Source organism: Sciurus vulgaris (assembly GCF_902686455.1).
Source record: "Sciurus vulgaris genome assembly, chromosome: 6".
NCBI lineage: Eukaryota > Metazoa > Chordata > Mammalia > Rodentia > Sciuridae > Sciurus > Sciurus vulgaris.
The window spans coordinates 142,383,152-142,671,509 of NC_136466.1; the positions used below are offsets into that span (position 1 = coordinate 142,383,152).

The 288,358-nt window shown below is 39.0% G+C and overlaps 4 protein-coding genes and 1 long non-coding RNA gene across 10 annotated transcripts; 2 read left to right on the plus strand and 3 right to left on the minus strand.

The window, feature by feature from the left end:
* Window positions 1-2,220: 2,220 nt before the first annotated feature.
* BRIX1 (biogenesis of ribosomes BRX1) lies at window positions 2,221-11,067 on the minus strand (the record flags this gene model as incomplete). The annotated part of the gene is made up of 10 exons (XM_079144896.1): window positions 2,221-3,286; window positions 3,524-3,652; window positions 4,806-4,907; window positions 5,224-5,274; window positions 5,430-5,503; window positions 5,604-5,653; window positions 5,911-5,981; window positions 7,653-7,696; window positions 9,318-9,429; window positions 10,909-11,067. The coding sequence occupies 10 exons, from the start codon at window positions 11,065-11,067 to the stop codon at window positions 3,017-3,019; spliced, it is 1,062 nt and encodes a 353-aa protein (XP_079001022.1). The 3' UTR covers window positions 2,221-3,016.
* Window positions 11,068-11,212: 145 nt separating this feature from the next.
* On the plus strand, window positions 11,213-20,426 carry RAD1 (RAD1 checkpoint DNA exonuclease). Of its 3 annotated transcripts, none has more exons than XM_079144897.1 (6): window positions 11,213-11,346; window positions 11,778-12,021; window positions 13,386-13,494; window positions 14,815-15,073; window positions 16,979-17,077; window positions 17,642-20,426. In XM_079144897.1, the coding sequence occupies exons 2-6, from the start codon at window positions 11,827-11,829 to the stop codon at window positions 17,823-17,825; spliced, it is 846 nt and encodes a 281-aa protein (XP_079001023.1). In that variant the 5' UTR covers window positions 11,213-11,346; window positions 11,778-11,826; the 3' UTR covers window positions 17,826-20,426. The 3 variants fall into 3 exon arrangements, with proteins under 3 accessions (XP_079001023.1, XP_079001024.1, XP_079001025.1); XM_079144898.1 differs by having other exon boundaries at window positions 11,215-11,346; window positions 11,754-12,021; XM_079144899.1 differs by lacking the exon at window positions 11,213-11,346 and adding an exon at window positions 11,437-11,564.
* A 1,111-nt stretch (window positions 20,427-21,537) lies between these two features.
* Window positions 21,538-80,872, minus strand: TTC23L (tetratricopeptide repeat domain 23 like). 4 transcript variants are annotated; one of them, XM_079145762.1, is made up of 13 exons: window positions 80,687-80,872; window positions 79,615-79,689; window positions 74,127-74,313; window positions 72,112-72,235; window positions 61,400-61,556; window positions 59,601-59,726; window positions 56,830-57,007; window positions 54,515-54,623; window positions 46,600-46,727; window positions 36,232-36,381; window positions 34,229-34,311; window positions 24,651-24,757; window positions 21,538-22,854 (listed from the first exon to the last, which is right to left on the minus strand). In XM_079145762.1, exons 2-12 carry the CDS (start codon window positions 79,680-79,682, stop codon window positions 24,676-24,678), a joined length of 1,392 nt encoding a protein of 463 aa, XP_079001888.1. In that variant the 5' UTR covers window positions 79,683-79,689; window positions 80,687-80,872; the 3' UTR covers window positions 21,538-22,854; window positions 24,651-24,675. The 4 variants fall into 4 exon arrangements, with proteins under 4 accessions (XP_079001888.1, XP_079001889.1, XP_079001886.1 ...); XM_079145763.1 differs by lacking the exon at window positions 80,687-80,872 and adding an exon at window positions 80,499-80,630 and having other exon boundaries at window positions 56,956-57,007; XM_079145760.1 differs by lacking the exon at window positions 80,687-80,872 and adding an exon at window positions 80,499-80,628.
* A 9,880-nt stretch (window positions 80,873-90,752) lies between these two features.
* Window positions 90,753-234,846, minus strand: RAI14 (retinoic acid induced 14). The gene is given in 19 exon segments (XM_079145741.1): window positions 90,753-92,644; window positions 93,238-93,303; window positions 96,310-96,459; window positions 97,878-99,413; window positions 100,173-100,291; window positions 102,621-102,675; window positions 105,330-105,416; window positions 106,531-106,572; window positions 106,574-106,618; window positions 108,036-108,064; window positions 108,326-108,504; window positions 109,120-109,226; window positions 111,622-111,692; window positions 112,494-112,551; window positions 116,200-116,264; window positions 124,971-125,059; window positions 144,732-144,862; window positions 209,529-209,610; window positions 234,598-234,846. Coding segments are annotated over 18 exon segments (2,943 nt in total). The 5' UTR covers window positions 209,565-209,610; window positions 234,598-234,846; the 3' UTR covers window positions 90,753-92,566.
* On the plus strand, window positions 106,531-122,207 carry LOC306664722. Its single transcript, XR_013764786.1, has 2 exons — window positions 106,531-106,927; window positions 120,584-122,207. It is a non-coding gene; the product is annotated as an uncharacterized lncRNA (long non-coding RNA).
* Window positions 234,847-288,358: the final 53,512 nt, after the last annotated feature.

Genomic DNA, 288,358 nt, shown 5'->3' on the forward strand with positions numbered 1-288,358 from the left:
CTTGGCAGCTGCCACTTGGCAAAACCTACGTTATTGCTCACCTTGACCAATATGCATCAGAAATGACAGTAAATAAGACGGTATAAATCAGCTTACCAAACAATTTAAGAAGGAAAAAACAACACATTTAAAGCTTTACTACCAATGTAGATGAAATTGTGCTGCTCTATCCATCCATTACTCTTTAATCCTGTCTGGCTTCATCCTACTTGCCAAGATTGATTAAGAAAGCAATTATGGGATAGCTTTTAACCAGTAGGTTTTGATATTTATCTAACTAGCTGAATTGCTCTGCATTAATTGATGGAAGATTTGTAAAACTATTACAATTTAATAGTTTGAGGGGGAAACGTGGGACCTTTCCCCTCCTGTGAATAGATTTGGGCTGGGTGGTGAGGGACACAGTTCTTTTTAACTATATCTGGCTTTATATACTAACTCTGCATGTCACTTGCTTTTTTCCTTCTGATAAAAATCTTTTTTTTTTTCCCCAGTAACAATGTTTAGAAATATAAAGACAATGACCCCAATGTAAGTTTCAGTCTAAAGAAATTAATAGCTTGACTTCTAAATGAATATGGGTTTGGGAGATGAGCCATTCCAGAGTTCACTCACTCAGATAAGGCATCCATATGAATGATTGTGAAAATTTGGTACATAGAAACATGTCCATATGGAAATTGATCATTCACAACTGTGAAATAGGAAATTCTACTTGAATTCCACAATATGAACCTCAAAAAAAAATGTTGTCTTCTGTTGGGGGGTTTCCACATCCTGCATGGATGAAGGGAAGAGTTTCTGTTGAAGAATGTTGGTGCCAGCAATAAATCAACTAATTACTAATAAACTTATCTAATCAATAAACACACAAGAGCCAATACTCTTTTCAAATGGAAGGGTGTGTGGCAGATTGGGTCATACCAGGCCTGGCCTCCACCAAGATGGAGGAGCCCACCTTCGCCTTTATTTATAGGTATACAAGTAAAGGGGTCCGGACCTAGAGGGGCTGCTTCTGTGAGGAATAGGATGGGGTGGAGTTAGGCAAGCCATTTGCTTGGGGAGAGAGCATATCCTCAGATGGTAAGCCACTTTATACAGGGCCATTTACTCATAGGCTATCTCAGTCTCCCATGACTGTCAGTTCCTGGGAGTCAGAGCTCTGTATCCCATGGCTCAGTCAAGTCTGATTCTGCTAGACATGGATTGCTCCCAAGTCTTCAAACTGGCAACTTGTTTGTTTTAAGGTACAATTAACCTCTGAGATGTGGGTGTTTAACAATCCTGAATTGGCTGTCTCATTTTTATCCAAAGCTATCTTAAATTGCCTAAATAAGCCAATAGCCATTTTGGTTTTTGCATTTAACTAGATTTGGTCTTAATTAGCTACCCAAGTATTTCAAGTGAACCTCTGACCAAAATTACTTGTACAACTACTCCTAAATTAGACTATTTCAAGATAAGTAGCATAATTAGCATACAACTAAATCTTTAACAAAAAATTAAAAATGAAATGGAAGATCCCCAGTTCTGCCCAAAGATTTTAAATAGACATAATTAAAATGTAGGACAGAGGTTTAAAATAACTTTAAAAAGCTTTTGGAAATCTGTAAAAGATAACCCTATCACACAAGAACACGTTTAGTCACAAAACTAATTTTTTAAAACCAAAAACTATTTTTCTGACATTATCTCACCATCAGCAAGGATACAGTGAAATGTTCTATCAAGCAAAAATATTTAGAATGTTTGACCTGAGTCCCTTTTATAAAAAAACCATAAAAGTGGGCTGGGGATATAGCTCAAATGGTTGAGTACTTACCTTGTAAGCACAAGGCCTTGGGTTCAAATCCCCAGTACCGCAAAAAAAAACCAAAAAAAAAAAAAAAACGTAAAATATTCATTCCATGCACCTATCAGGAAATGTAATAAAACTGAAATGTTTAATAAGGGACTAATCATACTGATCAGATTATTTAGCTATGGTATAAAATAGAATACCATGCAGTTAGGAAACATGTTGTAGACAAACATGAGAAAATGACCAATGTGAAATAAAAATAGTGGGTGACTATGACTCAATTTTATTAGATATGTTTATCATACATATTTCTATCTGTCCCATTCAGCAGTCATCTACGCCATGGTCACTGGAGGAATCTTTTTTTCCCCATTACTAATCTATCTTAAGCCTAGAAACGTTATGCTACTTTAACTACCTTATTTTTTCTTTCTTTCTTTTTTTTTTTTTTTTTTTTTTTTTTTATTAAAGGGCATTGAACCCAGAGGTGGTCTACCATAAAGATACATACCCAGTCTTTCTTGAGACAGGGTCTAAGTTGTTAAGGCTAATCTCAAACTTGTGATCCTCCTGCTTCAGCCTCCCAAACTGCTCAGATTACAGGCATGTATTACCACGCCCAGCACTACTAGGTTTTAAAATAAGATCCCTTTTGCTTCTAAAACAAAATTGTATTATACAAAATGCTTTCGACATAGGTATTAACTCATTTGATTCTCAAAACTTAAGAATTTTAATGAATTCTTTTTTGAGGTGAGAAAAAGATCCTAAGTTCATTTTTTCCAAGGCTTCACTAACTGGTGACTCTGGGAGCCAAAGCTCAGCAAAATGCTTTACTATCTACCAGGAGACTCATATTTTACTATCTACCAACTATGCTCCCAAAGTGCCTAATGCCTTTGTATGTAGTAAGAACCCAATAAATCTGTTTGAATTTCAGTTTTACTAAACTAAAAATTCTAATCCAAGAAAGCAATCCTAAACCACTGAGTGTGCTAAATTTTCATTAATATCAAACAAGCTCTAAGAACAACGAAAGTTAACTGATGAGTTCTGGTGATATTTTATTTGGAAAATGATGAACATCACTGACTTTAAGATTTTAAATTTTCTTTTAAATGACACACTAATAAGACAAAAGTAGTCCTCAATAAAACTATTTACACACTGAATACAAAATAAATACACAATAATTGAAAAACATTATCCATTGATTCATTTTGCATTCCCACTGTTCATTTTCTGTTTCATTTTTCTTTGCCTTTTGTAAATCCTTTTTTTTCTTGCTTGCAAGTCAACTTTTGGCTCTGGTTTTACCCACTGTATTTCTAGTGGTTTTTCCTCAGCTGGTATAACAAAAACATCTTCAGTGGGATCATGTGGAAGAATAGTCTTTGGCTCTTTCTTTCTCAGTTTCTGCACATCTTTCACTTGCTGTTTCTCTTTGTATTTTGCAGCTGTGATAGATCTTATGATACGCCGATGCTAGAAACAACAGATTAGATGTTTTTGGAATAAACATTTTATATAAAGGCAGACATTCACTTGTGAATTCTGTCCCTCCACCTGGTGTCATGAAAACAAGGTAGTAATTCGCAGGTATATATGTAACAAAAACCAAACACAGCTTCACAAGTGATAGAAGAGTAATTACTTTAAGAAATTATTTTGGTCACAGAGTTCTGGTACACTGAAGACCATTAAACAACAAAGAAAGCTTACCATGTTTGGAGACTGGTAGTGAGGATTTTCATATAAAGTTGGTCCTCCAAAACTTCCTTGAAAAATCTTTATAAGATTTAAGACAAAACGAGGTCCTATTTCTACAAGAGCAGCATCTTCTTCTATGATCTTTAACAGAAGGGAAACATTCATTTTGGTTTAGATATACAACTCCTAAACTGGCTATATACCCTCATTACAAATGTACTTAAACAACTGAGAATCTGTAAAATTAAGGTACAGACATGGGGAAACCTTGGCAAGTGCCAAACCATCAATGTTTTCTGAGATCTATTACTAGTTACAGGTGGTTGTCATAGAAAAATATGTAATTTTTTTTGGTATGATCTTTAAAAATGGACTAATCTGCTGGACTCAGTGGCACACACCTATAATCCCAGCTGCTCAGGAGGCTGAGGGCCCAATGCAACTTACCAAGACCATGTCTCAAAAACAAAAAGAACAAAACAACAACAACAAAAAACACCTGGGGAAGTGGCTCAGTGGCTAAGCACCTCTGAGCTCAATCCCTGATAACAGCAACAAAAAACAAAACAAAACAAAACAAAACCAAAAAAAAAAAAAAAAAAAGGGGGGGGGAAGGAAGAAAGAAAAAAATATTGACTAATCTAAATTTGCTTCATATATTGCTTTTCACAAATATTAACATTATATATTGGTTCAGGTATGTCTGACCTCACAGTTGAGAAAGGAATATAGTTAACTCATATTGCAAGGTATCTTGTATAAAACACAGGTAAGAGTCCATATGCTTCAAATATGTTTCAAATTTTGTTCTTGCTGCTGTCTTTTCTTCCTGCAGACCTATTCTACCAAACTTGTTTCAGGATTTCTAGAATCACCTTTTCTGAATGAGTCACAGTATGACTCATCTTATAGTTCTAACTGAATGCCTTCTACAGGAGTTATGCTTTTCTGCTTAAACAACTCTTCCCTGCCTCCTGGACTGTAACCTTTGAAAGAAAAAAACATATTTTATTGTATTCTTTACAGTACTTAGCATAAATTTGGAACCCAATTTCATGAGATTTTCCTTTTTTTAAAAAAAGAAACATATAGTGGCTTGTGAAGAAACCTACACTCTGTATCAACCCAGAACCATGAAAACATGTAGACAGAAGTCACTTAAAATATAATAGACAATTATTTATCTGCAGTAAACCTCTGAAAAGAAAAGGAAGGTATTTAAAACAAAAGGACTTACTGTTTGCATTCTCTATGTCTACAAATCCTGCATATTAAAAAGTAAAGTAGAGCTAACCTGAAAGTTCCGAAACCATATCCTATTATCCAAAATGGTGAAAGTAAACACGTGGTCCACAAATGGTTGGCTTTTGGGATGGTACCTTGGTGTACTAAAAATCTAGTTTAAAAAAAAAAAAACAAAACACACACACATTAGTTCTTTATTACAAGGCATATTATGAGTGTTTCCAATGGCTAAGTAAATAAAAAGTCCAAAGGAAGACTCCTAGTGACTTAGGAAGCTGACAATCAAAAGTTCATTGCCAACCTGGGCAATTTAGCAAGACCCTGTCTCAAAACCTTACAACAAAGACTAGGGATCTTGGTAGTAGAGCTGCTGTGGATCCAATTCCTAGAACTAAACACACACACAGAAGTCCAAAGGAAGACAGTCACTTCTATTACTAAAAATGCTTTCTAGAAAAGATATTTACCTGAATTAAGAGTTCTTTTAACAATGTATAGTGTGACAATTCATCAAAAGCCTACAAAATAAAATGAACACATTATTTGACATCAATAAAATGCATCATTTAAAATTATTTTTTATATTAACTAAACCGAATTATATGACAATTTTATCTACTGAAAAAAACAGCTATGCAAAATAAGAAAATCAGACACTGTATGAGAAACTTACAGGATCAAAAGACAAAAGAGGCCGAGAACCTTTCAAACAATTTCCTGTCAGCTTTAGTTCAGCTAGGGTATGAACTAGAAAAATACAAAAACAAAAATAGTTATAACTTTGGCACACTTACTCCAAATGATTATTAGTTTTTTCATTAAAAAATTTAAAATTGAGTTAACTTACTGTTTTGAACAAGAAATTTGGCTGATGGCCCATGAGGTGAATTTGAAAGCCTGGAATATATGAAGAAAACTTTTTCACTAATTAGAATATAGAATATTGTAAATGCTTACCACCTTTCACAGAAAAGACAACAAAATACGCTTATTCGTATATTTAATTTTCTGTAAGAGTTTCAAATTTTGTGAAATCAAATGAGTTTGCTTCATTCTCCCCTCCTCTTTTATATACTGAAAGGAATCTACAACATAAGAGGTACAAAGAGAAGCCCACTTAAGTTCAATGCAAAGTTTAATAATAATTCTCTTACCACATATAGAGATCCTGTTTTTTCTTAGCTTCAAAATAGATGCATTTATTGCAGTTTTTCATCTCACAGACCTATGAAGTAAATAATACAAGTGAGAAAGTAATCAATGCAATTAATACAGATTTCTCCAAAAACATGTAAGCAAATTAATAGGCCACAAAGTCTTCACCTAGATAAATTTATTTTTTCCAGAAACAGTAAAGTTCCTCTCGGGCAGCATATCTCAGAGTTGCTCTGAGCAATCTTTGGAGGACGTATCTATCCTACTCTTTTTGGCCTAGCATTTTAAAGTGATTGGTTTCATTTTTGATTATTGGTACCTCTTCCAACCACAGTCTTAAGTACAAACTACAAAGACTGAAAATTAATGCCCTAAAAATAAGGCATACCCCAATTAAACTTATCAATATTATGAATATACCATCCTTATAGAATCAAAGACATGCTTTTATAGTGGTTATTTTGGTCTTTGACTTCTTAGTTTTTAAATTTTAAATTCACAAAATTTGTCCTCTTCATTTGCATTTATCATATTTCTTGGTGATCTTGTTCTATAAAATCACTACGGGATGGGTGAAAAGCAAAAGCATGCAAAATCTATTTCAAGCTGAACTGGATGTCAATATCTTGAAGTTTTACAAAGCAACCCTTAAGAAATACACAAAACACAAGAGCAAACTTTTGTATGTGGTAATATTCATCAACTCAAACTATCCAATATAGTATTCATAAATTCTAAACTTTTTGAGACTTTAAACCTACCAACTTAAAAAAAATTAGGTCCAATGCTTTTGTAAATCAAAATTACTGGTCTCAGGATAAACAACAATGTGAAATTTGTGCCACTTTTAGGCCTTGGGACTTGTTTTTTCTACCTAGAATGCTCTTTCACCCTTGTTTCCACAAGTCTCTAATCAAATATTAAGTTGAACGGCATCCCTTCAGAAAGGGTTTTCCAGTTCAGTTATCAAAAACCCATAGCTGTTGTTTCATTTCTTCCTTCTCCTTGAAAATTATAAATTTTCTCTTCTCTTCTTGAAATTATAAATTTTGTTCATGGCCCATTGCATTAGAATGTAAGCTCCATGACAACAGGGGTATTGTTCTGGTAAACAATGATTCTGCAGTATGCAGAATAATATTAAAGCAGAGGTTTACGATTTTGTGCTAAATGAATGAATAAAAGAAGCTTTTCTAGCAAAAGAACTTTCTTAAGACAATTATTTTGAAAAATCTGCTTTAAAATACAGGTTTAGTATCTTCAATAATACTTTGAAAATTTAATCTATTACTAATTTAAATACTTAAAGAGCAAATTCCACATATATCACTTTAAATATTGGCAAGATTCTTTTTATAATATGGGTTTTCTATAAGTATTCGGTGACTTTTAAATTTTATTTTATGCAGGTTGGTTGATAATTTTTATGAGTATCTACTATGAATTTTGCACAATACTAGACATTATGAAAGAAAGCAAATGAGATATCTTTGTCCTTAGGAAATTTCAATATGCTTGTTGAGATAAGACAATCATAGAAGTAATTTAGAAACAATATATACTGAAATGCTAAATTGTGAGATATAGAAAGTACAATAAAAACATACTACAGGTTATTGAAGTTTAAAAATCTGTCTGAATATCTTTCATGAAACAATTTTAAAGTCACCAAATAATGGACTTTTTAAAATTAAGCATCATTAGTGTGTCTAAAATATTTTGCTATAGTTTCTAAAATTACCTCATTAATCACAAATAATTTATCTTTACGATCCATTTTAGTATCTATAAAAAGAAAAGAAAAAACAAGTAAACAAAATATGTCAAAACTATTTTAATCAAATCACATGCTACCTAGAAAATAATTTCTGATGTTTTTATGCTGTTTGTTGTAAAGATTTTTACAATTAATTTTCAAAATAATTAGACCTGAAAACACCTAACTTTTGATTGATTCCTTTTAAATGTGAAGAAAACAAGTAATTAAAAACTAGACCTCAAGAATTATAAACTGTGTTTTAAGCAGTATTTCTCAGACTCCAGGTATAGTCATCCCTCCGTATCCGAGGAAAATTGGTCTATATCCAAGGAGGACTGGTTATAGGCCCAGTGCAGACACCAAAATCTATAGATGCTTAAGTCCCTTATACAAAACACTATAGTCAACTACATAAAACCTAGGCACATCCTCGTGTACATTTGAAATCATCTCTAGATTACCTACAGTACCTAATGCAATGTAAATGCTATATAAATAGGTGTTATCCTATATTGTTTAGGAAATAGTGACATACAAAAGTCTGAACATATTCAGTTGTTTTTTACTGAACATATCATTCTGCAAATAGTTTAATCTACAGATACAGAACGCAAGGGTCTAGATGGTGGTATTCTATGAACTCTTTTCAAAAATGGGAAAATTCCCAAACTGACAATTATGTCCAAGGAGTCAGTCAAGAAAACATTCACTTAAGAGAGCAAAATATTAACCAATGACAACACCTTTTAATATCAAATCACAGTTGTCAAAGAAAACTATTAAAAATTGATTTCGGATTATCACAGAAAAGATTATATACATTAAAATTTCTCTTATAAGTTTCAGAGATCTGAAGACATTAAAGCAGATCCCAGTTCAAGAAGTACTAGTATAAATAACCAAGCTATTAGCTATAATTAAAACCAAAAGCATCTCCCAACATAGACAAAACAGCCACATGGTGGTCTAATCTTAAAATCAGACATTCTTCACTAGCCTTCAAAATACACCATGTGCTGGGCAGGATGGTGAACACCTCTAATTCCAGCTATATGCAAGGCTGAAGCAAGAGGATTTTAAATTTGAATCCCATCAGAGCAATTTAGCAAGACCCTGTCTCAAAATAAAATAAGGGCTGGGAATGTAGTTCATAAGGGAGGGTGCTCCTGGATTCAATGTGCAATACAGACCCCCCACACAAAAGATACCCCACTTCTAAAAATAACTTAATATCTGGAAAAAGCTGAATTCAACTTAAAGGCAATTTCAATTCTAACCTATGCCCATTAATGTTTTAATAAATGCAATTTTGTAAATCTCAAATGAATACATGCCTCTCTTCAATCATTTAGAAGGATAAATTATCTCGTTCATTACCTGACCTCTAAAAACTATAATGAAGACATTTCTGGACTTTTATGAAATGTGTCAATGTTAGGGTACCCATTTAAGAAAGTAAACAAAATGATGAATTCTATAAAGAACCTTATGAAATATTCATTTAATAAATTGTGGTACTTGAGGATACACTTCCGAGGTACTGTTGCTTTTTGTTTAACCAAATTGAGCAAATACATAAATAATAGTGAATACATCAATAGGCAAGTTTATAAGTACAATTTCGTAAAATACTTATTATTAAGGCACCTGCTTTAGAATGAGGCATCAGCGTTCTCAAGTCCTGCATTAAATGTCTTGTTCTGAAATTTATTCCTCTAGAAGAAAAGATGAGAATCCGTTCCTTATTCTTCCACTTGCCCTAAAGAAAAATAAAATGTTAGAAGATTCTTAAATCTCATACTGAACCTTTATATATATTTTTTTGTACCAAGGATTGAGCCTAGGGTTGCTTAACCTCTGAGCCACATTCCCAGTTCTTTTTCATGTTTTGAGGGTTTTTTTTTGTGTGTGTGGTGCTGGGGATTGAACCCAGGGCCTTGTGCTTGCAAGGCAAGCACTCTACCGACTGAGCTATCTCCCCAGCTCATGTTTTATTTTGAGACAGAGTCTCACTAAGTCCTTAGGGCCTCATTGAGTTTCTGAGCTGGTTTTAAACTTGCCATCCTCCTGCTTCAGTCTCTCCAAGTCTTGCTGGGATTACAGGTATGAGCCACTGTACTCCACATCTTGTTTTTTAAAGCTAGTTTTAAAAGCTTCCAGAGGTGTGTATGATGGGGCATTCCTATAGCCTCAGTTACTGAGAAGGCCAAGGCAGGAGATCATTCAGTCCAACAGTTAATTAGAGGTCAGCCTAGGCAACAAAGTGAAACTCTGTTTCAAAAAAAAAAAAAAACAAATTAAAGATAGTTAAGTCAAACATTCCTGACCCTTTTTATTCAATCTCTCTATAACATTAACTGAGCACATCAGCCTGCCCAGAAATGTCCTCCTTCTTTCCTTCCTTTTCTGTTCATTTTCATTCTTTTCAATTCCTCCTCCCAACCCTAAAAGTTTTTTCTGCTTTTTTTTTTTTTTTAAGACCTTTTTTGGAGACCTTACTCCCACATTCTCTACAGAAAGGAACTCTCTTTTGCACTAATAACTCAAGTATTTGACTAAAGTCTGAAACTCAACTCTGCAATACTAAATATCACCTTACCCCTTAAATCTAGTAAATTTCCGTCATTTCTTTCTTTTTTTCTTTTTTTTTTTTTTTTTTTTTTTTTTGGTGTTATCATTTCAGTCCCCCAGACTTTGGATTAAGTAAGCATCCACCCCTGGTTTCAATCCCTGGTACCTGGTACCCAAAAAAAAAAAAAAAAAAAGAATTATTATTTTGGCTCATGCTACCTATCCTAGTATTCATATCTGTTCAAATAAGTCTGAGTCAGTCCCCAAAACAGTAACTAAAGGCTTGGATGAACAAGCTTCAAGATTCCTGAAACGCACTGACTGACTATGGCAGGATGTGGAAGTAAATCACTGGAAAAAAACATACCCTACAGCGAGAAATAACTAAGGAAAAGCATTATTGCCAGGAAAAGCCTAAGTACCTGGAAACACAGAACGCTAGAACTGAGTACCCCGTGAGCTGGTTAAAGATCTACAGACCGCCGCCTCCAAGCAGACGGCCACAAGCACGAGGATTAGAAGTAAACAGCGCCCAGATCAGGCAGGACAGCTGAGACCGCTCCGGGGTAAAACTGGGGATACTCTGAAAACAGCCGAGTTGGAGTCAGCCCCAAAGAAGGCGCATGGGGCCGCCGTCAGAGCGGTAGCCCCGGAGGAGCTCTTCTACCTTGCAAACGGGGCCTGGGATACGGTCTCTCTCTTCTTCCTCCACCTCTTCTGCCTTGACCGGCGACTTAGATAGAGGCTTGGCATCTTTTTCGTTTCTCTTTGGCTTCTTCGCCTGAACCGCTAAATCCCCACGCCGTTTCCTCTTGGTTGCCACCATCGTGCCTCACCGCCGTCGCTCTTGCTCTACTTCCGGCCCTGCTGCACTCTCCTCTTTCCGGTCTCTATGGTACCATGTGCTCGGCTCTGCAGTCCTGTTCCACTCTATGGTGCCTCTTTCCGGTCTCGTGGTATTGCACGCTCGGCTCTCTAGATCTCTTTCAGCTTTGTGGTGACGGTGGCCCAACGGGTAGGCGGGTCTGAAAAAAGTGGCGGGACCGCTCTTCCTTCTCGGTTTCCTGGCTGGGAGGAGTTCCCCGGAGCCGGACCTACCGCAAAGGTAGGCTTTCCGTGCCTTGGGTTCCCTCCGCTAGTGAGGGACTCATTTTCTGTGGGCGGGTTGGTGATGGGGTGACTGGAATTCTTGGAGGATCTTCAGAGGGTGGCGCTGGGGGGCTCTAAGCAAGCTCTGTGGGTCTATCCGGGTTTGACAGTGAAACCTGCCGTAAGTGCAGTTATCGAATCCATTGCCTGTTTTCATTCTTTGAGGCTTTTCAGGTATAACTCTTCCTATAGCGAAGACGAGGAAACCGTAGCCGTAAGAGATAAGTAATGTTCCCCAAAGTGAGAGATGGTTCAGTGGCAGAGGTGGGACAGTGCCTGATCCGACTCTTCCCACTCGCACCAGCGTGGGTAGGGCTTGCGGGGACCGCCCGCGCTGATGGGGCTTACTGTTGAATCTCTCAGGTGTTTGCTGATTCTCGGGAGCAGGTGTTGGCCCCGGCATCGGGAACTTCCCGGGCCGAAAAAGCAGACGACCATGCCCCTCCTAACCCAACAGATCCAAGACGAGAATGAGTACAGCTTAGTGGCCAGCCTTGACAACGTCAGGAATCTCTCCACTATCTTGAAAGCTATTCATTTCAGAGACTATGCCACGTGTTTCGCTACTAAAAATGGAATCAAGGTTACAGTGGAACATGCAAAGTGTGTGCAAGCAAATGCTTTTATTCAGGTATGGGAAAAAGGCCCCTTTAAAGCCTGTGTCATATTCTTTACCCAGTGTAATGAATTCGGAAAGTCTCACTAGACAAAATTTGTTAGAAAACAAAATATCATTTTAATTTTTTCTTTTCTGGTAACAAATTATTTTCCTGTCTTTCAGAGATAATGGTTAATAATAGTAAATATCACGTAAGAACTAAGTGGTCTCATGAATTGCATGAAGATTCTGCTGATCAATATTACACTCCATCCTCTCTCTAGTTTGCTGGGTAGTAGTGGAGGGGATAAGCTAAATAGTAATTTCCGACAAAGACTGGGAAGGCTTTTTCTGTTTAAATAACAATGGAATTGGCATACTTGGGAATGAAGCTAAAACTAGGAACCAAGATGGAGAAGATGGAGTGTATATACAAGGGCTGTTAAAAATGCAAATGAATGATCATAAGTTATGCCAAAAATTAAAAATATGTAAAACTTGGTTGCATTATTTGTGGAGGCTCAAACTTGTGAAAGTTAAATACCATATTTTTTCCAATTGTTCTGCATTTTGATTCTGAAAAGAAAGCTGGCTTTGCCTGTTTATTAAAAAACTTGTAAATCTAAAAAAAAAAAGTGACTAAAGTTTATTAATCTAAACTGTAGAACACTTCTGAGTGTTTGATTCTTTTAATCCTCACAATACACCTATAACGCGTAGGCTTTGTTATTATTCCCATTTTATATAACAGAAACTGAAGTACAATTTAAGTAATTTGCCAGAGTCTTACAGCTGGTAAGTAGCTGTTTTGGGATGAAAATCCAGAATTGTTTTTTTTTTTTATTTTTTACTACCACATTTTTACTACCTCCCTATTATTAAAAGATGTTTTCTCCTCTTATTGGTGATAACGGAATCTGTCCTTAAAAATATTCACATGGTTCAGATTCAATTCAGCATGTTTCTGAGCACTTAAGTGCACGGTGTGACCTCAGAGATGATTAAATAAGGGACAGTTCTTGTCCTCAAAAGATACTGAAAACTCATGCATACATTATAAAATTGTCTGTTATCCAAGTGATCTTACCCATACTGATAGGAACAAAAAGGAGACAAAGGAATGGGAGATAGGTTTTGATCCAGGAATGGAAATGAAGCACCTCTCACCAGGGTTTGCATGGGACCTATGTAAGTGTTACACCTTTAATATTAAGCTATTGAGTAGTGTTCCAATGGGTAATAGTTGAGAAAACTAAGATGTCTTCCCTTAGTAATCAGAAATCCTCATGGCATTAGCACACTATTGTTATTTTTAAAATATATAAAGTGAAAACTAGAATCTATATCTGAGATTTCATTCTTTAATATAACTCCATTTTCATGTTTACTCTTTGTAGGCTGAAATATTTCAAGAGTTTGTGGTTCAGGAAGAGTCTATTACTTTTCGAATTAATTTAACTGTCCTTTTAGACTGCTTATCTATATTTGGATCAAGTCCTATGCCAGGTGAACCATTTTATTTGTCATTGTAAAGACATAAAGTATTATACAGAATGATCAGAAAAATACAACTTTTTTAGAATGTAATCATTTCTTTAGAAAATTAATTGGTGATATATTTTTCAATGGTCACAATCCTCAATTATGACTTTTTCCAGTATCAAGTGATTATGTGTTTATCGTTCTTTTTATATTTTTGAAAATATTTACATTCATTTTAATTTATGAGGCTTTGGGGATTTTAAATTTGAACTGACAAAAGACAACTTTGAACATGTCATAAATATCCTTAACACTGTGAAATATGTTTTAATTGCATCCTTCCCCTAACTTGTCCAGAATTAACACAGCTACTTAGTCGCAAAGAAAGATAGAGACCAATATTTCTTAATCTCGGTTTATTATGTTTAAAATTTGTTTGCCTTTTAACCCTATTTATAAATTATGTCTATGCCCTCAAATATTTTCCTTCAAATTATATTTTTCCCAAATACATATTTTTTCTTTGCATGGGGAAGTAGTTTTAGAAATGGTGAAATTTAGTTGGATATAAAACTAGAAGAAATCCCCAGAATGATTTTATTTCATAAGGAAAGTAACATGGATATTATTAGAGGAAATTCAGTTAGATTATCTAGAAGATATATTTTAACTTTCCACTGCTAGTTCTACTATTATTAGTTACATGTTTTCTAACGCAGCTCTCCCTAGCTGATTTTTCCAAAACTATCTGCCTTCCCGCCTTCCTCATTGTGACGTTCTATCCAGTAAGGAGAAGGAGCTCTAAACTGTCTTGTTGTATTTCTCCTTTAATAGTTTCAAGTATTAAAATTCATACTGCCATTAGGCACCCTCTTTTCTCCCAATGTCATCTTAAAATTTGAAGAAATGTAAAAGGCTATCTCCCAGTTGGAAGGATCCTTAGAGTGAATACACTAACATAGTAGTACACACATTACTAAAGCAATGCACTGTTGCAGAAATTGAACCTTCAAGAAATAGTACAGCCTATACTGCAACAATTCTGTTACTTGCTGTGCTAGTCCATGGATAGATTATCAAATGGAAGTGTGTGTACATATGCTCATGAACAATTTTTGAGGTATTTTGGGCAAACTAATAATGACTTCAGAAGGTTACATTACATTTAGCTCTGGTTCCCAATTTTCTTATTTCTTTTGGAATTATAATCCCTTTTTTAAGGAGATACATGTATGATAGAAATTTGTCAAAATAAATTATTGAGCAATTTATTCTGTCATTTGGAGGAGAAGCTGAACAACAGGGTCATAAAGCCAAACCAGGTATGATTTCTTTCTGTTGCAGGGACTTTAACTGCACTTCGAATGTGTTACCAAGGCTATGGTCACCCCTTGATGTTATTTCTGGAAGAGGGAGGAGTGGTGACAGTCTGTAAAATCAATACTCAGGAGCCTGAAGAGACTCTGGATTTTGATTTCTGCAGCACCAATGTTATTAATAAAATTATTCTGCAGTCAGAGGGGCTCCGTGAAGCATTTTCTGAATTGGATATGACAAGTGAGGTCTTGCAGATCACCATGTCTCCTGACAAGCCCTATTTCAGGTATGTGAGAGCAGTTACAGTTCATGTGGTCTGTATTTCCTCTCCCCACTTACACATTTGCTGAGGTTGCAGAATTTTTATTATTCAAGTTCCTAGAACTTCCAGAACTTTAGGAAAACTTTAACTCTTCTCTCATAATTTTAGACCTTTAGAAACTTAAGATCTAAGAAGAGTAACTCACTATTTCGGATTTCATAATTAGGTTGTGTTGGTTCGTAAATGAGAAGCCCAGTCTCCTAATCCATAATCTAGTGGACTTTTCATTGTGTTACTACTTACTGTTGTAGATCAGACCACAACATGAGGAAAATTAGGTTTAAATGTTTGGAAAAGGTGTTTGTATTTTTTTTTTTTTTCTCTTTTTAGTACAGGACACACAAAAGAAAATGGATATTTCTGATGTATGTTTTATTTACTAAGTATCTGTTGAGCACCTACCATATACATATCTATCTTAAGACTATGGGAGGAAGAGTTTAAAATTAAGGTGAAGAGAAACTATGTGAAAGAGCAGAGAAAGAACAAAACTGCAGATCATTAGTACCAAAATAATATTCATAAATGCCTGAGGAGGCAGTATATGAATACTCAGGGATCAGTGACCAAGGTAATTTCCAGCAGGAATTCAAAGTTAAAATGATAAAGCTTCTCCAAAATATTTCTTCTTGAAACATTTCAGAATATTAAAGAGTAAAAGAACTAAATGCATGTGGAATAAGAGGTATAAGCTCTTTTTGTATCAACTTTAGAAGAATTTTGCAGGTCCTTCTAGTGCATTAGGCAGATAAAAAGTTTGGCTCAAGGTTTGTTAAAATGGTAACACCAAATTTCTTTCAAAACAAAAATCAATGAAATCCGGTTAACCAGTATGTCAAAGGCTCCCCTTCTAAATAAGCTCTCTCTGCATCAGTAATTAGATGAATCATGGTATCTTTCATCTCCAGCATGGGGAAAAAATTTGTTGGTGGGGAAGTGGAAGTTAAAATTTTTTTCTGGATATGTTAAATTTGAGGTGACCGTGACACTAGGGAGCAGTTGGATATACCAGCAGTATAGCACTCATAGGAAATCAGTTTACACTGCAAATTTAGATTTTAAAATCATCATAGCTGGGCATGATGCCTAAGTACAAGACATTCAGGAAAGGTTTTGTTAGAAAAAGAAAAGATGGATCCTGGGAAAAAAAACACCTAGAATATTTGGAGTGGAGATGGAGCTTGGGGAAACTCCATTTTCATGTTTACTCTTTGTAGGCTGAAATATTTCAAGAGTTCGTGGGTCAGGAAGAGCCTATTACTTTTTGAATTAATTTAACTATCCTTTTAGACTGATCACTGTCCTTTCAGGTCTGATCACTGTGCCCATGTTGTTCTTATCAATATGCTGACCTCATAGAAAATGCTCTTGCAAATTAAATCAACATAAACACTTTTAAATTGTCTACATACAACTGTTAATGTTACCAAGCAAGGAAAGCCATAATACTGCTTAAGAGCATTCCAAGATGCAGAAAAACCATAATTGTTTGGTGTGGCAGTAAAGATTGGGAAATGGAACCCAAGGATTGCATTTGATTTAGATCAAGGTCTTCCATCATACCTCAGTTCTCTCTTCTGTTATGCATTTCTAGATTTATGGATAAAGGAAAAGTCAGTGTCAGAGAAGGATGTATAAACTGATGTGACTGATTTTCTTCAAATTTGTTATTAGTTGAAGTTACCTGTACTCCCACAACATCCTGTGGGAACCTTTATTATGGTGCTTGTTAAAGTATGTTGTAAACATTTGTTTTATGTGTCTGTTTCATCCACAAGTATGAGTTACTGAAGGAAGTGTTTTATTTGGATCTGAATGTTGCTTACTGTTAGACCAGTGAGTAAATGAGTTGCTCATTTTCTACTATAGGTTATCTACTTTTGGAAATGCAGGAAGCTCCCACCTTGATTATCCCAAAGATTCTGATTTGATGGAAGCATTTCATTGTAATCAGACCCAGGTTAACAGGTCAGTGTCTAACTTAGAGGTTGCATTGGTGATGAAGATGAAATACCAAATTTTCTTTTCTCTCTCTCTTTGTTTTTTTTTTTTTGGTATGGGGGATTGAAGTCAGAGGCACTTTACCACTGAGGTACACCCCCAGCCCCTTTCTTTTAGTTTGAGATAGGGTCTTGCTAAGTTGTTGAGGGGCTCATTTGGTTTCTGAGGCTGACCTTGAATTTGCAATCCTCCTACCTCAGCCTCTCAAGGTGATGGGTTTATAAGCCTATGTCACTGTGCCCAGCTTCAATACCAAATTTCTATCAAAACAAAAAGCCCAAAACTTACAATCTGTTAATAAAAATGCATAGAATTTTAAAAAATGAATGAGGGGAGTATGGATTTACTTGGGGGTTTGGAATTATAATTGTGGGTGAATAAAAAAGGCATTTTTGGAAACTGGATAAGTATTTGATTTTATTCTTATATTTGTTACTGGGTAGTTCTTGGTTAACTTCTGTTCTTTACTTGAGGTTAATGAACACTATGTTAAGTGTATCCAAATAACAGGTTTTTATTCACTCTTCACAGATACAAGATTTCTTTACTGAAACCCTCTACAAAGGCATTAGTTTTATCTTGTAAGGTATCTATTCGGACAGATAACCGAGGATTCCTCTCATTACAGTACATGATTAGAAATGAAGATGGACAAATATGTTTTGTGGAATATTACTGCTGCCCTGATGAAGAAGTTCCTGAATCTGAGTCTTGAGTATAAAAATTCACTGATGTTTATGTGTACATTTAAGAAAGATTATGTTCTCATTCTGAGTACAGTACTCATGATTTCTTGTTGGATTTTTTGTAGGGAAGAAACATGGAGAAGATAGGAGCAAGGTCCCTGTAGGCTAGTAATTGTTATGTATCTTATAAACAAATGTTTTCATGTTGGCGTAAACTATCCAGCTTATTGGTTGTCCTGTGGTTCTATCTTTTGAACTCATGGGAATCATTGTGAGTCAAGGTGAATAAGTTATGTTCTGTTTGTTTAAGTAGAATACTTAATAGACTTAAGGTTTAAAGTTTGATGAAGCTACATAAACAAGCTTCCCCCAGGAAATTCTGATGTGCTAAAGTTTGGAAACCGTTGTTTTGAAGGATACTATTATTGCATATAGGTGATACTTTTACTTGTGATTTCTTCACAAAGTTCTGAGGTTGAAGCATTGTCAAAACAGTCTGAATAGTACTTATGGTTTATTTTTTATGTCCATTTCTTGAAGAGTAGGAATTATAGATTTTCTTCTCAGAACTGTTCAGGGCAGTAAGTACTACAATACGTATTTAATAGGTGCCTTTCCACTTGCCTATGATAGCCTCTTGACTAAACCAGAGTATAGAAAACCAATTAAGTTATTTTGTACTTTCCTGGGTAGTTTTCACTGAAATATTTTATGTTGTATTTAATAATATAAAATACTAATATTATCTAACTTCTTCTCTAATTGATAAAATACATGACTAAAGTTTTTGTCTTTGTTACTAAACCAGGTGACGACAGTTTGGTGTCTCCCAGTCATGGACTAGCACCATTGACCCTTTGGGTATGAGAGTTCTTTATGGGAAAAAACCTGTCAGCCCACTGCAGGATTCATTTATCCTCCCTGGCATTCACCTGTTAATGCCAGTCATTATGACTACCTCCTCCCCCAAGTAAAAGTGCTCCAAACTTTCGAAGACCAAGAATAATAGTAACCCAAATTCCAGGATATGTGTGGAATGTTCTACCATAAAATAGGCCCCAGAGCATTAGAGGTAGTTAGTTTGGAGAGTATTGCAGCAGGTGCCTTGTGGAGTGGCTCCTTCAAAGCTGTGAAGACATGGCTTCCCAGCTGCATACACAGTTTTGATGTAGCCCAGGGTCAGTACCTGATCTCCTGGCAATTCTCCCATGCAATCTCTGAATGTACTGCTGCTACACAAGAAGTTAAAATTTTGTAAAAGTGTAGTATGTGTTCAACAAGGAGATGGATGACTCTAAATGTTGTCAGAATTTTTTTGTTTAAACACCAAGAACATAGCAAATCTAAAACATAATTATGAAAATTACCAGTCAACATATCAGGGTCTATAATTTTCCCTTGTATTTAAAATAAGGTATTTAGAATTTGTTTAACAGGTTTTCAGTTTTTACTAGAGCCACCCTTCTTAAAAATAAAAATCAGGGTAGTTATTTTAGGTTTTGTTCACTGGTTTGTCCTATATCTAGAACAGTGCCTAGGATATAATAAACATTTGATAGATATTTGCTTTATGAAAGAAACTCCACTTTCAGATTATCTTTTAGCATTTTACTGGTCACTGTTTAATTCTGCTTACTTAACTCTAAATTTATTTCAATCTAACATTTCTTTGAAAGCTGTACCTATAAGCCACCACATTTAACACATTTGTGAGTATTCTGTGCATCCTAATCTTGCACCAGTCGGTTTAGTAATAAATTTATTAGTAGTATAGGATCAAATTTTTTAAAGCTTCACATAATGGTTGCATCCCATTTTTTGCAAAAAGAAAAACCAGTTGGCATAAATTATAATTATTTGGTGGAATAGTTTTTACTGTTTTAGCTTCTAATGGCCACTAGGGGGAGGTTTCCTCAGGCAGAGCTGGTGACAGTGGTGATTACAAATTCATCTGAAAGAACAGAGTCTTACTTTTAAGAGTTTTAGTTTTGCTTTTTTGAAGTTTATCTCATTTTCAGTAAAACTGTACTTAGCATGAATAGGTAAGCAATATTTTTTAACATTTTATTCACCATTTGTGCTTCCAAGTAGAATTGATGAAATACCTCAAAATAATAAAGATAAAACGCATTAAATTTTATTTTTCTCATAAAAATAAGACAGCAGTCATTTTTATTGTAAGCCATAGAATTTCTTTGGCATTAAAAGAAGTTCTAGTAAAAAATAGTTATAGTTGCTGAAAAGTGTAACGTGGAATTCTCAGCAGCTCCCTTCCTCTCTTTTCCTGCCCTTTACCAGTAGAGATAAAATTTATTGGATCCTGAGAAATTGGAGAAGTGTGGTATTTTTTTTTTTCTTAATTATATTTCTAATTTGCTTTGGTTCTGGATACAGAAGCACCTATAACAGCTGCCTGTGGCATTTCTCATAGGACTACAGCTATTCATCCCTGGAGTGGAGTGGGAAATCCTTTAGAGGTACTTGACTGCCATGGGGGTGCTTGTAACCTGACATATACAAAAGCAACACTGCCTGTTGTGTTACAGTTGCTTTGTAGTATCCATATCTCAGTCATGGCCTAAGATTTTGAAAATCAGAATAAATGTTTGAAGTAGGTTTTCTTTTTGAAACTAAGAGTTTATTGATCAATATATACTAGTAGCGGCTCTCAAGTGGTAAAAACTGATAATATTCAAACCATTTCATCAGTTTGATCTGGGCCTGAATTTCTTTTTTCTAATTTAGTACTGAGGTTGTAAGAAAAGAACTGATCCTTATCTCAAAAATATCAAAGTACATTAGCTCAGGTAATTAAAATAAATGTAAAATATTTGGATTGGTTTATCCAGATTGCTTATTTCCACTAAATTTAGAAAGTATCTTGGTTCTCATCTACAACTTCCAAATTCTATTTTATATGAAATTGTATTATGCTCAACATTTCTAGTGTATATTCTTAAGACTGAGATTTCACAAAACAGTAAAATTTTTAAACTTCAGTGGAGCTCAGAGGATTTTTAGGGCAGTGACATGCTCTGGATAATACTGTAATGGGTAGATGTTTATATATATGGAAATATATATAAATTTAATACATATGTTTAATATATATTAATATATATTTATATATAAATTTAATATATATAAATATATATAAAATATATATATATTTAATCTATAGAATGCACACCAGAGTGAACTGCAATGTAAAACCCTGTAAACCGTGGACTTGATGGTTAGATTGTGTCAATTTATGTTCCCTAACAAATGTACTACTCTGGTGGGGTGTGGGGTGTTGATACTGAAGGAGGCAATGCGTGTGTGAAGTTAGGAGGTATATAGGAAATCTCTATGCTCTATTTTGGAATTCACCTAAAATTTCTTTTAAAATATAGTCTCTTTGGAAAAATAATGGGGAGAGCCAACATAGGGTGACAACTTATTTTATCAGGTATAAGGTTATTAAAATTTCACCATTCATCATCAAACATTTTCATAAAACCTTTTAAATTAAAACCTCAGAAAACAGCCAACTTTACATTAACTATGTAGAAAAATGAAATATTAAAAACCTCAAATATAAGAATGCATGATCATGAAATTTTATTTTACAATTTACCCTTTTTTGTTATTTTATTGATGTAGATTTGTCAGTTTGGAGGCTTTTAGGTCTCATAAAATAGTAAAAAAGTTTAGATTTGGTGCCACCAAATGGAGTGTGAATGGCCCACTTCCTTCTAGTTCTTTGTTTTTATCACATTGAAAATCCACTTTCAGCTTGGTATGTGAAAATGGAAACGACTCTTCTGCAGCTACTTGAGTCCATCTAGAATATTAAGAGTATAAGTCTCATCTCCAGGTAGGCCTAAAATTAACATTGACAGACCAAGCTACCAGTTTATAAGTGCTGCAGAGAAAGACAATGGAATGCAATTGCCTTTAGCCAGGTCTGCAACTGGGGACCCTTGATCCTAAGTGCCAAACCTAAAGGATTCTGGGAGTCAGCTGGCATCTGCTAGCAGAAATTCTACCCAGTCTATACACAGGACCTTGGTTAACTGCTAGATAAGTATTTCTGCCACAGTGAAACACTACTCACTACTATACCTGGACAAATAATAATTTCTTGAATGAAAAACCAAAATACGCTTCCATAAGCAATGAGTGATGTAGTTGTTGGTAGTGAGACTCTGATGCCCAAAACATGGTCTTTGAGCTTCTAATACATCAGTTCAGGTAAATGAGTGAGGAAGGAAAAATTAACAGTTTTTATGATGTATGCTCAAATGAATTTCTTCTTATATACCAGTTTCTTTTCCTAGATATACATTTGTTCAGGGGCTAAGGACTTTCCCCCCAAAAAACTCAGTAAGTATTCCTTTTCTAAATAAGGTTCTCTAATCCATTATTGTGGAGGCAGCATAGTGGAATAGAACAAATGATCATCTGCAGTTCAGTAAGTCTGCTTTATAATTACCACCAGACTGACTTTCAAGTTCCTTAATTTCTCTTGTTCCTAGTTTCTTTGTAAGATCCTTTCTGATTCTAACAAGTGATCTTTTCAATAGATCAGATCCAGACAAATGTCTCAGAAGGATCAAACATCCTCATAAAGCAGTTTTGGTCACCTCAAAAGGTGACTAAAACATTTCCAAATAGTATCTTAAGATGTTCACCAATAAACTGCTTAGGTATTGCAGAATTTTTTTTTTTAAATTAAGACTGAAAAGAATGAAATTAATGTTTGAAAAGGGAAGTGGAAGGTAATGATGACTCAGTGGCGTGAGAAACAATAGCTTGAAGTATGCACCTAAAAGATTTCCCTCAGTTATAGGTCAGGATCCTGGTTTCTATGGTCTTAGGTGTTTTACCTGTAATATGCTACTAAGTGGACCTTTTCCTCCCAGAGTCATTAGTAAAAAACTTCTGCTTTTGCTCTGCCACTGCTATCCATGCCAATAAAAATATTTTGTGGTCCAAAATTTTTATTATCAACAAGGTTGCCTTTATTGTTGACTATCTTGTATAGAAGTTTTCTCTTTACTGATAACAGAAGACCTAGAGGAAAGGAAAAAAACATTTGTGCATTTTTTGTTTGGTTCTTATCTTCTTCCATAACTAGCTGTGCTTCTCCCTGCACCATATCATTGTCTTACCTGAGCAAGAAGGCTGTGCTCAGCTTGAGGCAACAGTCACCATAATTTCACCACATTACCATACTTCTAAAGTGCTGACCCTCGTAATGAGTCTCCAGAATGGGACCAGAATCTTGAGTTTTTTCCCTAAAGAATAGGGAGCTCTTCCCTTGATTAACTTGGCAAACCATGGATGTCTGAGCTGTTGGAATTACTTTTAATCACAGCTGAAAAAGCTATCTAACAGGGTCTCATATAACTCATTATTTCAGGTGATCTCCTGAGCGCAGAAAGTTAAAGCCCAGAATCTCTATGTATGCAAAAAAGAGGATCTGTCTTCCCTTTTTCCAGTCATGATGCCTTCCAGTCTCTGGTTTCCTAATACTGGGAGAAGTAGAGCTGGAGTTAGAAGGAACATGGTCCAAAAAACTGATCCAGAAACAGTTTCTATTAAGTGACCTTCAGTCACCTTCTATTTATGCCTCAAGCCTATAAAGAGTATAGATTTTCTAACTCTTAGCTGGAGAAAAACTGTTCCATAGAAAGAAGAGATCCAAAATTTTACAAGTAACTTGAGCTTTTTAATACGCAAATCCTACAAAAGACTGGTTCATTCTCTACAACTGGACTGCATAAAATACAGAAAGCTATCTGACACTCTAACTTCCTCCTCAGTAAACCAAAAGATAATGTGATTCTAAGTTAGCAGAGGAAATAGACACTGATTAAGTCAGTTGCCCAGGAATCTAAATTCACAGGTGGGCCATGATCTGAGAGGGCTGAAACTAAGGGATGACTAGCAATTAACCGCCTGCCTACTACTTCCACCACAAGGTGGCAGAATTCCTCTTCCCCAAAATATTCAGTTCACTAAAAGGACAACAGATCTCCACAGAGTGAAATATCTTCTTTGGCCTTTAGTGACTGGGCCAGACTGTCTTGTCTATGATATTCTATGTTTCCAGAGGCTGATAAACTCTAGGTCACATCTTATATGATAAGCAACAACATGTTTTCCATATCAGCTTAGTGGTAGCTTTTCAATTTATGGTGCTCATGTGCATTTTACAGATGAGGAAATCAGGATTACACATAAACAGAAAGTGGTGGTTCTGGGGTTTGAATCCAGGTTTTTGGCTCCAGCACTACTGCTCTTAACCACCATGAATCACAAAGAAAAATAAATTCATAGGGATGTGTTGAAGACATGTTACTATGATCAGATAAAATAGTTTGTTGGTGAGATAGTCATTATTCATAAAAATTTTATTATGTCCTGAAGTAGGGCCCAAATTCTTTACCAACCTGCAAAGGTGTTCTTGCATCCTCAGTTCAGGCATGCCCTACGCCCTTTGCTCTAAGCAAAACGAAGGATTAGTTCTCTAATTTGGTTCTAAAGACAATATAAGGTCTTTAGAACAAAATTTAAATCACTGACCATTTCAAAAAGAATTCAGGTGGATAAAAATGCAATGTTTTCTTAAAAAAAGAACTGATTTGTTCAAAACATACCTCAAGGGAAGTTAAATTTAAAGTCTGAGGAGTCCTTCAGGAAAGTCACCCATGTCACTTTGTTCAATCCAGTTTTCTCCTTAAACTGATTTATGCCCCAGAACCTCTCTCCCTCTCCCTGCTAACCAATGCATATCCCTTGGAATCAGCATTCTGGACAGTCTCCTTTAGGAAACACTCCACTCCATAATGACCAGAAGTACTCACCATTCCTTCCATACACTGCTCTCCTTCACGCCTCTGTGCCTTTGCATATACAGTTCTTTTTTCCTTGAATGGCTTCTTTTTTCCATTTGGATGGATTGTTACTCTCCCTTCAAGAAATGGCTCAAATGTCAATCCCTCTGTGAAATCTTTCCCAGTGCCCATAGATTTTTCTCTCTGCTCTTATTGCACTGAGACTGTTGTTCCAGAACTTATACTTCATGTTTTCAGTATTTTTTTTGTCTCTCCTTTCTTGAGGCTAATCAGCATGTTTTATTTATCTTTATTAACCCCCTGCAGCTTTAGCTGCACCTGGCACTTGATAGATGCTCACCAGATGTTGATTAAAGGAATAAATGAAGGAAACTAGTGCTCAGGATGTTTCTGACTTAAGTTCACATAGCTATTTTATAGCAGTCGGGATCCCACAGGAGATTTTTTTTTTTTTTTACTCAGAGTTCAGTACTCTTTTCTTTACACCTGAATAGCAAGTATGTGGTAGAAATTTAGCTATTCTCCCTTGTACATCCCATAACAGAAAACACTAATAATCAAGCTCCACTAAATATAGTCTTTTGCTCCAGAACTTCAAGCATCCTCTAGGAAACCAGTAACAGAATGAGCCTAAGAGATGAAGATATATGCCCTCCTTGCCCTATTTCATACTGGACCCTTCTCTCAGCCCTGTTCTGTAGACACAGCCTCTCAGCCCTGCTCTGTAGACACAGCAGAGTAGCTGTTGTCTGTAGCGCTCCCCTGCTCTACCAAAAATGAGGTACCCTGAGCTGGCTCCCAGTGGCTTTGCAGCCCCTGGCCTACATAAGGAAGACCCTAAAGCAAAGAACTAAAGGCTCTTGAGTTTTCAGTTCTCTCTCTGCCAGTGCCTCACCTAGTCCTAGAAGTCTGATCTGGAAAAGCTGTTACTCCTGAACACCTGGATACTGAAGCAGATTGTTCCTCAATCATTCACACCAAGGTTTAGCCAAATTTTTTCTTTTTTAATTATGTAGATGCCATATTAGAATATTTACTAATAAGTGTTAGGAAAATAATATGAACACAGCAGCCTGGAAATGATCCAGGCTATGGAGAATAAATTTCACCACTTAGGTCTTACCCAAGACTGGATGACTGATATAAAACTTAATATAGCATCTATTTTGTTTCTCCTTGATGCAGCTCTCTGAAGATAATTACTCCAAATTCCTATTTCTACCCTATATTCCTTTGGCTTTCCTCCACAAGCTTTCCCACCCAGAAGAGGCTGTCTACTCTCTCACATTACCAAGATCACTAGTAGATTAATGGTCACTGGGGAGTCTTCCTGTTACCCTTCCTGTGAACAGAAAAGGATGGTCTTTCTTGCTCTATCTATTGGATTTTATAGCCTAAGACCCACCAAAAATTCTATCAAAATAACTTCTCTTATTAAATTAAGGAATCCAAATAGAAAAAGAAGTCAAATTATCTATTTGCTGATGACATGATCCTCTATCTAGAACCCAAAAACTCCACCAGAAGATTTCTAGAGCTGATAAATTTAACAGGATACAAAATCAACATTCATAAATCAGTAGCTTCCCTATACTATATCCCAATGTTGAATATGCTGAGAAATAAATCAGGAAAACTATCCCATTCACAATAATCTTTAAAAAAAATGTGGGAATAAAGCTAACCAAAAACGTGAAAGACCTCTACAATGGAAACTACGGAACACTGAAGAGAGAAATGAGAAGATGAAAGACCTCCCATGTTCTTGGTTAGGCAGAATTATTATTGTTAAAATGACAATATTACCAAAAGCACTCAGATTCAATGCATCAAAATACCAAAAGCATTCTTTGCATAAATAGGAAAAAAAAAAAAAAGATCCTTAAATACATTTGGAAGAATTAAAGAGCCAGAATAGCCAAACAATCCTGAGCAAGAAGAGTGATGCTAGAGGCATCATGATAACTGTTCTCAACTTGTACTATAATAACAACAGAGCTATAATAACAACACAGCACGGCACTGGCATCAAAATGACACGAAGATCAATGGGATAGAGAAGAAGGCAAACAAACCCAAACAGTTACAGCCATCTGATACTTGACAATAATGCCAAAAATATACATTGGAGAAAAGACAACCTTTTTAAAAAATGGTGGTGAGAAAACTGGAGAGCCATATGTAGAAGAATGAAACTTGATCCCTATCTCTCACCCTGCACAAAACTCAAATCAAAGTGGATCAAAGACTTGGGAATTAAACCAAGCAACTTCCGGAAGAAAACAGGGTTAACATATTGGTGCAGGCATCAACTTCCTTAAAACCCCTGAAGCTCAGGAAATAAAACCAAGAAGCATTAAGGGGGATGGCATTAAATTTAAAAGCTTTTGCATAGCAAAGGGATGGATTAAGAATGTGAACAGAGAGCCTACTGAGTGGGAGAAGATCTTTGCCAGCTACTCCTCTAAAAGAAGATTAATATCCAGAATATATAGAGAACTCAAAAAGCATAACAACAACAACAAAAACCAAATAACTCAACAAATAAGTGGGCAAAAGGACTAAACAGACATTTGTCAAAAGAAAAAATACAATAGCCAAGAAAAATATGAAAAATGTTTAACATTTCTGACAATCAGGGAAATGCAAATCAAAATTACATAAAGATTCCATCTCACTCCAATTATCAAAAATATAAATAGGGCTCAGGAGATAGCTCAGCTGGTAGAGTGCTTGCCTTGCAAGCACAAGGCCCTGAGTTCGATCCCCAGTACCACAATAAATAAATAAATAAATAAATAAAAAATGCTGCTGGTGGTTTTGGGAAAAAGGTACACTCATACATTGTTGGTATAACTACAAACTAGTACAACCACTTTGGAAAGCAGTATGGAGATCCCCCAAAGCACCAGGAATGAAACCAACATATGACCCAGTGTTTATCCCAAAGAACTAAAACCAGCATAATACAGTCACCTCAATATTTATAGCAGCACAATTCAAAATAGCCAAATGGAATCAGCCTAGATTCCCATCAGTAGATGAATGGATTAATAAATGTGGTATAAATACACAATGGAATTTTACTCAGACATAAAGAAGAATGAGATGATGGGCATTTACTGGTAAATGGATGAAACTGGAGAACATCACACTAAATGGAGTCAGCCAGACTCAGAAAATCAAGGGTTGGATGTTTTCTCTCATGTGCTGAAGCTAGAATGAACTAAGAAAAAAAAGTGTGTGGGGAGTCAGATCTCATAAGCATAGAGGGAAGTTCAGTGGAATAGAAAAAGGAGATTAAAGGGGGAAGGGAGAACAGGAAAAAGGAGGAGATGAGGAACGGATTTGACAAAATTATAATATGTACCTGTATAAATAAACCACAGTGAATTTCACCTTTGTGTGCATCTATAAAACACCAATTAAATAAATAAATAGAAGGAAGACTGATAGAGTAGAGGAAAGGGAATAGAAAGAAGGAGAGGGAAAGAGGAGGCACTGGGGACTGACATGGAGCAAATTAAATTCCATGCCTGTATGATTAAGTTGAAATGTACCCAACTATTATGTATAACTGTAATGCACTAATGAAAGTATTAAATAACAAAAAGAAAAAAAAATTTTCCATATACAGCTGATATTTGATAAGGACAAAAATGAAGTGGATGCTCCAAGCTTTCATGCTTACAATAAGTCTGGATGAAAAAAAAGATTTGTAAAAATAGCTAATATTTATTGAGTGTTTCCTATATACCACTAAGTGATTTATCTAATTTACTCCACATTATGTTTTCGTATTACAGATGCTATCTAAATCCTCATTAGAGAAAATTGAGACTTAGGAAAATTTCTCAAAAGCACATAGAAAGTGGTGAAGGCTGATTCAAACATAGACATAACTCTAAATTTAGTCTATGACCCTAACTTCTATATGCTTCTAACAATTAGACTATCCTGTAATGGATTATAAATCAGATTATTAATCAGATATTAGACAAACAGTAATCTCCAACATTCACCCTACCAGTAACAGCTCATGCTAATGTCAGTGATGATTTTCTACTTGCCATTACAATGGCTTCTTATTTGTCATCTTTCTCTCCACATCTGCAATCATCAGCATCATCTCTAATTAGCAAATACTATGTGCCAGGAATCTAAGCAGTTTTACTTATAATTACCTCAGTTACAACAATCCTGTAAAGTAAGTGTTACAGTTCCCATTTTATGGATGAGGAAACTAAGAGGTAAAGTGATTTTTCCAAGGTCACACAGCAAATAAATAACAGAGCTATGGTTATAATCCAGGCCATCAGTCCCTAATCCATTCTTTTATCACTACATTACACTGTCTTAATATTTGACACATATACCATACTCTTTAAAAATTCATCTTTTTTATTATCACAAATACAACACATATTTGTTATAAAAAATAAGAGAAATATATAACATAGAAGTTGAAAGTTCCTTATATTCAAATGTACCAGAGGTAACACTTTACTAACTACATATTTACATGTTTATGAGACATTCTATATAATGCTCACCAATGCATTTCCTGTTTTCATCCCTATCAGTATATCTGGAATATTTTTCTAAGACTCTTCAAAGCTCTATTTGATGCTTCTGAAAGATCATATTTCTTCTGATGGACATTTGAGTTTTTTCCACCATTTTATTATTATAAACAAATCTATAAGGAAGGCAGACACATACATACAAAAACATGCATGCATGCACACATATATACATGTATGTAAGGATTTCAAAAAACAGATTCTGAGCAGTATTTCAGAGTTACGGGACATGCACATTTAAACACCCTACGCGTTTTCCCGAATGTCCATCAGAAACCTGTTCCACAAATAAAAGACAAAGAGGGCTGATCTCACACTTTTGTCAAGTGGGTTTGTGTCACCTAGACCTCCTAGACATCCTCCAGGATGATCTTCTCTTGCCAATGTTACTTCATTTAATAACATTGCCACTCACCCAGTTGCCAACTAGAAACTTCAAAGCCACCTTTGATTCCTGCTTCCATTACACTTCGCATCTTATTGGTCCCAGGGTCTATCAAGCTTCTGAGTTGTTTCTCAATACATCCTTTACACATTTGCTTCTACTATGGCTTTAGATAATTAAGGGTCTCAATAGCTCTTGCTTGGACTATTGAATCTGCCTTCTAGTCGGTCTCCCTACTCCTCCCTACGTGCCATCTATCTTTCCCATTGCTGTCGGAGTTAATTGATCACATCCTGTCCTGTTCAAACTCTTTGAAAGTTGCCTTCTATCTACTAAATAAATTTTAAACTCCTTAATATAGCACACACAAGTTCTGTAACTGGCCCCAATCTTGCTTTCCAAGTTCATCTGCAGAATGTTCCTGCTCATGTGCCCAAAACTACAACCACACAGGCTCCTTGCTTGTCCTCAGAGATATCAAGTAGCTCCATGCCACCATGCTTTTTTCATGCTACTTGGAATGTTCACCTCTGACTTCTTTTCTACCTGTTGTACTATAACCTGCATTTCTTTGAAGTCCTGCACTCTGCCTGAAACCAATACAGTTTACATCTGTATGTCTAGCTTCACAATTTATTTCTTAAACATATTAAACATATTAAACATGTCTAGTTCTTAGAAGAATCTCATATATTAATGATTAAAACAAGTAAATTTGTGACTTGGGTAAAACTTAGACTAAATGACCTTGGAGTTTACTTCCAAATCTGAGATTTTCTATGCCTTTTCTACACACAAAAATCTTATTTGAGGCCCTTGAAACTATCTTTTAACCTTCAAATTAACCCCCATTTCAAGGGGCCAGTTCTGCCTTTACTTCTTGGGAGAGGCTTCAAAAGCCAAGAATTGGGGCTCCTGGCAATGAAAGTCCAGTGAGTGTTGTAACTGAGTTTCTGGAGGAGGTGGAGTAAATAGCACAGGAGAGTGCATTGGAAAACTAGCAGCATTCCAAGACATCTGGGATTCATTATTCCAGTGAGATGCTGAAGCAAAGAGAACAATTCTTGTACTGCCTTTTGACATCTGGGCTTTGGCAGCTGCTCCTATGGCTTTGCTCAGCAGTTCTTGAGGAATGAGATACGTGCTTGTTTCAGGGAAAGAAAAATGTTTAATTGATTCCACTTCTATTACAGAAGAGTTCTTCAAAAGACTCTTCTTTTCCCCTTTTATGGACTCTCTTAGTAGGTCCAGGTCTCAGTATCATTTATCAGAGATAAGAATTAGTCTCCAAGCATCTAAAAAACTCACACTACACCTGGGGTCTGAATTAGGATCCACCAATGTCTCCCAACTTCTTCTCCCTTGACTCTTGTCAAATCATGGATTTAACAAGAATGGAAAGGAAAAGTAATCTCAGGCTACTGGAAAAACAGATTCACTTCAGCTATCCTGCAGTTTCTCTTTTTAAATATAAGCTAACAGAATGAGACAAACATCATTACCCTATGTACATGTATGATTACACAAATGGTATGACTCTACTTCATGTACAACCAGAGAAACAAGTTGTACCCCATTTGTTTACAATGAATCAAAATAAATAAATTATTTTAAAAAATACAAGCTAAGTAGAACTTTTGCCCTAGTTTTGAGGAAATATGGATTTCTTCTCTGAAATTACCATTTTGTTCTTTCAGTTTCATTATTACTTCTTTCAAAGCACAAAATGTACTTTAGGCATATTCAGAGATTCAAATCCTCAAACACAAAACATAGGTCAGGGCTAACTTATCCCTGATTTCAAATATTTTGACCTACTGCCTTGAAAGTGAAAGTCAGTGTTCTATGAGGGGCAGGAAGAGTGTTTGCTAACATTTATTGAGCACGCACTCTAGTGGCACTATAGTGTGCATGTCAAAGACATGATTTTATGTAAAACTCACAAAATTCTTTATGGCTTGCTGATATCTGCATTTTACTGATGGAGAACCAAGGCTCAAGGATGTTAAGTGATTTGCCCAAGGTCACATACTTCCCATGTGGCAGTGGCAGGTCAAGATCACAGGTCTGACTCCAGTTGTGTATATTTCTTACCAATACTCTTAATATAAAATAATAATAGGGTGCTACTTAGAAGCCTCTTATTTAAACATTCTGACCTATTTATTATCTCTAGCACCTCAGAAAGAGAATTACTATTGTTATTGTTATTTTATTATGATGTCAACACTCATTGAGTATTTAAGACCTGCCAGGCCCTGTGCTAAGCACTGTAATATATGATTTCATTAACTCTGAAAACTCACTTGCTAAGGAAGGTACTATCATTCTACCAATGCATAACTAGGGGCTGACGGAGGCTGAGTAACTTCTCCTAGGTCAGAGGGCCAAGAGTTACAGCCTGAGTTTTGAGTCCAGACGGGCTGCTCTGCATGCAAGCTATACCACCTGCAGAGAGTGTATTCTGGAGTCAGAGAGACCTGTATTAAAATTCCAGCTCTGCCTCTTCCTGGGATAATTAACTCAAGTAAGTAAGTTCTCATTTCCTCATATGTAAAATGGGTTCTGGAGTCTTACCTGATGAATAGGTATGCCCATGTGTATACCCATCATCAAAATCTGAATACCTATTATATAGCAAAATAAGGGCAATTTTGAAATATGATCAACTTGGATTCAAATTTTACCGAATTCTTGACAGGATACACAAATATTCTGAGTCTCAGTTTCATCATAAGAGACCAAAAAGTACCTATCCAACAGTGTGGTTTATCAATAACAAATAGCATATATTAATACAAAACAATGTCAGAGAAATAGGAGGACTTTGATATTATAATCATTCATATTTTATGGTCCCTTATTAAGAAAATATGCTTTCATGACACTGACAGGTAGGGAAAAGCGCTCGCTGCATTGCCTTTTGGCTGGTCCTCTCTATACTCCTCTCCTACCTTTGACATTACAGAGGGAAGCTGGAGAACCTCATCCTCTGGTTAATGATTTTATAAAAAGGGAGACAGTCTTCTGTGGGTCCTGCCTTTCATGAGACTGACTGAAGTCGGTGCAGGGAGGGTGGGCTGAAAGCATTTCCTGCTCATCTTGTTCCCCTGGTGAGCCCACTGAGAAGGGATGGGTTGTAAGCCCCATGTAGTAAATGCAATCAGGGCCCTAACTCTCACCAAATAAGGATGTCCCGCTTTCTTCAAGGCTCTCAGAGAAAAGCACATGGCCTAAAGGACAGCATTTCCTTTAACCTTCAAGCCAGGGTACGTTTAGGCAAATTCCTTTACAGAATATCAAGGGTCCCTTCTATCAAATGGGAGCTTTCAAATACCCAATGGTTTACACTGGGCATTTTTAATGCTTAAATAAAATACTTTATGAATACTATCTATCTCCATTAGGGAGATAGGGAGTTAGTAAATACTCAACAAATTTTAATTCTCTTCTTTCTTAGAAGAGAACAGTTCAAGGTGAACATGTAGAGGTGAACAACATCAATGATATGCCACAGCTAAAGAATGGGGCAAGCCTGTGCAAAATAGGCTCTTCAGCTTACATCTAAACATTCAAGAAAAGAATATGAAGAGGTTCTCTCATCACTAACTTTGGAGATAAATTCCCAAAGAACATGCCATATATTTAGGAAAGTAGACTTTCAAGAAAAATAATTGACTTTGTATAAATCCATATCATATCTATCACACTACTTCAACAGAGACCTTAACTTGCAGGATTTGGCGATAATGCTTGGCATTGAAAGGGATATTGTAGCAGAAACCTAAAAAACTGTGTGTTTTTTGTTTGTTTACTTTTACTACTAGGAATTGAACCCAGAGGCACTTTACCATAGAGCTGCATCCCTAGCCCTTTTTATTTTTTGTCTTGAGACAAGGTTCTTGCTAAGTTTCTGAGGCTGACCTCAAACTTGTGATCCTCCTGCCTCAGCCTCCTAAATCACTGGGATTACAAGTGTGTAGCACTTTGCCTAGCTACAATACAGCATTCTAAGAGAATACAAGAAATCAGTTGTTTTTCCTCAGTATAGTATTTAGCTAAATCTATAGCAGAGGTATACTTTTGTCTTACTAGTAATAATGATAGAGGTGAATCACCACTATCTGGTTGTATGGTTTCAGTATTAGGTGTTCCCCCAAAGCTCAAGTGTGAGGTAATGCAAAACAGCTTAGAGGTGAAATGACTAGATTATCAAAACCTTCAGCTAATCAGAGCATTAATCCTGAGATAGGGATTAGCTGGGTGGTAACTGTAGGCATGTAGAATGGAGCTGAAGGAGCTGAGTCATTGGGACATACCTTTGGTTATATATTTTGTCATGGTGAGGAAAGTCTCTCTTCTTCTTGGTGGCTATGTGTTGACCTGCTTTCCTCTGCCACAATCTTCCACCACGATGTTCTGCCTTACCTCAAGCCCCAAGGAATGGAACTGGCTATCTATGAACTGGGAACTCTGAAACCATAAGCCCCCAATAAACTTCTCCTCCTTAAAATTGTTCTTGTCAGTTCTATTAGTCATAAGCAGGGCAGAAACGGACTGAAACACTGAACAGTAAGAGGCCTTTGATGACCTGGTTGATGCCCAGGGATGGAACTTACCTCTGCAGTTGGGTAAGGAGGCCCTTTGTCTCTTTGCTTTTATTATGCTCACTTCCATATACAAAAATTTGAATCATGAGGCACTGTATGTGAAGTGAGAAACATAATAGGTTAAAGCGAATAAGATAACAAGTATTTCAAATGCAGACTAAACTCAGAAGAGGACCAGTGGAACTGGAATGTCACAAGTTTACATTTTGAATGCCTATATTGCATGTCATTGGTTCCCTACCAAGTAGGAAAAGGAGTATGGATTGAAGCCTCTTTAGTTACCTCCTATCACACTCATACTGCATGCATGCTCCAGTTTACTTCACTGTCCTCTACCAAATGTGGCTGCAGAAAACCAAAGTAACAGTCCCAAACTGAGAGCATCCCTACTTAAAACATGGCTATAGTAGTGGTTTACATCAGAATTTTCCATATAGCTATAACTAAATGGATAGAAATTAAATGAAATGAGAGTTATGCATGCATCCCAAAGCTGCCTTGTTTTCTCGTGTTGCATAGCTTTTCTTTTAGGTAGTTTTTCACTTCAAATTTTATTGCTGAACTTTGTTTCTAGCCAACATGGAATGGTAGGGACCAGATTTACTCCATTACCTGAAGCAACCAAAAAAAAGAAAAAGTGGACAAAAATCCATGAATTTTAAAGATACCAGACATCAGGTAAAAAAAGATCATGATCCCTAAGAAAGGGAAAGCAAGTGTGGGGAACCCTCCGATTGTCCCAGATTACTGTTTTGACTGTGTCTAGACATAACACAGGGAAGGGGACCAAAGTGCACCAAACTCCCTGATAGAGCTGAGTCCCAGAAGACTTATCGGAGATACTGCATAGAAAAGGAACCATGGGCATCTACAGTGGTTCCCCTTAAGTAGTAAGCAAAGAACTAACTGGCACATTCCTCAAAGATAGGGGAAAATCATCTGAAGGGACAGGAGTCCTGCCTGGCACTTACTTAGGACCAGGTTAGTGTCTGTACTTACCAGATAAAACTGGAAAACCTCCTTGTTCATTAATCTTTGGGTTGAATACCCAATAGGCTTTTGCCTTAGTAATAAGGAATCATTATTAGCCCTTGACTAAATTGTGCTCCGGTCCCATCTAACAAATCTTAAAATTAAATGCAAGATATGAAATGATCAGACTGTTTCCAAGTAATTTAATGGAAACAACTTCATTCTAGATAATGAAGTTCAAGAATACTTGATTGTAGTAATGGCTTCACAGACGTAGACAGATGTCAGAATTGATCAGATTGTACACTTTAAAGATGTGCAGTTTACTGTATGTCAATTAAAATTAACCCATCACAAGATTATAACTTTTTAATATTTGTCTTTTCTATACCTTCTTATTCCCACTCTATTACATTTAACTTTGACGCCTTTTCTATGAAACCTAAACTGCCCCAAAGAAAGTCAGCAAAAATATCACTAGAAAACACATGTGTGACTCTCTTTATTCTACAGTCTGTCTGCCAAAAGGGTTTCCTTAAAGCTTTTAAATTTGGGGCTCTTTCTCCCTTTCTTTTTAGTCTCAAGAGCAATTTCCAAACCCCAAAACAGTACCTATTAGCACTTTCACAAGGTGTTCTTTTTCTCTGAATCTTCAAATGAGTTTCCTTTTCTCCCGTTATTTGATTTTCTGTTTACATTAACCCAAAATGAGATAAAAATTTGTCCAGACCTGAGGTTAACCAATGTAATGTGTGAACTGCCTGTGACTCCACCCTCTGCTCACTTGAGTGTCAGTTGATCTTTACAGACTTCTCTGACTTTGGGCAAAGGTAGGTGTTATGTAGAGGCATCCTTATCTATCTTACCAAGTCTCTAGCCTTTGTTCTATCAGCATTTTAATTGGTTATACACCCTGAAAGGGAAGGGAAGGGATGAGAATGGATATACACACATATATACATATATCGCTCTTCAGTTCTGCTGATAAGCTCAGGATAAAATGTAACAAACACATGCAAAATTCACCTTCCTTGGCTCACCTTCCTTAGCAGCTGAATTGCCTTTCTGAGCTCTCCATTGGCAAAGCAGATCCTGCCCAAGTTATAAAAAGTTTCTGCCACCTTTTTGCTACAGTCACCATAGCTAATGATCTGGGACTTCAGTGAAGCCTTTAGCAGTTTGTAAGCATCCTAGGGAATAAAATTAAAAAAAAAAAATCAACCTTGCAATTCAGAAAGAGCCTGCTGGTTCTATGCCATGAACTCCATGAAGGAGACATTCTATCCTACAGTGACAAGACCCACCAGGACCAGTCAGTTATGATGTGTCACCTAAACAATTTGTACCTATGAGTTAAAGTTCTAAGCTCAAAACTAAAAGTAGTTAATCATAGGTGTAATAGTATTTAATTTTCATGGCGATTCAATGTGATAGAAACTATTCTTACACTCATTTTACAGATGAAGGAATGAGGACTAATAAACGCTAATGAGGACTAATAAAAGATTCGTGCCCAAGATCACATCAAACACCATGCAGTCTGAATTCTGAACTCCACAGCACTCATTCTTTCCTTTTTTTCTTTAAAGAAATTTCAGACATTTAGATAAGTTAAAAAATAATAGGTTGAGTACTCATGAAACTTTCACCTAGATTCATAAATGATCACCATTTCTCCACATTTGCTTTATTGTGCTCTTTTTCTCTCAAATACACACAAACACATAAACACACACACAGGTGAATATATACATATATACACATATTTTTGTTGAAAATAAGTTGTCATCAAGATACTTTCCCCATAAATACTTAAGCAATGTCTTCCTAGAACATTCTCCTATTTAACTACAATAACACTATCATTCAATAAATTTTACATTGATACCATACTATTAGCTTAATATATACACTCCAGTGCAAATTTTCCAATTGTCCCAATAACTTTTTAAAATCTACTAATTAATCAAGAATCTTATATTGCATCTAGTTTTCATAATTCCCATAGACTTCTGCAATTTTTATATTTTACAATATTGATACTTTTTTAAAAAATATTTTAAACTTTTATTTTAGAATAATTCTAGATTTATACATGTTGCAAAGATAGTAAAGAGATTTCCTGTATCCTCACCACTCAGTTTCCCTTAATGTTAACATCTTACATAACAAAGGTACATATGTCAAAACTCAAAAATTCACACTGGTACATTGTGATTAATTAAACTTCCTATTTTATTTGGATTGCACCAGTTTTTCCACCAAGGTAATTTTTTTTTATTGTAAACAAATGGGATACATGTTGTTTCTCTGTTTGTACATGGCATAAAGGCATACCATTGGTGTAATCATAAATTTACATGGGGTAATGTTGTTTGATTCATTCTGTTATTTTTTCCCTTCCCCCCCCTCCCACCCCTCTTTTCCCTCTATACAGTTCTTCCTTCCTCCATTCTTGCCCCCCTCCCTAACCCTAACTCTAACCCTAACACTAACCCTTCCCTCCCCCCTTTATGTATCCTCATCCACTTATTAGCGATATCATTCGTCCTTTGGTTTTTTGAGATTGGCTTATCTCACTTAGCATGATATTCTCCAATTTCATCCATTTGCCTGCAAATGCCATAATTTTATCATTCTTCATGGCTGAGTAATATTCCATTGTATATATATACCACAGTTTCTTTATCCACTCATCAATTGAAGGGCATCTAGGTTGGTTCCACAATCTGGCTATTGTGAATTGAGCAGCTATGAACATTGATGTGGCTGTATCCCTGTAGTATGCTGATTTTAAGTCCTTTGGGTATAGGCCAAGGAGTGGGATAGCTGGGTCAAATGGTGGGTCCATTCCAAGTTTTCTAAGGAATCTCCACACTGCTTTCCAGAGTGGCTGCACTAATTTGCAACCCCACCAGCAATGTATGAGTGTACCTTTCTCCCCACATCCTCGCCAACACCTGTTGTTGCTTGTATTCTTGATAATCACCATTCTAATTGGGGTGAGATGGAATCTTAGTGTGGTTTTGATTTGCATTTCTCTTACTACTAGAGATGTTGAACATTTTTCCATATGTTTGTTGATTGCTTGTAGATCTTCTTCTGTGAAGTGTCTATTCATTTCCTTAGCCCATTTGTTGATTGGATTATTTGCATTCTTGGTGTAGAGTTTTTTGAGTTCTTTATAGATTCTGGAGATTAGTGCTCTATCTGAAGTATGATTGGTAAAGATTTTCTCCCACTCTGTAGACTCTTTCTTTGCATTGCTGATAGTTTCCTTTGCTGAGAGAAAGCTTTTTAGTTTGAATCTATCCCAGTTATTGAGTCTCGCTTTTATTTCTTGTGCTATGGGAGTCCTGTTGAGGAAGTCTGGTCCTAAGCTGACGTGTTGAAGATCTGGACCTACTTTTTCTTCTATAATTTGCAGGGTCTCTGGTCTGATTCCAAGGTCCTTAATCCATTTTGAGTTTAGTTTTGTGCATGGTGAGAGATATGGGTTTAGTTTCATTCTGTTGCATATGGATTTCCAATTCTCCCAGCACCATTTGTTGAAGAGGCTATCTTTTCTCCATTGCATATTTTTGGCCCCTTTGTCTAGTATGAGAAAATTGTATTTATTTGGGTTTGTGTCCGTGTCCTCTATTCTGTACCATTGATCTACCTTTCTATTTTGGTACCAATACCATGCCGTTTTTGTTACTATTGCTTTGTAGTAGAGTTGAAGATCTGGTATTGCGATACCTCCTGTTTCACTCTTCCTGCTAAGGATTGCTTTAGCTATTCTGGGTTTCTTATTCTTCCAGATGAATTTCATAATTGCTTGCTCTATTTCTGTAAGGTACATCATTGAGATTTTAATTGGAATTCCACTGAATCTGTATAGCACTTTAGGTAGTATGGCCATTTTGACAATATTAATTCTTCCTATCCAAGAACATGGGAGATCTTTCCATCTTCTTAGGTTTTCTTTAATTTCTTTCTTTAGTGTACTGTAGTTCTCATTGTAGAGGTCTTTCACCTCTTTTGTGAGATTGATTCCCAAGTATTTTATTTTTTTTCGAGGCTATTGTGAATGGGGTAGTTTTCCTGATTATTCTTTCCAAAGATTCATCACTTATATATAAAAATGCATTAGATTTATGTGCATTGATCTTATATCCCGCTACTTTACTGAATTAACTTATGAGTTCCAAAAGTTTTCTGCTGGAATTTCCTGGTTCCTCTAAGTATATAATCATATCATCAGCAAATAGGGATAGTTTGAGTTCTTCTTTTCCTATTCGTATCCCTTTAATTTCTTTGGTCTGTCTAATTGCTCTGGCTAGAGTTTCAAGGTCGATATTGAATAGAAGTGGTGCAAGAGGGCATCCCTGCCTTGTTCCAGTTTTTAGGGGGAATGCTTTCAGTTTTTCACCATTTAGAATGATATTAGCCATGGGCTTAGCATAGATGGCCTTTACAATGTTAAGGAATGATCCCACTATCCCTATTTTTTCTAGTGTTTTGAGCATGAAGGGATGCTGTATTTTATCAAATGCTTTTTCTGCATCGATTGAAATAATCATGTGATTCTTGACTTTAAGTCTATTGATATGGTGAATTACATTTATTGATGTCCTGATGTTGAACCAACCTTGCATCCCTGGGATGAAACCCACTTGATCATGGTGCACTATCTTTTTAATATGTTTTTGTATGCGATTTGCTAAAATTTTGTTGAGAATTTTTGCGTCAATGTTCATTAAGGATATTGGTGTGAAATTTTCTTTCCTCGATGTGTCTCTGTCTGGTTTAGGTATCAGGGTGATATTTGCTTCATAGAATGAGTTTGGGAGGGTTCCCTCCTCTTCTATTTTATGGAATACTTTGAGACGTATTGGAATGAGCTCTTCTTTAAAGGTTTTGTAGAACTCGGCTGAGAACCCATCTGATCCTGGACTTTTCTTTGTTGGTAGGCTTTTGATGACCTCTTCTATTTCATTATTTGAAATTGGTCCATTTAAATTGTGTATGTCCTCCTCGTTCAGTTTAGGCAATTCATATGTCTCTAGAAACCTGTCGGTGTCTTCAAAATTTTCTATTTTGTTGGAGTATAGATTTTCAAAATAGCTTCTAATTATGTTTTGTATTTCAATCGTGTCTGTTGTGATATTTCCTTGTTCATTCCGAATTTTAGTGATTTGGGTTTTCTCTCGTCTTCTCTTTGTTAGTGTGGCTAAAGGTTTATCAATTTTGTTTATTTTTTCAAAGAACCAACTATTTATTTTGTCAATTTTTTGTATTGTTTCTTTTGTTTCAATTTCGTTGATTTCAGCTCTGAGTTTAACTATTTCCTGTCTTCTACTACTTTTGGTGCTGGTCTGTTCTTTTTCTAGGGCTTTGAGCTGTAGTGTTAGGTTGTTTATTTGTTGAGTTTTATTTCTTTTATTAAATGCGCTCCGTGAAATAAATTTTCCTCTAAGTACTGCTTTCATAGTGTCCCAGAGATTTTGATATGATGTTTCTTTGTTCTCATTTACCTCTAAGAATTTTTTAATTTCCTTCCTAGTATCTTCTGTTATCCATTCATCATATAATAGCATATTGTTCAATCTCCAGGAATAGTTTCTGTTTTTTACTCTTTCATTTATTTCTAACTTCAATCCATTATGATCTGATAGAATACAAGGTAGTGTCTCTATCCTCTTGTATTTGCTAACATTAGCTTTGTGGCATAATATATGGTCTATTTTAGAGAAGGATCTGTGTGCTGCTGAGAAGAAAGTGTATTCACTCTTGGTTGGATGGTATATTTTATAAATGTCCATTAAGTCTAAATTATTGATTGTTATTGAGATCTATGGTTTCTTTGTTCAATTTTTGTTTGGAGGATCTGTCCAGTGGTGAGAGAGGTGTGTTAAAATCACCTAGTATTATTGTGTTATGGTCTATTTGGTTTCTGAAATTGAGAAGGATTTGTTTGACATACATGGATGAGCCACTGTTTGGGGCATAGATGTTTATGATTGTTATATCTTGCTGATTTATACTTCCCTTAAGCAGTATGAAATGTCCTTCTTTATCCCTTCTGACTAACTTTGGCTTGAAGTCCACACTATCTGAAATGAGGATGGATACTCCAGCTTTTTTGCTGAGTCCATGTGCATGGTATGTTTTTCCCCATCCTTTCAACTTTAGTCTATGAGTATCTTTTTTTATGAGGTGAGTCTCTTGCAGGCAACATATTGTTGGATCTTTCTTTTTAATCCAATCTGCCAGTTTATGTCTTTTGATTGATGAATTCAGGCCATTAACATTCAGGGTTATTATTGAGATATGATTTGGTTTCCCGGTCGTTTGGTTCATTTTTAAAATTTTATTTATTTATTTATTTATTTGACACGACTTGGTTCCTCCTTTATTTGACAATTCCTTTAGGATAATTCCTCCCTTTGCTGATTTGCTTCTTTGTTTTTCATCTCTTCCTCATGGAATATTTTGCTGAGAATGTTCTGTAATGCTGGCTGGTGTAAGTGTTTTGAGTTCCAGTGTATCCTGGAGAGTAATGTTCTATCTGAGGTGCAGGTGGTAAAGATTTTCTCCCATTCTATAGGCTCTCTGTTCACAATCTCCATCGTTTCCTTTGCTGTGAAGAAAAGCTTTAGTTTGATACCATCCCATTTATTGATACTTGATTTTACTTGTACTTTAGGAGTCTTACTGAGGAAGTCAGTTCCTAAGCCAACATGGTGAAGAGTTGGGCCTACTTTTTCTAGTAGGCAGAGTCTCTGGACTAATGCCTATGACCTTTATACACTTTATGTTGAGTGTTGTGCCAGGTGAGAGATAGAGATTCAATTTTATTCTACTATATGGACTTCCAGTTTTCCCAGCCATTAGCTGAAGAGGCTACCTTTCTTCCAATGCAGGTTTATGGTGCCTTTGCCTAGCATGAGATAACTATATTTATGTGGGTATGACACTGTGTCTTCTATTCTGTTCCATTGTCCTCATGTCTATTTTTATGCCAAAACCATGCCATTTTAGTTACTATAGCTCTGTAGTATAATTTAAGTTCTGGTATTGTGATGCTTCCTGCTTTGCTTTTTTCACTGAGGATTGCTTTGGTTATTCTGGGCCTCTTATTTTTCCAAATGAATTTCATGACTGTTTTTTCTATTTCTATGAAGAATGTCATTGGAATTTTAGTTGGAATTGCATTAAATCTGTACACTGCTTTTAGTAGTATGGCCATTTTGAAAATATTAATTCTGTCTATGCAAGAACATAGGAGATCTTGCCATTTTCTGAGCTTCTGCTTCAGTTTATTTCTTTAGAGTTCTGTAGTTTTCATTGTAGAGGTATTTCACCTTTTTGTTAGACTGATTCCCAAATATTTTGTTTTTGAGGCTAGTGTGACCGGGATAGTTTTCCTGATTTCTCTTTCAGCTGACTCATCATTGGTGTTTAGGAATGCAACTGATTTATACGTGTTAATTTTATATCCTGCTACTTTGCTGACTTCATTTTTGAGTTCTAGATGCTTTCTGGAGGAGTTTTTTTGGGTCTACTAAATATAGAATCATGTTGTTAGCAAATAGGGATAATTTGAGCTCTTCTTTTTCTATTCATATCCCTTTCTTTTGTCTAAGAGCTAGTATCATCTTGATAGCAAAACCTGACAAAGACACATCAAGGAAAGAAAACTTCAGATCAATATACCTGATGAACATTGATGCAAAAATTCTTAACTCCTGGAACATCAGATACAAAATCATATTAAAAAGACAGTGCACCATGATCAATAGGGGTTCATTCCAGAGACACAAGGCTGGTTCAACATACAGAAATCAATAAATGTAATTCATCACGTCAATAGATTTAAAGACAAGAATCACATGATTATCTCAATAGATGAAGAAAAAGCATTTGACAAAATTCAGCATCCACTCATGCTCAGAACTCTAGAAAAACTAGGGATACTAAGAACATACCTCAACATTGTAAAAACTATATATGCTAAGCCCAAGGCCAACATCATTCTAAATGAAGGAAAACTGAAAGTATTCCCTCTAAAAACTGGACAAGACAAGAATGCCCTCTTTTACCACTCATATTCAACATAGTCCTTAAAACCCTAGCCAGAACAATTAGTGCTCTTAACTAATTAAAACACAACAAAAAAATTCAGTATACCTTAGAAAATATTTGTCATCTTGCTTGTATGTATTTGCCTTCCAATGTGCTTTCTTTAGAGAGGATAAAGAGGTTTAGTTTTCATTGTACCTTCAAGAATCGTACATTGCACTGCCTATATTATTTCTATTTTGGCATGTATAAATAGAGTATTTCTTCACAACTAAGTTGAAAATGTAAGCATTATCCTCTATATGCTGAACAACTATTTATTTATTTTTCCTGTTCATTTTTTTAATTTATTTTTATTGTAAACAAATGGGATACATGTTGTTTCTGTTTGTACATGGAGTAACAGCATACCATTTGCAGAATCATACATTTACATAGGGTAATGATGTTTGATTCATTCTGTTATTTTTTCCTTCCCCCCCACCCCTCCCACTCCTCTTTTCCCTCTATACAGTCCCTCCTTCCTCCATTCTTGCCACCTCCCACCCCCCATTATGTGTCATCATCCACTTATCAGAGAGATCATTCGTCTTTTGGATTTTTGAGATTGGCTTATCTCACTTAGCATGATATTCTCCAATTTCATCCATTTGCCTGCAAATGCCATAATTTTATCATTCTTTATGGGTGAGTAATATTCCATTGTATATATATACCACAATTTCTTTATCCATTCATCAATTGAAGGATATCTAGGTTGGTTCCACAATCTGGCTATTGTGAATTGAGCAGCTATGAACATTGATGTGGCTGTATCTCTGTAGTATGCTGATTTTAAGTCCTTTGGATACAGGCCGAGGAGTGGGATAGCTGGGTCAAATGGTGTGAACGACTATTTTTAAAAAGCTTCAATTGTTGCTTTCCAGTAAACACTGTCAATAATCTAGGAATCTCATTGGTTTATAATCTTTACATTTTTTTCTTTTTTAATAATCTATGTATTCTTAGAGTAAGAAAACATGCATTTATAATTTCATTCTTTTTTTCAACATACAAATATTTCACCTTTGTTAAATTTATTAAATTCTAAGTATTTCATTGTTTTTGATGTTATTGTAAATGAGATTATTTTCTTAATTCCTTTTCAGATTATTATTAGTATACAAATATACATCTGATTTCTGTATGTTTGTCTCAGACAACTTGGCTGAACTTCATTTCTAAAATTTTTGTGTGTGTGTGTGTGTGTGTGTGTAATCTTTAGGGTTTTTTAAAAATATAACACTATATAATTCTGCAAACAAAAACTCTACTTTTTCCTTTCCAATTTGAATTTTTTTTGTTTGTTTGTTTCTTTTTCTTGTCTAATTGCTTTGGCTAGTACTTTTAGTACAAAATTGAAAAGAAGTGGTAAAAGCAGATATCCTTATTTTGTTCCCAATTTTAGAGCAAAAGTTTTCACTTATTCACCACTTAGTATGATATCAGCTGCAGGCCTTTCACACATGGCCTTTACTGAGATAATTTCCATTTATTTATAGTTTGTTGACTAATTTATCATAAAAAGTTAATGAATTTTGTCAAAATTTTTTCTTCACTTTTGTGATGATCATATAATTTTTATCCTTGTTAAGTTGGTGTATTACATTGACTGATTTTTGGATGTTAATCTTTATAACAACATCATCTGATTTGCATGTATGTGGTCAAAGGAAAAAGTACATGCTCTCTTTTTGTTGTTGTTGTTTTGTTTTGTTGTGATAATGAGGATTAAACTCAGGGCATCATGCATGCTGGAAAATCACTCTACCACCGAGTTATACCCTCAGTTCCTTTTACTTTATTTTGAGACAGGATCTTTCTAAGTTGCCTAGGCTGGCCTCAAACCCATCATGTTTCTGTTTCAGCCTTCCAAGTCACTGAGATTATAGGCATGAGCCACCATGCCCAGAGAACATACAGTAGGTACCTCTCTTTTCTCTTTGCATGTTTCATTTTGATGATTTCTGAAAGATAATGGTTCTAGCCAAATGGAGACTTTATTTTAAATCATTGGTAACTTAAACCTCTATTTACCAAGGAAAAAACTATATTCCATGGGAACACAATTCCCAAATCATCTGACTTTCTATTTTGTTCCTTGAAAACAGGCATATAGCCACATATCAGGTTTGGAGGTGAGGGAAAGTGTTCCTTTTAAAAATATAAAATGTGCTCTAACTATCAGCAATTAAATTAATTTATTGTTGAGCACCTGCCAAGTTCTAGATACTTTCAGGCAATGGGTATACTGTAGTTAATGAGAGAAAATTTCCTACCCTCATGGAATTTGCTTTCTAGTGGTAAAGATGACTGCTCATAATCCTGAATATGTTTTAGATTCAAGAGCCACCTTTTATGTTTTTGTTCAGGGGCTTGGTTTACTAGGAAGCATTTGATTAGAAGCAGAAGACCTTCAGGAATTGATACTGGCATTTTAACAAAAACAAGTCAAAACAGTCATCTCACCAGAACATAACAAATACAACCTCTGCAATTCTGACAAAGTGCTTTCTCTCTTTGAGAGTAAAATTAAATATGAGCTCAATCAATGGCACTGGTATCACATGATAATCTTCTGACTCAACAGAAAATACGACCACAAAAATTGCAAATTACAGTAAGATTTCTCTTTAACAAGCAACAGTTAAAATAGGAAAAAAATAAAATGTCATCATTTATTTAAAAATATTACAATGTGATAGAAGTTTTCTTCCTTCCTAGAAATAAATTCTTACTTTTCATATACCTGTAACCTTTTAAATTTGACCATGTCAAATCTAACCATTTTCTCACTTGCCCAAGGAAGTATAAAATTGGTTTGGTCAAAGCAAAGTTATGTGGGATCTCATTACAGACAAAGGTATTCACTAAGTTTTTGCTATACTGAATACAAAAGCTCAGGTCATAAGTTTTCAAGCAATAGCTGAGGCTCATGGGATTTACAAATAAAAAGCCAGCAGTCCAAAGAATATTCTATAACCTTTTTAAATGTGAAAACAAAATTGTGGCTAATAAGTGCTGAGGTCAGGCTGAGAGGGAAATACCACAATGAAAGAAAATGTTGGCAGCCATATCCAAAGGTAGAAGTCAATTATGACTTAAAATATTAAATTTATAAAGTTGGAGCTTATATATGTTCTGGATTTGAAGGACATTTTGTGTCAAGATACAAGAAAAATACTAATATCCCAAGTACTGCCAGCTGTTATGTTTTATTCCTTGTTTGAATTGAGATGAAAAAAGCTGTCCAGATATAATAAATAAACTAACAATTATGTTTATGAGTTGATTATGTTTACCTGTTTATCCCCATTTTCAACAAGCCATTTGCAAAATTCTTCAATGGTGGTCAATGTTTCATAATCCTCTGAGCCCAGTGTTGCTTGATATGCACTGATACTTTTTATAAAATATGTCTCAACAGCATCTGGAAAAAATGGAAACAAGTGCTAGCCTTCAAAAGTGTCTATCAGTTTTGATACAATCAACATTTTTATGTTTAAAGTTCATGCCTGCTTTCATCTCAGGTCTCACCACAGACCCTTAAAAAGACCCTGATGCCATGATTTGATGGCTTCAGATGATTTTCATGAATTTAATGTAGAAAAAGAAAGTTCTACCTGAATATTCTTATTATCCTAAGAACTAAAATAGCTACCACATGAAACTTTCAAGTGTACTGAAAGACAATATTTTTAACTAAAACTCTGACACAGAGATCACTATTTATTGAGGGTTTCTGGTTTGTGTGGGGTGGTGGTATGTAGAGAGAGTGAGTTATAATTTTAAAGTACTTTAAGTATACAGTTGTTACTAAAATTTATTTTTGACATTGTCTTTTATCCAAAATATAATAGATGTTTATGCAATTGATCTAGAAAATGTAGAGAAACATGGGAAATATTTGCCAATACAACATTGTCTTGATTACTGTAGCTTTGTAGTTAAGTTTTGAAGTCAGGGAGTGTCAGTCCTCCAGTGGTCAGCATTACGTGATTATTCTGGGTCTTTGCCTCTTCATATGAACTTCACAATATTTGCAATATTCACAAAATAATTTGCTGGGATTTTGAATGGTGTTGAGTTGAATCTGTAGGTCACACTGGGAATAACTGACATCTTGGCAACCTTAAGTGTTCTTATCCATGAACATGAAATATCTGTTCATTTAATTCTTAGATTTCTTTCATTGGATTTTATAATTCTCATGTATTTTGTACATATTTTGTTAGATTTTGTACCTAATTATTTTATTTTTCAGGATGTGAATGTAAATGGTGTTATGTTTTTAATTTCAAATTTCACTTGTTCATTACTGATAAATAGAATAGGAATTGAAATTTGTACATTAAACTAAGAGAGTGTATGTACTTTCTATAATTATTCGTTCTAGGTCTATTGTTGCTGATTCTTCCAGATTTTCTAACTAGGCAATCATGTCATTTGCAAACAAAACAGTTTTATTTATTCCTTATTAAAGATACTTCTTTTATTTCCTTTATTATCTTGTTGCATTAGCTAGGACTTCTAGTGTGATGTAACAAAGGAGTAGTGAGAGGGTATATCCTTGTCTTGTTCCCAATTTTACTGAAAAAGCTTCCAGTTTTTCTCCATTAAGAATAAAGGTGTGGGCTGGGGATATAGCTCAGCTGGTAGAGTGCCTGCCTCACATGCACAAGGCCCTGGGTTCAGTTCCCAGCACCACACACACACACACACACACACACACACACACACACACACACACAAAAGGAATGTTAGCTATAGGGTTTTTGTAGATGTTTGTATTGGTCTTTTTTCATTGCTGTAATGTAACGTCTGAGGCTGGGTACTTTGAAAAGAAAAGAGGTTTATTTAGCTCTCAGTTTTGAAGTCCAAACAACATGGCACTGGCTCTGACATAGGTCCTCTGACTCCATGACATCATGGTGGGAAGAGAGAGGGAGAGATAGAAAGTCAGAGAGCAGGGAAGGGCCAGTCCCTGATCTTTTATAACAACCCTCTTGTGAGGACTAACCAGAGTCCCAAAATAACTAATTTCTTCCAAGAGCAATGCCCACCATGATCTAATGACATCACAGTAGGTCCCATTATTGATTTTAGATCTTTTTCTTTTCAATTAATTCAATGCTATAAATTTTATTTTAAGCACCACTTTTGTTGCATTCCACAAATTTTGATGATGTTCCCATTCAAAAAAAATTAACTCAAAGTATTTTAAAATTTCTCTTGTGATTTCTTCTTTGACCTATCCATTACTTAGAAATCTTTTGTTTATTCTCCAAATATCTGGGGTAGTTTTCATTTTCTGTTATTAATTCCATTGTGGTCTGAGAATAGAGATTGTTATGATTTAAATTTATTAAGACCCAGAATGTGGTCTATGTTGATGAATGCTTCATGGAGGCTTGAAAATGATGTGTATTCTGCTGTTTTTTGGATGCAGTCAATAAATGTCAATTATATAAAGTTGACTGATGATGTCATTGAGTGTAATTATTGCTCCTACTGATATTTTTTGTCAGCTGGATCTTTCATTTCTACACTTGATCTTGGCCGAAAGGCCAAGAAGCAATGCATCTGTCCATTTCTGATAGAAGGGCATGGAAGTCTCTAACTATAATAGTGAAATCATCTATTTCTCCTTGTCAGTTTTATCAGGTTTGTCTTGTGTATTTTGACATTCTGATGTTAGCTACCTACATGTCAAGGATTGTCTTCTTGGAGAACTGGCCCCATTATTTTTATATAATGTCCCTGATAGCTTTCCTTATTCTAAATCTGCTCTTTCTGATACTAATACAGCCATTTTTACCTTATTTTGATTAATGCTAACAAAGAATATATCTCTTTATCAATTTGCTTTAAATTTATTGTTTTAATCTATGTAAAGTGTGTTTCTTAGAGAAAACATATATTTGGGTCTTGCCTTTGACTGAATATTAAAATTTTTGCCTTTATGCTAGTTTATTTAGACTATTTATTTCAGTGCAGAAGATTGAACCCAGGGTCTCAGGCATGTAGGGTAAGTGCTCTGTCACTGAGTTTTTTCCTCAGTTCTAGACCACTGATGTCTAAAGTGATTATTAATACAGCTGCATCAGTATCTTCCATCTCATTATTGTTTTCTACTTTGTTGCACTTGTTCTGTTTCCAGTATTTTCTTTCATTCTTTTTTTTACCTTGTGGTTCGATTGAACATTTTATATGATTCCATTTTCTTTCTTTTTAAGATATCAGTTATACTTGTTTGTTTTTTACTCTTTTCAGTGGCTGCTCTAGAGTTTTCAATATACATTTACAACTAATTCAAGTTCACTTTCAAATAATACAATTTCACTTTATGGGTAGTGTGAGTACCTTATTAAAAACAAAATACTTCTGTTCCATTCCTCCAGTCCCTGTGTGATTGTTGTAATTCATTTTACTTATAATATACTCTTGCTATGATTTTGAACAAACTTATCTGTTAAGAAAAATACATTTTTATTTTACTAGCCCTCACTTATTCTCAATGTTCTGCCTTTTTTGTGTACATATGAGTTCCTGACCTACATAATTTTCCTTCTCTCTGAGAAACTTCTTTTAACATTTCTTGCAAGGCAGAGCCACTAGTAACAAATTCCTTCAATTTTAGTTTGATAAAAATCATTATTTCTTATTCACTTTGGAATGGTAACTTTTCAGGGTACAGAATTCTAGGCTGGTGAATTTTTTTCTCTCTCAAAATAAAATATTTCCCTATCCTCTTTTTGATTTCATAGTTTTGGGAAGTTAAATGTAATTCTTATTTTTTGCTCCTGTATAGGCAAGTTGTTTTGCCACCTCTGGCTTCTTTCTGATTTTTTCTTTGTTTGATTTTCTGTAGTTTGAATATGATATGCATAAGCGTAGGCTGGAGACTGTATTTTTATTTTGTCATTTATCTTGCTTGATATTTTGATCTTCCAGGCCTGTGGTTTGGTATCTGACATTAATTCGGGGAAAATTCTCAATATCTGCTTTCAAATATTTATTCTGTTACTTATGTTCTCTTCTTCTAGTATTCCCATCAAACATGTTATACCTTCTTGTAATTGTTCCACAAATCTAGAATATTGTGTTCACAGTTTTTTTTGTCTTTCCTTTTGCTTTTCAGTTTTTAAAGTCTTTTTTAAAGATATTCTCAATTTCTGAGTTTTATTTTCTTCTCAGTTATGTTCAGTTTACTAATGAGTCCATCAAGATCATTCTTTGCTTTTGCTAGTGTTCTAACAACTACCTAGTGTTTTTGTTTTTGTTTGTTTTGTTGTTGTTTGGTTCTGGGGATTGAACCCAAGGGTGCTCTACCCCTGGGTTCCTTTTCATTTTATATTTTGAGACAAGTTCTTGCCAAGTTACTGAGGCTGGCCTTGAACTTGTGACCTATATACTTCAGTCTCTTGAGTCACTGGGATTATTTTTTATTATTATTCTAAGTATTTCAATCTACTCACATTGTTCTTCTATTCTTGCAATGATGTCTATCCTTTGTAGGCTATAAAACATTGGTCATAGTTCTTTTAAATTCTGGTCTGATAATTCCAAACATACCTGCCATATCTGAGTTTGGTTCAGTTTGCTCTATTTTTTCCAATGTTGTTTTCTTGACTTTAAGGGTGTGTATGGGTTTGAATATGAGGTGTTCCCCAAAAGGTCATGTGAGACAATGCAGGAATGGTCAAAAGGTGAAGGTAGATTAAGAAATGTAGCTCAGGGCTGGGGTGGTAGCTCAGTGGTAGAATGCCTGCCTAGCATGTGTGAGGTACTGGGTTCAACTCTTAGCATGACATGTAAATAAATAAAATAAAGGTCCATTGACAATTTAAAAAATTGAAAAAAAAAAAGATATGTAGTTTAACCAGTGGATTAATCCATTTGATGGGTTTATAATATAAATGGACTAACTAGTTGCTAACTGTAGGCAGGCGGGGTATGACTTCAGGAAGTGGGATACTGAGGGCATTCCGTGGGGATTATATATTTTGTTCTTGGCTCCTCCCTCTGTCTGCTTCCCAGTTGGCAAGTTATGAAGTGTTTCTCCTCTGTGCCCTTCTACCATGATGTTCTTCCTTGCCTCAGGCCCAGAGCAATGAAGCTGTCCATTCATGGACTGAACCTCTGAAACTGTGGGTCCAAAATAAACTTTCCCTTCTTTAAGTTACATATATATATGTGTGTGTGTGTGTGTGTGTGTGTGTGTGTGTGTGTGTATGTTTAGTTGTAGATGGACACGATACCTTTATTTTATTTATTTTTTAATGTGGTGCTGAGAATCAAAGCCAGTGCCTTCACGCACGCTAGGCAAGTGCTCTACCACTGAGCCACAAACCCAGCCCCTTTAAGTAGTTCTTATCAGGTATTTTGGTTATAGTAATGAAAGAGTGACTCAGTGTGCCTTGCAGTTTTTTCTCGATAGCAAGATACTATATACTGCGTAAGAGGAACTGCAGTAAAACAGGCCTTGAGGATTGTGGTGGTAATGCATGAAGTGAGAAGAAGTATTCTATAGTCTTATAATTAGATCTTGCTCTTTTAATAAGCCTATACCTCTGGACTGTGAATTTCACAGCATTTCTCCTTACTCCTCTTAGGTGGGACAGGATGGATAAGTTGATTATAGTATTTCCCTTCCCCAATTCAGAAGGCTAAAAGGGGCTGAAGTTGAGTATTTTCCTTTCCCAAGTTCGTAGGCTCTGAAAAAATCCAATAGTTTAGGATTTGGCGTTAAAAAAAGTTTCTATGGAGAACTGGCTGAAGAATACTCTGGCATATTTCCAAATGGTTACTTTTTCTCTCCTCCTGCCAGAAGCATGAGGGATTTTTCTCCAACATTAACTTTGAAAACCTGCTCAAGCTCCTAGAGATCAAACAAAAGTGTGAAGGACCCCACTATTATTGGGTCTCCCTGGAATTTTTAAATCTCACAGTTGTCCACGCTGAGCTTCAAACAATTCTCCATTTACTGTTCATATTCTTCTACTCTGGTATTAGTCCCTGTGCAGATAGGTTTCTACTTTTGTTCTTTGTGATTCTGCATATGTGCCTGTTTCTCCAAGGGGAAACATAACAGATATAAGAAGAGTTGCTCATTTTTCAGTTTGCTTTTTACTTGTTAGGACATAGTGATGATTTTCAAGCTCCTTACAGACCAGACCAGAAACTGGAAGTCTTTGTTCAGGTTTTAATGCTTATTTTTACTTTTAGTTTGGATTTCTGAAGGCCCTGTGTCTGCATAGTTTAGCACTGAGTCAATGACTTGGGCAGAGGTTGTGCTCAAATACCTCTAGTCTGTATGTCTTCTATCTCATCAGTTGATCTGTATGAGCAATGCACTCATACAGTTGATCTGTATGAGCAAGGCCAGGCACATTTCAAATCTCACTTGGTTGATACTTTCCACTGGCCTTCCACTATCCCTTGCACATGCCTATAGTTTTCCAGTTTTTCTCCAGAGAGTTTTCCAAACTGTTCTCCTGAGAGTTTGTATCAAACTGCTATCATCAATCCTAGATGTTACCATTTTTTAAAATTCTGAAAATACAACAGGAGAAATATAGCATCTTTGCTATTATTTATTTCTTGATTAAAACTTTTTTATATGATTATATGCCATTTGTATTTATTTTTATGCATTCTGCTCCCCCCCATCCATTTTTCTATGTAAATGTAAATTTTAGCTCTCACATTTAGGACAATGAACCATTACGAGTTAATGTTTATGTATGGTACAAGTGAAGGCACTAAGTTAAATTTTTTTGGCATGTGGATATCCAATTGTTTTACTATAACTCATTGCAAACATTATCGCTTTCACATTGAATTACTTTTACATCTTTGTCAAAAATTCACTATATTTATATAGGTTTATATGGGGAGTTTTTATTATGTTTTAATGATACTAATCTCTGGGTCTTCCCCTTTGTCAATATCACACCCTCTTGATTACCATTGCATTATAGGAAATCTCAAAATCAGATACTAGTCTTCCTCTAATTTTAATCTTAATTTTCAAAATCTTTTTAGTTATCCTAGTTTTTGCTTTTTCATATAAATTTTAACAACATCTTATCTATATTTATAAAAATTACTGCTGAAATTTTTACTGTAATTACAGAAGAATTTACATCTTTATCAGTCTTCTAATCCACACACAGTATGTCTTTCTATTTATTCAGATTGGCTCTGATTTCTTTCATTAAGAGTTTTATAGTTTACAGCACACATATTCTCTATATTTTTTTGGCAGAATTATACCTAAATATTTCATTTGGGGACAGAGAACTACTCTAAGTTCTTCTAAACATTTGTTTCTAGCTTTGCATTATTATTATATTATAGTTAATTTTGTGCATTGGCCTTCTATTCTGTGACCTTGCTAAGCTTAAACTTACCTATTAATTCTAGGAATATTGTAGATTCTTTGAAATTTTCTAGAGGGACAATCACATTGTCTTTAAATAGGCACCACTTTATTTTTTCCTAAGTTCTATGTATTTTGTTTCTTTAGTACTAAATTTCTCACCGTATTACCTTACCTAAGACTTCTGGTACTATACTGAATAAGAGTAGTTATAGTAGATATCCTTGTCTCACTGCTGATCTATGTTCTGGGAAAGCATGGTCTCTTACCATAAACATGATCTTAGTGGTAGGATTTCTCTATATGTCTCATCAAAGGACTGTCTGAAGGATAAATTAATCAGCTGGCTTTCCTCCAAACTCCCTCAGTAACTAACTTTTGAAAATAGGTCAAGAAAATTCTAACTGCTATACTGTCTTGTAAACCAGAAGAAAAGAACCCAGGAGATTGAGAATGGAGGAAGAGGAGAGGACCAATCAGTGTTTTCTTTTTTCTTTTATCATTAGTTTTTCTTATTAATCAATACATCACAAGTCACCTTCATAGTATGAATGATTTCTACATCTTACAAAGGTGCATTGTACTGAGATTCTAAGAGAATAAAGGAAATAGAAAAATAGATAATTTTATTGGTTCTGATGTTCCAGCTTATTTGGGTGGATATTATCAGGTCTAAATTCATGTGTAATTGATTTTGTACAAAATCATGACCAGTCTAATCCTTCCATTACAAGCACAAGTAACTATATTTCTTATAGATAGATTGTTCACAAATGTCTTCCCATATGTCACTGGGAAATGATGATAATTGCAAAGCCACCTCTTCTACCTACCCCTGTGCTGGGGCTTTCCAGACATGGCATAAGCTTTGGCTAGTAACGCACTTGCCTCTGCAGTTTGGGGGCTGACTTCAGTGAATGAAGAAACAGAGATAGAATAGGCCTGGAAAAAAAGAAAATCATGACAAAAGTAAGTACCCACATGACAGTGCTTCCCTGTGGATTTTCTGGTAGTTCTGACAGAATTGCTAGTTGATTGAGAGCCAGGTATAGCTAATCATCGAGTTAGATGGAAGATGTTCCAGCTCTATCTCAGCTTTGAGTCTCCATCAAGTAATTTCACCTTCTTATGCAGAGGGAATATATGGCTCCTACTGATTAGGCTTGGGAAAGATGAAATGAATTGATGTATGCAAAACACTGGCCACAGTTCCCATCACATGGTAAATTCTCAATCAATGTTTGCTATTATTAATTTTACTGGGTTTCACATCAAAAATAAAATTATAACTTTAACCTCTTCAAGAGTTCACTGTCAAAGTCAAGTGTAAAGTATGGATCCTACAGACACACTGCCTGAGGTTCCATCCTGACTTAGACTCTTATCTTGATAGAAGATAGATCACTTACTTCTTCAAACATAAAACAGATGATAAAAACAGAATGGTCACACCAATTATTGTAAATACTAATGAGTTGATGGATGTACAGTGTTTAGAACACCACTTGGAATTTAGTAAGAACTAAAGAAGATTTTTTTTGCTTTTTTTAAAATTTATTTTTATTGTAAACAAATGGGATACATGTTGTTTCTGTTTGTACATGGAATAACAGCATACCATTTGCATATTCATACATTTACACAGAGTAATGATGTTTGATTCATTCCGTTATTTTTTTCCTTCCCCCTCACCCCTCCCACCTCTCTTTTCCCTCTATACAGTCCCTCCTTCCTCCATTCTTGCCCCCTCCCACCCCCCATTAGTATAAGATTTTATTATTTATTATTATTTTTGTGCTAAAATGGAAGGAGCATCAGGAAAGAGAAAGAAGAGTAGCAAAAACATCTAGTCCCTACCCATCAGAAAGAAAAGAACACCTGTACTGAATGTGTTATGGGCCAAACTCTGTGAGGTGTTTGAAGGAGTTAAAGAGATTATCAGACAACACTTTTAAAGTCAAGACACAGAGCAGTAAGCATAGGCTCCCCAGGGTCAAATTTTCTGAGTTCAAATCCCTGCTTTGCCATCTGCTACAACAACTTCAGCTCAATTAGCTCTAACTCTTTGTGAGTCACTTTTCTCATCCTTAAAATGAAATAAAAAATAATGATGATACCGCCCTTCATAGGTCTCTTACATGGCTTAAATGAATTAATACATACTCAAATGCACTTAGTAAAGCATTCCATGAGTTTTAACACTTATTTTTTGGTATTGTTGGGAAACACTGATATCTATTGTTTAATCCATACTGATCCATGGCTTTAAGCAGTCTTGAACTCAAAACCTGGAGCAGCTTCCTCTAAGAGTGGATTCCCCGCCTTCAAAGAAATACTTCCTATCATTTCTCCATTGTGGAATGTTTACTGTCTTGGATTGTCAAATTAGACACAAAGCCTTTTCTTTGGCTATCTGTTTTCAAACATACTCTTATAAGACTGCACTACAACTTTTCTACAATGCAGGTGATCCAGTCTTTTGTTGTTTGTGGCTATAGGAGATACCTGAAGTTATAAGCATTCTCATTTAGAAGAGAGAAAAGGTAAATTCAACTAGCAGTTTGAAGTACACTATTACGTCAAAGAACCCTAAATTGTTTTCATATGATAGATGCAACATTCCTACCTATGTTTTGTTTTGTTTTGGTTTCCTCTGGACTTTTGTCAAATTAGTTACCTCCAAGTGAAACAACCTTTTATCGGCTTAACCTTAGACCTAGAAATACAACCAGTTAGTTAAGCTTAAAGGATAAATGACAGCATTATACCAATAACATAATTTTTTCCATTTAAAAGGGCTTTTGTGTTTGCTAAAGACTTAAATTCAGTAGCCTCTATGTTTTTTTCTAGGAGTACACTCTCACTTGGCTTCCTCTTCCCAGCATCCAGAGAGATAAGAAAAAAGCCTTGGAAGGGGAGAACTGTCTCTTGATCAGGTTGCACAGATGATATACTCACCTCAGTCAGTGTTCTTTGCTCAGGTCACTTAAAATTGACAATGGGCGATTGTTTGGATCTGGCGGGAAGTCAGGGTTAACATGGAACCAATCCCACCCCCTTGTTCTAAGAAGCCCACAAGAAGTCCACACAGCCCTGGCTCTGGGACCAAACAAGGCCACGTAGCCTGGGTTCCAGCCAACTCACCAACCTGCTTCAAGTACTGGATGGCCTGCTCATGGTTCCTCCTCAGCTGCTCAATCTGGGCAATTTCCTCATAGAGACTAATCAGATCTGATGTGTCACTACCCTCAGTAGCAATAACATTGCCAATTACCTTTTCAAAGTATGCCAGAGCTAGGTTCAACCTGTGGACAGCCAGTGAGGCTCTACAGGAAAAGAAACAAAGATAGAAAGTCACTTACTTTGCAGACACAAGGAATTAATCCCAAGAACTAACACATTTGACCCTTATAGGTCAATCATCACGGTGGTTGGTTCAAAATCCAGCCTTATTTTAAGTAAACTCCTATTATCCTGCATTTACTCACCAGATTCTATTGCCTACATTTATTAAACCCGTTAGTATATTGCGTTATCATCTAATTTTTATAAAAAATAGAAAAATGGTGTTCAACAATTCATAAGATGGGATAATTTACTCAGAAACAGACTCTCCAAAATCCAAATAAAATTTATCACCTCTAGTTCTCTCCCTTTCAGGTTAAAGAAAGTTTCTGCTTTGTTTTGAATTAGTTTAGTTTATTCTCCCTCAGTTAAAGATGAGATAACACTGTAAATATCCTTTAAGGAGGTGGCTAAATAAATTATGGCACATTATATTCTAAAGTACATTACAGAGTCATGGTTTTTTTAGACTACCAATATGGAGAAATATTCAAAATGTGCTAAGTTTAAAAATCAAGATATAAAACTATGCATCAAATATGATCCTGAGATAGACAGACAGACAGCCAAAATGTTCATAGTAGTTATGTCTGGGTGGAGGTACAACTGACTGTTATTTTCTTCTTCATACAATTTGTATTTTCAAATTTTCGACAACAATATTGGAAATATAACTTTTTTAAAAAATGAGGATACAACAGGATCTCATCAAGGTTTATCTTTCCAGGAAAAACAAGGCATAATGAGAAGAACATGGGTAGTTCTGATGGCTGGTAGCTTTATTAAGCTCCAGGAGCCTATATTTCCTTCCAAACAAAGCACACAGTTAATTAAGCATATCTAAATTATGAAGTTGTTATGCAGGTCAAATATTATATGCAAAATCACACAAAATATAGCAGATACACCATCATTATTACTTTCTCATCTCTTACTGCATGTTGAGTTGAAATTTTTAAAAGTTATTTTACATGAGGCATTCTAGCAATAGTTCCTCTTTTTTTCCCAGCTGGAAGGTTTATCCTTCCCCTTAAGATTAGAATCAATAATCAAAAGAGCACTAGCTATCATCCAATAATTATCTGTACAAATAACCATTTAATGGATCAGACCACTATTTCCCCTGACCATAAAAGCAGATTATAGAATGATTATGGCTCTCATCAAGGGATTGCAGGGTGATGTTAGCAAGTTGTCTGAAATGAACATCCTGCTTCAGTTTCCTTACCTTAAATGGGAAAAGGGACTTGCCCTCACTAGATATTTGGTTAATACCAAAAACTCAGTGTGGTACAGAGGTGAGCTATGAATTCAGGTACTTCAGTTATAAGCCTGGCTCTTATCTATTAGTGTCAGAACTACTCTGTCAATTAATCTTTCTGTGCCTTAATCATCTTATCTGTAAAATAAAAATAAAAAAAAATCTACCCTCATAGGCTGTGGCAAGGGCTGAATGAAATAAATTATGAAATTAGGGAATAGTGTTGAATACATAGTTAGACTGTAAACATTCTAACATGTAGAACAGTGCATGCACAAACAGCTGCTCAATAAATATTGTGGACTTAATGAGTGAAATAAGCACTAGAATTCACTCTGAAAAAGGAAGGCTTTCTTTCACACAAGGCAGAAAATCTTTATTGCCCCATGTGACATTTACCAGACTAATTTATGGACTTAAGTCAGTAGTGTGGTTTAGCTCTAGACATTCTAACACATCCCCACCATTTCCCATTTGACTTTGAAATCCACAGTTGTTGAGAGGAGGCAGAGGTGGTACACGCATTTCACTTACTTATCATTTGGTCCATTGGCCAATATATTGTGCTAAGTGCTTATTAGCTTTGGAAACAGATTCCTTTCAAGGATTTGAAGATATCTGAAAAATCTAGGGAACAGTATAAACTTTTGTTTTCTTTCTTTTTTATTTTTCTTTGATAATCTGATGGGCCTATTCTCATTTCTAAATATTCTGGTTCTCAGATGATTCCTATCTCAACTGCAAAACAGTTAAGTCTTATTCTGGCTTGAACAAATTCCATGAACTTTGTTTCCACACAGAACAATACTTTACTTAAAAATGCACATGCTGTGCATAGCTTTCATGGCATCCAATTAATTCTCTTCATTAAGTATTCCTTCCCTGTTAAGATATTACAATGTCAAAAGTAGGAGGCAATTTAGGGGAAAAAAATAATTAACCCCAGTATAAGTGAGAGGCAGTATACAGAAGGGCTAAGAGTCAATGAGTTCATATCACAGATCCAACGTTCACAAGCGAGGTCACTTGGACAATTTGCTTAACCTCAGCCTTCGTCTCTCTGCCCTCTCTCTGAAGAGAGCAAAATCATGCCAACTACTTCAATAGTGGTTGTGAGGATTGTGTGGTGATACACATTAAAACTTGGAGCACAGTACACATTTGATAAATATGAGACTCTTTTGTTATCATGAGTTTCTGCTTTTGTTTTTTGTTTAACTCTGAATATTTTTCTCCCCTGCGATAGAGCACGGAACAATGTGCAACTCCAGGCCTCATTCATAAGTTTCAGCTTCTCTACACCCAGATCTTACCTGCCCAAAGCAATTGTTAGGTCTTTCTCTGAGACGTATAATCCACAAATGCCTCTCTTAGTTAATCCGTTCAGTTCCTTCATGTGTTTGTCTGCCTTCTGCAAGTTGAAATAGGCCTCCCTGCCAGTGAAACAGTCAAGGTAAATAACAGGTGCACAAACTAACTGCACTGCATAGGGACAGCAGTTGATAAGCAAACAAAAGGGCCCCTTGGGAAATGAAGCAGTATTTGAAAATGGGTACTTTACATTCTCTATTCTCCGTGTGTCAAGAAGGAAGAATTCTCTGGAAAAGAGCAGGGCCTTCAGTTTACTGAGATGACTGCCTAAATTCAGGTCTGCACTGAATGCTAAGGGTTTGCAGGAAAGAACAGAAACAGTTAAATTACACTAGATTTCCTTTAGAGGCATCTATTGAGTGACAACAATTATTCATTTTTCCCAAGTTGTTTCATAGGAATGGCAAGAGAGGAACTAATTATGCTGAAAGGGACTTTCTGGGCCACTTAGAAAATCCAAGAAAAGCAGGTTTTTGGCCAGAGGCAAAAATCCCCTTAATTCCCCAATACTCTTCTATTTCCCACATTTTCAGTAGCCCCCTGCTAGGAGTATAACAGAGGAAGGCCACATCAGATTTCACAAGTGCAGCAACAGAACCAAAAATGTAGAGAGTAGGATGTGTGGAGAGGAGTAATTATGTTTATGATTATTCATGAACCTGAAAGACCCTGGACCATCTTTCTGGTGGAGACAGTAGCTATATAAATCGCTTGCTTCTTGGGGAGAGCTGCTATTATAGCTTGGGTCTTAAGTGTCCCCCAAGGTCCATGCGCTAAAGGCTTGGTCCCCAGCATGGTGCTACTGGGAGGTGGTGGAACCTCCAAGAAGCCAGACCTAGTGTGAGGTCACTGGAAGTGCATCCTTTAAGGAGATGGTGGGACTCCAGCCCCTTCCTCTTCTCTCTTTTGAGGTTTTGCTCTGCTACAGACTCCCACCATGATGTGCTGTATTGCCACAGGCCCAAAAGCAAAGGGGCTAAGAGACTATGGACTAGAACCTCCAAAACCTCCAAAATAAATTTCTCTGTCAGCTGATTATCTCAAGCATTTGTCAGAGTGATAGAAAGCTAATACAGGCACATATCACAGTCCCCCTCTGGGGATATGGAGAACCCATCTCTTTTGTCTAGTTTGCTTAGCTTCCAGTTTCATGGGCAATATTTTCAATAGCATTTCAAAAAATTAAAAATAACCAAGAATCCATTAAATCAGTAAGTTTTGGCTGTACATTACAATAATGTGAGAGACTTATAAATAACTAATTGAATAGATACTTCTCAGACTTACTAAATCAAAAACTCTGGGTTGGGGTCCATAGAATAGTAATTCTTAAAATTCCTCAGGGAATTACAATGTGCAGCCAAATTTGCCAAACTGTGACTCAAATTACCACCCATTCTCTCCATTCTCTGCCACCCCCATCATTCATGTCTGCATTGCAAACACTTATTTTCTTGGGTACTCAATGAAGAGTACACCAAATATGGAAAACTTTTGACTGCTGCATGAGGTGTCATTAGTGAGATCCTTCCCATGGTTCAACTCAGGCCTGGCATGAATAAACATGGGAGAAAAATGCCTATTTTTTCTAGACAGACAGGCACCTTGTGGAGGGCCTGGATGCTGGGATGCAGCTATCAGGACTTGGTGTCATTTCCCCCGCTCCCATGATGACCCTCCTAGCGGGTATATCCTGTGGTCCTGATCACCAGACGCAAGTGAAAATGAAAGGAAAGGATATTGGTTCTGTAGGAGCCAGACCACCCCCAGAGTATAGTAGAGCATGACCAAAGCTTCCAGGATTTCCTTTTGCTCCTTGTCTGAGGACGCGTTCCCCTTCCAGGTCAATAGTACGTTCTTGGCAGATTCAGCATGTTTCTTGGCCTGAGCTGGGAGGCCTGGGGAAGGTAGAAAGTGGGTGGCAGGAAGAAAGACATTAAAAAGGCATGTTCCAATCAAAGACATTCCTGGGAGAGGAGAAAGTGAGCAGTATAGCTGTCAAATAGTCATTAGTTCCCAAATCTGGCTGTGAGTCAGGATTACCTGGAATGCTGGTAAAGAATACAGATTTCTGGGCTCCACCCAAGACCTAATGAGTTGGAATCCCTAAAAGAATGGCGTCCAGGAACTTCTATTTTTTAATCTCATCATTGGTCCTTATGCAGCCCTCCTGGCATCAGTCTGCAGACTTGAGTTTGGAAATCACTAATAGAGACAGGAGTGCAAGCCGAGAACCCCCTTCCCAGTTCTGTTGCTAGTACCATGTGATTCTTTCCAACCGCAAAGCTTTTCCCTCCTCCAAATGTCAAATGACAACAATAATTAAAGAAGCTGCCCCTTACCAGACACATGGAGATAGTCCAGGAACAAACTAGGTTATGCCATAGAGTGCTGTTGCTTTGAGCTTTCTGGAAAAGGCATTCTATAAATATAAGCCTTATGAATCCAATTACTTCCATCTGGAAATTTTTTTAAATCCAAGATGAAGCTTGTGATACTAATTGGTCACACACACACACACACACACACACACACACACACACACACACACACACATAAAAGGAATCCAGTTTCTAAAGCAGTGAGGCCCTCACTAAGAAGACGAACATACCAAACCCCAGCTAGACAGACTGGCAGGGATTTCCCCTTGTTCTCAAACCAAGGCTGGTGTTCCTGAGTGCTTCCCAGAGCTATCTGTTCAGTTAACAGAGGGAGATATGGAAACACTCAATGCATGTCCTCATCTTCTAGCCTAACGTGTATTCTTCCCTTTCCCTGATGGGAAGGGGGAAGTCCTGACAAAAAGAAAAAGGCCAGAAGAGAACACACCATCTTAGCTCTCTTTTACTCTATTAAAAAGCAATGGCTGGTGTTCCCTTTCAGTTCTCTCTCTCTCTCTGCGGGCACCTAGGGGCTGGTAAACATATTCATTCCTGCCAAGTAGGCCCACTGTGCCCCTAATCCTCATTTCACACCCCTGGCCCAGGTCCTACACAGCTCACCCTGCCTTTGGCCCTTGGAGTCTGATTTCACAGCATAGATTCAAATCAAAGGCAATACAGATAAATGGAAAGGATTTGCCCCTGATGCTTGCAGCCCTCATACATTCTAAATGTGCAGGACCTCCTTTAAGGAGTTAACACAATGCAAAGAAATGATGCCTTCTCTGTGAAAGCTCTAAAGTAATCCTAAACCAATTATTCTCTGTCTAATACTCAGAGGTAGTGTTTCTATAGGTCTTAACTGAGAAGAGAAATGGACTCTGTAGCAAATGACAGTGGTCTTCAAATTGTCCTGTGCAGATTCCTGGGCTTCACTTCAGTGGTTACAGTTTATAAGCACTGGGGTGAAAGCTATGAATTCACATTTATAAGAAGCAATAAAGTCTCAAGTGGTAACCAAGAATTTACATTGGTAACAACTCTCTTAGGTGATATTAATGCAGGCTGTCTGAGGTCCATACCTGGACAGACACTGATTTAGTAAAATCTTTATATAAGAAGTAGGACTTGTTTTTGAAAAGTGGATAGGATTTTGACTGATGATGAAGAGGAGGAGTTTCCACTTGGACTAAAAGCCTAAGACTACAAATGCAGAATAGGCAAATGTATGCCTCTGTGTGTGTGTGTGTGTATGTGTGTGTGTGTGTGCACGTGCGCGTGCGCATGCACACATGTGCACACATGTGTATGTGTATGAGGCTAAGGGGTTGTGAGAGTGTTACAGAAGGTAGTAAGAAGACCAGGCTGACTGAAGGACAACTTTTAATTTAAAGATATACAAAGTACACACTGCATATGTAAAATGAAGTCTTAGATACTAGTGTATTTATACTGCTATAACAGAATATGCAGGACTGAGTAACTTATAAAGAACAGAAACTTGTTTCTCAAAGTTCTAACGTTGGGAAGATCACGATCAAGGTAGTGGTCTCTAGTTACTGGGCTCTCTTGCCATATCCTCAGAAGGTGAGAGAGAAAAAAGGGCTGAATGCTACCTGAAGCCTCTTTTACAGGGACCTTAATCCCATTCTTGAAGAAGGCACTCTCATGGTCTAATCCCCTCTTCATGGTCCACCTCTTAATACTATCATATCGTACACCTGAATTTTAGAGGGGACATGTCTATACCACAGAGGATGCCAAGATGAAGAGGTTAAGTATGATTCTTCGATCTACAGGTCTTGAGAAAGAAAGCAGCAACTAGTAGATCACAGAAAACTCTGCCTCGGACATAATAAGATGGAATTTCTATTTTACAAACGAAGACAATAAATTGGTAAACTGTGAATCTTTTAATCAAACTGGCTGGTTTCCACAACCAAGTGGGCCCTTGGGAGTGTGTCATTAAGGACTGTAGCAATCAAATTCAGATGCTTCCCTGGGTCCTCAGGAGGAGTCAAGTGAACATGGAGAAGCAGTTACATCACACACATCAGCACAGAAGCACCCCTTCTGGGTTCTTGAATAGGAAGCAAAGCAACCAGCATTGAGAGAGTGGCTTTTAGGCAGTCCTTGGAGGGTTGCAAGCCTGCCTCCTCCCTGCCAGAGTGCCCAGGACTGGTGAAATATCAGGAGGAATACTTCCCTTTAAGCTCAGCAGCTGATTAACAATACAATTCCCTGACTCCACACTCTCCTGCCCCATACTGGGGTCCCTCTGATTAAAAAGCTGAGGTAGTGACCAATGTGGCTTAAGCAAACTAAACTGTATCTTGATTTAAAACTACTTGTTACAGTTTAAAGCAGGCCCTGAGGGAAATATCACTCCTTTCACCTTCTGATGATCTACTCTGGTCCTCCCAGTAGGAAGCACATACCCCTATGGGCATATTATAGGGTATGTGAGTAGAGGATGGAAATAAAAATTTATCTGCTATCTTTTTAATCTTATTCTTTTTTTCTATTTTTATAAATGTTTATAATATTACATGACATATCAATCAACACTGTTGTACATAATTTATAATAAATACACATACACAGAGTATTTGCTCAAACTGTATTAAGCGATGGGGAGCTAACTCACAAAAGACTGGAGACAACTACTCTAGACATGTTTTCCAACCTTTTTAAATATGAAAGAGTCCTATTTAAAAGAAGTTCACGTCTTCTCCACTCTGTGATAATAATTATTTTTATGAAAATTTATGACAAAAAGTACTATGAATTCATTATCAGTAACATTTTGGAATGAATTCATTTTTTATTAAGAACAAGAATACCCTTTTTTAATGTAAAAATAACACTCTGTATAGATATGTATTTATAGGACTTATTAATTCATCTAACTAGGGAGCATGCTACAGATTTGTGCTTTCTCCTACTCCAAGCCCTACATCTTCAATCTGGTATCTGCCCCTAGATAAAGTCTTTCTCCTTTATCTGCCCGCTCAGAACAAAGATACTATCCTTTCCTCTGTGCACTAATAATAACTGGAGAGGTTAAATTCAGAGTGGCAGCAAGGTCTGATTCCAGAGTCTAAGATGCAGGAATTACAAAGAAATGTTGATGGACTGGCAAAACGGGTCCAAAGATCACCCACTGAATACATTAATCATTTTGCTCTGGTCTGGGTTGGAATTCTATCACCAATGTTAACTATATGACTCAGGCCAGAGAGAATATGCTCAGAGATACCCAATCTTCGGAGGTTGCTACTGTTACCAGAAAACAGTCAGTTTTGGTCACTGTTTATATTTAAAAAGCTGCTGTGGCACAGTGATTAACACACCAAGTATTGAGTCAAACTTCCCAGATATAAATCCTGGCTTATCCACTTGGTAGTAATCATGTAGTCTTGAACAAGTTAGTCTGCCTATACCTTAATTTACCTACCTATAAAATGCAATGAAAATAATATCTATCTTGTAGAGCTGTTACAAGGATTAAGTTAATTCATAAAAAGAGATTAAGTAATGCCTGAATGAAATAAGGTTCAAGAAACCCTAGTCACTATTATTATTGTCAGGGTCCATTTCTCTTACAGAATAATTATTATGTTTTTCCTTACTAAAGACATTTTTGATAGTACGGCTTACAGAATCTCTGTGAAAAAGGCAGCATTCTCACAATGTTGCAGGTAGGTATTAAGCTCCCTCAGGGCTAGATTATGTGGTTTTTTAGCATTCTCTATTCTTTCTGTACCAGTTTTTTAGACAGTTCATAACTTATACTTCTTTTTCTGGATTTTTTAACACTTGTAACAAAGTTCTGAATGCCTGGAAAGTTCCCAGTAATAACAGGATAAGTGATTAATTTATTGCTTCATTAATAATAAGCAAAACAACAGGAAACTACTTGTCCATGTTACTGTATTCTCCTTCCTGAACATCTGAAAAGAGTTTACCACTGGGTGCCAACTGCCCTGGTGTTCTCTGCCTGCTCTTTCCTCAGCTGCTGTATCACCTCAGAGAACCCCAGTGGGGTGCCAAGAGTTCCACTGCCAGTACCCCTAAGCCTATCTCACCACAACAGTCATTTACATGCTGTGCTTTACAAAGACCTCATGTTCTCTTATGAACCCCATCCCATCAGTTGTTCCATTTTTAAAACCTTTAAACTCTCCAACCCAACTGGCTTCTTCCTCTCTGCCTAAAATCTTTCTTCATTCTCCTCCCCTTGTAAATAATCTTCCCTTGTCTTTTCTGCTCTTTCTAGTTTCCCTTTTATTTTTCCCTCCTTCCATTCCATATGTATTATATAGAATATGTAGTCCAGTCACTAGCCTTTGTTCCTTCTACAATTCTCTGGGATCTGGTTTCTGCTTCAACCACTATGGGAAACCTGTTCTCCTGGAGTCCCCTTTAAGACCTCCTCAGAAATAAATCTGAGAATTTGGATTCTTAGTCCCAAACCTTGCTGCAGCATCTGATACCCTTATTTGTTGGAGGTGGCAGTACTGCACCAACTTGGTCCTTTAGAAACCTTCTCTGACTCTTTAGAAACCTTTGCTGACTCTTTTGGTTCATTGTTCCCTTCCATTAATGTGCCCATTTTCCAAGTCTTTCAGTTTCTCCTGCTTCTCTCTTTGCCTCTCAGAGTTTAATCAAGTCCTGTAACTTCATGTTTGTCCTCCATGCTTGTCATTTCCATTCCCCTTTTCAGCTTTGTTCTTCAGCAGTCCTCCCACACTTAGGATTTTCTTTCTCTCATGTCTAGCAACTAGTAAAAACTTATTAGTGGGCTTCCCTATTGAAATTCAAAATCAATACATCAGAAATTAAACACAGGTTGGGTGCAATGGCACACACCTGTAATTCCAGCAGCTCAGGAGGCTGAGGCAGGAGGATCTCGAGTTCAAAGCCAGCCTTAGCAAAAGTGAGGCACTAAGCAACTTCAGTAAGATGCTGACTCTAAATAAAATACAAAATAGGGCTGGGTATGTGGCTCATTGGTCAAGTGCCCCTGAGTTCAATCCCTGGTTACCCAACCCCACCAAAAAAAACTAAACGCAACATTCCTCTTTGAGACTACCTTCTTTTATGACCTATTTATCTATGAAAATGACACCCTCAAGGGCCTAAAACTCCAGGGTCACCTTTGAGTATCACTTTTCTACAACTTTAAATTAAAAACCATCTCCTATCAATTCTTTCTTAAAATGACCATTTTGAATAAGTAATTGTTTCTATGGTTGAAAAGTTAAAATCACATGAAAAGGTAAACATTAAGAGGTGTCCCTCCCAGCCCTGTTCCTTTTCAGCCTAACCATCCTCTAAGTAAGTTTTTCATTTCATTCTTGTGTATCCTTCATTGCATCTTCTTATAAATATAATCATACACTCTCATTTCTCTCCCCTCTTTCTTATACAAAGAGTCATGCCGTAATACTGCTGCACTGTGCATTTCCTTTTCCCTAAAGTTGCATCCAGATCTTTCTCTAGAAGGGTACAGAGGTTCTTTGAACTCTTTTTAAAAACTGGAGATATCCCTTTGTGTGTATATACCACTTCACCATTGATGGACCCTTGGCCGTTTGCAATCTTTTACTCTACAAAAATGCTGCAAAGAATAATCTTATCCATATATTGCAAGTGTATATTTAAGAAAGATTTCTGGTTTAAAAAATAAACATATCCTTCCTTCATAGGTTCCCTGTCATTAGTCAAGTTTTAAACTTAGATGACTAAGACAGCTTTACTCTAGCTATCATTGCTAGATTAAATATCAAGCTACACTATTTGATATTTTCATCATCCTGAGGGAAAATCTCCAATAATCCTCCTGCATACCAAATAAATTTCAAATTCCTTCACCCCTTTTTACAATTGCACCGTGTTCTACCCAATGCACCCTCCTTTCTGGGTTCATCTTCCCAGCCCAAATCTTTTCCAGTATGCTACTTCCTGTTATCGAAAGAGACACTGCATGTTCCTTCCACATGCCTTTGCCCATGTCCTTCTCTTTGACCAGAACTCTCCCACTTTCTTCTACCACCCAAACATGATTCACTTTTTACAGTCCTTCTTGAATGCTACCTCCTTTCTGAATCTACTAATTCATTACCATCTTAGCAAAGAATAAGTTCACCCAATTTTTTCAAAGCCCTTTATTTAAACCAATTACACAACATTTACCTTAAAAATGCCTTCTATCATAGATCTGGAGTAGCTCATCTCCACAATAGGTCTAAGTTCTTTGAGGGTCTGTACATTTCCCCAAGTGTTCTTCATAATATTTCACATACATGCTGCTCACTACATCTTCATTGAAAGTGAAGAGAAATCAGCCTTTGGGCTTGACTCTCCATTCCAATTTTGTAAAAGGCTTAGAGGGAAATGAGGAATGCAGATCTGATGGCTGTAAAACGTGAGCATGTGCAGTGAGGCATCAACACACAGATGCATATGTCCCGCTTACACACGAAGCTGGCCCATACATTCTGTCCATTTTAAAGTAGTTACAGGATTAATGACAACAAAACTAAGTGGAACTCAGCAATAATTTTATCCCTCTGAAAGGTTTGCAATTTTCAGATCCTTATTTGTTTTATTCCATGCACCAGACATTAAAAAAAAAAAAAAAAAAAAGGCAGTAAGAAACTGGGTAAGAACTACTATGTAATAAAAAGCACTGAGCTATCCTCAAAGAAAGGTCACAATCATTATCTATTCTAGAACAATTCTAGGCTGGGTGTTAGAAACTCTGGGATCAAGCCCATGCATGGTCATACCATGTGAGCACTTCATTTAACCAGGAAGCTGTTTCTCCATCTAGAAAAATGAAAAACCTTCCTGTACAGGAAAATTTCTCCACTCTCCAACCTCTTATCCCAAATGGAGTTCTCAATTCATGTAGCAGAGAGAACAAGATATCCTCATCATCTTCTGTGACATGACCTGCTTACCTATTTTAACTTCGTTTAACTGAAAAAAACTCAAAGTCAGTTTGTAGCTGATCATAGAAAGGGTGGATTTCAGAAGATGCAGGCCAAGCTCCTTCCATGGGCCTACCATAGTAATCTCTACCCATACCAGAAGCAGTAGCAACTGGCCTTGTTTCAGTTTCAGATAAATCTCCCTTCCAAACACTTTCATCTCTGGTTTAAGTTTTCATGATCTCAGGTCTAAATCAGAGCAAAAGTCTCTTTGAATTTGGGATCTCCCAGGGTCCAAAGAGTGCTCCATTCCAAACTAAGTATCAATGACCTACCAATTGTCAACCCCACAGTTCTCTCCAACCTTTACCCTGTTTGACTCTCTCGACTACCTACAACTGCTGAAACCACACTGCACTTCCTTTCGAAATCCTGTTTTTTCCCTCAGCTTCCATGACAGTCCCTCCTGATTCTTATATTTCCTTTGCTCCTCTTTGGTTACCCATTCCTTCCTGTTCTCAGGTCTTATGCCCTCTTCCCCTCTCATTCTATACACATTTTGATCAAAATTATCTGCTCCTAAGGTCTCAACTTGCTCCCTAATCCTTCCCAAACTAACATCTCTGAGCTCCAGATCCACTTTTCAGTAATCTACTGAATACCAGCCTGTCTGACACCAAACCCAGCAGCTTCTTTCCCTTCCTCTATCAACCTGCTCTTCATTTTTATATTTTTTATTTTATTTTTTATATTTATTTATTTAGGTGCTAGGAATCAAACCTGAGCCTTAAGCTTGTTAAGCATGTATTCTATCATGCAGCTTTATACCCTCAGTTCCTGGTCTTCATCTTTAACTCCATTTCAACTAATGATCAGATCATACTACTTCAACCCTTCATGTCCTTCCCACTCCATATTGAATTGATCATTAAATGTCATTGATCCTACATTTTAAGTTATCTCATTTGTATTTTAACTGCCATGGTCAATGCCGTAATTTATTTTCCTCTGGACAGGATAATGGTCTAACTGGTCTTCAGCTCCACTTTCTCCATCAGTCTAACCTGAAGTTTCTCATTCTACAATACAAGTTTGATTACTTTACATCATCACTTCATGTCTCATAATAACTCCTCAAACACCTTAATATCTGGGCCCAAATTACCTTTTCAGTTTCACTTCTAGTCATAACCTGTCTGTTCTAAGATATCTTCTGTTCTAACCTGAATCATTGAGTCTGGATAGAACCTCCAATGTTCTGTGTAAGGAGTTTCCCAGAATGCTCTCTCTCAGCTCCCACTCTTCGGATCTATACGTGCAGGGCCAACTTTATATATTATACCATTCTCCTCAAGATCTACTTGGACCTACACTCATTCTTCAAAGACAGAATATCACCTTCTCTCTGCAACCTTCCCTGCCCTTACTCAATGGTAAAACCAATGATTAATATCCCCTGGAACTTTGTTTCCACCACTATTGTGAGGTCCTATTATGAGACCCCGTAAGCTCTCAGGGAGCAGGACTATGTATCCCCAGCACCTAGCACAGGGCCACCAGGCTTGTAAAAGGAGTTCTAAAAATGTCAGAGTGGTACCCTTACCATTAAGGTAGCACTTTAAAAATATATACATTTTTAGTTGTAGATGGACACAATACTTTCATTTTATTTATTTATCTTTTTAGGTGGTGCTGAGGATCGAATGCTGGGCCTCACACGTGCTAGGCAAGCACTCTACCACTGAGCCACAATCCCAGCCCAAGGCAGCATTTTTGAGGGAATCAGTCTGAAGGGAACACAGAGATCCAAATAAGGAGGGATGAAGCCCCATTAGGAGATTTTATTTTGTTGAGGGCCTTCCTTGTATCCCTCAAATCCCACAGACAGACTGCTACCTGCTCTTCTAGTAAGTGAAGAATCCCTCCTTTGGGTACATAACAGATGTTCTAATATGGCCCGTGACTCACAGCACTGCTGTTCCCAAACACTTGTGAACTTATCACATCAATGAATCTAAAGTTGAATTAAAAACAAATGAAGGTAAAAGGGCCTAAGGATCCCTGAGAAGGAAAACAATTGTTGAGATTAGTACCTGAGAAGTGAATTCAATTTTAACTTTAGCCAGCGTTTTTGATTTCTGTCATCTAGGATCATTACAGCCCAGGTATATTGGTTCCCCTTCCTTTTAAGTCATCAAATTTCTCAAGTCCTGAAATCACTAAGGTTAGGCTCCATTTCAGACTGATGTTTGAGAGGCACTAGAAAGTCACAGGCTGGCAATTCATTTCTATCAAGCAATAATGTGCTGATACATATTGTATACAAGGATCTATTCTGGATTGAGAACTGGTCCATGCCCTCAAGAGGCTTCTATTTCAGAGGTAGGAGCATTTAAACAAAAGTACTTATGATTAAAACACAGTGAATTCCACCGAAGTAAAAACAGTCCATGCAGGAAGACTGGTTGATCAAGCGGCAGGGATCAACTGGCCATGACCATAGTTCTAGAAATGGGTTCTTGCCTCAATTAGTCTGTCAACAAATATTTATGAAACTTCTACTCTAAAGTATCTACCTTCATGGAGCTTTCCTTTGGGTTCCAGTTTCAGTACATGAACTCCATCTTCTACACGTATACCACAGTACCTTCCAGAAACACCACTTCTGTAGGATGAGGGCCCTGACTTTCTCTAAGCTCAATCTTCTAAGAACTTGAATTCAAGTTTTAGAATTCAAGTCCTATTACTGGGTCTGCTTCCCTGGTGCTGGGGGTACACATATTTTCCTGAATTTTCCCTATTAATCTGTGGTTGAAACCTGATACTATCCTTTGTCCACTGTGTCTTGTTTATAAACTAAGGATAATAACAGTAACTCCCTTCAAGATATATTATAAAAACTAAATAAAACTACCTTAGAACATGCCAAATACTCAATAACTATCATTTCCATTGTTACATTTTTTACTAATACTTGCTGTCTGCCTTATCCATGGACTCTCATTTCTCTTGATGAGGTGTGAGTTGGGAACTGGAAGGTGCCCTCCCAGTCATTCCCCTACCCAAGGAGTTGTGTGTGGTTCAATCTGCCTTCATAAGCTGGCCCACCCAGATCCAGCTGAGGAAACAAGTACCTCTCAGTACCAGGTAGCCATAAGCCAGGTTGGTTAAAGCTTGTGCACATCTCCAGTGTTCTTCTCCAAAAACAATTCGAGAAAGGATGACACATCGAATCAGCTCCTTGTTTGCTTGGATAGTCTGCAATGAGCAAAAAGTCATTGGGCTTTCGGGAAAGGAGGAAAATCTCTAGCACATCACTTGAAGAAAGGTTATTCCTCATGTTCAATTGCTGCATGCCCATGGCACAGAGGAGATTCACATTCAATATTTGTTGAAGGGGGGAGAAAAGAGCCCCTCTGCCACTGTGGAGCTGATGGGCAGAGCTCCAGAAGGCACAGAACTATACCTTCAAGTCATGTGTTCAGTGACTTTACAAACACAATCATCTATTGGCTGCACCATTCAACAGAGTCAGGCGTTTATTTCCTGGTGAAATGAAAATAGCACTACAAGGAATAAAAAGCCCAGAATTTCAGCTGTGTTCTAATGTTTACCAATTGTGTTGTTTTGGGATAGATCAGCGTGGTCCTAATTTTCTTTTCTGAGATTTAGAAACTAATACTATCTACCTTAGAGAGGTATAGTTAAAAAAAAAAAAAAAAAATCAGTGTCTAAGTGATCCAAACTTGTTAAGCACTATATAAATGTAACCCACTTAAGAAGTAATGTATGAGTATGGTAGCACTTCATGCAAGTCCAAGGACTACTTCTTCATGATCCCTGTACCCACAACCTAACCTAATGCTTCAACTGCTTCCTGCTCAAATACACAGGTACAGGAAGTGGTAGAGGGACACTTCCCTTGATGCTTGAAAAACATCCATTCAGTCAGCATTTTTGAGAGTTCACCATTGGCTGACCATTGAAAATATTAAGTTCCATTTTGAGGAAAAGGCATAACACCATTAAAGAAAAAAATCACAGAAATGGGACTCCAAAGCTTTGAGTTCTTCCCTGACTCTGGACAGTCTGTATTCATCCCCACACTCTGTGTCCAAGGTACAACCAACATGGACTTAAGAGTTCACCCTGATACTGCTGCTATTGCTGGTGGTACCACCTTGCTCTTCTGGTTGGTCTATGAGTTCTGAGTTGGGTTAATTTAACTCCTAAGATCTAAATCTCTGTCATTACCAAACTGGCTAAGGGGTTTTCAAGCCTCCAAAGCTCACACTTGGAATCCAAGGCTAGAGAAATGTTTTTTCTAGCCTAGATGTGTGACATACTAATGGGTCCAGACAGGATAGCCTTTTACAAGGTCTCCAGATATGGAGGTAAGCTTAGAGGTATCCATCTAAAGAGGTATCAACTCCTATCATGTGCTTCTGAGGTGCCCCTCAGCCCTTATCTGCAAGAGAACACATGACCTGGAATTGACAGGAAGTCAGTATATGAACTCTGTTGATAAATCAGGCTCTGGAAGCAAGTTGATGTCTGTATTCTAATAATGAGAGTCAATGTGTTGCTGTCTCAGGATCCAGGGTTTTGAACACTCTTGTTTACACACTCACTCAAAGATCCTAGATCCCAACCTACTGACCATCAGAAATGCATACCTAGACTCTTTGATCTCATGTTTCTAGTTTTTTGGGTTTTTTATATCTTCACTGTAACTATGAGCATCCTACCCATATCCTTACCAGGCCTCAACCTAAACTTCTGCCTGGCTATCCTTGTTCTTAGCCTCCTGTGTTGATATTCTGGTCTTCTAGTAGTTTCCCAGTGATGCCATCCTGAAACCTTCCAGGAGAAATTTTTAAAACTAATTAATCAAACTTAATCCTATGGCAATAGGAAGAAGCAAATTACTTTTTAGTTTAAAACTAGGAGCACAAATGCTCCAGGGAGGAATAGATGGTGAACCACGTGGCAAACTGGGTTGGCTACTCAACTGTGCTCTGCTTTTCCTCCCATTTTCAAAGAAACGTAGCCCTTCACCCTACTTTGTGTGCTTCATTCTGCAGTGAATGCAGAGTTCCTCCAATCAAGGTCATCTTTTTATGTGGATAAAGAAAATTTTTTGTCTTACCATTTTTTCTTTAATAAGCTGAGTTATTTTCTTCTGGGACTGAACTAGTTTCTCTTTGGGAAGAGACATATAGTCGGTGATTGCTTCCTCTTCCTGAACTGCAGTGTCTTCTTCACTCTCTTCAGACCCATAAGTGGGATACACTTCATCTGTCTGCTGTTGCGTTGGGATCGGGGTTTGCTGTGACCTGTGGGTGTGAGAGACAAAGAGTCAGGATTTTCAAAAAAGAAAAAATTGAAGGCTACAGTTCTCCCAACTGGAGGATAAGGACATGCTTTCTAAACTAAACTTGAAGGAATAAAGATAGGTGGTAAACTCATGTCACCCTCAAAGTCCAGCATCTAGAATAACAATGTGATGGTTCAAATTAAACACATTTGGCAAACTGGTCACCTGCATTAGAGTAACAGCTCTGCTGCTCATTTACCACATGACCCTGAGAAAGCTAGCACTTAATCTGCTTCTCTGTAACGTGAGGTTAACATGAATACCTACCTGATGAAATTAGAGAATTAAATGAGGTAATACTCATAATGACATCACAATGACTGGCATTTAGTAAGTGCTCCTTTAACATAAACTACTACTGTTATAATTAGCACCACAATTTATTTTTCCTTATCTACAAAATGAGCATATTGAATTAGAATATCTCAAAGATCTTGAAATTCTGATTTGAACTACAACAGAAAATGAATATAATGAAATAAGGGATGGAGAACTAACATTTTGAGGTTACATTTTGTATGTCTATGTCCATTTTTATTTATGTCAGAAGCTTCAATGCATACTGGCTAATTAAGCAAAGAGAATTGTTTTAGTCAGCTATTTCACTGCTGTGACTAAAAGATCTGATCAAGAATTAAAGAAGAGGAAAAGTTTGAGGGCTCATAGTTTCAGAGGTCTTAGTCCATAGAAGGCCGGCTCCATTTCTCAGGGCTCGAGGGGAGGCAGAGCATCATGGTGGAAGAGTAGAAGAGTGTGGTAGAGGGAAGCAACTCACATCATCAGGAAGCAGAGAGATATGGAGAGTCTTTACTCTCCAGATACAAAATATATACCCCAAACCACACCCCAATTCCAGTCTCCTCCAGCCACACCCTACGACTTCAGTTACCGTTCAGTTAATCCCTTACACTGATTGGGTTAAGATTCTTACAACCCGATCATTTCTCTTCTGAACCTTCTTACATTGTTTCGCACATGAGCTATTGGGGGACACCTCATATCCAAACCATAATAAGGATGAATCCCAGCAGGGTAAGGGAAGGAACTCAACACTGGGTCAAATGCATAGTCAGAAGAGAACTGGCTCTCTCAGTTGTGTTAGAACTAAACATGGAGAGAAAGAGCTGAATTGACTCTCTCTCTCTCTCTCTCTCTCTCTCTCTCTCTCTCACACACACACACACACACACACACATATATTTCACATAGGATATAGATCTGTGACTTTAATGCTGATAATAATTGTGAAGGGGTAACTGGATTTATAAAGATAGTCACGGAAGTAATCCTATACAATGAAAGAGAAACAGAATTCTGAGATCTTAAGTGTAATAACAATTATGTTTCCCCATAGAAACAATCTTTATATTCACAGTAGCTTTTAAAAAGTCCAGTCACTACAAAGTTTTAAAATTAAAATGTATCTTTCTTTTAAACTGATAAAGTAACATATGTTTACATATGTTTACATTTTTTTAAAAAGGGGGGAAATTCAGAAAAGTATGAGGGGAAAAAAATGTCAAGTGAATCTTTTACATCATTTGAGAGATGATACATTAACATCCGGAGTCCTATTCCAAATGACCTATCCATGCAGGTGTGCCAAGATGAGTGGGCAGGAGAGTGACATTTCTTCAGGCCAAGCCTAGGCAGGACCCCTTTCTTCCCAGAGATAAGTATGCTTTGAGTAGACAAAAGCCAGGGAATACTGGTAATATGATATGAGCAGAGGTGTTAAACTCTCCTTCTTAGAAAAGGGCTGGGGATGAGGCTCAGTGGCTAAGTGCCCCTGAGTTCAATGCCTGGTACCAAAAAAAAAAAAAAGAAAGAAAGAAAAAGAAGAAAAAAATCCTCTGCTTTCTGACTGATGAATTTCATGTTCTCCCCACAACCCATATGTCACCCCTCCCAGAAGTCTTTCACTAAAGTAGTGATAAAGAGGCAGTACAAAAGGCTTGCAAAAATTTCCCCAAGCCACTATTATAATACAGTTCACGTTACTGTTTGATTTTTTTGTTTGTTTCTTTATGTTGTTGTTGAGTCTTCTTTGCCTTCTAGCAAGGAAACTCCACCAGAGGATGGGTGAGTCTCATTTGCTTCTAAACACTGATACCTGGCTCACAGTATACTCAAATAACGTGTTACATAATGTGATTAGACACAGAATGTCCCCAAAAGATCATGCGTGGGAACCATGAACTTAATGTGGCAAAGTTCAGAGGTGGGACTTTTAGGCATTGATTAGGGATCTGACCTCATCATCCATTGACAGCTGAAAGGACAACTGGGAAGTGGAACCTACTTGGAAGAACTAGCCACTGGAGGTGTGCCCTAGAGGGGTTTGTATTAGCTGCCAAGAGCTAAGCAGTTTTGTTTTATGATGCCCTTCCACCATGATGTTTCTGTGATTTTGTCAGTTGGCCATGTGCTGAGAACTCTAAACTGAACCAAAATAAATCTTTCCTACCCAAACTATTCTTGTCAGTTATTTTGGTTATAGCAAAAAAATGCTAATATACATAATGAATAAATAAATGAAAAAAGAACTTTAAAGTCTTTACAGTGTTTGGAAAAAAAATGAGGAGACAGAAAATCTGTGGTGAGATTAAAACTTAAGAAAATTAACAGGAAGAAAATTACTCCCTGTATAGAAAATTTTGCTTGAGCTGCATTTTTCATAGGACTGGAGCAGAAGTTAAATCTATTAGGGTAACCAAAGAAATTACTAATTATGGATATTAAATATCATAAGCCCTAACATCTTAAATAAAGACTTGAATGAAATTAGGCTGAGACCAAAGGCAGCAAGTTAGAGACTTCAAAGAAACAGCCCTGATCTAACTTTGAACATCTCACTATAAAAGATAAGAAAGATCTCTCAAAGAAGAGTCAGAATAAAAATAACAGGCAGGCACATCAATGTTTATAGCAGCTCAACTATGGAACCAGCCTAGGTGCCCTTCAACAGATAAACAAATAAAGAAAATGTGGTATATATACAAAATGGAATATTACTTAGCTATAAAGAAAAATGAAATTATGGCATTTGCCAGTAAATGGATGGAACTGAAGAATATGCTATGTGAAATAAGCAATCCCAAAAAACCAAAGGCCGAATGTTCCCTCTGATATGCAGATTCTAACTCACAATAAAGGGAGAGGGTAGGGAAGAATAGAAGTACTTTGGATTAGACAAAGGGGAATGCAGGGGAGGGAGCGGGGAATGGGAATAGGAAAGACAGTAAGTGAATCAGTCATTACTTTCCTATGTTTCATATATGAAAACACAACCAATGTAATTCTATAACATGTACAACCAGAAGAATGGGAAGTTGTACTCCATGTAAGTATAATGTGTCAAAACACACTGTCATGTATAATTAAAAGAACAAATTTAAAAAAGAAAGAAAAAAAATAGGCAGGTTTGATGAAGTTTGCCTTGCTAAGCTTACAAATTATTCCATATGCTGCCACTGCAAATATGAATTCTGATTAGTAATTCAGTATGAATTATCTGATTGTTTGTAAGATATTCTACTATGAATGCTGCATTTTAAAAATTTCAATTGTAGTTCTATAACATTTAAGTTCAAGATATCTGATGAGATAGTATACCATTATGCTATCCAGTAAGGTAACCAGTAGTCACATGTGGCTACTGGGAACATGAAATGTAACTAGTCAGAACTGAGATGTGCTATTAAGTGTAAAATATACAACTGAATTTGAATTATTAATAAATGTAAAATATTCCACTAATAATTTTATATAATATTTTGAGACAGGTAAAATATATTAAGTTTAAATTCACCTGTTTCATTCTACTTTTACTATGGCAATCAGAAAAATTTAAATTACATATTGGGCTCCTATTTGCAGCCTGCATTATAATTCTATTCAACAGCACTGATACAGAACAATGGTTCTTAACTAAGGATGATTTTATACCCAGGGAACATTTGGCAATGTCTGAAGACATTTTCTGTTCTCCCAAATGGGACAATGTTACTGACATCTTGTTATGGTTTGGATATAAGGTGGCTCCCCAAAGTTCCTGTGTCAATGTAGGAATATTCAGAGGTGAAATAATTAAGATCTGAAAGCTATAACCTAAACAGTCCACCCTAGTTTGAATGGGCTAACTGGATGGTAACTCTAAAAGTGGAGTGTGGCTGATGGAGGGGCAGTCACTGGAGGCATACCTTAGAAGTGTTCGACTTCCCTGTGGCCCCTTTCCCCTTTCTCCCTCTGCTTCTCATCCGCTGGGTCCTGGGCTTCTTTCCTCTACCATGCTTTTGTACCATGTTCTGCCTTATCTTGCGCCCAGAGCAATGGAGTTGGCCAATCATGGACTGAACCTCTGAAATGGTGAGCCCAAATAAACTTGCTCTTCACTAAGTCTTACACACACACACACACACACACACACACACACACACACACACATTTAGTGGTAGAGGGACATAACTATATTTTATTTATTTTTATGTGGTGCTGAGGCTTGAACCCAGTGCCCCACATGCACCAGGCAAATGTTCTACCACTGAGCCACAATCCCAACTAAGTTGTTCTTGTCAGGTATTTTGGTCACAGCAATGAAAAGCTGCCTAACACACATCTAGTGGGGTAGAGGCAAGAGATGCTGCTAAATATCCTTCAATGCATAGGTTATCCCTCCAAAACAAAAAGTTCTCTGACTCAAAATGGCACCAAACTTGAGATAATCTGGAAGAGAGAAATGGTTAAAGAACAGACTTTGGAGTGAGACTGCCCAGTTTGAAAACCATTAACCATCAACTAGCTTGGGCAAACTGCCTAAACTCTCTTTGATTTATATTCCTCATCTGTCAAAGGTGGTATCAAAGGTAGTAACTCCTTCACAGAGTTGTTAGGGGACAGGCATATAATGCGTGCTCAAAAATGAATTACGATTAGAAAATTTTAATTTATCTCTATTTCATGAAACAATTTCTCATTTTTAGATTTTTCTCTATGATTTTATCAGTCTTATAAATAAACTATCTTCTTTTTAAAAAGTTTATTTTTTTTAAAGTTAGGGAAATAATTTTCTTTTATCTTACAAAGTTATAGATACAAATGGATACTATACCATAATTACTATTAAAACACATCACAACAGAACTTTTTCTTCTAATATGCATGCATAGTTTCTTACCCAGGCTTGCTTTAAGGGGGATGGGAGGGTCCCTGTATTTCTGGTCAAGGAGGAAGCTTGATGTCAAGTTTCTATGGTACTTACAGATGGAAGCAGAAGTCCCAGTCAGTGTCATTGCTAACAGTTGGGATGTAGATAGGGCTGGCTTGCATCTTCTTCCTAGCAAGAATCATACGTGAGATCAGCTATGAGAAAAAGGCTTAGGAGTTTGTTTTATTTTCCCTCTGTTGGCTACTACTAACATTAAATTTAAACTGCCAAATGTAAACCCACAGATAACTATACAAACTCATGTATGGAGATGCCTAGAAAGCAGAAAATAAAGACATTTGCAAAAAAAAAAAAAAAAAAAAAAAAAAAAAAAAAAAAAAAGCCTGACATATTTCTTTTTCCTAATTTCTATTCCACATTACTTCTCTAAAATGCTGAGGGGTTTGTTGTTATTTGTTTTTACACTTAAAAGTCACAATTTTACATTTACACATCCGAACTATGGTCATCTACTTAAATTAACTCAAATATTCTTTGGCAGGCCTGATGGAAAGAAGACTCAAACAAAGCAACCAGTTCTCAGCACTAAATGAAGTACATTCACTGCATTAGTTAATTCTCCTCCTTTTCCTGGGCACCAATTCACTATTTAATTGGAGATGGTAGTTAAGGAGTAACACCCATGTGCCTACTTTGATTGCTGCTGTTAGGTAATGAGGGAAATGGCTGAAACACATGGTGGAAAATGTGATTTATAAACATTTGTGAATTTCATTTCTCAGGGTTGTCGAATCGAATCCATATCCAATGCACAATTATGAAACATTAATACCCACCACGTCCCTCCTCATTTCATCCTACAATGTCACTCATTCCCACCGGAATCAGGAGTAGCTAGCTCTCTCTGACCCAGGTTCCCATATACGAAATACCCAAATATCAAAAATCCTTCTAATCCCTATTTTCACAACTCCTACATTCTGTTCCCATAAGTTTCCACAGTGCAACAAATTTAGGACACCACACTGAGGCCCTTCTCTCAAGGAAGGGCGCTGTCTCCTTTTCCGCGGTTGCTCCTCGGTAACTTGGTAAGCCCGGTCGCCACGTGCCGGGCCTGTTCCGGAGCTCCCGCCCACCAGCGCAGAGGCGGCGGTTCTGGGCGTACCTGGCCTTGGGTTGAGAAGCCACGCCCCGGATCTAGCCCTCCAGGCTCCCTCGCCCGCGCCGTTCAGCTACCGGGGGCAGCGTCAGCGTCGAGGCTTCAGCCGACCGGGTTCCGGAAGCCACAACTGTGCCTCGCGGAAACTACAGGGTTAGCGAGATCGCCTTCGGCCTTGGCCGCCCGGGTTCCTGCCCTTGAAAGACAATGGGGTTGCCGTGGGAACTGAACGCTGCGCACGCGCCCAGAGCGCCGGCGCTGTAGCCATGGCGACGCGGGGCACTTCCGGTCCCGAGGAAGCCGGGAGGCCCTTAGGCCCTCGGCGTCTGGCAGTGGCGCGCTTTCTGTCTTCTCGAGTTCAGGCTGGTCCTTGAATTTGCCGCCTCTGCTGCTCCAATCGTCGTTTCCGCCCGAAGATGACGAAGAAAGGATAAATCTCGTCGAAGGAGGGGAAGGAACACCAGTCTCAGGATACTTCTTCTTTAAAGCTGCGATGTCCTCGCGCGGCATTCAGCGACATCCCCCCTCCCCCGAGGCGCCCCGCATTCCGTTCCGCGCACCCTGCACCCCCGCGCTCCCGGGTGTTCCGAGTCCCAGACCCCAGAGGACAGACTCAGATACCCCTCCTGACGGTGCTGGCTTCGTCTGTGTTCTCTCCCCAGGCACAATCGCAGCCAGGCTTGTTCAGAAAAGTGGAATGCAGGAAGTGAGTAGCCTAAGAAAAGGGCGGCTGGATGGACCAGTGGTTAGCAGCTGGAATGTTTTCGAAGAGAGGAGGGCACATTTGGCAACCACCGCATCACAACCAGTCAGTGATCTGAAACACACAGTAGTAATGCACACAAGCGCGGAGGGAATCGTGATCAATACCTAAGTGAACAACCCCAGCCCTGGAATGTTTGGGTTTAAGGGTGTTATCATGAACCCGACAATGGACTGGTTTGACGTTGGAATGGATATATAACCACCCCCCCAACAAACAGTAGGCTAGGTAGAGATGGGCAGTATTTACTGGGATCTTGAAAGATGGAATTTACATTTGATGTTTGTTCTTTCTGGCTGTAGGGTGGAAGTTAAATTGCCATTGATCTGAGACTGCAAAGATATCCTCTAGGTTGGTAATGTTATTTAAATGAGTTTGCTTAAAATCTTGAAGTAAAACCTGGATCATCTGTTAAAATAAATCCGTATCATTGAGCTCCTGAGTCAAAATTTTGGAAAATAACCCACTCTCTTGATTATTTTGTTTCCTAAGAGAACCCTTGGCATGGAACAATTATGAAAGCAATGAACAAGATGTCAAGGTTATTATTTTAACTCTAGCCAAGTTGATCCAAGTCAACCCATGGATCCCAATTTTCTTACAGTGAATATGTTTGTACTGCTTGCTTTCTAAAGCCCCTTCCAGCTTCAGGATTCTGTAAGGATTTTTGTGACTCTAGGAACAGTATTTAATATGTGTGGAGATTAAAAAGGAAGAAACTATTTCCTGTTCTCTAACACTTGTTTCTCTAACCCTTTGTTAAGTTGGGCATCATCAAAGTGAAGTTTTACTGTTTTTTTCTGGGAAATGACTGTGAGTATGTTTCTAAGTGTATTAAAGGTGAGTTTTCTTTCTTAAACACTTCCTTTTGCTGATTATTGTGAAGGTTAATATGGATCAGGACAGTCACTGAATTCCCATTCCTAAAACCAACACTCTGGTTCTGCCTCTGTTTAATAAGCTCTGACCAGAATCATGTTGCTCTCATCTGCAAAATTATAAACTAAGAGAACCTTAAAGACTCATAGAATTCCAAATCTCTGTGATTCTTCTTCTCTTGCTGTCTTAACCCCATCCCTCAATATAAAACTTAGTTGTAGTATATGCACTCTAGGATTGCTCACTAACTCTAGAGTGGAATGCCAGTAAGCTGGGTGGACAGTGTTTGTTTTGTTTTTTATCCTATGTTCACTTACATTACCTCCCTGATCTCAAAGTAGAAGAGGTAATCATTGCTGTTGTAAAAATCGCAGAGGAAGCATATGTAGAGGGTATTTTTAGAATTGCACAGCTCCAAATCTAAATGTGATTATCTCAACTGTTTTACCCCAGGAACTGTGAAATTTAAGAACAAGAAAATCCAAATAAAAGTTCTCTTGGAACACATTTTTTTGATATCTCAAGGCAGAGTTAGATGCATTACTTCTGAGTTCCCACAGTATCCTGTCCACAATCTCATCATAACTCTCACCACACAATTTTGGCACTCTATTTACTTGCAAATTTCTCACTCCCATGCTTCCTTTCATTCACTCAGACAAAAAGATCTATTGAATAACTTCCTATATGCCAGATACTGTTCTAAGCATTGAGCAAACACAGTTGGACAAACAAGCAAAGATTTTGCTCTTCTGGAATTTATATTCTACAAGATGATGAAAAACACAGATACTAGTAAACAATATGGTGTCTTTGCAAGTTAGAAAAAGACATATGCCTTATGTAGTACACAGCAACACTGTGAATTAAAAAAAACTTCCTCCTCTAGCTCAACTGAAGCCTGTGCTAAGGAGTACAGCTCTTAGAACATAAGGGAAACTGGATTTCAGGACTCATTCTCTCCCACACCCAGTGAACCACCTTATATGCAAGAGAAAATGATACAGAGAAAAATAAGCCAGGTAAGGAATCTAGAAAGTGATGTTGTCATGTGTGCATGGGAATGCTCTTATATACTGTGATTGAGGAGGTTCTCACAAAATAGCACTAGGCAGAGACCTCAAGACAAAAGGAGCAAAATCATGCAAATATATAGAACATTCTAGGATGTTGAGAGCAAGTACAAAGGCCCTGAGACTGGAGCATGTTTAATGGAGGCAAATAATAGTAAAAGGGTAAAAAAATGAGGATACAGGAGAGTTGGGAGCACAGTAGGGCATCAGGTCATACCAGGCCTTTTAACAATTCACCCGCCCAGTCAGAATACTTAATACCTACTAGGTAACAGGCCATTTGAAACTCCTTATAAGCAGGAGATGTTATCACCATTGAGCCCATAGCAGTCAGCACAGTGCCTGGGATATCATCGCTGTTAATAGCATTTAATAAATGAAATCATCTTTAGGAACTATTAGTGGAGACTCTTGCCTCTGAATGTTGTCAGTTCATCATTTTTGCTATAATAAGTCACCACAAACTTATTAGCTTAATAAAACACCAAATTATTTAATTCTGGAAATGAGCAGTCTGAAATGGGTGTCACTGGGCTGAGTGATTCCTTCTTATTGAAATGTAATTTAGTTATTTTTCTAGGTTCTAGAGCCCAATTATGTTCCTTCTTTTATGACCCCTTTCTCCATCTTCAAAAACCAGCAGCACAGCATCTTCAAATCTCTCTAACTCTTCCTTTCACTTTTAAAGGACCCTTATTGTTGCATTAGGTCCACCTGGATAATCTTATTTTAGTGCAAATTGGTTATTTTTATTTTATTTTTTTAGTTATACATGACAGTAGAATGTATTTTGGCAAATTATATATACATAGAGTATTATTTATTCTATTTAGGATCCCACTCTGTGGTTGTACATGATGCGGAGTTACCTGGTCATGTATTCAAAATACAAGGCTAGGAGAGCCATGTCTGATTAATTCAGCTGTCTTTTCTATTTTCCTCTCCCCTTCTATTCATTTCCCTGTATCTAATCTAATGGATTTCTATTATTCCCCTCCCCAACCTCCCTTGTTTTGGGTTAGTATCCACAAATCAGAGTGAATACTGGCCTTTGGTTTTTTGGGATTAGCTTATTTCACTTAGCATGGTTTTCTCCATTTCCATCCATTTACTAGCGAATGCCACAATTTCATTCTTTTATGGCTGAGTAATATTCCATTGTGTATATACACCACATTTTCTTTACTTATTCATCTTAAGGACACCTAGGTTGTTTCCGTAGTTTGACTATAGTGAGTTGAGCTGCTTTAAACATGGATATGGGTGTGTCACTGTAGTATGCTGCTTTTAAGTTCTTTGGGTATAGACTGAGGAATGGGATAACTGGGTCAAATGGTGGTTCCATTCCAAGGAATCTCCAAACTACTTTCCATAGTGGTTGCACCAATTTGCAGTCCCACTAACAATGTATGAGTGTACCTTTCTCCCCAGTCCTTGTAAGGCAAACTGATTATTAATTCTCCTTTGCCATGTAAGTTAACATATTCATAGATTCCAGGAATTACAAAGATGGAATTCCAGTGGAGATGGTGAGGGAGTACTTATTCTGCCTTCCAGAGTGTATTTAACCTGTCTTAAATGCAGGTTTTGAAGACTTCTTGAGGAAACACATAGGCAGCTCCTCACTACCCATCTCCTCTGGCTTTTAGACGCTTACATCATTTGGCCATGTCCTGCTCCTTTTTCTCCCCTCCACAACCTTTTTATAATCTGGTACATCTAGACAGTTCTTATGTGGGCCATTTCTTCCCATTGTAGGGCCTGGTGTATAAATTTGTAGACGTATCCCTCTGTTGTCTTCTTACCACCATCTCTTGGAACTTACTGCAGGGAAGCCTTTCCAACTGCTGGAAAACACATTGATTGGTTCCTTAACTAGTGACTATTATGCCCCAAACTTCCATATTGCTTATTGGTCCTCTGCCCTGAGCTGGTGAACAAAAACTCCTGCTTTGTAAATGTCCTGCTTCCAACAGTCCAATCTGTTGCTTTCTCCAGCTCACCCTACCTTGCAGCCTGCCTTTTAGCTTTGCTTAAAGAGCATCACCCCCATCTTTGCTGGGTAGTGTTTCTGCTGTCATCAGCACCCAACATTCCAGATTTATGTCACATTGCAAAAAGCTGTGCTTCAACACGTTCTGGGAGCATTTTCTCCACACTGCATATCATGTGTTTATCATAAGATGGGTGGGTTTGATTATGAAAGGCTTTGGAACCTGTCTTAACAGAGTTTATGTAAGAACACATTAATATCTCTCGTTGAACCAATATGAAGGAAAGGCCATTCTTTCTTAATCTGGCGTGCAAAGTATTCTGAATTTTAAAAGTCTGCTTGTATCATGATGGAAGCTAATGTGAAAATGGGCAATTTGAAAGTTATCCACAGAATCCTCACATGTGTAAAGACATGCATAGGATAGTCATTGATTGCATCATTTTTATAGCTTTAAAATACTGCAAGCAGATTAATGCCCATCAGTAAGGAACTAGTTACATACAGTTAGCATTAAGAAATATTACTTGGCAGTTAAAAGGTATGAGATATGTGCTGAGAGAACCATCTCCATGGTGTTTAAAGAAGATAGAGAACTCACCTATAGAATGTCTCAGCTCACCCAAGAAACTTCCTAACTGCTGCTGTTAGGAGAGGTGAACTAAAGGTTGGGAGTGAGAGATTTATTTTTGGTTTATTTAATTTGTCTGACAATTAGAGCCTGAATTCTTATCACTGAGGGATATGTGTTTCCTTTTGGCTTGCGAGGCATTTCTTTCCATCTAGAACTCATTTGAATTTATTTAGGTTTCCTGCCTAGCAGAGTGCCCTCATTAAATCATCCTCGGTTGTTAGGTTGGCCACAGCTGAAGTAAGTTCTCTCAGGGTGCACACACTTGATAATTTAAAATGTCAAAACCTACACCATTTGCATTATTTTTTTCATTGGGAGTAGGGATGCATTAAAGGTTCTCTTAGTAAGCACTGAGAATCACACACATGCTTTGAAATCCAGTTTGGTACCAAGCAGCAATAAATTTAAGTGGTAAAATCATTGTAGGGGTGCCAGGCTAGCTCAGGCACAGGTAAGAGCTGTGGAGTCAGGACCCAGACCCCGGGAGTTAGGTAGGAACAGGCTTATGGCGAGCAGCCTGCAAACTCGTTTATTGCAGGAAAAACCATACATTTTATAAACTTTTTGCCCGATCACAATGTGCCACGGGGGATCAGACCACCAGGCTCCTATACAAATGTTGGGAGAAATCCTAGTTCTTGGCTCGCAGAAGTTAATGTCTCAAGTGTGTAAACTTGCAGAGAGGAGCATTCCACTCTGACCACCTAGGAATGCAAACAACTGCCCCCAAATTGACCTAGTGTTACCAAGGGAACCTGTATAGGGGCCTGGTGGTCTGATCTCCTGTGGCACATTGTGATCGGGCAAAAAGTTTATAAAATGTATGGTTTTTCCTGCAATAAATGAGTTTGCAGGCTGCTCGCCACAAGCCTGCTCCTACCCAACTCCCGGGGTCTGGGTCCTGACTCCGTGGCTCTTGCCTGCACCTGAGCTAGCCTGGCACCCCTACAAATCATGTTGAGTGAAGACAAGTGGCCTTAGTACTAATTGATTTATGGGTGTTCATTTTATATCCTGCTACTTTGCTGAATTCATTTATGAGTTCTAGATGCTTTCTGGTGTGTTTTTTGGTCTTCTATATATAGACTCATATCCTTGGCAAATAGGAATAGTTTGCACCCTTTTTTCCTATTTGTATCTCTTTGTTTCTTTTGCCTGAGTGCTCTGGCTAGGGTTTCAAGGAGTGTTGAATAGGAGTGGTGAAAGAGGGCATTCCTGGGCTGGGGATATAGCTCAGTTGGTAGAGTGCTTGCCTTATAATGCACAAGGCCTTGGGTTCAATCCCCAGCGCCGCAAAAAAATGAAAAAAGAAAGAGGGCATTCCTGTCTTGTTCCAGTTCCTAGAGGAAATGCTTTCAATTTTTTTTCCATTTAGAGTGATGTTGACCTTGGGTTTAGTAAATATAGCTATTACAATGTTGAGGTATGTTTCTCCTATCCTTAGTTTTTCTAGTGGTTTGAACATGAAGGGGTACTGTATTTTGACAAATGCTTTTTCTGCATCTATTGAGATAATCATGTAATTTTTGTCTTTAAGTCTATTGATACAATGAATTATGTTTGTTGATTTTCATGTTGAACCAACCTTGTATCCCTGGGATGAACCCTACTTGATCATGGTGCACTATCATTTTAACATGTTTCTCTATGTGGTTTGCCAGTATTTTACTAAGATTTTCTGTATCTTGTTCATGAGGGATATTGGTCTGAAGTCTTCTTTCCTTGATGTGTCTTTGCCTTGTTTTGGTATCAGGGTGATACTAGCTTCATAGAATGAATTTGAAAGGGTTTCCTTTTCTATTTCATGGAATAATTTGAGAAGTATTGGTGTAAGTTCTTCTTTGAAGGTCTGGTAGAACTCTGCTGAGAATGCATCTGGTCCTGGGCTTTTTTTATTTTTGGCTCTTGATAGCATCTTCGATTTCATTGCTGAAATTATCTGTTTAAGTTTTTATGTCCTCCTGTGTTCCTATACACAATGATCAACTAGCTGAAAGGGAATTAGGAACACTATCCCATTCACAATAACCTCAAAAAAAAAAAAAACAGGGGGGGAATCAATCTAACAAAAGAAGTGAAAGACCTCTACAGTGAGAACCTCAGAGCACTAAAGAACGAAATTGAAAAAGACCTTAGAAGATGGAAAGATCTCCCATGTTCCTGGTTAGGCATAATTAATATAATCAAATGACCATATAGATTTAATGCAATTCCTTTTAAAATTTCAGTGATGTTGTTCATAGAAATAGAGAAAGCAGTCCTGAAATTTATTTGGAAAAATAAGAGGCCTGGAGTAGCCAAAGCAAAACTTAGCGAGAAAAGTGAAGCAGGAGGCATCACAATACCTGATCTTAAATTATACTACAGAGCTATAGTAACACAAATGGCATGATATTAGCACAAAAACAGACATGAAGACCAAAGGAACAGAATGGAAGACACAGAGACATACACACATAAATAGCTATCTCATCCTACACAAAGATGCCATAAACATATTAGAGAAATGGTAGCTTCTTCAACAAACGGTGATGGGAAAACTGTAAATCCACATGTAAGAAAATGAAATTAAATCCCTATCTCTCAACCTGCAGAAAACTCAAAGTTAATCAAGGACCTAGACATTAGACCAGAGACTCTGCCCTACTAGAAGAAAATATAGGCCCAACTCTCCATCATGTCAGCTTAGGAACTGACTTTCTCAACAAGACTCCTAAGGTGCAAGAAGTAAAATCAAGAATCAATAAACAGGATGATATCAAACTAAACACTTCTTCACAGCAAAGGAAACTATCAAGAACATGAACAGAGAGCCTACAGAATGGGAGAAAATCTTTGTCACCTACACCTCACAGTATTAATCTCCAGGATATATAAAGAAGTCAAAAAACTTAACAACCAAAAAATAGATAACCCAATCAATAAATGGGCTAAGGAACTGAACAGGCACTTCACAGGAGAAATATGAATGGCCAACAAATACATGAAAAAATGTTCAACATCTCTAGCATTTCTAGAGAAATACATATTTAAACTACACTGAGATTCCACTTCACTCTAGTCATAATGGCAATTATCAAGAATACAAGTAGCAATAAACGTTGGTGAAGATTTGAGGGAAAAGTTTCACTTATTCATTGCTGGTTGTTATGGTTTAAGTTGTGAGGTGTTCCCCAAAAGCTCATGTGTGAGACAGTGGGAGAAGGTTTGGAAGAAAAATGATTGGGTTATACCCATAACCTTATCAGTGAGTTAATCCCCTGATAGAGATTAACTGAATGGTAGCTGAAGTGGTAGGGTGTGGCTGGAGGAGGTGGGAATTGGGGGGGTGGCTCTGGGGTATAGATTTGTATCTGGTGAGTACACTATCACTCTTTGCTTCCTGATCATGGTGTGAGCTGTTTCCCTCTGCCACAGTCTTCCACCATGATGTCCTGTCTCACCCAGAGCCCCAAGAAATGGAGCTGGCCTTCTGTGGACTAAAACCTCTGAAACCTTAAGCCTCCAAATAAACTTTTCCTCCTCTACAATTATTCTGGTCAGATCTTTTAGTCGCAGTGGCAAAAGAGCTGACTAAAACACAGGTGGGACTGTAAAGTGGTGCAACCACTATGGAAATCTATATGGAAATTCCTCAGGAAACTAGAAATGAAACCACCATTTGATTAATGTATCCCACTCCTCGGTCTATACCCAAAGGACTTAAAATCATCATGCTACAGTGACACAACCATACCAATGTTTATAGCAGCTCAGTTCACAGTAGCTAAGCTATGAAACCAGCCTAGATGCTCTTCAACATATGAACAGATTGAAAAAATGTCATATATATATTCACAGTGGAATATTACTTAGCCATAAAGATGAATGAAATTGTGGCATTTTCTGGTAAATGGATGGAATTGGACACTATCATGCTAAGTGAAATAAGCCAATCCAAAAAAAAAAAAAACAAAGGCTGAATGTTCTTTCTGTTATGTAGATGCTGACACATAATAAGGGGTAGGGAAGGGAATAGTACAAGTTCATTGAATTAGGCAAAAGTGAATGAAGGGAAGGCAGGGAGGATGGGAATAATAGAATAAATCAGATGGAACCTTCCCATGTTCATATATGAATACATGACCAGGATTATTCCACATTATGTACAATCACAGTAAAGGAATCCTAATTAGAATAAGTTATACTCTATGTGTGTATAATATGTCAAAATACACTTTACTGTCAGATATACCTAAAAAGAATAAAAAATACCAAAAAAAAAAAAAATACTTATTACTCAAATAGCTGTACCTATTTCATTGTCATTTGGTATTTATGATTTTAACCTGCAAGAATTCATTCTACAAGAATTTTCTAGAATGAATTAATTCTTGTTAGAGTAAGAGAATGTATTTCAATTTTTAAAAAACCATTACCTTTAAAGAAGATAACAGGTGGGGATTATGGGGGATTGGGATAATGGAATCTAGTGGAGGCTTCCAAACAGATAAAAAGGCAACAGAGCAAATGAGAGGCAATTTTGAATTAAATGACTAGGATGTAATTGCCTCAAAGTGTCTGATAATTGGGGCAGGCTCAGGGTGAAAGCAAGAGCTGGGAGACAGAATGAGTTGAGACCGTGTGCCTCAGCGTGGACAATTCCCACATCTGAGCATCATGCAAAATACAAAAGCCCAAAATGCAAAATACAAAAGGGATGCTTATGAAGACACTGAAAACAACACAGATGCAAAATGAAACAAGTTTATTTTCTGCAATAATTTCTGTAAATTATAAAGACAAAATGCTAAACTACAGCATATAACTTTTCAATATTTAACCAGAGTACTTGTAATAAATATGCATCCTGAAACAAGATAAAAGGCTACACTTTGTCAGGCATCCTACAAAATGTCTCAAGTTTTATACTCTGCAGCATTTCTGTGCGGGGACATGATGGGGGGGGTTGTTTTTTATTTTCTTAAGTGCTGTGACAAAAAGTCCTTTCACATTTCTTTGGAGCATTTTTGAAATTGCTTAACTATAATTAAACAACTTAAGTAACAACACCAAGCTTTAAAGCCATTTCATTTTGCTGTCGTTGGTCCTCATCCAATACAGATTAACATATCATCCAGTTCAGCCAAACCCCCTGAGCCCAGGCAGCCCCGCGATAAGTGGGCCCTGTCAAAGCAGGCCTCCACTTTTAGTTATATACTAAAAGTTCTGTATTCTGTTTATCTCCCTCAAGATCAATGCCAGAAGAGAAGCTGCAAGCAAGTAAGAAACATTTTTATCCTGAAAGCGAAGTGAACAGAGCTACTTTCCCCCAAGACTTTTGCTATGCACCATGTAACCATATCAGGATTTTTAGTTTCAAAGCTGAAAAACTGATTGGTACTAACAGTCTTTCCAGAGACAATTTATGGGTGCTTGTAGAGTTGGGACATTCAAAAATATTCAACGGGTAAAAAGAGGATTTACTATTTTCAGAAATGCACCGCAGCTCTGAGGAAATGTGGCAGAAGTCTTAGGGGTATTGGTGGCAGCTCATATGAAGTTGGGAATATATAACTACCTTTGCTACAGCTGAAAACTTTGAGGAAAAAGTTATATTTTTTAAAAGTCTTAAGCATGGTTACCTAAAAAATAGTTTGTTAATATAATCTAATGTAATTTCACTTATTTAGGGGCTTAGATATGAAAACATCTTTTAAGAGCCAATAAAAATATTATAGAGAAAAAAACACTTTTTAAAAAAATTGAGGTTAAGTACTATGAGGCATTTCTTTTGGCTGTAAACACACAGTTTACTGTCCCTTGTTGAAACACAAATGTTTGGATTTCCTGAGCTTCACAGGTAACAGCAGGAGGCAAGTTTGCATAGAAAATTTGCAATATGTCAATGATTTGCTTATAAAAACTTTTAAGGACTGTTTGCTTTTGCTTTTAAACTTCATATTTTAGTTAATAGTGCTCATCAAACTGAGTTGATAAGCAGGGTAAGGAAATACATAAGGCAGCTTAGGGGAAGAAAGGTGGAATCATAGGTTTTAAATCCACAGGATATTATGATAAAGGGTTTAAGCATGCACTTCGTTAACTAGTGCCATACTAATTTGGTTAGAAATTAAATCCTGTTTTGAAATTGAAAACCAAAGGTTAAAAAGCTCTCCTGTGCTGATTGGCACAGCCCAAGGGCAGGAATTGACGCAACTATGCTGCATGGAGGTCTCAATAGATCACTCAGTAGTGATGAAGCCACTTAGCTGGACAGGATGTCTACCTGCCAACATCAGGACCAGACCTCTGGGTGCAGCTGATCCCAGCTCTGGAATCTGAAGGGATGATGGACTTTCACCTCTGTGGTCTGAAGTCTCTAAGCAGTTCTGAGGAGGGCAGTCTTTTCCTGGGGACTAGTCCTCAGAATCCTTTGGAACGGGAAGAAGCTACACTAGGTCACAGTGCACACCACAAATGAGAACAATGGCAGTGGTTGCCAACAACTGGGTCTAATACAGGGATGGACGACAAGGGGCAGTGTACTGCCAAGGAATCCACTTTACTTCTTTTGGGACTGGTTTTTACACATGGTAAGGATTTGCTTCAGTACTTTCTGGACATCTTCATCCATCTGGCCCTAGAAAATTCACACAAAGACATTCATTAGAACCTCAAGTCATGGCACTTTCTTTTTTAGGGAATGAGGCCTAGAAATGGATGGAGGCCCTGACTCATTCCTTCCAACTCTCAGAGGAATATCAGCCCTATCTGTTCCCACATTTCCATGAGGAACTGAGTCAAAGAGAGTGCCCTGCTGTTATCCGTCAGAAGGATGAGTCTCGGTCTGCTAAAACCCTCAGCAAAGGGTGTCCAGAGTCTCAATTACACATGTGAGTCCAGCCAGCCAGAACATCAACAAAGGCAGGAAAACAGCAGTGCCTAGGACTCTGGAAATATCTCCATGCCTGGAAAACAAATTCTGGTCTTCGTGATGGACAGCAGTCTCAACTTCATGCATCTATTATGAGGAGACTGCTACCAATATAAACAGGGTTCAAGGTTCTTGACCCAAAATCCAAAACAAAGAAAAAGGCATCTTAAATCCTGCCAATGAAAAAGATTCTCTTCTAATTCTCGTTCCTTCTATTAGTTTGAATGATAGGAATGTGGGCAACATTTGCTGCTATATTTCTTTAGGATGTCTAGATACTTCACTGGGCATTACCATACCTGCACAGCGTACAGAAGATGCATTCTATAAACTGATATGACCTCCTGGTGTTGCTTCTTGCAATCCTACAGAGACAATTTGGCATTATTAGGAAATCTTTAAAGAACAATAAAACAAACACAAACAAAAAACTTGAGAAAGCTGCCATTAGATGATATGTAACTCATTTCCTCCACGAGCATAAGAAGCTTGTTTGCTATGACTTCACTGGCTTGTGTATTTCTGTATACTTGCCAATATTCTTAGAAAAAAAAATTCTGCTTATTTCATTTTGGCATGCCAAATTTAGAAGAAATTTTATGTAAAAAGTTACTACAATCCAAAGTTTAAAAATATGTATGTGCACATGCTTATGCAAACATAGTAAGATAGCTTCACTCATAGGAAGTTGAGTAAATGCAAAAAGTGATTTTCTCAGTTGTTGAATTATTTTCAATTTTTATTTATGGAACTTTTTGGGGTTTTGTAATTTTAGACTTTTCTATAATGACTAAATATTTATTAACTCAATAAAAATCTATTCTTTTTAAGACAGTTAATGATCATCCCCTACACAGCCAGTGTAGCATAATCCCTGGGAGTTCAGTAATTAGCTGTCAGTGTACCCTGGAGGCAAACAGTGGTAGCCCCAATCTCCAGTGGTTGCTCACTACAGCTCTTGATGGATTCATTTCTCCTTGTTGAGTTTTAACTATGATTCCTCTTGGTAACATGTTTGCAGGACCTAACTCAGCCCTGAAGTATTCTTATTCTAAGAGGTTCTTTCTCCTACTTCATCATGAAAATTGAGACTATCTAATACAGATTAATTCAGAATGCTACGAATGTCCATCAACAGCCCTTCTCATCTCTTTCCTATCAGTGTCAGAATATGAGTTATGCTTCCTATTAAAGGACAGCCTTTGAAATCTCAGTCCTTTGAAGTTCATGCCATAAGAAGGTACACTTGATACAAGCTGAGAATCACTTATCCAAAATGCTTAGGATAGAAGCAGAAGTGTTTTGAATTCAAGAGTTTTTTTGTTTTTTTTTTTTTCCCCCAGATTTGGAGTATTTGCATAAATGTTGCTGGATGAGCATCCCTAACCTGAAAATCTGAAATCACAAATGCTCCCAAATTGGAAACTGTCATGTTGGTGCTCAAAATTTCTTTTGATTTTGGAACATTTTTAGATTTCAGATTTTTGGATCAGGGACACTCAGTCTGCACCTCTCTGTCTTGTGTCCTTCCCACCTCTCAGCTCTCTCCATACAATCATTTAGCTTCTGATCACTGTCTTCCTTTCCACCCCTGCTTCCATCATCACTTTGTTGACTTCAAAATCTAAGTGAATGACCCATCTAAAATCCAGGTCTCTCTCTATATGACCTGCTCTTCTTCCTTTTAGCTACCAGCTTTCATGGTCTTATTTCTGCCTCTGTCATTATCACCTCTGAAATCTCAAATGAAAGCATCCCACCCTCTGACCATGATCTATTTTTCTGGCAAACCTACTTTCCCCTGATTCTTTGGCCTCATCAGATACCTGTCCACTTAATTCATTTTTCTATTGTCAGCCTATTGCCAAGATTACCAAGGGCCACCTAAGTGACACATCTCAGTCTTTGCTGAGTAAGGATGAGTTTTTACACATCCCTTCAAGATCAATGCAATCATCTCCTCCTGTAGGAAGCTCTTCATGACTCACCCAGGTTGGGTAGACACATTTCCTCTGTATGCCACAGTATGCTAGGCATCTTGTTATCACTGGATGCTTACCATATCAACTTTTCTTGAGTACAAATTCCAAGAGAGCAGGGACTGTTTTATTCATTTTTATATCATTGATATCATATGCACTACTGATACATAAGTGCTCAATAACATACTGAAAAGTTGTGGAAATTGCTGTACAAGTCAGCACTTTATCTACAAATCTAGAATAATCATTTTGTCAGGAAAATAATCTACAGAACCCACTAAGGAGCATCTCCTACTGATTATTCCACCATTGCTAGAGCTGTTAACAAAGAGCTAGATGTGTATTTTGTGGGTAGCAAGAGTAAGGACTGCAAAAAATGTGAATTCACTAGTGTTAAGTTTACATTGAAGAAGTCAAATCCATTTTGTGCTTGTGCATGGCAAACTAACCCTTGACTTCTTGTGGGAAATGTAATGTACCCTTGCCAACTAAAACCTAAACAGATACTGTGATAGGTTAAATAATGGTCCTCCAGAGATTTCCAGAACATGTTATAGATGTTACTGAAAATTTAGAGATGGAGAGAGAGATTTTCATGGGTTATCTGAGTGGGCTTTAAATGTAAATAACATGGGTCCTTATATCAGGGAGGCAAGAAAGTCAAAAGAAGGAGACAGGAAGATAGAAGCAGAAGTTCAAGTGATGAGCTCTGAAGATTGGCAAAGGGTCATGGGCCTAGGAGAACAGTTGGCATCTAGAAGCTGGAAAGTCAGACAGATGGAGCCTGTTTCACCTAGAGCCTTGAGAAGGAATCAGCCCTGCCAACACCTTCACTTTAGTCCAAACAAATTTTGGACTTCTGGTCTCCAGACCTATTAGATATTAACTTCATGTTGTATGAAGCCAAGTTTGTGGTGTGTTGTTGCAATGGCCATAGGAAACTGACAACAATACTGAAAGAACTTTCCTGGGTAAAACAGATGGGCCAAGAAGCAGCTTCAAATATGTAGATATACAACTACCAGAGATTCCTGCCCCTAATGAGAAAAGGTTCTTGCTGCTCCCATAATGGGGAATAACCATTGCAGAGAGCAGAAAAGAGGTGAAAAGTTGGTGGATGAGTGACAAAGTAGCACCTCCCTCTGCCCTACTGATTCCTCCCTTCTCAACAATACGTTTGACCCATCTCATTATGGATCATGACTGAGACTTCCACCTGTGGTTCCCTCTTTTGCACTAACCGAAGAAGTCTTCAGTCCATTGCTCACTGAAGTACAACATTCCTATAGGCTGGGAGTCTGTGTTTGTGGTTTCTGGCCCTGACAGCTGAACTGGTATTCATCTGCCCTGCCCTCACCCCAAAACAGGCAGTGGAAAAAGCCCACTCACGGCCAGCTGGTTCTGGAGCTGTTTGACCTGCTGCTGCAGTGCTTCCAGCTGCTGGCTCTGTCTTTTGGAGGAGCTTGTTGAGTAGGAGAGCTGGGAGAGGCTGTTCAGGGCCTCCTTCAATTTGGTAACTTCCTTCGACATCTCATTTATCTAGTGAAAAAGGAACACTATATCAATAGGCATCCAATGTGTCTCCAGAAGCAAAATTCCAGATATTTCTCAGCTTCCAATAGAGTCATGTCTTTTGGTTCCTGGGACTTCAGATTCTGAAACAATACCTTTTTTTATATTTTAGAGGAAACCCAAAAAATAAAACACATAATAAAATCAGGTAGATCAACAAAGCCCTTTACATCTATTCCGTTCAGATACAGGCCCCTGAATTACATGCTATGTTTTGGTGTATAGGCCTAACAAAAACTGTGGTCCTAATTTCTTCATTTTACCCTTGAAAGAAGTGTGGTTAAAAAAAATAATAATAAGTATTGGGATCAGAGACTTTTTTTTATTTGGAGATAACTGCATCTTTTCCAATATTGCTAACATGGACAATCAGGAATAAGTCCTAGGAGCCCTGGTAGCTCAGGACATCTTGGTTTAAACTAAACACAAACTCCCACCTTTTTTCACCACTCCCTATTCCCCCATCCCATAGGCTTTTGAAGTTCATTTTGAAATACTCATTACAAAAAATATAAATAGTGCTCACAAATAAATTCAGAGCCTTCAATGGGAGGCTGGGGATGTGGAGCAGATGCAGGTACAAAACCGTTCTGAACCTATGAACTTACTATTTGCTTCCCTCCTTTCTCTGTACCATATCCAATGCCATCTCTAAATTGCCTGCCCCCACCATGTTCTTCTCTTCCTATATACCTTCAAAAATGGGGGTCAGAGAGAGGAGTGATATTTATGCTGACTCAGGGATGTGCAGTCAAGGAGCTTTGGGGTGTAGGATTAAGTCTAGGAGTATGTGGGTTTCCATATGATGGAGGCATCTACAGTGCATTTAAAGAGAAGTGTTAAAGTCAAGAGATAAGTCATACTTTCAGATACTTGATCCTCCAAACTGGAAATCATTCTTAAAGGACAAATATGCACCATATATGTGAATACATATGTGAAAAAATATATACCTATATATGTATATATATGGAAGTGGCTGAAGATGGGTGTTTTTTAAAAATCAAGATCTAGCATACTTTTTTTCAGAGGGGGTGCTGAGGATTGAACCCAGGGCTTTGCACTTGTTAGGCAAGCACTGTACCACTCAGCTCCATCCCCAGCCTTTTCTAAAAATTGAAAATAGGGTCTAAGTTGCCTAGGCAAGTCTTTAACTTGGGATCCTCCTGCCTCAACCTGTTGAGTAGCTGGAATAACTGGTATATACTAACACACCTGGCTCCTCCAACATACTGTTCTTTAAGGGACAGATGTAATCATGTGCAGAGCCTCTAAGAATTCTCAAGAGATTAGTGCCAACAAATCCTATAAATGTTTCATTCGGTGAAACTTGAAGGGCTTAGGACCTATTACCAAAAACTCAATGGCAATAGAATTTCACCAACCTTTTTATCTTTATCCTCCTCCAGTCTTGAAGAACTCTCAGAATACCTTTTCATTTCAGCAAGTTCCTCCTGAGCTTGCTGGAATTTTTGCAGAAGTTCATTTACTTCTTGCTCTTTGGATTTCAAAAGGGTCTGAATGTTTTCCTTTTCCCTTTTCATTTGTGAGACCTCACTTCGAACCTGGGCAACCTCTGAATGGACCTTCTCTTTCTCCTTTACTGAATCCTTTAATTTTGATGCCAACACACTCACTTCACTCTCCAAGGATGACTGGAGCTTTTCATAGGAAGACCTGGGTACCATTGCATCAGTCATAGCAGCTTTCTCTTCTAGGAGCTGCTTCTCCAGCTTTGTCACTTCCACTTCCTTGCTTGCTAGGTGTTCTTTAAGACTGCTTATTTTCTCCTCCATCTCTTTTGCAGTTGTTCGTAGTGTGGTTATCACTTGCAAATGTTCTGTGATGGACACAGAATTCTCTTTCTGTGCATCCACCAGTTGCTTGAGCTGGGTCAATTCATTTATCACTTTTGAATACTGGGACTTCATTTCAGACAGTGCCTCTTCTGCTTTGGCCTTGGACACATTTGTCACTTGCATCAGTTTCTCATGCTCTGCTTTGGGGATGTATTCAGCTGCTACATCTTCTAGAGACTTCCTCTTCCTATAATCCTCCAGCTCAGCCTGGGCTTCTTTGTACAGCTGTGATAGCTCACTCACCTGTTTATTGAGTTCATCTATCATCCTGTTCATGGCCTCTTTCATGTCCCCAGCTTCATCACTGGCTTCCTGTGTCATCTGACTTTTTAGTGTGTCTTTTAATTTCATGATTTCTTCTTGGGCCTCCTGGTATTTTTCAAACAAAAATGCTTTTTCCTTGTTCATATTCTCAATAACAGAGCAGTATGAACTTTTCATTTCCTCATATTCTTCCGCAGGTGCCTTAATCACTACACTCTTCTCCCTTTCCACAAGTTTTTCCTCTAACTCTCTCACTTTCTCTTTATTTCTTTCACTTTCTTCTAACGCATTCTGCAGATCCTGCTTTAGCATATCTATTTCCCTGTCGGTGACCTTCAGCTCATGGAGTTGTGAATAGCTATCCACACTCTCGTGAGACAGGAGACCTAGTTTCATCTGCTTCTGCACACTGAGGACTTCTTTCATCGCCTCCTCGTACTTGCTCTGAGTTTCTTTAAGTTTCTGACTGAGGTCTGAGCCATTCTCTGAAATCTCTGTGTTGTTCAAGCACACGGGTTCTGTCCTTCGGGACTGGAGTTCAGCCTGTAGCTGCCTCCTCTCTGCTTCAGACCTCTCCAATCTCTTCTGCAAGTCTTGTGAAATCTCTTGTAGTTGCTGAATTCTGACATCACTGTCAATAGTGGGTTTCCCCAAAGAATGAGTTGAGACAGATGGGGATGATTTGGAGTCTGGGGGAGAGGCTTCACTAGGTTTGCCCAGGGATGGGGCCACATCAGTCTGGGTGGAATGGAAAGAGTCAAAGCTTAGGTCTGCTTCTGCCTCCTTTGGTGATTTGGCCTGGGAAAAAAAGCAGGAATGAAATGGAATTAAATGTTTAGGTGACCAAGCTGCAGAGTGAGAAGAACAAGTCTAAAATTTAGGTACAGAAGACCAGGGTGATCTTTTTCCACGTGTACTCTGTACCATGATAAAAATATGGTTTGGGACATGAGAGTCAGATTAACAACACAAAGCTTATTCTGTGCTCTATTAGAACAGATTATTTATGTCATTTGAAATATACTGGAATTGTTTTGCCTATAAAATTTTTGACTCAAATTTTTCTTTTGTTTTTCATATTATTCTAGTTGTCCTGGGGGTAATGGGCATAGTACAGCTATTTCTTATCAAGTTCTTAACACTACTCTATGATCAATTTTACAAAATGAATGGAAAATATTATATATATACATATATGCATATGTATATATAAAATGTTTAAATTTTAAAATAGATATTTTAATGCATACAAAATAGAAATATGAAATATAAAATTTTATGCACATAATTTTCATATGTCTGTATAATATATCTATAAACAAATTTTGTTTATAAAAATTTTTATGTATTCTATTTATATTTAAATTTTAATAATTTATATGTAACTGTGTAATTATATAAGATTTACCAATTTATAGAAATACAATTAATGAAGTATACTCTTTTATCTACCTAAGAAATTTATGTAGATATTTAAAACAATATGCCTGATTACATCAAAAAGAAACAATCATTTGACTCCACAGAATTATCTGTGGTAGCAATCTATTCACCTACCTGTAATTTATCTTGTAACTCCTTATTGTGTAAGGTAAGGGAGGCAACTTTAGCTTGCAATAGCACAAGAAGATCTTGTTGATCAGCTTCAGAACTTATATCCAGTAAGCTATCAGCACCTTGGAAAAGAGAAAGGCAATTTAAAGTGTTTTTTAAAAATTAAACTATTATTTCTCTAACCTCTACCAAACTCACCATCTGGCTTAACCAGTTCTTCTAAGTCCTAACTATGATCACTCCCCATCCCCCAGCTGGGTAAATAATCAGAAATCTTCAGGTACTGGAGATTACTTACTGTGGTATTAACACAAGTGTATAGAAGCTAATTCTGAAAACTGATGGATTTTGTTATGAATTTTTCATTCACTTGATTAATCACTTGGTTTCTAGTTCCTCCCTGTGCCTCATTAAATCTCAGTTTTGTGAATTCTTTCAGAAAGATCTTTGGAACTTGGTTTGTTTCTTATTCCTACCCAAGCATTATTCAAGTTCAGACTTTTATCACCTTTCTTGGAAACTTTACACATGGCTTACCAAGAAATCTCTGCCCCTCTTTTTTCCCCAGTAAAAATGTAGACTACACAACAATGTTAGACTAATCTTCCCAAAACATTCTTCGGGCCATTCCTTTGGTTCAAATGCCTTGTTTCCCTCCAAAAATAATCTCCAAACTCCTTTATATGGGTAAAGGCCTCTTTATCTGGCCCCAGTCTTATTTTTCAGGTTTATGACTCACTACATCTTTCCTAGATTTCCATTTCCTCAGACTCTGTTCATCCACAGGAATGCCCTTGCATCTTTTTACCTAGATAACTCTTTTTAAGCATCCTTTACAACCCATGTCAAAGTTTGCCTTCTCCTTAAAAGCATTCACTGACCACCTGGCATGAAATGATTTCTCTTCTCCAAATCACAGTATAATCACTGCAATCATTGTTGGTAAACCACACTTCTTTAGTATCATACTGATTATCATGCCTAAGAGTATCTGAAGCAATGCTGCTCAAAGTGCTCATTGAGATAAGACATGGAACTTGCTCCAGAATAAAATGTAACGTGTTGCTTCCTTCATTCAGAAAGTCTTCCTATGAAAAAATGTCAGTTGCACGAGATGGTGTGCTTGGTGACAGAGCTGGATGGCTTTCTGGTGAAAATTATTACTGCTGACTGGAAATCATTTACAGATGACTCTTTGAAGAGTACAGATCTGTACTTTTTACTATTATGCTTTTTATTTACTCACAGACATTCAATGCAGAAATGAAAACTTTAATTTTAATTTGGATGAATACAAAAATGTTTCTTCATAGAAAAATTTACATCTGATAATAAGGCATTATTCTGATGTATGGTACCTAAGCCACAGCTTTGTGAATCCCCCTAGGATGAAGTCTGGTGAGTTTCTATTCTGGTGTGATAAACTTGGGGATTGGAAGCATAATCTCATTTCTAAGCAACAGAAATTACTTCTAAGATGCAATGCAATGGATGATTTTAAAAGTATCCCATGTAACATCTGTTCAGTTGTATTGACATTGATATCTGCCAGGAATTTGAAAGTTTAATATTTCTAAACTTGGCAAATCAAAGGTAATAAAATATAAAATGAATGATACTCTAAGAAACTGAGTGCTGGAGCAAAAGGGGAAACTTTGAAATCATCTACTCTGTATTTTTAATTAATTCTGAAGATATCGTACTACATTCTTATAGATTCAGTTAATCTCTAGAATCTCCATCTCCTTTAGAAGGGACTCTTCAAAGACACAATGAATTAAATCTCTCTTGGTGAGGACAATATGACTGTGTGTGGTTTTGCTAACATTGTCTTTGCTTGTGCCTATTTGTAAACCCAAGTGGTAAAGTTAGATTGTGACAACCACGTAGGTGCATGGTGTTCTCCCTTCATGATACAATTTGCTTCTCAGCTGCAATGAGTGTTCTGTGCTATTAGCTGACAGCCTAAAGCCTGTTTTTAAATGCATAGGATAAAATACACAGTACTCTAAAAGATTACTTTGTAACACACCAAATAATAAGATCCAGAAGCAGTTCTAATAACTGCCATGATTTTTTAGTGGTGATATTATAAATGAATTTCCAACGTATCTGTAATAACAGTAAGGTGACAGTAAATTGTCAGGGAATTCTCTTGGTGACAAAGTCACTGGTCTGTTAATTTTTTGCATTTATTGCCTATATTCATAATTGAATGAAATGTTAACAATTAGGGACAAGTGAAAATAGAAATGAATTTTTTATATCCCAAAGTTAGATAGTCTTTAAAATTCAGGTTCAGGCCCATGAAGCACAGAGAGTGAAAACATGTGTATTATTGGCAGCTCTATGACCACAGGTATTGCTGGCTTTGCCTCTGCTCTGTTTAAACAGACATGGAGTAAAGACAGTTTGTTCAAAGAAACAAAAACAGATGCTACTTTATCTTACCTGTGGTACTGTCACTTAGTCTGTCTTTGTTTTCTCGTATAGAACTAATCTCAGCCTGCAGAAACACAAAAATGATGTAAAAATAATACTCCTAAATAGACATACAAAATACTCAGGCATATTTTCCTCCTTAAGTTTACAGAGAGCAGGGTCAGTGTTATCCTACTAGAAAAATGGAAAATCTGAAGGAAAAGAAGATATTTCACAAGTGAAAACATGACAATCATCTACTAAGGTATAAATTTTAAAATTTTAGAAGTTCAGAGTGCATATTTTCAGAACATTTTTCAGAAATATAATTTAGGAAGCACAACACAAATATATTTCAAATTAAAATAATTTCACACAATAATTCATTTATTGGGTTATGTGTTCTAAATACATAAGATGGCAAAAGCTACTTTATTAATGATTTCAAATAGAAGTTATATTTATCTGGGTTATACATTAAAGTATATTCAAAGTAGACTTTTTAGTTTAATCACTTTTAAAATGATCTTTATTAATATCTTATTAATCTTCTAAAAGAGATGCTAATAAATAAGACCTGTAAAGGAAGAAGATAATTTTATAAGAGAAAAAAATGCATATGGGCTCGGATTGACAAGTGATCCTATAAGTATTTCCTCTAACCCCCTGTCCCTGAAAATCTGTTAATATATTACAAAAATTCTTGGAACTTCAAAGACAAACTCTCATTTCAAGACTTTTGTTTCAAAACATTACAGTAACTTGCCAAAAATTTATTATGTTTCATCTAGATGAACCCCAGACAATGATAAGAGATATCACTTTTCAGCAAAGGAACTTTTGTAAAAGCCAAAATGCTAAAATTAAGCAGCTTATTTTTGGCAAGTGCTTCTCTTTATAAAAAGCTGTCCTTCCCTTTTTTCAGAAAATGTACATATTTTAACTGTATAAGATATAATAAACTAAAGTTTCTAATCTGTAGGGGTTTTGCCAGATATATACCCATGGAACCACCATTATAATCAAGATCTAGAAAGTTCCCTCATGCCTTTGTCATGGCTACTCCCTGCCCACTCCATTCTTAGGCAACCTGACTGTCCATTTTGTATTTTCTAAAATTGCTAAAAATGGAATGTAATGGATACAGTAAGGATATTTTTGTAACTGATTACTTTCATTCAGCATGATGACTTTTAGATTTGTCCATGCTGTTGCTTGCACTGCAGCTCATTCCTATTTTTGTTGAGTAATATTATTTTATATGAATATATCTCATTATCTGTATTTATTCACTTGTTGATGAACATTCAGGTCATTTCCAGTTTAGAAACACTATGAATAAAGCTACTCTAAACATCTATGTATAAGATTTTATATAGATATATTTTTATTTCTTCTGGTAAATACCCATGAGTGGATGGCTGGATCATCTTGTAGGTGTGTGTTTATCTTTTAGAGTAACTTAGTTTTCTGAAGTAGTTTGTACCATTTTACATTTCCACCAACAGAATATTAGTAGTCTAATTCTTTCACATCCTCACCAACTCTTAATATTATTAGTCTTTTGAAACTTTAGTCATTCTAAATAGGTATTAGTTTTATCTTATTTTCATTTATTTAGGAATTAGTCATTTTTACTGCTGAAAAAATCATAATTTGTGATACTCTTAGAATGCATTATTTCTCTTGAGTCATGGTCATATTAGGAGATTTTAAGGTACTACTTATACAAGCATAGTTTCCTCGCCTTGCTTTATTTAGGTATTCATCTAAAGGGTTTATTAACAAAATCTAGTTAAAATGAAGTAAATGGTAGGTTGGTAGAATATTTTTCAGATTCATGTGTGTCCAAATTAAAAGAAAACTTATCTTTAGTAATTTTAAGAGGGAGGAAAGTAAAATATACAATTATACAATGTGGACTTCATTTTAACAACTATATTTTTTATTTCCTTCAAAATATAATTTCCTAGTGATAGGCTAATATTGAAAGGAAATATCCTCTTTTCAATACAATATAATTGTATACAGAGAATTTTTTAAACTGTAACTTTTGCCACTTCATAAATAATGTGTATTAGGAATAAAAGAAGTGACTACCAGCCAGAAGCCAGTAATTTTCACACCTTTTTAAAAAATTAATTTACTTTTTAATTGATGAAGGAAGTTATATGTATTAACCATGTGCATCATGATATCTTGAAATAGGTATATAATGTAGTTAAATTGTGCTCATTAACATATGCATTGCCTCATTTTTTGTGATGAGAACACTTAAATCTACTCTTAGCAATTATCAAGAATATAGCACATTGTTATTAACTATTGTGTTATATACCACAATGTATAATAAATCTCTTGAACTTATTCTGCTATTGAACTGAGAAGTACACTTTGACCAACATCTCCCCAACACCTCCCCAATGATGACCTACATCATTCCCCAAGCCCCCACTGTATTCTGCTTTTATGAGTTCTACTTTTTTGGATTCCATAAATGACCTATGTCTATTTTTTTCTAATGAAGAAAATTATTGGGTAGTAAATGCAATTTATTCTCCCTTATTTTTGTTCTATCATGTTCAAGCCAGGAAAAATAATCAAGGGGTCCTTCATGGTGAAAAGGTTGTGAACCAATGATTGAGAAGTATATTCTGCTTTGCTCAGTTATACAACTTAAAGCAAGTCTATCACATATCATAAAATATGGGAACAAAAATGAACTGAGAAAGGAAATACCTTGAAGGGTGCTTCTGTAAAAAATACTGATTCCTTTCCTGAAAGTGGTGTTGAAGTTATTGATCTTGGGGAAGACACATCACTCAACTAAAAGAAGAAAATGAAAACCACCAGTAAAGAATAGGTTCTCAAAGTCTTTTCTTTTCTAGTGCTGTTGAATCACATCCAGGCAACTAAACTAACTGTAAGTATCCTTAGCTTCAGTTAACACAGGGGTAAGGTTTTCAAGGCAATTCAGTTACATCAAATAATTTTTGAGTTTTGCAGAGTATAACTAAGTAACTTTGCTCCCATATTAACTAGAATCAGTTTTTAAGATCTACAAAACTTCTATTGCAGGCTAAGAACCCTATTAATGAACATGCTAACATATATTTAACATTGTTTATCAGATGAGATATTTCTCTCTACTATTTGAATATGGATTATTCTTTTTATGACATATGGTTTAAAACAACAAACCCCAACCTGTTTTATTTGCCATTTCACAGATTTCTGAGCTTCCTTCTCTATGAAGTAGTTTTTATAAGCTCAGAACTAAATACTACTTTTAATATTAACCAAGGGTAAATGTAATTAGAAAGACACATTTTAGCAATGTTTGTTTTCATGTAACTGCCTCACTAGCTACTCATTCCCTTATCCCTAACTCTTACTAGATGTTAATATGAGGAACTAAAAATAGACTGAGCTTATTGTTACAATCATAAGATCTTTTTTTTTTTTTTTTTGCTACCAGGGATTGAACCCAGGAGCGCTTAACCACTGAACCACATTCCAGCCCTTTTTTGACTTTTTTATTTTGAGAGACAGAGTCTTGCTAAGTCACTTAGGGCCTTGCTAAGTTGCTATGGCTGGCTTTGAACTCACCATCCTCCGGCCTTAGGCTCTTAAGCTACTGGGATTACAGGCGTGCACCACCGTGCCTGGCCTGTCATAAGATTTTGAGAAATTCCCTTGAGCTTTTTAAAAAAGATACTATTCAATCCTCCAGTTTTTAAACAAATAAAAGTCAACATTATTTTCATAGTAATAATCAAAATCCTTCTTACCACAATTTGTAATCTACAAACTTTAAGAAAATTTTAAATGCGTACTAAGGGTCAGGTCTAAAATACCACTTTTTGACCTAAATGCAAAATGACAAAATTATGACTTTGTTGTTTTGTGCTTATTGTTTTTGGTTTGCTTTGGTTTTTACCTGAGTAGGACTGATAGGAGGTGGTGGAGCTTTGCGTTTTTTTTGGAGTTCCACTTCTTTCTGAGCTTAGTTTAGAGACTTGATCATGCTGAAAGTTATCACAGTCCAAAGAATGGAGGTGGGTTAGTTAGGTTAGTAAAGTCTGAGCAAGTAGCTTCATCAAACAAATGAGAAAAACCTCTACAGTTCATGCGTGTCTTAATTCATCAAGACCTGAAATCTTCTGCCAACATAAAAATATAGTAATGTGCATGCTCTAAGTTTTCTTCTAGCCGTTCATGCTTTTATAGCAAGAAGATTAAAAACAGACAAAACCAGATGAAGATGGTGTGGAGAACTGCCGAAGTAGAGGATGAGGAGTTGTCTACCATAATCAGAACCCAGAACACTTTCACAGGTACTCTCCATCTTAATGCATGGCACTGGGATGTCCCCCATCTCAGCATGACTTCCATCCTCCCCACCATTTTTTTTTTTTTAAGAATGTAAACATGAGGGAAAGGGGGAACCTCATCTCTGAAAGTTATTGGTAAGGAATACAGTTAGCACATAATAAATTCAGCATTATTTGTTGTCTGTAATATCTACAAGAACCTTGATATATAAGTAAATAGAATAGCCAAACTTAAGTTGATAGTGAGACATGCTTTTTGGAAAAACTCCAAAATAATAGGGCAAACTTCTCAATTTCTATTCCATGTAATACTAGGTGAAATTTCTGAGGAGGAAAAAAATTAAAATAAAAGGAAAAGCTAAATGTCTTATTTTCTTTAAGTATTTAACATTTTTGTAATGATAGGTCAGTATTTCATGTGATAATACAAGTATTTAACTCTAGGTAACAGGAGGTGAATTTTTAGGAAAAAAACAATTAAAAGGAGAAGTTAAACTTCTTATTTTCATTAAATATCTAGCATTTTTGTGACTATAGGTCTGTAGTCCACATGATATTATAAGTAGTTAAAATATTGTTATTCAGTCTCTGTTTAAACCACATCAAACATTTTCACACCATTAGGGAGTATTAGTACATTTCAGAAAAAGATAAATATATAGGTAGCAAGTTTAAAGTTACATGCTTTTGAAATAAGGTAAATCATTAAGAAAACATTTACCGTCTCATAACAATGAATCATTTATTCCAAAGTCATTGCAGTCCTTAAGTATTTTCAACAAAGTCATCACTTACCTTTACTTTTTTTTTTGATACTGGGGTTGAACCCAGTATCAAACACTTTATCACTGAGCTATATCCCTGGCCCATTTTATTTTTTATTTTGAGAAAGGGTCTTGCTTAGTTGCTTAGGGCCTCACTAATTTTCTGAGGCTGACCTCGAACTTGCGATCCTCCTACCTCAGCCTCCCGAGTTTCTGGGATTACAGGTGGGTGCCACCACACCAGGCGGTCATCATCACTTTTCTAGTGAACCACAGAGTTTATTATAAACATTTTCAAACACCCACAAACATAAATGAAAAACACCCCTACCCCAAAAGATAAATACCTGCTTTGGTTTTGTTGGAGTCTTTAAGTCTAAAGAAGAAAAAGTGAAAAGAAATTACTATAAGAACCATAGTGACTCATATTTCATATTTGCTTTGGGTGGGAACACACACACACACACACACACACACACACACACACACACCATACACAACATTTAACACTTCATTTTTCTTCAAGCCTATGTTTAAAAGAATAATAAAATATATCGTATTGCACAAATTCCTTTATCCTTTGGGGAAAATGGAGTGCATAAATTTAAAACAACATTGACTATTTTCTTTCACATACCAGCATCCTGAGAGATTTTCGATAATAGAAGGCTTTGAATTCCTGCATTTTCTGAGAGTTTGGAATAATGTAAGGCATTGTGTCCAAGAGAATCTACAAGGTTTAGGTCTGCACCCTTTTTAATTAAGGCTTCCACGATGGTAGAGCTGCCAATTTCACAAGCCAGCATGAGAGCAGTTCTAAAGAAAAAGGAAACACAAAATTAGCCCTAAACAAAGGTAAAAACTCTTTCCTCAGAAATTATTTGTCCTGAAAACAGGGAAAAGAACCTTTCTACACTTACTCTTCTGGGAAATTCAAAATGAAATGCCATCAAGATGATATTAGGTGGTATTTTTTTTTTAAACTGCAAATTAAATCTAAATGTTAATCCATATTTAGTCAAACAACATAGACACAATCTTCTATACTGTCTGATATAAAATGATAGTATTTAATGAGTGCCATCTTACCCTTGTACCTCAAGTATTTTAAAGAAACTGTACATCGTGAAGACTTTTCAAAATTAACTAATATGTTTACTTATTTTTCATGAAAAGTCACAGGAAATGGCTTAATCACTTTAATAATTTAATGGTTTTATCACAGATCCAGTCAGCAATGATGGTTAGAGAGTCTGGGAAACATTATTTTTAAGTAGAAACAGATTCTTGATTATCAAAAAGGTAAAAAATTTAAAAAGAAAAAAGTTAAAACACATTATAACAAACCATCCAAAATACAGCTATGATATTCTGAAAGACCCAGAACGTGGTATCACTTAAGTCACTGATTTTTGCCTATTTATGCAGTACCTTCCATTTTTGTCCCTGGAATTAACATCTGCTCCATGATCCAGGAGAAAGCGACAGACCTCACTGTGACCATTTTGTACTGCAAGAAGCAGTGGTATATTCCCATCCTAGGAGACAAACTCTGATTTAGATTTTAACTTTAACACCAAATGCCAGAATCATGAAGACCCTTGTTCTTTCCCCATGTCCCCCCCAACTTGTGCTGCTGGTATAATATTTGATTCATTGTGATACTGTGGGCCCTTCAGGGCAACCATGACATCCTGGCCAACTCTTCTTGTGGAATTTCTCTGTTAACATTTCCCTGGAAGCCTTAGCCTCTTGGGTCCCTTGCCTGTTCCCTCATCTGTCACTCAGTCTGAGTGATCACAGGAGAAAGCAATGAACTCAAGGTGTGTTCAGGCTTACGGCAAGTGTATCATGTGTACTGAAGGATCAGTCTGGAGAAATGAAGGACTTGTCTCCAGATGGTCAAAAGAACTTCCTGCTCTAGGCAGCTTCTTCCCAGTGAACTACCTATTTGCTGCCATCCCAATTCTCCCAGAAGGCATGCCCATTCATAATTTTAGTGTCAAAACAACAAAGTAAAGACTCTATTTATCTGTTACCAACACAAGACAAGATAAAAGATGGATAAAAAGAATTAACTTGTCATGACAATTAGCAGTCCTTTTGGAAAAAAGAAAATTAGATCCCCAACTTGTATATAAACTATGTCAGATGGATTAAGAATGAAAACATTGCAATATAAAACAAAAGAGAAAAATAAAAGGATAGATAAGTGTTTCTGTAATTCAGGTTGAGGAGGGCCTCATGAAAATGACACAAACTGGAAAGAAAATCTATTATTCTGTCTTTTGGGGGAAGAACATATCCTATAAGCAAGTCACCAGTAATTTTTAAGTTAAAAGCATTCACATAGGAAAATAGAAAAGACTAACCACAATATTCCTAACTATTTTAAAATGGGGATTTATAAAGTACAATTGCTATTTAACAGTTAAATCTCTTTTTTGTTTGTTTGTTTTTTTCCTCTTTCTTCTATCCTGGGGATTGACCTCAGAGGCGTTCTACCACTGAGCTGAGCTACATCCCAGCCCTTTTTACTTTATTTTGAGACAGGATCTAAGTTGCACAGGTTGGCCTTGAACTTGTGATCTTCCTAAAACTCTCAAACAGCTAAGATTACAGGGGTATGCAACTACACCTGGCAGCATTAAGTCTTATCGTGCAATTTCAGATAGATTTCCAGATATTAAGGTTTAGATATGAGGTGTCCCCAAAAAGCTCATGTGTGAGACAATGCAGGAGACAATGCAGGAAAGTTTAGATCTGGAATGATTGGGTTATGAGAGCATTAACCTAATCAGTTCATTAAACCCTGATAAGGATTAACTGGGTGATAACTGTAAGCAGGCAAGGCAAGGCTAGAGGAGGTGGGTCACTGGGGGCATGCCTCTGGGGTTTATATTTTGTCCTTGTCAAGCGGCACTCTCTGTCTGCTCCCTGATTGTCATGTCCAGAGCTGCCTTCCTCTGCCACACCTTTCTGTCATGATGTTCTGCCTCACCTCAAGCTATCTATGGGCAAGGATCTCTGAAAGTGAGTCCCCAAATCAACTTTTCCTCCTCTAACTGTTCTTCTTGGGTCTTTGGATCATAGCAGTAAAACAGCTGACTAAAATACTAGGTATCATCTCTGTGAAGTTCTAATGCTTTCTGGTCATGAAGTAATAGTGTTTCAGATTTTGGACATTTTTGGATTTTGGAGTATTTACCTATATATAATGAGATATCTTGGAAATGAATCCAAGTTTAAATACAAAGTTCATTTATGTTTCATGTAGATCTTACAAACATAGTCTGAAAGTAATTCATCCAACATTATTAATAATTATGTACATGAAACAAAGTTTTATAGTGTGGAACTTGCCACTTGTGGCATCAGTTTGGTGCTCAAAAGGTCAGAATCTGCAGTGTGTAGGATTTTGGATTAGGGAAGCTCAATCCATACTAAGGGTAGATACAATGAAATTTAACTCTGTACTCATATGTGAAGGCATATAAATTTATTCTGAAAATAACCCTGTGAGGTGATAATAGGCTAGAAATATTTCTGTCTTCAAAGTTGGAGAATTCTAACCAAAAGGTATCTAAGGTGGTACATGGGGGTGCAGAAAGAAAATACCAGAATTTCTATTTAGACTTATTTCTTACTTTTACAAATCAAGAAAGTAAGTTTTTTTTCATATTTAGGTTGAAGGCAGAACGTGTATATATGTAGAAACAAACATACGTATGAAAGAAGTGCATGCTGCAAAATGTCTTAATAATTTAGGGACCAATGGAGGAATAATCTAGAAAGCCAGTTTTTCAGAAGACTTAAGCTGAAAAACAATAGAAGTTTTAAGAAACTTGGGTCTCTAAAGTCTCAGTGATTCTCAGAGGCATCCCACAGTGTAACCACTGTCCATTTCACATCTAGTGACGACCTGGTACTCACCAAATCCTTGAGGCTTACAGGACTCTTGTGTTCACTGAGGACCTGCACAGCTGGTAGGCAGCCTTGTGCCGCTGAGGGAAGGAAAACACAAAGCTACTCACATAATCAAGGGCATCAACACTTCTAAGAAGTCTGTGTCTGATTCAGTCGCACACATTCACTCAAGCCGCACTCAAGAGAAATGGTGTTAGGAAGGTAAGTAAGAGGTATTTGAAAATTACTGCTTCATTTTAGAGTTATCTGGACCTAAAACCAGTGACTTCCAAATGCCTTCAGCAAACATTTGTTTTATCTTTTCATAGGACTTAGCTTTTCCACAAATAGCAATAAAAGAATTTTTACATCTAATTGCCTGAGAGCTCAGTGTCAATATTTGTCACTTTCAGCTGCATGACAAATGGTAAAACAAAATGTTGATAAATAAAATTGATTACCAAATAAGAAAAAATCTGTATCACAGATTACCTGAATCCACAAGCACTTCTGATTATCTCTTTAAAAAGAGATTTAAATTATATATATAAATCAGTTGCATATACATACATATGCAGTAATTAAATAATTGGTGCCTTGGATTAAACTGAGGGCCTTGTACACAAGCTCTACTACTGAGGAGCTACATCCTCAGTTCTCGTTAAAATAAGTTAACCATGATGACCTCTTCTGGTTGTATGGCAGACAACTGATGAATTCTAGGTGTACTCCTTGGTAAAGCTCAACATGTTTTTCAAACTGATTAAAATGAGAATGTGTAGGATTGATGACAGAAAACAATCCCAGAAATAGTATGGTAAGGTTGGTCACCTGAATGACGACAATGGCAAGTTAGTGTTTCTTATGGCAGAAGAAGACAAAGAAGAGAACAAAATTACCTGCATAATGTAAAGCTGTTTTCCCAGAGCTGTCAATACCTTCGGCTGGACATTTAGACTATAAGACAAAAATTAGTAAAAACACATATTAGAATATCCTGCACAAATTCTATTCAGTTCATTCATTTCCTGTAAGCACTGATGTCTTATTAGGAAGGGTATAAACATAATAAGCCCCAACTGCTGTGCTCCCACTGTCTTTTATTGGGATGGAGACTCACTGAGTAATCATGACAGAGGAAGCCAGTCGCCCTTGGCTGCTTCGCCTGCCCTTTCCTCCCTGACTTCATCACTTGGCCACCACTGGACCACCCCTGCCAGCTAACAAACTTGCGCTAGCATCTCTCACCTTGATCCTACCTTTGTCTCCGCTTGCTAACCTACTTCTCTTTCCCCTTCATAAAACCAGCTCTCTCTCTTAAGAGTTGTCACCATGCAGTCTTCCTTGCTTCCCATGCACTCCTGAGTCCGCTGCAGCTGGGTGTCAGCCCTCGAGACTCCATGGAGATGGTCCCAGTGGAGGTCACCAGCACCTTTCAGTTTCCAACCACAGTAGCACTCTTGTCCTCTGGCCAGCCTCTCAGTGGCAGTTCACTCCCTCCTCTGCAAGCATTCCTCCTCTCAGCAGCTCAATTCCCTGCCTGGAACACCTGTTTTCCTCCACTGCTCTGGCCATTACTCTTCCTCTAGCCAGACTCTTACCTTCTTCATTGTTCTTTCTCTAAGCTTTCTTCCTTAGTGATCTCATCCCCAACTGCAGTTTGAAATACTGTCAAGAAGTCAAGGCTAGGGACTCCTGATGTTGGTGTTACCAATAACAAAAACATAAGTATTGTGTGAGTAATAGCTGTCACATGCCAGGCTGTGTTCAAAGAATTGCTTTAAGTCTCCTAACAACCCTGGATAGACACTACTATTACCATTTTTAGGTAAAGAAATTGAGGCACAAAGAAGTTAATAATTTATCAGATCACAGTGAACAGCAGAGCTGGATTCCATCCTGTCAGAAGGTGCATTCTTATTCAGATGTCACCTGAGCACCAGGCTTGAGAACCCACTGCACCTACTTCACCATTGTCTTACAAGCACCTCAAAGGCAACACTTCCCCCCTTCCAAGCCCAACCTGGTCCTCCCCATCCTTCACCATGCCTGAATCACACCATCCTCCATCTAGACAACAAGCAAGAAACCATGGAGTCATCTTTGATTTCTTTTTCTCCTCCTTCCACATCTAATGAATTCTCAGGTCCTGTCAATTCTTTCCAGAAACCATACCTCTGATCTACCCTCTTGTCTTTCTTGTTACTACCACCCTAGTCAAGACAGCACTTTCTCACATGGACAGCTAAGATAATCTCCTTGTGGGATTCTCCAGTTGCTTTTTCTCCTCTAAACAACTTCTTGACACATAGGAATAATCTTTTAAAATATGAATGTTACTGTCTTTCACAGTGCCACAGTGTATTTAGGATTAATTGCAGTCTACCTGTCACAACACACAAGGCCCTGAACTCTGTGCCACATTTCCTCTTCACTTTCCTTGCCCCTGGCTCATGCACTGGCTTTCTTTCCTCCCTGATGAGCATCTTTCCTGCCTCAGGACTTTTACACTTGCTATTCTTTTAGGAATGCATTCCCCTTGACACTTTGCATAGTAGGGATCTCAGCTTAAATATCACCTCCTCCATGCAGCTGCCCTGAACTGCCACTTCTCAGTACCCTGTTAGCTTCCTTCTTAGTGCTTTGCAATTTGTAATGTGTGTTGGTGTTTATGTGTACAGGACTGTGAGCTCCATTAGGGTAGTGACTCCTCTGTGAGTTTATAATAAATGCTTATATTTAGTGTCTGGTAACCTCTTGGTATATGAAAGGGTAGGAGGACTGGCCAGCACTCCGGGGAAAGGGGGAGAGTTCATGTGTATCTGTAGACTCTCCAAGGCTCTGTTTGTGCTCCTTGCCTTGAGAAGACAGAACTTTAAAATGGTGTTTACTGGAGAGGGGAAATATGTCTAGCACACAGACAATTACAGTGAATGCTGAAGATCCAGAAAGGCTGCTAAATGGAGAAGGTGGGAGGTGAGTGGAACAGGAGACCATGGGGTCACAATGCAGAAAGCCTGGTTGTCCAAGAGGTGAAGAGCAGACTAGACGGGACCAGGACCCAAGGAAAATGACCTAACAGGAAGACTGTCTTTGAATAACTGCCCAGAAAGAACAACACTGGTGAGACAATTTGCAAGCTGGACAAGGGAAGACCAAACTACCTTAGAGTGAAAAGCCTGCCCTTTAGTGGTAAGAAGAATGGAGATCAGGTTACAATTACCAAGCTCTGGCCTAATTTTAGAACAGCACAAGGAACTGCTTAAGGGCTTCAAAGATTCCAGAGAAAAACCAACCCATTTGCATAACCAGATATAAAATTACCTTAGAGGCTAGAATATCTGGTCCTAGCCCACAAGAACTTGCAGCTTGTCAGGTCAAATCTTCCTTAAAATCAGAGTCAGATGCAAGGTCTGGATAGCCAAGGTAGGATGGGAATGGAAATTTAACACACACACACACACACACACACACACACACACACACACACCCCACAGGTCAGAAGGTATAGATGCAGAACACCTGGGCAAGTGAATGATCTTCATTTATCTAGAATGTGTGGTCCTGGAGGAGATGGGTAAGAAAAGTTCTACATTCACTGTCTTCAAGGGGAAGCCTCATAATGCAGTACCACTGACACTGATCTATTTTTCTTGAGTTTTGCTTCAAAGACCTGTTAAGGTTGAACATTCCTGAAATTGGCAGTAGCAAGCAGCATGTAATGCAAGACAGGAAGCTACGTGATCAACAGAGCAGACAAGTCGAAGGATGTGACCACAGCTCTGCAATAGAGTTTCAAAGACAAATTAAAGCAAGATGCTGGGTCCCAAACAGTGCTTGTGGGGGCTGAGACAACAGCTTGACAGAACAGACAGTACTCCAAACATGTATTTTATTGGTCTCTGCTGTTCCTGAAAACAGCCAGCTTGCATTTTGACTAGCAACAGCTGGATGTAACTGTGTGGACTGCTATGGGGGTTCATTGAATATGCATCTTTACAGATTTATGGATGTCATCACCTTAAGGCATCATTATAAACTTCCTGGCAAGGTTATCAAACCAGGGAGTTGGCTTATAATTCTAAAGAAGAATAAAACCAAACACTGAAACAGGAACCAAGAACTAAAAGCTCATTAAGTTATACACAAGGAAATAATGGTTGAAATTTCGCTTCTCAAGAAGACTTGCACTTGACTAATGGTTTATAGAGGAGAATACCAGGACACCAGAGATCCGGTATGGCAAGGATTTCCAGCAGTTTGTAAAAACTGACTACAGAGAGGTCACAAATCCTTCAGAAAAGTGGAAAAAAGAACTGACTAAAATTGGGGGAGGAGCCTATTCCTAGGAAGACACTCCAAATTTTGATAAGGATCCTCCACTCTGCCAGGGGGGTTGCTTGGAAACAATCTTCTCCCTGACCTTCATTTCAGTAAGGAGGTTACGTAGGAACACAGGTTCTGAGATCATATTAAAAATGTGTGTGTGTGTGTGTGTGTGTGTGTGTGTGTGTGTGTGTGTGTGTAGGGAAGGTATTCCTTTCTTCACAGTAAGGTCACCTTTTAGAAATGACACATGATTTCAGGTTGCTGCTGCCTCTTTACCTGAAGGAGCTTCTTGACGCACTCATGGTGTCCGTTCTTGGCTGCCAGGTGTAAAGCACTGTGTCCTGAAGGGATTAAAAAGCAAAAATTGGGGAGAAAGGCTCCACTTTTTTACATCTCTTTCTCATCTCTGTGCTGAAGTCAACTATGAGGAAATAAATTGTTCTCCAACAAAGGCAGAATTGTTTCTCTGGAGATTAAAGCCTCACATTCTTTAATGCTACAAACGTGGGAGGAAATCAGAGCATCCGCCCACCGGGTAACATTCACAGACTCCAACTGCTGTTCTCTTAGGGTACGATTAAGCTCCAGGCTAGAAGCTTGTGGTAGACTCATGACATGAGGTTTCGAAGTTCTGCTTTCAGCTGTCAATGTGTATGCCAAATGTCCCGTGTCCACAACAGTCACACCAGGCAAGGACCACCCTGGCCTAGAAACCCCAAAACACACAGCCCACAGGGCAACAGAGAACATACTAGAGGCCCACAAACACAATCTCTACTCACCCCTCATTTCCCTCTCCTTCAAACATACTCCAGTCCTTATTGGCCATTACCAGAGATTTCAGATTGTCAAAGTTCTCACATGGAGGAAGGGGAAGAGTAGTAAAACAACAGACCACTAAAGCAGCATTTCTTTAAGTTCCCTTATGACTCCAACATGAAACTTAAGTGTTTCGATGGTTAGATGACTTCAGAGATGGCCTGATGACTTCAGGAAAGCCCAGTGCTCTCTCCAATCCTCCCCCTCCACTGCCAAATGGGCTTGTAGAACTTTATGGGAGAGGGGCTTAGGGGCAGCAGAAGGGTCAGAAGGTCCCCACACCAGGGACTTTGCAGTTGCTCTATTTTTAACCTGAATTCTCTTCCTTAGAACAGGCAGGGAGCTTGCTTTCTCACCTCCACTGGATGCCACTGAAATGCCGCCTCTTAAAAGAGGCTTTCTTTTTTTTGGAAGGAGGGCGGGGAGGTACCAGGGATTGAACTCCGGGGCACTCAACCACTGAGCCCCAGCCCCAGCCCTATTTTGTATTTAATTTAGAGACAGGGTCTCACTGAGTTGCTCAGCGCCTCACTTTTGAGGCTGGTTTTGAACTCATGATTCTCCTGCCTCAGCTTCCTGAGCTGCTGGGATGACAGGAGTGCACCACTGCACCCAGCTGAAGGAGGCCTTTCTTGGCATAGCCATTACACACTCCATTTCCTCCCTGATGCTTTTTATCCTCACTACCTGCTTTACTTCTCTATTCTTCATAGTACCTTACACCTTTTATCATTCCTTTCACACCTCTCTGACACACACACACACACACACAATTACACACATATAGTTAATTGCCCTCCTCCAACTAGAATATAAACTTGGTCAGAACAGGGACTTTTCTGTCTCATAACCTGTGGTATCTGTACCGCCTACAACACTGCTCGTGCACAGTAGGCTTTCAATATATTCTTGTCAATTTGAATTAGAGGATAGGTTAATTTCCAATGTCTACAATGAGGGTCTGGAGACAACTGATGGTCAGCCCAATATACCTAGGAAGCTCTTACAGTTTGCATTTCCAAAACTATTTGACCAAGATATTTCCACTGCAACACCTGTTAACAACCCACACTTATGCTTAAAGCATGATTTCCCAACCTCAGTCCCATTGGTATTTAAGCTGGATAATTGCTGTGGATAGCTGTCCTGTAAATTGTAGGAAGTTAAGTCACATCCCTGGCCTATTTCTACCAGATGTCTAGTAGTGACAACTGAAAATGTCTCCAGACATTGCCAAATACCCCTTGATGGCAAAATCATCCCCAGCTGAAAACAAATGGTTTAGAGGACAATTTCTTTTTTATGGTGACCCAGTTCCAAAATACTATATCCCTTTTGGACTGATCTTCATTTTGTAAAACTAATCAGAATTTACTAATTAGAGCATCAGATGGCTAGGAAACACCATATTTAAGATCAGAGGGTCACAGGATCATGGTGAACTGCACAAAAGTCTATAAGGTCCAAAGAACAGAACCCTTCTATTTGTGAAGTAGAGGTACTGAGAGATTTTGAGGGTATGTGTGAGGGGTGTTATTTAGTTGGGGTGGAATACCAAGAGACAGAAGCGCCTCCACAGAAGGGTGATGATGAACAAGGCTAAGAAATAAGGGAAAGGAAGTCCTCGAAAGTAGAAAGATGAAGATCTTCTCTTCCTCTCCCCCTTGCACACCACCCCCCCTGCAAAATGAATGAAGCATAATAGCATGACTTTAGTTACATTATGCATTAAATAGGCTTTAGTGGGTCGCTTGGACTCCCCAACCATCATTTATACACTGTTTCTAAGGACAAGCACATTCTGAATTTTAAACAAATGCCTTACAAATCAACTTTTGGAACATGTCCTGATTGTAAGTTGAAGACTTGTTTATGTAGTACATGGGAAGCATTTAGCTTTTGTCCATGCTCTGAAAAAAAGCTGTTCTACAAAAACAGCACCCATTTCAAAAAGGCATAAGTTCTCCAAAGACAATGTGGTAGGGACATTTGAACAATACATCATAAAAGAAAAAAAATCAGACTTTCATTTCACTTCCAGTGTTCTGATCACACCTGGATACCAACACTGTGTTTCTAGAGAAGCAAAAATTCTTATATTCCTGGCATTGTGACATGTTTTTCCATGTCACAGCATTAAAGCATTTTTCAAGGGTGGAGGATGTAGCTCAGTGGTACAATGGTATAGCACTTGCCTAGCATGCTCAAGTCCCTGAGTTCAATCCCAGGTACCACTGGGAAAAAAAATATATTTTTCAATTAAATTAATCCAAAACTCAAATGAAAAATCATTCCCTGGACACTGAAGTGAAAATATCTCTCTTTGCTAACATTAAAAACAAAATTCCTTTCCAATGCAAAATTTTCAGGAAAGAATATATTCTATTAGTTATAGAATCTCATTATAAGGGGAAAAGGCATAAGGGTGGCTCCCAGACAGCTATGGATCTGTCTGGAATGTCAGAAAGCAATTTCCCTATGGACAAACAACAAGGGCAACCCTAATTCAGATGCATCACAGAAGAACTTTGCCTGCAAGCAAAAAGACCAGTGCCATATAAATGAAGACTACTGGACTATTACAGGAAGTCTAAGATTCCCATTATTGAAAGAGGCTCTAAGTAGGAAGGCTCAGCTGCCCTGCTATGGAACACCTTCCTTTAACCTACTTCAAACAGTGAATATTTATTCTGTGCTGGAGAAAACAGGCAAGAGTTAATTAATGTAACAGAAGAATAATTGAGGGTACTAAGACCACACTTCTAAAGACTGAGGAAGTCTTGTAGTACTCAGATATGGCTAACTTATACCAAGAAGTCCAAGTTTGAGATAGGATAGTTTCTGCTCATAATATAGAACTATCTAGATATAATATTAATAAAATGATACATAACTATATAGGCAAGATTTTAAATAATTTGTTAAAAACCAGAGTTTCAGTGCAATCTGAGCAGCTTGGGAGACTGAGGCAGGAGGATCATGAGTTCAAAGCCAGCCTCAGCAAAAAGTGAGGCACTAAGCAACTCAGAGAGAACCTGTCTCTAAATAAAATACAAGAAATAGGGCTGGAGATGTGGCTCAGGGATCGAGTGCCCCTGAGTTCAATCCTCAGTACCCAAAAACCAAAAACCAAAGAAAGCCCAAAACCCCCAGAGTTTCAGAATGCAGAAAATATTTAAACAATATATTTAAACAATAAAAGTAGAAGAGGAGTATTTAGTTCTTTTTTTTTTTTTTTTCTTTTCTTTTCTTTTTTCTTTTTGGTGCTGGGGATTAAACTCAGTACCTGTGCATGCTAGGCAAGCACTCCACCTTCAAGACACAGCCCTAATTCTTATTAATAATTTTAAATTAATGACATTATTCTTAGAAATCTTCATCTTTAAATCAAATTTTCCTCATGGAAGGACAAGTCCATTCACACTGTTATATTCTCAGGAGAGAAGATAAATTGTAAAAGACTTATTCATAATATTCATTCTTACTATTAGAGTTATAAAATGATCCCTGTCTCTCCCCTTATGTTTAAAGCAAACAGATTTGCAGTGCTTTACAAAGAATCAAAAGATATTTTTGCATGTTTTTGTCATCTGGAATATATTCATGGCTAGGTTATGCTCAGCCATGTGCACAGGTGGTCCTTATGACTTCCCTGTATATATGAATTAATAGCAAGTCAAGTACTATGAATCATACCAAACTTTTTGATTTTCCTTTATTTCAAACTAAAATATGAACTTTGTTTATTTGGTATAACATGCAGCTACACTTCAGAATGACTCATGGTCTAAATACGGTCCCTGAGTTTTAAGATGAAATTACCTTTTGTGTCTTCATACAGTGAGTGCCAAAACTGAGTGAGGCTACACGGCATAATGGAACAGAAGGCAACCCAGAAATCATAAAAGCTAAACCAGCAACTGGAGATGCAAGAGAAGAGGAAGGGCTCACAAGTTCTCCCCTCTCTACAGACCTCAATTACATTTTCAAACCTCAGTTTCTCACTCTCCTAGGTTTCTTTTACAACAAAAGTAGTTCCAACAGGAAAGTCAAGTGTGCAAAGGGATTAGAGACAATTTAAGATATGTGAGTGATAGAAACTGCAAATCATCTGTCAATCTGTTTCCACCTCCTTTTGTAGCACACCTTTGATTTTTAACTAGAAAAATTGCAGCCCAGAATTTCCCTGCTTCCCATACAGCCAGGTATGCCACAGTCCATGTTGTGTCCAATGAGATCAGAGTAGAAATAGGTGTAGGCAATGTGAGGACTGTGCCTGCCTTACTGTGAGGCTGCTGGGCTGCAGACCCCAGGGAACTATCCTGGATCACTGGGACCACAGAAAGACCCTGCTTGCTACAGCAGCAAGGAATCTGGATCCTCATTGTGTGAAGTAGAGCTGCCACACCAATCTGGGACTTTCAATTGAGAGACATAACATGCTGATAAGCCACTCTTATCTTGGGTTCTGTCGCATGTCAAATGCATATGCTTATTAATGGAGTCTCAAAGTTAAAGCCTCAGAGACATATTGATAATAAACAGATGACTCTTTGGTCTTCTTCAATCTTCTGGCAATTATATCTATTTAATTCTATTTCCTGCTCCAGGAAGCGAAGTGCAGGCATCCGAAAAATAAAACAAAACAAGAAACTTTGGCATCAGTTTTGCTGTTTGCCCAGAACTGTTCTTTAAAAAAAAATAGATAGAATTCCCAATTCTTACATCTGTGAAGAACAAGAAGAAACAAACAAGAAAGGGTGTAAGAAAATAACATGGATCCAGTTCAGAGATGGTCCAGGAACTGACCCCTCCACCTGACTGCTCTGCACTGTTGGGCAAACAAGCAATTAAGCAACAGGGAAACCACCCTCCCAACAAAATCACAAAGGAGGGTCTTGTGTAAGTCTTTGGGCTTTTCCTTTCTGATATTTAAAATGAAAACACTTGGCATGATGATTGTCAAACCTTCTCTTTCCGTTTCTCCTAAGATCTGAAACTTCTCAATAGCTCAAAGAGTAAAAGTAAAAAAAAAAAAAAAAAGGATCTGTGATCTGGTTGAAGTAGCAATAATCATGAAAATTTAGCAGCCAAATGCACTTGTATGTGCCTGGCACCGCTAAGATGCCCATATTGACCATCTCACTGAAGTCTCCAAAGGAACCTAATATGCTTATTGATGCTGTGCCATAATTACCCACAATCTTATCTTCTGATGGTGCTTTGCTCATAAGATTGGTTGCAAAATACCCATAAAACTTCCCAAAGTTCCAAGCATTCCATGTAGAAAATAAAATAAATAAATAAAGATACTAGAAGGTCTTTGCTTCTAATTCTTTAAGTCTAGTCAGTAGCTTTAAATGTAGAAAACTGTACCAATTTTATCATCCTTAGACTTTGTGGACAAAAATGACAAAATGAGCCAGTATAATATATTTGGAAAGGTTCTCCTGGTCCCTCCCCACCCCCCCCCCCAAAAAAAAAAAAACCCTACAGGGCAGTATGATTAATGGTAACAGGTTTTTGCACCAGTTCTAACTAGGTTTTGAGATTGAAGATGCCTGCATCCCAGTAATAATGTGGCAATATATAATGCTGGTTTACTGAAAAGACCTTCCCTGTCAATGCTGAGCCATTTAATTTATCCTCTAACTGTAAAAAATAATTTGGACTGGTGATGACCACTAAGGCACAGTGTGACTAATGTCCTTGTCCTTCCCTTATATTCAGATATGTGTCTTTAGTGAGAGACAGGGAGCAGCCAGGACAGCCAACAGCAAGGACACAACAAGCGTAGGCAGTAAAAGCCATCACAATTTACCTTGTTTGCTGTGGTGGGAAAAGTTGGAGCAGTGTTGCCCTGGTTAACACAATAGCTCTCCACTCTCACATACTCTTATCCATGTAGTACTTTCCTTCTTTTGTTCTGGTGGTCTCTCTGCACACTTTCCAGAAATCAGCAGAAGTAACAGGTGCCTCATTCAATCCAAAGTAAAACAATGAAGGCTGAGGACCCACGTGCTGGCTTCAAGGTGAAGAGTGCCAGGTAAGAGGGAGGACCTTGGAAGCTCTGAGACTTTTCCAACCCATGGGACATATGGACAATGTCCTGGGGCCACAGACTGCTAGGATTGACCAATTTCCATCAGTTTCCACTGGTCAGCATGGAGAAATATCCAGGATGGGTCTGAGCACCCCCTCTAGTGTTCCTTCTTGGGGGATCCTGCCATTCAGTCTACAAGGAAGTGGGTACTGAGCTGAAGGGTCCAGAGCTTGCTGCTTATACTGTACCAAGTCCTCAAAACCCAGTTAGGGATGTGATGGCAAATTTACCTACATAGTGTCATGTGGCCACAAATAAATGCTCTCTTCATTTATGTATGATTTATCAAAATACATACATGCACTCTACTGTCATGTATAACTAATTAGAAAAATTATAACATGAAAATAAAAAAGCTTTTAATGGGGGAAAATAATACCAGTTTAATACTAAATTAAAAAAACAGGATATAGAATTTACTACATAATATTATCTCAGCTATGTAAACATGTGCTAGAGGAAATTGCAAAACAAAAACAAAAACAAAAAACCCAGTAACATTTAGTTTTCTTTCTAATGGGAGTAGAAGCGCTAGTTACCTTTTTTACAGTTTTCTATACTTCCCAAGTTTTTTACAATAAGCATCTATTAAAGGAACTTATGTTTCCTTATAATGTAATAAAACAGAACTATTTGACAGATGCCAGTATATTTACTATAAGCTAGTTCTTTTAGAATATGATTTTTTAAAAGAGGAAAACTCCTCTCCTTAAAGAAGTCAAGCACCTCATTAGAGGTAGGAGTATGTTAGCCAAACTTACTATGCTGTGTTTATGTGGTGTAACTTTAAAAGTAATGACAATCAGCTTCAAAGACAAACAAAATGGGTCTTGATATTAAAGATAGCCTTCACTAGTGCAAAGTAAATTAGTATTCCCCTCAAGGCAGTCACTGAGAAAAACCATTAATCTGCCATTTCTCAAAGTATTTTTGGAACTCTCTGTAGAACTGCTCAGGAAAATCATTCTGCTACTTCAATCTCTCCCTATTTTTGACCAAAAATGGTTTTACCAGTTTGACGTGTCATTTACCTGACATGACTTCAAGTGCTCTTGGCCTGTTCCAAAAAAACCTATTTTCATAGAATAAAGATCACCAACCACTGAGATTATTTTCTTTTAAATGCCACAGACTTTGAAAACACTTCTGGAACATGACTTTCCTAGGTATGTTATGAGCAATAATAGCATTCTTGCAATACTTGACTGATTCCCCAAGATGATTACTCTGAAGAGACCAATTTTGGGGAAGAAGGTAAAAGACCCATTATATAATAATGAAAATCCTAGATAAAGACTAGGGAATTAAGTTATTTTGTTTTTCCAATAAAAGCTAACAAAGACCTATTAGAAACCAAAGATTTCCCAATGTAATAGAGAGGTTAAAAATCTTGCCAAAGTTGTTTTGGTCCTTTCTAAGGACCAGCAGGGGTACAATCCCAGGCTGGAGACCCCAGGGGCTCCTTCCCAGAGGAGAAAGCTTATAAAAGACTAGACTACACTACCTCTTCTTTCCATCTGTCTTGTCCATCATTTGTTAAAACTAGCTTTACATCAGAATCATCTGTGGAGCTTAAAAAAAAATCCCAATTGACTGGCAACTTCTAGACAATGGAACTGAATCTTAGGAGAGCACAGGTATATATGTCTATGGTTATGTGTACATTGTGTACTCTTTTTCTCTTCTTCCCTCCTCCCTTCCTTCCAAGTCCTAGGTAGATTTGGATGCACTGAAATATAGTAAGGGATGAGGATCTTGGGTAACCTGTCAAAATGAAGTTCATGACTTTTGTCCATAGAGCTCATCTCAGCTAGTTGATGGAATGTGTTACTAAATCATTCACTCAATTTTCATCTTATTCTGTGATTTATAAAAACAAAAATAGGGAATATTGCTTGGTCCATATGTTTAATGTTAGGAAATAATATAAAAAATGGGAGATAAGAAGCATGCAGTCTCTAGCTGACTAAGCTCACAGCAGATGAAAACAGATGGATGATGAAGTCACACCAGAGCCTAGCCATCAAAGGTGACTCTAAATTCTGCACAATGAATACATTTATCATCTTTGTAATACCTACTCTCACGCCGGCCTGTGGACTTAAGAGGTCAAAACCCCACATACCAGTGGTGTCTTGGGCAGTCACATCCACACCGTGGGCAACCATGACCCTGAGGCATTCCACGTGTCCCTTCGCAGCTGCAAGATGAAAACTGCGGAGAGAGGAAAACACATCTGCTGAGGATTTCCACACCTTGCATTCATCTCTAACAAAGCTTTTTGTCTCTTCCTGTATTTTTTCTCACTTGAGCTCCGCAACCACCCACCGAGTGGCTATTATTATCAGCCTCATTTCATATTATTGTATGTTTAATTTTTTAAATGTTGTCCAGGTCAATCTCAAACTCATGGGCTCAAGTTGATCCTCCTGCTCAGCCTTCTGAGCAGCTGGAACGATAGGTGGGCACCACCAACTTAACCTTGTTTTAAAGATGAGGACACAGAGCCTCACTATGGTCTGATAATTTGCTCTTTGACCCCTTTCTTTTGTTTTGTTTTTATTTTTGGTGCTGGGGACTGAACCCAGGCCCTCCTGCATGCTCAGCACATACTCTACCACTGAGCTACATTCCACCTCCTTTCTGACATCTTCTATTAATGATGGAGCAGTACCCCGATCTTACTTCTTTCAACCCAAAGTTCAGGCTTGAAAAAGTAAGATTTAACCACGTATCTATCTCTTTATGAATCAATAGAGAGCCTCAACTAGACTGAATTTATAATTAAGTCTTTATTATCTTTTTTCTGTTGTCCAGTGCTTTCACCAATGCTATCATTTCTTCTTTTTTTTTTTTTTTGGCACTGAAGATTAAACCCAGGGGCACTTAACCACTGAGCCACATTTCCAGCCCTTTTTATTTTTTACTTTGAAACAGGGTTTCACTAAGTTGCTTAAGGTCTCGATAAGTTGCTGGGGCTGGTTTTGAACTTGTGATCCTCCTGCCTCAGCCTCCCGAGCCACTGGGATTACAAGTGTGTGCCACTGTGCCTGGCGCCAACACCATCATTTCAACATAATGTCCTCCAAAAAGAGGGACCTGTCTAAGACACAGAGGTCAAAGTTCTAGGACAGTGATGCTTGGACAATGCATGCAATGCTGTTTTCGATGAACGACAGTGGCATGCAACATCTGTTATGTGCCTACACTTACTTCACACTTCTAGATGTATGCCTTTTCCTCCCCATGACGGTGTTTTAAGGGGAGCCCTATCACTGTCTATCTCAAATGGAAGCCCACAAGAAGCTCCAGAACTCAGTGATGTGGAGTGCAAACCATGCTCTACATCTTTAGTTGGACCATTAAAAGGAGGTATCACATCTAAATGCCACACCAACGATCCCAGGGTGAAGGGCACTTCTGCAGGTAGAAGGAAGCAGAGTCCATCACCAGGCAGTCAGGCCCAGAGGTTGAGATGGCCACAGGTTTCAAGACCATCTCCACCATAGAGACCTTCCTGCCCCTCTCTGTTTCCTTCCTGTAGAGAGAGGTTAACAAGCCTCCAGTTCTCCTCCTACTTGGCTGTACTTCTCAGTCAATGCCCACAAATCTTTTCTGTCAGGGTAGGATCTGTCACCAGAGCCCAGAGTCATACGCAGCTTGCAAATCCAAGAGCTTAATATTTGAAACCAAGTGGGTCTGACTCCAGCCCTCTGTCCTTTGTAGGAAGGTTGAGTGAAGGGCACAGATAATCAAATGGGAACACTTCAAGTTTGGTTGTAAATCAAGCATAACATAATTAACTGTAAAAAAAAATTTAAAAACTGTAAAAAGAATTTTTTAAAAATTAACTGTGCACTTTGGGGAAATCAGATCAACCTCTCTGTGCTTATGTTTCCTCCATTGTAAAGTGGAAGGACTAAGTCAAATGATTTCTAAGGACCCTCTGGCGCTAATGTTTTACTTTTTAGTATGCTTCTGATCATACCAACTGTTTTTGTGTTTGTGAAGCAATCTGTGCATAAAGTCTCTTTACAATCAAAATTCACTTTGTAGGTGATTCCACATTAAGTAAAGTGTTGATTACATGGAGTGATTTGGGAATGTGGTGACTTGTTTAAATGGAATTCCTATTTAAACACAACTTAACCAAAAGAACACCCCTAAATGGCAAGACAAAATACCCCTGTTTTTACCACTTTGGGGGAAGGCTTAATTTTGTAATAGTTTACCTTTAAATGATAAATCTTTTATTTTAACTAATCTTTGTAGAAGGTTTCTAAAAATTCCCCAGCCTTGTAATGGTATACATAACATAATGAATTGCTCTTGAGGAAATTAAGTCATCACCAAAAGACTCAGTTCTCAGTTCCTTGAACTCTGCTTTCAGGGAGGTGCTAACACAAAGCCCCAAAGTACTAAGCCCTAAAATTGATTAATATTCTCTCCTTTTCTACATTTGTATATTTGATTTTAAGATGTTAACCTTGCTATCTCCTTTGACCACAGAAAACTAAATCAAAAGTCTCTCAACAACAGGGTAGCCATAGACTACTCTGAAGGTGGACACACTGGGAAAGCGATTAGTGTACATCGGTGCACATACCCACCACCTTTTTTTTTTTTTTTTTTTTTTTGGTACCAGGGATTGAACCCAGGGGCACTGAACCACTCACTGAGCAACATCCCCAGCCTTTTAAAAAAATATATTTTATTTAGAGACAGGGTCTCACTGAGTTGCTTAGGGCCTTGCCGGAGTTGCTGGGGCTGGCTTTGGACTCGAGATTCTACTGCCTCAACTTCCCAAGGTGTGTGTCAACACTCCTGGCTCCACCTAACCTTTGATTAAAGTATAACACAAATAAAGAAAACCGTTCATAGCATACAATTTGGTAAATTCACAATTGGATGCCATCTCACCTTCAATACATCAAGCAAGAGAACATGGTCAGAGACCTTGAAGTTTCCCTTCCAGGCTTGCTAGCACCTCTGAAGCTCTGCATGGTCCCTTCTAGTTCCCACCAACCTCACAGGGGATATTTAAATTTTTTTCTATTCTGAAGTTTCTTAGATTGCCTCTGAATCATAGACAATATTTATGGCTGGTTCAAATTCTAGACATATCTGACAAAGAGCACGACTATAGACCACTACTATAGTAGTAAATGTAGTAGTCTGTTGAACATAACTGAACTGCAGGGATTCAAGGTCAGTACTTGGAAGGCCAAACATCAATATAGACACAAGAAGTATTAGGATGTTGGAATCAATTTCCAATTCCATATCAGAAATTAGACATGGCTTTTGAAAGGAAAACCTCTGGTGTCAATCAAAATTGACCACTTTGTTGGCTGTAACACATCTTCTATTTTATTTTACAGACTGCATTTTGATTCATTGTATACAAATGGGGTACATCATTTCATTTCTATGGTTGTACATGATATAGATTCATACCACTTGTGTAATCATACATGTAGATAGGGTAATGATGTCCGTCTCATTACACCACTTTTCATATCCCCCATTTCCCTCTACGTAATCTAAAGTTCCTCCATTCTTCTCTCACCCTCCTCCCCACCTCCCTTATTATACATCATCATCCACTTATCAGGGAAAACATTTGGCCTTTGGTTTTTTGGGATTAGCTTATTTCACTTAGCACAATATTCTTCAATTCCAGCCATCTATCTGCAAATGCCATAATGTCATTCTTCTTTATGGCTGAATGAAACTCCACTGTGTACACATACCACAGTTTCTTTATCCATTCATCTGTTGAAGGGCATCTAGGTTGGTTCCACAATCTAGCTATTGTGAATTGAGCTGCTATAAACATTGATGTGACTGTTTTACTGTAGTACGTATAAACTGAGGAGTGAGATAACTGGGTCAAAAGGTGGGTCCATTCCAAGTTTTCTGAGGATCCACCACACTGCTTTCCAGAGTGGCTGCAGCAATTTGCAATTCCACCAGCAATGTAAATGTGTAACACATCTTTTGATGGATCTAATTAAGTAAAGGTTTCATTGAATATGCTTTAACAAAAATGAGGGGGGGTTGTTTTCTTCTGCTTCTCCAATTAAGAGTTGAGATCAGGGAGTGACCTTTTTCTCTATTCTCCAACCATTTTCCTGCTAAGAATGATAGTCATTTCCCAATTTATGATTTTCTCCCATATTTTACCAAAAGCTTCAGTATTTACTGTCCTTAATAAAGTACAAATATAAGCAATTAGAAACAGTTCATTATAAGGACAAATATTTGGGCTTGTAACTTTATGCCACACCTATCCAACAATCATCACATTTTCAGATAGCTAAGTCACTCATGTGAGTCAACTAAACATTTTGGGGGGGGGGGTATTTCTCCAAGAAGATTCTAATTTCCAGGTGTTTGTTGTGTTCTGCTGTTACACAGAAGCTGCTAGTCTACTTTCTAAGACACAGGAGCATAGTGATAAGGCTGCAAAGCAGGAAAGGCAGATTAGCCATCATTTTAGTGTCTGATTCACTTTTCCAGAGGGACATGGAGCTCTAATCTGTACATTATCCTTCCTTCTCACTGAGCATGCAATTCTAGAAAATGGAAGCAAACCCACAGAACACAATATATGTCTTCTGGTGGGGAGAGTCCCTCTAGATCTGTCCTCTACCCTTAACCCTGGGCCCATGACCCAGGAGACAATCCTCCAGAGCACTGAAGCCAATGGGCTACCATGTCCTTTGGCTTCTGGTTGAGTTTGACCAATGGTACTTATGAGAGTCAGGACATGAGGAAAGAATTCAAAGATGATCTTTCCCACTCCCTCCCCTCCAGGTCACACATTGGCGCAGTCATCTTTCCTCTATGAAGGACACAGTTCTGGCTCTCCCAAAGCTACAACCATGGCTCTCCCTGGGTTTGGGTATTTGCTCTCTCTCCTCCTCCTTCTGGGTCAAGGATAGAAAAGATTCCCACTATTGCTAGCCCAGGGCTGCATTCCCAACCTTGTTGGTTTCCCTTAACTTGGCAACACATTTGTAAATAGTTCCTTTCTTAAACTCTCCTCAGTCACCCTTTGACAATGCTACCTATTCCCTAGAGGATACTGAATCATGCCAGGCTTGGATATTTTGTGTGTGATCATCCACAGGATGAACCATAAGTTCTAGTGGATACTGTTTAATTATATATTTGTAAGGTAAATTCAGGCTTGAAAGAATTTGTATTACCACATATCATTAGATTATAAAGATATTTGAGCATTTTGGTTAAAATGCTTTAAAGGGAAAATATGCTGTATAACTATAATTACACAGAATATGGTGATTTCAAAATAGTTTTCTGATAGGGTCTTAGTTTTCTAATATGACAGAGAATAGTTTGAAGGGTTCAAGATTGAACCCCTCCAAGATTAAGAAAAAAAACAACTTCCTTAACCAATAGAGAGCTAGTAGACAGCCTAGCACAACCAGGAAGGAAGGAAGGAAGGAAGGAAGGAAGGAAGGAAGGGAGGGAGGGAGGGAGGGAGGGAGGGAGGGAGGAAGGAAGGAAAAGAAAAAGGCTAAAATTAAGATTTTGTACTGTGGATTTAGTTTTAAAAGGATACATCCACAACAATATATAATGGCATGCATGCGTGCTCACACACACGCACATACACAAAAAACTATAACAAAAGCAAAATTAAAAAGCAAACAAACTAAACCTACACATATCTTTACAACCCAACCATGCCTGTAATCTGTAAGACATAATCAAGACACTCAGAAAACAAAATTGTAACAGCTCCTAAACACTCCCATATGCTGAGGTTTCCGTTCCCTCTCCTTGATGTGGACTCTAGTGGACTTCCTTAATTTTATTAGAATCCTGATACTATTCATTAAAGTACATGCTGTGGTTTGAAACTGGGAAAGTCTTGTGAGTTCTGTGAGCATATCCTGTGGAATAACAAAGACTCTTTGGTGATCAATTACAAGTAAAAATGAAAATTCACTAAAATTTTCTATACTATTTACTATATATATATATATTTATATATGTATATATACACACACTCATATATGTATATATAATTTATAGTTACTTTGATATAGATTGATCACTCTAACACCTTACAATTATCTACCTAAAAGGATAATAATCTAATATTCTGTCTAATAATATGTCATTGCCATTGTTTTTTACTCATAAAATCACTTTACTAACTTGGAATATGGTTTTTAAAAAATGCATGAGCTTGCTAAATCAATTGCCACATAAAAGAAAACCAAAATGGTTTATGTGCTGGTATAGCTTTGGCTTATTTTTATGAAAGATGTACAGATGCAGAAAATTAAGGCACATATTAGACACTGAAGCGACTTTGGTAACAAACCCCTAACAACCTAGCTCCTTTATGTTACGGTAGCACTTATATGTTCAGTCTAGATATATATGTAAATAATCAACTATCCACAAAAAGAGCTGAGTCATTTTGTTTATTTCCCTGGGAGAGAAAACTCTGGAAGAGAAGGGTCTGCCTTCTTTCCCTCATTCCCCAAGCTGGAAGAAGCTATTCATAAGGAGTGGGATAAATACCACTGTACAGAAGGGCAAGGTGGGAAAATACATTGCTATTACTTTTATTTATCTAAATTGGTTATCTAGTCATCTTAAAGTTTTAACTTTAGGGAATCAAGTCCTCATTATATCTACTGTCCATGACTTTGCAAAATTAAAGCTTTGAATAAACTTTAACATTATTAAAGCTTAGCACAGGACAAAAATATGCAGTCAGATGGGAAAGAATAACAAGAACTGTGATATTAGGTAGGTAAAACATCATCCTTAAGGGCTCAAACTAAATGAACTTCAACGTTCATTTTGCCACTTGGTAAGTATAATTTTGGGTAGGAGTTGTCTGTATCCCAGTTTCCACATCTGTAAAATGGACTGTGAAGAATAAATGAATTGTATGTAAAAGTACTTAGCAAAGGCCACCAATTATTGTAGCCTCACTCACATAATAAAAAGCAGACTCTGGGACATGTTGCTTAATGAAAGGAATTATTTCAACATTCAGAAAGGTCAGGCTAGCAGAAATTAAGTCAGAAGCATCATGGCTTAAAAAATGAAGGGCCAGAGAGGTGGGAGATAAAACCTATATATCTTTTCAGTGAGTGGAAACTTGGAAACAAATTGTAGACAGTCATGCACTACAAAAGCCACCCAAGACCAGCCTTGTCTAAGGTTCACACTTGAGCTGCTTACATTCTGGCACCTTCTACGGAAGTGATAATCCTCAGCGCAGGGTTTGGCAGCAGCAAGCCATTAACATTTAGCCTCTGAATGTGAACCAGAGGCAGAGCCAACTTTTAGTAAGATATTCAAGTAGAAAGTTGGGCTTCATTGGGTAGAAAAACACGACCTGTCCGTGACACAACCTGGATTTATTGATGACAGAATACAGATTTCCTTCCTTATACAGTGACTGACAAATGTAGGCACCCTCAGTAGAGGCAGGCCAGGAGGCTGGCATGCTGGAGCTAGCACCAATCTGAATGGGAGGCAGAGGGGCTGTGGGTTACTGCAGGCTTACAGAGCAGATGGTACCCCAGGTCAGCACCACATTAAGAGTATGGCCTATGCCCTGAATAATTGGCTGAAAGAATGAACCTCAACAAAAAGACGGTTAGTAGATAGGACTGAGATGAGCAGGGTTGGGGTGGGGGGTGAAACAGAGGCTGATTAACCCCCCCACCCCCACACACACACACCCTTAGGAGAATATTCTTGACAATGTTAATTGGGCACTGGAGCTAACTCAAGTGTGGAATGGTTTTGATATTTCTATAGCTGTCTATTTTTATACACTGTTACTACTATAGCTAAATATATTCATTTACACATCTACTAGGATCCTAGGGTATCCATGTGTCAAATTAAGCACTCAGAAATAACCCGGGAATAAAATAAAGTCCCTTTGTTTATGGAGCTTGGCTTTTAGAAGGAACACTAAAGATAAACCAGTGGTCTCAAAACATGCACATACACACATACACACCAGGACATTTGGCAACATTGGGGGACATTTTTTTTGCTATTGCCAGGGAGCAACAGAGACCAGAGATACTGCTGGGCATCCTACAAAAAGGATAAGACTATTACCCATAACAAGGGATTATCTATCCAGTCCAAATATCCTAGTGCCCAGGTTGTGAACTCCTGTGATAAACCATTAAAAGCTGCATATAACGCTGAAAATCATTCTATTAAAACAAATTAGAGAGTGAAGAAGAAAAGTGAACATATTTTTATCTTTTTATTGAGATATAATTCAACTACCATAACATTCACCATTTTAAAATGTACCATTCGGTTGTTTTATTGTATTCACAAGGTTGTGCAACCAACTTCTCAATGTAATTACAGAGTATATTCATCACCCTAAAAAGAAAAAAAATTTCTGCATCCATCCCATTTCTCGGTCCACTTTGTCCCTGTAAATCACTAACCCATTTTCTGCCTCCACTAATTAGCCTCTTCTGGACATTTCCTGAAGATGGTCCCCTGTGTCTGGCTTCTTTCACTGGCGTTTTCCAGGTTCCCTCATGCTATGGTGTCAATACTGCACTTCTTCCTTCACAATGTCCTACTTCAGGAGTATTCCACTTTGTTCATCCATTCGTTACAAGATGGACATCTGGACTTTTTTCTACTTGGGGTTATTATTATTGCTGTTAAACCATTTGTGTACAGTGTTTGTGTGGAATGTATTTTCATTTCTAGTAGTTGTATGCCAAGGAGTGGAACTGCAGAGTCATATGCTAAACATTTGATTTTCTAGGAACTGCTAAACTCTTTTCTAAAGCTACTGCACCAATTTATATCTCTATCAACAATGTAGGAGGGGATCCAATTTCTCCACATCCTAGCCAAGATGTTTTATGTCTAGTAAATTTTAATTTAAGAAATGAGAATTTTAATTACAAATTAAAAAGTCCAGAGGCAAAACATTTAAGTCTTGCTTAACAAGCCCTTTGAAGTAGTTAGTGCAACTAATTATCAGCTGAAATTTCCTGTTAAAAAGGAATATAAAAGAGTGAATGCAAAACAAATTAGGAACATCCTTCGGCTTTGTCTCTACATAAGCTTTTACTTCTAATTAAAAGTGTGGCCTTTCCTTTTAAAGATAAGAAATGTCATTCAAAGGCTCATATAACAATATATTTTGTGAGAGATTTTGTTTACCTGTTTATTTCTTTATTTAGAGGGGTTAAGAATTCAGCAGAGACAGGCAAACTATAAAGACATTTTATCCACCCCTCTAACCCCAGGCCCAGCGACAAGGACACTGGTCACTATTGAGGGATGTCCATGGTGGATTCGCAAATTCTGAGGCAGCTACAGTGACAGAACTTCAGTAGCCTCAGTCTTGGCTACTCAGCTGCGTAGGGGCTGGGGATGTGGCTCCATGGTTAAGTGCCCATGGGTTCAAGTGCCCAGGTATCCCCCACCAAAATGTGAGCTTTTGGGGCCCTGCCTCACATCTACTGAATGACAGAAGCTGCTGGTACAAGGTCCCCAGCTGACCTGGTGTGCCCACTCAAGCATGAGAGGCACTGTTCTTCACATTAAAAGCCTCACACCATCACTCTTGCCAAGCACCCACTGTTTCACGGTCTTTTGAAAACATAATCCCCTTAGCCTTAAAAACAATTTTATAGACATGTTCCACCAAAAAAAGGCAGCTCCACTGGGTCATGTTTCATTCTAATATGGGATGTGTAGTTCTGCTTCTAAGACTGAGCCAGGGCCCTTCAACAGAGATGTAATGAAATAACAATAACAAATAAGCAGCCCAAAGATTTATATAAAATTACTTTGATCCTTTGATGCTTATTGATATTTGGAATGTCGCTGCTTCTGTCACTTGAAAAGATCCCAAGTTTTCAGTGCTTGAGAGTCTGTTGCTCCCTCACATTCTCCCTCTCTCTCTCATTCCCACTAGCCACACCCGCCCCAAGAGAAAGTCAACTCACTAATGGCCCTAGCCTCAAAGAGCAGCCAGAGGGCAGGCAGGCTGAGTGTAGGCTGGAGGACGCACAGCAGGGGTAGGAGCAGGGGCTAGCTTGTAAGAGGCTGGGGGGCTCTGTGGGAGGACCAGGCAGCACAGCTATTGGCTGCTTTGTTGCTTCTTGATGGTGGCTGTGAGAGCCCCCGTTCCCTCCTTCTAAACCATGTTTAAGGCAGTTAGAAGACGGCAACGTCATCAATCAGAATCTAGTCTATTGAAATACTGTGCACCAAGAGTGTCTTATCCTCACTGCAGGCTTTCAGGGGTTAGAATAAACTGTTATGGTTCCCACTTTACAGAGGAGCAAACAGGCACAGAGTTTACCAACTTGCCAAAAGTTCCAGAATGAACAAGGAGTTTGTACTGTAAATGGACTTCTCAGTAACATAGTTCTGAATGTCTTAAATATCATCTGAAAAACTCCTAAAAAAAAGAAAAAAGTGGCAACTAAGTCCTAACTCAGGCATTATGGCGCATAGCTGGCCCATCACCACTATGCTGATAAGTAGCATTGTTTGTCAATCACTCTGCAAACTGAAATGCTATGGATTATAACTTACTGTTTGTGTGACCCTTCAACAAAGTTCAAACTAAAAACTGGGAGTATTTGGCAAAAAACAAACATGGGCTTCTCACTGGGGCCGATTAGTGTTGCCTGGGATCAAAAAAAAAAAAAAAAAAAAGGACAGGAATGTAATCCCAGCACTGAAGCAAACAGAGCCAGCAATGGAGGTTTCGTTTCCTTGAAAAAGAAAAAAAAAAAAAAAAAAAAAAAAATCAGCAAAGTTGTGCAAACCTTCCCGAAATAAATACCTTAGGACAAGGCTGGGATATTTCCCAAGGCTCTTCACCAGAAGGGGACTTGAGCTGCTGCTATCCAAAAGCCCATGAGTTATGGCCTGGAAAGTTCTTTCAATTTTCCAGAGTAATAATAAACACAATTCTTCTGGTTTCTGATTGCCAGCTGAAATATATATTGGAAGGAAATACACATTCTCAAGGCTACTTTTAGAAGACTTGATTTTCCAGGCATATTCATTCACAGAAAATTTCACCCAAACCCAACACTCTTTTGTTGCTTTCATCACCTAGACTCCAGGTCCGCAGAGGTCTGGACCACAATAAGGTCTTTAAAACCTTCCCCACTGTCTCTGCAACCAATTTCTAGTCCCCAAGTCAAGCAAACAACCAACACTCACACAAAGAGTTGATCATACACCAGATCCTACCAGAGAGATCCACATGCCAGAATTCCAGAGTGTTAGAAGTTTCCAGAATAACTGGTCCCGCATCTTTATTTCATAGACAGAGACAGAGGCTCAGAGAAGTTAGGAAATATCAAAGAGCAGGACTTAATTACTGACGTAACTCAGAAAGCAACTTCTCTCTAATATACTCATATCTTTCTTCTTTCCTTAAAAAAAAAAAAAAAAAAATCCCTTTCCAAAAATGGAGTCACCATACTCAGCAAGAGAATCAGAAACAGTAGTCCTTTGAGAGCCTCACCATTTCAGTCCTGCAACAGGTGCCTCACATTCTGACCACCCAACGTTGCTTCTATTTTTATTGTATTCCTTCATAAGATATTTTTCTGTATATTTCAATCTACTCGGAGGCAGAGTCAGGAAGTATTTGTGATCAGGATTAGCCATACTCTTCAAGGCATGAGGGGTCCTGGCTGCCTCCTTGCCCTCACCTTCCAGCAGTCTCCCTGCTCACGGGGCTCCAGCCCACTGGCTCCTTGTGGTTTCTTGAGCCCATCAGACACCCTCTCTCCTCAGGGCCTTTGCTCTGCTGTTCCCTCCACCAGGAGAGCCATTCCTCCAGAAAAGTGCTTGGCATTGTGCCCACTCCATTCAGAAATCTGCTCAGAGAGCCCTTCCTTCCTGAGGCTTAATCAAAGTGGCCCCTGCCCTCCTCATTTTCTTCAGCATACCTGTCTTTACAAGGTATGCCTTGTTTATTGTCTGTCAGCTCCATTAAGATGTGTGTTCCATTATGCTGATATTTGACCTTGCTTCTTTCAACTTTCCTATCAGGCAGAAGTAATTTTTAGCTTTGTGGGGGCCCAGGGGTTGTGTTTTTAGGTGATGCAGATCTTTAACTTTGAATTTGCTTTTTTTGTTCTAAAGTTTTTGAGTTCCTCAAGTCAAGGCACAGCCATAAACTGTCATGTTTTTTCTCAGATTGAGAGACAAATTATGAACTTTAGCCAAGTTCAGTGTTGTTTCCCATCACAGGTCTACAGTGGGTTTCCCAAGCATGTGCCCAGGACCAGCAGTGTCAGCAGCACTGGGAACCTGTTAGAAATGCAAATCCTCAGGATCCTGCCCAGATTCCAGGGGTGGAGTCCAGCAAGACCCCACGTGATTCTAAGGCACATTCAATTTAATTTAGGATCATTGGCAAGGCAGGAAGACATGAACTACAACTCTAGTAGTTTCTGGTTTTGCTCTCAAGGCTACCATCCTCGAGCCATTTTATACCAAGAGCTGTGTGTATCATGGATCACTCACTGGAGAGGAGATGCTGAAGAATGAAAAACTAAAAAGAGGAAATTTTACAGGAATATTGTCTTCCAGTAAAGTCATTCAAATTCAGCTCACTCAACTAGTCTGTATATCCAAAAAAAAAAGTCTTTTTTTTTTTTTTTTTTTTTTTTAGCTCTAAAAGCTCAACCCACCAATTGTTTTATGGCACGTCTTTGTTGCACATCTGAATTCTAGGTCACTGAGCTCAATGAGGCTGGGTTCACATGGAATATTTCAGTTGGGACAATCCTAACAATAGGGTTAAAAGGTCTGGAGTCCCATTTCAGATTATAATCTAAGGGTAAGGAAGGCAGTCCTGTCTAATAGCTTCTAATTATAAAAGCCCTGTAAAACTAAATTCCACTCTGCTGGTGGGTATTAACCCCTCTGACCCATGAAGAAATCCCTCCAGCCAAAAGTACCACTGCAGACAAGCTTTCAACAACTTCCAAGGCAACTCTAACAGCAACCTGGATCACTGCTTCTAGTAGAAACCATGTAGCAGACAGGCTGAGAAAAGGAAACATTTGTTGCTTTTCCCTGCTAAATGGGCATAGTAAATGAGACTGATACAAAAAACCGAAGGCTATAAAAATAACATTACTGTCCTTTAAGTGCCCAGGATGTGCTAATGAATAGCATCAGCAGTGATACTTCTAGGGACAGGCTTTCCCGAGGACAGGACAATGGAGACACTGAGTTGAAAGACCACATACTCAAGAGCTAAGAAATCCCACAACACTTACCTTAAGCATTAGCTCTTTTTCTTCAGGACTGCCTGATTTCATAAATGTGGCCTGGGAATAGTACTTGGGCATTATAAGATTTCCATTAGGACAAATGATTTGTATATTATAGAACTGATACACCCCCCAAACTCCAGCCCTAAAAGTTAAAACAAATGATTCGTATTAATTCCCAAACCTTTCCAAGTCACACATTCCTCTTCATAAATTTATCCCATTGAGAACATCCCATGAGAAATGCCTGAGAGAAATTGACAGGGTCTTTTTAAAGGAATGAACAAATGAACTATTTGCCGAATTGATAACACAGGTGAAGGCCCCTGGTTCCGTATAATAACAATCCCTTTCTTACTAATTAGGAAAGGTTGGGCTCTAACTCTGGTAACAGAGGTAAACACATAGGTAACTGAGACTCACAGATCCCAGGTGATTTGGGAATGGCAGTTGCTTTCCACTTTGGAAATTAGCAAAGACTTCATGAAAGAGGTGGGAAAACTGATCACCGGAAGATACACAAAACTCCATGGGATGGGCATTTAGGGAAGGCAGGAATGGAGATGAGAAAGCAGAAGCCTGTGAAAAACAGGCGTGTGCTGGTGATCCTATATGCCTGGACCCGTGAACTGTCTGGCTGCTGCTCAGCGTGAGAACCTCCTGCTCCAGCATGCCCTCTTGTGCGATGACTGAGGGCAGGTCACTGCCTGTGTGCTCCAAGATCCACCCCATCCTCCCCTGCTCTGCTCTGTATAACAGTGAACCATATTTCCCAGGCTCCCCTGACCTCTGCATTGGGGGCAGGTCCAGCCAGTGCCTTCCACTGCCAGATGACCCAGGCAAGGGGCAAAGCCAGAGAGTTTTGGTCCTGGGCAATAATTACCCATCTGAGTGTTTAAAATCCTTCATGTTCACTACACTTCATTCAACTTTGAAAATATTGAGACACTTTAAAATGAAAAATCTTGGGATTCTACCAATATTTTCATCAGTATTATTTCTAATTTGCAATCTATTCTCACCAATTTTCACCTCTATTTTGGTTATATACCTTTTTTTTACTGCATGTAACAAAACGTTTTGCTTAACATACAACACGGTTTCCCTTTTAAACTTCAGGAATTATGTTACTTTTACATATTTAAGACAACATTCGATTTTCGTTTAAATTTTATTTTGTGCACAAGCATTACATGCACATGCACACACATGCTAGGAAAAAATTAACCTGGGCTTCACAAGCTGTCTTCAGCCCACTTGTGACCTATCATTGGTAGCACCTGTTGGGAAGACTAGGCAATGTGACTCTCATTGTGTAGTGACTTCTCAGATTGGACTGATCATTCAAACCACTTTTAAAAAACCCTCTGCCTTGACTGCACTCCATAGCAATTCAACCCTCAGCCCCTGAGGGTGGAGCCCAGCCTTTTCCAAAGCTGCCCAACTGATTGTAATGAAAGTCAAGTTGAGAATGGATGATCTAGTGTCAAGTGGGGCCCTTAACTTGACTGTGATAAGCTGTTAAAGAAGGGAATAATGGCCAAGGTGTCATTTGCTTTTCAACTTGCTTAACCTGCTGTTACCTGTACCTATACCATCCTCTTGCCTTGCATTCACCCAAATCCTACCCATCCATTCATTCTTCAAGTCCATTCACTTTACATCTCAACAGGTAGCATTTGTTAGCTCCCCAGTATCACAGTAGCACTCCTGTCTTGAACACTGTGGTTCATATTTTACATATTAGCAATAATTATTCACCAGCATTTTCATTAGTTTTACCTTCCTAACTCGATATTGTGCCTTTTGCAGGCAAGGACCATATGTTGCTCTTTTTAAAAAATCCGCTTACAACAGTTTGGAACATTCGAGACTAAAGGAGTACCTACCAACTAGTAGATTCATGAAGCACAAGCACTCGAGCATATTTGTAAGGCACAAGAAGAGGTTATTATCACTGTTAAAAATCTATGCGGTCCAAAGCAGAGTGGATATAGCATTTCATTCTGTCAAATGTCAAAAGGTCTTATTACAAAGACACAGCATAATTTTTCAGGGAAGGATAAAGGCTGCAATTACATATATAGTATGTACTGGTTTCACGTAAACTAATTTGTCAGGTATTTGTCAGAAGAACTGGAGAAAGCTGATTAGGTGGTATGACTTGATTTCTAAGCTTGAAAAGCTGGTATACTCTTTCTAATACATCCCTAACCTGCAAAAACAAGAAAACAGAAAGTACAACAAGCCACTAGCCAGAAAAGCCCCTTATTATACTGATGTTGAGCAAGGACTACTTCCCACACGTTATATTTAAGTTCCAAAGAGATGTCTAAAAATCTTTTCACAAGTTCTTGCTTTCAAAGTCAAAATGATCAGATTTCTGAAATGTGGGCTACATGAAAGCACACGTGTGTGTGTGTGTGTGTGTATACACACATATTTTTAAAGGTCTGTGTACACATGCCCTGGTGGGTATTTGTTCAAATACAACACTCCCAGCAGAGATTTTATTTAGTCTGGTTGTTCCTAAGACAAACACACATAACTTTAATTAAAGACACATTCAAATATAGGGGAAACCATCTTGAAACAATTAGACTCTCCTACGGTAAGAGGTTTCAGGGCACTGACATCCTCCCACTTCCTCACATCCCCCATGGAAAGAGGACAGATGGGCAGAGGCAAGCCAAGCCGGACTCCATAAACACTGCCTGCAGCTATAACTCTGCCCTGCTCTATTTTCTCTCTTCCGACCAAGACACCACCCTTCTTTTACTCTTTCCTAAATGAATCCCAGTCATTTGATTGCTTTTACTTCTTTTAACCCCTCTTCGATCAGTCCTACAGGGAGAAAGAATTCTGACTTAATTTCTTATCTTTCCCAAGAAAGAAATATTTCAGGAAGAAACTGAAAGGAAAAGTCTAAGGACTTACCAAATCACCCATCTGGTTACTGTCCTTGGCTTATGGAAGCTTCTGGAGAATGTCTGAGAGATGGCTGCCTTTCCAGCACATTCTCAGGACTTTCTGGGCCCTCTGGTTTTCTAGGAAATACAGACTGAGTATTTCTCTATTTAAACTGCCCTGAAAACTGGGGGTACAGGTTGTGACATTCACTAGAATAGTTCTTTCTCCTCTCAGTCCCAAGTTAACTCATGGTGATTTATCCATGAGCAACTATCAACAGAAAGAGTGTTTTCTCCATAAGAACCACACTGAGAAATCACTTCAGCAAATAAGGATTCAATGGTCCCTTTGAGGATGGAATACTGGGAAAGACCAGCCCAAGGAAAACAGTCTGACCCTTGTCCTCACAGAGTTTACCCTGTTGTATAAGAGTCAAGACTTTGGGAAAACAAAGGTTTTTCATAGGCGGAACATTCCTATTCCTGTTCTTTGAATGCAATAGAACACAACTGGACACAGAATACAACCAGGCAAATATGTGGCCATTCTTACCTGAGAGGAGGGCAGAAGCAGGCTGCCCCACCTCCAGAAGAAGGCACGCAATTGTAGATTTCTACACCGAATTACAAAATGTACTATCAGAAAAACTCTCTAGAAAATAGGCCTCCGGCCTAATTTTGATATAGTGCTACATAAAATGAAGGGTAAAGTCTTAATGAACAGGCAGAAAATGAGGCCAAGTGCTGTCATGGACCTCATTTTCAAGAGCGATGTGGCCTTATCCCTTAGAAAGAAGCAAAACATCTCTTAGGTGTCCGTAAACACATGCCGCTCCTGCAAGGTCCACAGGCTGGTCTAGCCAAGAGCTCCAGCAGAGGGGAATCAGCGCCGGCACTGGTGCTGACATGAACTCTGGGCCACTCTTAGGAGGGGACCACTTCACATTTTGCCAAACAAAGGCACCTGGAAATAAGAGAAACCACAGAAAAATCTCCACAGCCTAGGCAAAAATCCTCAAGTGGGCACTCAGGCTGGGGTGCAGAGATGAGACTAAACCTCAGTACAGAAGTGCAGACTTCCAAAGGTAAGAAGGCTGAGGCAACGCAACCTAGCATTCACTTCCTAGCATAGCCCGGAATTTGGCATTAACATGTGATGGCGAAAGGTTGAGGAAGAAGTTTCCCACCCCACAGCCCTCCCTCATTCTCAATACTCAGACCCGTGAATGAAACTAGGAAGCCAGATAAGATTGAATTCCGTGGTGCCTTAAAAATTAAATTCTTACAGTTACCAGTTAATAACGTTAATCCTCAAAAGGAATATCCCAAGCAGAAAAAAATGAAGTGTTGACAGATGATTACTTATGGAAAATCCTACACTGGAAAAATAATTACCTCCTCTCTTCCTTTTTCATTCATTCTTCTAACTTTCCACATTATGTATCATGGAAGGAAAAAAAAATAGCTGACAAGCAAGTGCACAGGCAAAAGTGTGAGAGCTGTTTCTAGATTAGTTCAGGGAGATGTGTGTTATGCGGGTCTTAGTTTATCACCTGCAAAACGGAGGTGGTGATGTCTATATAGCTGCTATGTGCACTTCCACCAAAGAGAATGAATACATGCTACAAAGTGAAAGGGCCCTGAAAACACGCTAAGTTAAAGAGGGCAGAGACAAAAGGCCAATGTTTTATGGTTCCACGTATATGAACTGTGCAGAATGGGCAAATCCAAAGCAAACTCATGGTTGCCAGGGGGATGGGAGGGAACTAGACAGTGAGAATGGTCGCCCCGCATTGTGAACCGACAACGCCACTGAGCTGCGTACTTTAAAATCACTAAGATGGTAAACTTTATGTTACGTATGTTTTACCACAATAAAAGAGAGAGTTGAAAATGGTAGTCTTGTCATGTATTCCATACACAATAAATATGAACCAAAAGAACAAATTTGTTAAGGTGCTCATAATTGTGGCTAAGCCGATAATCTAGATTTTCCATCTTCTTTTCAGTGAGTACCATCGTAGACAAAACTGTCACAAACCTTTGTCTCCCCTTTCCCTGGGGTGACTATGAAATATTGTCCTGTATAGACGCCTGCAAAGCTAGATTGGGGGAACAAGTATCAAGAAGGCTATACAGTGGTACACAAAGTAGTTCAAAAGCCAAGTGCCGCCCATCAAAAGTCTCAGGACAAAAAAATATTGATTCCTGGGCTTCCCCCCAGACCAAGCAGTTAGGAACATCTTACTGATTCATGTGTCAAATGGCATCAGTATTTTTAAAAAGTACCTGGGTAATACTAATGCAAAAGTTACCAGGAAAGAGAAGCACTAATCTGGGATAAGAAGGGAAGGGAGGAGGCTTTGTCAAGAGCCTGTCGTCAGCTGGGAACTAGGATGGCTCTCTCCATACAGATCCTTCAGCTGTGGGTGCCCCATATCCTCTTGCACCTTTTCTGGCCATAATAAGCACTACAGCCTCGAGGAGTGGCACTCAAACTTTAGGGAGCAGGAGATCAAGAGAGACACCCCACTTTCCTTACCCTTCAGGGGGGATAAGCATACCCTAATCTTAGGCAAAAAATACTAGCTAAAAGGCCAGATGGTAAATAGTTTGGGCTTGTGTGACACATGGTCTCTGCTGTAACTATCATTTCTGCCTTTGTAGTGCAGAAGCAGCCATGGACAATGATTAAATGAATGTGTGTGGCTGTGTTCCAATAAAACTTTATTTATAAAAGTCACAGTTTGCTAACTCCAGCTTTAAGTCTAAATAAATAACCAGAAGCCCTCATCAGGAAAGCATCCCAGTTTCCTGCAACTAATTCTACACAGAACTCCTACGTGTCCCACGCTTCCAGGAATCTCTGGGTACAAAAACAACTGGCATCCAAGTCCTTGCTTCATAGATTGCTTCTGAGGGGACCCAACCCACTCTGGTATCTTGTATTGCACTTATAATTACTCTAGCAATTAAATAATATCACATCCATCTTACAGCAAGCAAGGTGAGGTTCAAGGATTGCACAACTCTTAAGTGACAGGCTCCATAGGAGAAGGCTGTCTAGCTCCAAAGTCACTGACCTTTCAACAACACCACCAGAGTAAGGATGGATATAAATACCCAAGTAGGTACCTGCATGCATGTGTGCACATACACAGTCCTACACTCAAATATATAGCTTTAATTTTAGAAGGCAAGAGTACCATGCATAGCAAACCATGAAGCAAAGTCATTCTACAGTATTCATGTAACTATCTATGTTATAAAGGGGGTGGTTACATAAATTATAAATAGTAAGGTTTGCGGGTTATAGAAAAAAAATATTTTTCTCTTTTCTGCTGTTTCTTATCTCAGAAAGAATTTATTTCCCAACCACCAACTGGTAGCAATCTTGGTGTTATTTGTTCTCTGGTGAAATCTTTGGTTAAATGTTTGGATAACAAACAGCCACTCAGGGAAAGCTCAAAGTGTCATTTGGAATTGGAAGGGACAGGAACCAGATTAAAACATCCTCATACATGTTTTAACATGGGAGAGGGAGGGAAACAGCAATAACTTCACAAAGGCCTCTTATGAAACTCCCTTCTGGACGCACAGGATTCCAGAGAACATTCTGACACCCAGAATGGGCAGACACAGGAACCAGTGTTTTTGGCTTACGCGGTCTTGCCCTCGCTGTCATGCTTGGTGGCGCTGGCCCCCTTCTTGCCCAGCAGAGAGGCCACCTTTTCCGAGTCACCATTCTCCACAGCCTGCAGCAGGCGGTCGTCATTCTTGTTCCACTCGTTGGTCTGTGGAGCAAAGGCGAGGGAGAGTCAGGGATGATGAGCAACATCCGCCACGGCCACGTGGAAGCACAGGACCTCGGTCCTTCCAGTTCGAATCAAAATCTAACCCCAAATGGGCAACTTTAAAAATACCTTCCCCTTCACCATGGAGACACACAAGAAGGCCTGTTTCCCAAAGAAAACATCAACAGTTCAGCCAACGTATCGGCTGTCAGCAAACTGTGATAGTTACTCCTTTTAATAATTCTTGGAGAAGATGAAGCAACTTCAGAAGACCAAGGCCAGTTTATACATTAGCTAATTTCTAACTAAACTTGACAGCTGGCGCCTGAGAGTGTTGGCCTTTGACCTAGCCCACAACTCATTCAAGTGCACTGTGTTACAGAACCCAACTAGCCAATAGCTCAAGGTTACCCCGGAGTTTAAGTACACATAATTCTTCATCTGCTTTTATGGCTACTCTTTCTTGCCTGTTTACTGGGTCTTGATTTTTGAGTCATATGCTGATTTTAAGTAGTTGTCCAGACTACTGACTAAACAAAATATCAGCAGAGACAAAACTTCTTCCTGAGTAAGCTATTAAAAATCTTCCAGCAAAACTTCCATCAGCAACTCCCAAACTCAGTAATTCTGCCAGTCACAGTGACAGTAAAGATTGCATGTGCATGCACACACACACACACACACAAACTCAGTTTTTACTCTTAGGAGCAGGATATATAATCTCTATGTCAGAGCAAATGAGCCTTGAGTTCAAGACTAAGAAATTTCAAATGTGTGAAAAGGTAGTAGTGAGCCACTGAAGATTGTGGAGCAGAGAATGAGATAACAGAATCAAGAATTGAGGGCCTGGGAGGTGTATGAACATAAATGATTAATGAGGGAAGAGAGGAGGGAGAAAAGACACTGGGCACATCCAAGCCTCCAAGGCACCCCTGCAGCAGGCAATGAGCTAAGCCTACTTTCTGGCCTCTTCAAGCTGTGAACATCATTACCCTGGGAGTGACGTCTTCTCCCTCCCCAAGGCTCCCAAGACCTTCCTTTTGTCCCTTCCCCACCTTGGTCCTGGGTATTGAACCCAGGGGTGCTCTACCACTGAGCTACATCCCCAGCCTGTTTTTTATTTTTTTTGAGACAGGATTCTCATTAACTTGCCCAGGCTGGCCTCAAACTTGCAATCCCCCTGCCTCAGCCTCTGGAGTCACTGGGATTACATGTGTGCCATGCTCAGTCCTAAAATTTTCTATAGACCTTCAGGGCTCTCCGCTTCCTTTTGATCTTTGAAGATTAAAGATTTCATATTAAAGGCTTTACCATAGACCAGAGCAAGAAAGCAGGTAATCCTGGAGATTGGAAAGCTGTAAAGAGGGAATTGTACAGGGTCACGGTCTTCCACGGCCCCAGGAGTGTTTTCCTAATCTCTGCACTGATGGAACGAGGAGCCCCACCAGGACACCACCCTCTCACAGATTAAAGGGGGGCCCAGCAAATGTTCCCAGAAAGTGCATCTCTGTGAGTCTCAGGGCTGAGTCACTTCCATTTCTCAGGGCTCCTTCCTCCCCTTTGGCCATCACAGAGTGCAGGAACACAGTAAGAATGAGTAAGTTTGAAGGAAAATCAGCAGTTTATCTCTAGGATTCATGAACCTGAAGTCTAAAACTCTAGACTGACATTTATACGCTGTGTGCCCTTAGTCACCCATAACCTCTCTGTGCCTCACTTTCCCAAGTCTTTGGGTTGAATGACCACTGTGTCAAATTCTTCACTCTAATGTAAAATTCCTCAAACCAAACTTTGCTAGGGATTATTCTAGAATAGTACTGTGATCATGGAAATGATTTACATTCCTACTGTCTAATAATGTAGCCACAAGGCCATTGATTCTCATCCGGGAGTGATTTTTGCCCCCCTCCCCCCAGGAACATTTGTGAGCTTTGGGAACATTTTTTTTAAATGATATGCATGTTTTAGATTTTATTAAAGTATTTGATTAAGTTCCCCATTTTGAGTTATGTGGTCATATTTAGGGTGATTTTATTTTTTTAGTTGTAGATGAACAGAATACCTTCATATTATTTATTTATTTTTATGTGGTGCTCATGCGTGCTAGGCAAGTGCTATACCACTGAGCTACAGTCCCAGCCCCTTAGGAACATTTTTGATTATCCTTATAACGGAAAGCCACTGGCACCTAGAAGCTGCTAATCTTGCAATGCACAAGACAGTCCCCCCTCTTCCTTCAGCAAAGCAAAATCCGATCCCAGAGGTCAACACTATATCAGTCACACATGGCTACTGAGCACTGGAAATGTGACTAGTGCCCACATCTTTAACTTTGAGACTTCATGTGCCGGGAGCTAGTGGCTACTATACAGACCAGGGTAGCTTCACATGGATCCTCTCATCAAGCTAATCAAAGTGAGAATATGTCAGGACCAATGTCATCCACCCTCCAACATCAATCTGCTCATAGACAAGATAGCGGGTTGCATCTTCAATCACAAATCAGGCTCCCAGAGAAGGGGGAACACAAGAAGCACAGGGCCTCACACAAGCATTTGTTAGTAGAGTAGGAAGCTTTACTAACAACTACACAAAGCAACTGTAGCGAAGTGTCTTTCTTACCAGAGAAATAGACTGTAGTCAATTTACCCCAGAGTGCATTTTATAAGCAAAAAAAAAAAAAAAAAAAAAGTTTATGAAGTACATTCAATGAATGATCTCCACCTATGTTATCCTAAAAGGGAAAAGTATTATCTTTTAAAATCCTTCCCCAACCCAAACTGACCAAATTAAAACCGGATTGGGAAGATCAAAAAGATATTAAATCCTAGACGACAGGACTGAAATTATTTAAGCAAAGGAAGGGCCATATGAAAGGATTTTCCTTTTCAGTTCTGCTAAGGCAGTCCAATTTTAAGTATAGAAAAATTTGATTGTAGGGCTTCCCTAAAATCATTTCCACATGGATCTGCAGGGAGTTCAATCTCTATAGGAGACACTCTACTCTTTGGAGGGCAAGGTCAACTGCATATTTCTTTAGGACTGAAAAGCCTCTTATCGAAAGTCTGTCCTGCAAGCAGACAGGACACTAATTTTCTCTTGGAGGAAAGGCAAAGAGAACATGGCTTTCCACAAGGAAATACTGAGTAAATAATCCAAAACACCATTCAATCTGCCGTGTTGCTGACCAGGCTCAGGGTGAGCAGTAACAGGGAAAAGGACAGGTGCTCATGTATTCTGAAGGCCTCAGAATTTGGGCTGAGAAAGGAACCATTCCAAAAGAATCAGGAAAGACAGGGGCAAGCCTTGGAGGGGTGGGAGAGGGCGGATCATCAGTTGGGAAAGGTGGAAAAAAGGTAAAAGTTTTAGTCTTAAAAGTCTTTTAAGTATGCTCAAGGTGGAGGGCAAGAGAGTTCCAATTAGACCTCTGTTCCAGGAATCTGGATTCTGAACAGTGAGGCTTCCAGGTGAAAGACCCAGAATGTTGGCCAGTGCATGCCAGGAGCCAGTGTTTGTTCAGCAAGCTTCTCAGTCCTGGGCCAGGTCAGGGGTTATCTGTGCAATTAGCTCTAAGACACAGAACTAGCCATACCATGCTCCTTCCAGAAGCCCAGCTTTCTAGTTGCCACGACTTTCCTCTCCTACACTTGCCCATGAAAATATTGCCTACATCCTTTCCCCTATAACTGTTTTACCCAGGGTTATGTTCTACACCAAAATCTCCATGGTCAATCATGATGTGAGGCAAAACATTTAAGAAGCACTCTGAAATGTCATTGTTTTGGGAATCCAGAAGCAAATTCCTGTCCCCTAGCCCATTCCTCTACTGAGAGATACTAAATCAAAATCAAACTTTGAAGAGAAATTCAAAAAGTCATCATCGTCAATCCACTGACCAAAGGTAATGTTGGCTGGATAAAGAGATGAAGTCTGAGATTTTGCCATAACATTCCAAAGTAATTCATCCATACTCCAGAATCAAGGAGGGCTTCTAAAGAGCACAATGTTACCAGTCACTACTTCCCATGAAAATTCTCCCCTCTAATTAGTATTCTCTTAATAGGACTGCCCCACACTGGGCTCTTGGTCCCCTTAGAATTTTCAACATATTAATGAATTAATGTAACATATTAAAAAATAAAGAGGGCTGGGGTTGTGGCTCAGTGGTAGAGCACTTGACTAGCACGCATGAGGCACTGGGTTCGATCCTCAGCACCACATAAAAATAAATAAAATAAAGGTATTGTCTACAACTAAAAGTATTTTTTTTTAATGAAAGAGAAAAAAAAACATAAGCTACATCATATTTAATAAGGTTAAATGCCTTATAAAACTTGTATCTATTATATGTATGTGTGTATACTGGGCTGTGATATAAAAAAGGTTTCTTACTGGAGAATCACAGTAAAAAACAATGAAAGACACCGCTTTAGAACATTCCGTCATCCCACCACCTACATAAAGGCTAACTTCTAGAGCCCTGCAGGCTCTCAGACCTTTCCCTGTGACCTCTCTCTGCTTCTCTACTCCATCGTGTCCCCAAGGGCCACCTACTCAACTCCACTGAAGCCTGTAGTCTGGACTTGATGAAATACTGCATCCTGGCTTTTGTTGGAGAGCTCATGTTTGTTCATTTTATCTCCTGACTTCAGCTCCCCGAAGGCACTGACAGTAGTCTTATTTCTTACCCTCTTGGTGTCTAGAAAATGCTCAGTATTTGATGCTGACGTTAGCAGGAGTTTCTTCCTCTTGGTTAATCTAAATCTCTTTTGACTTTGCAAATGTTTGTGCTTCCCATTTATAAAACTTTTTTTTTCGTACACAATTATTAAATCATGTTTCAGATTTTTAAAAAATTTTACAGGCTAAATAAATTCGTCTCTCTTAACTTTTCTACAAAAGGCCAACTTTCCAAAATTTTAATCATATGTATACTCTCTCCAGATCACTTCATGACTAAGGAGTAAAGCCTCATAAGGCCTCATAAATTCAATCAGAGTGAAGCCAGCGTCTCCCAGTCATGAGAACCACCTGGGTGCCTGTGAAGTCTGCAGACTCCCAGGCCCCATCCTGGAGATGATCCAGTGAACTGGGGTGGAGCCCTGAAATCATGAGGTTCAGTAAGTGCTCTCATTGTTTCTTACTGCCAGTTTGGGGACAATTGGAACTATGCTAAGGTTAACCAGAGAATCTACTTGAATGAATTTTCTTCCTCCACAAGGTCTTGTTAGGACAGGGAGAAGAGAAAGAAGAATTCTCCACTTTCTCCTTGCAGAACCAGGTATGTTGTCTCCCACAAAAGCTTGGGATACATTAGGCTTTCCCTACAAGTTGCATGTGTAACATGTGTGTAAGACCTATTTAAAAATGTGAGCAAGAACACTGCTCATAAGTGGGAAAACTTACAAATGACACAGATATCCAATAACAAAAGATGGATACATAGATTATAAGAATCAAACAGTGGGTCATGAACATGAACAAACTACAACTAGCTAAAATGACATGAATGGATATTAACAACAATATTGTTGAAAGCAGACACACATACACACACACACATAACCCCACATTAGTATGATTGCATGCTTATAAAGATGAAGGAAGGAAAAATGGAATCACATTGTCTAGGAATAGATGGAGACAGCAACATTATAAAGAAAAGCATGGACAAGGTTGCTCTAAAACTCAGGCCAGATGTTAGGGATGAGGGTGGGAGGATGGGGTGCTTGGTCAGGAAGGGGTACGTGGGAGCACTCCTGGGTCCCACCCTGTTTCCCGAACTGGCTAGAAGCTCCACAGATGGTCGTTTGTCTGTTTGTTTATTTATACATACCAGGGATTGAACCCAGGGGTGCTTAACCACTGAGCCACATCCCCAGCCCTTTTTAATATTTTATTAAGAGAGACAAGGTCACGCTGAGTTGCTTAGGGCCTGGCTAAATTGCTGAGGCTGGTTTTGAATTTGTGATCCTCCTGCCTCAGCCTCCCAGTCACTGGGATTACAGGCGTGCACCATCATGCCCAACCATACCCTCACTTTAAAATTGCTTGTTAAATGGTGCATTCTTGTTGTGTGTGCGTTCCTCTATAGGTAATTAATAAATCACATGTCTTCCTCTTTCTCTTCCTTTGATGGTTCACATTCTCATATGCCATTTCCTCATCTCTATTATAAAGTCAATTTAATCATTAATCTTTTGGAGGCCTCATGAACTCACAGGGAGAATCTGATAAAGCTATGGATTTTCAGCAGAAACACGTGCAAACACATCCATTCAACCAAAGAACTCCAGGAATAGAAAAGAAGGGATAGATTTGGGAGTCAAGAGTTTTCAAGTTTCTGAAATTCCAGTCCCTGCCTCCCACCTAGGTGATCTTGAGCAGGCCATCTGCATCCCTGATTTTATCTATAAGATGTAGGAAATCCTCCTATTTGCAAATTATCCTAAGAATCAGAAGAATTATACATAATTTGTCTGGAACATAGACACCCTGAATTACGATGTTGTTTATTAATAAACAAGATGATCTAGGCTGTTCTTTCTTGACTAATGCTCCATGAGTATTTCAATATTTACAACACAGGACTGACAATCCCTTAACCCTTGTAGAGGCAGGTGATACCTTAATGCAAATTTTCTACTATTTTCCTTAGAAATCACATTTTAAAGGGGTCTAGGGAAACCTTCATGGACACAAAACTATTTTATTGAATATGGCTTAGCTTTCCAGGAGACTGTTTAAACAGACACTATTTCAACAGAGCACATGAGGCCACATTTGCAAGTTCAGGAAGCCATATGTTACGCTCCAGAGACATGTGTCATGTGTCAGCTATGAAGGGCTGCATGTGGGAAAGGCAGACCTTACCCTCAGTGTGGACTCCAAACATTCCTGCTAATATATCACAAATGAGAGTTTCAATGGCTGGCCAGTAAGTTTCCTATTCATCAAATCATTTCCAAATGACACCCACTTGCTTAAGGGTTTTCCCTTAAAGCTTAGTCTTCGGAAAGCCTTGCCTGCTCCATCCAGGGGAGCAAACACCATGCCACTGTGTGATGAACGCTGGGGCTTTGGCAGGAGGCGACTTCTGCCCTTGGCCAGACACGGCATCATCTTCTTTTATTTTGATTGAATTGTGGAGAACTTAAAAAAAACGAGTGGAAACCCAGTGATCACTGACATATGGCTAGCGTGCAGGCTTGAGTTGAGAATATATCAGCCCAATCAAAATAATCCAATGGCACACAGTGTGCCAGGAAGAGAAAGAGGTTCTTTGACTTTCTTTGGAAAGATGCTACAGCTCAAACCATAGCAAAGTGGAATTGCTCTTGCTGTGTGGATCTGCTGAAGCAGCTATTGGGAGAAGTCTATTTGAGAGATTATTTTGGAAAAGTTGCACTTTTCCCTCCAGTTCATGGGGAGCAGACTGTTTTGCCAATATAATCAGCAAGGCTAAGATGAAAGAGAAAGCAAACAGTGTTTGTATTGGGGAAATTTCATATTTATACTGTTCCCCACCAAAGTTGCACATATTTCAAAGTTTTAATATAAAGGACAAGAACTAGGAAAGCTTCAGGTTCATATAGCAGTTCCCTCTATTGACTAAGCCAGCCAGTACCTCTTATTATCTGTCTACTAGGGGAGAGTAATGTACAAGATTCTATAGATGTTACACAGGTAAGAGAGACTTATTCATTCATTCAACAAACCTAGTGCCTTTCACCTGACTGGCAGTCTTTACTGTATTTTCTATAAAGTTGTGGAGATAAAACACAGTTGTACCAGAAACATACCAAAATTAGAAAACAGAATATTGGAGGTAAAGTTACCTAAGTGAGACAGAGAACTGACACCAAGGAAGGGAGAAAGCTCAGCAGGGCAAGCAGGTTTCCTGACTGGTCCCAGACCTAGACCTTGCAGTGAGTAATATTCAGGTTAATAAAGAGAAGAGAAGACAAAATGATTAAAGAATGTAAGATGCATTTAGTATAGAGTACAAATAGCAAGTTGGTCTGAGTGAAGCCTCACAAGGCTCTTTAGTGCTCATAGAAAGCCTGGAAAACTACCAAGACATCATGACTTAAGAGTTGCCCATTCTCCTGCTTTTTGAAAGCCCAGCAGTTTTATAAAGAGCTTTCCATATAATATTTGTTCCTTCGGACCAACAGCTGATGAGTTCATCTACAATGAGGTTTCCAGAGGGAAACTTTTATTTCAGATTATTCACACATGTAGGTGATACTCTCTGTTCTTTAAGATTACATTGTAATGTAGTACAGGTCCTAGCACTGATGATTTTTACTGAGTTTAAATAGTATTCTTCATAGGTTTTGGTTCACAGGACTTGTCTAGCACTGATGACGGACCACATAATTGGTACTGGGTAGCCATCACCCTCCCTTTAATGAACTGTCCGTGGTTCCTAAGATCTTTACCACACAAATGCTGAACGCTGTGTCATGGACATAATACCACCATAAACACCTCCATCCAGGATCAGGCAGGTCCCTCTGCCCACCCACTTCACCAGCTGTTCTAATCATCCCCCACCCCCCCTTGCACTGCTGTCCCTCCCTGGCCACCAGGACAGGGTTGGTGATCCCATGCTTCTCTCATACAGCACTTGGCACAGCTGTAATTAGATACTATTTCTAAAGTATCTGTAAGGTCTGTGACTCCCAGTGGATTGCAGTTCCAAGGCATGGCCAATGGCCACCATCTGTCTAGTTCACCACCAAACCCCAGCTCCCACTCCTTCCTGCCAGATGGTAGGGGCTCCGCCCAGAGCTATGCATTGAACAGCTTGGTTTTTCTTCTTCCACCATGGGAACCACTACTGATTAACCCCTTCTCCACTGACTCCTTTGTCTCGAGCTGTAAATAGACAAAGTATTCCACATAATCCTGCCAAATTCCTTCCTCTGATTATGTTGATCAGTATTAAAACATTACATTTTAAAGTCATGTCACATGAGGTAAAAGTCTCATGGAGACAGGTGAATCTAGGAATAAGTAAAGTCACTTTTACCATTCAAAGAGAAAAATTATTCCATGTAATTGGTTTCAACCACTCATCTATTTACATAAGAGAGAGAGAGAGAGAGAGAGAGAGAGAAATCTTAGGTACCACATGAAGTCCTAGGCAAAAAAATGGATATGAAATAATGTCATCCCTCAGGTAGCCTGTAGACTTGGAGGCTACCCAGTAACAATTATGCGGTCCTTCATCAGTGCTGGACAAGTGCTGTGAACCAAAACCAAAACCTATGAAGAATACTATTTAAACTCAGTAAAAGTTATCAATGCTAGGACCTGTACTACATTACAATGTGATCTTAAAAAATGACACCACAAGGTTAAGTACTTTTATTAGCCTATTTATAGATGAGAAACTGAGGCACACCAAGACTAAGGCACTTGTAAAAAGTCACTCCATTTTCTCAAGAGCAGAAAGCTAAGGCAGTTAAAGGAAAGGAAAATTCAGAAAGGAACTCTTCAGGATGAGGAACACTTACATGTGTTTATAGACTGAGGCAAGCAAAGGAATTGGGTGTCAAGAGGCATGAAAAATACAAGAGGTGAGTGTGCAGAACTGGTAAGAGGGGCAAGGTGGATGGACTTGATTCAGCACAGGCAGATGGCTGGCCAACCTTTGTAAATTAGGGTCATGTTCTTCCTCTGAGACAGTAGGCAGGAGGGGCAGAGGCAGAGAAGTCACAGTGTGTCTTTGGTGGCCTTTATGTTTTCTCAGGGAAGTAGGAGGCAAAGCAAGCAGGATCAGTGGTGGGTAAGAAGCTTGAGGAATGGTGACGTCCCCAAGAACTACCCAGGGAAACGAGAAAGGAAACCCACTTGAAATGAAGAAAAGGGACTTCAAATGGCTCTGAAGGTCCAGCTGGTTGTAGAACTTACAATCCCATAAAGAAACCATTCGGTAGTGTCACGTGGTCTTTCACTGGAAGACGGGGTAGGACAGGAGTGAGGGCTGGCTGGAGACTGAAGAGAGGGATTCAAGCAGATTCCAGGATCAAGAGGAAGTGCCAGTGGGAGGGTAACCAGAAGTGACGGTGGGATCAAGGACCCACTGTGACCTTGTCCATGGCTTAGTCCTATAGGGCAGGGTGTTGGAGGTCATTTATATGAATGTTAGAGCTCCCAGGATAATGGCAGAAAGGAAAAACAGGAGCTGGGAGACAGAATCTTGAAGAAGTATCAGGGAGCAATCTCAGCTTTTGAGAATCTACCCACAAGATGGTGAAAAAGTGAGATAAAGGTAGCCCAGCATAACCAAAGAGCAGTAAGCGTGAACTGAGAGAGGCATGATGGGGTGGCAGAGCAAACAAGCCCATCCTGGAAGAAGTCACTTCTTGCCATTTGCTGAGTTCCTACTGTTGGGGGCTGTGCCATGTTGGCGGTGCCGGGATGGCACCTGATCACATCAGCAGTGAGGAGGTTAATTGACATAAGCACACTCAGGTGATTTTCTCCTCCACGCACACAATGTATGCACATGTGTTCTCGAGCACTAATTTCCTGCTCGGAGCGACTGGCCTAATCTTTGCGTAAGAGGCGTGGCCCTGCTCTCCGCTTCCTGGAGGTGATATAAGCGTTGGCGGAGCGAGACAGAGACACAGCAGCCATTAGCAGAATAGCAGTAGCAGAAGACACGCGCCGCGGCAGTAGCCAGAGAAGAAGACACGCCACAGCAGCCATTAGCAAAAAAGCAGCTAGACACGCGGTAGTAGCTAGTAGGGACATACGCAACAGCAGCCATTAGCAGAAAAGCCAGAAGAAAGAACACAGCAGGGGCAGCGGTGGAAGGCAGATCGCGGAACGGAGAACTGAGACGCATCACTAGGGCACCTTGGGTGGACGTACCCTTAGTTCACAGGATGCAGGACTTTAAGGCATAGCAAGTTTCTCTCTTAAGCAAAGTCTCTTTCTCTCTGATAAGCGGGCTCTCTGTCTCTGTCTCTCTCTCTCTCTCTCTCTCTCTGTCTCTCTCTCGCGCCTCTCAAAGCAAGTAAACCTCATTTCCTCTATCCTCTATAAACAAGCAAGAAAGCAGTGCACTAAAGAGAAAGATAGAAGTGCCTCAGTTTCCACTCCACCACCCATAAGACCCGTGCAAGTTGTTGCTGCAAGCGGTGACAAATATCCACGGATTTTGGAACCGCAAAGAGCCAGCGACACCTACTATGTGAAGTCCCTTCCAAGTTAACTTATTTCTTTTAAATCTCCATAACCACCTTTGCTGAGTTGAGGTGTTCCTGGAAAAATCCTGTTTTCCCAGAACCTCAGATTGAGACCTTATTTGGAATAGGGGTCTTTGTAGATGTCATCAAGTTAAGACTAGGACCTATTAGGTTGGGGTGGGTCGTCCTAAGTCTAATCAATGTGTCTTTAAAGGGGAGAGATTCAGAGACAAGGGAGGAAGGCCATGTGATGAAGGAGGAAGAGACTGGAGTTTTGCTGCCATTAAATGAAGAAAACCAAGGATCATCAGCAACCACCAGAAGCCGGAAGAGGCAGGGAGGGATACTTCCCTAAGTTTTGGAGGGAGCATGACCCTGCCAACACCTCGATGTTGGACTTCTAGCCTGAGATGTGTGAGAGCATACATTTTTGTTGTTTTAAGCCACCCAGTTGTGGTAATTTGTTTGCAATCTCCCTGGGAAACCAATATATGAGATAAGTATTATTTTCCCCATTTTACTGATGAGAAAAATTAGGCTCAAAAAATACGTATTTTGCCCAAAGATCAGGGGGTAGAATACTTGGAGGAGCCCAGGTGCTCTTAACATTGCACATTTCTGCTCCCAACATATGCCTGTGACGCTGAGGAAAGACTTGGCAAAAACTAAGCCAAACAGAACAACACAGTTCAGTCACAGTGTGGATGGGCAGGTTAGGGCAAAGGGATAGAACTCAGTCTGGTGGCATCAAGACTGGAAGATAAGCTCTAATAGGAGCACTAAAGTCGTATTTATCTATTTTTGGTGCTGAGAATTAAACTCAGGACCTTACATACTGAGCTACATCTCCAGCCCCAGTGCCTTTTAAACACAGGAAACACCTAATGCAAACTCAGTATTACATATGAAACTTGTAGTTATTCAAAAGAAACTAAAGCATGATTATTTACTTCCCACACATGTTCATAAGACATCTGTAAATAGCAGGCTCTTTTAGAAAATACATACATGTTTATATAAATGGTATTTGAGTAGCTCAAAGAAACATTCATTGCTTAACAGGAGGTACACATGTAAAAATGAACATCGTATGGTCTGAGAAGGTTTCCTTGCACACAGACGGAATGCTTAGAGGTATGTCTGGCTATAATCCAAGCATACTGAAAGTATTTGGGGCATGTACGTGAACATAATAAGCAGCCATAACTCCTAAGCTTTGCTCTCACCCAAGTGGTAGAATATAGATTTCACATGAAGCATCCAGACACCAAGATCACTCAAGTGCTTTCAAGAACCTAAATGGTCAAAATAGAAGGCCAGGGTCGTGCCCTATCCTTATCATACCCAAGCATTATGCTCGTCATAGATGTTAAAAAATTAACAAGGGACAAAAATCACAGCTAAAGAAATTTATAAGCCACAGCAATAGTCCTTGAAGTTACAAATTCATTGTAAAACCTGATGGTTCCATATTTTCTACCACCCACACCCAAACTCAATCTCTTTCTCTCTTGGAATCAGTTAGTTCAAGAAGTGAAAATGCATGACCAATATGATCCTCCAACATGTACAATCAGAAAAATTAGAAGTTACACTTCATTTATTTATGATTTATCAAAACGTATAAATGCATTCTACTGTCACATACTACTAAATAGGACAAAGTTTTTAAAGATTAAAAAAAGAAGTGAAAATAGGTCTTCAGTGGGGTGTGGGTTCATCCCAGGCCCAGAAAAAGATTGAGGACCTCAAGGTTAGGGTAGGAAGGTACCTACCTCAAGGTTAGGTAGCCTCCCACTGGTGTCTTAACCCCAGAAGCACGTAAGTTGTGAGTATGGAGGTTGGTTGGTATACCCCACACATTCCTATCCACCTGGAACCACAGGAGGCAACCTTAATTGGAAATAGGGGTTTTATTAGTTAAGGATCTAGAGAGAAAATTATCCTAGAACAATGAAATTACTTAAGATGGACCCTAAATCCAACAACTAGTCTTTTTATATGTAAGAAAAAGACACAGAGACATGGGGAGTATAAGGAAGGAGGCAGAAAGACTGGAGCTATGCCTACAAACCATGCTAACAGGACTGTGGGCATGCACCAGAAACCAGGAGAGAGGCGTGGAGCAGCTTCTCCTTCAGAACCTCCAGGAGCTAGCTAACCCTGAGCATGCCTTGATTCTGCCTTTGGAACAGTGAGAAAATACGTTTCTGTACTTTAAGTTCCCAGTCTGTGTTAATCTGTTCCAGCAGCCCTAGGATGCTAACACAGTGACACGTGAAGAGAGGGTGGCTTATCCAGGAGGAGCTGGAGCCCCAGGGGACTCTATCCCGGCTGATGGTAGGCCAACAGCCACCTTCCAGAGCAACCACACGCTACATTGATTTGTTTCCTGTTTGTTCACAGTTCCTGGGTGGTGCTTGTGCAAAGTGTTTACCTAAAGGCTGATGGAAATATTAAATTCTTAAATACCTACCTTCTACTAAAGTGATGACTGAAAGCAATGTTTCTCAAAGAACGTGGCCACAAGGCTGCACATTAGAATTACCTAAGTCTGATTGAAAATGTACGGATTCTTTTAAAAAACTCTCTAAGTGATTCTAATGTCAGCCAGAATTACTCAACAACAATGAAAATGACAAATTAGCACAACATTAACCATATCTGTATCTGTTAAATGCTGAACTTGACCCGAGGGTAAATCTCAGCATCACACCTCGAGCACACATAGACTTAATGCGCCAAAGTGCAGTCAAGATGCCCCACGGGGAGTAAAGGACCTGAGCCAAGTTCATTGCACCATCCCTGGAATGAGCCCCTCATCCTGATCCCCTGCCTAGGTGGGGGAAGCTGGAGGAGAGAGTAACAATTGGCTGTCACTCCCCGGCTGATGAGCAACAGTCAGTAGGCTTGCCTATCTGGCTTCTCTGGCCTTCCCGTTTTCCTTTCCTGCAGTCCACGCCTTCATTCAACCTAGTTCGGTTTAACAAACACTTTCTGGTTCTTAGTTTTGCTGGGCATTGTTGTAGATACTTCTTCCCCTTTGCCAAGCTCTGGTACGCTGACATGCACAGATGCTTAGCAGAACCATGGAAGAGGGTCTGACTCTGATCACTGTTTCTCTAGCTCATTCCCCCGCTTTTAAGTGAGCTTTCTAGCTCTACTTCCCCACTTCCCTCTTCTTGTGCCAACATATCTGGTAGTTAAATATTCTTGCCTACTGTTTTGGCTCACTGTCAATACAAAACTGTCCATGGCTGTCCATGACTAACAAGAGATCCTATTTCCATTTTGATGAAATGGATGATGATGGCATTCAAAAACTTTCAGATTTGAGAGCATTTCAGATTTTTGGATTAGGGATGTTCAACTTACAAACGGTTTTCCCATTTCATGTCTTCTTATAGAGAGAGTAAAACTTAGGGCTAAGAGTTGTATGCTGGGTTTCTGGGTTCAAATCCTGGTTCTAACACTTATTAGATGTGTGACCCTTAAGAAGTTATTTAACTTCAAGTATCTCTGTTTCCACAACTGTAAAACAGGGGATAAAGTATTTGACTTCCTGAACATATTGCACTTGGTGGAAAAAAACTTTCATATTCTTCCATAACGTCTCTCTAGTAGATCTATCTGGATTTTTTTTTTTTTTTTTTTTTTTTTTTAATGAATCACTGCATTCAAACAGAACTTTCTCTGTCTCGGAGGGGACATTCCAGTGTTCCAGCTCACCATTATCATTCTAAATTCCCATATGTGCTACCACTGGGATTTGAATCTTCAGAAGATAGAGAGTGACTTAAATAATCAAAATACTACCCACATATAAGCACAATATTTAATGTTATCAGAGGTCGGTTTTAAGCAGTCTGGATATTTTTTGGCATTTGAGACAAGAGACGCCACTGATTTATTTATAACAGAACTCTTATAGTTCTCAAGAAAGGGCTTACTGGTTAAAGCCTTTCTATACTCCAATAATAGCAAACCCAGAATAAACTCCAATATCCATCCACAAGAGGAAAAAAAGTCTAGTTCCAAGAAATTATTTCTGCCTGATGGCAGAGGTCAGCATTTTTTAAGAGCACACGACAAGGGGCCATGATGCTCACTATCAGCCTGATCTGTCTGAGCTTCAGATGAGCCTGTGTACAGACAGGCCTCCCCGCCATCATCTCCCCAGTCCCAGAGGACACTGAGCCTCCCAGCAAGCCCAAGAAGGCTTAAGGCTGTAGCTTCACGTTTCTCACTGAGCAACAGAAATGTCAAAACCAAGGACGCTGGCAGATGTGGAGTACTTTGGAAAACTCATCGAGGGACCCATATGCAGAGCCTCATTCATTACCCTTTAGAGGTCACGAGGAATTCTCCAAACATGTCTTGCCTTAGACTTTTATGATTCAGCTAGGTGCTGAGTGACAAGTAAACACACACAAAAATCACCAAAAGGGGGGAAAAAACAAAGCAAGCAATATTGGAACTCTGGTGTGTTGTCCTGCACTATGGATTTTGACCCTAACCTAATAGAGATGTCAAGAATCTGCTGTTTGACCGCACATTGAAAATGAATGAGTCCATTTATGGTTAAAACAATGAAGCGATAGTTAAAAATACAGCTGCCTTTGAAATTCTTCAACTTTATTTTCCAGGGCATACCACACTCATCTTTTACAATTTCTATTGAAAGCCACTTGGTGTTCAGCTACTAGTGACCACAGATTGTGAGCTCAAGGGCAGGGACTGTGACTTTTCCCTCTGTGTTCTAGGCATGCGCTAGTACATGGCCACAAGCGCTGGTACATGGCCAGAGGTGAACAAATGTTTATTCAGTGAATGAGTAAAAAGCAAGTGGAACCGTGGGTTTTTAAGACAATGTTGCTACTAAAAATACTGAGGAAGAAGGCAGCTCTCACAATCTCCCAAAATATTTTGTCCTCTTCTCCTTTGCAATTATTTGTTATTATCTTGACATTTTCTTCTTGACATCTACTTGCTACTGGGCAGCAACTGGCTCCCTTCTGTCTATTCTCTGAAATTCAAATTCTTGACACTGGTAGAAGGCCACAGATCTCCAACATCATTCCTGCCTTTTGAAATGCTGTATAAAATAGTCCTTAAAAGTATGGACCAGACACCAGATTGCCTGAGTTGGCAGTCTAGCTCCACCCTGTGACCTTGGGCAAGTTACTTTATCCCTCAGTTGCCTCAGCTGTGGGCTGAGAGACAATAATAGTAACATCTATCACAGGGTTGTTGTGAGAATCAAATGAATCAGATATTTTTTAAAATAGTATCTGGCACATAGCAAGCACTCGGCAAATGTTAGCTAACATGGTTATTATTCACACTCCCAAGGGAAATTCCATTCTGTAATTTTGAATAATTTTTTTTTTTTTCTCTAGGATTAGTGGATGTTCACATTCACAATAAACTCCCATGGCCAGACCCAGATTTGCTGACCGGCTAGAACACAAATGAGATACACTGCAGACTATGCAAATCCAGAGGCTTCTGCTGCAACTGTGCTTACCCACAGAATAAATGATTTCTAAGTTCTTAAAGTGATGGGAGCTTTGGGGAAATTATCGATATCTTCAATGATATGTCAAAGTTCCATTAAAATGAACTTGGGACTGTAACATCAAGGTACAACGTCTCTCTCCACTGGAAAACATGGAAGGACAACATGCCCAAGCTAGAAATTCCAGGATACTTCTTGCAGTTTTAGGTCAGATGGGACAAATCTGAATAAAGGCCAATTAAACCAATGATGTCATCAAGCAGCCTTCTTGCCTGCCAGGCAAATGCCTGGAAGATATCCCAACAAAACCCCATTCATGGACCTAATTCAGAGGGATAAAAGGTGACATGAGGGTGGTATGCCCTGCCTGCCTGTCACTTGGGGTCACCATGAAGTGTACTGATGCCAACAGCTCATTAGACAAACATGGGAGGACACCAGTACAGCCATGTGTGGCCAGGGCCTAAAGAAGGCAATTGTGCCCAGCCAAGACAGGAACACTACCCGGTGAATCTGAGGCTGCCACTGCCAAGTCACCAGGTCTGGGCACAGACAACAGCCCCTGCTGCAATTGACTCTGCCCCACGGGCTCCTCAGGCAGCTGAGCTTCTGAAACAGCCAAGCACAGAATGGTGGTTCTAGTCTTCCTGTCTGCTTTCCCTCCCCTGCCCCTTTTTCTTTCCTTCTGACTGTGATATTTGAATACGAATTTTATAACATCCACTAGACCCCTTCTCATTCCTCAGTATTGGATGAGCACAGCCCTCTCTCTCTATAATTAGCTGCAGAGAGAACATTTTCTAGGAAAAGCTCCTGCCTAAGAACTCCAGAAGGCAAGTTCTTTGAGGAACCAGGGCCTCCTTCTTCCTACAACATAAAATCACACTCTAAGAAACTGGAGAAGTTTTCTAATATGTACTTCCAACCAGATGAAAAATGTGTCTGTGAAACTGCTTTGAAAAACAATCTGGAATCAGAGAAGAGCACACAGAAAGGCCAAATTTAAAATGTGTTAGAAGCAGTGATGAACAGATTGAGGAATCTAGAAAACGTGGAGTTAAAGTAAAAGACAGGCATAAGGGAGAAGGGAAAAAAAGAGGTAGAAAAAGAGAGGAAGAAAGATATGAAAGAAGGATCTGGGAAATATGTGATGTAGGAATCTTAGCAAAATTAAGAAATAAAAATCATAATAAGAGAAAACTACCCTGAGCTAAAGAAAAGCTTGTCTATAAAAAAGAACTATCCAATTAATAACTAAAATTAATTGGGAGTGGGGAGAGACAGACAAACACCAAGATACATTTTGGTGAAGCATTGTTTTTTGGTTTTTTAATTTAAAGGATAAAAGAAAAGTTCTATTCATTCCCAGGTAGAAAGTAGGTTATTTTCAAAGCCTTCCTATTTTAGTTAGCTTTTTCACTGCTGTGACTAAAGGATCCCACCAGAACAACCATAGAGGACCTCAAGGTTTCTGAGGTCTTAGTCCATAGACGGCCAGCTCCATTCCTCAGGGCTCGAGGTGAGGCAGAACATCATGGTGGAAGAGTGTGGCAGAGGGAAGCAGCTCACATGGTGATCAGAAAGCAGAGAGACTCCACTCTCCAGATACAAAATATATACCCCATAGCCACACCCTCAACGAACCACTTCCTCCAGCTACCCCCCACCTGCCTCCAGTTACCACTCAGTTAATTCCATCAAGGATCAATTTATTGATTAGGTTAAGGCTATAACCCAATTCATTTGTCCTCCAAACCTTCTTGAATTGTGAGCCCTTGGGGGGAACACCACATCTGAACCATAACACTTCCCAAATCAGGCAGGCTCAGGTTTTCCCAAAGCCCTGTATACCAGAAGAGAGTGGACCTTCATAAATAGAATTACCCGGGCAATTCTCACCTTAAAAAAAGAAGAAAAAAATGTAATGACAACAGAAACATACCCTTGGGTAGGCAAAAATTGAGCATACTTGCACCTAAACATTTCTTTATAAGTTTCCAAAGACTTGGCTCAACTGATCAAAAAGTGAGTCAAAATAACAATCCAAGAATCAGAAGATTTTGATTCCATAATGCCGAGAGGGAGAAGGAGTAAAATTACTGTAGCTACAAAATCACAAAAATGTAAAATAAACTTGGAACTTAAAGATGGGATTTTTTAAAAAAATTATTTTATTATTTTTAAATTCATTTTAATTAGTTATACATGACAGTAGAATGCACTTTGAGACATCATATATAATGGAGTATTATTTCTTATTTTTCTGGTTATACATGATGTAGAATCCTACTAGTTGTATAGTTATATATGTACATATATGTCTGATTCATTCTACTATCCTTCCCAACCACATCTCCGCTCCCCTCTCTTCACTCACCTCTACCTAATCTAAAGTAACTCTATTCTTCCCTAGCCCCCTCTCCCTGCATTTAAATTAGCATCCGAATATCAGAGAAATCATTCAGCTTTTGGTTTTTTGGGATTAGCTTATTTTGCTTAGCATGATATTCTCAAGCTCCATTCATTTACCAGCAAATGCTCTCATTTAATTCTTCTTCAAAGCTGACTAATTTATTCCATTATATATATATCTCTATCTATCTATCTATCTATCTATCTATCTATCTATCTATCACATCTTTTTTATCCGTTCATCTGTTGAAGGGCATCTAGGCTGGTTCCATAGTTTAGCTATTGTGAATTGAGCTGCTCTAAACACTGATGTGGCTGCATCACTGTAATATGCTGATTTTAAGTCCTTTGGGTATAAACCAACAAGTGGGATAGCTAGGTCAAATGGTGGTTCCATTCTAACTTTTCTGAGGAATCTCCATACTGCTTTCCATAATGGTTGCACCATTTTGCATTCCCACCAGCAATGTATGAGTGTACCTTTTCTCCCACATTCTTGCCAATATTTAATGTTGTTTGATTTCTAGATAATTGCCATTCTGACTAGGGTGAGTTGAAATCAAAGATGAGATATCAATAGCCATCACTCTAAACTAAAGATCTGGACTTCAAGTTTCAAACAGTAAGGTAGCACATTTTTCTCCAATACACTTTCCTTGCTAAAGAACATTGTGCTGAAAAGTGGTGAGCTACTTGGAACAGATGGCAGGTACTAATTCAGATAACCTCATGAGTCCCCACAGGAGTTTTAAAGCTGAACTGTGCTCCAGATTTTTTTATGCTCATGCTGTTTTCCTTAACTTGTCAAAAATCCTTCAAGGGGTGGGGGGAAGAGAAAAAGAACAGAATGAATCAAACACCATTACCCTATGTAAATGTATGATTACACAAATGGTACGCCTCTACTTCATGTACAACCAGAGAAACAAGTTGTACCCCATTTGTTTACAATATAAATCTAACGATAAAAAAAAAATTATTCAAGCCCAGATAAATGCTGCTGCCTTTACTGTCAGCATAGCACCACTTTATTAGAATTAGTTGTGCACTAATTTTACCTCTGAATTATTGACTTAGCTCATGTTTTACTTAGCACATGATGTGGATTTTACAAACTTCAGACAACAAAGTAAAATTCAGCAAACATTAAAATGACCAATTTGATAAAGAAAGTTTTTCATGCACCACTGAAGTTTTTTGTACCTTTCTAGACTGTTTACCTGAATTTGTTCAAACACACATTTTACAGACTTTTATGAAAATATTCTAATTTAAGCTAAATTTCAATTTATTTAAAAGGTTTTTCAGAGTATGTGTGTGTCCATAACCATGAAATTTTAGGCCACCTTGGAATGAAAAAATAAACTTTCATTTTTTTCATATATTATTATGCAGAGAGCAGCTGTTTCCCCACCGCCCTAGAAATGGTTAAAAACCACTTACCACAGAGACCTACTATGAGGATTCAGACATAATGCATCAAAAACACTCAGTAAGGTGCCCTGCACATAGTAAGTGCTGAGAAAATTTTTGCTATTACCAAGAACACTTTTATCAAGTACCTTACAGGAGGTTAGGGCTGGGGGGTGTCTAGGGTAATTAGACACAGAGCCAGGTTCCTAACCCACAGAGCTTCTATAGGCTGATACTGGCCTTTATAGGCAAAAAGATGAAGACCTCTGATACTACCATTTCCCTGCATGTTAAAACTCCATTCTGATTTATTAAGCTCTAGGCACTTAAATAAACCCTGTGGAATGAATTTTCCTGAAACACTTCAATTATTCTCAATAAATTACAAAATAGGACAGAAGATGAATAGCATTTGGAGACTCTTTTTACAACTTAGAGGGTTCTCATTTTCTAGTCTTCAAAATGAAGGGTACAACATGATTTTTAAAGTTACTTGCAAGATTTATACTGTAATAAAGGCATTTTTCCAAATTACCACATGCATTTATAAGTGCCAGATAATATTTAAGACATTCAGTTGTTGAAATATAAGCTGGAATGTGGAATGAAGTAATAGTTATTAGGCCAACTGAGAGGGGAAAAAATTGACTAAAAGCTTTTATGCTCAGAGACTCTAACATTCAGAAATTATGAGAAATGTAAAAAGTCTTCATAATTAAGAACAAAAAAACACATAAAACACTGATGCAAGCATATATTTTAGCTTTTCATTAAGGTTAATGGTATAATTTCTTTTGAAAATACCTTTATGTATGTAAACAACATTCACTGTAGAAAGTTAATTTAAAAATCAAATAGAATTACTTTCAGTCTTTTCACTCAAGAATAATAACCCTGACCTATTTCCTTAATTATATGACCAACAAGGATAAGAAATTAACTACAAGAGCCAGGCGCATGCCTGTAATCCCAGCAGCTCAGGAGGCCGAGGCAAGAGGATCCAAGTTCAAAGCCAGCCTCAGCAACTTTGCAAGGCCCTAAGCAACTTAGCAAGACCCTGTCTCAAAATAAAACATAAAAAGCACTGTGGATGTGGTTCAGTGATTAGACACTCCTGGTTCAATTCTTGGTATAAGAAAGAAAGAAAAGAAAGAAAGAAAAGAAAAGAAAAGAAAAGAAAAGAAAGAAAGAAAGAAAGAAAGAAAGAAAGAAAGAAAGAAAGAAAGAAAGAAAGAAAGAAAGAAAGAAAGAAAGAAAGAGAAAGAAAGAAAGAAATTAACTGCAAGAAGCTTTTTTTTTTTTTTTTCTTTTACTCTCAACTTATTTAATTTTTTCCAGAGAAGCAACAATTATTCTGGGCTATGTATATGTACTTTTTTTTTATTTGCAAGCTTTTTATACACTCCACATGCTTAGCATTTTTACATGTATAAGCTAGGGATGCACATCATTCTTTTCACACAGACAGCTAAACTAAAATACTGTATTAAATCTGCTTTAGAAAAGAGGAACTCTGTATATGTTTTGTAACATTCCACATTTTTCCCTATGCCTACAGCAAATATTTTGCTCTGTAACCTGCCTTTCTCACCAGATAACATACGCTGAACTTTCCCCATATGAGTGGAGTTACATCAAAGGTTTTTACAGCTAAATGGTACCTAGGCTGCTGTTATTTTTTCATGATTCCATAGCTCTGCCTTAAACATCTTTGCACATTCTGTATAGAATGGCTTTAAGGATAACTGAGACAAGTTCTTTGGATTAGACGAAGTGGAATGAAGGGAAAGAAAGGGGATGGAAATAGGAAAGACAGTAGAATGAATTGGACATAACTTTCCTACGTTCAGATGTGAACACACGACCAGGAGGACTGCACATCATGTTCAAGAATGGGAAGTTATACTTCAGTATGTGTAATATGTCAAAATACATCCTACCGCCATTTATAACTAAAAAGAACAAATACAAATGATCTATCAAAATGTATAACTACTTTCATGTACAACTAATTAGAACAAATTTTAAAAATTCAATTTTTTTTAAAAAAAAAGAATAACTGAGACCATGTACAAATGTTGCTGGAATAATCTGTCTAGGCTGCAGCTAATGCCTTAATTTGCAAGTTTTCAAAAAATTTAACCCTTTACATCCTTAATGATATCACCCAACATAAAGTGCTTTTCCTTCTACTAAAATGCCTTTGGCACCCAGGTGTCTATAATAAACACTCTGTCTCCTACTTCCAGGGGGTTGGGGCACAACCCCAAATGAGGAAGGGACAGAGGAGGGAAAAGGCAGAATGTCCCATCTCTTCTCTCACTTCAGATGCTTTGACTTAGGGTCACACTGCACTGTGTGGGGAGACAAGATTTAAATTAAGATGGGGATGGCACTTTTGAACTGGATTCATCTGTGAAAGTTTATGAAAGTTGCATGTCGCGAGGGGCCAGGAAAGGAGAGTCAACTCAGCATGGGTGAAGGCAACGAGAGATAAATATAGATCCTTTCACATTGATACACCATGGACTTGAGACAGTTCAATAAATCATCTCTATCCTGAGTGCAGTTACATGCAAGTGCTCAATAGGCCCATTAGATCCTGGCTTGATTCATTTATTCACTCAGCAGATATTTCTTCAATGCACTGGGCAGAGCTGTGAAAAAGACAAAAGCCCAATGCTCTGGGAAGTAAAATTCCAGGTTCAATTCCAGGTGTGCATGTGTGATTCTGGGGAACTTTCTTACCTGTCTTGAGTTTCAGGTTCTTATAGAGTCTTGTTCTGATATTCCTTATCTAATTAATTTGCAAAGATCATGGAAATGAAATAAAATTATCTGACTTTTTCTTTTTTAGTAACATACATTTCAGACAATCAAATAGTTGAAAAACTTGTGTTTCAAAAACACAAAGCACAGGACACATGGAGGCTTCTAAACACAGAGGAGTTACTCCGGGTTCTCAGAATAGAGTGAGGGTAGATGACTGCAGGGAAAGCCAGGAATAGCTTGCCTTGCTACCATTATTCCAGACAAACTGAGGAGGGTGACCCTCTAGCTGCCCTCCAAAAAAATCTATAATAATGGCCTTAAAATATCAAGTAGGGTAAGAGCTAGTACTTTTGTAAGGTTAAGAGGGGCTCAAAAAAATAGTCTTAGTAAAATTAACAATTGTAATTAAACAAAGCCAGCACCACTGCACTCTGTGTGTGTGTGTGTGTGTGTGTGTGTGTACACATACATACACTATTGGGTGCACATATTGTGTTTTTCTTGCTATATGTTGAGAGCAGAACTCCTCCTGGCCACTGGTTCATGGACTACAGCTCAGCATGACAGCAGAAAGAGAAGCCAGTACTTGGCCCAAAGGCCACCTTTCCTCCCAGCAGGGCGGCCCCAGTGAGTTGAACTGTCAGTCCACAGACGTTGTAAGCAGTTCCTGGAAGACTGAGTGTACCCGTGCTAACCAACAGCAGGCTGATCCTCTCCTCCGTTTTCCTTACTACTATCTCCAGGGTCTTGTCCACTCCCAGGGCCTGTGATTATCTCTAGACCTTGGGAGGACAAGCCAGTTGCCTTACTAACCCCATAGCCTCTCCAGATTCCTAGGATGACTGTTCTGCAAAGGGTCCTTCAGTACAACAGACCACCCTGGTTATGTCTGGATTCCTAGAAGGCAAGGCCATGCCCCGTTTAGGCTGACCCTCAACTGCCCTGCTTTGAAATAGCAGCGACTTTACCAAGCCAATGCCACTGCAGTGTTTAAACTGCCCTCTATCAAAACAGGGGTTGAGATGACCGTCTTTACAAAGTTTGATTATTAGAGTGCCAGAAAACTATTCATTTCCTTAAGTTATTTTTTCCCAAACTAGTTATGAACTGGAGGTTGCATTTTTTTTTTTTTTTGGGGGGGGGGGGGGTTCTGCAAAAGAGAAACACGGACTGAGTGCCAAGAAACTGGAAAATGGAAAAAATGGAAAAGCAGTATATAAGGAAAACAACTTTGCCAACAGCCTCTGTGTCGAAAGCACCAAGGGCATTTTCTTTTATTTATTCTAAAATAAATCATTAGATGCATAAGTATACAGGAAAACAAAGGTCTTCTAGAAAAGCTTTTCTAAAGTATGTAATTGCAAAATAATTTACCATTCACTTAAAAGATAAAATAAACCCATTAAGATATTTCTTTGTTAGATAAAATTAGTATCTTTGTTTTAGGTGAAGATAAATAATGTAGTTTAAACATATATAGGGGAGGATATTTTCTCAATTCACAATATTACACATTTTTATTTGTTTAAGGTTTTAAAAACTAAAATACTCCCATAACAAAAAAACTTAAGACAGAGAAGAATATTCACATCCACAATTTGATACTGTACTAAAAGCAAATTTAACATTTTATTTCCTTTCACTCAATTTTCTGAAGTATTTCTCTTTTACCATAACTCAATTTTGTCCTATTTTCTTTCACCCTCAATATATTACAAGCACTCTTATGGGACAATAAATTGTTATTTGAAAGGATATATAGCTTAATTAAAAACTTAATTTGACATGTCTTTATTGTTTAACATTTAGGTTATTTTCAGGAAAATAATATAAGGAACATGGTTAGAAATCCATAATAATATAAAGAACCTGGAGATACAGATGCATACACACACACACACACACACACACACACACACATATGCAAGGTAGATAGATGTAAATATATAGATACAGATATACACTTCACAAACACACATATACACACACTTTTTTTTGTTGTTGTTGCTTTGTTTTGTTTTGCTGGGATTGAACTCAGGTCTCACACATGCTGGGCAGGAGTGCTCTGTCACAGAACTACATCCACCCAGGCCCATCTGTGCCTACAGTTTTTTAAGACTTCTTAGGTAAATTGTGGTCCATAAAGGACCCTAGCAAAGTGCACAGCATCACTGCAGAAAATGTTTATGATTATTTAACAATGGAAAAAACCTATTTTTAAAATTACAGAAATATTTAAACATATCTCAAAGTAGAATTTATCATTCCACTTCCATGACTCTCGACTGGTGCCAATCTCCCTTCAGTTGAGCCCCCATTTAAACACACGCCCACCAGCATCACTAACTATGTTGGAATGGGTCTCTAAATATCCTTTTTCAAACATAAGCACAATAGCACATCTAAAATAAATTACACTAATGCCTAGTACATTCAATATTCAGTTGCATCTAAATTTTTCCAATGACCTCATGAAATGTTCTTAGTTTGGTAGATTCAGGATACAAGTTGAGATCATACATTGTAAATGGCTCCCTCTCATCAGTCTCCTAATTTAGAGACTTCCCTTCCTTCCCCCAAGCCTCCCACTCACCCTTTTCTTTTAATTAACTTGTTGAAGAAATGAGGGCAATTATTTTAGACTTTCTCATACTTTTGACTCTCACTGTGTCTCACAAGGGCGTTTGACATAATTCTCTCTTTTGTACTTCCTGGAACTTAGTAGTAGAATCTAGAATCTTGATCAAATTCAAGTTTAATTTTTTGACAAGAATAAAGACTTCATAGGTTAAAAAAAAGGGGGGGGGGCTTCTTTGTACCTTCCCACATGTCTGAATATTGCTTGTTCTCTAGCCTTTCTCTCTCTCTCTCTCTCTCTCTCTCTCTCTCTCTCTCTCTCTCTCTCTCTCTCTCTCTCTCTCAATTTAGGAGAGTCTTTAAATATTTTTTGTTTTGTTTTTTTAACTTTTCATTGCTAAAAAAAAAAAAACAATTCAAACACTCCAAAGAATTCAAGCCAAAGAAGAGAAAAGAATAGAACAAATCCCTCTGTGTCCATCACTGGGCTTCACACATCAACTCACTTGCTACCCTCTCCTCCCATGTTTTCTTTTATGGACGTCCTCACTCATTCCTCCTTTATTATCCCTTTCTTCCCCTTTTCTCATTCTGGATGATTTCAAAGCAAATTTCAGATATCATATAATTTTTAAATTTTTTAATTTGTTCTAATTTGTTATAGGTGACAGTAGAATGCATTTATGCACTTTGATATATCATACATAAATGGGGTACAGTTTCTCTTTTTTTCTGATTGTACATGTTGTAGAATCACATCAGTCAGGCAGTCATATATGTACATAAGGTAAAAATATCTGTTTCATTCTATTATCCTTCCTATCCCCATATCCCCTCCCCTCCCATCACTCCCCTCTACCTAATCTAAAGTAACTATTCTTCCCTGGAGCCCCCCATGTGAATAAGCCTCCACATATCAGAGAAAACATTTGGCCTTTGGTCTCACACCTGCACAAAACTCAAAGTGGATCAAAGACTTAGGTACTAGAACAGAGACCCTACACCTACTAGAAGAAAAAGTAGGCTGAAATCTTTACCATATTGGCCTAGGATCTAACTTCTTTAACAGGAACTCTAAAGTGCAAGAAGTAAAATCAAGAATCAATAAATGCAATGGATTCAAGCTAAAAAGCTTCTTCTCAAAAAAAGAAACAATCAATAATGTGAAGAGAGAGCTTACAGATTGGGCTTACTACACATACCTCAGATAAAGCATTAATCTCTAAAGAACTCAAAAACTTAACACACACACACACACACACACACACACACAAATAATCTAATCCATAAATGGGCTATGGAACTAAACATACACTTCACAGAAGAAAAAGTACAATTGATCAACAAATTATGAAAGAATGTTCAACATCTCTAGCAATTAGAGAAATGCAAATCAAAACTACTCTAAGATTTCATCTCACTCCAGTCAGGATGGCAATTATCAAGAATACAAGCAACAATAAATGTTGGTGAGGATGTGGGGGGAAAAGTACACACATACATTGCTTGTGGGAATGCAAAATGGTGCAACCACTCTGGAAAGCAGTATGGAGATTCCTCAGAAACTTGGAATGGAACCACCATTTGACCCAGCTATCCCACTCCTTGTTTAGATCCAAAGGACTTAAAATCAGCATAGTACAGTGACACAGTCATGTCAATGTTTAAAGCAGCTGAATTCACAATAGCTAAACTATGGAACCAACCTTGATGCCCTTCAGCAGATGAATGGATCAAGAAAATATGGTACATATACACAATGGAATATTACTCAGCCTTAAAGGAGAATAAAATTATGGCATTTGCCGGTGAATGGATGGAGTTGGAGAATATAATGCTAAATGAAATAAGCCTATCCCAAAAAAAAACACAGTTGAATGTTTTCTCAGATATATGATAAATTTCATCTCTTAATATCTCAGTGTATCTCTCTAAAAGACAGGGATGTTTTAAAAAATATATAATACCTGAAAAATTTAAGAATAATTTCTTAGTATCATCAGATGCTAATGTCTTAGTATCATCAGATGCTAAACAGTACCTCATATTCTCAAGTGTATAAGATGATTTTTACATTTCATTTTGACCTGCAACATTTGGTTACTAGTGAGAATATTCTATCATCATTGGTTTCTGGCTGTGAACTATTTTCTGACAGACTTTGCTTGCTTTATTTTTGAGTAAATGGGCTTACAATAATACACAGAAATTTTGTTACAAATATTTCCTCATTCTGGTATCTTCCTACTAATGATGGGAGGGCAATCTACTTACTCCTCACTATCCAGAAAGCTTTTGCTTTCAAATGAAAGTGTGCTTTGTGGCTCCCATTCCTTCTAAACTCAGAATAACTTCCTTCCTTCAAAGATATAATGCATATTCAATTCTATTATTTTTCCTAGTTTCTGTAAGTAATCCGCATTGTTAATTATACTCAGGTCTTACATACTCAGACAGCTACTTGGCTTGTATAAGCCCCAGAATTTATTTCCATGACCTCCAACTCACAGTCACTGACAGAAAAGAGAGTGTTTCATAATAGTGGTACATTTCTAAATAATTTGAATCCTTTTACAGACTACCCATAAATATATTTCTATATGTTCCTAAAGAAAAATTCCAAACACTTTTTAAAGGGGGGAAATCTCCATCATCTCATTTTAAAGCTATCTAAATAATCAGGACATTAATTAGTTTTGTGCAAGAATAAAAAGTAGGGATTAATTTAAATCATAATGAAGTTAGTGCTTTTTTTCAAAATGGCTTCTTCTTTAACAGTTACCAACACAATTTAAATAGACCCAGGCCCTTTTAAAGGAGCACATTTATTAGGCGCAAGCTTTGTAACCTAGGAGACCCCACCTCTTCCTTCAGTTACAGTCTGTCACCTCAGAAAAGCAACTTCAATTTAATAGATGGCCAGTTTTCTAAGCCTCAATCAAGTAGACAGTAGGACTAATGGAAGAAAAGTAAAACTCAAATATTACCACAACTATAGGCTGAAGGGTTTTTTTCTTTTGGAAGTGGGAATTCCCACGGTAGCCAAGTAGGACTGTGATGCAAAGTCTCAAGAAAAACTAAGCTAAGGTTAAGGCACCAAGGTAAAAAAGAATACAGCATGTGTAGGACCTTTGGCTCAATCTCCAGCATGCATATGCATGTATATGTACACACACATACACACATATATGCACACAAACAAAAGCATAGATTAAGCAATTTATGAAATCGTTGTTAAAGACTATTGAATTTCCAAGGCACACGTAAAAATTAGTCAGCCATCTACATCACACTTAATGCTTATATTGTCAACAGAGATTTAGAGGTAATGGCAATATTACATTTTAATATGTGGTCAGCTCACACATACATCAAAACAAGAGATGGTCTGAAACAAATCAAGCAAGGTTATACATGTAAACACATCATTATTAAAAATAATGTTTAAAATGTAGCTTTTATTAAGTCAGTTTCTGAAATTCTACTGGTTTTATAAAGTCTGCCCAGACTACCACTTTTCCATTATGACCATGCAAATATTATGTGTCGCTGTGGCTAGGCTATGGTGGCCAGTTGTTTGCTCAAACGCTAGTTCTAGATGTTGCTGCGAAGGTAAAGACTACCTGTGTAAGATGGACAGTCCTCATCAAATCAATCGAAGACCATAAGAGAAAAGACTGAGATTCCCCCACAAAGGAATTCTGCCTTCAGGCTCCAGCCTACTGGACTGCCCTGCAGAATTCAGACTTGACAGCCTCAAAATCACACGAGCCAATTCCTTAGATTCAGTCTCCTGCCCTCCACCCCATATACACACCTCCTCTTGGTTCTGATTCTCTGGAGAACTCCAATACACACTGTCATTCTACAACTGATTCTTAAAAGTGAAAGAATTTGTATTTATCTGCTTCCTGTGTTATACGAGATTGAAGATCTTGTCTTTGCACAAGGTGTCAGTTTGCTAGAGCTGCCATAACAAAATACCAGATTGGCTGGCATGAACAAGAGAACTGCAGCTGTCACAGTTCTGAGGGCTAGAAATCCAAATCAAGGTGTCAGCAAGGTGGTTTCTCCCGAGCCCTCTCTGGCTTGCAACCAGCTGCCTTTCCACTGTGATTTTCCACACACATCCCTGGTGTCTCTTCATGTGTCCAGATTTCCTCATCTTATAAGGACACTGGTTTGAATAAGGGCTCATCTTAAGGGCCTCATGTTAATTTAATCACATCTTTAAAGGCTCTCTGTCTGAGATTACACTCTGAGATATCCAGGATTGGAACTTCAACATATGAATTTTGGGGTGACATACAACTCAGGCCATACAGATAATGTATTTGGAAAGGTCTGATTTAACATAGAGATGACAAGGCCTACCTAAAGCTCACTTTGCAAGTGAGGCACCTAATGGCAAGTTTTTCTTTAGAGCAGTTATAGGTGTCCAACCAAGAAGATCACACAGGCTGGGGATATGGCTCAGGGGAAGAGCACTGGCCTAGCATGCACAAAGAACAAGGCCTTATCCCCACTACTGCAGGGAGGAAAAAAAAAAAGGAGGAGGAAGAGGAGGAGGAGGAAGAGAAGAACACACAAATGGAGACATTTGATGTGGGGGGGTGGGGAGACAGGATTTTAATAACAAGTTCAAGGCACAAAGGCAGACTGAATTTCCAAGGTTGATTTGTCATGTAGATATTTTAAATATTGCTCAGTATAAAAAACCAGCAGGAACTTATGTATTTAAGCCTGGTTAATGATTCTCTCCAAAGGCTACATGGTAATAACAAGTCAGTTGGCAAATCCCTCTAGAACCCTGGGCTAGGCAAGATGTGAAATCCCTGTAGATGCACAACGTTTTGGAATTCGGATGTGACACGCAGTGGGCATCAGTGAGAGACTGAAGACCTTACAGAAGACAGGGAGGAGGAAAAGGCAATAGGAAGAGGAGAAGAAAACAGAAAGGAGTGAAGAGAATGAAGGGAGGAAGGGGTAGGAAAGAAACAGGCGAGGGGACACAAGGGAAGGTGTCTGTCCCTCCTCCCAGTGGACTGCACAATGTCACAAGTTCCTCCTCTGACTGGTAACAAAAGATGCCAGAACCTTACACGTAAAAAGCACATGTACATTCCCAAAGGTTTTCCACCTCATTATCCCTCATCTACCCCAAATGGCCCAGTGAGCCCTGATGGAAGTGCAGTTATTTTTATTTGACAGACAGAAGAATCTGAGACAGAGCTATTAAAATGGCTTTGAGATGGGCTGGGGCTGTGGCTCAGTGGTAGAGGCACTTGCCTCCCATGTGTGAGGCACTGGGTCTGATCCTTGGCACCACGTAAAAAAAAAAAAAAAAAAAAAAAAAAAAAAAAAGAATAAAGAAAGATATCGTGTCCATCTGCAACTAAAAAAATATTAAGAATAAAATGAAATGACTTTGAGAGTCTGGAAGCAACTGATTTTACAGACTAACTCTCCTCCACATTAATGATAAACAACCACAATATTTTTTTCACCCACTATCCATCTCTTAATTTCCAGTTCAGACTATGTGATATACATGTATCTTAAAATCTCTGTGTCTACTCTTTTTCTGCAAAATGACTTTTTGGTTTCATACCCCTAAGAGATTATAGTTTGTTTGGCTGTAAGAACTTGTAACTTTCAAACAAGTTTAGAGAGAAAAGTGATAAATAAATGATTATTTCCTGGGGAAAAAAAATCTGTGATAAGACTGTAAGGAAGAACTCTTATTTCTGACTAGAAGCAAATTCTTATTCTTCTGAAGGAAGTTTACAGAGTCTTTTGACTTCATATTCATGAAGACAGAGCAAATATAAACTTTTCTATGATTATTTAAATGAGCTTTTAAAAGTCCCAGGGAAAAATGTAATTGATAAACTTTTAGTAAAGGGGGCAAGGTGGGGAATAGGTAACTTGCCCTGAAGTAAAATCAGGTTAGGGTGCTAGGAGAAGGAAAGTCAGTCCCTAGCTTCCCTGGCAGGTCTTACACCACTGCCACGGCCACCAACACACACAGCCCAGAGCTGGGTTACCAGCGTGCTGCTGACCTCCAAACATTCCTGGTTTTCATCTGAAAGCCAGGCTCCCGTTCAAGACTAGAAGGTGATACCTGTCCTAGAACAGAGTTCAAAGTGCTATATTGAAAGCCCTTATGTTAAGGTTAAGGCATTTAGGCTGGCAGGCTCCCGCAGTAAACTGAGGGACAGCCCGAGGACATTCAGGAAGTGCCTCTGCTTACCAGCTTACAAGCTGCCTGTACTGTGGGCACACAACCATCCCAGCAAGAATTCTATTCCCATACACTTTTCTAGGCTCATCCTGCATCCAGAGGCAGAGACTTGCATCTGGTCCAGACTGTGGCATCCTTAAGTCATGGAATGTGGCAGTAGTGATGCCATGTGACTTCCAAGGCCAGGCCTCAAAAGGCAATGAGGTTTCCATCTGGCTTTCTCTGGGGATGCTTAGTTTTGGAACCTAGCTACTGTGCACTTGCTGAGGTACCTGGGCCACAGAGAGGAGCACAGTTCTGGCCAGAAGCCTCAGCTAAGGTTGTAGATGGTAGCCAGCACCAATCTCCAGCCATTAAGTGAATGAGCCACTTAATGACTCCAGCCCCAGCCTTCAATTTGAGTCTCCCCAGATGAAGTCCCATATCACTGAGCAGATACAAACTGTCTCCGCTGTACTATGTCCAGAGAAATTATGAACATAATAAATGTTTAATAATAAATGCCACTAATACACTAGTAATAATTTGTTAAATAGCCCTAGTAACTGGAATCTACATTACAACTGAGTTAATACCAAGAAGTAAAAAGAATCAATTTTTCTTTTTCTTTTTCTTTTTGGTACTGGAGATCAAATACAGGGCCTCCTCACACATGCTAGGCAAGTGCTCTACCACTAAGGTAAAGTAGGCCTGATTAATTTTGATTTTGTACAATTTTGGTTTGGGGTCTGTCTGAGGGATGGCAAAGAATCAGTACAAAGTAGAAGCACCAACATTTAAGAGCCACCTTCCCAGTGCCCATCACAACATGGAGTACAACAGAACTTCAGTTCCTCCAAAGCCATGATAAGGCTAACTGTGCTCTCATTTTTTCTTTTTTTTGCATTTTTTAAAATTATTTAATTATTTTTTTTAATTTTTACAGACTGCATTTCAATTCATTGTACACAAATGGGGTACAACTTTTCGTTTTTATGGTTGTGCACGATGTAGATTCATACCATTCGTGTAATCATACATGTACATAGGGTAATAATGTCTGTCTCATTTCTCCATTTTTCATACCCCCTTCCCTCTCATTTCCTTCTACATAATCTGAAGTTCCTCCATTCTTCTCTCACTTCCCACCCCTCCACCCCCATTATATATCATCATCCACTTATCAGGGAAAACATTCGGCCTTTGGTTTTCTGGGATTGGCTTATTTCACAATAGTTAGATTTGGAACCAACCTAGATGCCCTTCAACAGATGAATGGATAAAGAAACTGTGGTATATATAAACAATGGAATATTATTCAGCCATAAAGAATATTATGGCATTTGCAAATAAATGGATGGAATTGGAGAATATCATGCTAAGTACAATAAGCCAATCCCACAAAACCAAAGGAAAATGTTTTCCCTGCATTCTCATTTAAAAGATGAGATTCAGAGAGGTGCAGCCACTTGTCCAAGATCCTACAGGAAGTAGCAGATATGTGATAGCATATCTGCCTCACAGCAAAGCTTACAAACTTATTTTTTCCCTTCTTCTTTCTCTCAGTGGATCCCATATTAGTGGCTTTGGCCTTGAATTGGAAAGACAAGGACAGGGAAGGGCCTCATTTGTTGAGGACGAGAGGAGTCTATGAATCCATGTGGGCACCAGTCACTAGGTGCCACATGCCACTTACGCATGTGGCATTTTTCAAATATAGTAAATTCCTTAATAATTATCATTGAAATTCACTTAAGACATTATCGATCTTGGATTATGTGTCTACTTGACCAACAGATGCTAATAAAAGAGCTAGTTGAGTTAAAGGTCCGTGAATGCTGTGTACATATATATGTCAGAACATGCTCTAGTGTTAGAACCACCAACCAACTGCACACGTAGTTGTAGTGTGTGTAATTAACGTTCAGCCTGGTGAGCTGGACTGTGTTCCCAGAGGAAAACACAAGGACCGCTCATGACCCTTGCAACATTCCATCTGGAGTGTTCTGTCTTAAGCTGGGTTTTGAGAGCAGGGTCACCACAGCCACATCCATTCATTGGCTAGTTGTGCTTCCACTGAGCTGCTGACCCTGACCAGCACTCTACTTTTAGCTCAAGTGATCCACTGTCCTGAACCTTTCCACTTTCCATATCCATAGAGTGACAGCAAGTCAGGCAGAGGAATGGGCTCTACTCCAAGTTCTCCTTGCCTTGACGTTGTTCTTTAGGGTGTCTACTGAGCAACTCTGCTTCTGTCCCCAAAGAAGCTTAAGGTTGGGGCTGAAAGGAGATGGTGGTGATAGGTTTGGGAACAACTTCATCACCAGTCAGGAATGTGGAGCGAGTTCACTGCCCTCCCCGAGAAAGGGGAGCCCGTTCAGATTTGTGCTAATGAGGAAAGGATGCCAGGACTTAAAGCTCCTTAGAAATGCCTTCTCCCCACAAAAGACTGAGCTCCGGCAGGGCCTGGCCCTCACATTCCCAGGGCTGAGCAAAATGCACACAACCATGCCAGCCCACACAAAGGGCCTGGGTAGGATGGTGGCGGTCACTGGCTCTTCCCATGGCTATTTCTTCAGCTGCAAGAACCAGGGCTCACACCCTATGTCTTGCCCTTTAGGACTACTAGTGCTACCTGTAGCATCCCTAGCCCCACTCGCTCACCCTCCTTAAGCCCTTACTTCACTGCGTTCCACACGGGTTTTTCTCTGTTTAGCTCTGATTAAGTAGGGAAAAAGAAAAACAAGAAATGGGCTTTTCAAAATCTTGTTTCTTATTATCATTAACCTTAGGCATGTGAACAATTCAAAGACATTCTTTGTGGCAATTCTTTAAAATAAACACAGTCTTAAAACAAACCACAGGGAAGCACTGTTTAATTCACAGATGAAGGGAATCTATGTCTTTTATTAAGTGTAAAACTAGAGCCGGCTACATACGCCTACATTCACAAACACAGTGCTGAATGTATAAAAATGAGGGCAAAACTTGAAGATTTACACGCTGGCCACCAGCAGTCAGAAACATTGTTCACAGAGAGAAAGAATTTTATCCATTAAAAAAAAAAAAAAAAGAATATATATATATATATATATATATATATATATATATATATATATATACAGGGTCAGTCACAGGAGGAGGATGAGACTGCAGCCTGCAGGAGTCCCTCCCTAGCTCTCTTCCACAGAATGGGATAAGCATTGTGGAAAGTTAGAAAGGAGAGGAGAACAATCTGCACTGAGAGACCTGGCCTAACCAGACACACTCTCTCTTTCCTTTCAAAGAAGGTTCTAGAAAGCAGGAGAACAAGGAAATGTAGAAGTGGGAGAGAAGGTATTTTAAGAAATTAACCCAAAATGCATAATGAGCCAGCCACATGGCAAAAGCTACTAAGTGCCCTGACATTCCCTGGTGTTCCTTCTGGATGGAGGCAAATGGCAGATGCAGGAGGTATAAGGGAATGACCAGGCAGCCTCAGATTCTTCTGGATGATCATATCCAAAATTTCTGCATTTCTCAAAAAACATGGGCATGTAAATTCACATAGTCTACTCTTTTAAAAGTCTATTCCTTTCCCGAAATACAGAATATTTTCTTATTTGCCTTGTTTCGTGCCCCCAAACAACTCCAGATGGGTGTTATCAGCATTTGCGAGGTCAGAGTTCTTTAGACTTCAAATTCCTAGAGGACAGGAAATACGATGTTTTTCTTGCACTGTACTATAACTACCAAGTACACATACACATACATAAACTCCTGCCAGGAATTTTTTTTTTTTTTTTTTAAGTCTCATTTCCTTTCAAGTGTCTGGTCTTGGAAGAATTCTGGGCAGACGGGTGATAACATCCTTAATTTATAAATGGGATAATTGTGATTCATTCATCCATGTATTCATTCATTCAGCAAAGACTGACTGAGCACCTTTTTTGGTGCCAGGCTGGAGACTCCACAGTGACTACCCAGGGCCTATTTTTCACACAGTACAGCCCTAGGAAAAGGACAGGTTCTACACAAATAAGTACATCACAAACAGGTAATAGGTCAAGGTGAGAAATGTTCACAAAGTTAAAATGAGAGGCTAGGAAGCAAGAGAAGTGGTTTTATGTTAGGGTGTCATGAAAGGCCTCTTTAGGTGACATCTCAGCAAAGACTTGCAGAAGTTTTCTGGGGCAGGGAACTCAGGTAAGAGACTGAGGTTCAGGTGGACTAGGTGAGTTAAAGGAACTGCAAATGAGCCCTGAGCAGAGACAACAAGGGGAAGGAGGTGGGAAAGGGCCTGGTCTATGAGGCTTGTGGACCTGAGGAGGACTGCTTTACTGTGGGGTGGGTGGGGTGGCAAGTCACCAAAGTGCTGTGAGCACAGGAATGACAAAAAGGATCACTATGGTTGCTGGGTGGAAGTGACGGGACAGGGGTCAGAAGCAAGGCAGCCAATCAAGAAGTCACAGCAAGAGTCCTGGTGAAACATGGCTATTGCCTGGACCACAGTGCTTGCAGTGGGTACAGTGTGAGGCCATCAGCTTGTGGACATATTTTGAAGCTAAAAACGATCATGCTTTGCTGATATGACAAGAGATTAGGGCTTTTGAACTAAATAGGCCTAGAGTCAAATTCCAGCTCTGCCACCTGTAAGTTGTGGGACCTTAGGAAAATAAATGTTTTAATTTCACTAATTCTCAGTTTCTTCCTTTGTAAAATGGGAATAACAGTGCAAAGTAGAAACACACAATAATTATAAGTCTACATAATTCATCCATTATAATACCCTGGTGTTACTCACTGTTTGTTTGTTAATTCTATTTCATATTTGGCTAATGTAAATACCTGAGTCCCAAGAAAACCCTGTTCTGTTAGGGAGAATTTGTATTTGCTCCTAAAGTTTCTCTCTATCCACCATGTCTTTGCTGGCTGGAACTGACTGTCATTACATTTTTGTCCCTGTCAGCAGAACTGTTGTTTTCAAGGCTGGGCTACTGAAGTTCTAATCTTAATAGAATCAGCAAACTAACATGTATGTCCCTTATCAGAGAGGTGGGCAGAAACAGTCAGTGAAAAACAGACTCCTGGGGCTAAGAATTTCTGACAATGCAAGGAATGTATTTGGAAATAGTATAGTTTATATTAAATTCTCCTGGTTTTAGATTCCACAAAATAGGGTTAATTATTATTTTATGTTATTAGATTCTAAAGTTGGGAGTTCTTGCCTCCTTTCCTGTCCAATAATTACAGTTAGGCCAATATTTCTTACTTATGTCAACATATGATCAAGCTCCTATGACCTTGACTCTAACAAGCAGTGAAACCACTCAGCCCTGAAAATCAAATAGAAAATCAGTCTTCTAGTTTCTTGGCTGTCATGCTCACAGGAAGTACATACCCTTGATTTTTGGATCCTTCCACTTCCCAACTCCAGACAACTTAATGCCCCTCTCTAAAAATAGGAAATTAGTTTGCAAATCTCATTTGTGTTTAAAGTAAATTTTGAAAGCTATTCTAGGAACAACCAGTTGAAGAACAGAAATAAAGTCTAAAAGGGACACTTAAAAAATGAGAGCGTTGGTGCACACAAAAAAATAGAAAGAAAGAGAGAGAGAGAGAAAGGAAGAGGGGGGGAAGAAGGAAGGAAGGAAAGAAGAGAAGAGAGAGAAATTGGTTTGGTAATAGAGCCTTTATAAATTGAAACAGACATCTATTTGAAGAATTTAAACCTGGTTTTAGTAGAACTACATAAATGATAACTCAAAAAGAATTAAATAGAGAAATAAGGATCAGGACAATAAGATTGTCTCAGGAAATGACACCTAAAGCAGACTAAACCATCTAAGAATTTCCTATTAAGCAGATCCTCAAAGAAGGATGAAGTTCAAAGGTCTTCCTTAAAAAAAAAGCTTAACTCCAATATTACAAAGTACTACTTTGCAGTGTCTTTGCATATGTGCTGGCCTGAATACCTGTGTCTCCCTCATTTTAAAAAAAAAAATCATATGTTTAAATTTTAATCAGGTGATAGCATTAAGAGTGGAGGCTTGGGAGGTAATTAGGTCATGATGGAGAAACCCTCATGGATGGGATTAATAAGTGCCCTTATTAAGGGGACCCTCAAGAGCCCTTTTGCTTTCTTTTGTGTAAGGAAATAAGAAGTCAGCAGTGTGCAACCAGGAAGCAGGCTGTCCGGGTTCCTTTTCTGTTGCTAATACCACAGATTATAAAGAAAAAAGATCTATTTTTGCTCCTAGGTCTAAGGTCACAGTTGGCAGCATTTGGGGGTGGCCTTCTTGCCAGCTAAGTCCCAAAGCAGTACAGGATATCACATGGCAAGAGTCAGGGAAGAACAGAGAGACCTAGCCAAACTGGCTTATTCCAGACATACTCTAGAGATAAGCCATTAACCAGTTATACATTAATCAAATGATTTGATTAATCCATTCATGATAGTAGAGCCTTAATCACCTCTTAAGGGTCTCTCCTGGATCTGCTTCTTATCTCATCATAGGGATCAAATTTCAACACAAGTTTCAGAGGGAACAAACCATGTTTGTACCATAGCAAGGGCCCCTGGCCATGCTGGCACCCTGATTGCTGCCTTCCAGCCACCTGGAAGAATACATGTATCTTCTTTAAAACGCACCCAGGTCTTCGGGGCTTCATTATTGCAGCCTGATTTGATTTAGGCAATACCTTTACTTATTGTTTACAAATATAATGTGTTCCAATAAGCCTCTTAATATTATTAAGTAAAAATACTAGTAGCAGCAATAGCAGAACTCACTAGCCTCATCTCCTTGACTCATCATGACTAAGAAGCAGGCACAAAGTTCAATGCAGAGTTTGTGGCTAAATCCCAGGTATCCACCCTTAAAACCCATAAGTCCCAATTGCTACAACCCACTGTCTCTTTTCATAATTCATGAGCCATAGCCACACTCCTTTTGCCACCCCTTAGTTACCAAATCAGTCAACTTTTCCTTCCTTCTTTTAGCTCTTTCCCATCAGGGCATCCAAAGTTATTGACTCTACCTTTGGCATACCTCTTGAAGCCACTCCCCGCTTTCATCCCTGCTTGGCCTCCTTCTCCATGGACCCTCCCTCCTTTCTCATCTAAATCATCACCTACTAACTGTTCTCCCACCTGCCAAAACTAACATGCCCAAGTCCACCTACAAAGCCCTTTCACCTTCAATTGCCTAAAGTCCAATACCCAGGCAAGCTTCCTACTCAAAAGCCATTAATGACTCCTTAGTACTTAGAAAATTAAGCACAAGGGATAGTAGAAACATACCTCAACATTGTAAAGCTATTTATGCTACTAAGCCCACAGCCAACATTATTCTTAATGGAGAAAAACTGAAAGCATTCCCTTTAAAAACTGGAACAAAACAGGGATGCCCTCTTTCACCACTTCTGTTCAACACCGTGCTTGAAATACTAGCCAGAGCAATTAGACAGATCAAAGAAATTAAAGGGATATGAATAGGAAAAGAAGCACTCAAGCTGTCACTATTTGCTAATGACATGATTCTATATTTAAAGGATCCAAAAACTCCACCAGAAAACTTCTAGACCTAATAAATGAATAAATAAATTCAGCAAAATAGCAGGATATAAAATCAACACACATAAATCTAATGCATTTCTATTCATAAGAGATGAATCATCTGAAAGAGAAATGAGGAAAACAACTACATTCACAATAGCCCCCCAAAAAATAAAAATAAAATACCTGGGAATCAGTCTAACAAAAGAGGTGAAATACCTCTGCAATGGAGACTACAGAACATTAAAGAAAGAAATTGAGGAAGACCTTAGAAGATGGAAAGATCTCTCATGTTCTTGGATAGGCAGAATTAATTTTATCAAAATGGCCATACTTCCAAAGGTGCTAAGAAGTGGAACCTTTAAGAGGTGATTAGGGCCATGAATGTACTAAATTAATTCATGTTAGTAACAGGTTAGGGTGATCTCTACTGTGTGTCTATTAGAAAAGCCAGTTTGGATAGATCTCTCTTGCCATGTGCATCCTTTGGGGACACTGCAGTTGACACCATCGAGAATGACCTCAATCTCATCTCTTGAAATTCTGCCCATTTTGCAAGATCTTCTCTTTAGTGAATCTTCCCTTCCCTTCCCTGGTCCCTTCCTTGGGTTTGATAGTTTTTCCCTTTGAAACTCCTCCCCACTGTCTCATCCAGACTCCCCACCACCACAATCCCTATGATAGGCTCTCAGAAGACAGGGAGCAACTGCTCACTTTCCAGCAGAAGACCTCAGCGAAGATGCTTAGGGTTTGTTACATTCAACTTAAAATCTACCTTGCAGAGAATATACTTCCCTCTAATGCTTTAAAGTATGCATTTGATATCATGTAGTACTTAGATTCTACCCTGAATATTATCCTTCTAACTGTGTACTTTCCATCCCCCACCCACACCCCCAGTGAAAAGTTCAGGTTCTCAGAAGTCAAAGTCCATGTCTCCCATTTTATGTGTGGCTCTAAGACCTGCCATCAAGTAAGTTACACATGCATTCCGACATATTTTCACGATTCTCTCTAAAACTGCATTTTTCCAAGGTTGTTCCAGTTCTCAAGAAAATATTATCATGTGACATACCTTCCTCCCCACAACCTTCTCCTTTTCTAGATACTCACAATGTGCATTAATACATTAGACCCAAGAAGTTCCATGACACAGACCTATTCATTTTGCCGACTATATTTACCAAACTTATTTGACACAAAGAAATGTTCTTGCTGATAACCCCTTATAACATTCACCTATGCCACTTGGGATAACTGTCTTAACATATCTGAAGCAACGTCCTATGGATGACCAAGTGCTTAGCAGATAACATGTAAGGCATTTTATAGTTCACAAAGCACACCTGACACACCATTACAGTGTAACTTCTTCAACAGATTTGCAAAGTAGGGGACTATGAAGAAAGAAAACCCTACCTTGCTTTCCTCTAATTCGCTGCTACTTCTCCAGTCTTCCCTCCCTCCCTCCCTCCCTCCCCACTCTCTTCGTGCATCAAATAAAAACTTCAGGTCTGTGTGACTTGACCTGTTCCTCCCATTGAGGGACTTTTTCCAGTTTTCTTGGACATCAAGAGGGTCCTTAGATATAAACTCCAAATTGCTCCTCTTACTCTTCAGGAAAGGAAGAAAGGTTTAAGTTCAGGAAATTCATCTTGAAGACAGAGAGAAATTAGGTGACCTAAGTATTGCTGTTTTTAGCTTAAAGGAAATTCATAAAGTACCAAATTTAGAAATATATCAATAAGGACGAAGAACAGCTATACATAAAAAGGAACCTAATGATGGTTTAAGTAAGATAGAAGTCAATACATATATAAATAGTGGATTAGAAAAACTAGTCCAAAGATTAACCAGAAAACATTTTCCACCAGGGCTCCTTCTATCTGTTCCACCAACCCAATACAAGGCTTCCAAATTCAAGATAACTTCAGGGTACAAATTGGCAGCTGGGGTGCTAATCATCTAGTCATCATCTGAAGCAGAATAAAAAGAAGATGGAATAAGCAAAATAAAAAGATCTAGCTTTCAGCAGAGTAAAACCTGCCTTTGAGGTCGTCCTTTGTTTTAGTTCCAGACTGTTATGACAGAATGCTTTAATAGAATAGTTTAAACAACCAACATTTATTTCTCATAGTTCTGAAGGCTGGAAAGTCCAAGATCAAGGTATCATCAAACTCAGTCTCTAAAGTCCGCTTCCTGGTTTCACAGATGGCTGTCTCCTCAGGGTATCCTCACATTGCAGAAAGGATGGGCAGCTCTCTGGTTCCTCTTTCATGAGATCACTTATTCCATGTATGAGGGTCCCATCCTCATGACCTAGTCACCAACCAAAGGCAACATCTCCAAATACCATCACTTAGGGATTAGGCTTCAACGTATGACTTCTGGAGGGACACAAACAATGTACACAGCACACCCCTATCACCTCTTGCTGACCAGGACCTGGTCACACAGTCAATGGTAGCTCAAAGAAGGCTGGGAAAGGAGTTCTTTCAGCTGAGTACATTGCATCCCAAGTAAAAAGTGGGGTCTATAATGGATCTCTGCCACTGGGAAGGAAGTAGATGTTAGAATCATATTATCTGAGACTGTAGCTTAGTGGTAGAGCATTTGCCTATCATGTGCAAGGCCCTGGACTCCATCCCCAGGACACATGCATGTGGGTACACACACATATGCAAAAAAAATCCTATCTAAGAGTGCTGATCCAAGGTCATTTAGTCCACCATTTCTCAAGTTCAATGATAAGAATCACCTGCATGGGACTTAAAGGAGTAGGAGGGAGATGCTCATTGAATGCAGATTCAAGCACCTCAGGTGATTCTTTTCATTAAGGAAGTCTGGGAAACACTGAAATCTAAACCTAATCTTGCCCCCACTGGACAGTCCCCTCAACAAACTGCTAAGCCTTGGGGGCCCGGGAGGCAGTCCAGTCCACCTTTTACCAGCAAGAGGCATAAGAGGCACCAACGTTCTTCTCTCATCCTTTTGATTGACTTGCTTGGTCTCTTTCCACAGGATAGGCAAGATCTGACACAGCCTGCCCCACAGGAAGAGACAAATGAGCCTTTGCTATAAAGGGGATTACAGAATTATGAGTGAGGAAACCAAGCACTTTAAGCAGCCAGTTCTGTCACATGAACAAAGGCCTGGAAGTTAGACCAAAGCAAGCTTTTGGGTGACTCTTCTCTGTTTTCCAATCTTTACAGACTGGAAAGCGATTTTGTGTCACACCTCTTGGGATCAGCACCATGCCCAGCATTCGTGAGAGCTCCCCACTAATGAACTTGGTTGCCAGCCCAATTTACCTTGTGGGTGGATGGGTTTCTCTTTGAGGATCAGAGCTACAGATTAAAGGGTATAACATACTTTGTAACACTGAAAAGTCAACTCTTACTAATTGTACTCAGTCTTTTCCTATCTATTGCAGCATTTATTTCCTCCAAACAAATGCAGCTGGAACCATGTTAGTTACTTGTGCAGGGTCATCCTTACAGAACCAAGGGGCACCCGAGGACAAACTTGCAATGAATGAACTCTAGGGCTGATAAGAGATTTTGATCATTTTTTTATCTATCAGAAGTGAATACTGAGAAAATGTGGCAGGGAACGATGGGGAAATAAAGGAAGAGAGCTTCAATTGTACCAGAAACAGCTTATCTGTGATGTGACCTTCCTAGGAAGAAAATAATTACTATTTACATTTTGTTTGATGTTTCTTTAACAGCTTGGAATTAGATCCCTAGAACATAATGAATAATGAAACATGTCAAAGGGAGATTTTTTTTTGCATGTATTAACAATATATCCCTCATAAACAATATGTCGAATGTGACCTTATTTGGAAATAAAGTCTTTGCAGAGATAATCAATTTTAAGTGAGGTAATTGGGGAACCTTCATCCAATATGAATAATGCTCTTATAATAAAAGGAAATTTGGACAAAGACAGACGCAGAGGGAAGATGAGCATGGGAATATGGAAGATCGGAATGATGTACCTACAAGATTGCAAGGAAACTACCAGAAACTAGGAGGAAGTAAGGAAGGATTTGTTCTATACATGTTTCTGAGGGAGAATGGCTCAGCTCACCCTAGATTTCAGACTTCTAACCTCCAGAATATGATGCAATGCATTTCAGTTATTCCGAGTCACCTAGATTGAGGTACTTTGTTTTGGCAACCCTGGCAAATAAATGTAATTGATTAGTGAGGAAAGTAGAGGATGTGTTTCCAATGTATGTATGTCAAATGTGATATCCCTGAACTAAAACTATTTACATTCACCAACTATGAATGTAGAGCAAAAGAACTTTGAAAAAATACTTAAAATTGGGTCTTAGTCACATTTACTTGCTCCACAATGTTTGAAAACAAGATTTTTCCACTTGTCTTTGATGGAGGTATGGACAGAAAATTCATTGTGATGTCTCTCAGAGCAAGAAGACTTACAATTCTGTATTGCTCCTGATTGCTTCTCATTCTAGATCAGTGATTCCACTGAATGCTCTCTGCTCAGAATACTGTCCTGAGGAGACCTAAAAAGACCCAGCCTGGATTCCTCTCCAGAAGTTTTTATTCACTTGTATGAGAAGAAAGTGAGGAGCAGAAATAACTTTTTTAAATCCCCCAGGTGACATTATTGTACAGACAAGATTAAAAAAATAAAATAAAATAAAAAGCCTGAGATGATGGTTTAAGTTTTTTCAAACATCAATAGAGTGGCCAAAAAAGCCTCTATTATGGTTTAGAACTGTAATGTCCCTCAATGGCTCACATGTTGAAGGCTTGGTCTCCAGTGCAACAAAGTTCACAAGTGGGGCTTTGGCAAAGTGACTGGATCATGAGGGTTCTGATCTCATCCGTGGATTTATAAATAATCTGACAGCATTTTTAGAGATCGTGGAAACTGTAGGAAGTGGGTGGGAACAAGGTGAAGGAGGGTGTCACAGCAGGTGTGCCCTGGGGGCTATATCCTATTCCTTGTCCCTTCCTCTCTCCCTCACTCCCATCACCAGCTGTGTTTCTGGGTTGCCATGCCCTTCTGCTATGATGTTCCCACCTTGGAACCAGCCAAGCAAGGACTGAAATTTCTGAATATAAGTCAAAATAAATCTTTCCTCCTTTAAGTTGTTTGATTTGGGTATTTTGGTCACAGCAACAAAAAGCTAACATACCTACCAAAACTCAGAAATACTAGGAAAACCAATACTGTGTAAAATTGATAGCAGGCAGCCACTGACTTTGAAAGATGGCCCTAGAAATTGAATTTCTGAATGAATAAATTTCTATCATTGTCGGATTGGCAATGTTTTAACTAAATGGCTCCAGATAGGCTGTCAGGCATCTAATTTTATCTGTAGCATAATAAGTCTTTTATGTTCAATCTCCCACCCAATAGTTTTAATAGAAAATAAAATTTAATCAAAATTTAAAAAAAGAACTACTGACATTTTCACTGTCATAACTTGGCAAAGTATCCAAGTATCTATTCCAAAGATATCCACAACCTATGAAATATTCTCTACATAAATTTAAGGGAAAAATTCCCTCCTCCCCATTCTGTTTTGGTAGAAAGGGCAGGCTAATGATGTAGCAACTATATAGCTGACATGATTATCCTGTCTCTGCAAACTGCTTAAAAACACAGATGTTTCTTCACACTGCAGTTCCATTACTTCAAATATGGCTCCAAAGAGTATATTACACTATATCTTCACTTATAGATGCATAAAACTCAGGAGCTGCTCAGATTTTACACTACCCAATTTCTTGACAGGCAACTTTTCCTTTTCCTTACTCCAGTTTAGAAACAAAGCAAATTCATAAAAATAATAGATACATAAAGACACAAAACCCCTTTTCTTCCTTCTTTCATCCTCTTTCTCCACCTTCTTCCCCCCCCCCTCTCTCTCTCTCCCTCCCACACACACACCCACACACTCATATATAATCTTTTTTATTTTTACTTTTTAAAAAGTTTTTATTTCCCATTAGAGGGGGCCAGGGGCATAACCCAGTGGTAGAGCACTTTTGTAGTACTGGGTTAGACCCCCAGCACTGCAAACAAAACAAAACAACTAAAAACCTTGGGAAAAAAGGGGATTTCCTGTCAACGGCTCTGCTCTGTGCTTTAAGGATATGGGGGGGGGGGGGGGGGCGGGCGGCCTTCATATTTCAAAGGAAAGTTATGATCATCATCACTACAGTAGATCAGACGCTTTCCTCCCTGCTTGTTCTTAATTGGTAGTGATTACAAGAAAAGTCACAAATTAGAGGAAGAAGATATATTTGACTAGGAACTAGGAGAGACTTAAACACACGTCAATTAAGATCTGTATTCCCCACCCCCAAGCCTGTGAAACTTTTGCACAACTCCAGGAAAAATAGACATACTGCTTTCATACTCTATTACAGAAGCAATTACCAGTGGAAGGAAAGATGGATGGAAGTTGAGCGGTTAGAAAGAGATGTGAACAGGAAATAGACAATTCTGAAGCTTAATGAGACTTTGGAGAGCATCTTATTTTGCCCATGTGGAAACTCAGGGAGGCAAACTGCATTTGTAGGAGTCGCACAAAAGTAATCAGCAGAGCTAAGGCCAATGGGATGGAGCCCACTAATCAGAAACACCATGTACCAAGTCCTGATGGAATCCAGAAGTTAACAGGAAAATGTTGAGCCAACCTCTGTGGCTCTCGGACCCCATGTTTTACATGTTTATCATCTCTTATAACTGAGATGAGGCCAAGCACAGTGGCAGATGCAGGTAACCCCAGTAATTTGGGAGACTGAGACAGGCAGGTCACAAGTTTGAATCCAGCCTCAACAACTCAGTGAGATTCTCAGCAATTTAGTGAGATTGTCTTAGAATAAAATAAAAAATAAAAAATGATGTAGTTCAGTATAAAGCCCTCTTGAGTTCAATGCTCACTGCGACAAACAAACGAACAGGTTTGGCTGAGTTCCTAACTCTTGTTAAGGAAGATGAAAAACTTTTCTGGAGTGGAAAAAGGTTATTTCTCAAGAAATGCAATCCACAGTACAAAGTTCAAGGTCAAAGAATAACATGTGGCATATGCAAGAGAATCACATGCATTGTTTCTGTTACCATTAGATGGCTTAGATAATCTGGCATTTCAAAAAGGAAAAAAAAAAAAAACTACTAGAATAATAAGAGCCACCACCACCACCACCAACAACAACAAATATATATACCCACATATATGTACACACATACATAAACATATATGTACATATATATATGTACATATATATATACATATACAACCACATGTATACATATACAAACCATATATACATATACAACCAAATGTATGTGTATATATGTACATATATATTACAAGCATAATCAATCATACAATAGGCCCAATACCATTACAATGAAGTCCCAAAAATGAAAATATACTTTCACAAATTCAGAACTCCTTGGCTCAGGTATCATCTTCAAAATATCCATGTAGCAGTGGAGCACACCTGTAATCCCTGTAATCCTAACCATGAACAGCCTGGGAAATTTAGTGAGACTGGTCTCAAAATAAAATAAAAACAGCTGGGGTTGTAGCTCAGTGATAGACCACTTGTGCCTAGCATGAGCAAGGTCCTGGGTTCAATCCCCAGTACCACATGCACATACACAGTCAACTAAGTGTCTAAATACCAGCTTGAAATCCATTGTTCAGCCTGAGATGTTTTGTGTAAGGGCCCTCCAAATAGGAGAAATCAATTTATAAAAGCAGAAAATAATCTTTAAATGATATATTTATGTTTACCTTGTAAGAAATCTTCATTATGCTCAGCTTAACAAGAAACTCTAAATAACAGAAAGATATTCACATTCCAGGGGTCCTATAAAGTCAGGGCTGCTAAAGTAGGTCATTTAACACTTCAAGGAAAACTGAATTATGGGAAGGTCAAATCCCTTTTGAAAAGTATATTAGGAGGCATTACAAAAATAAGGAAGTGGTTATAAATCTGAGTTCCAAGAATGGCAACTCCCTTGTATGGACAGAGAAAAACACCGGAGCAGAACAATTACATTCCTACGCTAGATTACCTGACAGAAAAAAAAAAAAAAAAAAAAAAAAAAGGAAAACAACAAAACCCATAAAAGGCAAAATCATAACATTAAAAAAAGCACTAAAAAAAAAAAAAAAAAAAAAAAGATAGCACTTTAAAAAAAAAAAATGCACTTTGCTGAGATGCTCCATATTGAAATAAGTGGTATCAAACTAGCAGTTCCAGAGGACAGAGGGCAAAGGGTGGGCGATCACTTATTCCAAATACAGGGGCTGTGTGTGTAAGCCAAAAGAAAAGGGAAAGTGGCTCCATCAGTTCCTCAAAGGCAAATGCAAGTGGCCAGAGGCTGAGAGAAGTATCAGTCCTCACTCCTGATGGTGCCAATGTAAGGAGGTCCCTGTGTGGACAGCATCATTTCACTCTCAATCTTGAACATGAAGAGTTTTGCTTTTTTAGTTTTTTCTTTTGTTTTCTAACACAGCACTGCCCAAGAGAAATATAATGTACGTCGAAGTTTATGTCTTCTGACAGTCAATTGAAAAAGTACAAACAAAATGGTGAAATCAATTTTAGGATCATTTTATATAACTTGATATATGTAATACAAAGCTGATCCCCGCCCTTTACGTTGCATCACAACCTACCTTGTCAGCCTGAAAGCTGCTCTCCCGCCCTTTCCATTGCAGCCATTTCCCTGCCTCCCAACTACTTGTCAGTCTGTGAACATCCTAGCTAGCTATTGGTTCATCAGTCAGTTTGCAAGTATTCTTCTCTGTTATTGGTCCCCTGTTAGCCCGGCAGAATTCAACTGCTTAAGGGTTGCTTTCTCTCTCCTACTCACTCTCTTTCTCTCTCCTCCTCGCTTTTCCACTCTTTCTTGTGCGCACCCTTTTTCTTTTCTTCTCATTTTCTCTCTTACCCTGCAGGGAGACACTCTGTTTGCTTAATAAACTCCCTCATGTGATTTCCCGTGTCCAGAGCGTGGTTTTCATGGGTTTCTTACAATATATATAGCCCAAATATTATAGTTTCAGCAAGAAATCAGAATGAAACTGTTAGGGGGATATTTGATATTCTTACTTTCATACTAAGTTTTTACCGTATACTTTCAGTACATCTCGATTCTGACATTACACATTTACTGGAAATACATGACATCTATTTAGATTTCATGAGGTTTATAGTTGAAAAAATAAATTCACATACCCAAGTTATCCCAAAGCCATTCAACATTTTCCAATATCTGAACTGAGTATCTTTTTAAATTTAAATTTATTATACTGAATAAAATAAAAAATTCAGTTCCTCAGTAGTAGCTCTAATCACATCTCCAGGGCTCAACTGACATCTGTCTAATGACTGCAGGAGTGGACAGTACAGTACGAACACATCTTTGTTCCACTAACAAGAATAACTTCTCATTCCTATGCCCCATGGGACATAAAAGTCAGGCAATAAAACTGAAGTCATCCCATGGGAAATAAGCATAATAACTTCTTCATTATCTAAATCCTGTATGGAATTCAGCTTAAGGAATATGAAAATAGAAGAAATGTTAACAAAACAAAAACAAAAACAGATTTAGGGGTTGGGATGTAGCTCAGTGTTAGAGCACTTGCCTATCATGCATAAAGCCCTGGTTTCGATCCCTAGTACTACAAAATAAAACAAGCAAAAATAAAACAAAACCAAGATTTGATAGGGGTCTATAACTGGGAATTAGAAAGTACTTAGGAAAGGAAAAGGAAAAACATTTCGCATTCCTGTCTTACTTAATCCCTAGGAGGGAGATACTTTTCTAAAATCTCCATTTTTCCTAGAAGGAAACAAAGACCCAGAGAAGTTAGATACAGTAAGTAGAATAAATGAATTTGAGCTTTACAAATTCAACTACTCTTTTTTTCTTCTTGGTACTGGGGTTGAATTCAGGGGCATTCGACCACTGAGCCACATCCCCAGTCCTATTTTGTATTTTATTTAGAAACAGGGTCTCACTGATTTGCTTAGCACTTTACTTTTGCTGAGGCTGCCTTTGAACTCGGATCCTCCCACCCCAGTCTCCCAAGCAGCTGGAATTGCAGGCGAGCACCACAGCACTTGGCTCAACTAAACTCTTAGGTGACATTTATGGATCTAAGCACAGAACAATGCTCAGACATTCAGGTAAGTAATTATTACTTATTCCCTGGTGAAACTTAGGGAAAAGAGCCAGGACAAAGTACACACCAATAAAAGTGTTCATCTGTACAGCTATCCATTTAAACCTCTCCTCACTAAAAGTGCCATAATCTCCATTCTTCACTTGCTGTGGTGACTCAACATTCTTCTCATTGAACAGGGAATTTCTCAGGGTGGAGCCTACTAAGCCATCATTTTAAAAGCTTCCTTGGTGTGTATTGTAATAAATCTGGCAACTATTGAGCCAGATCAGAACTCAAACTCTACTTAGCATCAGAATCATTTGGGGAAAGAGGGGGTCAAAACACAGATCAGTGAGCCCCATTTCCAGAATTCTGATTAGGCAGATCTGGGGTAGGGTCTAAAAATCGACATTTCTAACAAGTTCCCCGGGTCTGCTGGTGCTGATGGTCCAAGCATCCATCAGATTTGGAGAAACACTAAACTAGAAGAAAGATGGATGCACTTAATTGATGTAAAAAGAACCACCATAAATTCTTAATGAACTTATTCATTAGTGCAATTTACCAGGCTTGCATCTACTTGGCCTAAAAGTGCCCAGAAGGTAATTGCTTGAATCTAAAGAAGTGTCTAGATGCCTAAGGCTGTAGCCTTTTCTTCCTCAAGTTTCAAAGTTCAAAAATGCAGATCCAGACTCAGAGGGTTGATTTCTCATAAACCCTTGCAGCTACTAAGTCTTAACTTTCAGGGTCCCTTTCAAGGCTTAGCAAGCTTAGCAATGTTCAAGTGTGTGGGCCCACACACACAAACACAGAGAAAGAGAGAGAGGGAGTCAGAGACAGAGAGAGAGACAGAGACAGAGACACAGAGAGAAGCTATGTAAAACTGGCAAGGGATTTTTTTCTTTTTTTTTTAAAGGACAGCGGAGGATGTAACTAAGTGGTAGAGTACTTATCAGGCATACATGAGGCCCTGGTTCTATCCCTGCTACCTCAAACAAATAAATAAAATTAAAAAAAAAAAAAGGACTCCCATATATTTTTGTATAAACCTCAGGCTTCACAAAAGTTATATGTGTACCAGACATAGTGGTATGTGCCTGTAATCCCAGAAGCTCGGGAGACTGAGGCAGGAGGATCACAAGTTCAAAGCCAGCCTCAGCAACATAAGGAGAACTTATCTTAAAATCTCAAAATAAAAAATAAAAAGGGCTGAGGATGTGGATCAGAGGTTAAGTGCCCTCGGGTTCCAAATCCCAGGTACCAAAAAAAAAAAAAAAAAAAAAAAAAAACACACACACACAAATAAACAAACAAAACTGAATTTATCTTTGAGACCTTTTATCCCTGTTCATATATTCCAGAGTATTTTGTAGGTAAAGAAAACCATCACACAGTTTTTAAAATATCACAAATATATTTAGAACTTGTTTTTACCTCTTAGTAACAACTTATGAGGCAGCTTTCTTTAATACATTCTGTGACATTTTAATTGGCTGGATAATATGTATGCAAAATATATTCAACCTATTTTTTTCATTTTAGATACACAAGTGGTTTCTATTTTATATATATTTAAGAGTTATCACCCTGCGGAATATACAGAGAAATATTTATGCCCATTCTTATTTTTTTACTCTTCCTCTAACTAGAAGAGTTGATATATACTATATGCCTTTGTTTTATATTTGCTCAGTTAAAATGTACTTATTTTTTATGCATGTTCCCAGTTGCTGCATGATTTTTAATCTTAATGTTTTTAATGACTATATACCATTCTTTTCTATGTATGTAACATTTGCTGACTCTTTTAATATCTGGTTGCTCCCAACTTTTCATGAATATAAATAACATGATGATAAACTCTTTGCCTTTTGCACATTATTTCCTTAATAGAGCTTTCCCTAAGTATGTCAAGAATTCTAACAGTGATCACCCTCACAGTGCCATTAATGAAATACAGGTTTATGGAGAAAAAAGAGATGTTAGCATGAATAGGGTTGAAGTATCAAAGCCTCAAAGATACAGAAACCTGGGCCCGTCTTGAAGATTTAGCTGGCCATTCTGGAGAATTTCTTCCCTGACTAGAATCTGCCCAGAATCTCTTTTTACAAACTATGGCTAAATAACTCACAAAGATATAAAAATTTTCTGACAATATTATAAGATTCCTTAAATGAGGTTCAAAGCAGCTGCCTCATCAAAACCCAGAACCCTAAGCACTATTTTGTTTCTGGAAACCAATGGCACTGTTCTTAATCAATAACAGTCAAGCTCTCTTGGGATCAATGAGACACAAAGGCCAGATAGTATACTGGGTCTACATTTAGGTAATTTTCTGCCCAAAGAACACAGTCTAGTTAATTTGTTTATATAAGGTCCAAGTTAATAATGTGGTTCTCCAACCACTTGAGCTAATGAACTGTACATACAAATAATGTGAGTTCGTGTGCAAGAAAAGTACAACCACCCCTTTATATCCATGGGTGCCACATTTATGGATTCAGTTGCAAACTGAAAATATTTGAAAAAAAAAAGTCTACTGAAAATGCAGCCATTTTTCTTGTCATTATTTCATTATTTTCTAAACAACACAGTATAACAACTACTTACTTAGCATTTACATTGTATTAGGTACTATAAACTAGAGATGATTTAAAGTGCAAAACAGGATTATGCACACATAAAACAGGATTACACAGGCTACATGCAAATACTATGCCATTCTATGAGGGACTTGAGGTCTTGGTGTCCACAGTGGCTCTGGAACCGTCCACAGTGGCTCTGGAACCAAAACTCCATGGATACTGAGGGATGGCTGTACACAGTTGGACTATAAATAATTAGCCCTTTAATGACACTTGTTAATGTCACAGTATACTCAAACGTGGCCAAGAGGATATTCAGACCATCCTAGTGGCGACACCAAAAAATATCAATGACTTGTTCTTTCTGTCCACAATATTGTGGACTGGTAAGTGCTGAGCAGGGAGGAGCTACAGGGATAAGGTGGTGATAAATAGGCGGTATTTTCATTTTATAGTCAATTCATTCATGCTGCATAGTGACTGGTGTCAAGAACTGGACTAGAGCTTCAAGCAGAACAGAAACAAAAATCCCATATCACCTACCATGCCCAAGACTGCTATTTGCAACCTCAATCCACTTCAGTCCACCATGGGGGAAGGGCTGGCGTAGCTTTCCAAATACACTTGAAGAGGCAGGAATCCATAGTAACAGACTCTTTTGACTGCTGGACTTGTAAATCCAGGGCTTATGAAACAATCCACCTTCCAGTTATCCTTCAGGCAGACAATTCCCCAAGACCTGGATCCACTGCCAGAAACCACCACCCAAGGGAACTGTACCCCTTGAAATGTTAAAGACCTACATTTAAAAACCTACATTCCTAAGTCTCAGTTCCCACTTTGCATTGTTAGTCTTCTTCTCTTTGACCCACCTCTTCCCAAAACAGGTCTAACCACTTTGACTTCTGTATACTCCACCCCACTCTTATCTCTGCCACCAAAAGCTTTCAGACTGATAATTCTGGGCCTGACTAGCAGGCTTCACTGAAGCATGTTTTGGTTAAAGTTTACCCGTGATTGTCATCTTCAGTTGCCACTGGCAATTGGAATAAGGAATCTGAAATTCAGTTCCAAGCCTTTATAAGTTGGTTGGCATCATCGTGTCCTGAAACTCCCAATGGAAACAGCCTGTGCGTATCAGCAGCAGATGTGGTGAAGACGGTGCGCCTGGAGCCAGAGTCCCCAAGTACAAGTCTTAATTCCTGCTGGACCTCAGTGATGCGCATGAATATTACAGGTTGAATTGTGCACTCCCCAAAAATCATCTGTTGAAGTCCTTCCCCTAGTACAAGATGCAACTTTGTTTAGAAATAGAGTCAGTGCAGATGTAATTAGTTAATAAATCAGTATGACTGGTGTCCCTTATCAAAGGGGAAATCACCATGTGAAGATGAAGACAGAGAGAGGGCTGAGGCTCCTCTAAGCCAAGGAATCCCAAAGGCTTCAGGGGAACTATCTGAAGTTAGAGGAGGGATGTGGAACAGACCCTCCCTCAAGGCTCACAGGGAAAACCAACTAGCAGACACCAGTGTCTTCAAAGTCCTCTCCCCAGCACTATGAGATAATGAATCTCTGTGGTTGAAGCTGCTCAGTTCCTGGTACTGTGTTACAATAGTACTAGCAAAGCAGCATAACAAATTACTATGGTGCAGTTTTCTCATCTGGAAAACAGAGATAAAGAATGGCTCTTCTCTAATAAGGAAGAGTAACCAAATTATAATTGAAGCTGCTAGGATAATAACTGACAGGCAAATGCATTTTAGTGTTAAATGACTATTCCCTGAACATTCTCTTAATCAAATAGATTGTCACCTTTTTTGGTTTCCTAATCAAGTTGCTGAGTCAAATGCAAGTCAAAAATAAGCCCACGCCAGATCTCTCAGGAGATGAGGGGCACTTACCCTTGGCTGGCAGGGCCATCGCAGGGCGCGGCTGCACAATTTAGAGACCTTCCTTTGTGTATCAACAGGAATCTAGGCTCCCTCCCCGCTCTTCAACCCCACACCCACTCAAATCCCATCCCTTCCTTCCCTGAAGCAGCCACCACCCTAGCCTTGGCCTGAGCCCTGGTCCCTTTCTCGGGTTACATTCTCTCAAAACCTCCAATCATTCTACTTCCAAATACAATCATCTCAAAACTTCATTCTTCAGTTTCACTCACCCCACCCCACCCCACCCCACCCTGGCAGAGAAGTCCATCCCTCTTTGGAAATTTACTGCCTATTACTTGTCCATACACCTTCCTCTTTGCTGTACCCCTCATCAGGACTGGTTTCCTCTCGTAATTGTCGCCTACCCAGCCAAGATCACCCAACCCAAGCTCCCCTCTTCCTTGAGTTTTCCCTGAACTCCACACAACAGAGCTGATTTGAATGGTGTGAGCCTTGCACTGCTGAGACTGTTTAATGCACATTGGTCACATTATCTCAACTGGACAGTAAACTCTTTGAGACCATTCATTCATCACACAAAACAGAGGACCGACCAACACCAGGCACTGCAACAGTCCTTGGCCACTGTGATGTACTGAGGACTTACTGTGTGCCAGATTTTATACTCATCGTCATGACACTTAAGGAATCTGTGGTCCCATCCTGAATTACAGGAGAGAAAACTGAACATCAGAAAGATTATGTAATTTATCTGATATCACACAGTATAAAAGATAAAACTAGAATAAGATAGGAAACCAGGCTGAGAAGTAATACAAAGGTCGAGCTGCAAACAGTGTGAAAAATCAGACCCCAAAGAAGATGGATTAAGGCACTGTCCCTTTGGAAGTATGGTAATAGTTTAGATATAATACAAGCACTAAATGTGTAAATTTCTCATATTTTCTCACATACACAGAGATAACTCAATGCTTATTCCTGACTTATTCCAAAATTAAATAAGTATGCCTACCAAGTTTGTGCATGACTCAACATGATTATGATGAGAACTAGAATTTAAAATTATGAAAAAATAAAACTACAGTAATAGATTTATCTTACAAAATAGAATTCAACAAACATAAAGTAATATTTAAGAGGGATAAAATCAGCATCCTGCATTTGGGTTCAAATACCCAAATACCACACAAACATGCAGAGAAACACAGAGCAATACCCGGGAAAAAAAGAATTAGTTCTGCATAGTTAGAACTCTGAGTTCTACAATTCAAGAGTTAAACCGTCATATGTGTTCAGATGAAATCAATCAATGTAATTATGGATTCTTGGATCTTTAAATTTCACAAATCACATGCTGACTGAGAGCAAGGACTAAGTATAGCCTAAAGCCACCTCTGTAAAGTAGAACTGCACGCTGATATCATTCCCCAACTTTTCAATGGAGGTGTAAGATCAGATGCTGATAGTTCCTATCTGTGAAAGTCACCTCAAAATTACAACTGTAAAGTGGTAACTTAAAACAGACCCTTGTTAAACCCTTATCAGATCAGGTCACCTAGTATATTACTAGACTTAAAAAGGAAAAGGCTGACAGATTACCTAATGTCACCAGCTGATAACACCCAGGAGCACTTTCCATTCCTAACATGGAAAAGCATTTAATCTAAAACAGCATGCTTTGATAGCTTTCCACCAACACAACAAAGGGTATTGGACAAAAAGCAACCAATAGTCACTTCTGGGTAAAAGTAGGAAGTCATTAAAGTGTGACCACAATTCTGGTGCACCTTTAACACTCACGTCTCAAATGATTCTCTGAGGATATTGCCTATGACTAAGTCAATTGTCTCCAGGGTCCATTCTCTCTTGCCCTTGAAGGTTTGGTTGGTTTCCTGACTGCCAGCTAGAGAATGTGTTCTCCCACCTCCCATGCAACTAGGCATGTGACTAAGCTCCAATCAGTTCCATGTGTGGGTGATAATTTGTGCCCCTTGGGAGCATATACTTTGAAAAGGAAATGCTTATTCTTTACTCTTCCTCTTTCTGGTTCCTTAAAACTTGAATCTTGACCATGCAACATGAGCAGCCTAGAACAGAATTATCATGCAAGACTTACATCATTTCAGTTTCTGATAACAACATTTCAAAACATAAAGAGAAGCGGGTGAAATGAATTTGACTAGGTTTATTAATCTGCTGTGCCCAGAATGTTAGCATTTTAATGTATAATTATTTAAAATTTATAGAACACATTATAAGATATTTTATATCATTTTGTTAGGGGTGTGAAGTTTTTGAAATCTGGTGTGTATTTCATGTTTACAGCACATCTCAATTGGGACTAGCCACATTTCAGATGCTTAAGAACCACATGAGGCAAGTGCCTTGTACGTGGCACAGTGTAGCCCTAGAGGGAGCAGAAGGACATCAACAGTAGGATTGGATCCCTTGAGGAATCTATGGAGCACAACTGCCCTGCAGGTCCTTAAATTGCTTAAAACTCTCTTTTTTTTTTTTTTTTTTTTTTTTTTTTTTTTTTTTGTGTGGTGCTGGGGATCGAACCCAGGACTTTGTGCTTGCAAGGCAAGCACTCTACCAACTGAGCTATCTCTCCAGCCCGCTTAAAACTCTTGATTCAGAAGAAAACTTCTATCTTGTTTGAGTTACTGTATTCCTGGGCATTTTGTTATAAATGCTTATCCTGTCACTAATCCACCTTCTCTCAGAAAGACCTGGCAGTTTTTCAGTTATGAAAAAAAACTTCAAAGAATGAGGAGCTTCAAGGCCAGTCATGGTGGTGCACGCCTGTAATCCCAGCAGCTCAGGAGGCTGAGGCAGGAGGATCACAAGTTCAAAGTCAAACTCAGCAAATTAAGAAGGCTCTTTGCAACTTAGTGAAAGCCTGTCTCAAAATAAAAAATAAAATGGTCAGGGGACTGGGGATGTGGTTCAGTGATTAAACGTTCTTGAAGTTCAATCCCTGGTACAAAAAAAACAAAACAGATTCATGATTCTCATAAAAACAAAAAAAGACCAAACCAAAAAAACCTTTAAAAACAGACCAAGTCTGAAAATTGCCAAAAAACACTCTCAGCATTGGGAAATACACTTCAAAATAAACATAGCCAAGGGAACGATTTTTTTTTCTTGTTTTTCTTTCATATTATAAACATCTATATCTTCCAGCAAACCAGTCTACTAGGCAGCCCAGGAAAGACCATCAGACAATTTGGCCTCCTAACAAAATGAATAACAAAATCCTTTTCAGGTAGTGCATCCCCCAAAAAAGTGAAAGTGTTTTTATTTATGCAATGGAAACTAATAATTAAATAATCAGGTTGATCAGAGCACACTTTCTTTTTTAAGGGGAGGCAGAGGGCTGGCAATGTAGCTCAGTGGAGGGAGCACTTGCCTAGCAATGTAGGACGCCCTGGATTGAATCCCCAGCACCAATAAAAATAAAAGGAGGTAGGAACTTAAGCAAAAGCAAATCCAAAGCTACTCACTAACATCATTTTTTTAGACATACTGGGCTCTTAGCTAAAGCTACCCCTCCTATTGCCCTCTAAGTGAAAAAACCACCTTTATACAGCAAAGATCTCTAGGTAGAAACTCATCCGAAAATCTCCACAGAAGGATTCAGAGGCAATTCCTGTTTCACGCACAAGGAGAAGTTACATAAAGAAATTGTCAAAAAACAAACAAACAAACAAACAAAAAAAACAAACAAACATGTAGGTCAACAATAACCTCCATTCAAAATGACTAGGCAATTAATTCAGAATATAGAGATAAGAGATAATGACCCAGAAAACTCATTGTGTACACTACCAGACTTCCCTAAGTTTAGGAGCCAGGTTCTGGGGTTTCATATTGATCTGAGGCTGGAACAGTATGGTGTGGGGTAAGTACACACTTAACCAAGAAGTATGGTGTGGACTGAATCTGTGACTCACAGAGCCAGATACAGGAGTCTATCTAGACACAGCTATGTCATTGGCTCCAGTAACATAGCTCTTTCTCCCTTCAGAACTGAAGACGGAAATGCACGTGGTTTTTAGAAAACAAACAACCCAAGATTGTCCCATATCCTTCCCTGCCACAGAGGAAGAACATTGACACTGGCAAGCTTTGCTGCCACAGATAGGCTTGGTTGAAAAAAAAAAAAAAAAAAAAAAATCATCCTATGTGTCCTATTTCATTTTAGAGAAATAAAGCAGAATTTACTTTATGAGGTTTGATATTTCAGAATTTAGAAATGCCCATTCCCTGTGGGAGCAGGAGTCTGCAGCAACAGACAATGCAAGCTCCCATGTCAAGAAAAATCAAGGTCCCAGTCACCCTGCCATTTAAGAAATGTGTGACTTTAGCCAACTAAGTCACCTTCCTTTGACCTTTATTCCCCTTACAAAACTATCCTAATAGTGGATAGCATTTGGTGCACAGTATATGATAAAAAACATGCAAAGGGCTTGGCACAGTGCTGCCACTTAGCACTCCATATACATAAGAACTCGTTATTACTATAGTAGAAGGCCAGCCATCAATACCTGCTCATTCTTGTTATCAACGTTATATTAGGCAGAGGCACCCACTGAAAAAGTGTGATGCTCCCACCTCACTTCCACAGACACGGAAAATAGTCCCCACCATGAAGGAGCTAAGGTCTGCAAGTGGGATGCTCTCTGGGGCTCAATGTGGAGAAGTGGGGTTTTTGGAGAAACTGCTCAAGGATGAAAAGGGCACAGAAGTGGTTCTAGGTCGAATTGTGTCCCCTGTCCCCTAATTCGTGTGCTCAAGTCCTAACATACCTCATTCGGTAGGTGATCTTATTTTGCTTTAAAAGTAGAAAACCCTACATTTCCAAGTTAAAATGAGGTCATTAGAGTAGGCACTGATCCAATTGGACTGGTGTCCTTATATAAAGGGGACATGCACACAGGGAGAATGTCATGAGAAGATGAAGACTGGGACCAGGGTGATGCATCTACCACTCAAAGATCACCAGCAAACCACCAGAACCCAGGAGAGGGACAGGGAGAGATTCTTCCTCAGCCTCACAAGGAACCCACCCTGCCAACACCCAGATCACAGCTTCAGCCTCAGAACTGCAAGACAATAAATCTCTGTTGCTTAGGCCACCCAGTTTGTGATACCGTGTTTGGCAGCCCCAGCCAGCTAATACAAGGTGAAATCAGGCAGCACGCAGATCCCCCATTTAAAACGAGCTGACAGGATCTGGAAAATATGCAGCATGACATGAACCTGACCGAATTTCTCTCTAGAACTTTACTGGAGTCTTCTGCCTCCACCCAATGGGGTTATCATTTATAGATTTTAAAATTACATCTACACAATGCATTTGGCCAAGGTTCCTCTGTCTACAGAGAAACTTAGATTTTAAATACTCCCATTATTTTTTGTGTGGGAGAGAGGAGGGCTTAGGCATGTGTAAAAACGTATTGTAAATGACTGAAAACTCCTTGAAAAAATACCTTGGCAGAGATGTAGGTTGTCAACCTTCATGAGAGCTGTTATCTCAACAGGCAACAAATTCAAACCCTTGACTGAGCAGGATGTGTCTGGTTCCTCAAGATTCACAGGGTGTGTGCATTTCCTTGGCCAAAGCTGCAATAGTTAGCAGCTGCTACGTAAAGGTACACCATCAATTTAATCTTTTGTGGAGCCAGTCATTTTAAACTGGCTGCTTTTTTTTTTTTTTCTTCTTTTTCTTTTTTAATGGGATGTTTGCTGCCTCCCTATTATAATGGAAAACATAATTGGGAACAAATCTTTCATAAAATTTAACACACACCCACAAAGTAAACTGTGAAGCACTCCATCACATTGGAGTGGCATTTCTCAAGATTTGTCACAAAGATCTTTCAATTCCATTTCCCATCCCTCAACCTCCACCCATTTCACTCAAGGCACTAAAAATTGGCATTTGCAAGGAAATTCCAGAAGCTGGAGCATTGTAATAGCAGAGGGAAATCCCAACCTTTTTGGCCTCACTTCTCATGCTGACAGCTCATTTTTCCATGTGGAACCACATTCTAGTTGCTGCAAATATTTAAAGAGGTAAAGAGCCACTTTCAAACTAAAAGATAAAAGATATAAAACAATGGCAGTCATAAAAGATATAAATAATGATGACTTAAAACTCTGGGCTTGCTTTATAAGCAAAGAAGTCAGTCTATCCGGTTTTAAAACCAGACTGAAAACTTCACAGTGTTTTTACTGAAATACCCAGAGTCATGCTACAGTACTCTCTGGTCTCCTGAAGTCTTGCTATTTTGCAATGCCAAGAATAACTTCTGACACTGGGTCTACTAAACCAGTGTCCCCCTCTTCTGACCATCCTTCTCAATGCTACCCATCCTCAAGGCCTGGGTAAAGTCCCACCTCAATAAAATTCCCCCAATTCTCCCATACACAGATTTAGTCCTCTGAAAATCAAGAGTATTTATCACTCGTCTTTACCATCTAACTAGGTGTACCATCTTGAAGGATCCGTTAGTATTTATCTTGCATTGGCATTTTGCTTTAGTTAGTTCCTGCATGTGTTTTTCCTCCTCCCAAGTTTAAATGCTCTTTAAAGACAAGGGCTATACCTCATATTTCCTCTATAGTATCAAACTCAAGTGTAAGGATTCTCAAAATAAGGTGATAAATGTGAACTTTAAAATATAATCCACCACAGAAACTCCTGTGCGGAGCCAGCAGGTCACGCGCCCTGCCTTGCCTCAAGGTCATGCGCCTTGGCTCATGGTCACGCGCCTTGGCTCATGGTCACGCCCCGTGCTTCGCCTCATGCTGAGCTAAGATGGCGCCTGCCGGATGCTGGCGGGGCGTGCCATTACCTGTTTACACACCTGTCAGACTATACCAGGTGCATCAGACTAGATTGCGTGGTGTTTCATGATTGGACAACTACACTTCCTTATTGGAGTTCTGGCGCGAGACTAGTCTTGCCTTCGCGCGCTTTACTCTGATTGGTTTCTGTACTTTATATTAACTGTGTTTATTCCTCTAATAAACGAGACTTGATCAGGCTTTTGTCTTGTCTCCATTTCTCGTGTCTCTTGTCTCTCTCAATCCCAGCACCCCCCTCCAGGTACCCGTTGATGTCCTGCTGGTCGGGGCACTCCTGAACTCTTTTAGACTCTGTGATTTATCTATGGAGTCCCCAATATATTTAGGAATCAAAGCAACCAGACAATGACTTTGTCTAAGCACAGCCTGTAGAATCAGGTTCAGTCCCCTATTAATTCACATAAACCTGCCCTGGACGTGGAGTGTAAGTGCTCCAGAAAAACACTCTGATTAAATCTACCTGCATGATGGTCCTGGAGTAGTAGTGACCTGAAGGCCATCCACAGAGGGCTCCTTTGGGCCACTCTTGTCCTTTTTTTTCACTCCACGGCCACAAACCTATCTGGCTACAGACCTCCCAGACACAGACTGGCTGAAACATGATCACGGCAATGGGTCACCTGTCATCTCTTTATGTAAGCATGAACCTGATCTGCTATCCTCATCTGCCCACCCCCAGAAATACAAAGAACTTTTTCTTTCCTTTTCTCTCTCACACAAAGACAAACAGGAAAGTTGGATGGCTAATGATTTAAGAGACTTGAGAGAGACCACTCCATCTGCTTTGTGTACAGAAGATCATAAAGTTTTGCTCATTTAACTGAATGTAATAATTTGTGGACTTGTTTTTCTTGCAATAAGTAATAGAAATATATACATATTTGTACATATACCCAAAACCTCAGCCTCATAGGCAAGCACTGAAAAGTGAGATTCCCTCACCCACTCACTCCTAACCCTCAGTTTCCCTCCTTAGAGAAAGTAATTCTTAACAGATTATTCTGCCCCCTGGATCCTATTAACTTTTTAATCTCATTTGTGTTTCTCCTTGGGAGAAAAGAATAAGCTATTTCCAGGTACCTCCTGAGCAACACACCCTGAGATGTATGTTCCACAACCATTAGTGCATTTAACATTCATCATAATTAAGAATTATTAGTAATAATAATAATAATTAATAGTTCACCTTGTGAGGCTGATGCTGGAATTTCCTCTAATTTCAGTTAAGGAACCCAAGGTTAGAAGAATAAGAAACTTCTCCAAGGCTGCAAACCTAAATCCAAGTTCAAAGTTCCTTTTTCCAGCTGCTACCTGGATTGTCCTGGTTCATAAAATAGAATCTCGATCTCAAACTCCTTTTCTCAGGAAACACAGGTGTTGGAATCCAAAGACCTTGGCACAAAAACTGGTTCTATGACTTAGAGTTCTAAGAACTGGGACAGATGACTGCATGTCCCCAGGCCTCAATGTGTCCATCTGCAAAATGAACTTAATAATAAAATCAACCACACAAAGTTTGCAGCAAGAGTAAATGAATTTTGTGTGAAGAGCCTGGCAGGGCACCTGATGTCATAGTAACTACTCCATCATGGTTATCTGCTTATCATTATTATTATCATATGGTTGATTCATAAATTGAGATTGGAAATGGTTTCCTTTTTTTATTAATTTTTATTTTTATTTACTCCATTTAGCTATGCAGTGACGTAGCTTGGAGAAACACTTTAGGATGTATTTGGGAAACCACGTGAATTTGTCTGGCTCCATTAGACCAATTTCCTTTGCTCTCCTCCCCCAGGGCTGCTCTTCGAACATTTCTTCTCTTAGCATTCACTGCCAAAATCATGGCCTTCTCTGCTGCCAAATCCCAGAAGCTTTCACTAGTGTTATTGCTGTGATTATTTTTTTCTTAAACCATGGAACTATTTCAGTTTTTATTTAAAAACTAAATTCAGCTACAACCTCCCTAATGCCACAAGCTTGAAATTTTTAAACTGAAAGTTTATGTGCCTATCATTTCCCCCTGCCCGTGTTCATATATCATGGAACTCTAATGCAACGACACTTTGCTAAAATAATCTCCACTTGTGTAAATGGAAGCTACCCAAATTCTTTAGGAATGGAAAAAGACACTTGCTAACCTGATCATACAATTGACAAACTCATACCTGCTAAACAGGGCAACGATGTCCATTTAATTGCTTTTCCTTTCTTAATTGAAAGCCAAAGTAGATATGCAGGCTTGGTATCCTACCCAGTAAATCATCAGATCAAAGGCGGTTTCTAAGGAGAGATGCAGCTAAGGAAGTCAGATGACTGAGGCTTTCTCTGTGGTCAATGCCTAGCTACACAGCTTTGGCCAAATCACTTCATATGTCCTGAGTTTTAGTTAATTTTTAAGAATAAGAAGATGAGATCAACTTTTTCCTAAGAACCTCCTTTCTAGGTCCTTCTTTAAGTAAGACAATATTTTGCAATCGCCCCCAAAGAATCTTGTCTGGTCTGGGCCATATCAGAGCAGTAAGTTCCACATCACTTACACAACCTCGACAGATAAGCTTTAGCCAAGAGTAGGTGTGCGTGTGACATGCTAGTTGTAAAAGACACAGCCTCCATTTATTGCAAAAATGCAGTTGTGCCAAGCTGTCAAAATAAAATTCATGGCAAAGCAATAAAATCCAGGTTCACTTTAATTACCTAATTTTAAATAATATCTGTGCATGCACGTTTCCAGGGTGACATATCTGGGCTTCCCTCTAAAACCCTTCCATAAATTTCTCCCATTCAACAATCTTGCTGGAAGCATGTGCAATGCAGTTAGCATGAGACAGCAATCCCAGTGGGGTTTATAAGGCAACCCTTTTGTAGAAATGTAACTCTGTATAAACCTGCTGTGTTATTTTTCTCCATTTTCTCCTGTGGGAGACTTTGTTTCATAATTCTGACATCACAACTGGTTCCTCCAATCTAAAGTCTTTTATGATGAATAACAAATGAGTAAGAATCCCAGGAATTCAGGGGGAGTGAAGGTAAGGGCAGCCATGCATACTGTTGTTTTAAGACAAAAGCCTTCACAAAGTTAAACACATTAAAGTCAAACATGAAACATGCTAATATGCAAGTCCTTAACCACACCCAGAATAGTTGCTTCTATAAATGATATTGTGAATCAGGAATTGGGCAACTTCAGAAATGCTAAGGATTTTTCCTGATTCTTTCCTTTAAGATATTTAATTCAACTGTTCCCTTATAAGGCACAGGCCAACTTTTCTAAGGTTAATTTGAAAGCATTACACATCAACAGTAAGGAACTTAAGTATGCCATTCACAGAAGCCATCCTGAGCGGGGGCCCAGAGTGCTTCTGGTGTCTGTAGTTTATTAACCCAGCACCTTATCAGGGCAGGAGTGGGGCTGTCTCTGCAGCCCATGGAGCAGAGCGGGAGCAGCCAGACCATGAGTCACAGTGTACTTACATCACTCTTCCTGAACTTGGCTTTTAAGCTCTTCATGTTTAGTCCATTCAGCCTTCCAAAGTCCTAGGAGATTTTTCAACACCTAAGCAGAGAAAACAAGAACGAACAAATGAATGAATAAATGAATGAATGAATGAATGAATGAATGGAGGTTTCTAAATAAACACTACAGATTTTCTCTCCTGATTGGATTACAACATTGGGCCAAGGGTAGGAGACAGGATCAGAACTCCAACCAGGTCAGAAGATGGTCAAAGTTAACATCTGGGAAGCAGTGAAGAACATGTGCTATTTCCACAACCTAGACCCTTCTGACACTTTAAAATTAACCAAAACTTTAATTTTTTCCTATTTTAACTGACAAAAACCATATATGTGGTATACAGCATGACATTGTGAAATATGTAGACATTGTTGGAACAGGTAACCTCAGCTAAATAACTCATGCATGACCTCACATGTATATTATTTAACTATAGTGAAAACACTTAAAAGTTGCCTTCTTAGCAATTTTCAACAATGTACACAATACAATGTTTTAACTACAGTCACCATGTTAAACAATAATCTCAATCTTATTCCTTCTGACAAAATAAAATGATACACCCTTTGATTAACGTATCCCCAATTCCCCTCACCATCCCCTCATCACCAACCCCTGGTGACCATTATTCTATTTTCTGCTTCAATGAAGTACACATTTTTAGATTTCACATATAAGTGATTTCCTACACATTCAAATAGAACATGTTTAAGTTACTGCTTAAAAATTGCTCTATCTGTACTGCTATGGCTTGGATATGGTTTGTCCAGCAGGGATTCATGTGTTAGAAGCTTGATTCCCAGTGTTGTGATGTGGGAGGTGATGGAACCTTTGAGATAAGGCCTGATGGGAGGTCCTTAGGACACACCCTCAGAAGGGAATGTATGTCTCCTGGAGTTTTTTAAAAACCTGGGCTTGATACTTGCATCTCTGGTTTCCCATCTGGCAAGAGGACCTCTTACTTCTACACATACTCCCACCATAGTGGTGCTATCCACCAGAGTTAAGCTGATGCCAGTGCCAACCCCCTGCAAGCAAATAAACCTCTTTTCTTTACAAGGTTACCTAACTGCAGATATTTCATCATAGTAACAAAAAATGGACTAATACATGTATATTCCTTACAAGTAATTCCTCCACACATCCTTCCATTTTGTAATGATACCATCCGCCTTCCTTTGAAGAGCTACAATAGCAAAGAATGATAAGGAAGACATTCACATTCCAGATGCCATTCACTCCCTATTTATTTGTCCAGTGTTTGCCCCTCCTTCCCCCCAGGTCCTCTTAAATGCACAGTGCAGTTAGTGAAAAATGCCAGAAAAAACAAAACCTCCCTCATCAAATAACTCATTCCTCAGAGGACCACTCTAAACAGTGCAAGACTCTCCAGGTCCTTGTGGGGCTCAGCAATTTTGAGTTGGCACTGGAAGAGTCTTAAGCAATTTCTTTACTTAGGAGAAGTCTGTGGTCCTCTGGAAACTGAATGTGATTTTTTTCAAGTAAGAATATATATATTTTTTTCAGTGAAGAAGGTTCTTGAGAGATACTTGTCACCCTTCAAAAGTCAAGACGACTCATCTAGCCCAAGATCTTGACTTTCCAGAAGTAGAGTCACAGGCTCAGAGAAGTTAGGAAACTCATCTGCAGTCAATCACTGAGTCTGTTTATGATGGAATTCAGGATCAAATCCCAAAGTCTGACTGTATGCTTTTTCTACTGCTCTATTCAACTTTATAACTAAAACCAAAAAGCCAAATCCTAAAAGATGGGCGTATTAGTCATTTTGTGTGGCTGTGACCAAAATACTTGGCAAGAACAACTTAGAGGAAGAAAGGTTTATTTGGGGCTCATGGTTTCAGAGGTCTCAGTCCATAGATGACTGACTCCAAGGCTCTGGGTCCAAGGTGTAACAGAAACCATGGGCATTAGAGAATTGCAGAGGAAAGCTGCTCACCTCATGGTGGCCAGGAAGCAGAGAGATGGGGGAAGAGGTCACAGGGAAGATGAACCCTTCCAGGGCCCACCCACAGTAACCCACCACCTGCAACCATGCCCCACCGCCCATGATTACCACACAGTTCATCAAACTGAAATGAACTGGCTAGATTATGGCTCTCAAGACCCAATCATTTCATCTCTGAATATTCCTGCACTGTTTGGGGGGATACCTCATATCCAAGCCACGACAATGGTAAACTACAATACATAATTAATTTCCTTTATTTAATCTAGAAATGTGTAAAACATGGAATCTTCGCATATAGATTTAAAAACAATCAAAGTGCATTTAGGTCAACATGGCAAGACAATCCATGTGAAAGTTCCTATCACTTAAGAAGTAGTTCAACATGTGTTACCTTCAAGTTGTACCTTGACGAAAGTGAAAACACGTGGACTTACAAACAGTACTATTTCAGTTGAGAACTAAAGAATGAAAGACAAATGCTTAACAACTCTAGTCACTATTTTTTTAAAAGCCTTTCAAGGTCCTCTCCTGTTTCTCTACATTCTTATCATTCTGGACAAAACTGATTAGAGAAGAGAGAGGCAGAAAATGCAAGCAACTGAATAGATGAACTCATCCTTGCTTGTGTCCTTGTTGCCTTCCAGAAGTCACCCAGCAACTCTCTGGTTTCTGATGGATTCACTTTCATTATTGCTGCTGCTATTAAGTAGAGCCCTTGGATGAATGACATGAAAACCCAGTCATCATGCAGCACTTTGATGGCATTAATCTGGAGGCCACAGTTACTGAGGCCTCTCCATGGTCCGTTTCAATCTTCCCAGCCTGGGAGAAGTGACAGAATGCATGTTGCCTTGGAAACAGTACACACTATAATTATATGTGGTTAATTGCCAAGCATTTACTCACAGAGATTGCTGGGCTGGTACCTGCATAGCAAGGGCAAACTCCAAGGCAAACTCAAAGTCAGTCCGTAGTTCATCTGCATCAGAAAGACCTGGGAACAATTTGCTAATGCAAAATCCTAGTCCCTATCCTATAGAAATTGAATCTCAAGAGGCAAAGCCCAGGAATTTCCTTGGATGAATCTGTGTATACTGAAGTTAGAAAATCTAGAATAGATGTTGATAGAACAGGGGATGCACTTGTCAAAGTGGTCTGGTTTATACTCCAAAGTCAAGCTGGTTTTCTTGTGTCAAAACAAATCACCTTTTAGATAGTAACAACAGAAATAATGATCACCAGACATTCCTAAACTCACCAGCCCACGGTTTTTATACCAACTATTTTAATAAAATGGAAATTGTCCTTCCACCCTCTGGAAATAACTAAATAAAGGGACCAAATCAGAGCAGCAGGAAAAGAAGAAAGGAGAAGCCACGCTGGGATAACCTACAAAACTCGCAACCCACCAAGGCAGAATCGTCCAAAGCATTGCTTCATTAAGAGAACACGAGGTCTCAGGCAATAGTGGATAAGATGTTTGTTTGAGGTCATGGGGTGCTGTGTTGTTTTTTTTTTTTTTTTAATGTGTGTTTGTCTTTGATTTTTCTCCTTCTTCTTTTTTAAGCCTGGCAGTGAGAAGTATGCAAACTCTTATTTGAAGAGGATTGAATAAATAAAGTAATAAATTCCAAAGGATCCCAGGGGAAGGCATTAACTATTACATGAATGTCTTCCGGGAGCCCAGGGCCTGGGTGTGCTATAGGTGGGTGGTCAGTGGGCATAACTGCACCATGATAGAGATGGCTGTCTGAGGGAAAGGAGGGCTGGAAGCCTACAGAGCAGTAACTCTTAAAAACAAGAACTGGGGCTGGCTGGGGATATAGCTCAGTTGGCAGAGTGCTTGCCCCAAGCACAAGGCCCTGGGTTCAATCCCCAGCACCAAAAAAACAAAAAACAAAAAACAAAAAAAAACAGGAACTGTAGCTGGGGGCAATTGGAGTTATTAATAGATCACCATTTTCCTGGGATTCCTACCAAGTTCTAACACCTGGAAGCCATGGAAGTGGGGAGAAACTGGACAGCTAACAACTCCACCTAAAATGACCCAGGAGTAAATGAGGGCCTTGCCTTCCTTGGGTCAGCTGGGATTTTACAGCCTCAAGTCCCAATGCCAAACTCTCAAAGCCCAGACTGGGCTACAGCCAACCTTAAGTAGTGTCATCTAAACAGCACAGAGAGGCTATATTAGTGGCAGTCCTTAAGAAAAACCACTTAATCAGGGTGCCTATTTCAAAAGATTGCAGTGAAACTGAGTTAGCTAGACAGCAGCCTCCTGTGGGTAAATACAGAAAGAGGATGACACATCTATAGAACAGTTATCTGAATTAAATGCTCCCATTTCAAAAGAATAAGGCATGCCTAACCCTGAGCAAAACTACTAGTACAGTAAGTGCTCAGTTCAAAATAATGCACTCAAACAAGTCATCCTAATGGGTCACCAATCATTAGCACAGACATTACGGTGATCAGTGAGGAGGAGCAGTGCAGAGATGTGCAGCCTCGCCTGCATTCTCATTTGGAAGACCAGATGCAATACCTAGGGTTTTCTTATTAATGTATTGTCCCCTTCAAAAATGTAACTCTCAAGCAAAGCTTAATACCTGATGCCTTTATCTGACATAATTATAGATGGAATAAAAAAACTTTGATAATAACCTATTGAGTTTTATCAAGAAATTCAGGCTTGAGCATTAAAAAACAACAGAATGGATACCAGAAAATATTTTACATTTGTGGTGAGAGTTGCACAACAGGGGAACATACTAAAACCATTCAACTGTACTCTTCCAGGAGATGGATGGTATGTGAATAACAGATCCACAAAGCTGTTACTTTAAAATGGGGTTATTGCCCCATGACCTTCTCCAATTCATGGAATTAGGAATATTCTAGGTTAGAAATCTCTAGATTTATTACAAAAGAGTGTCAAAGGAACAAAGCTTAATGTACAATGCCTTTAAAATGCGAAAAGATGGCCAGGCATGATGGCGCATGCCTATGATCCCAGAGTGCCCAGCATGCTGAGGTAGGAAGATCTCAAGTTCACAGCCAGCCTCAGAAACTTAGCAAGGCCCTAGGTAACTCAGTGAGACTTTGTCAAAATTAATTTTTTTTTTTTTTTAAAAAAAGCTGGGGATGTGGCTCAGTGGTTAAGCATCCCTGGATTCAATACCTGGTATAAAAAAAAAAAAAGAAAAGGGAAAAGGTGGCTGTTCCCTGATTTTCTTTAGCTATTTCTCTGCCACAAGCCAGCACTGATTTGAAGTGGTTTCAGACTACTCCTACTACTCACTCCACTCCACCCCGTGGCCAAAGGATTATTTTCTTGGAGTCCCTGCCCCACTATCTGCAACCATAAGTGAGACCCAAAAATTCATCATTTTTTAATTCCTTGGGTGATTTGGAAATTCAACTAGATAGGGAGCCACTGCTCTAGATTCAGTGATGCCATACCTATAATTTACACTTGCAGTCAAAAATCATCCAGAAGAATTAAACAAGTAGATCAGATTAGGATCTCTGGGTTGCAGGGGCAGCTTGGTGGTAAAGTGCATGTTTAACGTGTGTGAGGCCCTGGGACCGATGTCCAGCATGACCCACACAAAAAGACTAATATTTCTAAGCACTGGCTATGTTTGAATCTTTCACAGTATTATGGGATAGGGGAAACAGTGGAAGAAGGGATACACACTAATTCTACAGGAACAAGTTAGCTGGTTACCCAAGGTCACTAAGAAATATTAATGAGATGGTGGCGGTACACACATTCTTCCCAAATCACAAAAATACAGTACCATCCGAGAAACCACAGCACAGGACTCAAAGGCAGTAGTTTTAAATAATTAGGGCAGAATTAGAGAAGCAAAGTAAATAAGAAGGTCCTCTAGCTAATCCTTCTTCCATCATGGGGCAGTGGAATACTTCTACCAAACCCTCAGCAACACCAGGACACTCACACACACCCGAGACAGAATCCAGGAATTTTTCTACCAAGTTAAAAAGTGTGTCAGGCTAAAAACCCACACCACTCACAACAGTGTTGAACAAATATAAGAAGTTAAAATACTTCTCTGCTTGCCAGCATCTACCTTTTCTCCTAGTGCTTATTTCCTCAGACAATAATCTCTGTGCAACAGAGATGGAATTTTATCCAAAAACTGTATAAACATCCAATTCTCTTAATCTGGCAAAGCAAAAATAATTTGTAAAAGCCCTCTCCAGACCAACCATTTCAACAAAGGTGTCCCTTACGACACAGCACCTCACACCATACAAACTCCTGGTGAGTCTGAGCTGCTTTAAGTCTCTGCCTCTGGGATGGGGTGGTGTTTATGAGCTATGTCACTGCTTCCGGACTAAAGAATATAAAGTGGGAAGTGGAGCCCAATGAATATTGTTCCCTCTTGTCCAATTTACTTGCCTACAGCACAATGGTCTTGTCTATAAGACTGGAGTTTAAACACATATGCACATTTAGGTAATGGGAAGCATGAGTGATCCCTGCTGGAGAACTCACAACTGACTGAGGTATGAGTAGAAAGGGATTTTTAAAAAATTTAAAAATCTCAAACTTGGGTGTTAAACACTTCAGGAGTTTAAAAAGTAGAAATTCTTGAGGGTGGGAAAAATCACATAAGCCCTTATAATTGGGGCAGAGGTCAAACTGGCCTTAAAGGAAACACAGGATTTGGGCAGGCTAAAGGGGGAAGGGCATTTTGTCTCTTGCCCAGGACATGGGTACTCCTTTCTTAGATCTTCCAGGCACAGGTCAAATACCTGGGCAATCTCTAAGCAATTATGAGCTTTTCTCATATGCTGAGTCAGTGCCATGGGAAACTGCACAATTCTCTCCAATCTGCTTCCTATAGATGCAAGATATGAGTACACAGTTCAAGGTTTTGAGCAAATCTGAAAATTTCTATCTCCAATTGATCATATACTTTGGAACAGAAGATTCTTAGGGCAGAATTTTCATTTTGCTTATGTATATGTGGGCCCTAGTCATAGGCATATAATCAATAAATGTTTCATCGATGAACATGTAGGACGAAGATACAAATTAGGCATCTGTGTAGCCTTCAGCCTCACCTTTGACCTCAGCAAAGCTCTCTCTGATCCCAAGTACACAGCGGAGTTGAATGCTCTGACATGGGTTCTCTCTACTGGGATTTGTATAGAGGCAGCAAAATGATTGGGTTTTACATGTACAAATCAAAGCACCAGGTTCATAAAAGGTCCAGCTCACTTGGCCTACGGACACTTAACAAATTTCCCCTCCTTGTCCTGCCTGCAAGCCCCACTCCCTGCCCCTTACATTCTCCTCCTGCAGCATCTCTCCCGACACTAGTCAAGGAGCAGACTACTTTAAATAATGGAATGTGGGGCTCAGTAGAAGGATCATAAAACAGAACCCGGGGGAAAGCTCTTAGGACAGATTTTGTCAGGTGACTCTGGAGAGAGTTGTGGAGAAAGCCAACAACTGCCCCCAAGGCAACATGCCTGTTATTTCACAGAGTTACCCTTGCTAGTCAGAGAGATCCTCACTAAGGAAAAATCCATCCTAGACAGTGGGCCCAGGTTTCACCTACAACCTCAGCAAAGGTCGCTTCATAGTGAACACTCGGTGACACTTCACTATGGCTGAATAAATGAATACATGATAAATGAATAAAGGACATTAAGAAGTGAACTGGAAGAACAAAGATACAATAGCCATTTCATTTCAAAGAGGCCAGTTCAAGATGTGGATTTTTAAAGAATTTAGTGGAAAACTGGTAGTAGGGCTTTTGAATCCTTTACTCACATGTGCAGGGTCTAAAAGCGCCAACGTGTGGAGACTGCGGATCTTTCCCTGGAGAGAATTATGCAATGATTCCCACCATGAGAGAGGTTTACAGGACTGCTTGGAGAGAGTAAATGGGTGTCTGATCCATGCTCAGAAAATCTAAAAGGCAAGAGAGAAACTGGCCTATGCTTCAAGGGTGAAAATAAAGGAGATGCCGCTGCTATGCTTTGCTCAGTCTGAATGCTGCAGACTATCTAGCCATAAAAGTATATTTCCTATGGGTCACAAGTGGACAACTCACAACAAAGGGCAGTAAGCTGTCATAGATCCTCTGGAACTTGGTGAACTAAGAGGAGGAGGAGGACAGAGCAATGCTGAGTGCCTGATGGAGAAGCAACGAACTAAAGGCAACACATCATTTCCCTGGGGAACTATTGGAGAGGTGTCCAGTGATGCCCCAGAAGCAGCAAGGAGAGAAGACCAATTGTAAAGGTCCCTTCTTCTGGTCTGCTGGGGCTGCCATAGAAAAGCACAGTAGTTGGTAGCTTGAATAACAGAAACGTGTTTCTCAGAGTTCTGCAGGCTGGGAGTCCAAGGTCAAGGTGTAGGTGGATTGGGTCCATTCTAAGGCCTCTTCCCTGGGGCCATCTTCTCCCTTTATTTTCCCCTGGTCTTCCTCTGCTTGTGTCTATGTCTTCATCTCTTCTTATAAGGAAGACAATCACACTGTGTAAGGGATGACCCATAGAACTTTGTTTTACCTTACTACTTCTATAAAGGCATTTCCAGTTATAGTCATATTCTGAGGTACTAGAGGTTAGGATTTCAACACATGAATTTGGAGCAGACAATTAATTCAGTCCATAATATTCCCAGAAAGATCCCAAGAGCAAGATTCAGCTCCGAACATCTGTCAGACACTATCTAGCTATAGTACCAATTAAGAACTTGGTAATCCTTCTTGCTTCCCATTCTACATTACCCCCAATTCTACCAGAAAACAATTCCTAGAGGGTCACAAAGCTTGACAAGCAAATGGCAGGATAGCAGGGTGAAGTGCAGAAAGTAAGGAAAGGGGAAGTCATTTAACTTTAAATCAAACTTTATCTTTTCTTTCTCTTTCTCTCTTTTTTTTTTTTTTTTTTTTTTTTTTTTTTGGTACTGGGGATTGAACCGAGGGGTGCTTAACCACTGAGCCATATCCCAAGCCCTTTTTATATTTTACTTAGAGACAGGGTTTCACTGAGTTGCTTAGAGCCTTGCTAAATTGCTGAGGGTAGCTGAACCCTTGTAATCCTCTTGCCTCAGCCTCTCAAACCACTGGAATTACAGTCATGTGCCATGGTGCCCAGGCATTATTTGAAATTGGACATTCTGGACTGAAGATGTATAGCTTAGTGGTAGAGCACCTACTTAGCATGATCTAGGCCCTGGGTTCAATCCCCAGCATGGGAAAAAAGAAAAAGAAAGAAAGAAAGAAAGAGGGGTGAGGGGATGGAAGGAAGAGAGGAAGACAGATAGATAGATAGATAGATAGATAGATAGATAGATAGATAGATAGATAGATAGATAGATAGATGATAGATAGTTGGAGTTGTAGCTTAGTGGGTAGCATATGTAAGACACTGGGTTTGATTTCCAGAAGGGTAAAAAGGAGGAGGAGGAAAAACCTAACATTCTAATCTAAGAATTAAAATTCACTGTGAAACTTTTTAATTAATAATAATCAGAAAAGTCATAGATTTCATTTAGAGGCAAGGACTATACTAACTTCACACTCAGATGGTGGGACACAAAACAAAAACAACATCTTATCAATCTTATATATTCACCACACCAAACACATATGAGTAAGTAAATTAAAAAAAGTAAACTTCACTGAGTATCAATTATGGGCTGGGTGTTTTCATATGTCCTCTTTTATGAACTAAGGTACATATTTGTTAAAAGATTACCCAAATAATAAAGAAGTTAAGGAATGTTCGAGGTAATGAATATGCTAATTACTTTCATTTACTTATATTGTACACACATATCAAAACATCACAGCGTAGCACAGAAATATATAAAATTAGTGTGTCAATTAAAAATTCAATTAAAACATTTTAAAGGCGTTATGAAAAAATGATATTGACAGTTTCATTTTGGCAATGGATACTTTCTAAGATACTTTAATATCTGACATTTTTCAAAGAAAACAAATGAACATATTCTTTTTAAACCATAAATGTCATTCAGCTATTTCATCAAAATAAGCAGTAAAATTCTTCTGAAAACATTAATCTCCCTATATTCATGACTTGCCTTTATCCAGGGGATGACATTTTTCTTGAGAACCAAATATATCATTCTTCTTTGAGAATAAAATCTGCCATCAACTAGGACTGATCTTGGTCCCTGGATCAGCCAGAGCCAGAGGCACTGATATAAAATTGGCCAGGGCTCTGGCAACATTACTATCTGGTCTGTCAAATCTGCTCCTCATGTCCTCCAATGAGGCTAGGAAAGAGAAGTCCTAAGGTCACCTCCTGCCCTAAATCCATCCAATTTAAAAACTACAGACTTAATCAAAACCACAACTTCTAGAATATAAAAATGGTTTTAGGACTAAGAAACTCTAAGTGATTATCCCACATTGAGGTTATATTAAGATGATCTCTAAAATCCCCTGCCTGGTCAATATTTATCTTCTGATGTTCATTTCAGTACCACTTTCTAAATACATCATTGTGCTCACCTCTCAAGAGAAAAACACTGCTTTGCCCATAGCTAGTGATCAACTCCAAACAGCCAGGTATATGAAGTTGTCTATACCTAAGTGTGGGTAAGCCCCTGGGTGCTATCCTCCAAAGATCTTTCCTTAAATTTCATCCATCTTGAAACCAAAAGAACCTATCAAGTACAGGCTCAATCCTTAAGCATTACCAGTGAAAATGCAAGAAAGTATAGCCATTGGGGAAGGTTTGGCAGCATCTCAAAAAGTTAAATAAAAATTTACCATATGCATTCCTACGTATCTAGCCAGGAGAAATGAAAACACACATCCACCAAAGACTTGTACACGAATGTTTAGAGAAGCAGTATTCAAATTGTGAAACAGTGAAACAACTGAAATATATCCTAGGTAAACAAACTGTGGCATTTCCACATAATGGAATACTTTCCAGCAATAAAAAGGAATGAAATACCAATCCATGGTGAGCTTGGATAAAGCTCAAAAAACATTATGCTAAGTACGGTCAGACTAAAGACCACATATTGCATGATTCCATTTCTACGACGTGTCTAGAAAAGGCAAATTTATAGAGACAAAGGGGATTAGTGGTTGTCTAGGGCTGAGGATGGATGGTAACAGGAGTGACTGAAAATGACATGAGGGGATCTCGCCAGGAAGAGGGAAATGTTCTAAAACCAGATTGTGGGGATGGCTGCACAACTCTGTCAATTTATTAAAAATCATGGAATGGTACACTAAAATTGGTGGTTTAATTGCAGCAGGATGTAAGTAGCACTTTAGTGAAGCTGTTTCTTAAACATAAAATGCAAACCGGTGAAGTATGTGGTACACTCCTGTAATTCTAGCTACTTGAGAGGCTAAGGCAGGAGGATCACAGTTCAAGGCATTACATACATTTAATACAAAAAGTAAAAAGGCAATCCATATGCAAAGTGTTTGGTTATGAAAACTATCTTTGGAGTGAGAAAAAAAGGTTCTACTCATTGTTATATTTAACCCCTGATTTTATTCCAGAAAGATTTTATTGCCAAAAGTTGGCTTGCTGCATATTTCATTGACTCTCTGACTCAGTTTCAAAATAGGGACAACATGGACTCTCCATATTCAAGAATGTGGAAAATGTCATTTATCATGATCACAGGGTTCCATGTGGGGTGCTGAATCTCTCTACCCGATCATTCAGTGTCTTGAATACTGTGCAGAAGCAGGGACACAACTATGTTGATAGATTCTGTGAATATGGATGCCTCCAGGACAGGAGAAAGGGAGTGGATGGAGAACCCTAAATGATTTCCAGTCCCAACCATCACATCTGGACACAATCTAAGCCCTGGGGTTCAAACCAGGATGTTTCTCATCTCCAGTCCAACAGGGCGGGGATGTGTGCTCCCTTGCAGGAAGTCCTCTTCCTTCCCTTTAGCACACCACTGTCCCTGCATGCTCTTGTTGTGTGTCTGGCAGGGCCCAGTCTTCTTTCTCATCTCTCCCCACCCACCCAGGTCACTGTGGCAGTGGCTGCTCCCTTTGAAATGGGAAAGTGTCATTAGGACTTTCAGAGACACTCCTTAGGATTTTTGGCATTGGGGTTGGGGGAGTAGAGACTTTCCTCTTTAATGAAGAAACACAAAAACGTGAGCCTGACAGTTTCCAAGACCCAGTTCTCGTCCTGTGCGAAAAGCTGGCTTAAGAGACGGAAGGGCAGGGCAGGGGAGGGGACTGCTTCCAGGGATCCTGGAGGCCCTGCTATTCAAGTTGATTTCTGTCACTTGCAATGTTAAGCATACTGACGGATGTTTTAGTGCCTTCTCACCCACTCAGTCATGCTTAGTCTGTCATCTCAGACACCACAGAGAAAGAGAACTTCGATTGCAGTGTGTGTGCGGTCTCCTCAGCCCATCCTCGAAGTCAGTAGCTAAATTTACTTTATGAACCTACAGAAGTGAAATATATACTCCTGGAGACTAAATGAAATTAACACAATGAGCTGGCTGGCAATGTCCCCTCTGAACCTGTGTTAGGGAGGGCATATTTATCACTCGTTTGGTTACTAGCTGCTGCCTGACCTGATCTGATCTGCTCTGTTTCCTTGCACCCAAATCCCACCTTCAAACTGTTCATTCTCCCGCTTATGACTAAGCCACAGCCTTCATGGAAGACCTTGCCAGTAGCCCAAGCATGGGTCTTCTGGGCTATTTCCATTCTGAGAGTAAGTTGCCTTTGGTTCTTCTAGAGAGACCAGGCCAACAGTGAAAATAATCGTAATCAACTGGAAATGAATAGATTAGATTATTTTAAAACTTTCACAAAAAAAAAAAAAAAAGTCAGGTTGGGTGGAATTGGGATTAGTGATTCGGGTCTGGAGATGGGGTGAACCCAAGTTCCTCTGCTTCCCAGGGATTTGGCTCTACAGAGATGAAGGGGTTTGAAGGAGGGGAAAAATGAAGCTGTTTCTGAAGCTGAATAGAGGAAACCTTTAGGATAGGAAGGAACAAGGGGAGAAGAACACTGAGTTGGTTTCCCTGGGAGTCTGGGGTGGGGATGTAGTGCTCAAGGTCTAATGATACTCCTCTGAGCAGTTATCCTTGAATAGTAGTAAAGATATGATATGCAAATATAATCACTCACTCTAATTTATTCTGAACAAGAAACCTAGAAGAGAAGCTTAAGACAGTGTCTCAAACACCAAGGAATCACTGCCCAGGGGCTATGCCAGCCTGGATTTGCCACACGACATCCCTGGCAGTGCAAATGGAAAAGCCTTTCAGATACTTTTCCATTAGAACTACCAGGTATTTATTCCATGCCTGTGACATGGGGGCCTAGAACACCTGCCTGGTGAAGATACACCTCTCTTAACTGCATTTAATATCAAACAGCTTCTCTCTTTCCATTTCCAACCATGTTCTGTATTTAGGCATAAAAAGAAAACAGCATTAATATGAAGGTTGGCCAATGTTTCCATCAGTGTAACAAAGATCTAATATGCTCCAATTCCCCACACATCTGCAAGCCTCCATGCCTTGTACTTGATGCTAAACGGGTTTACATAGTAAAGACCTCATGGATATTCAAGAACTTGCAATTTAAGAGAAAAGACAAGAAACCTGTAATGCCTTACTCATGTCACATGCATTGAATATCAACTATGAGCCAAGCACATATACAGCTGATGTAGAAATGTGAATTGCATACAATCTTTTGCCTACAAAATTAGTCTTATTGTGAAAAAAGTTCACATGGCTGAATATACTGAAACAAAGGCAGAGATTCAGATTTGTACACTAAGGGGCTGGGGAGATAGCTCAGTCGGTAGAGTGCTTGCCTTGCAAGCACAAGGCCCTGAGTTCAATCCCCAGCACTGCAAAAAAAAAAAAAAAAAAAAAAAAAAACAAAAACAGATTTGTACACCAAAAACTCAAATGCCCATTATAACATGTACCATCAATGTTTGATGAAGTTACTGCATTTCTGTACAGAAAAGGCTTGAAGCTAAGAGCAAAATACCAGTTCACTAAAGAAAGACACAGGGAAACTTAATTGAACATCCATTTGTGGAGGGCATTCTAGATACCAAGTAGTTCCGGAATTACAGGACCTAAATGAAGTCATATTATTTATACCAGTGCTGCCCAATACAATAAACCATTAGCCACATGTGGCCACTGAGCATTTGGAATCATTTTTTTCCAGGGCTGGGGATGGAACCCATGGCCTCACACATGCCAGTCAAGCATTCTACCACTTAGATACACCCCCAGCTGGCTACTGAGCATTGAAGTGTGACCAGTACAAATAGAAAATACAAATACACAATGGATTTCAAAGACTTTCTATGCCAGCTATGTCTCTAATAAGTTTGGTATTGACTGTATGTTGGAAATGATAATATTTTGGTTATGTTAAATAAAATGAAATAATACAGTTCATCTTTTTTAAACTTTCTTACTGTGGCTACTAAAATTATCTACCTAGCCTCTATTTGTGACTCGCATCTCTATTAGTGATTATTCAGATTTTCCCTTCAAAGACAATAGTAGTAACAAGTATTAACAAGGCAGGATAAAAATTAAGCAGAAAATGTTCATGCTACTGGCTTCAATTCATTTACCATCATAAGGTCAGGTTTAGTAAATACTATAAGTTAGTGATAGAACAATAATTGAAAGTTGTAGTTTAACAAGTTCACTCTGTCACACGTAGAAGAAAAAACAATTAACCAAAAATTTTATTCCACTCAGGATGGACACCCAGTCTATGTGAATCCAATTATAACCTCATCATATACTACTCAGAAAACAGGTCTATATTTTTCTCTGAACTGTCTGACAGTTTTCCAAAAGATGCAAAAGGTAATTTAAGATCACACTAAATACTACCATCTTTAACTGAGATTTTAATGTTGTGTTTAAATTATGGTTGAAGAAAGACAAGTTCTCTGAGGAACCTGTTAATGCAATTTGGGACAAGACTGGTCATTAGCAAAGGAACTACATCTTTACAATGTCCATATTACAAAATAACATAATAACAGAAGGACTAATAGGAAGAATAAAACAGAAACATAGTTGCTAACTACAATGTGTTAATAATAACATGTGAGGCAACCTCCTTTTATTGATACAGATTTTAAGGGCAGGAATAATCATTTTGGCCAATATAGCTACAATTCTTTAAAAGCAGGTTGGAAGAGAAATGGATAGCATTTTCAATGACAGTAATAGCCACAAATAGGTATCATTTACTTACCTTTGAAATTTTTTTATTTTATCTTGTGTAATTTTTTAAAAATTTTATTACAAATAAGTAATATCTCCTTTAATACAACCACTTTGGAAATATTGCTATTATTATTATTCCAAGCTCCATATTAACAAATTGCAGCACAGAAAATTTATTGCTTGCAAATGGAAGGTAGCTAGATCTAAACTGAGGTTCAATTTTTGAGCCCCAAACAACAGTGGGCTGTGTATTAGACAACTAATAATAAGGGTCTCAACTTTTTAGTATTAACAAACAAAAAAATCAGTTGCCTTTAAAGTTGAAAGAGTTCTCAGAATTGCTTTTAGCACCTAGAGTCTGAATGGACCAATCTGCAAAAGGTTTTCCTCCTGCTGGCTGTTGGCCCTCACTACCGCCCTTGCCTCACTTAGGGAGAGGGTAGCTTCTTTACATCTTCATCCTTCTCATATGTGCAGCATATGCTTAATGAATGATTTCACTGAACTTAACCAAAGTCTTTTCCATATTGTTTTACTAAAGACACCAAGGCAGTATCAGAGAAAATACAAAGAGAACTACAGATAAGTGAAGTGACTATTTTTACCCTCAACTGAGCTCACAAAGCACAGGTTGGGATGCAGGTTTTCATGTTGTAGCAACAATGTGGGAAAAGCAGAATGTCTGATACTTACATACTTCCCTATCATTAGGACATTTCTGTTCCTTAAGAAATTATTCAATCTCAAACATCTTTCTCCCTGAGATATTAAAAAAAATGAAATACTGCAATTCTTCAGGACAATGAAAGGCACCAGTATTTTTTTAAAAAATTTTTAGTTGTCAATGAATATTTATTTATTTATTTATTTATTTATTTATTTATATGCTGTGCTGAGTATTGAACACAGGGCATCACACATGCCAGGTAACCACTCTACCAGTAAACCACAATTCCAGCCCAAAAAGCACCAATATTAAAGTTAAGTCCTTTAAAAGCCACCCAAGGAGACAGGAATGGGCCTGGGGAGTAAAGGTGATACTTGTTCTGGAAGCCACACACAAAAGCACCCACAGCCGGCAGGCGGCCACCTAGGCCTGAAGCAGATAGTAACAGGGTAGGGTGAGCTTCTCTTTCTGATTCTTTTGCCAGGGTGCATATAAACACCTACTTTCACAGCCATGGGAATCAAACACCCCTTGTTCTAGGGGGTATGCACTTAAAAGCAATCAGGGATGCTTTTAAAGGAGAGAAGGAAAGCAAGCTTCTTGCCAAATAGGCACAAATAGCAACATGGCCACCAGCCCATCAGTCAAAAGATGGGCCTGGGATGGGCATCGCTGGAGGGAAGCACTGAAGTCTGCCTGCCTCTTTTGGCTTTTACAGACTAGGAGAAGAGCAATAGAAAAAGTAAATAATGGCACACCCAACATTGTAATAAAGTTGTACAGCACAGAAAGAATCTAATTACCTAGCAATTCATCAAGAGTGTGGACTGGACATACACATATGGGTAGTGTCCAGAGTGAAAGTTCTCTTAAAAATGAAAGGAAGTAAGGAAGGGAGGGAGGGAAATAGAGAGAGAGAGAGAGAGAGAGAGAGAGAGAGAGAGAGAGAGAGAGAGAGAGAGAGAGAGAGACTCACTCCCAGAAATCCTGGATGGTAGGCATATGGATATTGGTTATTCTTTCTATGCCTGTAAATTCAAAAGAATTTACAGAAAAGAAATGTGATTTTTTTTTTTTCCCTCAAGAAAAGTGTTATTGGTCCCAAAGAAAATCTAAAGATTTTTCACTTTAAACAAAGACCCAAGAAGGTCCTGAGGGCATCTGAAACAACTTCTACCCATGATGCATGTGGACTCAGCCTGGAGTAACAGCTGCTTGGAGAGAGAAGGGGTCATCCTCACATAGTTCATGAAGGACTCTGGTACGTGTTTGTGGCTGGAGCCTATCTTATATTTTTGCCATGGCTCCCTTTCATGAGGAAGAAAAGAAAATGCAGCCCATAAGCCTTTTGGCTCACAGGTTGGCTGGGAGGAGGTCACCTCTCTCAGCTCTGCAAGTCAGTACTGCTCATTTCTGAAAAATGCTCCATCACCAACATGTCGACTTTCATGGGAGATGTTCAAATTACTTGAACATTCTTGTCAAATTAAGTGACTCCATGCAGAATCTGTTAACTCACTGACAAAGCTTGACAAATAGATTTGTTTATGAGGTTCTCACTCAGCAGGACGTTAAGGGTGGGGATTCCACATCTTTCCTCACCATTTGCTAAACCATTTGCTTCATCTGAGGTTCCCAATTTCCACCCTATTCTTCAAAGTGAACTGTCCCAAGTCTAAACAAGTCTCTTCATTTGTAACAATTAGTTAGCTATGTTTAGGACTCGCAAGGTGACTATGTGGGTCTGAGAGACACATAGAAATAGTGTTTAAGAGTTCAGTGCAGCCAGAACCCAGGTCCTATCTAGCCCTGCCTCTTTTGGTCTCTTTCCAAGGGGTCATTTTCACTTCTCTAGGCCTCCTCTGTAAAATGAATTCCCCACGACCCCATTCCAACCACCAATACAGTCTACCTTGTACTGTTAGCAGACAGTGAACAGACATTTCATCCTGTTTAAAAATCTAAGCCCTATAGGGCAGGTTTGCCACTCATTCATGGATCTCCAAACATTTGTTTAGCCCACCATCATGTATTACTCATGGGAAGTCTGACAATGAATAAGACTAGCCCAGACACTATTCACTGACAGCCCAGTAGCAAAGTGTCTGCCACAGAGAAGATGTTTAAGTCAATTAAACCAACTTGTTGAATGAGCTTCCATTGGGCATCCTCTGCTGCATGCCAGGCAGCATCTTTTTGGACGCCATTTTTTCACTTCAATGTAATAAGGATATCAAATGGACACCAACAGCAGTTCTGGGTGTTTCTGACATCAGCAGTGCCTTCTTCCAGCATCTTTGACGTCACAGAAGGATGTTTTGCTTGGCAAGAGCAAGTATCCCACTGAGGGTCAGCTCTCCAACTAGGGAATGTGGCTTATCTTTGTCTGGGCTCCACTGACCCCCATCAGGTTGGAAGGCCAAGATGAGAAGGAAGAAATAGGGAATGAGCTGGGGATATTTTCTCACTGGGCTAAACAGTCAAAGGCCTAACCTGTGAGCCAAGGAGAGTTGTCAGGTATAGCCTAGGCTATTTCCATTCCTTCCTGCAATAATAAAGCCAGGAAGTTGCTGCTACTTGGGGACAGGCCCATCTCTAACCCAAGAGATATGATAAGCCTTGGGCAAGAAGCTTAAGGCCCATCCTTAGAATTCTTCATATCTCTGTGAAACAGCCATAACACAGAGCCATTTTTTATTACTTCTAATAGTTTTACTGCATCCAATAGAAATAGCTACTAAAAATGCTCAACATTATAGACCGGTTGGTATAGCAACCAGTGACTTGTTTTCCAATTGAGGGAATAAGATTACTAATTACTACTTTTCACTCATGTATGACAGGTCATCCAACTATCCTGGGAGATAGTAGCATGTGGTAGAAAACAGATCCTTCTTAATTGCAATCTTTACCCTTCAGAGGTGGCTGCTAAAGGAAGTAGGAGAAATATAACATCAGGTTCTTTACCTAAATATTCCAAAGAGGGACAGAAATGGCCTTAGAGTAGAGAGTTCCATGAACCTTTTGAAACTGATAAAAATTATGAACATATAGCATCATTGTAGACAAGTATCTCCCATGGAAAAAATGGCCCAGAACCTGCATCTGATTTACAAAATTGTCTACTTATGATTTACACGTTTCAGATTCATTGCTACATGATCTTCCTTGATTTGCAAAACGTATTCCCCTTGGAGAGAAACACTTTACTCGGTGCTCTCCCTCATGAAAAAGCAAGAGTTCTTTGGCCTTTTATCCCCACTGGTGAGCTCTGCCTCTGTCGCAGCTTTCTGACTGAGGGTCTACCACTTTAGCCAGCAATGCAATTGGGCAGAGACAGTCAAAGTAAAAAGAGGTAGAATCAGGCTGCTGCTGCTTTTAATTTTAGAGTTATTTAGTTCTTTAAAAAGAAAGAAAAAGCATTCTAGATATTCTAGAACATTCTAGAAATCATAAAGAAAAAAAGAAAGACTAATTTTATTTTATCAATAGCAATACCCAGTAGGGATAAGAAAATTAGGTTAAGGTTTAAAAAGGCCATAAACAAATATATTATTTTAATACAATATATACTTGTGAGGGAAAATTATTTAGTAGATAATGAGTAGCTTATTCTGGGATACTTGATAATAAACATTAGTGTTCACCAAGTATAAATTAAGAAAAATACATGGAAAGAAAAGGAGTCCATACATTTCTTCTACTGTACAGTGAGTTTCTTGGACTATAACCAACTTTTCTTACATTTCAGTTCTGCTTATTTGGGAATCAAGGAAGTGCCCATTATAATTTCCAGTGAATGTCATTTCCAATGAATGTCTAGAAAGAACTAGTCAAGATCACAGATAAGATTAGAGGAGTAGATGAGGTGAGATTTTAAAAACAACAACAACAACAAAATAAATAGCTAAAGAAGCAGACAAAACAATGCACAAACTTCCCCAAAAAGTGGGCAGGGAGGAAAAGTGTTTTCTTTTACATCCTATGAACTTCAACTTGCATTTTGCTGCTAACTCTCTGTACTCCTCTACCTTCTGATTGTTGTTTATATCCTCTGGACTAGATGGCGAGATGTCTGATGGCCACCATCTGGGGCTTAGGAACCTCTGGAATATTTTTGTATATGCACTTCAATAAGTTAATCACCTATGTGACAGTACTATACTGGACACATAGATTATAAAGTTAAAGAATGAGACACGCTTACTTTCCTTCAATTAAATAGAAGAATGCTCTGTTTTTAAATACATGGTTAAGTCCAGAAAATTACTTTTTTAAATGTTGACTGAATTTACTGGTATCCATGAGTGAGACTGATGTCCAAGACTAGATCAGGCTTTTGTTCATTGTAGATGGCTAGACTTGGGAAAAGGAGAGTTTGTTGAACCTTTCTTTTACTTGTATTAAACTACCTATACTTTTCCATGCATGGTAACTGTAAACCAAAGAGTAGAAGGTTAATTAACCCTATCTTGATCAACAATATTCTGATTTCTTTCACAATTTTATTTCCAAGGATAAAATAGTTGGGCTTCAATACTCTAGTGAATTGTAAGAATACCATCGGTAGGTATATCTATATAGCAAACTGCAAGAAAATCTAGTCTCATTTCCCTATTGCCCACTTAAAACATAGCCAAGAGGCTCTAATATATTTAGCTTTGTTTTGTCAACCCCTATACTCATCATACAAAGAAAAGAAAATTCATTTGGCTTTTATAAAATAATTAACAACACTGTAACAGTGAATGTTACATGTGTGTTACATTCTGTGTCAGGAATTAAGGAATTTACACAGTGGCAGTTACTAAGAATATTTCTAGGTACTTACAGCACATGGGTCACTCCTAGATCTTCCAATTAAGGTCACTACCCCATCTTTACTCCCCAGATACCATTAGAAATGAAGACAGACAGTCAGGGCAATGATAAGTATACTCTATGATGATTCACAGAAATATTCATTCTTAGAAATTCAGTGTGATGCTGCTGCTGGAGATGGCTGCTGGCCTGTTTGTACAGATGTTTTGTGGGGGTGCTCAGCATCCCTTGGTTATATACCCTCCACATGTATAACACTGGAAAACTAGGTTAATTTAAACAAAGTAGTTTCTTAAAGACATGGTTTTTATCCTGTTAGAACCTATAAATATGACATTTGGGGATCTCAATTACAGCTGCAGAACAACTAATACCATTACACAGTTTCAATATGTACTAAAAGAGAAATTCCAAGTAGAAAATCACAACATTTCAGAAAAGCATTACATTTCTTTGTTCTTCAAATAGTTGAGTACCTACTATGTGTTGACACTGTTCTGGCCACTGGGGATATACCAGTGGATAAGAGAGGTAAAACCCCTGCCATCGTGGACTTATATTCTAATATGGAAAGACCAGCAATACTAACAAAAATTATTTGGCAAAGTAGATAAGTATCATAGAGGAATATCCAGCAGGGAAGGGGTATCAGAACATACTGAAAGGGGATGTCTGATTGAACACCTAAGCAGAGGAGGGTGCGGTCACATGGGTACTAGAGGAAGAGCTCTCTAAGCAGAGGGAACAGCAAATGCAAAGGCTCAGAGGATGGAATGTGCCTGGCAGTTTGAAGGAAAAATAAGGAAGACAATGTGTGCCTTAAGCTCCTTCAGTTTAAGGGATTACCATGGGGGCAAAATATATCCCTAACATAACCACATTTTCATAAACTCTTAAAGCAGGAATGTGCCTTTGGAAATGCTTCCGCAACCTCTTAGTCTCACCAAGGAGGAAATGAGGAAGAGAAGACTGAATGACTAATCCAAGAAGACACAACCAACAACTGGCTGAGAAAGGCGTTAGTACAAAGGATCCCAAACTCAGCACAAAGGTTTCTGTCTCATGCCTCAACTTTTTAATAAAGAGGCACTTTTCTTATTTCAATTTTTTTAAAATAAAATAATAGAGCCAATGAATATAATCTAAGTGCTTAGAGTTTTAAATTGATCAATTGAAAGAGACCCTGTATCGCCCAAATATTTGTCAGGGAAGGAAATAATAAATGCAGGGCCTAGACCTTATTACTCAGCAACTAACTGTGTAGGCATTTAACAGAGAAAGTTGTTCACAAAGGGACCTGTCTTAGGATATGTACTACACTACTGTTTGTTATTGTAACAGACTGCCCCTCAGCAGAAAAGGTGCCTGTAACAGTGAAAAATTGGAAACTCTTAATTTTCTCTTGCCAAGGGAATGAGTAGACTATCATTTATTTGTACACTAGAATTCTCTGTAGCACCTAACACATTGAATAAAGATCTACATGTACCTCAACATAATGATGAGTTTAAAAATGCAAGCTGTATGTATACAGAATTACACCATTTATGTAAAATGCTAAACACAAACATATATTCTGGGGGATATATAATACATAGAAGTACCATGCATGCTTGGGAACTGTATGTAGTAACTCCACATCAGTGGTTCCCTGGGGCTGGAAGAAGAGAAGGGATGGGTTAAAAAAAAAAGAAAATTAAAAAAAAAAAAAAAAAAAAAAAACTAAGTTGCAGTTTATTTTATTGAGGGAGGGAGAGTTAAGCAACTCTTAAACCTAGGCAGTAAAAAATGAATGTCTTGCTGTATTTTCCTTTGATGTATGTTTGAAATATTTCAAATTTCTTTTTATTTCAGAAGAAAGGAAAAGACAAAAGTTCTCCACCACATTCTATTGACTCCAAGGGCCAGTTGCCCTTAACCTCCAAATCTCGGTTTCTTCACTTTTAAAGCATGGGGGTTGCCGGGCATGGTGGCACATGCCTCTAATCCCAGCAGCTCCTGAGACTGAGGTAGGAGGATTGGGAGTTCAAAGCCAGCCTCAGCAACTCAGTGAGGCCCTAACCAACTTAGCAAGACCCTGTCTCAAAATAAAATATTTTAAAAAAAGGGGGGGGGGGGGCTAGGGATGTGGTTCAGTGGTTAAGCACTCCTGGGTTCTATCCCCTGCATTAAAAAAAAAAAAAAAAAAAAAAAAAAAAAAAGCAAAACAAAACAAAAAACCATGGGGGCCTGTGAGCAGGAAGCTTGGGGTGCATCTCAGTGGTGTACAGAATGTGCTAAGCATGCCTCAGGCTGTGGGTTTGATTCCTAGCAACAACAAAATAGCAAAGAGGAATGGTAGATGTACCTGCCTCTAAGATGCATTGAGAAATAGCAGTCCGGAGACAGAATTTCATTGTCAGAGTACACTCCTAGTGGGTGGGCACATATCATATATATATAATATCGTATATCATTCTCCCATTGACTTTCCAGAGGCTCTGCATCTGCGTCAGTTTCACAGATAACAGCACAAGATTTTTCAACTGGGTTTTAACAACCATCAGTACTCTCAAAAAAGTCATACAAGGGATCGGTGTTGTAGCTCAGTGGCAGAGGGCTAGAATGTGCAAAGCCCTGGATTTGACACCCAGTTTGGGGTAAGGAGAGCCATAATACAAGTTTAAGTAGTGTAAATGGAAAATGCAACAATAAATCATCACGAAGCATTTCAGTGAATAGAAATGAAAGTCTAGTGACAGCCCATGCTCTCCTAGTTCACGTTAAGCAAATGATAACAAATGTTAAAATGATAACAACTGGATACATGTCGTCTGATAAAATCAATTGCCTTACAAATCCAAGGAAGAAAACATCTTACCTGTTAGCTACCATTTTTAAAAGACTATCGAATTATATTCATCAGTAATAAAACTCCCAGCCACACGAGTGAACCGGGCTAAGCACTCAGTGGATAGAGCTATCAAAATCCAGCCTCCCTGTGATTCAGTCTCTTCTCTAACTAGTTCAAAAGAGGGAGGTGAGACTGCGCTGAAGGGCTTCTGCTAAGTCCTACTGAAGGACAAAATCAGCTCCTCTCTTTGCCCTGTCTTTTAGGCCTTGAGGTCACAGTCCCCAGAGAACAAGCTATTTTTCCCCATCCCAGGCAGTTCGGTACTCTCCTCTCCCAGAAGGGAATCCCAGCCAAATCACCTGTGAGGGTACTGCGAAGGGAAGCCGCAGGTCGGAGGTGCGCGGCCTGGAGTCCGCAGATGTGCCCCAATCAGCACTGCAAATAAAGTTGCGCCGAGCTGAACTTCTTGGAAAAGAAAGGGAAGCCTGAATGTACAGCCCCTGCCCAGGCCTTCTCGTCACTCTGGGCTCCATCTATCTTAATCCTCCGTCTGTTGCCTCTTCAGAAGGGGGATACAAAGCCCAAAGGGGGTTAAGAGATGAACGCTGCAAACTGCAAAATCTAAACCGTAGACGCAAACCTGTCCAAGCCGGCAGCTAAAGGAAGATGAGTCAAAGATACCCGCCCTCCCGGGCCGGGGTCGCGGGAGATGGCGGGAGCCCTTCTGGCGGCTACACATCCTTCTTTTTTCCCAAGTCCCAGCTACCGCGAGCCTGCCTTAACTCCAGCATCCCTCCTCCCCGCTTTCTCGGAACCGCGGCGAGTAAAAGGACCAGGGGGCCGTGGGCTGGGGGCCGTGGCAGGCCCGAAGTGGTCTCATCTGCGCCCTTCGGCCGGCTGAGCGGCTCTCGGGAGTCAGAAAAAGAACAATAGCGGTCCCCGGGACCTGCGGAACAGCTGGAGTCTCCAGCCCACACCTCCTTCCCCAGCTCCTCCAAGTTCAGCGGGGAGGCGGGTCGAGCCCAGAAGCAGAGACCTGGGGGGAGCGGGACGCCGGGAAGGGCGAAGCAGGTGGGACGGGGTGCTGCCTCCCGGGCGCACCCAGAACATCCTCTGGGGTCTAGTCATTCATTCCCACCCGCGCTCCCTCCGCAGAGCCCCGAGCCCCTGCCCTACTCCAGCCGGCCTGCAGGTCGCGGGGGCCGAGAGGAGGAGGACCCCCTTTTCCTAACTTGGCCGGTCCTCCTCTCTCTCTTCCCAGATCCCCGCCATCCTCCTCTTCTTGTCCCATCTGTCCTCCGCAGACAGTTGGCGGCCGGCTGCGCACCGGGCAGTGCTGGCGGGACCCTGGCTGCCGCCGGCTAAGCCGCTCCGCCCGGGCGCCGTCCGCAGCGCCTCGCCGCCTCCCTTGCCCGAGCCCCAGACACAAAGGCGGGGACGCGATCGGGGACCCCGCGCCCGGAGCCTCGCAACTCTCGGCGACGCGCACTCACCCCATCGAGGCGGCGGCTCCCCCGGCCCTGCTGGCTGCGCCACCCCGCCCGCGGCTTCCCCAGGAAAACGCGGCCGCCGGGCTCGCTTCCTGCTCGGCTTCCTGCGCCTCCGTCCCTCCTCCTTCCCGCTGCGGGGGTCAGTGGGCGCCGCGGCTCCCGGGCTGGGCCGGCGGGGCGGGGGCAGCGGCAGCACCACCACGTGGCCGCCGGGCGCCGGCCCCCGCCGACCTGGATCCAGGGGGAGCGGGAAGGGAGGTGCTAGCCATTCCCCTCCCCTTCAACCCAGTGCGGCCCCAAATTCCGCGAGTCAGGTGACCCGGCCCGACGCTCCGGCCGGGACCCACGGGGGGTGCGCCCTGCCCGCGTGTCCCCCGCTGCGCCCGGGACCCCGCGCCCGCGCGCCCTGGGCGTCCGTGGCCTGCTTTTAGTTTCCGCGGATCGTGGGACCCTTCTCCACGAATCTGTTTCATCGTCTTAACCCGAAGTTCGTAGAGCTACCGGTGCCCGGACCCCTGGATCGGATGAGATCTCGAATAGTACTCATTTCTGATCGACTTCTAAAGTCGTTCATAATCGTGGGGATGTTTAAAGTAACTGATCCAAGCCCCCTTCTTACCAGAATCGGATCGATTATATTTCCCAGAATTATTGAACAGAAAGTAAACTAGAATGTGTTCATTTTCTCAGGACTGAACCAATTGGTTGAAGTCGTGTTTCCTAACACTCATCAGGTGGCAAGACAGAACTCCCAACATTAAGTATTTCTTTGCTCAGGAGTTAAAAGGGAGACATCTACAGCCAGAACTGACCGGCCAGATTACCAGTGGGAACAGACTAAGGGCTCAAAGCCCCAGACCCCCTACAGCTTCTCTCCTCCAGCCCACCAAGACCTGGACTTTGAACCATAATGGAGTCCTCCACTAATTCCGAGGATTTCAAAGCTCCCCACCTACTCATCTAATTTGGCCCGGTTTTTCCTTGCATTCTAGTCATGCTAACCAACTAGGACTTAAATGTTTCGTTCACTAAAGTTCCTCACTTCTGGTTAGTGCTACGTCCTTTGTACAATGAGAATGCTTTCTAGAATGAATGAATGAATGAATGAATGAATGAATGAATGAATGAATGAATGAATGAATGGTATGCCTTTTTCTGGGATCTACTGCAAGTCAATTGAACTTAAAAGGAAAAACAGCCAATTCCAACAAAAGCGAAATTCATCCTGACAATTCAGTTTTTAACGTCTTTGGCCATATCTTAACTAGTACAGATCAGACTTTATCTGCTCCTTCCCCTAGTCCCATCCCTCCAAGGGAACTGTCTAGCTTTCATAGGTGAACTTGCCAAATAGGAAACAAAAGCACCATAACTAGCTGCATGGTCTTCACTTTCTAATATCATGAATCACCGATTCCTCAGGGAAGCGGTGAACAGCCAGTTTAAAGTAAGATGCACGCTCCTCTTGTCCTTTATCCCTTTCTCTAATAAAAGCACACTCAAAGGAATGTGAACTAGCAACCCCCTCTTTTTTTAATGCTGGCAATTTCTACAATATAATGCTTCCTCACGATTCAAGTTAATGAGATACTGTACCCTACAATACCGAGACTCCTATGTATGAGTTCTCTCCTGGGCTTTTAGTATCAGTTTTGTTTAGGCAGAGGCAGATGGGCAGATAGGACTTGGTAGAGAGTATACGAAGCTGCTTTGGAAAGTTAACCTGTAGGAACAGGTGACAAGTTGAAAGAGTTAAAATTTAAACAACACTAAACATGATTGCCTAAGGCAGGCTGATCAGCCTTTGATTTATAGAAACCCTGACCCTTATCTATTTAATCTGTCCCAGCCTCCTCTGGAGAGTCTGTGTCAGCTCCCTGTCTCTCCATGGTGGCTCCTGTGCTATGCCCTTTAGTTGATAACCCCATCCTCCAACATCAGCAAGTCTAACCTGGGTGAGGGGCTCTTGTGGAGGAAGGACTCTTGCTTGTTGGTTGGGCCAAGCGCCTCTTCTAGATTGTCCTTTTTGAAACTCTAAACCAACCACCTACTCTACAGTCTGCCCTTCAGACAACAGCTGAAATTCTGCTTCCTGCAGGGGAATTATTGGTTAAGTGTGGGATTAAACAGAGTTTTCTCATTGTTTTGTTTTGTTTTGTTGCCCAGGCCTTTTAGAAATGCTAATTGGATTCAGGATACATTGAATATGCCCTTGGATGGAGGCCAGGCTCAGGTGAAAAGATTTGAGAGAAGGTAGCAAGAATAAAATGACCATGAATAATCTGAGGTATAAACCTTTCAGGGGAAGAGCATGATACATTCCTTTACTCAGAGCCAGTCACTGTGGTGCAACGCGTATTACAATGAATACTTAGAGTAAGGAGACCAGGTGTCTTTATCCCTTCCTTTGACTTACTTTCCATTTGAACTTCAAGAGTTTTAACCTCTTCTGGTTTCACTTTCCTGATCAGTAAAAGAGAACATCAAACTACATGGCCTCTGAGAACGTTTTCAGTTCTAACATTCTAAGCCCATTCTTTTGTAGAGCCTTCACAAGTAAAATTGTCCTGTTATTTTTTTTCCCCCAAAAAATCACTCTAGTGGTATAAACTTGTTATACCAACGTAAATGTAAACTCCAAAGGCTGTTGTTGTCCAGACCTTAGCAGGACTGCGTAAATGAAATCCTTTTTTTAGTAGGGTTCAACTTTTCATTTTTTAAAATTCTTCCTTGCCCGATCTCTCATCAATATTGGTTCTCCCCAATTAGTAGGGTAACAAAAAACTGCCCCTGAAGGAGGAAATGGATATCCATCACGCAGAGCCAAGGCACCTCCACTTTATTTGGTATTTGGTCAGTGTGATACTTTGGATCTGGAATGTCCCCAGAGGCCTGTGCATTAAGAGACTTATTCCCCATGGTGGTGCTATTAAGAGGTGACAGATCTTTTAAGAGGTAGGGCCTAGTGAGATACCTTTAGGTCCAAGAAGCATGCCTTTGAAGGGAATCATGGGACCCAGGACTCTTGCTCTTTCTCTTTGCTTCCAGGCCATCTGGTGAACAGTTTTTCTCTGCCACTTGCTCTTGCCGTGATGTGCTGCTTCACCACAGGCCCAGAAGCAACAGGGCTAATCAGTCACGGACTGGAACTTCCAAAACTGTAAGCTAAAATGAACCTTTTCTCTTTATGTGTTATCTCAGGTATTTGGTTATAGTAACAGAAAGCTAATAGTCAGGATTTGACTACACCCCTGTGTTGTGTTAAAAGCAGCACGATTTAGATAATGGGGAACTATTGGATGCAGTCCGGAGTGGAACAGAATTAAAAGGTTGGAGGGGAGATAACCTACACACACACACACACACACACACCTGAATATTCATAGAAAAAGTTCTTTTTAAAAAAATTTTCCAGGGGATGTTCCAATAAGTAGAAACTAATACAGGAGAAATTAATCAAATAACTTCAGTATTGCTTTCATAGTTTAGCAGTGCCACAGCAATAAAGCAGCCTGTAAACACTAATTAACCCATAGATTTTCCACTTGCCAGAAAGCCAGCAGAGATTTCTCCAAGGGTAGGTTACTCTCCTTTCTATTACCCTGAAGTTGTGTACCTGCTCAGATGAGGCTCAGACATTTAAAAATACATTCCAAAGCCCCATCTCAGTGTTTTGATGCAGAGTGTAACAGAGAAGTGAGGCACCTCCACCTTGGCATTATAGATTAGACCTCGAGACCCTCTGGCCTGTCATCACATATAAATCCTCAAAGCCATGCTGTCCTCTGTGGTAGTCACAAGCTACACCTGGTTTCTGGGCACTTGAAATGCTATCAGTCTGAATAGAGATACACTGTAAATGCAAACTACACCAGACTTCAAAGAGTTAGTAAGAATTTTTTAAAAAGTAGTACTTTTTATATTATGTATAGAAATGCTAATAGTTTTGATATTTTTTTAAATTTATTTTTATTGTAAACAAATGGGATACATGTTGTTTCAGTTTGTACATGGAGTAACAGCATACCATTTGCATATTCATATATTTACATAGAGTAATGATGTTTGATTTATTCTGTTATTTTTTTCCTTCCCCCCCACCCCTCCCACCTCTCTTTTCCCTCTATACAGTCCCTCCTTCCTCCATTTTTGTCCCCCTCCCACCCCCCATTAAGTGTCATCATCCGCTTATCAGTGAGATCATTCCTCTTTTGGATTTTTGAGATTGGCTTATCTCACTTAACATGATATTCTCCAATTTCATCCATTTGCCTGCAAATGCCATAATTTTATTATTCTTTATAGCTGAGTAATATTCCATTGTGTATATATACCACAGTTTCTTTATCCATTCATCAATTGAAGGGCATCTAGGTTGGTTCCATAGTCTGGCTATTGTGAACTGAGCCACTATGAACATTGATGTGGCTGTATCTCCGTAGTATGCTGATTTTAAGTCCTTTGGGTATAGGCCAAGGAGTGGGATAGCTGGGTCAAATGGTAGGTCCATTCCAAGTTTTCTAAGGAATCTCCACACTGCTTTCCAGAGTGGCTGCACTAATTTGCAGTCCCACCAGCAATGTATGAGTGTACCTTTTCCCCCACATTCTCTCCAACACCTATTGTTGCTTGTATTCTTGATAATCACCATTCTAATTGGGGTGAGATGGAATCTTAGTGTAGTTTTAATTTGCATTTCTCTTATTACTAAAGATGTTGAACATTTTTTCATATGTTTGTTGATTGCTTGTACATCTTCTTCTGTGAAGTGTCTGTTCATTTCCTTAGCCCATTTGTTGATTGGGTTATTTGTATTCTTGGTGTAGAGTTTTTTGAGTTCTTTATATATTCTGGAGATTAGTGCTCTATCTGAAGTATGAGAGGCAAAGATATTCTCCCACTCTGTAGGCTCTCTCTTCGCATTGCTCATAGTTTCCTTTGCTGAGAGAAAGCTATTTAGTTTGAATCTATCCCAGTTATTGATTCCTGCTTTTATTTCTTGTGCTATGGGAGTCCTGTTAAGGAAGCCTGATCCTAAGCCAACAAGGTGAAGATGTGGACCTACTTTTTCTTCTATAAGATGCAGGGTCGCTGGTCTGATTTCAAGGTCCTTGATCCATTGTGAGTTGATTTTTGTGCAGGGTGAGAGATAGGGGTTTAGTTTCATTCTGTGGCGTATGGATTTCCAATTCTCCCAGCACCATTTGTTGAAGAGGCTATCTTTTCTCCATTGCATACTTTTGGCACCTTTGTCTAGTATGAGAAAATTGTATTTATTTGGGTTTGTGTCTGTGTCCTCTATTCTGTACCATTGATCTACCTGTCTATTTTGGTGCCAATACCATGCTGTTTTTGTTATTATTGCTTTGTAGTATAGTTGAAGTTCTGGTATTGCGATACCCCCTGTTTCATTCTTCCTGCTAAGGATTGCTTTAGCTATTCTGGGTTTCTTATTCTTCCAGATGAACTTCATGATTGCTTGCTCTATTTCTGTGAGGTACATCATTGGGATTTTAATTGGAATTGCATTGAATCTGTATAGCACTTTTGGTAGTATGGCCATTTTGACAATATTAATTCTGCCTATCCAAGGACATGGGAGATCTTTCCATCTTCTAAGGTCTTTCCTTAATTTCTTTCTTCAGTGTTTTGTAGTTTTCATTGTAGAGATCTTTTACCTCTTTGGTTAGATTGATGCCCAAGTATTTTATTTTTTTTTGAGGCTATTGCAAATGGAGTTGTTTTCCTCATTTTCCTTTCAGCTGTTTCATTGCTTGCGTATAAAAATGCTATAGATTTATGTGTGTTGATTTTGTAGCCTGCTATTTTGCTGAATTCATTGATGAGGTCTAGAAGTTTTCTGGAGGAGGTTTTCGGATCCTCTAAATATAGAATCATGTCATCTGCAAATAGTGACAGCTTAAGTTCCTCTTTTCCTATTCGTATCCCTTTAATTTCTTTAGTCTGCCTAATTGCTCTGGCTAGAGTTTTGAGGACAGTGTTGAATAGAAGTGGTGAAAGAGGACATCCCTGTCTTGTTCCTGTTTTTAAAGGGATTGGTTTCAGTTTTTCTCCATTAAGAATGATGTTGGCCATGAGCTTAGCATAAATAGCCTTTACAATGTTCAGGTATGTTCCTACTATCCCTATTTTTTCTAGTGTTTTCAGCATGAAGGGGTGTTGTATATTGTCAAATGCTTTCTCTGCGTCAATTGAAATAACCATATGATTCTTAATCTTAAGTCTATTGACATGATGGATTACGTTTATTGATTTATGGATGTTAAACCATCCTTGCATTCCAGGAATGAACCCCACTTGAAATTTTCTTAATATGTTTTTGGATACGGTTTGCCAATATTTTGTTAAGGATCTTTGCATCTATATTCATCGAGGATATTGGTCTAAAATTTTCTTTCCTTGATGTGTCTTTTCCTGGTTTGGGTATGAGGGTGATATTAGCTTCATAGAATGAGTTTGGTAGGGTACCCTCCTTTTCTATTTCCTGGAATACTTTGAGAAGTATTGGAATGAGTTCTTTTTTGAAGGTCTTCTAGAACTCGGCTGAGAATCCATCTGGTCCTGGGCTTTTCTTGGATGGTAGATTTTTAATGGCTTCTTCTATTTCATTGCTTGATATTGATCTGTTTAAATCGTGTATGTCCTACTGGTTCAGTTTGGGAGGAGCATATGTCTCTAGAAATTTGTCAATGTCTTCGGTACTTTCTATTTTGTTGGAATACAGATTTTCAAAGTAGCTTCTCATTATGTTCTGTATCTAGTGGTGTCTGTCGTGATATTTCCTTTTGCATCATGTATTTTAGTAATTTGAGTCTTCTCTCTCCTTCTCTTTGTTAGTGTGGCTAAGGGTTTATCTATTTTGTTTACTTTCTCAAAGAACCAACTTTTTGTTATGTCAATTTTTTGAATAGTTTCTTTTGTTTCAATTTCATTGATTTCAGCTCTGATTTTAATTATTTCCTGTCTTCTACTACTTTTGCTGTTATTCTGTTCTTCTTTTTCTAGGGCTTTGAGCTGTAATGTTAGGTCATTTAATTGTTGATTCTTCATTCTTTTCTGGAATGCGCTCCATGCAATGAATTTTCCTCTTAGTACTGCTTTCATAGTGTCCCAGAGATTTTGATATGTTGTATCGTCATTCTCATTGACCTCTAAGAATTTTTTAATCTCCTCCCTGATGTTTTTTGTTATCCATGTTTCATTCAATAGCATATTATTTAGTCTCCAAGTCTTGGAGTAATTTCCTTTTTTTTATTTTGTCATTGATTTCTACTCTCAGTCCATTATGATCTGATGGAACACAAGGCAGTATCTCTATTTTTTTGCATTTCTTAAGGGCTGCTTTGTGGCATAACACATGGTCTATTTTCAAGAAAGTTCCATGTGCTGCTGAGAAGAAAGTGTATCCACTTGTTGATGGATGGAATGTTCTATATATGTCTATTAATCTAGGTTATTGATTGTGTTATTGAGTTCTGTGGTTTCTTTGGTTGGATTTTGTTTGGAAGATCTATCTAGTGGTGACTAGTTTTGATATTTTTATTAATTTTTTATTCTAATTAGTTGTACATGACAGTAGAATGCATTTATACATTTTGATAGATCATTCATAAATGGAGAGTAATTTCTCATTTTTCTGATTGTACATATTGTAGGATCACATTGGTCATGCAGTAATAATGTCTGTTTTACTCTACTGTCCTTTTGATTTTATTAACACTAATTTTACCTCTTTTTTACTTAAAAAATGTGGTTACTAGAAAATGAAAAAATTGTGCGGTTTATATTTCTATTTGGTAGCACTGTGTAGAGGATAATGTTAGCGGCTAATACACATTTAGCATCTACTTTACACCAGGCACTTTTCTAAGTGATACATACATTAGCCATAGTGACCATGTACTCAGTTGTTCAATCTGGGACACTTTACAACTTCTAAGCCAGTCTGAACACCAAGACAAAAGGCAAAACTTGGAACTATCCTGAGCGACCCAAATGTTAGATCGTTTAGTCCTTACATAACCTGATGGATATCATTATTCCCTTTGGGCACAAGAGGGAACTATGGCACAGAGAAAGTAAGTAACTTGCCCAAAGACACACAGTAGTAAGTGTCACTGTTGGGATTCAAACTAGGGCAGTCTGGCTCCAGAGTCCTTGTTCTTAACTGCTGCTTAGGAGCTAGTGTGGATTGAGGATTTAGTAGGGGCAAGATTTTTCTTGGTCCACACAGCAATTTGGATGTTGTATTCCCCTGACTTTACTGATGGGGAGACCTCATTTCAAATAGATCCAGACACTTGCCCAAATCATAGTACCTAAAACATTGGAGGCAAGAATCATAGCTTGGCTCCCAGAAAGGTCCTTTTAACCATACTCTCTGTGGCCATACACCAGGGCTTCTGTACTTACAAAGGACTCTTAGTAATCTCGTTTCTCTTTCCACTTCTCGCAGGTACCTGCATACAAGAAAACTGAACCTTGGTGCAGGCAACTAAACACTGAAAGGTCAGTCTTGGTGGTCTCCCTGCTAAGAAGAGGCACTTTAAGATGATCCAAATGTCCATCGTGTTGCTGAGTTGGTTGTTCCACTAGGCATGTCAGAAATTTCAGAAAGTATTCTCCCATTCAAGCAGTGAAGGAAGGTGTTCTGAGGGGCTCATGGATATCGGAAAGTCCATTAGTTGATTATCAGAAGACCAAGAAGGGGCTTTCACTAATCTCCAGATTTGGAAGCAACGACAAATGCAGTAGGTGTAACTTGTCTTGCTTCCCCTTCAGTAGAGCAGTCTCAGCTCTCAGCAGCCCACTGGAATCACTTCCTTAAAAAAAAAAAAAGGAAAGAAAGAAAGAAAGAAAATCACTGAGCATTCCATTCCTATGTCCCAGGATACTGCTTTTAAAAGGGTGTGTGGTGCATGCAGGTATCAGTATTTTACACCCTCTCTGTATCATCATAACACAGGGTCATTGTGTCATGGACTGTCCCCATTGTGCTTGGAGCATCTGGCACTCAGGCTTGCAAGCACTGTAAAATTAGGTAACCAGGGTAGATCATTCTTGCAATGGGCTTGCAGAAGTTTATGCTCCAGAAAGTTTGTTTGAAAGAATGATTCTAAATGAAATTGCTGTTTTTGTTGGTCTGGTATGATTGTTTTGTTATGACATTAAACCTGAACTCTGAAAGTCTTGTTTTCTCCATTGAGATCAATTTTTGCTTATGAGGTATTTTTATTCATGTTCCTTATCCAGTTGATACATCCATAGTGAAACTGTGTTCCTTTGGCTGGTGAGTGACTTTGACTCTGTTAATGGCTTCATGTGTTTTTCAGAGGTCCTGGAGCCATTTGAATTTTGTTGTTACTTTTCCATTTGCTCTGTGACAGCTTTTTTTTTTTTTTTTTTTTTTTTTGCTTGTTGCAAAAAATTACCTTATGAGTTATTTATTTTCTGTCATAACCAGTTGACATTTTGACTGTACTGGAAAACGTATAACAAGAGCAAGTACAATTACCATTGTTTACAGAGATTTTTTAAAAAATGAAATATCATGTATTTATTTTCTTTAGTTTTTAAATTTTTTTTATTTTTATCTTTAAAGGCTGCATTTAGCAGAGGATGTGAAGTGAATTACTTGTTCTTTTCAAAACTGATCTTTCTACTACATCAGTGAACACATTTTGGGGTATTTTCCATAACAGATTGTTCCTGCTTAAGATATTTGACTGCACTACTGTGAAGATATTTAACAAAATTCCACAAGTTGTTTGCTTTGTCTTACTATGAATTCCTCTAGCTATCCAAACATGCACCTCATGTAGGTTTCTCACATTCAGGAAGAGGATTCTTCTAAGTTAAATCTATCATTCTTCCTGTGCCTTTCCTAGTGTACCAGTTTCTTGCTCTAAAGTTCTTGAGTTTCAGAATATGCAGGTTAAGACCATGAAAATGTTTCTGATTCTCTGTTCTGTGACTTTCCAGAAGAAGAGAGAGGGGTGGAATTAGGGAAGCCAGTGAGATCTCTGTGAAACATTCCTTCCAGAGAGCCAAGCCGGGAGAGGGAAGGTCCACAGAAATCAATGAGGCAGGAAGAGAGGCTGTGGAATCTTTCTTCCACTTCCTCCCATGGATTCCTGGAACTCTTGGGCACAAAAGCCAGTAAGACAAATTGACTTCACAATAATAGGCCAGTAAAAGGAAGGATGGAGGTTTCTGGTGTTAAACATACCGAGGTCACTGTTGGCCAACCAGAGGGGAGTTTGACTTTTTGAATTATGTACTAGGGAAGGGGAATGTGGAGGCACTTTGAAAGAACCAGAAAACAAAGCAAGCTGGCACTGAATTAGGTTAGGAAACCTCTCACCCAAAGACCCAGGGCTCAGGGGCAGAGAGAGGAGGTGGAGATCTGAGTGGTTCTCATATTTGCTTTGTGTGCTTCTGGGAAGTAGTTTAAAGCATTTTTATTTAAACTGTGTGTCTTAGGAGGACTCCCAACATAATGTGCTCTTATTAACAAATATTACTTATGAGAACATTCCCGTGTTCCTACTCTCCCTGACTGTCCCTCCCTGGCCAAACACACTGCCTTCTGCCCTGAGTCTGGGCATTCTTTCTTGAATGTCCATTTCAGAGGGATGGAAGATGACTAGATGTTAGAAGAGCATTTGGGTGGAATTTTAGAATGTCATGCGTGAGGCCAGTTCTGTGGAAGGGCAGTGAGAAAAGAGAAGGCATATCCCGTCAAGATCATGCCATAGTGACCCGGAGGGCAGGTGCTTCCACTCTGAAACTGCTGAGTGCAGCTGTAGTTGAACTCTCATTTAATTTCTCTTTGCTTTTAAATATGAAGTAAAGATGAAAAATGAAGAAAAAATTTTAAAAAAGAAAAGCACACAAAGGAGAAGTACTCTGCCTTGTAGTATATTTAAATCTCATTAAGTGGTTTCCCCCACTTAATAGCTATGTAGCAGGGGCGGGGCAGAATACTTAGTCTGTTTTGACCTTAGTGTCTTCATCTGCAAAATGGGGTGACATTAGTACCTGCCTTGGGGTATTTTGGAAAATAAGTAGTTTAGTGAAGCACACTCTCTCTGCCTGGCATAGAGTAAGAATTAAATAACACTGTTAATTATTACTAATAGGAAGAAGCATAACAGGATCATAAAATCTAGGGGGAGATAAAATAGTGGAATACAGGAAAATTAATTCAACTATCATTAAAAATGTCATAGGCTGTAGTTTAGGGGAGAGTATTTTGCCAAGTCTTGAACAGTAACTTTATTTATTGACTAATTTGTGAGGTATGGCACTGCACTCACAAAGAAATATAAAACATTTTTGGACTCAAGGAACTTCTGTCCTATTTAGAGAGATGGCATTAGAGAACTATGGAGTGGGAGAGTAACCTATTCCACCCTGATATATTTTTTTGGAATACTGTGAGTTGGTTATTCAGAGAAATGGCAGACCTTGGCAAAAGCAGGAATGATTCTGAAAGACTGACTTTGTTTAAGTAAAAGAAATGCATATCTATAAAGGAAATCTATATTACTGACATAAATAGCCAGCAGATATAAATAAGCTTCCATACCTGATATCCCTTTTTTTTTTTTTTTGCCTAAGAAAGATCTTTTTTCAAGAAAAATAGATCTCGGGACTCCGACACCTGGCCCAGACAGGTTTTACCACAGGTGCTATTATCTGGGAGACTTCATCTGCAATAAGATGACCATCCCTGCTTTCTGACCCTCTTCCCCCAACCTTCCTTGCATTGCTTCCGTCCCTCCAGAAGTCCAAACCTCTACCCCTTAGTTTAGCTCTATGTAAGTCAAGTGTCTAGCTTTCCTTTTCATCTTGTACTTTGTGTGTGGCTCCCATGTTTCTGCATGATAAAAAATTAATTGTAATTGTAAATCTTCCTATTGTCTATTTGTAGAATAAACTTATTGAGCCTTCAAAGGTAGAAGAGTAACTATAAAACATCCCTACAATGGCAAAAGAGTCAACAAGAGCAGGCAGCTAATGATTTCATGTTGCGCTCTAGGTCTTTAGCCCTATTTTATGTCTTTGCTAGGCCATATTATCTGGCCAGTCATGCTCTAGAAAATGTGAGGCATACTGTTTTGCTGAAATCTTATGAAGCTACCTATATAAGTAAAATCTTCTCTGTCCCCAGAGATTCCTGTTCTGTGTCACCCAGGATTGAGAACTGTTATGCTATGCAGCTTCTGTGCTGGCCACGGGTGATCCAAACATCATTAGCATCCTAACTGGCTGCTTATAATGCAATCATAGTGGTTTGAGTACAATTGGATTTGTTTCCCTCATATTTTGTAAAGCAGTGGCTCAGGGATGTCAGAGCTGAGGTTTCTGTGATTCTCTTGATTTTCCCCTTGTCACAAGGCAGCTTACCTATGTGCAACACCATACCTTTGTTCCCAACAGGAAAAGGGAAGAGTAGACAGCCAGCAAAACGTGCCCTCTTCAGGAGATTTTCTGAAAGGGCCTCTTAATATCTGTATTTAGTTGGGCAAATTGTGTCATATGAGCATACATATGAAAGGAAGGGAGGAGAATATGCACTTTTATTTGTATATATTACACATCATATAAAATCAGAGTTCTGTTAACAGGAAAATGAGGAAAATGGATATTGGTTTTATCTATTGCCTTAAAATGAAGGAGTCCAGGTACTGTCAGTCCAAAATCTGGTACTCTGTAATGACTGATTGTTCTAAATTAAAGGAATTTAATTAAACATGTGCTGGAAGAGGCTTTTCTCTGATAGTTCCTTGTCTGCCTGGAATCTGGACCCCAGAGGAAGAAAACAATGACCTCTAATCCCTTCCCCTGAATTTCCATGAACTAAACTCATGTCACAGAAAAACAGACTGAAGTCTGTAAACATACAGGGAATTATTTGCAATCTGTTGTCTGTTCTGTCAGCCCAGTGAACTTCATCCTAGGTCACTGCCTTTTCTCCAGATCCACTGAGTTCCCCTAAAAATCCCCAACATACCCAATTCTCCCCCTTCCCTATAGAAAAACTAAATGGACAAACAGGTATGTACACTCATGCTATGATTTTTCCTGGTTGCATCTTAATACATTTGCATGCCTTTTCCCTATTGATTCTTCATTGGTTTATTCCAGTGAACCTAAGTGAGATTCATGGAGAGAAAACATGTCAACAAGCATGGTAGCAGACCCTGAAGTGTAGTCTGCCTTGTGGTTTCTACAAATCTTGGGAACCTGGTTCTCTGTGAGAAAACTAAAACAGGAAAAAGCTAGAGATCTCAAATGCCCATCTCTCCAGAAAAAGTTAAATTAGATGAACAAGTCAAAAGCAAGTCAACAAGGAAATGTGGTTGTCTCAGGTGTCAGTCTAAGGAGTGAAAAGTAAAAACATAAAGGAGACTTTCCAGAGATTTTATAATTCCAAACCTGACCTCATGGAAGTTTTCCTGCTATACTATATCTGTGATCTGAGAAACCCCAGGTAGATAAATTATTTTAAAAATATTTCTTAGTGGATGATGATACATAATGGGGGTGAGGACTGGAGGGGGGTGAGAGAAGAATGGAGGAACTTTAGATTACTTAGAAGGAAATGAGAGGGAGGACAGGGCGGAGGTGTGAAAAATGGTGAAATGAGACAGACATAATTACCCTACATATATGTATGATTACACAAATGGTATGAATCTACATTGTGCAAAATCACAGAAATGAAAAGATGTACCCCATTCGTGTACAATGAATCAAAATGCAGTAAACAAATTAAATTTTTGTTAAAAATATTTAAAAATAATTTAAAAATTTTTAAAAATATTTCTTGCTCAAACTACTTTAAAGCACCTGGCATGTGGAAGGATATACCTTCAACCTGGACTCTTCAGAATTCCTACCTTCAAGGAGTCTGGTGTGAAAAATCAGTACAAAAATCCAAACACATGAGAAAACAGGCCATCAAAAATTGGGTTCCATATGGAGGATAGAATTAAACTCTAAGAACTTGGAGCATACAGAATATAAAATGTGTATTCATAATACTTGTGAAGTAACAGGAGGAGTGGTCAACTAAACATAAGAAATAAGAGGCTGGAGATATAACTCAGTTGGTAGAGTGCTTGCCTCACAAGCACAGGCCCTGGGTTCCATCCCCAGCACTGCAAAAAAAAAAAAAAAAAACCATAAGAAATGAGGAATGAGGACTGACAGTATACCTCAGTGGTAGAGCATGTGCTTAGCATGCATTAAACCTGGGTTTAATTCCTAGCCTACAGCCCTGAAGATCTCAAGAATACCTGGGCAGCTGACATAATGGGACATGATGGTAATCCCAGTAACTAGGGAGGCTGAGACAGGAGGATCACAAGTTCAAGACCAGCCTCAGCAACTTAGCCAGGTCCTAAGCAACTTAGCAAAACCCTTGTCTCTAATAAAAACATAAAAGGGCTGGGATGTGGCTCAGTGGTTAAGTGCCCCTGGGTTAGATCCCCAGTACTGAAAGAAAAAAAAAAAGAAAGAAAGAAAGATAGAAATAAAGAATAAAATAATAAAAAAGAAGAACCAGGCAATGTTGTTAAGAACCAAATAGAAGTTCTAGAAATAAAAATATAATAATTGATATTTAAAATATAATGGAGGGATTAAATGGCAAATAAATCCCAACAAATGAATCCATGCTATGGACTGAATGTGTTCCCCAAAATTTATGTGTTAGAAACCTCATCCCCAGTGCAACAGTATTGGGAAATGGGACCTAATAACAAATGGTACCTAGATGAAGGCTTCATCCTCATTAATGGATGAATGTTGCCCAAACAAGGGCTCGCATGAATAGGGTTTCTCTCTTCTGTTCTCCTGCCATGTAATAACACAGAGTTAACCTTTGGGACTTTTCTGCTTTCTGTCATCTAAGGAAACTGTAAAAAGGCTCACTGCCTTGCTCATGGACTTCCCAGCCTCCCAAACTAGAAAATAGATTTCTGTTCATGACAAATTATCCATCTCAGTTATTTATTCTGTTAGAGCAACACAAATGGACTAAGACAATTAGTAATTTGGAAGAAAATGTTAAAGAATCTTCTCATAATGCTGTACAGAGAAGAGAGATAAAGATATGGAAACTGAAACTGAGTTTCATGGAGTCAAAAATATGTGTTGAAAGTACCTCTAATGAGAATTGCAGGAGGATAGTATTAGAAGAAAGTAAAGGCAATGTTCAAGGCACTAAAAAAAAAAAAATTGAATCTTCAGATGAGAAACATGATTTCTGAAATTTGTGGAGAAGTACATCAGGTTACAAGTAAGAGAAATAAAAATAAATTCATTGCTACACACAACATACTGAAACTTTATAGACAGAAAGAGCACAAAAAGATCCAAAGAGAAAGATGAGATTACCTAATAAATAATAACAATTATGTACCTGTCTTCAGCAGCAATAAGAGAATCTAGAATCCAGGGGAAATTTTCAAAGCACTGAGCGAATAATCGCCCTGCAATCATATACCTTGCTAAACTATCATCTAAGAGGAGGGACAAAATAATGACATTTTCAGAGAAACAGAGGAAGATATCTTCATTTTCTGGTCTCTTCAAAGAATACTTTCTGCCTGTCTCTACCACACAGAACTCCATGGTTATAACAATTATAGACCGTGCTGAACCAAAATTTATGGCATCAACAGCATCATTAAAGTTATTTAGACTGATAGGTCTGTGGAAGGAAAAGACTGGGTTAGATGACACTCTATCATTCTATGTTTATCTCTTCACTCTATCCATTCATTTTGCTTCTCCTTTTCTTCTTTTTTTGGTGTTTGTTTTTTTAGACAATACATTAGAGTCCCAGGCATATATGGGCATGCACACACACACACACACACACACACAGAGTGTTGGCAAGGATCTGTTCGAAGAGATTTTGTAAAGGATGGGAAGTTCAGGGCAGTCATACCTGATATTTTTTGTTGACTTGCAGGTGGGGTGAGAAGTTTTAGTGATTTTATTTTTTATATGGTGCTGAGGATTGAACTCAGGGCCTCATGCATGCTAGGCAGGTGCTCTACCACTGAACCATAACCCCAGCGTTTTAGCAATTTTAATGAGCTGAATATTTCACAGCTGAATTGTATCTCCCTCACCCTGAATTCCTCTGTGGAAGCTCTAAACTCCATCCCATGTGACTGATTTGGAGATAGGGCTTTTAAAGAGGTAATTAAGGTAAATGAGTTCATGAGGGTGAGCCCTAATCCAATCCAGAGAGTGCTTTTATAAGAGGAGGAGATTGGAACACAAAAAATAGCAGGAGTGGCTTTGCACTGAGGGAAGATCATGTGAAGAGGAAAGAAAGCAACCTTCTGCCAAAAAAAAGGAGAGAGCCCTCCAGGGAGACCCACCCTGCTGGCCCCTTGACCCTGGACTTCCAGCCTCCAGAACCATAAGAGAATCAGAGTTTGTTGTTTAAGCCATGTGGTCTAACAAGGTACTCCCTCCTAACTCCTCTACGGGGCCTGTGTGCCACTTTGCACCAGTAAATGGTCCACACATCAGAGTCACACCCGTGCATAACTAAGGTCAGTCTCTGCACCTGAACGAGATCTTTAAAGAGGATCTTCCCCTGTTCTTTCCAGAGAATCCCTCTTGTCACTCTTGGTGCCCAGGTCTCCCCAAGAGCAGAAGACTGATTGTCCCAGCTATGCTGAGACCTTTGCTCCCTGTAGCACCCAGAGCCCCCATGGTTACTCTTCTGGCTCTAGGCCCTGCACTGATTCCTGGGAGTGAGATGAACGTGCTGTTGAAAGCCCAGGTCATACAGTTCTCCACCTGATAAGGAAACCTTAGGAGATAGATTTTTCTTACGCTGTGCTAGAGGCGTGCTGAGCGGTGTGAAGGAGTGCAGAGCATTCCTGCAGCACTCCACACAGGAGAGCACTGTGGCCTTGCCAGGGCCAGACAGACGTAGAGCAATGCAGAAAGTCCTCAGTTGCTGAGTATTGCTGTGACACTATTTGCCAGGCTACTGTGGTCTCAGTAGAATCTTAAATGATCAAGTTAGCAACATATCTGACGGAATAGTATAGCCTACCTCAAATTCCAGTGATTTTCTTCTTTAAAGAATGGTACTTGGAGCCTTATTTCTCAAGGTAACTCAGGGGGTGGGATTCAGCCTAGAAGCAGTCATGGACAATAGATAAAAACTGAGCCATGCTCACTTATTTAAATAAGTACTTATTGCTTTTTTTGAATAATTGAGTTTTTAAAATATTTTTTATTTTTACAGAATGCATTTTGATTCATTGTGCACAAATGGGGTACAACTTTTTATTTCTATGGTTGTACACAATGTCGATTATTTTTAATCATTCATGTATGTAGGATAATAATGTCTTTCTCGGTTCACTATCTTTCCTTCCCCCACCCCCTCACCCTCTCATTTCTCTCTACATAATCCAAAGTTCCTCCATTCTTCTCTTCCTCCCCACCCCTACCCCCAATATGTATCATCATCCGCTTATCAGAGAAAACATTCAGCCTTTGGTTTTTTTGGGATTAGCTTATTTCACTTAGCCTGATATTCTCCAATTCCATCCATTTATGTACTAATGCCATAATTTTATGCTTCTTTATGGCTGAATAATATTCCATTGTGCTTATATACCACAGTTTCTTTATCCATCCATCTATTGAAGGGCATCTAGGTCGATTCCACAATCTCACTATTGTGAATTGAACTGCAGGTAGACCAATGGTACAGAATAGAAGACACAGATAAACCCACATAAATACAGTTACCTCATACCAGACAAAGGTGCCAAAAACATATGATGGAGAAAAGAAAGCCAGTTCAACAAATGGTGCTGGGAAAACTGGAAGTCCATATGCAGTAAAATGAAGCCTGTATCTCCTCACCCTGCAAAAAGCTCACCTCAAAATGGATCAAGGACCTAGGAATTAGACCAGAGACCTGCAACAAATAGAAGAAAAAGTAGGCCCAAATCTTCATCATGTTGGTTTAGGACCAGACTTCCTTAACAAGACTCCTGAAGTGCAAGAAATGAAAGCAAGGACCAACAAATGTGATGGATCCAAACTAACTAGCTTTTTCTCAGCAAAGGAGATAATCAATAATGTGAAAAGAGAGCCTACAGAGTGGGAGAAAATCTTTTCAACACATCTCAGGCAGAGCACTAATCTCCAGAGTTATTAAGAACTTAAAAACTTTACGCCCAAAATACAAAGAACCCAATCAATAAATGGGCTCAGGAACTGGGCAGACACTTCACAGAAGAAGATATACAGGTGATTAATAAATATATGAAAATGTGTTCAATATCTCTAGTAATTAGAGAAATGCAAATTAAAACCACCCTAAGATTTCATCTCACCCAATTAGAATGGCTATTATCAAGAACACAAGCAATAATAAGTGTTGGCGAGGATGTGGGGAAAAAGGTACACTCATATAATGATGATAGAGTTGCAAATTGGTGCAGCCACTCTGGAAAGCAGTATGGAGATTCCTCAGAAAACTTGAAATGAACCCACCATTTGACCCAGTTATCCCACTCCTCAGTTTATTCCCAAGGACTTAAAATCAGCATGCTACAGTAACGCAGCCACATCAATGTTTATAGCAGCTCATTCTTGCCTTAATATACTTGCATCCAATTATATTGGGGATTAGAATCCATGATCCTGATTGCTAATCCAGTACTTTCGCTCCTAACTAAAGTACTTAAATAATTATAAATAATTATGAAGTTTCTGCAAATATTCAGTGCCGACTTCTATGGGAGGATTATACATCTTCATCCTGTTGAAGAGAGATATGATTCTTGCTTTAGGCAATTAATGACAATGGGAATGGCAATGTGTCACTTCCAGGTAGAAGCTCCCTGCCCCTACCACATTTTGGAGCATTAATGACAGTAGAATAGAATGAGGTCTTCATTAGCCTTCAGTTCTTGCATGGCCATGATACAAAACCACTTCTGATAACTTATGTGGGGAAAAAACATATATGAGCAAGAAATGTACCTGGCCATGTGAAGATGCTGAGATTTTTAGAGACTTTATGTCTATAGCACAACCTAGTTTCTCTTGACTAATACAATAAATAGATTGTTCTTAAGATATTAAACTTTACATAACATTTAAGTGAAAAGCTTTGTGATTTAAACTTGTATTCAGAAAAATGCATATTAGTGCAGGGGGACAAATATTTTTTGAGGACAAGTCACTAACTCCTTCATTGCTATCGGCTCACATAATCTGGGCATCTAACAATTTCAGTTCAACATCCCTGTGGTGAGACTGTGATGAAGACCAACCAACTTTTTCTAAATTGTAAGTATTTTCAGATTACAGATGATATGTGCTCTGTTGTGACTTCTCTTCTTCTTCTTCCTCCTCCTCCTCCTCCTCTTCTTCCTCCCCGATTGAAGCTAAGACCTCAGCAAGCTAGGGAAGTGCTCTACCACTGAACTATTGCTCAAGCCCATGATTGTGTTCTTTTTTTTTGTTTGTTTTTTTTTTTTTTTTTTGTTTTTCACCATGAATGTGTTCTTTATAAAGCTTTATTTATCAAAACAGACAGCTGGCACATAAATTGCCTACCAATGACCTGGGGCATGGAAAACAACATCTGACCCCTCAGATCTCCAAATCCCTCAACCACTCCTGAGAAATTAAATCAGGTTGTCAGATAATTTGTTCATTCAATAACCATCTTTTGATTACATGGCAGTGTTTCATGCCATGCAGGGAGAGTTAAAAGCAAAGCTGACAAGGTGTCTTAGTTTGTTGCTGCTGCTATAACACAGTACCTTAGGGTGGATAATTTGTAAACAACAGAAATTTATCGCTTGTAGTTCTGGAGGCTGAGAAGACCAAGATTCAGGCACCAGAAGATATGGCGTCTTGAGAGGCAGGTCTCTGCTTTCACAATGCCCTTCACATGGCAAATGAGTTGGGAGCACATAAAAGGTACTCGTTTGTTCCCTTGAGCCTTTTAATAAGGCCATTAGTCCGTTCATGAGGGTGGAGTTCTCATGACCCAGTCACATCCTAAAGGCCCCAACTTTTTGTACTTTTGCATTAGGGATTAAATTTCAATATGAATTTTGGAGGGATTCAAACATTCCAAGTACATAACCCAAGTTCATCACTCACACAGTGCTTAGAGAAAAGTTCAGGGAGATAAAAACAAAGATATAGACAAGATAATTCTTGATAATGGTTAAGGGCTGTGCATGAAATAAAACATACATTAGAGCCAGTGTCACCGAGGGGCCCTCTGGAGAGGTAACATTTGAGCTGACTCTTGGGCACACCTAGATAAGAAGGACAGAAGAGATCCTAGGCTCCTTTTCCTCCTCCCCAGACCTGCTTAGTGGTATCTGAAACTCCTTTCCCACAATTAGAAGAAACAGACTCATCATGGAAAACCATGGTGGAGGTCACCTTTCAGTGTGAATAAGCTTTGCTTGATCTGTAACTGGCCAATCCTTGCATCAGTGTGGACCACTGGGTATCAGTTTTGCTGGGAGAGGTGGTTAGAATCCTTGCTCATCAGGGGAATCCAGTTTCTCTTTGCTTCTTCAGCTCCCAGCCTGAGATGCAGGGGAATCCACCACTGTAGCTGCTGAGTGAATGAGAAGTGAAGAGAATTTGAGACAGGGCATTTCTCTGCTGATGGGGAAGTACCCCTGCCGAGGAGCTTGGCAAGAGAGGGATGGTCACCCAATTCTCCATCGCTTTAATGTCCTTTTTTTTTTTTTTTTAAACCATCGGGCAGTTTTGCTTGCATTGTTCTGATAGAAATCTTATTTGCTTTTTTGTTTTTACAAAGTTTAGTTCCCAGGCATCTGTTAATTAAGCTCTTACTGCCCCGCTTTTGTATCCCACGCAGATAGGCACTTAATAAATGTTCAATAAATGCTTGACACTCGATCTCTCTGCTTGGTAATTATGTTCTAGAAATAGAAGTGTATCACTGAGCAGCATTCTTATTTTCCTCTCCCCGTGGGCTTTTGTGCCTTGCAAACATTTATTGTTAACAGAAGAAAAGGAGACTCTCATACAACTCTTTTTGGTTTTCCCTGAGTGTATTTTTAAAGTCTGTTTAAAGGCATGTGAAAAAAATCAGTTGAAAGTTTTGCTTGGGAAATGGGGAGAGAATCTTTTCCACAGGGTCTTACTTCCCACAAATTTTATCGCTCTGAACTACAGGAAGAAACAGCTGCAATTGATATTTTTGTCAACTGGTAAGGAGGGAGCCAGATTTTGGGTAGAGAATTCCTGTCTTCTCTCAAATTTTTGCTAGCTGGGATAAGAAAGCATACCATTTATTCATGGTGCAAAAGGCTTTTTGAAAGTCTTAGCCTTTCCTGAGATATGATGCCTCTGATGTTTTAGGCCAACTATTTCTGGAAACATGGATTGTTTGTATCTGCTAAGAACATTGAAGATGCTACTTATTCTTGACTACTGAAAAAAAATTTCTTAAATCACAGTGCCTCTATTTCTATTGGAATTCTTTCCCAACCATCTAACCACCCCCACACATATCAGAGGTATCTTTTGCTCTGCAAAAAGAGTTTTTAGGAAATCCTATGAAGAAGTCAGGTACAAGTTGTCACAAGGATGAAGCATGGAGCTGGGCAAGCTCTGGGAATTTGAATTCCAGTGCCACTGCTTGCTGGCCGTGGGGTCCTGGGGATGCTAATTAGTCTGTCTGTGCCTCAGTTTCTCACCTGTATAGTGGGGGCAAGAAGAGCACCTGCCTCATTAGGGATTTTGTGAGGACTAAATGAGAGGATGCAAATAAAGTGCTTAGCCCAGTGCCCCATGCATGTGGAGCCCTCTGAGTGTTAGCAATGCTTCCGATCTGTTAGTGGTCATTAAATGCATCTCCTTCAATGGCCTATTTCTAGGAAGAAGGTCATGTTTCCTTTTTTTTTTTTTCTTTCTAAAACACAAGAAAGTTACTGAAACAGTGTGATTGAAGGGCAATTTAGGAATGAAAAAATCTCTAGACCTCATCATTCTAAGCCTCATAAGTTTTACCCACAGTTTTTGAAAACCACTGTTAAATCATTTGGTATTTCAGTTGTAGCATAATGTGCAATATTTTAAAAAATAGGTTACCAAATGCAGGATTAGGTTACATATTTACATGCAATGTACAGAAAGAAAATCTTTTTTTCCTTTTTTAGGGGTTTGGTTCTATTCTTGGTTTATAAATCAATTTCCTTTTCCTATTTAGATCCAAAGCGTTCACATTCCTGCATAACTTCATGGTTCTGGGTGTCTGTGGCAACAGCCACCTAGGAAGTGGTATTTCCCAGCTAAAGAGTGTTAAGGTTTCTTGGCAAGATGAGAGAAGGGTGTTTCAGGTCCGCAAAACCCATGATTTTAGCATGATCGTCAGATAATAAGGATAATAATAGAGTTGTAGAATTTTAAGACTAGAAGAACATTAGATCCCATCTAGGTCAACCCCCTAATTTTACAGATGAGTAAATCCCTTATACTGGAACCATGTTTTACAATCCTGAAAGGGTTTTCACGGAGATTATATTATTTGCCCCCTCAATAACCCTTTGTATTGTGAGAGGGTTGGTATTATTTATCACCACTTTTCAGATGAAGAAACTGAGGCTTTGGGAATATACGTGACTTGCCCAAGCCATGGAAAGAGTCAATCATTGGCACAGCTACAATTCATTTTGGGTTGCCTTGGGTACAACTGGGACCTGTGTGTGTCTACTGTGGGTCATGTAGACTTCAGGTCTCCCAGCCTTGAGACTTTGGATCTTTGAAACCCTGTCAGGTCCAGTATAACATCTGATCTCTTCAACATGCACACAAGAACCTCGTGCCTGGCCTTGGCTCTTCTCCTCTGCCTCCTCATCTCCCATGCTCAGCTTTTACATTTTGCTCCAGCAACTCTGAATGCCTTTGTATTTGCACTTTCTCTTTGCTGGCAGTGCCCTTCCATCTTACTCTTTACCCTCACCCGTTCCCTTGAAGAATGAACTTGAGGTGCTCATCATTTTTCTCCTGCTCCTACTAGATTCCCTCTTTGGGAACCTAGTTCTTGATAGTTCCAGTTGTTCTTGGTAACTTTACCTGGTTCGGAACCCTAGCAAGGATTCTGGGAGATATTCCTGTATAATTCATAGGTTCCTCTTTGGCAGTGGTGATCTGATAAAACATCTCTTAAGAAGCAGGCAAAGCCCCGATTTGGCATTTGCCAATTTTTGAGGTGTAAAAAGACTCCCACTGTGACACACATCAAGCTATGGTGATGTTACATCAACGGGCGTGGCATTCACTTTCCTGGGCTTGGCCAAGCTGCACCTAGCACACCACTGCCTTGGGCTTAAGCTAAAGTGAGTGGGTTTTGTTCCTTGCAACCAAATACCATGTTATATCAAATTAAGACACCATTGATTAGCTAGTTTATTTACAATCAAAACCAAACAAGCAAACTGTACCACTCTGCCTGCTAAGTCACGATATGATGCTGCAGGGACCATCCTGTGTCAGGCAGGAAGTCAGTGGTTCCAGTCTCTGCTCATCTGACACTCCTTGGGCTGCCTATTCCTCTGGGTTTGCAACTTTCCCTACCCTTCTGTTGCTTAGGAAATTCTTTTCATGGTATCTTAGTAACAAATGCAACACAGCTTCATTTACTTGTAGTTATCTTCTTTTCTTGAATCTAGTAAAAAACAAAATAAAACAAAACAAAAAAAAACCCTTATTTTTGTGGAAAGAATACAGAGCTGTAGCTGTTCCTCCAATGAGAAAAACAACGTGCTTTCTTAATGTTCAGTGGCCTTTCCCTCCATTCCCAAGCTTTTCTCCGCAGACAATAACTTTTCACTGATAACACAAAATCATAGGTAATTTTCTTAAAGACATTTTAAATGGCTATTAAACTCCATGTATATATTCAAAATGTATAGTACTAACATTTTGATTAATTCAAATGAACTGAAGACAAAAGTCAGATGGCTCCTCTGCTATTAATGACCATTACATCAGGGCAGCCAACCTGACCCAGAGCTTTAAGTTTCCATCAATTATCAGATGAATCCTAGTTTCAGATGTTACAACATGAAAAGGAAAGTGCATCTCTGAATTAGTGAAACATGGTGTCTTTGCTATAGAAAACATCGTGGCTCAGTATCTGTCACCTTCTCCAAGAACCCTTTCTGGCCACCTTGCCACCCTCCTCTAAGCTGGACCAAGCACCCCTGCTGTGTTCCTTTAACCCCCAGTGCAGATCCCATTTTTCACACTTTGTGTGTGATATCATTTTTCCTGAAGAATGTATGTTTGAGAATTTTCTGCTCTATCATCACCTGGCAGAGAAAGAAGAGTGACTGTCCCTCTGTGTTTCTTCTTACAAGGGCATTGATCCCACTCACGAGGACTCCACCCTTATAACCTGATCACCTCCCAAAAGCTCGACATCCTAATATGATCACCCTGGGGACTGGGGTTTCCAATTATGAACTTTTGGGGGAACATAAACATTCAGCCCACAGTACCCCTGATGTGGGAAACCAAGTCATACTAAAATTCTAAAGGGTCATAATGGCTGAGCTCTTGCCTTTTTAGACAGGTAGAATAAGCTAACTCAAGGAAGGTCTTGGTTTGAACTTTAGGCTGCCATAGGGAAATTTTGAGCCAGACTGCTTTTCAGCGTCTAAAATCAGACCACTTAAATGGTTTCATCTGTTGGCTTTAGACCCTAATTTGGAGCCATAAGGTCCAAGTCAAATTGTGAGGAAAGCCTAGGTCATCTCGGGGCTCTGCTTTTGGGCTTCATTCTTTCTTTTTTACAGGATTGGATTGGGCAAGGAACCAGCATCCTGAAACTGTGGGTGGTCTCCCCAACCTGTAAGGGAGGGCGCAAGGGGAAATCAAGTTTCCAGGTCTCCAAAACCCAACTCCGGTCACTATGATACCCTGAATGTTTATGTTTTCCTTAAATGGGGAACATACTCAATTTCTTCCAGATCTTAATTCTTATTCTCTTTCACGAAGGTATCTTATTTCCCTCCTCTATTTGTTTTCAAAATTTCCAAAAATAAGTTACCTCTGTCATTTTCTTTACTCGTAACGCTCTTCCGCCCACATATTGCTTTAGGTCTAACCTAAAATAGGACAGTGGAAGAAGGAAATACCAGTTATTGTTATCAATTCAATAAACAAAACACAGAAATTCAAAGAATGACAATACAGTTTTCCTGGTTTTGGTGTCTTGCACACAGGGATATTGGAAGAAATATCAAAGGGTTGGAAAGTGGGGCCCAGGCCAACTGCATGTGTCTGTGATTTAATGTTCAGACAGAGGTGGGTGGGGACCTCTCCCCTGCTTTACAAAGGCAGAAATGAACCTCACGGAACTCTTCTTGCTCAGGGAGGCTTTGTGGATAAGAAACCTCAAGAATGAAACACTTAATTATAACCAAACGTGGAGCCATTGGAGGAGCAAGGGCCAGGTTGGGCTGTCTTATGAAGCCTGTCTACAAAAACCAGGCAGCTTCTTCCAAAATTTGTAAGAGATCAATGACAAGCTGGAATTTTTCATTTCTGGGCACAGTGAGAAGTTAAATAGCCATCTTCATTTATGTTTTAAAAGCAAGTTAACTTCAGGCTCTCCACCCTTGGAACTTTCATATTGATATAATTTCATGATTGGGGAAAAATATTTCAGTCATTTCCCTAACTCTAATAATTTCCATCCATAACCTCAAAAGGAGAAGGTAAAAAATTACAAATGGGTGTGATGAGGAGGTTGCTCTTGAGTAGTGCCAACAGTGGGGACTCGGAAGGTGCTCAGCTGTTCTCACTCTGTTTTGGTGGGCTGAGGTGGGCTAGGGACTGAACCAGGGCCTATTGCATGCTGGGCAAGTGTTCTACCACTGAGGTGCATCCCAGCCAGTTTGTGTGTGTGTGTGTGTGTGTGTGTGTGTTAGTGGAAACTGAACCCAGAGTCTTCTCATTCTAGGCAGGAGCTCTACCAACTAAGCTACATGCCTAGCCCCACCCCATCTCAGTCCTTTTTCCATTTTTATTTTGAGACAGGATCTTGATGAATTGCCCAGGCTGGCCTCCAACTTGGGCCCTCTACTCTCAGCCAGTGATTTGCAGGACTGCCAGTGTGCACCCCACCCCCACCACCATGCTCATTCTTTAAACAAAAACTTCTTTTGTGTGAACATTTATCTATGACAGGATTTTATACAACCTGTAGATGCATGCAAGATTTCTTTTCTTTTTGCATAAGTTATCTGGTTTATATAGGAAGTTAACATGTTTCCTGGTTCTCTATTTATAGTTCAAATGACTTGACCAAGATAGTTGAACTAGAATATGGCAGATCCAGGTTTGAACAAATTCCTCTCTTACTCTAAATCTTACATTCTTTCCTTTACATTATGTTGCCAAGTGCGCTTGCCAGTCTATGATGGAATAGGGTAAAGTATATTTGAAGCAGAAATGAAAATTTTATCATTTGATCAGGCAAATCTTACTATAGTATCTCTGGGGAGTCTACAAACCAGTAAACATGAAGGTGATTTACAGAAGAAAAAGTGAAACTATCATCATTGTCCATTCCATTTTCTTTAAGGCAGTACTTAGGATGGAACCCAGGACTTCATGCATGGTAGACAAATGCCCTACCACTGAGCTGCGTCCCCAGCCTCACAGGGTCATCAATGAAGCAGTCATTTCTGGGGGATTTCTAATCACCTCTGTCTACAGAGTCCGCCATTGTCCACCCACTCTCTGCCCACCTCTAGCATTGTAGAGAGACCCCTCGTGTGGATTTTAATCTACATGTTAACCTCAGAAACTCACATTTTGAATCTCTAATCTGGAGGCCCCACTATGCTTCACCCCCTGAGCCCTTGGGATTCTAGAATTTTCCACCCTGGAGACATGTTTAGCCTGTGGTTAAGCATGGCAATCACTATCCTGCCTCATCCAGATATACCTTGCTAACATAAAGTTTGTGGGAAATTGTCAGGAAAATGTTGGGTATTCTTGCAGTGGAGTCTCTGGGTCACAGGTTGGGCATCCAGTAGAGAGGACAATAGAATAAATTACTAAAGTAATGACTTTAGTGCAGAACAGTTTCCACGGCTGGGTGGCTGCACTGAAGGAATTCAACCTTCCACTTCAATTCTTGCTTCATCTATTGCAAACCAGTCTCTATTTTCCCTCCTCTCTGCACTCATTACCAAAGCTAAAGTAATATTTAAATACCATGAATCAATTCACTGCTTCACATCTTCCACTAGCTTGCAATCATTCTCAGAAATCAAACTCGGACTGCTCACCTCAGCCTGCAAGGCCTTGGAAGATTTGGCCTCTAACTGGCCCTGCAACCTCTTCTCCCATCAGCCTCTTCCCGGTTCACTGGGTTCCAGCAGCCTTACCTTTGCTCTTCCCTGATAGGCCAAGCCCTTTCCCTCTGCAGGGCCTTGGCACCCTCTGTTTTTCTCTGCCTGGAGTAGCATTCCCCGAGGCTTTGCCAGCTGAACCCTCAGTTCTCAGCTCCAATGCTGCTGCCCTGGACAGCCCTTCCCAGGCCACTTCACCTGAAGTGGCAAACCTCCTCCTCTGATCATCCTCTACTGCATTCCCTGATCATTTCCTTGTAGCACTTTTCTGCTGGTTGCAATTCTCTCCTTTTCGATTGGTTGATTTGTCCTGGCTTATTGTTCTCTCCCCACTAATAGAATGTAAAGTTGTGAGGATGGGTTTTAATCAGTGTTGAGTCTTTAACAGGACACACAGTAGGTGGTTAATAAATGTTTGTTGAAAATATAGGAGAAAATGTTCAACATCTCTAGTAATTAGAGAAATACAAGTCAAAACCACTTTAAGATTTCATCTCGCTATAGTCAGAATGGCAATTATCAAGAACCCAAGCAACAATAAATGTTGGCGAGGATGTGGGGGAAAAGGTACACTCATACATTGCTGGTGGGAATGCAAATTGGTGCAACCACTCTAGAAAGCAGTGTGGAGATTCCTTAGAAAACTTGGAATGGAACCGCCATTTGACCCAGCTATCTCACTCTTCGGTTTATACCCAAAGGACTTAAAATCAGCATACTACAGTGATATAGCCACATCAGTGTTTATAGCAGCTCAATTCACAATAACTAAACTATGGAACCAGCCTAGATGCCCTTTGATAGTTGAATAGATAAAGAAACTGTGGTACATATACATAATGGAATATTATTCAGTCTTAAAAGAGAATAAAATTATGGGTTTTGCAGGTAAATAACTGGAGTTGGAGATTATTGTACTAAGCAAAATAAGCCAATCCCAAAAAGTCAAAGGCCAACTGTTTTCTTTGATATGCGGATGCTGATCCATATGGGGTAGAGGGCAAGGGAAGAATAGAGGAATTTTGGACTGGGTAGAGGGGAGTGAGGGGGGAGGGGGCATTGGGTGGGGGATATGGTGGAATGAGATGGACATCATTACCCTGGGTACATGTATGATCACACAAATGGTGGGACTCTACATCACATACAACCAGAGAAATGAAAAGTTGTGCTCCATTCATGTACAATGAATTGAAATGCATTCTGCTGTCATGTATAACTAAATAGAACAAAAAATAAAAAATAATAAGCAGTCCAAAATAAATACATAAATAAATAAATATTTGCTGAACAACTGAATCCCTTAAATTATTTGGCTTTTTGTCCTTTAGACTTTAGGACCTGACTCTGAATCCATATCTTGGGAAGTTCCTCTATTTATGACCCCATCATATAAAAATCCCCTCTATAAATTTGTACCAGCTTTCTTGGGGGGGGGGGATGTGTTCCAAACAGGATGTAATACGCTATGAAAATTTCCAAGTGTCAAATGATAAATGTGAAACAATGGAAAATTGCTCTGGATGGTTGCCTTCCTGTGAGTCCACGTGTGGCCTCCACATAGCACTGTTGAGCCAGGCCACTGACAGCATTAGATATTTTGGATCTCTTGTCACTTTTTTTTTTTTTTTTTTTAATAACTGGCTCCAAGCATGGCTCAAGTTTAATACCCTTTCTCTGGCTTCTCTTTTAGTTCTTAAGACAGGATATTACATAAACCTAGAATTCCAGAATATGTCCTTCTGATATTTATTACTAAAACCACTAAGTTCTAGAAATACAGTTTGCCTTAAGGGGAATTTAAAATGCTTTTACTCATATGATGCTGTTTTTCCCCACTTTTTGCTTCTTTTTTTTTTTTTCAGGCGGGAGTGTGTTTTTTAATGAAGGGCGGAATGGGTCAGTTAGTTTCTGTAAAAATCTTAAGTTTTCACAGTTCAGCACGTGGACACAAAGATACGCATATCTATGGATTAACCACACTGGCTCAAAGTTCCTTCATATGGTGCTATTTCAGTCATAAAATACCTTTTTCCTTCCTCATCTACTCTGTGGACCTTATATTTACAGTTAAAAAAAAAACCCACATTTAGATTGCTGATTTCATTTAATGTTTACACACTGTGGAGTTTTTAAAGAAGAAACAACTCATTTTTCCAGAAAAGGAAACCAAGTCAGAGAGGTTGGGTCCCCAAACTGTATCCTACTTGACCACCTTCGGGTCTTCGGGGGATGAGGACCTTACCTTATCACTGTCACATGTGGTTTACCTAACGAAATTGAATAATCCTTTATCCTAGTTATGGACCTATCAATACAATCAACAAACTGCAAAAGAGTTACTTTATTTAGAACAGTGATTTCTGAGTTTTTTTTGTTTTTTTTTTTTGTTTTTTTTTTTTATAAAAATCCTTTTATTTTCTTCTACTCTCAATTCTCTTGACTTGAGAATACTTGGCCAGGAAGTTCTGGATTTTCCTTAGATACTGAGTATTTTAATATGGAATTCCCTTGATTCCAGTCAAAAGCAGTGGATCTTCATGTTTCAGTTCACCTGTGGTCTCATCCCTTCCTGAGCTCAAAATGCTGATGACTGTACAAAGGCCTCTGCTTTCATAATGCCTTTGAGGACCCTAAGAGACTCAGGGATAATTTATACACAGAGTCTGATTGCAATTTGTGACAGGTATTTGTGAAAAGCAGATTAAGTACAAGTCATATTCAAGGCCATATCCAACAAGTAGTTTCAAGCAGTTTGAAATATTCAACACTACTTGAATAATTGAGTTACAACTACAGGCAGGCAGTATTTTCTCTAGCCTCTGGTTTATCCTAATGAGTTTTAGTAGGGGTGGATTATTAGGATCACCCAAATTCTAGGACAAAAGACTGTCATATACCCTTGACTGAATAATAGATGCTATTTCTCTTTTTGAGAAACATTTTCTACTGAGGGACACTGTAGACCCAGATACAGGAAAGAAAAGCATTTCCTTCTAAAACAACCAGGATATATATTTAGTGACTGATCATTTCCCTTTGCTGCATATCCCAATAGCTATTACTAGGGTAGCAACTCACTAATACTTATGATGTATGTATGGAATTTTATGAAAACCATTTACAGAGTTGCTTATGTATACTCTTTTATTTTCTCCTCCCACAACCCTGTGAGTTTTGTTATCTTTGCTTGTGATAGAGGAAATGAAACAGCAATTCAGTGGCTTGTCCCAGACCATCCAGCACATCAGTAACCACGATCTGGATCCCGCTTGCAGGCTCTGCAGCTTGGGCTTCCTCCCAAGGCGGCCTTTCAGCACAAGTTTGTCCACTCATTGTGAGATCCTTTGGGAGGAGTTTTCTGAAAAGTTTAAATTGAAGGATGAGGAAATGTTAAATCACATTATCACTTTTGAGCCCTAATCACTAGACTCCAGTAACGATTTCTAATTTGTCTTCTTAATTAATTGGCTAAGATGATGTTCCCCTTGAATAACAAGCTGCTGAATAATAGGACTTACTTTTTTTTTATTTCAAAGGTGTGTGAAACTTGCAGTTGGTCATTCTGGGGAGGAAGAAGGAAACTGACTATATAGTTGTGACTCTTTCTTTTTCCCTGCCCTGGTTACTCAGTAGCCTCACTCTTCTTTTGTCTCTGGGCAGCAAAAGGATAAATGGACACAGATACACTATGGAACAAATGGGCATTATTACAACACACTCGTATAGAATTTGCTTCTGGGATGTTAGAAAATAACGCTTATCAGCCTAATGCTCATCTTGGCCCTATTGAAACTGCCTCTTGTGACAATAAAAGGAAAAATCATGATTAAAAAAAAAATTGGAAAAGCTTTTCAAAATGAGTCAGGAGGCCATTAAGAAGCAGGACTTAGAACTGATGCTGCTGCCTGGGAACGTGAACCCAGGTCACCTTTGCCCTGGGACTGTGGCATCTAGAACAGATAATTACCTTGTAGACTCAAGATGCATATCAAAAGATTATGGCACTCTTGTTTTATGGATATTTTTACTGAGGACATGCATTCTTTTCTTTATCATCTGTGAGTCACATAGCCCCTGTCGCATAACACGTATTCTCAACTCCAGTAGGAGTTTCCCCACTAAAGAATTTTTACTGCCTTCTAATAAATCAACACTGTTTGCTTAATACAAGCTCCTAGCTTCTGTGTCTTTGGAACACTGATTTAGAGCTGTCTGATCTGCAATTCTTAAGATCCCAAATTAAGTTCTTTTTACTTTTGAAATTTCTGAGTTTGGATCAATCAATAGTTTCCCTCGAGGTCCAGAACAAATTAACTTGCTCAAATTAACACTTGATACCTGGATAGACTTAGGGGCTACCTGGGAGGCTACATGTGTGTGTTTTTTTGCGATCACAAAAGGCACCATCCTCACTCAGAAGGCCCTGTGCTAGGCAATGCTCTGTTCTTACCATCTCAAAACGCTCAGTCAGTTTGAAGAAGGGATTTGCATTTCCACTTTGCACTAAGCCCTGAAGATTATGCAGTTGGTCTTATTGGTGCCTTAAGATATTCACAGACAGTGATCTGGTCTGGTCAGAGCTCTGCTGGATGTTGAGTCTCCCCAAAAGTTTGGGCACAACCTGACACAAAGCTGACATAACTCCAGATCAAAAAGAACCTGCAGTTCTTGAAGGCTTGTGGTATGTGGGCCAGAGATCCCAGTTCACAGCAAGGACAGGGGACACTGCCCACCTGCCTGATAGAGGGTTTCCATCTTAATTAAAGCAGTGAGGTGGAGACATGATGTCTTGCCCCAAATGCCAGGATGATATGATGGAGAGCCCCCAGAATTGTAATCCTGTAGTCTTTTGTTTGGGATTCTTTTTCCACAAAGCCACTTCACTAAACAGAGTATTGGCACAGGCAGATAGGAAACAGATTTGATATACGACTATCAAGTTTTAAGCTTTGGATATTTGTTAATCCATTTTATTTTTGAAAGCATTTTTATTTTAGAAAAATTTACCTTTATACTTTATAAAGTAATATGAATTGAGAAACATAATATTTCATTACTGATTAGCAGAAAAAAAATTTAAACCACAGTCCTACTCCCCAGAGACCATCATTTGCCATTTAATACACATATATACACTTATATGTATATATTTATATACATATATAAACTTATATTGTAATGCTGTACTTCATGGTATCACAGAGTTGCTCTTTTTTGCATTTAGCATTTTGAGAACATGATCCTATGTCATACCTTGCATTTCACCCACCACACGATCTTAATCAAATTTAGGGTTCTGAATTAATTTGTGTGGTGTGTGATCTCAATCAAGTCTCATTTGTTGCTATTTTAAACAGTGCTGTGATGACTAGGTATGGAATAAAATTTTTGCCATCATCCATGACAACTTTAGAATAGTTTTCCAGAAGTGAATTTTCTGAGTAAAAGAGATGAACCTACTGAGAGATGCTTGTCCAACTGCAACTGCTGTATCAATTTCCATTTGTCAGCAGAGCTGAAGGGTTTGGAGAGCATGCAGGGCATGGTGGCGCGTGCCTGTAATCCCAGTGGCTCGGGAGGCTGAGGCGGCATGATCACAAGTTCAAAGCCAGCCTCAGCAATTTAGCAAGGCTAGGTAACTTAGCAAGACCTTGTCTCAAAATAAAGATTTAAATGAATAAAAGGACTGGGGATGTGGGCCAGTGGTAAAGCTCCCCTGGGTTCAATCCCCAGTACAAAAAAAATAAATAAATAAATAAAGAGTTTGGGGAGCATTATTAGAATCCAATATGGAAACTCAAGTTTTGTGAGTGGGTGAGAGGTTGTGAGTCATATTGAAAAAGGGCTCTTTCCTGACTCTCATGCAATTTCTAGAATTGCAAAGGGTCAGTAGGATGGGGGTATAAATGGTGATAGTTTTTATGGTTTGTAGTCTAGGCAACCAGTGTGCGGTGAAAATTATCCTAAAGAGATTACTGCCAAGAGGTTGCCCAAACATTCTATTTGCCTGTAATTGCACCTTATAGTTATATATAACAGCATGATCACATGGTGCTGAATCAGGATTTATAAAAATTGCACTACAACCATGTCCTGTAATTTGAAAAAGCAAAACAAGACTTCTTTTTTGCTCCTTATTCAATCGGTAGTAATCATTGGCTCATTTGGGCCCCCCTTCTCTCCCCCTCCAGCTATACTTAAGATTTTTCTTTTTTGTCACATAGAGAAGCAGAGGCCTTATACTGTGACCCTTCAAAAGCTTCCTTTATACATAAAAATTTCAGCTCAAATCTCTTTTATGTTTACAAACACTGAGTCTCATAATCCCCGAGACCATTGTACCCTGGGAATTCTAAGGCAGCCCATGGTAAAGAGTGCCCAGTTTTCTTTGGAGAATCCATATGTAATCCTCCTGTATGAAATAGGCCTGTCTCTGGGCTTCTGGAAAAATAAAACCAGTAAGAGGGAAACACAAGCATATCTACCAGAAGCACAGCTGGAATTCAGAGGCTCAGTTCAAGCACAGCTGGAATTCAGAGACTCAGTCCATCAAAGGAGCCTTTGTGTTTTTTTTTTTTTTAATCAGCAAAGATTGTATTATTGAACTGTAGAGGTGATACACATAGAGAAGAATGAGAATTCTGTGGTTCTGTGATTACAGATCACACACAGTTTTCTAGTAAGTGAATATGTGATATACAATACCCTTCGCAGATAGACTCCCCTGTAGGTTATAGATGACACTCCAGGAACATGTGCTAATGTCAGAAAGAACCATTGCCTGCTGATAGTCAGGCAGTCATTTTCAGTGAGCAGTGGCTTAGGTCTGTGGTTTGTTTAATTCCCTACCCAAAAAATGCAATGGATTACATAATCTTTACAGTGGGCAGTCTTAGAATTCCCATGCTACAATGGCTCATTCTTTTAAAGAGGTATGAGATATGAGTTAACCATTTATCAGTAATTATGATATGCATTTTTTTCTTTTTCTTGCTTTTTTTTAGAGTTGCTGGGAATTGAACCCAGGGGTGCTTAACCAGTCAACCACATCCCCAGTCTTTTTTATTGTTTTTTTAAATTTGGAGGAAGGGTCTTGCTAAGTCACTAGGGGCCTCCCTAAACTGCTGAGACTAGCTTTGAACTTGTGATCTTCCTGCCTCAGCCTCCCAGGGCTGGGGTTACAGGTGAGGTCCAACATGCGTGGAGGTATGCATTATTTTCTTGTTTGGTTCCTTCCCTTCTTTTCCTTTCTCTTGCACATCCTTCTGTTTTCCTTTCCTGCACCTGCATTCTTTGCTTGAAGCTCTTACTCACATCGCCTTAATTTCCAACACATTTCCTCTCATATTTGTAATTTTTGCTTAACTCTTTCCCTTTTTGTTTCTACCCGAGCCATGATTACTTTTATTTTCCTCCCAGCGGTCTAATTTCTCTTCATGCTTGTCACAGTTAATTGAATAAGATGAAGAAAGACTCTTCTTCTCATACTTAAAAAAGAAACTGCCCACTATCTGGTCTTAGTTATTCCAGATTATCGAATAGAATCTCTGACTTTTTCTTTAAAATACCTGTTTAAAGAACAGTTTTATGCTTATGTAGAACACAGTGGGGATGTGGAGTTTCAAATTTGGTGTTCTGACTCCTCTGTGTCACTGTATTTTTTTTTTTTTTTTTGGTACTGGGAATTAAATCTAGGGACATTTAACCACTGAGCCCCATCCCCAGTCCTGTTTACTTTTTATTTTGAGACAGGGTCTCACTAAGTTTCTGAGGCTGTCCTTGAACTAGCAACCCTCCTGCTCGACTTTCGGAGTGACTGGGATTATAGGTGTGCACCACAGCACCTGGCCTCAGTGTTACTTTCTGAAACATGTTGAAGTGTGCTTATCACTAACCTTACTTTCTATTTCTGCTTTTAGATGTTTTGAATTGGAATTCACTTTCCTTGTCCAAGGAAAAATTGCCTGCCCTAAACTTGTTAATCAAAACACAAAGATGTTAAAAGGGAGCTATTAAAATCAATTAGAACCTCTTTAACTTGTGGAATAAAAAGATTCTGAGGGGACATTGAAAAAGTCTTCTGGTGGATTAATGTCGAGAATACATAAAGAACTCAAAATCTTAACACCAAAAAGAGAAAAAAAAAAAAAACAAAAACTGAAATAACCCAATTAATAAATGGGCAAGTGAACTAAACAGATACTTCACAAAAGAAGAAATACAAATGACCAACAAATAAATGAAAAAATGTTCAACATCTGAGCTATTAGGGAATTGCAAATCCAAACTACATGGAAAATATATCTCACTCCACTTAGAATGACAGCCATCAAGAGTACAAACAGTGACAAATACTGGAGAGGATGTGGTGAAAAATCAACACTTTTACACTGTTGGTGCGATTGAAAAGTAGTACAATCACTATGGAAATTAGCATGGAGTTTCCTTAAGAGACTAGGCATGGAACCACCATCTGACCCAGCTAGACCTCTCTTCAGTTTATCCTAAAGAATTAAAGTCATCATACTATAGCAATACATACATACCCATGTATACAGTATCACAAGTCACAAAGACTCAAACTATGGCAACAGCCTAGGTTTTGGTTTATGAATGAATGGATAAAGAAAATGTGGCATAGATGCACAATGGAGTTTTATTGAGTCACAAAAAAGACTGAAATTATGGCATTTGCAGAAAAATGGATGGAACATGAGAACATTATGTTCAGAAAAATAAGTGAAACTCAGAAAGTCAGTGGTCATTATGTTTTCTGTCATATGTAGAATCTAGAGAGAAAAAAGGAAAAGAAAGCTACGTGTGTGAAGGGATCTTATGAAGACCAGCAGAACAAGGGAAAGGGACCAGGGGAGGGAAGAGAAGAAGGAAAGGGGAAATACTGGGGAATAATATTGGCCAAAGTATATTGTTATATGTGTGCAGGCACAAATATGTAACAATAAATCCCACCATTATGTACAACTTTAATGCACCAATAAAAATGTGGAAAAAAAGAAAAAGGCCTCTGGCACAGTGAATAGTTAGAAGATATGGTTTGCATGGAGAAAATTCACTCTGGCTATGAGTGTTTATCACAGAACTATTTCAGTCTTTTGAGGGCTCTCTGGAACATATATATTCATGTAAGGGGAGCATCTTACACTAAGGTATTGCTGGAATCCATTCTTGAATGCCTGTATGAGTGGGGAATCAGTTCTAAAATGTAGAGTATTGCAGATTTTTCAGGAAGTCATTTCCATACTTTCATAAATTGGTTCAGACCCAACTCTAGAATGTAATGCTATGTTTATGTATTTGTTCATGGCTGAGAGATCAAACACATCTGCCATCTCGAAGTAATGAAAAAGTGTCTTACTACATTTCATTAAATCAGGTTGATAATATATTCCATATTTTGAAATCATCAAAATCAATTAAGATGCTCATGTGTTTAGTAAGAATATTTGGGAGGATAAAATGGTGCTTATATAAAGGGTATATTCTATCATTTTCCCTATAATGTGGTTTCCTTACTATATTTTTTCTCTACACTTGACATTTTCACAGTGGGATGGACTGAAGCTCTATCAGACACAAATACTCGTAGTAAAATGTGACTCACCTCTTTATTCCACTGTGAAAGTTGAAAAAGCAGTAACTTAAGTGTGTGGCTGACTCAGTTAATTGCCCAGTGCAGTCTTTATTGAAATTATCCTGAAATCTAGAAATTAGAAATGAAATAACCCATGAAGTCATCCTGACCCAGCCATTTTAGACCAAGGTAAGAGTCTTTTCTGGGGGCGTTTTTTCAATCAGTTTTATAATAACCAATGGACCACATTTCTATTCTAACTTGCTGCAAAACTGTAGCACACATCACTGAGAAGCATAGTACATCTCCTGAAATGAAGTAGCACTTCACTTCAGTTTTCAAGTTAAAAACAAGTTGGGTCAGCCCCTAACACCCAGGAATGCTTTTTGGAAAGTTAAGGAGATTTATTCATGAAGTCTAATTTTATCAGTGTCTCGTGGAGTAGAAGGTTTATCATGGGAGAGAATTTGTCTAGGTGTGGTGGCTGGACTGGAGAGAAAGTTCTCTATATCTGACAGACCATTGAGCCATCTTTTCTCTGCCAGCTGTTAATACTGGGCATGAGAAGCCTGGATGGAGCCAGGAACGGGCCCCTGACTTGGTGGACTGTGGAAAGTGGTGAGTGCAGTAGATTCAAGTGTGCACTAGTCCTAGGCAGGTGTGATTGTGGCTTCAAGATGATTTCCAAATCCGTCAGTACAGCAAAGTGGACTGTCAACATTCTAGTCCATCTCAGGATTTGCTCTTTCCCTGATTCCTTGACCACACTCCTTTGCCTCTCTCTAGAATATCCTATCCCCTTGTCCACCTGGAATATTTGGATTTGTCTTCTAAAACTCAGTTTAGCTCCCGTGTTCTTTAGCAAGTTTTTTTTTTTTTTTAATTTTATTTTTAGTTAGTAAGTTTTTGATGAACCCAGAGATAACTCTTTCTATACTCTCTATACCAGATACACATGCTCTATTTTTTTTTTTTTTTTTTTTTTTGTTTTGTTTTTGTTTTGTTTTACTTCTTCCAAGCAGTGTGATGTACTTATTTACTTGACTTATCTGGGTACTTCCTCTGATGGGCCATGAGCTTCCTATGGATAAGACCATGTCTTCCTTCATGTTTGTGTTTGCTGTGCCTTGCTCAGAACCCAGCACATAGTGGGTGTTCATTGCATTTAAATAGAACAAATGAATATATGAGAGAAGAGGCACATTTTTAGTGTTATGAATCTAGGAGGTGGCACATCCAGAGATAATGGAGAGGGTGTTTCTATATTGTGAGGGAGATTAGATTAAATGTTAGCTAAGAAAATGCCATGAATCAAGTAGCTCCTGGCTTTTCAGGGATCAGAGATGCAGCACAAAGAAGGAAAATTAGAATAATCCAGCCTAACTCTCACTTAAAGTGAGCAGTGCCTTCTGGGACTTGATGGACATCTGAGAGATGGCTTGCATTTGAATGCTCCAGGGCTGGAGGGAGAAGGAGCTTAACAGATGGCTGTGTTTGTTTTTCAGGATTAGGCGCAATTTACCTGTTTGGGGCCTTCATCTGAGCAATCAGGAACCTTTAGCTATTATCACTGTCTTTTATTCTTCATAAAAACACCTAACGGTAGCTACCAAGTTTTCTATTTCTTCTTTTCTCCCTGATGGCTTAAACCAATGACTCAGATCCCAGATCCCCAATGTTCTGGCCACTTCCCCTCACTTTTCATGTGGCTCCACAGTCACAAGAACAGTGACCAGTGAATCTTGTGATTCTGGCTCAATTAATTCCAGAGAAAGTTCCCTGTCCTCCCTCATTTTAGTGCTTATCAGAGACACCCTCAAAGCAGAAGGCTAAAGCTGTGATTGGTTGATATGGATAAAAATATATACAGGCATAGAAGTAAGAATTAAATTAGTGTAGCATTCATGTACCCAAGGAGAACTGGGGTAGGAAGAATGATATTAAATAAGTGACCAGGGGCACAGCAAGTTCATATTTACAAAAAAATTTGTTAATATTAGATATAAATTATAACAGAAGAAAGCTTTCTTTCTGTGTTATATATTCACATTGCTGTTTTTTAAAAATTTCTTTTAGTTGTTGATGGATCTTTATTATATGCCGTGCTGAGAATTGAACCCAGTGCTTCACAAATACTAGGCAAATGCTCTACCACTGAGCCACAAACCCAGCCCTCACACTGCTGTTTGCTGATCAAAAAGCAAAAACAAAATAACTTTTATGTCTTCAAAGGAAAACCATTTCTAGTTCAAATTAATATATTGAATTGTTGAAGAATAAGAAATGTGAGAAAGATTTAAAAACTCAAATATCAAGGTATATACAGATTTTTTAGGGAACAAGTACTTACACATATTTTATGGGAAAAACTAAAACAAAGCCAGGATATGTGAATATTCTTATTCAAGACAGAGTTGATTGTAGGACAAAGGGCATATTTAGAGATAGAGCAAAATGTATACTTATAAAAGATTCAATCTGTGAGGGTGATTTAGCAATTCTAAATATCTGAATCTTGCAACTCTGCTTTAGTCTATGTAAAGTCAAAATTAGGCCATTTAAGGGAGTAGACATATTCAAGATAAGCCACACATCAAGGAAGACTGAGCAGTCATATGGCATCACCTGGGGCCTGAATATATAATCAAACCTCAGAATTAGCCAACCACCCAGCTGCCTGTTAAGGACAGAGCTGATCTCTGATCTCCACCCTTATTCATGTGTTGAAGCCCTAATGCCTGGTACTTAAAAGCATGACTATATTTGGAGATAGGATCTTTTAAAGAGGTCATTAAGGTTAAATGAAGTCATTTGGGTGGGTCTCTAGTCCAACACAACTCTCTAAGAAGAAGGGGGACATTAGGACAAGCAGCCAGGAGTGCCAGTGCACAGACGAGACGCCTCTATCAACCCTGCAGGGAGGCCTCAGGAGAGACCAACCCTGCCACCGCCTTGCTCTGGGACTTCCAGGCTTCAGAACTCTGAGAAAACAAACTTCTATTGTTTCCGGCACCGAAACAATATTTGTTTTGATATTTGTTTATGGTAGCCCTACCGAGTGATACATTGCCTTATCTTTGGACTTCTTGATAAATAAGGTCATGTAATCTTTTCGTTTGTTTAAGTCACATGAGTGGGGTTTTATGTTTCCTTCTAACAGAGTTGTTCACAGCACACAAACACAAAAGGTATTGTAGCAACATCATTCTTCTCTAAGTGAAAGTAAGTCTGTGGATATGAGATGTAGTTAGAAGGTCTAACACTGAAGGCCAGAAGACCACAGAGGACTATCTTGAGTGACACTGTCAGAGCACCAAGAGAAGCAGTTCATGTTGGAACCCAGAGGAAGGTGAAGATGTCGAAGAAGTGGTAGCATTTTAATTTTTTCCCAAACACCAGGGTTGACTTTTGGTTTCTGTTCTTCCCACCCTCCCATAACTGGACTGCGGCATGGAGACTTATGAGGATTTGGTTTGTGGTCAAGGGACAGAACCAAGCTGATTGCTCCATGCGTGGGCTTAGACCAACGACTATGACCTCAGCTAACCAGTCAAATTAACTAGCAACAGACGAAAAACACAAATTTTGCCAGCTTCAGGGAATGAGGACTTATCAGGCTCTATGTAGTAGTTAGAGTAGGACGGCATGGAACCTATCTAATTTTATGGGTTTTCCCCTATTAATTTAGGTTATCCAAGTTCTGACTTCAAAGCAGGAAGTTGGGAAGCCAGTAGGTAAAGAGGTCAACCACCAACATATAAAAGCAAACAGCCCAGGCTTGGCTCTGAGCTAGGAATTAAGAAATGTTCCTCTCATGACTAAGTAAAAAGCTATTTTTGTTGAACCATGTGTTTTTTCTAGAGAACAGTGGTCAGGCTGACTGTAGCCACATCATTTCATGGTTTCAAGACTTGGAATCAAAGAGCTCCTCTTTGGTCTTCCTGCCCACAGCATCTTCCCTTCTAATTCATTCTGCTTTTTGCTGAAGCTTCCTAAGATCCTTTTGTTATCTCCTCCCCCACCTCCAAGTCATGCCTTTGGCTTTTAAACTGCTGAAGACATCCCTGGACTGTCTGCCCAGCTGACAGTCCCACATTCTATCTCCGAGAACCTAAAGAGACTTGGAAGTGTGAGTTGTGGGGTAGATTGTTTTACGCCACATTAGCAGAACAGTAAAATCTATTGTGCAGAGAGGAAAGGATGAGAAAAATATGCAGAGAAGTCAAGCTGAGAAAGTACATGGCTGGAAATAGCATTGAGGGGTCAAGACCAGGCAAGTTTTCATTCCTGGTTCCAGGATGGGGGAGATCCAGCTGCCCATTCTGCCCTTGCATGCCTTCAGATACCTTGGTTTTTCAATTCTCTTACTCCCTTTGACCTGTAGTAGTTTGAGTGATTTTCTGATACTTGGTTCCAAAACTACCTTGACTAAGGTGAAGTGAAGGTCAAGCCCTTGGCTTAGCCTTGAAGACCACTGCCACTGTGGCCATCAGAGATTGGTTTTCTTTGTATCCCTCTGCTATCCTAGGTGGAGGTCCATTTATACCAGTCTCCTTTCTGTCCTCCTCTCAGAGCTTATACATTTCCAGCTCTCTCCTTGTTTCACATTGTTTCTTCTACCTGAAATACTCTTCTTCGCCTGTTGGCCTACTAGGATTTTACATGTTTTAAAGGTCAACTCAAGTTTGCCCTTCTATGTAGTCTTCTACACATTTCCCAACCACAACAACTTCACCTTGTTTTAAACTTCTATCATCCTTATTGTTTCTGTTACCATCTGTTTTAAAGTAGCAATTGCTATGGTAGTTGGTAAAAAATAAGCTATGTTATAATAAGAACAACACCTGATGCTAAAAACTCTAATACTGGAGTTTGGAAATAATATGAGAAAACAAAGAATGTATCTGATGGTGTCAGAAAAAGAAGAAAGTTCCCCAAATATATTGAAATATTAGCATTAATAAATTAATATAAATCTGTTAGAAAATATGCAATGTGCATGTTCATATGACAATTTTTATTCAGTTTAATTAACACTTCCACTGGCTATGATAAAGCCCTGTCAGGGAAAAAGAAGATATGAATGAGAAAACAAGAAATATAGAATGGAAGAAGAATGAGGAGAGGTTGGAGGAGACGGAGATCATGGTAATGGGAGTCGATGGTACAGAGAGGATAAGAAAGGGATGACACGGGGTAGATCCTTCTTCTTCCCTGCCTCTCAGGTAAAATAAATGATTCTCTGACACTACCTCCTCTTTTGAGGAGGAAAAGAGATAGAAGTTACCAGGATGAAGTAAAAAAGAACACTCAGTCGACAATGATGACAAGGACAACTGCTTCCCATGGGCATTATGGACTTGGCGTCCATGGCCTCTGACCCAGGGTGGGGAACTCTAGACTAGGACAAGAATGAATAAGTAGTGTGTGGTGACAAATTAGTATTTTTAAAAATGTACATTTGGATCCTCAAAGACCTGCCCATTCAACACCACCACTTAATGAATATCTACTGCACTCCCCATTATTAGACGGTTCATTAACATATAAAGTAGCCTCACCCGCCTTCCCTTGTAAATTATAGAAACTTAACCCAAGTCTGATAACACTAGCAATAAACATTACTTGGCCATTGCCCAGTTGATGCTCTGCCTCTTTGACTCATCATTGACCTTTGGTTCACAAGAGCTCCCCACCCTGTCTGTCTCCCTGTCTCTGGGTTTCCCAAGGCTAGTACTCCACGATTTGTATCTAGGTTAGGGTCCTTTTTCTCTCAGAACCTACTTCCCTAAGTTACAATAAGCAATATCCTGAGCTTTCTCTAGCATCTCCGGAGACAACACTGAAGAGTTTGAAGACCAGAACATTTCTATTGTGTCTATTTTCTATCCTCAATCATTTTTATTCAGTTGTATAAGAACACCAAATGCAACCTGAAGGGGAAAAGATATTACATACTGGTTTCAACCATGCTTATGAAACTTGAAAAGATTACTGCATTTCATTTGTTTGTTCTTCTAGCCTATTATTGATTTGATACCAGATACCCCCCTGACCAAAAAAAAAAAAAAAAAATTCCTGTGTTTCTGCAGGAATATTCAGAGGTGAAATAATTGGATTGTGAGAACTGTAATGTATTCGGTCCATCCTAGTTTGAATAGACTGATTGGGTGGTGACTGTAGGCAGGTGGGGCATGACGGGAAAAGGTGGGTCACTGGGGGCATGCCCTGGAAGGGTGCCTCTTCCCTGTAATTCCTTCCCTTTCTTCTTCCTTGCTGCCACCAGGGAAGCAGCTTCCCTCTGTCATGCCCTTCCTGTGATGTTCTACCTTCTTGGGCCCAGAGCAATGGAGCTGGCTGTCTATGGACCGAGAGCTCTGATACTGTGGGTCCCAGTAAACCTTCGTCCTCTAAATTGTTCTTGTCAGGTATTTTGGTCACAGAAATGCAAAAACTGACTAATGCACAGCCTCAATCCATAAGAAGACCCAACTATATCCCAAGCATTGACCCTGAATGGACCATCACCTAATGGGAAAACCACCCAGGGGAATTTAGAAGTAACAGACATGAAATCTAGCCTCTTTATTTTTAGAACTATTTATGCAAATGGAAACCTACCTTCTCTATCAACTCCCCACTTCCTGTCCCCATGCCTACCCTAATTCTCTTCCTTCACTCTACCTCAGAGATGATATTAACTAGTGTTGCAAAGGTGAGCATCTTCTTGTGTATCTGAGTATTTGTTAATATTAAAGTCAGCAAGACATGTTCTGACTTAATGATTCATTTTTATAAAGTAAAGTCTGTCCCTTATCTAAGAAGCTACAGTCCTAAATCTTGCTCCATTTACCGCAGTTGTATTCTAGAGAACTATGTACAACTCACAGAAGGACAAAACACCTTTCCTGTTTCACCTGAGGAATGAGCATGTGCTGATGGATGCCTTTGCTGCCTATCAGAGGCAACTTTCCTTCAGAGGTACCTCTCCTTGTGAATAAGCAAGCAGCTCTTCCACCGCCTACCATCAGGATGCGGGAAGCAGTCCTACCTTGCCTGGTGCCTGGCAGTCATTCTTTCCTTTATGGCCAAATCTCTATTCTGTTTTCACTTCTTCATCTTTCCTCAAGGTCAAAGCAGACCTACTGGGTGTACACTCCTTCCCTGAGGTGATATTCCTGGGTGCTTCTTTGCATTTTCAACTACATAGATTGGGATCCTGGAGAAGTGAAGCACCATCCCTCAAGTCACACCAAAATTGGCATGCTGTTCCTAGATTTTGAAATCCAAATTGAAGGTTTTTAGCTATCTATTCATCTAGTTGAATTTATATGATTCACTGTCCAAATCCAAGTCATAGTACTATGATGAAACATGAAACTAATTTTTTCCCAGGACTCAGATACCACAGATCTGACTGAACAGTTCACAACAAGGTCAATTCCAATCCCATCACATGTTGATCAGCTCATCCTGGAGCTGCAAAGCAGGACATTTAGGTTCGAAGAGGTACTGGCACAGTTTCTAACACAGATAGGCTCCTCGGCAGAAATTTGTTAGTTGAATAATACAGTCTTGATATCAGAAGCCATCTTTTGAGAGTCTCATTTTTCTTAAGATAGATGGTTTTGAATTCATGTTTAAAACAAAAAGAAAGGATAAATTATAGAGTCTCATCAGTGATTTGGAAAATAAAGTAAACCCTGCCTTCTGGAGGGGCTGCATCATTTGTGGAGTCCACTGTAGAGGAAAAACACATGCAAGACCTTTTTGTTAAAAATTCATTAAGATTTTCAAGATGGTACCTGTAGAGCATGAAACCAAGTGAAGGCCCCTGCCAAACATAGTCAGAGGCCTTGCAGTTCATGCTAGCCCCCCGTTTAACTAACATGTGCAAGTGCCTATTACTGAGGGCATTGTGCCTGCCATTGTCATGTGTAAAATTGCCTTCTTTCATTCTCATGACAACCATAGGAGTATCACAGAATTTATTTCATTTTATTTATATAATGTTTATTTGCTTTCTCTCTGTCGAACTCTGAGCCGACCACTTTCCCCTGGCTACCTGGCAGGTATAGGCAAAGGAAAACACACAGAGTGGAGAAAGGACTTTGGGAAGCCCCTTCATACAGAGAAGAGTATGAGAAAGGCCACCATCAGACAAAAGAGCCCCAGGGCCTCTGGAAGGCCCATCCCAGAACAGTGTTAGAGAAAAGCTGTTGCTTCAGAGAGGGCTCCTGGAATAACCAGTGACAAAGCTCCCAAACAAGGTCCCATCCCAGCCCTGAGCCAGCCACCCCAATCATGGCAGCCCAGCCCCAAGGAAAATGGCTAAAACTGCCCTTGTTTGGACTGCAGTTAGGGACATGTGAGGTCAGGGAATGAGGGACCGCCACGTTGCTGAGGGTTTCATCTGACTGTGTCCCTGTGGTTCAGCCCGACTGCACATGGGGTGGGCTCAGCAGCCGAGCAGAACAGCTGAGTAAGGAGAGGTGGAGGTGAACTTGGAGTCCATGTACATTTCCAGGGGATGAGAGACTGTGGCAGGACAGCTTTCCCCAGTGAAGAGAAAACAGAGGGGGAAATTTCTTAATTTGCTCCAGAACCTCCCTGAAGACTGCATAAAATGCTAGGTTTTGCTCAGCCCAAATGTAGGGCTTTTCCCACAGACAGAAAGTATGTCAGTTGTGAACAATGTATTTTTGCATATGCTAACATATGCTGTCTTGTACAATTTCTCCTCATTGACTTATGTAGACAATAATTAACATGAGTTGAGAACTTACAAGGTCTCTGGAAATGTTCTGTTTGCTTTGCATGTGTTCATTCATTTAGTGCTGAACAGTGCACTTATGCTGCTGTGGTCTGGATTTGGCAGAAGGCAGAAAGCACAACTCAAAGGATTGATTGAAGTGATTTTAATGAGGAGACTACTTTCAGCAGTGTGAATAGGATTAAGGGAATCTTCAAGGAATACAGACGTATCTGGAATTAGCAAGAACGGGAAACTGTTAGCATATCAGGCCTGAGGGGGCAGTCACTAAAACCTGATGACATCTTTAGATACGGCAAAAGCTACATTTTAGGTGCTGTGGCTACAGGTGAAGGAAGAGAGTGAGTCACTGCAAACATCCTGGTGAGGAGACAGTGGAGGATAAATGTTCCAACCCCTTTCCCTATGCCTGTGGATCTCCTGCCAGGGCTCCTTGTTTTCCAGCCCAAGGGAACCAAGGTCTAAGGTCAGAGTCAGCTTCCTAAGTCACAAAGAGGTAAAGGATGGCCAGGCAAGATTGGGAAAAAAAATGGCAATTATCCCCATTTTACAGATGATGAAATGGAGACCCAGAGGGGCTAGTTAGCTTGTACCAAATCACAGCTATTATGTTGCAAAGCAGGATTCAAACTTGGAAAGTCTCAGTACAAAATGAAAAAACTTATCACTGTGTTCTAAAACATGTCCTCAAATGGAATAGATGCATGACCTGTGACAATCCACTATGTGCTATCAAACTTGTTGGCTTAGAATACTGTAATTCGAGAAAGCCAGGCCGAGCAAACAAAAGTGAAGTTGAATCATTGTAAGCGTGTGAGGTTGAGTTACCCTCAATATAAAGAATAATTAGAGTGAGGATTGTAAAGTATTGCCTACGAGATGATTTAGGGACTTAGTTTTAAGAAAGGAGAAGAGTGAAGGGAAATGCTGAGAGATGTTATTGAACAAATTTTACTGTTATATCATATGCTTGTATGAATGTGTTATGACGAATTCCACCATCATGTTTAATTATAATACACCAATAAAAATACAGAAAAAAGTGTTTTTATTGAGTGTTATCAATAAAGAATAATTAGATAAAAATCAACAAAAAAGAAGGGAGATGAGTGGTTCGGAGTTAGCAGCATTAATTTCACACTTGAAAAGGTCACGTTTCTTCTCATATTTGTATTCTTTATAAGTTGCTTGAATCCAGCATTAATTTGACAACTAAACACTGAGACCCGCCTGCGTGTGCAGCATTGCTCCCGGTGCTGGGGACACTGTTACGAACAGAGCAGATGAAAGCTCCCCTCTCAAGGCAGAAGGCAGACAAAGAGCAGATAATGAGTCAGTATGAAAGCATGCTAGCAGAAAAACTAAAACAGAATAAGAGGACAGAGTGATGGGGAGGGAGAGAGGCACTTTTTCATATAGAATTATCAAGAGCGCTGTCTCTAACAAGGAGACAATTGAGCAGAGAACTTGAAGGAAACCTCTGTTTCATCAACGTTACAAAAGTGAACTTTATCTCAGTTGCATCATAAAGAATTTTAGATCTGGAAGGGACCACAGAGCTACCACACTCTATCATGAAGATACTGAGGTCCCAGGAAGGTAAGTCCTTTATCCAGAACCACATCATGAATAATTGTCAATAAAGCCTGAAGGCAGGGTAATATATTATCGGGCACCCTGTATGTGCTAACACACAGGCTCATGCTTTTTGCGTGGGATATTATGGTTTTCTGATTCACAGCCAATTTCAAGTTAATGAGGTTTTACTCTGACTTTATTTAAGCTACCTTGATGTATGGGTTCCCTTTGTATGACATGTCAAGATGCCTTAGAAGATAAACAAAATCCTAGCAGTTATGTTTACAACTATTTGTGACGTTACAAACCACCACTCTTGCTTTCAATTGATTTTTTTTTAATGTTGTAATTTGACAATTAGACTCTGGTGGTTCATGTGGATTGGTTAAAAACCATGCTCTCTGTCTCCTATCTCTGACCTGTATCAATCAGAAATTCAAAACAGCAGAGTTATTGTCCTACTGTTGGAGGTTGAACACAGGAAACAGAATTCAGGCAGGAAGGGAGATGGGACATTAAAGTTCAAGTCAGAGATCAAAGTTAGAGACACAAGAGAGAACAGGCATAAGAATATGACATGTTTCCAGGCATCACAGCAAGCACAAGTTCCAGCTCTTAGAAAAGAGTCAGCAACCAGAGTGAATAGATGGACGTCTGGACAGAGAGACTGGAGAAGGTGACTGATGGTGAAAAGGAGCAAGGGGTTGGCCAGTCCAGGTGTCAGGAGGCAGAGCAACAGCTAGGGCAAGAGGGCCTGTGTTGGTTCATTTGGTGTGTCAGCTTGACTGAACTAAGGGGTGCCCAGATAGCTTTTAAAATACCATTTCTGGATGTGACTCTGTGGGTGGTTCCAAAGAGGGTAGGGTTTGAATTAGTAGACTGAGAAAAGAAGATTGCCCTTCCCAGTGAGTGGGCAATCAACTGAGGTCCCAGATAAACAAACAAGGTAGAGAAAAGGTCAATTTATTCTTGCTTCTTCAACTAGGGTATTGATTTTTTCCTGTGCTTGGACACTGGAACTCCTGATTCTTGAGCTATAGGACTCTGGGACTTGTACTAGTGGCCCCTGTTTTCTCCTTTAGTTCTCAGGCATTTGGCTTTGGAATAAGCTATACCACAGGATTTCCTGGTTGTTCTCCAGCCTGTGAATAGTATATTGTGGGAATTCTCAGTCTTTCTACATGTGTGAGCCAATTCTCATAATAAATTTCTTCTTATACATCTACATACATCCTATTGGTTCTGTTTCTCTGGAGAACCTCAACTCATACATTGTCAGAGGTGATTCCTATAGATGCATTTCTTCCAAGTCTACATCAAGACCCAGTTTCCACCTCTTATAGGATAGACAATTACTTTTATTTTAATTCATTAATTAATTGATTTTGAGATGAATTTCCCTATGAGGCTGGCCTCAAACTCCTAGGCTCAAGTGATCCTCCTGCTTCAGTTTCCTGAGTAGCTGGTACTATGGGCATATGCCAATGTGCCTGGCTTGACAATTACTTTTAATGTGCATTTATATGAACTAATGTTTTTAATTTTAATATCCATCCTATGTACATACCTTCTTTTTTAATCATTGAGGTAATGAATGCATGTATTTTCTCCATAATTTATGAATGGAAGAATTTAGGTCCAGAGATGATGAGAAATGGATGTCATGGATGATGATCTAGACCACATTGTCTTGTGTGAGGAAGATGGTAAGGAACTAACCACAGTAAGCCTTCAGGGCAGCTGAACTTGAAAACTGCCAAGGGTGGTCTTACCCAGGGTCCATCAGGTGAAGTCCCACATGAATTTTTATGGACTGAATATAGACCCTAAAGGAGTCTATATATCAACATGAGCAAAAATAATAGCTTATCATTTATTGACTGCTTATTATGGCAGGTGCTATAAAGCCTTGTGAAGGCTTAGCTAAGATGCCACCATGAAGTTGGGAAACTGGTCTTCAAGATGCAGTATATGCACCCACTTATATGATGTTGTACCTTTAGTAGGTAGAAGCAGGATATAAAAATAGTTATGACTGTCACCTGGTCATTTTAAACTCCTTGGGCTAATAGTTCAGCTAACCAAAGAGAAGGGTTTCTATCCTGGCAGGGATCAATGGTACAGTTATCTTACGAGGCACACTTACTTCTGTACAGCAGGAGCAAGAAGACATTTGGAACTTGGGGACATCTGGATCCCCTCTTGGTGCAGCCATATGGAAAATGGGCAACTGTAGCAACCACAGTCAGACAAGAACTTGGAAACCAGAAGCTTAGACCCCCTTTGTGATAAAAATCTAGGCTATCTTATGTGTTATAAACAGCTTTCCATTACTATGACAAAATACCTGAGAAAAACAGAGGAGGAAAGATTTATTTTAGTTCATGGTTTCAATCCATAGTCACTTGGCTCTGTTTTTTTCTTGGCCTGTAGTGAGCAGAATATCATGATAGGGAGGGCAAGATGAAGCAAAATTGCTCATCTCATTGTGATTGGAAAGCAGAGTGAGCAAGATGTCAGGAAGAAGATGCAGTCCCCAAAGGCACTCTGCTAAAGTCCTGCTCCCTTCAATGAGGTTCCAACTTGAATCGTTTCCACACACTGTGTGTATGTTTGTGTATGTGCTTGTGATTATGTGTTTGTGTGTGTGCTTATGATTATAAAAAGAAGATTATTAGACTGTCTTACAGAATCAGAAGATGTATAGTCCCACAATAGCCATCAGCAGGCTGGAGAGTTGGTGGAACCAGTAGTTACTCAGTCCAAGAAGCTGGAGCCTCAAAAAAAAAAAAAAAAAGGGACCAGTGATGTGGCCCAGTCCAGCCCTGAAGGCATGGAGACCTCCTGGAGAATCACTGGTCAGAGTCTACTTTGGAAAGAGCCTCACTAATATGCTTGTGTCTTAGTCTGTTCCATGTTGCTATAACAGAATATCAAAAACTAGAAAATTTATAAAGAAAATAAATTGACTTCTTACAGTTCTGAAGGCTAGGAAGTCCCACCTTGAGTGTTGGCATCTAGTGAAGGTCTTGCTGCATTATTCCATGGGGAAGGGCAAAGCAAGAGAGAGAGAACAAAAAGTCATACTGGCAGCCTCAGATCCCTTTGTAACTGGCATTAATCCATTCTGTAATATAGACCTCTCATAATCTAAAATCCTGCCATTAGATATTACCTCCCATAATTTTACATTGGGTATTAAGTTTCCAATATATCATTTTTGGGGGACACAGTCAGACCATAGCAACATGATATAAATATATTTTTCCTTTGGAAACTGTGACCAGATACCTTGGAAGATCCATGTTGCACTAGTAGATCTGAGTGTGACGGGGTAGACTATAGCGGATGCTGTTGATCCTCTTTCACATCCTTTTGGCTCTTACAGGTCCTGTGCAGGCACCATTCCTCACTCTCATCCAGAGCTTCTCTGGACACAAGAGTGCACTTGGCTTACTGGGGGACAGGCTCAAAAATTCTGGAGACTTCACATGCTAAGGAGTAGCTTTCTACTAGTGAAGGATGAGAGGTGGTGGTTAAACACCCAGCTTTTTATTTCTTGGGTACCAGATCCCTAATGCATATTCTTGAAAGTTTTCCAGGGGATGCATGTGGAAGAGAACCTGGAGACTCTGAGGTGGGCTGCTTCTTAGTGCACACTGTATCAACTGGCTTCCAGTTCCTGTACACATCCCCAGTACCTTGCTGGTGCCTCTTGATCACTTCTTCCATAAGTCATTTATACTCAAATTCTTATTTCAGGACCAGCTTCTGGGTGAATCTAAACTCAAGGAATGATCAAACCAGAATATGAATCCAGGTTGCTCAACTCCACAGACTTGGCTTCAACCACTTCATGTGAATTAAATAATTATCCGATAAATATAAAGAATATTATTTTTTTTACAAGCAATTGCTTCATTTGGTATCAAATTTCTGAAGGAGAATTAATAATAGACACTCAACTGGATGTGACTTTTCTCTTCTTTTTTTCAATAACTTTATTTTTTCACATTTGAGAAAAATGCAATTGTGTGATATTTAAAAAAGGAAACTCTGACCCTTCAAAAAACATGGCAGGCATGCGAAGGAAACTTGTGTATATTTATTAGATGTTTCTATCAACCAAGTTAAATGTTGCCCAGATGCAGAGCAAAAGTCTTGCTCCTCTACATCCAAAGCTTCATTAAGATCTTTGTGAATTGTCTTCATCCTTAGAGGGAGAAAAGGAGACTATGAAAAAGCAGGAAATGACCATGAGCTCTATCTCTTTGCAACAGACCTGAGGATTCCAGCATTCTTCTCATTCCACCTCTTTCTGAAGGCTAGCAGTCTGATTTGAGACTGAACTGAGTTGAGCAGAAATCACTCTAAATAGACACTGGCCTGGGAAAGGGTAAGTACTTTTCTTTAGAAAGGCGGAATTGCCAATTAGTTATTATTCCAAAATGCTTGGACCTGGAGTAATGAGCATTGGCCACACTGAATGTAGGGATAGCCTGGCGAGATGTGAAAGGACACAGTTACAATCCTGGGTATTTCTCTGGGTCACATCTTATTTCCATAAGTTGCAGCAAAATGTAGAGCCCAGCTCTGCAATACCCTGCCTAGCTGGTTTTAATTCCAAGTCCATCACTTACTTGGTGGTACTACTTAATTTTTCTGGGGTTCTGTGCTATCATCTGTGAAGGAGAAATAATAACTGTATCAGTTAGGATCCCAGCGAGAAGCAGATGTATTCTCAGACTGAGAAGAGTTTAGTAGGGAGATTGTTATCAACACTGTCAGAATGAGGAGAAACCAGCAAGTTGCTGTGAGGCATGCTGGTCTGGTAACATCAAGGAGTGGCCACTGCCCCCAGGCCCATGGGGTGTGACTAGAATGGAGGGTAGCTATGAGTTTACCTGTAGGAGGGGGCTATGTGATAATAGTTGTGGCTTTTCTGTGGCTTTTCTACTAGTGAAGAATGAGAGGTGGTGGTTAAACACCCAGCTTTTTATTTCTTGGGTACCATACCAGGGCTGCCTTCTCTCAGCCCTGATGTTGTTATTCTCATTCTGGGACGTTAGGGCTTCCTGCTGGTAGGACCTGGACTCTAGATTGCTGTTACATGACAATATTGACCTCAACAACTAGGTTTTGCATTTTTTCTGAGGCAAGGAGCTTCTGAGTTGAGCCTGGATTGAACTTTTGATATGTTCCCATCTGGACAGACTTTTCTTCTCACCTTAGAATGAAAACCTCCTCCAGACAGGTAAACCCAATCCCAGACTCAAGTCAACCACATTTGAGCCCAGAATATAGGAAGTCGCCTTCTCTTCCTATCAGTTAGGGATCCAGGCTCAGTGTCTCCTATAGGGAGTCTAATTCATTTGCAGAACTGAATCTTGCCCACCTATTTCCTCCAGAGTTCAATAACGAGAGAAATTGCTACCATTTCTTAGGCATCTAATTATGGGTCAAAGTCAGTAAGAGGTTTTACTTAATTTTTAACATTTAATTTTATAGCAACTCTACCAAGTATTAATAACCCCATTTTACAGGTGAGATAACTGAGATGCAGGGTGACTCACCTACACAATGAATAGGTGGCAGAGTTGGAATTTTTCTGATTCCAGAGGACTTTTCACTATACAGTGATGTCAGTGGATCCAACTTGAATCATGCATTCTCTTAAACTTTTTCTAGAGTCACAAATAAGCAGAGAAAATGTACTTTCTGTCCTTGAAGGGTTTATCATATAGGTGGAAGACAAGATTCATACAAATGGGGTGGTTTGAAATGATGGAGAACTGTTATCAAATCAGTGGCTAAGCTGAGTGCCACAAAATCTACACGTGGGGGAACTTACAGCAAGGGGAGAATCGGAGATGTCATGGAGGGAGACTTCCTGAGAAGCTGGGCTTTGATGGGGAGGTGTGCTCTGCAGAATGTTCATATAGAGGGAAATTGATGGACAAGAGGAGGAAGATAGAAGCTAGCGCAACCAGCAGAAGGAAAAAATTGACAGTACTAGAGAAGGGAGTATTTAGGAATAGTAGATAACGAAAATGGTTGAGGAAGAATAAGGAGGTTATGGAGAGCCCTGAGGAGGTGTTCAGACTCAACATGGAACAAAAGGACGCAGAGTAGTTATGGAGAGACAGTGTCAAATGAAAGAGTTCAGGGAGGTCTGGACTTCAGGAACCAGGGGAGACCCTGAGGGGAGTGGAGGTTATCAAAATACACTAATGCCAAGCAACAGGACCGAGCTAGGAAAAACAACTGGAGCCACCTTCACAAGAGCTGACCAGATGTGGTGAGTAACGGAGTGGATGAGACTAGGAGACCCACTAGTCATTAGGCATCATCATGCTCAATACA

What these genes read in the sequence shown, in the direction of transcription:
- TTC23L (XM_079145760.1), bottom strand. An exon ending in TGGCTACCTGGTACTGAGAG is followed by an intron (nt 61,557 to 72,111) that starts GTACTTGTTTCC and finishes TACCTTCCCCAG; the next exon opens with GCCTCCCAGCTCAGGCCAAG. An exon ending in TGGAAAGCCCCAGCACAGGG is followed by an intron (nt 46,728 to 54,514) that starts GTAGGTAGAAGA and finishes CATTTTTTCCAG; the next exon opens with ATGCTGTTGAGACATATTTT.
- RAD1 (XM_079144897.1), top strand. Translation starts at nt 11,827, where the DNA reads ATGCCCCTCCTAACCCAACAGATCCAAGACGAGAATGAGTACAGCTTA. An exon ending in AAGCAAATGCTTTTATTCAG is followed by an intron (nt 12,022 to 13,385) that starts GTATGGGAAAAA and finishes TACTCTTTGTAG; the next exon opens with GCTGAAATATTTCAAGAGTT. An exon ending in TGGATCAAGTCCTATGCCAG is followed by an intron (nt 13,495 to 14,814) that starts GTGAACCATTTT and finishes TTTCTGTTGCAG; the next exon opens with GGACTTTAACTGCACTTCGA.